This window comes from Podarcis gaigeae (genome assembly GCF_964106915.1).
Source record: "Podarcis gaigeae genome assembly, chromosome: 8".
In the NCBI taxonomy this organism is placed as follows: domain Eukaryota; kingdom Metazoa; phylum Chordata; class Lepidosauria; order Squamata; family Lacertidae; genus Podarcis; species Podarcis gaigeae.
The window spans coordinates 15,380,451-15,666,682 of NC_139684.1; the positions used below are offsets into that span (position 1 = coordinate 15,380,451).

The 286,232-nt window shown below is 45.8% G+C and overlaps 6 protein-coding genes and 2 long non-coding RNA genes across 15 annotated transcripts; 6 read left to right on the forward strand and 2 right to left on the reverse strand.

Annotated features, from left to right (window-relative positions):
* Nucleotides 1-794: 794 nt before the first annotated feature.
* On the forward strand, nt 795-6,938 carry LOC310849734 (F-box only protein 6-like). 2 transcript variants are annotated; one of them, XM_083750382.1, is made up of 4 exons: nt 795-907; nt 2,490-2,585; nt 4,151-4,280; nt 6,605-6,938. In XM_083750382.1, the coding sequence occupies exons 1-4, from the start codon at nt 825-827 to the stop codon at nt 6,758-6,760; spliced, it is 465 nt and encodes a 154-aa protein (XP_083606508.1). In that variant the 5' UTR covers nt 795-824; the 3' UTR covers nt 6,761-6,938. The 2 variants fall into 2 exon arrangements, 1 of the variants encoding a protein (XP_083606508.1); XR_014567040.1 differs by lacking the exon at nt 795-907 and adding an exon at nt 1,771-1,845.
* A 4,613-nt stretch (nt 6,939-11,551) lies between these two features.
* On the forward strand, nt 11,552-20,809 carry LOC310849709 (F-box only protein 44-like). Of its 2 annotated transcripts, XM_083750317.1 has the most exons (6): nt 11,552-11,725; nt 13,607-13,847; nt 15,279-15,456; nt 17,341-17,436; nt 19,029-19,158; nt 19,349-20,809. In XM_083750317.1, exons 2-6 carry the CDS (start codon nt 13,610-13,612, stop codon nt 19,628-19,630), a joined length of 924 nt encoding a protein of 307 aa, XP_083606443.1. In that variant the 5' UTR covers nt 11,552-11,725; nt 13,607-13,609; the 3' UTR covers nt 19,631-20,809. The 2 variants fall into 2 exon arrangements, with proteins under 2 accessions (XP_083606443.1, XP_083606442.1); XM_083750316.1 differs by lacking the exon at nt 11,552-11,725 and having other exon boundaries at nt 13,543-13,847; nt 19,349-20,414.
* Nucleotides 20,810-21,117: 308 nt separating this feature from the next.
* On the reverse strand, nt 21,118-120,996 carry MTOR (mechanistic target of rapamycin kinase). 4 transcript variants are annotated; one of them, XM_083750042.1, is made up of 59 exons: nt 120,867-120,996; nt 118,678-118,840; nt 117,728-117,836; nt 115,893-116,125; nt 114,949-115,149; nt 114,387-114,521; nt 112,909-113,181; nt 111,115-111,223; nt 109,605-109,791; nt 108,839-108,967; nt 106,630-106,874; nt 106,275-106,490; nt 105,247-105,452; nt 102,760-102,882; nt 102,467-102,556; nt 102,227-102,319; nt 101,335-101,469; nt 100,531-100,660; nt 96,777-97,027; nt 94,494-94,535; nt 92,487-92,573; nt 91,254-91,421; nt 90,243-90,355; nt 89,055-89,217; nt 88,256-88,348; nt 87,944-88,090; nt 85,519-85,661; nt 81,927-82,089; nt 81,276-81,421; nt 54,322-54,397; nt 51,028-51,167; nt 48,430-48,530; nt 47,765-47,880; nt 45,935-46,012; nt 45,727-45,834; nt 42,220-42,345; nt 41,982-42,113; nt 39,853-39,968; nt 38,736-38,853; nt 38,341-38,547; nt 37,969-38,069; nt 37,569-37,665; nt 37,224-37,322; nt 36,985-37,107; nt 33,997-34,179; nt 33,378-33,512; nt 33,067-33,241; nt 31,436-31,571; nt 31,187-31,334; nt 30,728-30,850; nt 29,659-29,741; nt 28,392-28,464; nt 27,684-27,758; nt 26,850-26,985; nt 26,422-26,487; nt 25,173-25,253; nt 24,268-24,348; nt 23,488-23,593; nt 21,118-22,023 (listed from the first exon to the last, which is right to left on the reverse strand). In XM_083750042.1, the coding sequence occupies exons 2-59, from the start codon at nt 118,795-118,797 to the stop codon at nt 22,008-22,010; spliced, it is 7,605 nt and encodes a 2,534-aa protein (XP_083606168.1). In that variant the 5' UTR covers nt 118,798-118,840; nt 120,867-120,996; the 3' UTR covers nt 21,118-22,007. The 4 variants fall into 4 exon arrangements, with proteins under 4 accessions (XP_083606168.1, XP_083606167.1, XP_083606170.1 ...); XM_083750041.1 differs by having other exon boundaries at nt 108,839-108,970; XM_083750044.1 differs by lacking the exon at nt 94,494-94,535.
* Nucleotides 68,526-76,936, forward strand: ANGPTL7 (angiopoietin like 7). The gene is made up of 5 exons (XM_083750294.1): nt 68,526-69,327; nt 72,552-72,652; nt 73,524-73,718; nt 74,609-74,807; nt 75,257-76,936. The coding sequence occupies exons 1-5, from the start codon at nt 68,955-68,957 to the stop codon at nt 75,448-75,450; spliced, it is 1,062 nt and encodes a 353-aa protein (XP_083606420.1). The 5' UTR covers nt 68,526-68,954; the 3' UTR covers nt 75,451-76,936.
* Nucleotides 120,997-122,032: 1,036 nt separating the features above from the next.
* EXOSC10 (exosome component 10) lies at nt 122,033-145,850 on the forward strand. Of its 2 annotated transcripts, none has more exons than XM_083750178.1 (25): nt 122,033-122,257; nt 123,051-123,187; nt 124,386-124,509; nt 125,526-125,630; nt 125,793-125,961; nt 126,221-126,332; nt 126,922-126,997; nt 127,145-127,255; nt 127,854-127,997; nt 129,534-129,724; nt 130,782-130,938; nt 131,551-131,699; nt 132,796-132,846; nt 133,586-133,697; nt 135,157-135,207; nt 136,265-136,343; nt 137,165-137,286; nt 138,276-138,371; nt 140,085-140,159; nt 140,587-140,674; nt 141,061-141,134; nt 143,823-143,994; nt 144,901-144,956; nt 145,323-145,399; nt 145,616-145,850. In XM_083750178.1, exons 1-25 carry the CDS (start codon nt 122,141-122,143, stop codon nt 145,644-145,646), a joined length of 2,676 nt encoding a protein of 891 aa, XP_083606304.1. In that variant the 5' UTR covers nt 122,033-122,140; the 3' UTR covers nt 145,647-145,850. The 2 variants fall into 2 exon arrangements, with proteins under 2 accessions (XP_083606304.1, XP_083606305.1); XM_083750179.1 differs by having other exon boundaries at nt 125,796-125,961.
* Nucleotides 145,851-148,919: 3,069 nt separating this feature from the next.
* Nucleotides 148,920-159,979, forward strand: SRM (spermidine synthase). Its single transcript, XM_083750315.1, has 8 exons — nt 148,920-149,251; nt 150,459-150,579; nt 151,838-151,930; nt 154,349-154,502; nt 155,756-155,839; nt 156,735-156,880; nt 157,870-157,992; nt 159,215-159,979. Exons 1-8 carry the CDS (start codon nt 149,034-149,036, stop codon nt 159,230-159,232), a joined length of 957 nt encoding a protein of 318 aa, XP_083606441.1. The 5' UTR covers nt 148,920-149,033; the 3' UTR covers nt 159,233-159,979.
* Nucleotides 159,980-195,073: 35,094 nt separating this feature from the next.
* On the reverse strand, nt 195,074-218,544 carry LOC310849756. 2 transcript variants are annotated; one of them, XR_014567061.1, is made up of 4 exons: nt 218,415-218,544; nt 206,012-206,151; nt 202,344-202,513; nt 195,319-195,455 (listed from the first exon to the last, which is right to left on the reverse strand). It is a non-coding gene; the product is annotated as an uncharacterized lncRNA (long non-coding RNA). The 2 variants fall into 2 exon arrangements; XR_014567060.1 differs by lacking the exon at nt 206,012-206,151 and having other exon boundaries at nt 195,074-195,455.
* Nucleotides 218,545-259,615: 41,071 nt separating this feature from the next.
* Nucleotides 259,616-275,641, forward strand: LOC310849762. Its single transcript, XR_014567067.1, has 2 exons — nt 259,616-259,652; nt 275,439-275,641. It is a non-coding gene; the product is annotated as an uncharacterized lncRNA (long non-coding RNA).
* The last annotated feature ends 10,591 nt before the right edge of the window (nt 275,642-286,232 follow it).

Sequence of the window (286,232 nt, forward strand, 5' to 3'; positions counted from 1 at the left end):
TCTTGGTTTTGTATCTCAAGAGGCTGGTCCATGGCAGGGGGGCAGGAGGGGCTCTGTTCCCACCTGCCTGACTTTTTCCAACCATCTCAGGGTTTGGTACTGACCACTTCCTCCTCCTCCACAGTGATGCCTGTGTTGAACTGAACAGGAAAAGGGATGGAGACAAGCAAACTAGAATTGGTTGGTTCTCTTGTCATTGGCTCTGGGCTCTCTGCCTTCTGCCCTCCCAGTCCCAATGGACTCCAGCCCCCCCTCCCTGGAGTTGCAGATTTCTGGGGCAGCATCCTAGAGCCGCATTTACAGAACTCCAGTTTTCATGATTTCCCAGGAAAGTGGAACTGAGCGTTAAAACTGGCAAAAAGCTGGTAGTTCTAGCTATTGGAAAAAACAGGAGTATTTTAAAGTTCATTTAGACCTTGCGAACTTAAAAATGCAGTCCAAACAGTGTCTACTCAGAAGCAAGTCCTATTGAATTCAGTGGGGCTTACCCCCAGGTAAATGGGGTTAGGATTGTAGCCTACGATGTACACCGTTTTACTAACAACCTGAGATATCTACACCACTCAATGCCACAAGTATTTAAATTATGTTATTTAACATGCCCTTTCATAAATTTCCCAGTAATTTATAGGTTGTGTGACTAGGATGCCGGACTAGATGGACCTTGGGCCTGATCCAGCAGGGCTCTTCTTATGTTGTTAACCCTTCCCTATCACTTGTCCCCTTTTCCTACAGATGGCTTGGACTATTGGACAACCAAGACCGTTGGAGAGGCCCAATGGAAAATTCAGGAAGTGTCTGAAAAGGCCTCACTGCGACTTGGAATGAGGGACTTTCTTCTACGGAACCGCCCTGTCGATGATGGGCCCTGTCTTCAGGTTAAAAAATGCTTTGCTGCTTGTGATGGGTAAGAATAATACGATTTGATCTGGGATTCAGCTGGAGATGGGGAGAGCGATTCACTGTTTTTTCTGCGGGGGAACCTTGGGCCGGCATGGAAGCCTGCCTTTAGATACCCTCTCCTCAATCCTGGACATGTTTCTTAAAATATTATTAATAATAATCACAACTTACATCAACAACTTCAATCTAATGAGTTCTTTTTAATATCCAATAAATTGGTATAGGGTCAGACATAACTGCATGAAACTGCAACCACCCCCCAAAAAAAACAAACACCCCATGTACAGTGGTACCTTAGTTTTCGAACTTAATCCGTTCTGGGAATCCATCCGACTCCTGAAACCATTCAAAAACCTATTGGTGTTTTGCAACTTTGACCTGTTGCAGGACCTTAGCAGAGCATACACAGAGTTCTAGAAAGCAATCAGTTGCAGGCAGGATGGACGAAGCAGGAACAAAATGCTGCTACTAGTAACTTGTAGAGTCTGCAGTAAATAATAAACACCTTACAAGTTAATATATACACGAACAGATACACGGATCTTAACTAGCTCTCTCTTAACAAACTCCAAACAACTCTCAGAACACCACACTGACCAACCAACACATTCCAATCAGTAAGGTCATAAATCATCATGCCTGTGTGAGACTTCAACCAATGGTAGAGCTGTTTCCAAGACTTCATATCTCTAGGCAGATAACTCCTCTGCTCAGTCTTCTTGGCCGGCTAGCTCCTAATTGACTCTGTGTGAAGCTGCACAGAATAGCATGTAGTCAAAAAAACCCAACAGGCACGGCTTCTGATCGGTTGCAAGGAGCTTCCTGCACTCAAGAGTCCAACGTTTGGCATCCGAAAAGTGCCTGCAAACCGGAACACTTACTTCCAGGTTTGCGGCGTTCAGGAGCCGATTTGTTCGAGTGCCAAGGCATTTGAGAACCAAGGTATCACTGTATTAACTTCTCAGCCCGGGATGTAGGAAGGGCCACAGCTCACCTGCTCTGCATGCAGAAATCCTGGGTCCAATCCCTAGGATCTCCAGGTAGGGTCAGGAGAGATTCCTGCCTGAAACCCTGGAGAGCCACTGCCAGTCAGTGTAGGCTATGCTGAGCTAGATGGAACAATGGTATAAGGCAGCTTTTTATGTTTTATACGCTGATCAGAACACCATGCTGCCTCTCAGGAGGCTAACAGGCGCTAGGAAGAGCATTCCCACAACCTCTGGCTTCTGGCCTGCTTTCAGCTTTGTGGGTCGTGTGTTGCACAGTTTCAACGCCCTGCCACAGGGAGTGGATTTCAGGTTTGCAACATTCTTCTTGCACACTAAACCAGGCAGGATCCAGTACCAACCAACCAACGTCCCCAAAATGGAGGCCAGGATTTCCCTAGAGCACCACGTTAATAAGAGGCCAAGCCCCAGTGCCCTTCTGCAATGAGGCTTGCTAGTCATCTCCATGGGTGGGTTGATGAGCCTCCTTCAATGGGGCTGCATTTGGTTTGGCGTTTCCGGTGGCCGACTTTCCCCGCTCCCAAATCCTTGGAGCAAAAGGCAGGATAGTGATGGTGTTACTTTGTGGTTTTCACTTAGGCTCTGCGCCAAGTCTCAGTTCATCATCTTGAAGGACGAAGGCTACTGGGATGAGCTGATAGACAGGGTCAAACCCACTGTTGTGGTGAGCGATTGGTGAGTGCAGTGTGTGCCATGTTGGTGAGTTTGTGTGGCAAGAAGACACTCTCAAAGGTTCCAGTAGATCAAAGGATAGAGGTGGCCAATGGGTTGGCCATGTCATGGAAATTCTACTCCATATTGATCCAGAGTAGATTCCAAAGTACAGTGGTATCTTGGGTTAAGTACTTAATTCGTTCCGGAGGTCCGTTCTTAACCTGAAACTGTTCTTAACCTGAAGCACCATTTTAGTTAATGGGGCCTCCTACTGCCGCCATGCTGCCGGAGCACAATTTCTGTTCTCATCCTGAAGCAAAGTTCTTAACCTGAAGCAATATTTCTGGGTTAGCAGAGTCTGTAACCTGAAGAGTATGTAACCTGATGTACCACTGTATAGTTAGTAGAGTAAAAACTCAAACATGTTGCAGCATCCCCCAAAATAGATCAGAGGCAATTATATTTCATCCAACAGAGCTATACTGCTACTGAAGGCAAATGAGCATAATGGTCACAAATCCAATACATTCAGGATTGGCACAGTCCATAAGAAACCCAGTTGCAGCAGAATTAACTTAAACTTACAATAACATATAATAAGTTTAAACCTTAACACTAAACATACTATGTACAGAACACCACACCCAAAGGAAGAGAGATAGAAAGGGAAAGGGAAACCCAGGCTCCTTCTGGCCTTGCTTTTATAGTCAGAGTGACCTTGACTGAAAGAGATAACAAAACCAGTTTAAACCAGCTTCTCTGAAGGAATAACCCAAACATCAGGAACCTTCTGCTTGTATCTTTCACACAGAGAAGCTTCCAGAACCCTCTTGAATTAATTAGATTAGGAAAGATCTCTACACATCAGATCAATACTTTCTGGACTAAGAAATGCAAATGGACAGGACAATGGCACAGGTCTGATTGAACCTAGGGTTCAGGACCAAGGGAAGTTCCAGAGTTGGCCAGCGAGTTAGATGGATGGGGAGAAGTGTGTTTGATAGGACCTGGACTTCAGGACCACGGACAGTTCCAAAGTTGGCAATAGGCTGCAACAGTGGTCCAACTTTTTTGGACCTGTGTAGGCTTTCACTACCATGCTAAGACCAGCTTGGGTGGCGTGACAGCTTCCTTAAAATATCCACACTGCTTTCCTAAGGTGGACAGTGACTGCCTGCCAGTTACCCTGGCCAACAAAACTCTGTCATTATTGCTTCTAACAACATGGGTGGGGTGGGCTCCTGCAGGGGCCTCTGGCTAGTAGTTGGAGTGTGCAGGATTGCTGGCTCTGAAGTTCAACTCCTGAGGGCTTGTATTTTCCTCTTAGACAGGGCTGCTGGATGAGACCTTCACAATCCTTGTGGGTACCAAATGCCCAGTGGTGATTGGCAGGAGAGGGGCCAAGATGATATCTATTACAACTCTGACAATTATTAGAGGAAGAGAAGAGGATTCTGGGCTAAGATGGGCCATTATCCTGATCCACCAGCCAGGCTCTTCTTAGATTTTAGCTTCTTGTGAGAGTGAGGATTCAGTACAATTTTTATGGTGTGGCATATTCTCTGTTTCTCTGTCTCTCAATATAGTTTTTACTGCACCAAAGGCACCCAATACCAGCTGCGGGTACAGCTGTTATCAGCAGACTTCAAGGTCCTAAGAGAGCGGTGTTCTGAAGACTTGTTCATGAATGGATCTAAACATGGAAGGTGGCGAGAGGTAAGAAGGAAGACGGTTCGGAAGCTTCAGCTGGTGCAAACTTTGGCAGACAGGTTGCTCACCAAGGCAAGATGGTTTGAGCATATTACACCTGGCACCAACTGCACCGGCTTCCAATTAGTTTCTGGACCCAATTAATTCAAAAGTGCTGGTTTTGACCTATAAAGCCTTAAACGGCTCAGGACCGTAATACTTCAAGGACTGCCTCTCCCCATATAAATAATAATAATAATAATAATAATAATAATAATAATAATAATAATTTATTTATATCCCACCCTCCCCAGCCGAAGCTGGGCTCAGGGCAGCTAACAACAATAAAATAGTGCAACATTCTAAAAGCATTTCATTATAAAAATTAATTAAAATCCAATTGATGGCAACCATTAAGCTTAAATTCTGTAAAGATTGCCAATGGAGGGAGTCAGGCTGCGCCCTGACCAAAGGCCTGGTGGAACAGCTCTGTCTTGCAGGCCCTGTGGAAAGATGTCAAATCCCGCAGGGACCTAGTCTCTTGTGACAGAGGGTTCCACCAGATTGGAGCCGCAGCCAAACTGACCCAGACCCTGCAATCATCATCTGAGACCCACCTTCGTGCGCCCCTTCCAGAAGGTGGCAACCCAAGAGCCGGGGCCTTTTCTGCAGTGGCTCCCTATTTGTGGAATGCTCTCACCAGGGAGGTTCACCTGGTGCCTTCATTATATATCTTTAGGTACCAGATGAAAACGTTTCTCTTCAACCAGGCCTTATGCTGATTAATATTCTACATTCTTTTAAATATGTTTCTGGGAGGGAGGTTACTGTTTTGTTGTTTTTGTTTTAACTATTTATTTGTGCTTTCACCATGTATTTTCACCTTCTGAACTGCTCTTGTGATGAAGGGGAGTATATAAGCTGAATAAATAAATAAAACCTAACTGTAAGCCACCCACAGTGGCTGGGGAAACCCAGCCAGATGGGCAGGGTATAAATAATAAAAAATTATTACAGTGGTACCTTGGTTCCTGAACGCTTTGGTACTCTGGTTCCTGAATGCCTTGGTACTCGTACGTTTTGGCTTTCAAACAATCGAAACCTGGAGTCTTCTGGTTTTCTAACGCTTTCGGAAGCCAAACATCCAATGCGGCTTCCACTATTGTTTCTGCGCACCTGTGCCAATCGGAAGCCACACCTTGGTTTTGGAAGTCGAACGGATTTCTGGAATGCATTCTGTTCAGGAACCAAGATAACACTGTTTTGTTTTGTTTATTTATTAATAACCCAGGTGGAAGGTTGGGGCCCCAGGAGTCACAGTCTGCAGCAAATGGGTCCTAAGAGAGATTTCTGCCTTGCCCCCTATCTTTGTGGGGTTCACCTCTGTTGCACAATTTCTACTGTGCTCTTCCATTTTGGAACAGTTGTGTGTATTCCGTAACTGTCTCTATATAACTATTCATTCCTTTTACAGCTTTTAAAAGATTACTGTTGTGGTTTTTTTCCTCTTGCATTTATGACTGTTTTTATTACGTACTCTAAAGGTAAAGGGCCCCTGACAGTTAAGTCCAGTCATGAACAACTCTGGGGTTGCGGCGCTCATCTCGCTTTACTGGTTGAGGGAGCCGATGTTTGGCCGCAGGCAGTTTCGCCGGGTCATGTGGCCAGCATGACTAAGCTGCTTCTGGTGAAACCAGAACAGTGCACGGAAACACTGTTTACCTTCCCGCCAGAGTGGTACCTATTTATCTACTTGGACTTTGACATGCTTTCGAACTGCTAGGTTGGCAGGAGCTGGGACCGAGCAACGGGAGCTCACCTCGTCGCGGGGGTTCGAACCTTCCGATCAGCAAGCCCTAGACTCAGTGGTTTCGACCACAGTGCCACCCGCGTCCCTTATTATGTACTCTAGACAAATTTTATTTTTGCATTTGAAATCTTATTTTGAAAATTACAGTGGTACCTTGGTTTCTGAACGTCTCTGTTGACAAAGCTTTTTGGTTTTTGAACGCCATAAACCCTGAAAGTAAATGCTTCGGTTTTCGAACACACCTCGGAAGTCGAACATGCCGAGATACCACTGTATGTTATTTTTCTCAATTTTGTTTATTAAATTTGCGGACTTTCCTTTGCGCCTCTGTTTTCGAACGTTTCAGAACTCGAACGATCTTCCGGAACAGATTATGTTTGGAAACTGAGGTACAACTGTACTTTGAAATAAATGCTGCAACAGCCTTCCCTATGGGACATTTTGGTGAAGGGACAGGCAAGGAATAATAATGCATAAATTAAACTTTACCCAAATCACCACCCATCTTTCTCTCTTCTCTCCCCCCCCCCCAATCCTGTAGGTTTGTTACTCCATCTTTGGCTGCCCTCCTGGTGTCCGCTACATCTACTTTGAACACCGAGGCCAAAATGTCAACGAACGTAACCATAAAGGTGTGCGAATAACTAACACCAGCATCACCCTTAAGTTCACTTACACTGTTGGTCAACGGAACTGATTTGCTGAATTCCCTTTGAAGCTGGGGAGAAAACAAAGCACACCCCTTCTTTGGCTGGGCCAATTGTTTCTTTACTTGTTCTTGTGCGGGTGAGACTTTTACAAGGTATTTTTTTGGTACCGCAGAATAAATGCATTTTAAATCATTTTTGTGATCTGTTGCTGTTGCCACATGTCTGTACGGCCTCCTGCTTTTTGAGGTAGGACACATATCAATATATATATTGAAATGTGGCAAAATGGTCAGAGTGTCGGACTAGGGCCTTGGGAGATGCCGGGTTCAAATCCTGCCCCCCCCCCACTTTGCCATGAGGCTCACTGGGTGATTTGGGGCCAGTCATGGCCTCCTGGCCTAACCTACCTTGCAGGGTTCTTAATTGGGGATTAAATGAGATGGGGAAGAACCATGCAAGGCACCTGGAACTCCTTGGAGAAAAAGGTGGGATATCAAATTCAGTAAATAGACATTAAAATACAGGAAGGGAAGGCAACAGGGGAATGTTGTTGGCATCCGTCTGCCTCGGAAACGTCTGCACTTTTGGGAGTGAAGTCAAACTGTTGGGAGGTTGCAGCGTCTGCTGTGACTGCAGAGACCAATGCCAAATGAGGGCAGGTGAAGGCATAATAAATAATAACAGTAATAATAATCATTATAATTTTATTTATACATACATACACACATACCCCACCCAGGGTTTCCCCAGCCACTCTGGGCGGATCCCAACAAAATATTAAACAGAATAAAACATCAAACATTAAAAACTTCTCTAAACAGGGCCACCTTCAGATGTCTTCTAAAAGTCAGATAGTTGTTTATTTCCTTGACATCTGATGGGAGGGCGTTCCACAGGGCGGGCGCCACCACCAAGAAGGCCCTCTGCCTGGTTCCCTGTAACCTCACTTCTCTCAGTGAGGGAACTGCCAGAAGGCCCTCGGAGCTGGACCTCAGTGTCAGGGCTGAACGATGGGGGTGAAGACGTTCCTTCAGGTATACTGGGCCAAGGCCATTTAGGGCTTTAAAGGTCAGCACATGGTTGTGCTGCTGCATATGCACCATGGCTGTTTTTTCTGCGCTCCTCCCAGTGGTCATCCCTGGTCACTGCTGTGGATGCACAACCTGTCTAATCCCCAGGGTTCTGCATAAGCACTAGTCCTTCTTGGAGTGCACTCCCTGATTTTGAAGGGCATGACTCCTTTGTTTCCATTAGTTCCAATGCGTCTACTCAGAGTAGACGTTTCTCTTAATTTTTTAATTTTTTTTTTACAAATATAATTAACATTCAAGTATAATCAATATTTATACATATATAGGATTCCCTTAATCCTTGGATTTCCCTTGGCCCCCCAGCCCCCCAGTAGTTTCCATTGTAAAGCTTTTTTCTACTGCATCTTATGTTGTTGTTGTTCAGTCGTTTAGTCGTGTCTGACTCTTCGTGACCCCATGGACCAGAGCACGCCAGGCACTTATATGCCTGTTGTCTTTGTCCATGGAGTTTTCTTGGCAGGGATACTGGAGTGGCTTGCCGGTTCCTGCTCCAGGTGGATCACGTTTGGTCAAAACTCTCCACTATGACCTGTCCATCTTGGGTGGCCCTGCACAACATAGCTCATAGCTTCTCGGAGTTATTCAAGCCCCTTCACCACGGCAAGGCAGTGATCCATGAAGGGGACTGCATCTTATAGTATTATCCAAATTTTGTTCTAACTTCCCATTTTAACCATTATTATTAACTATTAATAACCATTATTATTACATTACAAGTGTTATAACAATCCTGTTTACAGTGTTCTTCGAGCTAACCTATAAATTTTTCCCATCCTTTGAATTTCTTATCTTCTTGGTTTCTGATCCCCCTTGTCAATTTTGCCATTTCGGCATAGTCCATCATCTGGATTATCCATTCTTCTCTGGTTGGAACTTTACCTTCCTTCCATCTTACTCTGAGTAGGTTTTAGTTGGCTGGAAAAGTCATAGTAAACCAGTACAGTTATACCTCATGTTATGTCCGCTTCATGTTATGTTCTTTCAGGTTACGTCCCAAAGCGACCCAGAAGTACCAGAAAGGGTTACTTCCGGGTTTTGCTGCTCGCGCATGCACAGACGTGCAAAATGACATCACGCGCATGAGCAGAAGCGGCGAATCGCAACCCGCGCGTGCGCAGACGCGCCACTGTGGGGTTGCGTTCTTTTCATATTGCGAACGGGCCTCCGGAACAGATCCCGTTCGCAACCAGAGGTACCACTGTACAGTGTTACATACGCTTCAGGTTACATACGCTTCAGGTTACAGACTTTGCTAACCCAGAAATAGTACCTCAGGTTAAGAACTTTGCTTCAGGATGAGATCAGAAATCGTGCTCCAGGGGCGCGGCAGCAGCAGGAGGCCCCATTAGCTAAAGTGGTGCTTCAGGTTAAGAACAGTTTCAGGTTAAGAATGGACCTCCGGAACGAATTAAGCACTGAACCCAAGGTACCATTGTACTGTATAGTTATTCCCCCCTTTAAAATCTTGGTGAGTTTCGCAATGAGATTCCTTGCCTCCCGCCTTCCCCCCGCGGTGATTTAGAAAGCTGAGAGTAATTCCCAAAATTCATGGAGAAGGGGATTTAATCTCCGAATCCCTCACACATCTTGAGGAAGGCGGGCACCCCATAGCATACGCAAATGAGACTTTCCCCAGGATTCCTTTGGGGAGGAGGCGTTGCCTACCTGATCCACCTCTACCTGCCCCAGGTGAGGCAGCGGTGGGAAACATTTCCTGGTCCTCAGCACCTTGCCGCTTCCCCCTGACTTTCTTCTGAAGCTGAATGCTGAGCGGGGCAGAGACTGGCCATCTTTCCCAGCCCTGGTAAACTCTTTTGAGGGGTTCTTTTGAGGGATTCCTCTCGAAGGCCTGTTAAGGATTCACCAGGGTGCTGTTCCGAAGAAGGCTTGAGGAAATATTTTCAGGAGGAGAGGGTGGCGAAAGTTGGTGCCTCTGAGCATGTGCAGGGAGGCCCTCTCCCAAGTAACTGCTGCCTGTTCATGGCCATTCTAGAGTTAGGGGGTAGAAGGATCTGGAGGTGGGGAATCATAGTACAGTGGTACCTCAGGTTACAGACACTTCAGGTTACAGATGCTTCAGGTTACAAACTCCGCTAACCCAGAAATAGTACCTTGGGTTAGGAACTTTGCTTCAGGATGAGAACAGAAATCGCGCGGTGGCAGCGGGAGGCCCCATTAGCTAAAGTGGTTCTTCAAGTTAAGAACGGACCTCCAGAACGAATTAAGTTCTTAACCCGAGGTACCACTGTATGTAGGATGTGCATGACTTTTTAATATACTATTACTGCTCTCCTGGCGACAGCCCTGCGAGGTTGCCGAGAGGCTGTCAGCAACCCCTGGGCATGCTAGCTTGGCTGATAGGTGTGCAAAGATCGCAGGGTGTTGCACTAGAGGATCCTTGTGGTCTCTTCCAGCTGTACACTTCTGTTATTCTATGAATATGTGAATACCAGCCACTGAAGTAGGGGGCTGTTGGCATCATGCCCTCCTGTGGGCTTCCTGGAGGGATCTGTCTGGCCTCTATGGGGCACAGAATGCAGGACCAGATGGAGTTTTTTGGGTCTGATCCAGCAGGACTCGTTAAATTCCCCAATGCAAAAGGGCCATAGCTCATAGCACCTGCGTTGCATGGAGAAGGTCTGGGCTGGGAGAGACACTCTATCCAAAACCCTGGACAGCTGCTGCCAGTCAGTGTTGGCCAGGGCCGGATTTAGGTTTGATGAGGCCAGGAAGTCAAAAAACAAAGTGCAAAAGGGAGCTGGCAATTAACAGCTAGCAGCTAGCGGCCTGCCCACGATGCTTCTCACAGTGCTTGCCCAGAGTGTTTCTTATAACATAGATAAGAATGTGCTGATAAGTTCTCAGTGAACTGATAAATTTAAAAATGGAAAAAGGAAAAAGCACTTCCCTGAGCAGCAATTAAAGTCAATTAGAGTTCCGCGGAGCTCCGAAGCCTGCTTTCTGAACCGACGCCATCTTTCCGGACTTAATGAGGCCCTAAGCTACTGAGGGTAAAGGGACCCTTTATATGTCCAGCTGTCCTTTGTCAACAACAAATTGTCGCTGGTTTTTTTGTGTTGAATACATGCTATATGGTAATTTATGGACCTAATAGGTATCTAAAGCCATTTTTTTGTTTATCTTATATTTTGAAAATGTACATCCAACCCCCCCCCCTTTGAAAAATTTTTGGGCCCCCAAGAGAGTGGTGCTTGTTTAGCTTATACGTAAATCCGGCACTGGGTTGGCAGAAATGACCAAATGTTTCTTTGATTTGTCCTTGGACGTTCCCGCCCCGCTTGCCATCCTCCTCCCCGCGCCACATTCCTTGAGAACCTATGAACCCCCCCCCTTTCGTAATTTAAAACATAAAAGCAAGAAGATGTCCACCTCTCTCCCCTTTTTCTTTCTAATGTCTCAACAAACAAAACTGACCTGTTAAAAATGTTACTTGAAAAGAGAGAGAGAGAGAGAAACATTGCACATACTTTTGTAAACCAAGAAAATCTTTAATAAAAATACATTTAAAAAAAGAGCAAGAAGATGATCAAGAAGCGGCGCTCTTCTGACACGAGGCTAAGACCCCAAGTCCGTCGTGGGATTTAACTTCCTAGTTAACGTCACACCTCGCGCGTTGGACGGCAGTACTGTCGCTGCAAGGAGCTGCGTGAGGACAGCAGACGCGCGTCATCACTTTGCCCGGGATTCCCATCTCCGGACCGCCCACGGAGGGGGAGGCACCGCCTGCGTAGTCGCCCCGCCCCTCCCCGGAGGAGGCAAAGCAGCAGCGGGGTGAAGGGGGAACGGTTCCTGGTTCTTCTTCCCACTTGTCCTGCCTGCCTGCCTTCGGAAGCTGGAAGCCAAGCGGGGCAGAGACTGCTCATCTTTCCCAGCTTGATCCTGCTCGCTTCCTAGACCCAGGTAAACGCCCCCAAAGGCGGTCCTTTGAGGGTAAGGCACGCCTGGCTGGGGTGGGGGGACGTCTTAAGTCTTGGGTAAAGGTAAAAGGTAAAGGAACCCCTGACCGTTAGGTCCAGTCGTGGCCGACTCTGGGGTTGCGGCACTCATCTCGCTTTATTGGCCGAGGGAGCCAGCGTACAGCTTCCGGGTCATGTGGCCAGCATGACTAAGCCGCTTTTGGCGAACCAGAGCAGCGCACAGAAATGCCATTTACCTTCCCGCTAGAGCAGTACCTATTTATCTACTTGCGTTTTGACGTGCTTTCGAACTGCTAGGTTGGCAGGAGCAGGGACCGAGAAATGGGAGCTCACCCTGTCGTGGGGATTCAAACCGCTGACCTTCTGATTGGCAAGTCCTAGGCTCTGTGGTTTAACCCACAGCACCACCCGCATCCCACCAAAGTCTTGGGTAGGATCAGCAAAAAGGGAGTTAGTTGGGCAGTGGTCCCGAGAAGGCTCATGGCCTCAGGTCAATGCGAGAGAGCAGGAACTGAAACTGGAGAATCGTCTTGCTCATAGAATCTTAGGGTTGGGAGGGACCTTGAGGAACCTCCCTAGTCCAACCCCTGTAATGCAGGAATAAAGCTGTCCCACATGGGGATCAAACCTGTGACCTTGACGTTATCAGTGCCACACTTCTAACCAACTGAGCTACCCAGTAATGTATCATGCTTATTAGGATTTGCATGGAATTTTCTTTTATGCCCCCGGCGACAACCCTGCGAGGCAGCCCCGTTCGTATATCCAACCTCTGGATTTCAGAATATGAGAATACTACTCAGGGAGTGGAGTGGGGGCTGCTGGCATCATGCCCTGTTGTGGGCTTCCTAAAGGGATCTGGTTTGGCTCCCCCCCCCAAAGGGTCACAGGATGCTGCATAAGATGGCCCTTTGTGGTCTGATCCAGAAAGGCCCTTCTTGTTTCCCCTTAAACCTCCCCATCGCAAAGGGCCCAGAGATCTGCCCGGAAGTCCCCAGCATCTCCAGTTACAATTGTGAGACTTCTGCCTGAAATCTTGCCAGTCAGTGTAGACAATACTAAGCCAGGTGGGCCGCTGTTCTGACTCAGTATAATAGTTCCTATTTAATGTAGCCGTAATTTGGAACCATGAGGACTAGAATCTTACTTTGTTTTTAGGGGAAAGACCACAGTAGTAGAGCGTACAGAAAGTGGTATGTTCAGTTCCCAGCATCTCCAGGTTGGGTTGGGACTGTCCCCTGCCTGGAGAGCACTGGAGAGCTGCTGCCGGTCAGTGTAGACAATACTGAGCCAGATGGACCAGCTGGCCTGACTCTGTATAAGGCAGTTTCCTGTGCTCCTATAAGAAGCAGAGAGGGATAGGGATGGGGAACCCGCAGGCAAATCCTCACTCCCCAGGCTTTGCCCATCACCAGCCTTGTTTCATACCTTCCTTAAGAGTTTTTGCCTGGCCTGAATGTGTCCTTGAACTCAGATCCTGCATCTGGCTTGCCTGGATGGAGGACAAAGAAGTGTGTGAGCTCCTCTGCTGTACAAAAAGTTCCAAATTAATATTTGCTGCTCTGCCCTATTTTGCTTCTGGCCCCACCCACCATTGGCCCCCGGGAGACTCCCTAGAAAGGAATGTGGCCCTCATGCTGCAGAAGATTCACCACACAGATCTATGGCCCACCTATGCAGAAGTCTGAACCGGGGACCTACTGCACCTGCCCCTGTACCTCCTCTTTTTCTTCTGGAGGCCTCTGACGCTTTGAGACAGCTTCCATGTCAAGGATGCTCATGAGATCGGCATCTGCTTCCTGCAAATGGACTTCATGTGATCCTCTTCCCTTTTATGGTTCTGTTTTGTTTTTCTTCTTTGCAGGAGATGACGAACATTGGCAACTTGCCAGACCACGTCATGCTGGACATCTTGTCGCTGATTCCTATGAATGAGCTGATTCTCAGCTGCCGGCTGGTCTGCTCCCGGTGGAGAGACCTGGTGGACTTGCCCATGCTCTGGAAGAGCAAATACCGCCATAAAAATGAGAACTTGAAGAAGACCAAAGAGTTCTATGTTTTTTCTCACCTGGAGAGGAACTTGATCAAGAATCCTTGTGGAGAAGGTGTGTCCCTTTTGGCCTTTTCTTTCTTTTTTCTGAAGGACAAATGTCTTTCTCAAAGAATCTGGTATTGGGAAAGCTTTGACCCTGTAGATGTTGCTGACCTACAACTCCCACCAGCCCCAACAAGCGAGGCCAGTGGTTCTGCAATGTCTGGAATGCCAAAGCTTGCCTAAACCTGGCCTGCTGGTTGGTGGGAGACCACATGTTTGGATTCTCCCCTCCATCTGATAACCTCCTTGTCTGTGGAAAGGAGGCATCTAAGACCACTGGAGTCTGGTGGACCCCCAGCCTCAGTCTGCCCTCAGGTAGCCCTTGCTTGTCCTGCCTTCTTACTTGCGCCCAGTCCATGGGGTAGCACTGCCTGTTAGCTTCCTCCACCTTAATCCCTGTAGAATTCAGCAAGGTGATAGATGGGGACAAAGCTGGAATCACTTGGCTCTGCCTGCCATTGGGTCTAGCGCCACCTACTGTTGGGCTCCCTGCCTTCCACCCTATCAGTCCCAGTGGGCACCAGTCAGCAGTGGACTAGTATGCAGGTGGCTCTGTGGTCTAGTATGCAGGTGGCTTGCTGATCAGAAGGTCAGTGGTTTGAATCCCTGCAATGGGGTGAGCTCCCATTGCTCTATCCCAGCTCCTGCCAACCTAGCAGTTCGAAAGCATGCCAGTGCAAGTAGATAAATAGATATTGCTGTGGGAAGGTAAACACTTACTGCGCTCTGGTTTCTGTCACAGTGACCCGTTGCACCAGAAGTAGTTTAGTCAGGCTGGCCCCAAGACCCAGAAAGCTGTCTGTGGACAAACGCCAGCTCCCTTGGCCTGAAGCGAGATGAGCACCACACCCTATAGTTGCCTTTGACTGGACTTAACCGTCCAGGGGTCCTTTACCTTTTACCTTTAGACAAGATAACTTGTTTCTTCTGCACAATAGTATTCTATGTCCACAGTTGTTATTTTTACATAGTGGAATATTGAAATGTCTGTGTTCAAAAAAAAGGTTAGCTGGACCGCATTATATTTCTGAATGAGAAATTTTGGGGTTTCTAGATATGGCTAGGGGGGGAAAGTTTAGGCTAGTAGCAAGATTGGAGATAAGTAAGATCTTATGAACAGGCAATAGAGAGAATGCAGCTATAAGTTCCCATTTCCCCCCAAATATTCAGATACGGACACATTTGAGTGGATTTGAATGGAGACGGAAAAAGGGCAATTTAAAGGGACACAAAGTTAGCAAAGATACATAGCAGTGGTCAGAAACCTCAGGCCTGGGGCAACTGTAGAGCTCAGCATCTCTCTAAAAGGTAAAGGTAAAGGACCCCTGGACGGTTAAGTCCAGTCAAAGGAGACTATGGGGTTGTGGCAAGAACAGGATATTGAACTAGATGGGCCATTGGCCCTCCTTATTGCTCTTACGTTCTCATTTTTTTCTCCCAGAGGGCTTGGACTTCTGGGATACCCAAACATCTCCAAGGGGCCAGTGGAAAATTAAAGACATGTCAGGAGCGGATTCCTCAAAACTCCAGAAGTGGGATTTCCTTCAGAGGCATTTCTATGTGAAAGATGACGCCATCCCTTATCAAGAGGTTAACAAATGCTTCACTGCCTACGGTCGGTGAGGATCACAGCGGTGGCTGAGCCATAATTCATTAGGCGATGGGGAAGGGGTTCCTCGTGGTCTGCATGTACCGTATTTTTCGCTCTATAAGACGCACCAGACCACAAGACGCACCTAGTTTTTGGAGAAGGAAAACAAGAAAAAAAATATTCTGAATCTCAGAAGCCAGAACAGCAAGAGGGATCGCTGCGCAGTGAAAGCAGCAATCCCTCTTGCTGTTCTGGCTTCTGGGATAGCTGCGCAGCCTGCATTCACTCCATAAAACGCACACACATTTCCCCTTACTTTTTAGGAGGGAAAATCTGAGTCTTATAGAGCAAAAAATACAGTAGATCATAGAAGCATAAGAGCTGGAAGACACCCTGAGGATCATCTAGTCCAACGCCCCTGCAATGCAGGATTATGCAGCCGACCCACTGAAATGAATGCTCATTGCTAACTTAGATTAGCTTCAACCTTCGTGTTACCACACTCTAACCAACTGGGCTATCCAGGAGATAGTACCTCCACTTCAAATGCAATACAGTGGTACCTTGGTTTTAGATCAGCTTAGTTTATGAACAACTTGGAAATACAACGCTGCAAACCTGGAAGTAGGTGTTCCGGTTTGTGAACGTTGCCTTGGAAGCGGAATATGTTCCGCTTCCTGTTGAGTGTGTTCCGTTTGTAAATTGAGTCCCCCGCTGCTAATCAGAGGCTTCCTGTTGAGTCCCGAGCACCCACGCAACACAGAGGTGATATTCGGAGCTCTCTTTTTTTGCTATTTTTTGCGCTTTTGTTTGTGTGGCTTTTTTGGTTTTTTGACTGCGACTTGTTCTTCGTTTTATGGGACTGAGTTGTGGCTGTGGCTTGTGATTTCATTTTTGTGATTGTGTGGAACCCAGTTCAGCTACTGACTGATTGTGTGACTGCAGAAATGGATAAATGCCCCCCATCCAAACAATGACCATCATCAGTGCACGTAAGAATTTTTTACATTTTTTAAAAATCATCTACAATACTGTCTTATTTATTTTATAGTACAGTACATTGATTGATACTTTCATTTTATGGATCAGTGGTCTTGTTAGCAAACTTCATGTTAAATTGCTGTTTTAGGAGTTGTTTTTAAAAGTTTGGAACAGATTAATCCATTTTGCATTACTTTCTATGGGGAAGCATGCCTTGGTTTTAGAACGCTTTGGTTTTGGAACAGACTTCCGGAACGGATTATGTTTGGGAAACAAGGTACCACTGTAATAACAGGAAGGAGTTAACTCTACACCAGGGTTCTCCTCTATTTACCCTCTGCCCCAGCCAGCATGCCCAGTGGTCAGGAATGACTGGAGTTGGGTGTGTGTGTGTCAAGCAATAACTGAAAGGCCAAAAGTTGTCCATCCCCTCTTTAAAGCTTACAACTGTAGGAACCTTGCAGGATCAGGGTAAAGCCCCATATAAGCCACATTCACACATTACACTCTGATGTCACTTTAGTAAGTCATGGCTTCCCCCAAAGAATTCTGGGAGCTGTAGTTTAAGGGAGCTGAGAGTCGTGAGGAGACCCCTATTCCCCAAACAGAGCTACAATTCCCAGAGTGGCTTAACAGTCAACCCCTCTTTCCCCAGGGAGCTCTGGGCATGATAGTTCTGTGAGGGGAATAGGGGACTGGTAACAACTCTCAGCACCTTTAGCAAACTACATCTCCCAGAATTCTTTGGGGAAAGAAGCCATGACTGGCTAAAGTGGCATCAGAGTGTTTTTAAATGGTGTGAATGTGGCTATCATCTGACATTCTGCTTCCTGCAACAGCCAACCCAATAAGTGTGCGAAGCATGTATTGAAAGCAGCGTTGTCCAAACTCTCAGGGTGGTTTTTGATGGCTTTCCCATTTTGTGCCTCAGGCTCTGCGTCAAGTCTCAGCTCATCACTTTAAAGGATGAAGGCTACTGGGATGAGCTGATGGATGAGGGCAGGCCCACGATTGTGGTGAAGGATTGGTGAGTGACTGAGCAACCTGTCCTGGCTGGGGGTGGGATCAGACCAGGAGGTACACAGTGAGACAAAGTTCTAAGGTATCTATGAGTTTCACACAACAGGAGGGGCCAGTGGGTTGCAGACAGAGGAACAGGTTTTGGTGGACCATGGACAAATGCAGAAGAGGCCTGGGGTTTGGACACAGAACAGTGAGTCTGGCTAGAGGCTGGTAGACCATGAGACACATAATCTCAAGGTCATGCACTACGCTGGGCAAAAGGATTCCTACATACACTACATGAGGAGGAGGAGTTTGGATTTGATATCCCGCTTTATCACTACCCTAAGGAGTTTCAAAGGGGCTCACAATCTCCTTTCCCTTCCTCCCCACAACAAACACTCTGTGAGGTGAGTGAGGCTGAGAGACTTCAGAGAAGTGTGACTAGCCCAAGGTCACCCAGCAGCTGCATGTGGAGGAGCGGGGAATTGAACCCAGTTCACCAGATTATGAGTCCACCGCTCTGAACCACTACACCACACTGGCTCACAGTGCCCCTCATCGTCCCTTCCAACTCTACAATTCTGGGATTTTATGCCAAGGCATCCCAGCCACGGGTGGGTGGGGACATGCTGTCTTCTCTCACTCAGCAAGGCATGGGGATTCAGTTGAGTTTTTCACAATACGGGATATGTCGTTTTCTCTCACTTCTCCGAGCTAGCAGAAATGAAACGAAACACTACGGCTGGGAATGTTTGGGTGTGCTGACTTTACAAGGAAGCAGCCTGTGTTATCGGAAGCTGTATTCTGTGCACATCTGAAGGAGCAAAGGCTCATTCCCGGGCCCCTTTGTAAGGCAAAGGGATGGGGAACAATTGGCCGTCCTGATGTTGTTGAACTCCCAGCTCCCATCACGGCCAACTGCAAGGAGCGATGGGAGTTGGCATCTAGCAACACTTGAGAGGGCCACAGATTCCCCGGCCTAAAGGAGATGTCTAAGTAGTAGCCATTCAGAAAAAGCTACACACGTTGATAAGGGAAAAGAAGGGCCTGGTGGCAGCCAAAATGACATATTTGTGCTGGTGAACTTCAGTAGTGGTTATTAGGTCACACAAGCACACCACTTCTCTGTGAAGGCCACCATTGTGCCTTCATGGAGGAGGAGAAGGGGACATTGCCGTATCCCTGGCACTCTGTGGAATGTAACTCACCTTAGCAATTTCGAGTGGTACCCAGTTCAAATTTGATAGCAGAAGTGCTGATTGGAGCTTCATTAATTTCTTCATTTTTAATACCTCGTGAGCCCGTTCTCTACCAGAAGGCTTCTGTAGGAACAAGCTCAGCAATGTGATGGTCTTTGCTCTTCCTCTCGCCATCCCAGGGCCAGGGAGATGCTTACATAAGAAGCTGTCTTACACTGAGTCAGGACACTGCTTATCTAGCTCAGCATGAGCTGCACTGACTGGCAGCAGCACTCCAGGGTTTCAGACAGGGGACATGCCTGGAGATGAACCTGGGACCTTCTGCATGTGAAGTAGATGTCCCAGCACGGAGGTGCAGTGAATCTAACTCTTGGTGTTCTTTTTCCTTGGTCTGCTCTGCCCCTAAAATAAATAGGTTCTATGGTGTTCTCGGCCGCCGCTACCAGCTCTCTGTAAAGCTCTTGTCTGCAGACTTCACTGTGATCAGAGAATATTGTTCCAAAGGCCGGTACACGTGCCGTTCAGAAGATGAGGAATGGCGCGAGGTAAAGTCAGCTCGGTTTGAAGAGTGGGGTTGGCTGTGGCCCATGGGTGCACCCAGTGGTAAATGGTTCCTTATGTACTGGGAGGTGGGGTAAGTGCCTTCTTCCCCTGCCCAAGTGGCTAATCTCTCCTAAACCCAAGCAACTCTGCCATCACCAACCCTCTCTCCCCCCAACTGCTCGTCACGTTCAGGTTTTGCACACATTTCACAACTTCCCTCCCGGAGTCCGCCACATCTTCTTCCAACACCAAAGCCAAAATCTGAATTGGCAGGAATCCAGCCTTTTGATGAGAATAGCCAGATGCATGAAAACAAACCGAAGGATGAGGATCACCAAAAGCAGCATCACCATTGGCCCGTTTTCCTTGGACAAAACCATGTACTATAAGGACGGCAGAGAGTTGAGCAGATGTAGCTTTATTTATTACCGAGGCATCCAGTGTCCCTGCCGCGGCAACTATCTCCACTGGTAACAAGTACTTTTGTTTTCTCCCGCGAGTCCTGCGTGGAGTCCTTCCCCTTGTCCTCCTCTAAAATTTGCACCGTTCTCGTTGCAGATTTCAGTTGTTCTGAGCTTCTGTCACGTTGTATGCCTGCACCTGCTCACTCTCTCTATAATGGGCATTTCTGGAATTAAAGAACGCAGGCTGTTTCTCAGTGGGCTATGCAGGAGGAGGATGGAAGCTAGCTCTGAAACTGAGATGGTTTTCAGGCAGCAGAGGGTCTTCCATTTTCACAGCACAAGGTGCAGGGACATGGAACAGGGAATTGACCCATTGAGTGGATAAAATAATCTGTCTGTGCTCTGCCTAGTTAAAAGGGCATTGGCTATTGCCAATTGTTTGTGGCTATACTTTTTGGGGGGGGAAGAATAGTCCTGTAATTCTCTGTGGACTCGGTGTGTTTTTCTATCTAACTACTTAGGTGACCATGACTTGTGTGCCAAGTCCGTGACTTGTGTGTGGCCTATGCCTCAGGCAAGCTTCTGCAGAAGTAACACTATTAATCTGTAAGGTTATTATCCAACTGCTGGTTAGGTTTGCTCACTTGAAATTCATGTCTTTTTTGCTGGCAGGCTCCATGTAGAATTGTTACAGAATGACTTTCATTGCCATTTAACCCTGCTGTTTACATTCTCCCATATACCTCTGTCATATGCCTGTATTTATACAGAGGACAGGACTTTATGCATCTGATGAATTCAACTCTAGCCACCAAAAGCATCTGCCATAAAAAATGATCCAGACTTTAAAGATACCACAAGGCTCTTGATTTTGTTGTTGTTGCAGCAGACATGCAAGGCTTGAGTTTTTGAAGGATCTATAAGGGAATGACAAAGGTTCCCCCATCCCTGCTCTTTAGTCCAGGTGGGTGGACTAAATGTGGTATCAATGTGTTAAACTAAATGTAAGCTTTACTGGGAATGTTGATAGCAGACGGGCATTAATTATCAGGGGGGAAAATTGAAGATTAAAAGACTTGAAGCAATCATCCATCTGGTTTATCCCTGTGTGAACTTGTTCCCTGAATTGTATAGATGGGTCAGAAAGTGACGTGAAATGGTAACAGTCCTAAGTGCAGAGACTACGATGGTGTGCACTGCTGGGGGTGCTTTACATAATATAAGTGCTGAAAAAAATAAATGAAAAGACCATGCCACTTCCTTTCTGCATGTGGGGGAACTATGTGAACATTGCACCCCAGGTGAAGGAGACAAGTTTGCAGACCATCTAGGTTTCCCATCTGGTGGTGTAAGTTTCATCACTGGGGGCAATATGCCCATGTGTTTTCAATGGACGGATCTGAAGGTGAAACCAAGGTGATCCATTCCCCCTCTGCAAGGACTGCACTGTCCCCTTTTCATTACAATATGTGAACTGGCATAGGAATGTCTCCCTGCTCATTTGCTCCCCACTGTCCCGAGTCATGCAGTCATGGATGAAAACATTCAGAATCCAGCTTCACACAGTTTGCTGTACTTTTTATTGGCACAAAAATGATCCAACTACAACATGGCATCTAAATATCAGTACACTTCTTTGTGCATTTTACTTTATATTTGTTTCATTAATGAAGTCATGACATTATGGGTTCACTCCAGGCTTTCCAAGCACCCATTTTTATACCCTTCCAGGCCCGTCATCACTGGCTTTATGCTCAACATTAATGCTCCCCCCCCACCCCCATTTCTCTCTTTGCTCTGTGCGAGTATGGAAGACTTCCCAGAGGCACAAGCTTGTCTCTTGCAATCCCCAACCCAATTATGATGTTCAGCTCTTACAGAGTCTCTCGTGATTTCTTTGGGCTCTTCCACGCACATTTAGCCAGAAACATGCTTACAACTGCGTTTTCCAACACAAGTGTCAGTCACAATCTGCTTGGGGCAATGTCAAGCAACGAGCAACAGGCTGCAGTTCTAAAGAGGCCTCTGTGCCTTTCCAAAACCTGATCAAGGTCACTTGGGTCATGGAAGTGAATTCACTACTGCTTGGCCACGTTACTGACTTCCTGTATCTTGAAAATACAGTCTCGCTCCTAATTTTTTTCTTGCCAAGTCATCCCCCAGCGACCACATTAGTCAACGTCTGGTCAGTATCAGTTCCTTTTTAAAGCACTCTGGAAACTCTGTCGTGTTTCATTACTGTCCAGTGCGCATCAGCAGTTGCAAATCAGCTCAAAACAAACTTTTAATATACAGTTCTCATTTACAGTTCAAAGTATTTGATGAAAGGCAATTCTCACCCTGCCCACACGGTCCTTGTTCCCCTCTCAGCTTCTGAGAAGAAACATGCTGGGAGCGGAGAAGCCTTGAGAAGGAAAGGCTAAGGATGTTCCATCGTGTGTCTTCTGTTACCAAAAAGGGCACCTAAGAGAAGAAAGGGACAAATGTGATAGACTGGTTCATGATTTGGCCAGGATGTCTCATACAACAGGGGTGGGAACTTTGGTTCTGCGAGCCAAACTTGGCCCACAGGTTTTGGGCTAGGCATGCCCACCCACTCCACCCCTGACATCAGGTTTGTGTGTCTGCTTGTTGCATTTACAGTGGTACCTCGGGTTACATACGCTTCAGGTTACATATGCTTCAGGTTAGACTCCGCTAACCCAGAAATATTACCTCAGGTTAAGAACTTTGCTTCAGGATGAGAACAGAAATTGTGCTCCAGCGGCCCGGCAGCAGCAGGAGGCCCCATTAGCTAAAGTGGTGCTTCAGGTTAAGAACAGTTTCAGCTTAAGAACAGACCTCCGGAACGAATTAAGTACTGTATTTTTCGCCCTATAGGACGCACTTTTCCCCCTCCAAAAATGAAGGGGAAATGTGTGTGCATCCTATGGGGCGAATGCAAGCTTTCGCTGAAGCATAGAGAGCGAGAGGGGTCGGTGCGCACCGACCCCTCTCACTCTCCAGGCTTCACAGACCTCTCCGCAAGCAGTAGGAGCGCTCCCGCTGCTTGCAGAGAGTTGCCTGCATGCCGAAGCCTGCGAGCGCTGAGATCAGCGCGTCCAGGCTTCGCGGACCTCCGCAAGCAGCGGGAGCCAGCACTGGGCTCCCACGGCTTGCAGAGAGCTGCCTGTTTGGGGACTGGGGTCGGGGGAAGCTCGGGCCTCCCCAGCCCCGCGCCTGGGGGGAAAATAATTTTTTCCCCTTTATTTCCCCCCCAAAAAAACTAGGTGCGCCTTATGGGACGGTGCGTCCTATAGGCCGAAAAATACGGTACTTAACCCAAGGTACCACTGTATATCCCACCTTTTCTCTAAGGAGTTCAAGGTGGCATATACTACTCTTTTCCTCTCCATTTTATCCTCACAACAACCCTGTAAGGTAGGTTAGGCTGAAAGACTGACTGGCCCAAGTCCACTCAGTGAGTTTCACACTTGAGCAGGGATTTGAACCCTGGTCTGACACTCCAACCACGACACCACTGGAGTTGCTTCATATAACAAAGAGGGAACAAGCATGCAGAAATAAGAGTCCACATCCAGAATAGATGAATTTATTATCTGAAGCTCAGCATACCGAATACCTCTTTCTATTGATGATTTGTCAACTGCCAACATTTTGGACTATAAGCTCATTGAGACAAGGACCTGGGTTTTTCTGTTTATATCAGGTATGGAACAGATAAGGGCTTGAAAGGAGCGCCTGATTGTTCTTTTGCTGATTGCTTCTGTTGCTATTGAATGGAAATTGCCTCTCCTTCCCAGCACTCCTCCTTGGGCCTCCTTGGCTAGTAAGGTGAACAAACCAATCATTCTGTTTGCTTCCCACTTAGGGCATCTCGTAAGACAAGCCTGAACAGTAGGCCGTTTGTGAAGATACAAAACTTACCATCCAATGTAGCACTGACAAAGGTTCTCGTGGGAGGTAGCCTGCTTAATTAGAAGTTCTACTTGTGTGGGCACATCCAGTGTTTCGTCGTGAGAGAAGTCCCGTCCTTTGCAGAGAGAAAGAGAGGGAGAGGGAGAGAGAGAATAATTAGGAGACTCGGAAGCTCACCTTCACATTTCTGTTGCTCTGGAAGAAAACCAAATACAAAAGAAACAGGTGGAATGGTGTATAAGTTAGGACCAGGTGAGGGGAAACCTTCGGCCCTCCTCATGTCACTAAACTACAATTCCCGGCACCCCTGTGGCCTTTCTTCCTGCGGCTGATGGGTTGCAGTTCAGGGAAATTAGGAGGGGCAAAGGTTCCCCATACTCGATAAAGATGAAGGGTCATATCCAACTAAGTCCTCCTCACAGCAAACCCACTGAAATTAATGCTCATGACTAATTTAGATCCATTAGTTTCAAGGGTCTACTCTGAGTAGGACTAACCTTGGTGACAGCCCAAATAAAGTATATAAGCATCTACAGTGGATTCTCTACAACTTTTTCCTCCTCCCAAGAAGTGGCTTTCCTTTTTCTTCCGAGAGGAAAGGGACTCTGCTTCAGTTTAGTGGCCCTCCTCCAACCCATGATTCAGCATCTTGCCCCCCACTTCCCTCCTCTCCCCTACACAGTTGCACTGAACCAACAAAGCACCTGTACCAACAAAGCACCTGGATTCAAATATAATATAAAGGTTTATGTTCATCTTTTGTGTTTTGCAGAATATGGCATTACTTACCAGTGAGTTTATCACGGACCCTGTTGATAATCTGTATAGCCTTTTTATTTAAAGCCTCTGGTTTCACAAGACCGTCCCCTACTAGAAGGCAAAAAGACAAAAGAGAAAGAGATAACCTTAAGACCTGAAACCTAAAATAAATGGGTAGCGGTGGCATAAAACCCTCGGCCCCTGACACTGGTTGGAAGGGAGAAATCAAGTCAGTTACAGGTATTTTTTTGTACAGTTTTGGCCACCCCCTTCTTCAGAGAACTAAACTGATCAGAGGTTGGTGAACCTGCCCTGTAATAAAAAAGTTATAGCACTTGGGGCTTCTCAGTTTAATGGGGTTGGGAAATATGACTGAAAGGAGAATATGACAGGGATCTATAGTATTATGAGTGACAGGAATATTTGGCCTCTCTCCTGATACTGGGGCTTTGGGCCACACAATGAAAACCAATGAGTGGCAGACACAGGATGTTTTTCACACAACATGGAATTAGGAACTGGCTGCCCCAAGGTGTTGAGATGACCACTAGCTTAGATGGATCTGAAAAAAGAAGTGTGGACAAATTCAGAGGACAGGCCTATGCAACTGTTATTAGATAAGACATTGCTTTAAATTTTTAAAAAAAATGGAAATAAAGTTTCAGAGGCAAGTTAGCTCTGAACAAACTTGGTGCTGTGAATATCCAGTGGGGGAGAGCTGCAGCCTTCATGCCTTGCTTACAGGCTCCTTGGAAGGCATCTAGTTGGGAGATGGGAAGCTGGACTAGATGGACCTTTAGGTCTTGATTCCGCAGGGCTCTTTATATGCCCACTCTACCCCATCAGAGGCAGTTTGGATTCTACATTTCGGGCCCTTAACACCAATAGCAGTGGAACAGAAGACCCAAGTGCTCCCTCAAGGGGTCCAAACTTACTGAAGGAATGGATGGATTCAGGCACCGTGGTCCCAGCTTTCTTGTGGGCTGTTTCACCCAGCTCCACACTGTCCAGCATTTCTAAGAGGGAAGGAGGGAGAGATGATCAGACCAAAAGACAAATATGCAATTAGTTCCATTACTCTGCTGCTTGGAGCTGCCTCACTTTAGGATGCTGGATGTGTTGGGAAACTGTGTACGTGCAGCTACTCACACAGAGTCAATTAAGGTTTGGCAGACAGCCAGAAGGCAATCTGAAGGAGTAAGTCTGCCTGGTGATAACAGAGGCATGGAGACAGCTTCCTGATTGGTCAAGCTCTCTCAAGGGAGTGATAATGGCCTACTAACTGGAATGTGTTAGTTCGTGAGTTCAGAAGTTCAGTAGTTCAGTGTGGGAGTTGAGAGTTGTGTCAGAGAGAGCTAGCAAAAGATCCATGTTCTGTTCCTGTAAATAGTCCATTGTATATAATAAACACCTAACTACAAGTTCCTGGTTCCTGCTTCGTCTATCCTGTCTGCAGCCAAGTCGCCAATTGCTTCCGTGGATTCTGCGTGTACTCTGCTAGGTCTGGCTAAGGTCCTGCAACTAGTCAGAAAGTTGCGAAACACCAATTAGGTTTTAACAATAGGCTGTTGGTAAGAGCTGGGCTTTGGTTACTGGCCACTGTGTTCCCATAGAGAAAGACAGGGAAGTCTCTGACCCGGGGGCCAAATGCAGCCCCTCCCAAGCTTCTCCATCCCTCACTATCCCTGCTGGTACAAAAGTTAAAAGAGTCACTGACTTGTTGCCCCACCCACTACCAAAAAGTGGCCCCTGGAAGGTTTCCCCCCCAAGGAAACGCTGCCTTCAGGTTAAAAAAGGTTCGTCACCTCTGCCACACAGCTGTTTTATAGGGGCTAACTAGTTTGGATTGTGGGAATTGCATCAGCCTTAGCTGAAAAGCTGCTTCACTGCTGCACACTTAGGTGCAACAAAGCAGCCTCTGTTTTAGCACCTGCCTGGTGCTCTCATCTCCCCACCCCTGCCTGAATATGAACATATTTCCCATGAGGAAGGGGGAAAGAGAAAACTGTTCAATGCCCCATTTCAGAAACCAGAAGGGCTTCGGCCATGGAATTCTGGGCCCACCAAGCTCCCTTCTTGTTGCAGTCTAATTAGGGAAGGGGAAATTATTCTGGCTCAACCTAAATGAAAGATATCCCGCACAAAAGGACAACAACAAAAAGCACTGTTTGGGCCAATACTCACCTACTGACTGGCCAGCAGAGTAGGAGTCCGTCCGTGTCCGTGATCGCTTGTTGCCTTTTGTGTTTGCTGCAAGAGAGACAGAAAAAGAAAGGTTCAATGCATTGCAGGTTTTCCTTATGGGCCTTAATTTTTTCAGCTGCTGTTCCAGACAACTAAGTCTGGGGACAGACTTCCTCCATAAGACCAACCTCGGTGGATCAGACCAGTAAGTTTGTCTAGTTCAACATTCTGCTTCTTATAGCAGCTAGCCAGTTGCCACTATTTATCCCAGGGCATGAAGGCCACCACTCTCCCTCCACAGTAGCTCCACAACCATGGGCAGTCAGCAGCAAACCACACTGCTCATCAGACAAGTTGGCCAGGGCAACTGGATGCCTAAATTGGTCATCTTCTGCCTCACTTCTCTCTTATTCTCCAGGCAAACTTACTATCCATCAGCCTCCAGTTCAGCAAGGGGTCATAGACAAAGGCTTCCAGCACAGCCATGACGCTGTCTTTGTGTTCTCGCAAGACTTCCATGACAGTATGGCAAGTGATTCTGTAGTTTCCATCTAAGCCAGTCACCTGCAGGGAGAGAGAGAAGAGAGGAAACATTTACCGTATTTTTTGCTCTATAAGACTCACTTTTTCCCTCCTAAAAAGTAAGGGGAAATGTGTGCGCATCTTATGGAGCGAATGCAGGCTGCACAGCTATCCCAGAAGCCAGAATAGCAAGAGGGATCACCGCTTTCGCTGCACAGCGATCCCTCTTCTTGTTCTGGCTTCTGAGATTCAGAATATTTTTTTTCTTGTTTTCCTGCTCCAAAAACTAGGTGCGTCTTACGGTCTGGTGCGTCTTACAGAGCGAAAAATACGGTATTTATATTTTGCTTCCAAAAACATACACAATACTCTGCTGCAGCCTTACATTACAGGGAAAATCTATAGCAGGTAAGTAACAGGAAAGCTTGGCACCAGACTGACCCTTCTTGTTAAGAGCCCCTGATAAGCCTCCAAACCAAGGATGGGGAACCTGTGGCTCTCCATGTTAGAACCCCTGAACTCCCACCAGCCTCAGTCAGCATGGCCAGTGGTGAGGGATGATGGGAATTGTAGTCCAGGATGAGAGTCACAGGCTCCCCATCCTGGCTCCAAATGAAAGCAAACGAATGAATTAATTGTCTGTTGAAGAAGAAGGGGAAAGGTCTATCGCCTTTTGATGGCATCCTTATGTTTCCCATATTGTAGCTCCACAGTTAAGAGGCATTTCTCTTCCTGCTTACCTCCATGGCGTTTGTCAGCATCCTTGTCAGCCTGAAAGGAATCTTCTCAGGGAACTTTTCCCTGGTCATCGCCACCTAGAACCAGGATGGAAGAAAGGCAATTAAATTAAGACATATGTTGTAAGCTGCCCAGAGTAGGTGGGGTATAAATAATAAAATTACTATTATTATTACACTGATGGGGCAGGATTCTTAAGGCCAAAAGAAATTAGTGCAGGGGGCAGCAGCAACTTAATTCACTGACAATTTAATTTTAACTTAAATTAACTGGGCTTCCTCCATCCCACCTGAGTAGGATCAGGGCAGCGATGCCAGGAAAAGAGGAGAGAGTGGGAGAGAGAAGTCCAATCCTTTTCCTCATGCCATTTCATAGATCTTTATGATGTTCCTGCAGCAGCTGCTATTAGCCCTGCTGCAAAACACACACAGATCTCTGCTTTCAAGGGCAAATTAAAACACCCATATTGTTTCAGTTTTGGCTCCCAGTGCATTATGGAAGGCTTTCTTCAGGAACTGGGAACACAGAGGTTGTTAGACTCCAACTTCCAGCAGCCCAAACAGCCAGCATGCCTGGTGGTCAGGGCTGATGGGAGCTGTAGTCCAGCAGCATCTGGAGGGATGTACATTTCTCAGCTTCCTTCCTTCCCACCCGCTGTGCCTTCACACTTCCAACTTCCATCCCGCTTTCTGAAAATGGAATTGTGTTACCTCAAAACAGTCTCCAAAGTCAATGTGCAGAATCTTGCCACTCAGCCTGTCGAGCATAAGGTTGGAGGGATGCCTGTCAAAGCAGTAGAACAATGAATAATTAGTGAACAATTCTCCACAAACTACTTTGGTCCTCTGTGTCCTGTCAGAACAGATCCTTGATTGTGGCCCGAGAACACTGTAAATGCACGTTCTTCCCCTGTTTTATCACTATTTCATCTCCTGCATGGCAGATTTTAGATAGTTCTTATTTTGTTAGCACATGGTATTCCTTGAGATATTGTTTTAAACCAGGGGTGAATAATCTCTGCCCCCCCGTCTCCCAATGTTGTTAGATTTCAGCTCCAGCCTGCAAAGGAAGATGATGGGATTTAGGGAGCCCAACAACATGTGGAGGGCTGCAGGTCTGGTCACCTGTTTTAAACAGTTGCAAGCCACTTTTTGTCAAAAGGGTAGAAATACTTTATACCAAGAAAAGTAGGTTGACGCACTGGCAGCTGATCCAGGAGACAAAGGCATGGAGACGAACTTAAGATGAGTCTTGGCTGGATCAAGCCAATGGCCCATCTAGCCTGGTGTCACAGTGGCCAACCAGACGCCTTTGCTGGGAAGCCCACAAGCAGGGCCTGAGCACAACAGGACTCTGCCCACCTGCAGTTCCCAGCAACTGGCATTCAGAGGCATAATGCCTTTGAAAGTAGAGGGAGAACACAGTCATCATGTCTAGTAGCCTGAGATTTCATTGCCCGCTTCTCCTGCTCCAGGTGCAATGATTGCTTTGATTATTGAATGGTTATTTTTTTATTTTTTTTCATTTTTTTATTTTCAATGCAGAATCATAACAAAAATTACAAACATTGAATCCAAAATAGTACTATACAGACAAAAATCCCCGGAACATAAAAAAAAAAAACAGAAAAGGAAAAAAAAAGGGCAAAGGAAACAAAACTAAACTAAACAAAAACGAAAAAGCACACATCTACAGAGCAAAACCATATCATTACATACATATACACAAATTGACTTCCTTCCTTTGTTCTAAGACCTCAAAAAATTTACTCTTACTGTATTGTTGTGTCTAATTAGATTACTTCCATCTTTGTGCTTTTTTACACCATTTTTCTTATTCTTTAACCCTGTAAAGCATCATTCATTACATACCAATATACTAACTCCAGAACAATGTTTTTTCATATACTCTTTAGCACAACCCCATTCTTTTAATGGCTTTTTTTTTTAAAGCGAAAAAGAGTTCAGTTCCACTTGCCTGTCACCAAGGCCCAAAATGTAACCAACCATCGACATCACTGCTAACGACCGAGTGTAATTTGTTCTTCTGTCGAACCACACCTAAAGAGGAACACGGATCATAGATGTGAGTGAAACCTTTTGCCAGAGAAATGGTTTGAGATGGGGCAGCATTAAAGAGCAAATTTATGCAAGGGAATGCCAACCGGAGATTGGGCTGGATATTTTAAAATCCATGGACTAGGCCCAGAGTAGACTCAGTGAAATTAATGGACATGACAAACTTGGGTCTACTCTGAGTAGGACTTAGTTGGATACAACCTAAAGTGAAATCCAGTCAGAGCTTTCCCTGCTCTCTTCCACAACTATTTGCATGCCCCATATATGCCTTCCAAACCCACACAGGTATGAATCTCAATTGTCCACCGTGATGATCCTTTCCTCTCGGAACCATCAACCATCTATAAAAGGCCCTTCCCTGCAATGAGGTTTGTGAACATTTCATGCACAGTCAGGTTAACAGGCACTTTTCAGCCTTTTCTATTCACAGAAACACAAGCTGTGGCTGTTATGATTATAGCTTTTGTTCTTCAAGTCGTATGTAGGCTTTACTTTTTATTTCTTGCTAGCAGCAAGCTCAAAGTGATTTTGCCTGGCACATATTTTTAAACCTAAGGCCTTTGTATTTTCTATCACAATTGGACAGATTAGACGGCTGGAAACTAGCCTCAGATTTGTCCTTCCTCTCATTACCCTTCCTGTGCTCTAATCCGCCTTCCTTCATTTCCTGGGTTGTGCAAACCAAAGTTTACCTAGTGCAAATGTCACAGTAAACATTGGCTTGCTTAAACCAGGAAGCAAAGGGAGTAAAATCGGAGTCTGTGAGCCCGAGACTTGCTTCCAATTCTCCAAACCATGGTTTGAGATTGAACCAACCTACCACAGAACACGCAGTATCTAGCACTAGGGAATATAAAGTAGCAACTTTGATAACTAGCAGTTGTATTCTATCATTCTTCATTCACTGACTGAAATATGCCTTATCTAAGTCTACAAGTACTTCAGAAAGCATTCAGAGCCTGTTGTACCTCTGAGCTGGGACTCTTCAGCCAAAGAAGTTTAGCGAGATCATCCCCGGCTGTATTATTAACAGCATGTTCAAACACCTCCACCTTCTGCATCAGAGTGAGGTGATCGTAATCAGGAGCCATCTGAAAATAATTGGAGAAAGACAACATTTAAAAGCTACCATGTTTCTCAAGGAGACACAAGAAGATACATTTTTACAGGAAGGGAACATAAGAAGCTGCTGTATACCAAGCTAGACCACTGGATCCATCCAGCTCTGTAATGTCTACACTGACTGGCAGCAGTTCTCCATGGTTTCAGTCTGAAGTCTCTTATAGACCTAACATGGGTTGTCAAGGATTAAAACATGTGCTTTACCACTGAGCTATGGTTCTTTTCTACATAAGAGCTCCAAAGGCAACATTAACTCTTCCCCCCTGTGAAGAACTTAGAATCTTCTATTGCAGGTACAGCCTTACCCTCAGCATGATGCGGTGTTCAATGTTGAGCAGAATCTTCTTCTTTTCTCGGTAGTCTCGGATGAGTGCGTGCAGAGTGTCACAGTGGGGCACCCAGCCAATAAGCCCCGAGTTTGTAGAAAGTGGAATAACTGCATATCTTTGGATGCTGGAACCAGAGGGAGAAGGATATTAAACTGTTGAAAAATTGCCTGCCCCAGCTTTATTGAAAATACACTCATTCCAGCAACTGGGTTTCCTTCAACACACCTGAGGTTTTTACGCAGGGATGTTGGGTCATTGGCGAGCAGAGTGTTCACAAGGCCAAAAAGCTGCATCACTCTTTCATCCTGACGCAGATCTTCATGGCCCTTCAGAAGGAAGACAAATTCGTGCCCGTTGCTACCTGTATGGGAAAAGGAGAAGGTTTCTTAAGTTGCGTAAACTCAGATGAAGGTTTGGAGGGAGCTGGGTATGAATATGCCCCCTAGTCAAATTGAGGGTTTCTCCCCCTCCACAATCAAATGGTATATACATTTTATGAAATAAAATAAAGTTAGTTTTGTGCTCTCTTTCTCTTTACCATGTCTTGCATGACATTGCTTTCCGTTCCATTTCTTTCAGTATTCTTCTGATCAAACTAAAACTCAAATCATTCTGCTCTTGTTAAGCTACTTCTGGTCAGTTCAAACAGTGCTAGCAGGCTTGCCTCAAAGAATCACAGAGCTGGAAGGAACCCCAAGGGTCATCTTGTCCAACCCCCTGCAATGCAGGAATCTCAACTAAAGCATCCATAACAATTTGTCTCTCTTATCATTCATAAGCCAGCTGCACTTTTTTTATATATACATGATAAAATGTGAACAGACACTTAATAAACAATGACTAAGAACAAGTTGCCCACACATCAGAGAAAAACCAGGGCACTTTGGATGGATACGTGAACATCAGCAAGCGTAACAGAGGGAAAAGCTTTAAAGGGTTTTGGGGACGAAGAATCAACCACTTCTGCATACTGGGGGGAAACTGACAGAGGCCTCACACTCCCCTTCTGGTCAACCCTCTGGAGGGGCCATATCCCAGTGGTAGGAGGGGCCAGAGGCAAAAGTGGGTGGAGCAATGAATGCATTTTTTTACCTTGAACAGTGTACAGTAGGCTGGTTTCTACACAAACTCACACAACCCATGCAAGCAAAAGGCATTACTGGAGCTCAAGGGCACATTAAAAGGTAAAGGGACCCCTGACCATTAGGTCCTGTCGTGACCGACTCTGGGGTTGCAGCGCTTATCTTGCTTTACTGGCCAAGGGAGCCGGCGTACAGCTTCCGGATCATGTGGCCAGCATGACTAAGCCGCTTCTGGCAAACCAGAGCAGCGCATGGAAACGCCGTTTACCTTCCTGCCAGAGTGGTACATATCTATCTACTTGCACTTTGACGTGCTTTCGAACTTCTAGGTTGGAAAGAGCAGGGACCGAGCAATGGAAGCTCACCCCGTCGCGGGGATTCGAACCGCCAACCTTCTGATCAGCAAGTCCTAGGCTCTGTGGTTTAACCCACAGCACCACCCGCATCCCCAGTCAGCATTAATTACAGTCAGCAAAAATACTTGGGGAAAGTAGGCAGGTGAGGAACACCAGGGGAGAGTCCCAAGAGGTTGAAAGACTGCATTTGGTCCCAGGACCAGAAGTTCTTCATCCCTTCTTTAGCTACTTTGGCTACTGACAAACCTATGAATTGTACAGTTTATCAGTACATCTATTCCCCCTCCCATCCTTCCCTCTCTAAATCAGTGATCATTAGAACACCAGAGAGAAAAACAGACAGAGAGACTTGAAACTAAAGCTGGGAAGAAGGTATGTGTGCTTCTTCACCCATTGAAAAAAAAAGTCAATTTCTTACCCATTAAGGTTAATTTCCTTGGCCTCTGTTTGGACGTGATGACTTGCAACGATGGCGCAATAGACTGGATGCGGATGACTTGCTGGTTAGGGTCATACGTCCCTGGGACCGCTAGCTCCAAATCTCGGCACATCAGGAGTTTGGGTGAGACGTACTGGAGCTCCAAGGAAGTCAGCTGCCAGCAAAAAGGCGAAGCGGGTAGACAAAAGTATGGCATTTTAATACAGGCAGTTTGAAGCGCCTGTTGAATGGTTGCCAATGGTAGATCCCACCCCCACCCAAGGGGAAAAACCCTGTGCCTCTCAGCTTACCTGAGGCAGCTGTTTCGAGATTCGCCTGAACACATGATAATAGAGATCCCAGGCTTGGGTGAGGTCCTTCACATTTCCTGATTTCATGTATTTCCTGCACCATTCCTGGGCCTCCATCAGATCTCTGCCGTAAGCCTGCCGAACAAGAAGAAAAATTAGCCCATCACTCTATGGTTGCTGACTAGTGCGGAGAATGCCGAGGGGTTGTACTGTCACACGGTACTCAATTGTGCCAAATTCCTTCACAAAAGGTGGGCAAGTCTGCCTCAACCTACATGGTTTTTTGTTTTTCTTTCTTCCCCTAATCTTCAATCGGGGCCAGCTTCTTATAACTTGCTACTTCCAAAAGACAGACCCATGAAGCAAAGAGGCTGAAAGATTTTGTGATTAGTTGTTTGTGTATTGCAGGTTTTGCTGGGACCAGCCAGCAGGGTCAGTGGTCGGGGCTGATGGAGTTGTAGCATCCAAAACACCTGGAGTAGCCACCTGTGTGCTTATTTAGTGAGGCTGCTCATTTCAGGATTAAAACGTTCCTAATGTGAACCACTCACAATTCTTGCTTTGTGGACCTGGACTTGGAATTGCAGCAGATATTGACAGTCCTCAACTCATTTCATACCTGGTTGAAAGAAGTTTCCTTAAGAGTTTGAGGCCCACGCTCCATCATGGCATGAAGGGGCTCCAGCACTTCAAACATCCCCTTGACGTTCCTCTCTCCAAAATAGAGACGCGACGCCTCCTCCAGCCCCTCGTGCCACATCTCATGCCAGAGGATGGCCACACGGATCAGTTCTTCGCTCACCTGAATGGAACACATGATGGAAATCACTGCCTTGTATCTATCTATACAAGGGCCCACCTGAACCTTTGGCAGCAGCAGTTTTCAGGTTGGGGTGTCTTTGTGTGTGTTCCCCAGCCCTGTTATCTTGGGACAACCTGGGGTGGGGAACCTTATTTTAGCCAGAGGGCCACACCCTTCAGAGCCGCTTCCTGGGGTCTACATAACGCAGAGGGCAGGACCAGTGGCACAACTGATGTGACTCCTACTTTTGCACACAAGGCAACTTTCCAAACACACAAGTCAGGTTCTCTATACCACACAGAGACACAATTCTCTGTGTTCCATATCAAAAACTCCAGATATAGGGAGGTATATTAATAATAATAATAATAATAATAATAATAATAATAATAATAATATCAAGGCTAGCAAGAGGCATTATCTGTTGCAGGGGTTAATAGTACTTCTGACTGACCACAAGAGGGAGCTTAAGGAGCGTCTTAAAACACTGTGGTGCTACGTTGCACAATCCCAGCATCAGCATGTGAGCATATGAGCCTACTGTACCAAATTACAGTGGTACCTCGGGTTAAGTGCTTAATTCGTTCTGGAGGTCCGTTCTTAACCTGAAACTGTTCTTAACCTGAAGACCACTTTAGCTAACAGGGCCTCCTGCTGCTGCCGTGCCGCCGGAGCACAATTTCTGTTCTCATGCTGAAGCAAAGTTCTTAACCCGAGGTACTATTTCTGGGTTAGCGGAGTCTGTAACCTGAAGCGTATGTAACCTGAGGTACCACTGTAGACAGTTCTATTTATTTAATGCAGAGCAGCATTCAATGAAGAAACATTTCTCTCTCACCTTCTGCCTTCCCCTGATGTTCATGCACCTGTGACCTCACAAGAGCTTTAACACCCCCCCCCCTCCGTGTATTCTTTAACCATTTGACTTTGAAAGTGGGGTTCAGGGAGAGAAGGACAGGGACTTTCGGTGGGAGAGCTAAAAACAGGCTTCCTCAACCTTTGTTGACCCTCCAGATGTTTTTGGCCTACAACTCCCATGATCCCTAGCTAGCAGGACCAGTGGTCAGGGATGATGGAAATGGTAGTCTCAAAACATCTGGAGGGCCGAGGTTGAGGAAGCCTGGCTAAGAATGTAAAAAGAGCCTGGCAGCTGGATCAGGCCACAAGCCCATCTAGTCCAGCACTCCATTTCCCACAGTGACCAATCAGGGGACTCTTGCCATTGTGATCCAGGAACCAGCAATTCAGAGGCACACTGCCACTGTTTCCGGAGGCAGCACATGACCACCATGACCGTAGCCACTGGTTGCCTTACCCTTCACAAATGTGCCTTTTAAAGCCATCTAAGCTGGTGGCCGTTGCCACATTTTTATGGCAGCGAGTTCCGCAAGTTCACTACTATGCGGGGTGAGGGGGGGGGGAAAGAACACACGGTGAGGCGGAAGGAAATAAAAGATGCCTGGTTTTCCGCAACTGTTGCTGGAAGCACATGGCATGGTTGTAGCTCGGGTCGGGTGGAAGGAGGGAGCAGTCTCCACTTTGAATCATAGGCCTGGAAGGTGCCCCAAGGGTCATCTAGTTCAACTTCCTGCAATCAGGGGCAGCCTTTAGGCTCTCAAATTTCAATGGTGCCCTGTGCAACGCTTAAATTCTACACCCGCACTGCCTCTAATGCTCCATTCCACAGCACTGCACCAGTCGTGGTACTCTAAAACCGCCTTTGCTGAAATGCAGGAATCACATCCCTGACAAACGGCCATCCAATCTCTGTTTAATAACTTGATTGAAGGGAGGGGGTGCTGGTGCATTCTAAAGATTGCTGCTTCTGCTGCAGAAGAGATAGCATCCTGTTCTCACAGTAGCTTCCCAGATCCTTTTGGGGAGCTTGCAACAGAGTTCTCCCCACTTGTGTCTCCCATCAACTGATATCTGCAGGCATATGGCCTCTGATCATAGAGGCAGAACATACAGTAGATAGCTATTGTAGCTAGTAGCAACTAGCCTCAGCCACCGTGGTTTTATCTAGTTCTCTTTTAAAGGCATTCAAGCTGGTGGCAATCACTACAACCTATGCAATCGAATCCCAAAATTCAACTATAAGCAAATAAAGAAGTACCAGCCCACTGGTTCCAGACCCCTATCACTCTCTTCATTGTTTTTTGATATATTAGTGGCCATGTGATGATTTTAGCTTATGAATTTTATTGTTTAATGTCTTGATTTGTATATTGGGGTACTTTTATAGCTCTGTTTAGAGTACGTAATGTTTTGATAATATAAATGTTTTAAATCTTTTGTATCAATCCAATATATTTTCTTTTAATTGTTGAATGATTCTGTGTACATTGAAGCAGCCTTTGGCTATGTGCAATAAAACTGACTGACTGACAGTCACCCTCTCTAAAATTCTGTATGCTAGCATTAAAGAAAAAGATCACACACATTCTCAGACAGAAGAGTCAAGAGGATCAATCCTTGCCGAAACTGTAATTAGAATCGTTTCAGAATACAAAGGGAAGAGTGTTAAAATAAATAGCACACACAACTCCCTAAGAGTCAGGCAGATCAATCCTTGCAAAACCATAATTAGGATGTTTTTGAGTACAAAGGGGAAGACAAAGTGAAGCTCATAATGGTTACTCTGTCGACCAAATTGCAAAGCAGAGGGATATATTAATTAAAACAATACAACCCACCACTGAGGTTATAGACAAGAAGGGGTAAAAACCTAAATGAATGCCCCAACCTGGAATGTTGCACAAGGTGGAAGGAGAAGCAGAATGTGTGCATGCATGCAACACTCACCATCATGGCCTGCTGGACTAGTGTGTTGCTGTGTTCGCACATATTCTTCAAGATTTTGTTGGCGGCATTGTGACGGGCCGTTGTGGTTGACTTTGAAGCGACAGTCAGTGGGTAGATCAAAGCCTAAAGTATCAGAAAGCAGCAATTTATAAAACCGGAGTTTGTTTACAGTCTGGAGCCTCAACGAGGTTTATTTGGGGGGGGCGGGGCTGGTGGGAAAAGAAAGCAGGAGTGCTTACCTGTGGGTGGTACCTGCCAATATCTGTGAGAAGCTGGTAAATAAGTCGGCCCACCAAAGGACGAGGGGTGTCGATTCTAGCAATGAGCTGAGGGATAACCTAATTTTAGAGGACAAGAGAGGTAAGGGGTGGGGATGGGGAATGAACTCAGACATTTCTCAAAAGATGCTCTTATTTCATACAAAGCTAAGACAAGCAAAGGAAAAATGGCAGAATAACAAACTCAGGTTTATGAATGATGGGGCTTGGGAAATCCAGACATGACCATGGATTATTTTCTTGAGTCCGCTGTTGTACTTAGCTCTAAATAATGCAAGGGATGCTCACAAGAAACCAGTCCCTTACCTGTAACCAGGTATCAATCTGGATGGCCTTCACCCCTTCTACCAATGCCTCATTGACTTCTGGCCAGTGGCCGTAGTCGAACCATAGAGTAAGGACTCTAAGGAAATAAGATCAAAACATGTCAGGCTCATAAAAATGCAAGAAGAGTCCTGCAGCTGGATCAGGGCAGTGCCCCACTTAGTCCAGCATCCTGTTCTTACAGTGCCCAAGCAGATGCCCTAATGGGAAGCCAGCAAGCAGGACCTGAGTTCAAGAGCAGTTCTCTCCCCACTTGTGCTTTCTAGCAATTCAGAGGTGCACTGCCTCCGGCGGTGGAGAGTCCCCATCAAAATAAACAGGACAAGGGCAGCATTGATTCATTGCCACTGCACAAGGGCGGGGGGGGGGGGGGGATCCTCACCTGAGGGTATCCTGTAAATTGTTTCCTCGTGACAAAGAGATGGACCGGAAGAAACCCTGCACTGCTGGAACAGTGTACATCAGGAGTGTTTTGGACAAGTCCTGCCAGGGAACAAACGTTTTGCAGGTCACTCCGCATGAAAGCAAATGACAGCCAAGCCAGGGATGGGGAACCTGCATCCCCGCAGATGTTGCTGTGCTACAATGCCCACCATCCCTGACCCTGGGCCGGCGGGTGTTTTGCCAACGTCTAGAGTGCCACAGCTTCCCCACTCTTGGGGCATATCAATTGGAAGGCTGAAAGGAAGGGGAACCAGCTGGACACATAGCCCACTGGGCCTGGAGAGCCAAAGGGGAGACAATTGGAGTGTACCTCCATGACTTTCTTCTGCACGGGAGATGGGACGGGGCTGTTTTCGGTGCTTTCTGTCTCGCTCTCGCTGTTGCTGCCCTCCGTGTTGGCACTGGTGACACTGGCTCCACTGGCGTGGCGAAGCTTCTTCTTCTCGTCCCTGGCCTGGTTCTGATGCTTGTAGTGGAGGACGGCCTCAAAATTCATGACTGCCCATGCGTGCCAAGCCTGCCGGTTGTGGGTGTGAGCGCATTAGAATAGCCAATAAACAACGCCCCTGCTGATCCCCAAGCCAACACTCTGCTGCAGAGGGCAGAGGTGCTTAAGTGTTTTGTACCCTGGACTGACAGGCCCCACCAGAAGGCCCCACCAAAAGCGCTACTGCTACTCTGAGTGACAGGGAACCTTTTGCTTACCTTGTACCAATTGCGGTCATGCTCTGTAGAGGCACTGTAGTACTGCAGGACCTTGGGGATAGTGCTTTCATTGATACCTTGCAGGTTCAGCTGCCACTCACCCAGTTTCAGGAAACACCTGAGAGCATATGCCCAGAGGAGAGGTTTGGTCAGAATCAACTATACACTTCCAGAGTTAACGCTAAATACATTACTTCTAGTAAATGAGCCACCATAGCTGTTAGAGGACTGTGACAATTTGGGTCCCAGGCTTTTTAGAGCCGTCTACCCATGTACCAACTGAACTGAACCCCTGTACTAACTAAGTAACTAACCTGAAACCAAAGGGACACATGGGTTGCTAGATGTGATGTGAAATATATTGGCATTCTTTTCATCTCTCCTACCCCACTAATTCTCTATTAAAGAATCCACGTTGGTGGCCATCACTGCTCGTGGGAGCCATTGTTCCACAGTTTAACTATGCGCTGTGTGAAGAAGTGCTTTCTTCTGCCTGCCCTGAATCTTCCAGCATTCAGCCTCACACTTGTTTACACTGAAATGCATTTGCTGTTTTACTGCCATTCATTTGGTTTGTGGAGACCCTTCTCAGAACTCTTTCACCATCTCTTTTCATTTTAAGCACCCTGAAAATCATGCCTCATCTTATTAGAGGTGGTTTCAGGAGGTCGGTGCACGTAACTCAGGTGAGGGAACCCTACAGATATTTCTTGGGCAACAATTCCCAGCATCTTTGAAGATTGGTCATGCTGGTGGGATGACTAGATGGGAGTCCAACAAAACCTGAAGAACCACAGCTTCCCCATCCTTGCAGTAAGAATCAATCCAGCTTACATAATGCGGAACACACAGCAAAGTGGTCTCTGCTGAGCAGCTGGTACAATGATGTTATCAAATGAAAGCAGAATAAATGGTGCTAACAGTGCTGGAATGGTAGAGCTCTGGGAACAGCAAGCTACTAGCACAGGTTAGTGATGTCGAGTGAGTCGTTTCATCCAGAGTGGTTTCAGCTGGTCAGGCCATCGGCCGACACTTTGTGTTATCTGCAGTTTTCGAATGAAGGCATATCGCTGTTTCTGGCCTGGTTGCTGAGCCTCGGGGGAAGGAAGGTACTGACCGTGCCATGAGCTTATGGAGCTCCTGCCTGTGCTGCTGATCCTCAGTTGCGATGGCATGCTGAGCCTGCTGCTGCATGGTCTGAACAAAGTGTTGCATGTGCTGGAACGCGTCGATCTGCAAAATGAATGCATGTGTTCTTTGAAGTGCGTTGCTAGGCTGTTATCAAGCATTGACAAAGGGGGAGGGGCTTTACATACAAATCAGGAATCATTGGGTTGTATCCAATGTGGGCCCTACTCAGATCAGACCCATATAAATTAATAGGCATGGCTAACTTAGGTCCATTGAATTCAATGGATTTCCTCTGAGTAGGTCATAGTTTGACACAACCCAAGGGGCTTTCTCTCTCCCCTCTTCCATCTCAGGCCTGATTTCCAGCCATTTGTCAGATGTCCCAGCCAGTAAATGATAAAGTGATTCAAGGTCTCACCTTCCTTCATACAAGTGGTCAGCTTTTGTTTTTTTAGAGTACCCTGCGTATATATCTTCAATTAAAAATACATTTATTCCCCTTTCCTTTCCTTTTAAAAAAAAGTGGATTTTTTTTAAGCCTTGGAAAAAATAGGGTAAAATGAGCCAGCAATCACACACCAAGCTGGTAATTCATCTGTGCCATGGAGAGCAGCTTTTGCACTAAAGAGGAAGATGAACATCACCATTTTCTTCCCGTCTCTCCTCTCTTGGGTTGCAACACTTCTGTACCCAAGCCAGAAAGAGAAGGCAAAGATTCTTTGGACATGCCCTAACAATTCATTAAAGCTACATAACCAAAGTGGATTTCCTCCTATAACTTCTGTGGAAGTGTAAAGGAACCATTCTCAGCCTGAGGGCTGCCGTGTTCCCTGATGGGCAAACCCTCTGGGGGGTGACATTCCATTGGTAAGTGTGGCCAGAGGCAAACATGGGCGGAGCAGCATTCGGCTACATTCCAGTCATGTAAAACAGGAGTTTCTGCACACACACACACCACCCTCCATCCATCCATCCATCCATTCATCCAGGCAAGCGAGCATCATCATCGCAGTACAAGAACACATTCCAGGCTAGGCAAAGGCACTTGAGGAGGGCTCTGAGGAGGACTGGTGACAAGGGTGCCCTGAGAAGAATCTTAATGCCGGATATAGTGGCTTCTGGCTCTCAGCCCCCATCCCTAGTGCAAAGGGCATGCACCCACCCACACCTCCCTAACTACACCATAGGTGAGGCACAAGACCCTTTCAGCAATGCCACCTACCCCTCTTCCCTCTCAATGAGCTTAGCTTGTACAAATTTACATCTTCTTCTGAAACTTCAAGGATTCCTAAATTGTTATTATTTCTTAAGGTGTTACATTAATACTTGATGAGCTTCACACACACATACACACACACACACACACACACACACACACATGCAAGGTTGCTTAAATCCCCCCCCCCCACTGTGAGTTGAGCTGGCTACAAGAAAAGCACGGGTGTAAACCTGTCCAATTCAAAAATAGTCAAAAGATTAGCCATTGGTGGGGTGGCCCTTTCTGCATTTCAGAAGCTGTGCAGCTGAGCCACACAATTATAAGAGCTTTAGCCTCCACAGTCGGCAAAAACCAAGATGGGTTTGGGGTGGGGGCACTGAATAGAAGGAATGACGTGGCAGCACATTCAGGACTAAAAGAGAGACTTTACCATATATTAAACAGGAATAAGAAGGGATCCAGACTGAGGTTTATTGGATTTGATTATGTAAATTCCCCTCACATGGCTGTGCCAAAGAGACTCGGCCGTGCCCCTGCAAAGCCAAGTGATTTGGCCTTACATAGCCCTGTGCATTCTCCAGCTGTTTGTTGGCTGGGTATCTAAGTCTGCAGAGATGTTTTGTCTGTGCAAAAAAGCCCCACCCCTAAACCCTTTTCCGGTTTGCCTGGTGTGTTTGCTTGTTTCTTTACTGACCACTGACACAACACACACAAGGGTATAGAAAATGCTGGAACACAGTAGAGAGCCATCCACTTTGAAACCAGAAAAGGTGGCTGGGCAAGGAAGGGAGAAGATACTTGTGCATTTTGCTTCTTGCACTGCAGCAGTCCTAGGAAGTAGGAGTTATCAGCAAGAGGGAGAAAAGCATTTTCGAAATTCTTTCCAACATTTTTACCTTGCGGGCACTTTTCCACATGTGCTTCATGTATGCGTAGGTCACCTGAGGATGAACAGTTGGCAACGGGTGATCCAACTGCCGGGACGGGTCAACCCCAAGAAGCAACACGAGGGTCTTATGAGCCAAAGCCTTGAATAAACAGAAAAGAGGAGGGGTGGGGGAAGGTTACTGTGGATTTTTGCGTCCAACTCTTCTTCCTGTTCTCATACCTGCTGGAGTTGCAAGACACACTCACCAGCCGCCCACTCTTGCCGCACAAACTGGCGTACTTGAGCCAAGTCCTCATGTCCTCGTGGGGGTTAACAACAAGGGACCGGACCATAAGTATCCTCTGCCAGTCCTCAACGATCCGCTGGCAGCCCTAGAAAAAGAGAAGCACAGGCAGAGACCTCTTAAGTCCATGTATCTGTTGGTTTATTTCTTATTCCTGCCGACCATGGAAATTAAAATAGGCAGTAGGCTTACGGCAAACAAGCAGCTGCACATGGTGCACCAGCAGCCTACGCAAGTCATTTCCACCCGGTGTGATGGTAGCTATCTACACAAAGGGTCGTGGCTCAGTGGTAGAGCATCTGCTTTGCATGCAAAAGGTCCCGGGTTCAATCCCCAATGGCATCTCCAGGTTAAGGCTGGGAAAGACTTCCTGCCTGATAGCTTGGAGAGGGTCTGCCAGTCAGTACAGGGAATAATGAACAAGATGAGCCAAAGGCCTGGCTCAGTACAAGGAAGCTTCCTCTGCTCCTAAACCTTTGTATAAGAGGATAGGTCAGCTAGTAGCTACTAGCTGTAACAGGCAGTGGTGCCATGTCCATGAACATCATCTTAGGAGATCTGCTGAACTCTCTAGGTCAGAGGACGTTTTGCCCTGTTGCTGCTAACATCAGGCACTGTCCCTGCTTCCCGTTCTAGGTCTTTAAAAAGGGCTCACTCTGCTGCTGCTATCTAGCAGGGAACTTACAATCTTGCAGATGTAGTTGGACTACAAATTCTCATCACCCCTAACCAGTGACCATGCTGACTGGGGCTAATGGGAGTCTGAGTCCAACAACTTCTGGCCAAAGCTTCCCCATCCCTGCTACAAGGATAGGAGGTTGCCTTATTCCAAGGCAGGCCACTGGTCCATCTAGCTCGGCCTTGTCAACACTGACTGGCAGCAGCTCTCCAGGGCTGTTGGGTGAGGGACATTCCCAGGCCAACATGGGGGAGCTGGGGATTGAACAGGAGGCCTTCTGTATCCAAAGCAGGTGCTCTGCCACTGAGCTATAGCCCTTGCCTTGATAGGTGAAAACAGAAGCAGACATACTTCATTCCCACTTGGTTCTTGCTGTTCAATAAGTTACTAGGTTTCCTAACTTGAAACGGAAATTATTTCATATTATGCATTTTTGTTATTATGTTGGACTCTTTTTTATGTGGATAGTGGTATTGAGAGGTCTTTTGTAATGATTTTGGTTTTTTGTCATGCTTTGAGCATAACATATAGAGGAAAGTGATAAAGTAAACTATAACCATGGAACGATGGAAGAAGAAAAATGGATTGGGAGGAGGAAATACACAAAGGCAGGTATAAATTCTTAGCTACCAGTTGTTCTAATGACCAGCTGGAAATGCAAAAGGGGACACAGAGGGAGAGACCAATGTGTTTTCCTTGAACCATTACTCTTGTGGCCCTCAACAGAAAAAAGGCTGTCTTAGGGGAGACAAGGAAGGAAGGAGAAGAAAATAAAGACTGCTGTATGTTGCAGTTAGTAAGGAATATCTAACCTATCGTGGGTCCAAACAAGCAGCTAGTGCTCCTGCTAATGCTGAACACAGACAACTTCTCCTAAAGAGAAAACGTCACTGCTTTATTACATCAAGCAATATGCATTTAATTTTCGCAGTTTGCACACCACTCCACCCTGCACACGCTGCTGAACTTCAGTCCTTGGGGACTGTAAACAGAAGTCAGCTCCAGGAACCGGCCAGGTTCTCCAGTGTTAACTATGTTCGTTAATGGAAAAAAAGGGGGGCAATTCGGAGAGGAGGAACGATCAACCCCCAGTAAAAGGAACAGACTTGAAAACATAAAGCAGTAACGTCTGTGTCCTCCTAAATCCCTTTCAAAACAACAAGACAGCGGTCTGACTCAATTTCCAAAAAAGAACATGTTATTTTGAGTTCCAACGACAATTTGTTCCTGCATCAAAAAGGAAGAAAAACAAGGAGAAAGAGAATGGGGTTTTGGGGGGGGGGGGTGGCGCTGAGCGAATACATTCCCCACACAGATATTTTTGCATTTCTGCTTTGGCTGTTGTTCTCCCTGCCTAGTGTTTTCCTGCTGCCTCCCTGACCTGGCCATCCCTTTGAATTAGGCTGCCTTGTTGGCAGGCAGGCTGAGCCAGGAGAGGCATCTTCCTCTCACCTACCTGTGCTGAGTGCCACAATAGCTCAATGCCCACTGCCATGGTGGAGACATGAGTCAAATTGGAGAAGGCCATGCCAGCTTTGAACAACAGTTGGAGGGGTGGGATCGAAAAAGACCCTTTAGTGGCACAGCATCAGCCTTGCATGTAGAAGCTCCCAGGTTTAATCCCCAGTACATACAAGTTTAGGGCTAGGAATGTCTTCTGTCTGAAATGTTGGGGAGCCACTGCCAGTCAGTGTAGACAGCACTAAGGTACATGAACCAATGATCTGGCTCAGTATAGGCAGCTTCCTATGTAACCAATGAGAAATTTAGAGGGACCCAGAGCCCATCTGGGCTTTTCCTATCTTCCACAAATGGTGCCAATTTGCACCAAAGAAAAACAAGAGTTTACATCTCCAAGAGTTTACTTCTACTGTAGACCTTGCATTCAAAACAGAGTATTAAACATGGGTTAGAAAGACTGAAGAGTTTTTCCTGCTCTGGAGAAACAGAGAGAGTACAGTGCCTTTATTAGATAGCCAGGTATGCCATCCCACATCCAAATTAGGTAGGAAATCTAAAGTGCCCTGAGGTCCACATAAAGTGGGCTTTTTTGTATTTGTTAGGAAGATGCTGTAAAAACACACAAGAACTTGGTGTCCTGTTTTTTTCTTTCTCCCTTACTTTTCAAGGTCTATAAACAGTTGCAGTTGCAGACTTCACCCACCCCGTTGCTCTGGGCTATTCCTCCTGGGCGGAATGTTCTCTGAGACTTTCCAGACAGGAATGCAATCTTGGAGGCAAAGAGCTTTGTCACAGCTTCCCAAATGGCACAGGGAAGGAGAGAGAGAGGGGGGCGAAAAGCAAGCCGTTGGCAGCAACAGGTAAACAGCTTCTTGTGCCGCACGGAAGCACACGCAGGAACAACAGGAAGGAGAGCGCCACGGTGGAAAAAATTCTTCCTCTGGGTGGGTGCTGGAGTTAATATGGGACAGCAGCCACTGGCTATCAAGCTGCAAGCCCGCGTCTGCTCCAAGGTAGGGAGGTAGAAAGGATGGATGGAAGGAAGGAAGCTAAGATTCCGGGGAGCTAGACTGCTGACATGGTTACTGCTCTAGGTACTCTACCTATCTCCAACTTTCCTCCAAGAGACAAAAGGTGGTTACACGATTCCCCATTTTATTCTCACAACAACCCTGTGAAGTAGCTTAGGTAAGAGTGTGACTGGCTCAAGGTCAGTCAGTGAACTTCATGCCTGAGTGTGGATTTGAACCCTGGTCTCCTAGATCCAAGCCCAGTACTCAATTATCACTACACCATACTGGTGTTATAAACTTTCTGCAGTGTCTTTACCTGGAGTCTCTCCCACCAGATCTGGCGAATGATCTCACGTCGCTCCGGTACAAGTTTATACTGGATGACTTCTTCCAGCTCCGAAAGCATCTGGCAGGATACCATCGCCTAAAGGAAACAGCCAATCACATTCCATCCCAATCACTGCTGCGCCGGAACAATTCCCAAACAGAGGGTCATCACCCGAGGCCAGGAGCAAAGTACTCACCCCATAGGCACGGCTGTAACTCTCTCCTGCCATAGCTGTCAGCTCAGCATCTAACAGATCTCGGGCTTTGTCAATGCACTGATGGAGGAAAAGAAAGGAAGGGTCTACTAAGGCGATGGAGACATTGAAAAAAAACATAGTACAATAAGCTTAAAGACAAAAAAGACAAAAAACAATGGAGAGGTGAAGAGAGGCTGTTGCACTTCAGTTATGAAGGAAAAAATGACCATGTACATCTAGAACTTTGTTTCCTTCACTCGTTCGAGATAGTTGCGCTTTTTCAAGATCTTGTGGACTGGCCAGGGTCTTTCTTGGGTTGTCCATTATTACTGGCTTCTTTCTATTCCTGCCTGTTGCTCTAGAACAGATACATTGCCCTGCTTTGTACACAGACTCCACTCTTGCATTTCCTTCAAAGTACTGACAGCGACTCCATACGCCCAGGAACATACAAGCTGAGTCAGGCTTGCAGAAGGGCTGTAGCTCAGTAGCAGAGCACCTGTCTTGCATGCAGAATCCTCCACATTTCCAATTCAACGTTCTCAGACCCTCTGCCTGAGACCCTGGAGACACACCAACTATCAAGAGGTGTACTAGCTGAAAAGCTTCCCAGAATGTCATCCAGGATCTGGCCAAGGTGCATCTACAAGGACCAATCCTCGACAGCGGTGGTGGAGAACCTGCGGTCCTCCAGATGCTGCTGGAATACATCTCCCATATTCCCTGATTATTGGCCCTGCCAGCCGAGGCTGATGGGAGCTGGAGTCCCAACAACAACAACTGGATGACCAGAGTCCCACCCTGCTTATGTAATTTATATATTGCATTTTTTTCATGCTGTAAGCTGCCTTGAGCCTGGCTTTAACTATGAAAAGGCGGCACACAAATAAAATGGTGCCTGTATGATGTATGCTTGAAAGCGCACTGCCTACTATGACCTAGGCACATCCCATAATTTTTCTCCATTAGGTTTTGAGGTTCTATGTGTGCCAGAGCTTCCATTTCACATTTTACAGGCTATGCACAAAGAGAAGTCCAAAACATTGGGTGTCTTGCCATATATTATATAATATTTCCTCCAGAGTTTTCCCTCTTCCCCCACCCCCTTCCCAGAATGTGAAAAAGGTTAATTACAGAGGCCTTAGCTCTTTCAAACGCCTGGCTGAATTTTCTTGTGCACATCAATAGAGACAGACAGATTCTGACAGGGCTTATTTGGATTATTTTCTTTCTTTCTTAAAGAGGAATTCATTCTACAACTTCAGCTCTTAATACAGGGTGGGGCAGGATGGATGTAGCCACCCCCCCAAAAAAATAATACAAGATCCCCTCCTAAAATTAACAAAATTTCACATTCACAAAGACAACATAAATTGAATCCTCAACAGAACCATAGGAATATCCATGCAGGATTAGACCAAAGACCAGTTTGCGAATTGCTGCTTGCCTGGATGGCGGGTAAGACTTGCCATATAGGGACACTTTACAAAAGTGCCTGATCAACAGCCATTTGACTCTGTTACAGCATGGTCCTGTGGCACCATAAAGACTGAAGATTTCTTGTGTCCTAGAGCAGCCTCCCACACCTTGGTGCCCTTCAGATGTTTTGAGCTACAACTCCCAGCAACCCCAGCCAGCACAGCATGAATTACCATGGTCAGATCCCAACATGGGCTGCCGAAGGAGGGCCCCCTTGTGTAGGAGGCCCACCAGAGGGCATTTTGCCAGGGGTCCCCTCAAACAGGAGCCTTCCCTGCCATACGGGAAAGCAACACCCAGTTGCTGCTCTTCAAACCACAGCGGGTGATGGCAGAAAGGTTCACAGTGTACCTGCTGAGCCAATGAAAAGAGGTCCTGATGCAAGGCCAGCACAGCCCGATAGAAGGCGCCATCATGGGTATCCCTTGGGATCATACAGGTGTACTCCTCCATGCTATCCCACTGACCTGCAGAGACAGACACAACCTGCATAAGCCGTAAGAGTTGGGAGGCAACCAGCGGGACATGCTCATCTATCCCCTCTAATCTACCTGAAGAAAGGGATTCATCCCTGTACCGGAGGTAGCCAACATTGCACCCTCCAGATGTCCCTGGACCACAACTCCCATCATCCCTGGCAAAAGTCTGTGGCTGTTGGGAGTTGTAGTCGAAAACGTTTGAAGGGGTACGTCTGTGGAGATATAGCTGCCCCATAGCGCCCCTGAAAGAAATGAGCTTAAACCTACTCAATGGAAGAAAATTTGATGACCTCCCTATATCCACTGCAGAACTGCTTCTCCTATGTGGAAAATGCACCCCCAGTGTTCAACAAATCATTTGCCATCCCATGTCTACCTGTGCTGGACACCCTTCTCTGTGAAACAGCATTTTAGAGGGACTGTCTGTTTCAGTGCTTAGATTAGACACTTGGCAAAACTCCCCACCCCACCCCCAATATATATATGTGTGTGTGTGCATGCAGGGAAGAGAAGGACAGTCTTAAGGCTGGGACTTACCTAACCCCCATGCAGCTGCTGCTGCCATTCTTGCCATTTTCGCCTGGGTTTCATCGTTCACTAAGGTCCACTTCTCACAACACTGCTGGTGAAGTTGTCCCCTAGGAAGAAGAAAAAAACAAGGATGCAAAAGTTAGTTTGTTGATAATCCTCTTCCCTGCTTTTATTTAAAATGTGCATTTTATACTGCCTTTCCATAAAGGAAACAGTATTCAGTAATTGTGAAAAAATAAACCCAAAACTGCAGTTTGCTGATGATACTGGAATACTGTTCAAACTCACACAGAAGCCCCATTGAGATCAGTTGGATTTACTGGGTTGTAGCCAGCCAAATTTTACTCAGAAGACCCATTAAAATTAATTGACCACAGTTAGTCATGTTCATGAATTTGAAAGGGTCTATCCTGTATAGGACTAATGCTGGAGACAACTCACTCCAAGGGAATTGTAATTGTAACCTAAGGTTGTAACCTAAAATAGTGTCATTAAACACCCACCCCCCATGAAAGCAGTCTTTAAATACACACACACACACACACACACACACACTCCAACAAGATATTGTTAAAAGGCAAATAAAACCACATGCAGGAAAGTTGGCAGCTAATGAGCAACAACACTGATTGAAAGTGAAAACTGATCAAAACAGCAGCAACATGAAACAAAATATTTAAGGTTGTCAAAAGGGCTGGAAGGACACAAGAGACTTCACTGGGAGTCTTAAAAGACAATAAAGGCAAGGGTGGCAGGCAGGTGATTCTTAGAAGGAAATCCCACAGGTGGGTGAAACTACACAAATTCTGCTGCAGTACTTTGGCACTGTTTATTTTTTTTAAAGTTGGTATTTAAATTTCCATGGGTCTAACCTATGTAGGACTTAGCTGGATACAGACTCCCTTCAGGTATTTGGGTCTTACGTTGCTCTGTTTAGCATTAGCATTAAGTACTAATGCTATTTCCTCCTCTTTACTGGTTTCATTTGTCAGATTTGTACTCATTTTAATTGAATCTGATGGTTCTTTTAATATGATGTTAGCTGACCTTTAGGCACCAAAGCTGCATTCCACGATGGCTGTGTTCTACCTATAATGTCAGTTGCTAGGAACTGCAAGTGGGGAGACTGCTCTTGTGCTCAAATCCTGTTTCCAGGCTCTCCAGAGGCATCTGGTTTGCCCCCATGAGAACCAAATGCGGGACTAGAATGTGCCAATGACCTGATTCAGCTGCCAGAGCTTCTTTTGTTCTTAAACGTTGCGTATTCATCTGAAGACTTGGTAAAGCCAATGCAGCCATATCTTCTCACTCCCCACAAAGTCACCTGGCTCCCCCCTCCCCGTTCTGCCACCCTAGCCACTCAGGATGCAAAAAGATGGGAACATCAGGTACAGGTTGTGCTGCTTCAGGTAATTCTGTGCAGCCCCCTTGGTCTGTGGAGTGACTTCAATCGACAGGCATCTTCCCCTCCCCTCTCCCACTCCCCTTGTGCCATCAACCTGGGTTCACGTCAGGACCCATCGAAACAGAGAGGCTCAATGACATGAGGCGTGCAGCCATTTAGGCAGGACTGGCTTGGATTTTCTGAACCCTCCAGGTTGAACTGCACAGTACGTTATGCAGGTTCTGTCTTTTCCAATTAGGCTCCCAAAAAAGCACATTCCCTTTCTCTCTCATACACACATATGCACACTGAGTGTGCATGCTGCAGATCCCTGCTAGGAATGAAGACTCCTCACTTCACAAAGGGTCTTGATCCACGCAAGCCTGCAAAAAGCAAACTACCCACATCTCCCCCCCTTCTTTGGAAGGGAAGTCATTTTGCAAACTCTTATATGAGCTAATGGGCAGGTACCTTATTTTAACATACTCCGACTTTCCAGCAAAATTTTTCGAAGTAGTTTAAAGAAGGAGAGGGGGAATCAAAATATATATTTCTAAGTCATTAATTAGAACCATGGAAAGGGTTGTAACTCAGTGGAAGAGCACATGCTTCGCATACCAAATGTCTGTTTTTATTTCCCATAGGAGTTTAGGAAGCTGGCTTATTCTGAGGCGGACAACTGGGTCCCTCTAGCTCAGAACTGCCTACTCTGACTGGCAGTAGCTCTCCAGGCCTTTCGACAGATGTCTCCTGCAGCTCTGCCTGGAGATACCTGAGGATTGAACATGGGACCTTCTGCACGCCAAGCAGATGTTCACCAACTGAGCATGGTTCTGAATAAAGTTAGATTAATAGGAAGCTGCCTTGTACCAAATCAGATAATTGGTCCGCTTAGCTCAGCTTTGTCTATGCTGACTGGCAGCAGCTCTCCAGGCTTCTGACAGAGGACAAATACCACTCCTACCTGGAGACACCATGGATGGCCTTTAGCATGCTAATAAGATGCTCTTTATTTATGTATTATTGCATCTATAACTGACTTTCCCCTTACATTGATCAAAGTGCCATACACAGGTTACCCCTTCTTCATATTATCCTCACAATAACCCTGTGAGGTAGGCTAGTTTGAGAGACAGCCCCCCAATGTGCATCTGCAAGTAGGGATTTTAACACAGCTCCTTTTAACACACTCTTAACCACATCACACTGGTTCTTCTTACCATTCCCCCAGGGCTTCCAGGCAGCGCATGCGCCCCAGCATCAGTTCTGGGTCATCCTTGTTTGTATCCATCTTTTTGTCATAGGCCACCAGAGCATCTTCCCATTCGTGCAGTTTCTCATACCAGGTTGCTTGAATTTCCTATAAAAGTGGGGAAGAGGCGGGAAGAGAAGGTTAACAAAATAGCAAATTTTAGTGTGGGAAAGTGGCAGGAGTAAAGAAGAAGACCCAAGAGAAGCAAGTCTCTTATGCTTTCATGTCCCATCTCACAATAGGTCTATAGTTATGCCATTAGCATTATGGGAGGGAATGCTTTGTGTAAGCAGCAGTGGGAAGATGTTTGCAGAAAGGAGGGGGGGAAATAAAAACCTAGGAGTTGTATCCAATGCTATTCTGCCTCAAAGTAGGCCCACTGAAGTGAATGGACATGACTACCTTGGATTCATTAATTTCAATAGGTCTACTCTTTTTAAAATGTTGTTATATATTTATTTTTAATAAGACACGACATACAACAACAGATGCCCAAAAAGTAAAGGGGGTACCTAGAACTGAACATGGCAGAATAAATATCCATACCAAAATCAAGTATAACAGGCCACTATTACAAGGTTCCAACTAACACAAATTAGTTTACATTACCCTGCACCAGTCAATCTACTCTGAGCAGGGTTCAGTTGGATATAAAGGTAAAGGTAAAAGGTAAAGGACCCCTGGACGGTTAAGTCCAGTCAAAGATTACAGTGGTGCCCCGCAAGACGAACGCCTCGCAAGACAAAAAACCCGCTAGACGAAAGGGTTTTTCCGTTTTGGAGGCGCTTCGCAAAACGAATTTCCCTATGGGGTTGCTTCACAAGACGAAAAAATCTTGCGTCCCCTGGAGTTTTTTTTTTGCTTTTTTTGCCCTTTTCCTAAACCGCTAAGCCGCTTATCAGCTGTTCTGCTGATAAGTGGCTTAACAGCTGATCGCTGGAAGCCGCTTGACAGCTCTAGCACTAATCCGCTAAGCTGTCAATGGGCTTGCTTCGCAAGACGAAAAAACCGCTAGACGAAGAGAATCGCGGAACGGATTAATTTTGTCTAGCGAGGCACCACTGTATGGGGTTGTGGCGCTCATCTCGTTTTCAGGCCAAGGGGGCCAAGCGTTTGTCCACAGACAGCTTTCTGGGTCATGTGGCCAGCATGATTAAACTGCTACTGGCGCAATGGAACACTGTGACGGAAACCAGAGTGCATGGAATTGCCATTTACCTTCCCGCCGTGGTGGTACCTATTTATCTACTTGCACTGGTATGCTTTGGAACTGCTAGGTTGGCAGGAGCTGGGACAGAGTAAACGGAGCTCACTCGTCACAAGGATTCAAACTGCCGACCTTCTGATCGGCAAGCCCAAAAGGCTCAGTCGTTTAGACCACAGCGCCACCCACGCCCTTACTCAGTTGGATATAGCCCTAGGTAAATGGATGAAAAATAAAGGGATGAATAATAATCAGACCATTGGTCCATCTAGGCCAGTATGACGTGAGAAAGGGCAGCTGTGTGCCTGTGTGTGTCTGTTTGTGTGTGTGTGTGTGTTTCCACGTGAGAGTCACTGCTGGCACGTGGCCCCCAGAAGGCTAGCGAAAGATGAATGTGGCTCTTGGCTCCCTCCCCTTAAAATCTAGCCTTCCTTTTGAGCATCAGCAAACACCACTGGGAGACCCAAGGACAGAAGTAGAGCCTCCCTTGCAACCACTGATGGCTGGTGCCCATTGCGGGCAGTAGGGCAGAAGGCACAGACACCAGCAGGTGGGGAAGCCAGAGCCAATGGCAGGCAGAGTCAATTCATTCTAGTTTTGCCCACCCCCTTCTCCTGCCTGCTGAGTCCTGCAAGGGCAACACTGAGACTAAGGAAGAGGAGGAAGCTGACAGGCAGGGCTGGATGTAAATAAGAAGGCAGGCAGGTGGAGGCTGGCTGAGGTTGGTGGGGCAACATCCCCTTTGCCCTAACAGAGCTAGCCTCCACTGCCTGCTGTGCCATCAGCTCCAAGTCTAAGTAGCATCAACACATAAACAAGAGCAGCAGGGGATGAAGTTTGGAACAGCCCAGCAGGCAGACAGCCTACAAGCATGTGGGGCATTGTACAGCAGCAAGGGAAAGGATACTAAGGCCTTATTACTGGCCTTAGCAGTCCAGATTTTCTGAAGGTGAGCGGTAAAAAAGAACAGAAGTGCCGACCAACGACAGTTTTCAAATTCCCAACACTTTCACCAGCCTCTCATTTCTTTAAGTATTTTCATTTTCAAGGGATTAAAAGGGGGGGGGAGAAGGGGAGGAGACAAGCTACCACTTGGATTTCTTTGGGATTTTTTTTGCTTCCCGCAACCCCCTCCTGCCCACCCGCCCCAACATGGGCTCTAGGCCAATGTTCTTTTCTGCTCAGCCCTTGGCAGTTCTTGCCGCGACGTTATGCCAAGCAGTGGATTCTTTGAGGGCCCTGCAGGCAGGATAAAGCTGCACACACACACAACACATGCCACACTTCAGTGCCCCTCCACGTGAGACGTTGCAGGTCTGGCCTCTGGGGCTCCACAGGCAGATCATTTCAAAACAGGCGAGGATGCAGAGCTTGCTGATGTGATCAGGGGATTATGGGTTCCACTCATAGGCAGATAGAAAGCTGCCTCATACCAAAGTCAGACTATGAATCTGGCTGCACTGACTGGAAGTGGGTCTTCAGCATTTCAGGCAATGGTCTCCCCCAGCCCTATCTGAAGATGCTAGGGGACCTTTTGCATGCAAAGCAGATGCTCTAGTCTGAACCCTCCTCTAAAACAGTGGTTCTTAACCTTTTTGGGGTGATAGACCTCGTTGGAAATCTAATGGAAGCTCTCCCCAGAATTTTTTTCCACAAAGACAATTTTCAAAGAAACGGGGTGTGTGTGTGTATGTGTCATATTTTTACATTCTCTAAAGTTCATGGACCCCCAAAGCCTGTGATCCTAGGAATCCAAGGATCACAGGTAAAGAACCTCTGCTCTAAAAGTAAAGTAAGATTCTAGTCCTCAAGGTTACGGATGAAGGGCTAGCATAGGAAGCTGCCTTATACTAAGTTGGGAAAAATAAGTACCTATCGCTCAGTATGGTCTACATGGACTGGTAGCAGCTCTTTCAAATTTCATGCAGGAATCCTTCTCAGTCCTGCCTGGGGATTGAACCTGGATCTTCTGCAAGCTGAACAGATCTTCTACCATGGAGCTGTAGCCCTCTTTCTAAAAATGAAAACAGGGAGATGGGGAATTAAGAGGCTACTCACCAGCTCCCCAAAGTGTTTCATGGCATATTCCAGAACCCCAGCTGCTGCTTCTGGTTGCTGCAGTTTATTGTTAATACTGGAAAGAGGTAAGTGGGAATAAACAGTCATTTAGGGCAGATCCTAGTGTTTTATTTATTTATATTTTGCATTTCCATCTTCCACAAACAATATTTTTTTGGGAACAAGTTCAAACCAAACTAGTATAAATACATTTTAAAACAGCACCATAAACAATCATAAAATGGCAGTTTTCCCACTGCTACCAATCTTCCCCTGCTATATGTGCAATGACAGGAGAATACAGAGCAGCCTTAGTCAACCTGGTACCCTTCATATATGGCTGGACTCCATCTCCCATTAGCCCCAATCAGCATGGTCAATGGTCAGAGATGATGGGAGTTGTAGTCCAGCAATATCGGAAGGGCCACAGTCTCCTCATCCCTGCATTAAAAGATGGCAGGTGTGTGATGGGAGGTAGCATGCAGCAGTAAAGGCAAGTGACAGTCTAGTTCAGGGATGGGAGACCTGTGGCCGTCAGGATGCTGTGGGACTTGAGTTCCTATCAGCCCCAACCAGCATGGTCAATGATCAGGGTTGATGGGAGTTGTAGACCCACAACACCTGGATGGCACAATTGTCATAGTTCAAGTCACATCAGTCATTTATGCAGACAACTGATGCAGTTGCTAATCTGGTACAAAGTGGATACTGAAGATGAGAAGCCATCTGTAAAAAAAGAAGACGACCAGCATTGCCCATTTCGTAGGCAGGATTCTTCCACACACCTTTGCTGTAGTTACTGTTCTCAGCCACCAAGCCTTCCATTCCCCTCAAACAGCTGCTGCTGCCGCCACATGATTTTAGGCTTTGAACAAGATTTAGCAGAGTTGGCAGCAGGGGACTTCAGCTGAGGCTCACATGTCTATTGCATGTCATTGTTTTAATTTCCTCTAGGCTGCGTTCCCTTAAGCTAGGACTTCCTACCCGCGGCCTATTCCTCCTCTTGAACATCCACGTATTCAAGGGCTTTATGGGCATCCAGTCATAACAGGTTTTTATTTTAAAAAAAATATTGGTGGAAGTCCCCCTCCCCGCTCCCTTTAGAAAGACTACTAATCCCTCAAAAGAATTAGAGGTTTTAAGCGCCCTTAAGACAGATCTCATAAGGACTGAAGAAGAAATAAACATTTTATATTAAACAGCTGCCTCTCCCTGCAGTTTGCTACTCTCTTGAAGAAGCATCGACTGTCCCCTTTCTGCAAAGGTGGGGCAGAAACGCCCAGCAAATTTAGGGGGCAGGATCAGGAAGCAAAGCGGCAGCAGTAAAAGTGAATGTCCAATGGATTTTGGACCTCTCAGCTCCTTCATTGGGGAGTTTCAAATACAGAAGTTCAATCTATGTATTATACTGTTTTCTTCTACTGAGAGAGACCAAGAGGCTGAACTTCTGTATATGAAAAGCCTTGATGAAAGGCCTGGACGCATTGGACATTCACTTTTCCTCCTGTCCTTTTGTTTCCAGTTCCCCCAACAGTTGGGAGGCAGCAGCAGTGCTTCTGAATACCAGCTGCTGGTAACCACAGGAGGGGAGAATACTCTTGTGCTTGAATCCTGCTTGTGGGCTTCCCATTTGGGGCATATGGATGGCCACTGTGAGAATAGGATGTTGGACTAGAAGGGCCACTGGCCTGATCCAGTAGGTTCTTCTTAGGTTCTTAGTGGTGAATAAAGGTAAAGGGACCCCTGACCAGTAGGTCCAGTCGTGGCTGACTCTGGGGTTGCGGCGCTCATCTCACTTTATTGGCCGAGGGAGCCGGCATACAGCTTCTGGGTCATGTGGCCAGCATGGCAAACCAGAGCAGCACACAGAAACGCCATTTACCTTCCCGCCGGAGCGGTACCTATTTATCTACTTGTACTCTGACGTCCTTTCAAACTGCTAGGTTGGGCAGGAGCAGGGACCGAGCAATGGGAGCTCACCCCGTTGACCCCGTTGCGGGGATTCGAACTGCCGATCTTCTGATCAGCTCTGTAGTTTAACCCACAGCGCCACCTGTGTCCCTTTAGTGGTGAATAGCTTCACTTTATTTCCCTGGCTGGTGCATTCTTCTCCTCACCCTGCTTTACCCACTCCCCTTACGCTATCTGAGTTCACCAGTTTCTGGTACGGATGGCTGGATGCTCACATTCTTGCAGTTGATGCAGCAAACCAACAAAATAGCAAAGAGTTAACAACTACTGTCACTGAGGCTGATGGGAATTACAGTCCGTGGGGCACCAGTCTGGCAAAGAACCATATGCAAGGATGGAGTCGTCCACAATTCTTGCAATGGAGTCTGTCAAAAAAGAAAACCCACCCCAAAACAAGCCAGCACAAGATGTGCCGATGAGCTTCTCTTTTGGCAATGATTCGAGAACACTGAATTAACATGGTAGAACAGCAACACCTCGTTGTCCTGTCTCCTGTCTGGAGAAAGCATAGGCCAGGCTGGTACCCTCTGAGCCTAGCAGACCTACCCAGCTGAGTCCAGCGCTGCAATCCCAATGAAAGGCTTCAAATTCATGCCGGGTTTTATGGGCTTCTGGAGAAAACCTGGCCGACTTATAAAAGGGCAGGCAACGACACTCTGGCCACACACACTTGCTTTGCGTTATGACTTTCTAGTTTTATAGGGTTGGCTGGGATTTCATGAAGCCTGCTTGATGGCAACCTTTTGCCTATGCACTCCCCTTCATTGTAAGAGCAAATCATAAGTGCTCAGAGTAAGTTTAGCTTTTCTAGGATATTGCACAAGGAAGAGAGAGGACCTTTTTTTAGAGCCCTGCTAATACGTTCCCATTTAGACAAACTGCAGGCAATAGTCAGACAGAACTGCAAATGCCTATCACTCCTCTGGATAATAAGAATGTACAGAACTGTAGCACAGCTCTTAAGAGGAACAGCAAGGAAGTCCTGGCTCAATTTTTTTATCTTAGTCATGAACCTCTTTCTAGAGCATCCTCTCTCAGTCTTTTCAGCACGTGCACACACACATTTACAATATGGGAGATGTTTACATTTACATTGGAATACAGGAAGCATTACATGTCAGTATATTTGTCAATGAAGCCCTGCTCTGGCTTCCCAGGGTCTCAGGCAGGGTTTTGTCTGTCACTTTGTACCTGATACTTCTAACTGGAGTTAGAAGACTGAAACTAGGACCTTCTCCATACAAGGTACGGGGGCACCTTCTCTGAGCTATATCCCTTCACTCAAGATATAGGGTGCTGCCTTATACCAATACAGGCCTCTGGCCCAGCTAGGTCAATCCTGTCAACTCTGACAGACAGCAGGGTCTCTTTCACTACTTGTTACACAATCTTATTTGTGTCAGCGATCTTTTGTGAGAGCCACCACTGAACCACAACTCTTCTCCTAAGCTATTGCCTCATGTACAGTGCTTAAAAACAGACAAGTTCATGGTCTGTTGACAGAATCAAGCCGAGAAGCATACACCAATGGTCTACGTGCCAAACAGGAATTTCTCATCCCTATATTCTGGGACCAACCCATAAGCAGGGATCAGAGCTACTGCAAAATAGCATCCTTTGGTTCTGTCCCTGTCAGGAAGTCCAGAAGCACACCATGCCTCCTGACAGTACTGAACGTCACCAAGAGACTCACAGAACCAACAACGTTAGATCCTGGCGAAGGTCAAGCCCCAAATTATGAGAAGCTATGCAGAGTTGTAAGCACTGGTGTAATAAAACCCTGGTTATCCACCCCCTGCAGCAGGCTGTAAGCTTCCAAATCGCTAGCACCAACATTATCCTTATCGACAAAACAGCAAGCCAGGATTCTCTCACCTCTGAGACAGAAGATGGACTTGGGAGATAAACCTCTGATGTTCTAGGGAGGGAATTAAGGACGCCCATGTCTTTCCTGCTCCTTGAGCAAGAGTGATTCATTGTAGTGCATTGTAAAAGTGATAAATGGCTGTCACAGTCCCATTGGCAGGCAGAAACATCACTCCCTGTGTGTCAGGCAGTTAATTACTTCCAACTTTATCTCTCTTGTCAACACCTACTGACAAATTGGCCATTATCCTTTCCCACCCTCTATCATAATTATGGCTGCTCTGTTGCTGCCACTTTCTAGCACTAACCTCTCTCTCCTTTCCACAGCTTGTCAAAAGGGAGAACGAGACAAGATGTTTTATACTTCAAAACAAAAGGCTGAGCGGGACCACACATATTCTTAAATCTTGGAAGAAGCACAAACGTTTCTTTTTTGAAAAAACACACACATCATTTACACACACATCATTTTCAATTCCCTCTCCTCAAGAGAGCCGAATCCACTTGACAATAATGTTGATCCTTATAATTTATCAGCTTGCAGATGGAGACTCAGATATACAACCTGCTGGGATCTTCTGTTTGAAATACAAACAGGGGCTGTGTAAGAGCATTTTGAAAGAGTTTGTGCTTGTGTGTGCATCCCAGACTTTATACTGGAAAAAAATCAAGACTTGGGGGAAGATGCTGACACCAAGATGAAGAGTCCCTGCCCGCCTGGCCTGGACATTGTCACTTGCTCTGCTCCTGGATCTAATCTTGGGCAGGTGGAATGGGGGGAATAGTGCTCTCAGAGAAAGACAGACAGAAGGAATTCACCACTGACAAGGAGTTGCTGGTTTTCTGGGTAGCCAGAATCTGCATAGCCAGAACTATCTAACTGTGTTATAACAACTGTGATTTTACACACATGAGCTTGTTTTTCCCTTCCTCCCTCCTGTCTCTTTTTCCTCATGTGCTGTGTCTTTGTACTGTGAACCTCGAGAGCAGAGATTATCTATTTAAATCGATGAATAAATAATAAACAAATCAGTTTTGACCATTGGATAATATAACAGGGCTTGAAACTGGGTTGAAATAGAACATTAAGTTAGCCTTTGGGGCCCAGCTAACATCTGGGCAACTTGAGTTCTGCATAATAAAAAAAGGGTTATAAAACTACTTGCACGTTACATATACCAGGGCAGGGGTGGAAAAGTGAATCTGGCTGGTGGGCAATATTCTAATCTCCCTGCCCTCATGGGGCCACTTACCTGTCAAATACCTGGGCTCATAATTACACCAGGTGACCCATTTTTTGCCCGTGCAGATGTCATATATGATGTCTGGTTTAGAGCAGGTAGGTGTGTCTTGGCTCAGATGGTCCCGCAGGCCAAACAGAGCTGTCTGGTGGGCCTAATTGGGCCAGCAGGTCCAAGGTCCCCCACCAAAGACAACAATAATTTCTTCCAAGTATGAAAGATTTGTCACGTGTCTTTGAGTGTGTGTGTGTGTGTGCGCGCGTGTGTGCATGTGTGAAAGCAGCTGTTATTAGTGGCTTATTGACAGATTATGGAAGTTGTTTTATCATCAGTAACTGGAATGTGTGTTTTTGTAAGGAAGAGAGTCACTTAAAACAGATGGAAGTTCTCTTTTGAGGCTGGAAAAGAGCAGGGTCAGATGGGATGCAAAAGAATATAGACTTTCCTAGAAGCTTGTGACTAACTGTTTAGACAACCAGCTTCCAAGAAGAACTGTGACAGCACCTTTAAAAAAACATACATTTTTAAAAGCTCAAGGGTAGCTTTTGCCACCTCCACAGGCAACTGGCAAAACACACTCTGGCCCCAAACCATCAAATTGGACACTCAGGCATCAACTTTTGAAATTCTTTAACATTCTTAAGGAATTACAAGACTTTTCCAGTTACTGTTCAACAAGCGGGAAGCATCAGAGAAAGAGAAAAATATTTTTAAGCTCATGCATATCACCCCAAGGGGCTAATATTCCTCTCAGACAGAACTGCCACATGCTGTTGCTGCGATTCTCAACATTTGTTGGTAAGAAACAGGTGGATGTTTTTCCTCACTGACCGGCTGGCTCTGGAGAAATAATTCTCTCTGCTGATCATCTCAACAGAGCAATCCTAAGAGTGTTTACTCAAGAGGTAAATCCCACTGTGTTTAATATGGTTTATACTCTGCAATTATTTGGTTTAGGGTTGCAGCCTAAGTCCTTGGGACTTTAAAATGGTTTTGGTAGATTGGCTACCAAAAGGTTGAAGTCCACAGAGATGTAGAGGAGGCATGGGGAACCTCAAATTGCATTAACCTGCCATTTTCCCCGACACCTGATGTCTAGAGTTAGGTTTCTCTCTTGCATAGGGCAGCAGGAGGCTGAATAATGTATGTGTCCATTTGGGGGCTGATTCCCCAAAGCCTCAGCTTTTGACATATCAATACCACCATGTGAAGTTTAAGAGTGTATACACCAACCCAGCATTCCCAGTCTCAGGGTTTGTTAATATGAATTTTAGCTTTGTAGCATAGGCCAGTTTTTACACCCCTCCCTCTCTCTATTCTCCATCCAGGCAAGCAAGAGGGACACATTCTAGCCAGGCATAAACATCTGGGGATGGTGAGGGTGCAGCTGAGGAAGGGTTGTAACCTGGGGAAGAGACCAGAGGGCCAAATAGGGAGGCCTGGAGAGCCACATTTGGCTTCTTCACACCCCTGCATAAGGGTTTCATGGCCAATTCAGTTTGCAAGCATGCCCTCTATGCACATTTAACCTAGCATCCCATCTGAAAATTAGGCCCTGCTTAAATGGTCTTCAGAGACAAGTCAGAAAACTGATCAAAGGAGTCACACCAACGATAGCAACGGTCAGACTCCAGAACTTAGTTGGATACAGCCCTGGTGAGGTTTTGGTGTTCCTGCTTGTCTTTCTTGAGGAGCCAGAAGTGGGTAGCATGGCTCAGAGCAGGCACAGATCCAGTTTCAGAAGTGGCATTGAAAAATCAGAAGATAAGAAGCAACTTAGACCAAAATGGGAAAGCCAAGGATGAGCTGGGGATGAGAGTGGGAGCCTCTCAGGTCTTCTATTGTGAGAAAAACATGTCAGACAGAGGAGAGGTGCCAGAGGCTGAAGCTTCAAAGGGCAGAGACGTAGAATCTGTGGTCCTCCAGTTATATCTGGACTGCAACTCCCATCATGCAACTCCCCTGATCACTGGCCATACTGGCTAGAGCTGATGGCAGCTGGAGTCCAACAAAATCTGGAGGACTACAGGTTTGCCATGCCTGATCTAGTGGATAGGCACTGGTCCTTGGGGGCCAGCTACTTAGCCAGTGTCCCCACTTGCTGTACTGAGCTCAGTCTGCAATGCTAGTAGCTGGCACAGTGTGGCTGGAGCTTAAAACCAGTCTTGTGTTTTAAAACATTTGCCCAGTAGCCATGCAGAGAGGAATGAGATCAGTTGGCAGAGGAAGAACAGAGCATAGACACAAGGGGTTTTAACTAATGCTAGTCCTACTCACAGTAGACCCATTGAAGTTAATGGACACAAGCAACTTAGATTCATTTCAATAGGTTCAATGAGTAGGACTTAGTTGGACGCAACCCAAAGCAGGATGGAGGAGAAGCAAACCTCCTTATTCTACACCCAACATAGTAATGCAAAAGACAGACCACATAGTTGCATGCAGAAGGACCCAAGTTCAATCACCAGCATCCAAAGGTGGGGCTGGGAGAGACTCCCTGCCTGAAACCCCAGACAGCTGCTGCCAGTCAGTGTTGATAACACTGAGTTAGATAGGCCAATGGTCTGACACAGCATAAGGCAGACTCCTATGTTTCTAGGGATGGAGCTTTCTGTCAGACTCTAGTAAAGCTAGCAAAATTTATTTCAGGCTTGTAATTTTTGTAGGTTTATTTAAAAGGCTGGTTAAGTTGGCTTGAGAAAGAGACACATACCACATGTGCTTTACAGCAATGGGATACCATTTGTTACTGGAGATTTCCCACCTTGGCCCTGGAATGTCACTCTGCCTGTCCAGCCAAGACCCACAGAACTTTATGCAGCTAAGGCATTGTACAAAATAATCCTAGACAAGGGTTCTCAACTTTTATGGGCACAACGGTATCAGGTGCAACCCCAAGAAACTGTCATAGTCACTACAGGCATGTCACAATTCTCTACTCCCTAGCTGTAAGCCCCTCTACCCTGAAATGGCACCTGTGCTGCAATTTAGGCTAAAGCTATTGGCTAAAGAAGGCTTCCCACTTAATTTCACTGAGAAGACAGGACCCTGATGCCACCAAGGAAGGCCTCTGTGGGCACTTGTGTCATATTGGTGACACACAATCTAAATCATGGGTAAGCAAACTAAGGACTGCGGGCCCGATCAGGTCCAATTGCCTTCTGGATCCGGCCCACGAACTGTTTGGGAATCGCCACGTGGATCGCCAGCGCACACGTTCTTTCCCTCTCCCTCACAAGGTGGTGGCGGCGGCAGCGCCTCCTCCCTCCCTCCTCCTGGCTTCTCCCTGCCCTGCCTAGAGGAGGAAGGGGGCAGGAATTTGTTGGTGCCAGCAGCAGCAGCCAGTGTCTGCTCAAGGCAGCCGCCATTTTAAGCACGCCGCTTATTGTCCCTCTGCTGCCGCCAGCTCCTGCCGCTCGCAAGACACAGGTAAGCAGCCACCAGGGCTCGTGCTGCTCTTGCATCACCCCCCCCCCCAAATACAGTCTGACCCTCCACAAGGTCTGAGACACAGTGGACCAGCCCCCTGCTGAAAAAGTTTGCTGATCCCTGATCTAAATGATAGTCCACCTGCATCCGCACTGGCTATCACCTCTCGAAATAATGAGTATAAAGACTACCAATATGAGAAGTAATTGGGCAACATATAATCAGCTATTAACCAAGGATGATGGGAAATGGAAGCTTAAAAAGTACGAACAAGTGAAGGAGCATGTCTATGACTGGCTACATCACTATCAGGTGAACCAGATGTTTAGTAAAGATATTAAAGAAAGAGGCTATGCAGATAAAGATTCTAAATACCAGACGGAGATAATAAACAATGAAGTGAAAATCATATCGAAAATGTACAGAATGTTGTTAGACTGGAACCTAGGTGATGAGGAAGTCAAATCAGTGATGATCCGCTGGGCAAAGGATATAGGCCATAGTATACAATTCGAGGACTGGGAAAAACTCTGGAAGGATGGGCTAAACTTTACGGCGTGTATAACGATAAAGGAAAATGTCATGAAGATGTTTTATAGGTGGTATTTGACGCCTATGAAATTATCGAAAATGTTTAAGGTGGATAAAAAGTGCTGGAAATGTAAAGATAATGAGGGCTCCTTCTACCATATGTGGTGGGAGTGTGGAAGGGTGAAGCAGTTCTGGGAGAAAATATACACTGAATTAAAGAAGATATTAAAGTACACGTTTATAAAGAAACCAGAAATCTTCCTACTAGGGACATTAGGACAAGAGATAAGAAAGGACGATCATAGACTAGTATACTATGCGGTTACAGCAGCAAGGGTAGTATTAGCCCAGAAGTGGAAACAGCAGGAAACGCCAACGGTGGAGGAGTGGAGGTTTAAGCTGCTGGACTACGCAGAGTTGGATAAATTAACAGGAAAAGTTAGATATTTAAGAGACCAAGTGTTCATCAAGGATTGGGGAAAGTATGTAGATTATCTGGAATGTATTAGTGAAGGACAAACAACGCTAAAGGGATTCAGAGACGCACTGTGAAAGAACAAGAGTTATTGTCTAAAGCAAACAGGAGATAGGAGTAGGCATAATGATAATACAAGTAAAGAAACGTGTAATCTTATTTATCGCTCCGAATGATTTACGGACAAGTTGAAGGAAGTCTTGATAGGGATGGCTAGGTGATACGGTTGATGGGAAAGCAATAATTTAGTGTATTCTTTCTTTCTTTTTCTGTGTACTTATTTTTTTTCTTTTTATGTATTTCTCTTTTTATATGTGTGTGTTAATCTTTATTTTCTTATATGGAAATAACTAATAAAAAGTATCTTGGGAAAAAAAAGATAGTCCACCTGCATCATTAAATTGAGTACACACATTCTAAGAAACACTGGCATAGAAGTGACAAAACAAAACACCTTGCTGAAATCCTAGAAGAGGGATACCAGGGCACGAAGGAGATAAATGCAAAAGGAACAAGGACAACTAAGGGAGGCAACAACTGACACACAGAGGATCACGATCCTCTCCTTGGCCTTCAGTTTGACAAATATGTTTCTCATCACAAGAGGCCCAAATAAGAATTTGCCCCTAGGAACAAGCGAAACCGTGGCTGGGAGGAGACTCAGATGGGATTAGAGAGAGAATGAAAAAGGTCAAGGGTCAGGACTGTGTGGAGAGGGGTCAACGCCCCATGTATTTCTTTAAAAGCAATTCCATTCAAGAAACTTTTGTACAAAATAATCTGCGTCAACATGAGCAAAATGTGGATCTTTCATCCCCGTTGTTTCCGAGTGCAGAAATTTGGTGGCATCTCAGGTCATGGGAGCCAGAGACCACGGGTGCGTGCAAGTGAGCAGTGCTGCTTGGGACAGGAGGATGAAATTCCAGAAATACTTCTCCCTCCCTCCTACAGGGAATATGTGAAGCTATTAGCATGTTGATATCCCGCCTTCCTTCCAACATGGAAGTCAAGGTGGCATGCATGGAGCACCTATAGGCATTCTACTACAGGGGCACCGACCAAACTAAAGACCTTCTTAGTTAGTTAGTTGCAGCATTCCTGGGAACAATAAGCTTTTTTCTTCTTAGCTGGGGGTGCTACAAAATTTGTGGAATGGTTTTACTTTTTCAAAACTGGGCTTTTTTGTGTTTTTGACTGCAGAGGCAACTACTGATCTTGCTTAAGTTCTTTAATGAGAAGGATAGTAATGATCAACAAGATTCCATGAGAGGCAGCTGGCCCGCTTCAACTGATCTTTCTCAGTAAAATGCAGACTTGGAAGAGCACGGATTGCAGCATCTAGGTTTCCCTGGACTAGCTGTGTGCTTTAGACACACCGTATTGGCCTGAATATAAGCTGCACCCGAATGTAAGCCGCACCTTAAAAACTGGAGGGGGAAAAGAAAAGAAAATACCCAAATATAAGCCACACCCTTCCTCACTACTCCTAGCTGCATAAGGGGGGAGGGGGAGAGCCAACCTGTACTGCTGGCACCCTTTCCCCTTCCTCGCTCTCTCTCCCTTCCTTGGGGGAGAGGACGGGGGACTATGCATGGCGTACTCCTGGCACTGATTGTCCCACACTCCTAGCTGCATACTGTAAGATCGTGAATATAAACCACACTTTAACTTTTCACGGTTGGGACCAGGGAGAAGAGTCGGTGGAAGAAGATTGGAAAAAAATTAAAGATTATTTACAGAAATATTGTAAAATTAATGAGCTTTAGAAAAATGGTGGAATGAAGTTATATGGCTTTGGCAGAAATGTTATAAGGAACTAGGTACAGAGAGATTGTTAATGTATTAAAGGGAAAAAACAAGGTTAGAATATGTTAAGATTAATTACAGGACAGAAAACAGAGGAAGATGGAAAGGAATTGCTGAAACAGTTAATTGAAGTGGAATACAAAAAGGGAGGCGTGAGGAAGACAATGAAACAAGTGAATGAAAAGCTTGAAAATATTGGGAGTGTTTTTAATTGTTCTTGTTTTGTTTTGTTAATTCAATGTTTTATGTAGTGTTTTTGTTTCTGTTTTTGTATTGTATTATATTGATTTGTTTAATTCTTTTTCTTTCTTTTTGTAATCTTTAAACTCTTAATAAATATTATTTTTTTAAAAAAAAACTTTTCACGGTTGGAATTTGGGGAAAAAGTGAGGCTTATATTCAGGCCAATACGGTATAATTCACAGAAGTTTATGTGGCAGACTTGAAGGTGCTCCTCAGTAGACTGACCAATGTTGAAAGGGTGGTTCCTTAAAAGGTAGGACCATAGGAAGTTACTTTATATCATAAAACAAAGACTATAATGATATCAAGTCAAGCCAGACCATTGGTCCATCCACTTGAGGATTATCTACACTGACAGGCAGTGGCTCTCCAGGGTTTCAGACATTAAATCTTGGACTTTCTGCATGCAGAGAAGATGCTCTACTTGCTACAGCTCTACCCCACCCCTTTTAAGAGAACACCACCCACCAAAAAGGAAAAAAACAAAAAAGCAAAGGAAATAAACTGATCCAGGAAGACCTAAAAAAAAAAAAAAAAAATCTGCTGGAGGTTTTGTGTTTTATTTATATCAGGTTTCATCCATGCATGAGCCACTTCATGCAGAAATGCAATTGCAGAACAAGAATCTGGCTCCATGGCAGTGGTTGAGATGACAGCATAAGAACAAAAAGCAGACATGCTGGATCAGGCCAAAAGGGGACCATCTAGTTCATCATCTTATTGTCACAGATTGTCATCAGATGCCCCAATGGGAAGTCCGCAAGCAAGACCTAAATGCAATAGCAACTCTCTGTACTTGCGATTCCCAGCAAAGTATTGAAAGGTTCGCTGCTTTTGACAGTGGAGGGACAACCCCGGTTTATCCTTGACTGTTTCCAATTCTAAAGAGTTGTAAACACATTACCACAGCTAGTCTGTCTGTATTAGGTATCTGGGAGCTAAAAGAGATGCACTGAATCCCCTTTGGACATGTCTCTGCCAGCAGAGTAGTTTCCACCCTGGGGTCCCCCTTCTCACTTTGTCTGAGATACTATGATGTGAGCAACTGTACCTATCAGTGTTCAGATCTCCCATAGTTCTAATCTATGTGCATTTTGCAACCGGGAATTTCTTTAGCGTGAGCAGTTTCTGAGCTCTGGGTGCAGTGCTGCGCGTAAGATTTCAGATTAAAGCTGCAAAGTGGAAAGAAAGGACCTTTTTCTGCCTCCCCACTTCCAGCTACTCTCTAAAGACTGGAGAAGAGACCCTCTTAAGAATATTAGGGGGGTGGGCAGGGGAAGGACTAGACCATGTGAAAAATGAACATAATATTTTAGCTGCAGTTCATTCATTTTCAGCTTTGTTATTAAAAAAGCGTGCATAGACATTCTGTTGCTGCATCCATAACCTGGGTTTAAGGTAGGGTAACCAGACGTCCCCTGTTCCCGGGGACAGTCCCCGGATTTGCAAATCTGTCCCTGGACAAATTCCATCCCCAGAATATCCCCAGATTTGCAAATCTGTCCCCAGAAAATGTGGCAGTGGCAGCCTCAGCAGCCCAGAGCCAGCCTGGTAGCACAGTTGGCTCTGGGTAGCTTCAGGAGCTGCTCGCTGCCACCACCACTGCCGAAGGAGAACCAGGGACGTCCAATGGTACAGATCTCCTGCCCCCTTCCTCCTTTGTTTTGACAGATCGGGGGAGTCTTGGGGAGGCGGGCATTGCCCAGTTTTTGTAAAAAACTCTGCGCATTTATGTTTCACAGGGTGTGAAAGAAGGGCTTTGCACCTTGCCTGGTAGAGAAACTGCACTCCTTGCGCCCCTCCTGGGCAACGGCCGCCTGCCCGTGATTCCTGAGCCTCCCCCGATCTGTCAAAACAAAGGGGGAAAGGGGCAGGAGATTGGGGAAGGCTCAGGAGTCACGGGCGGGCGGTGTGCCATTGCCCAGTTTTTTAAAAAACTCTGCGCATTTATGTTTCACAGGGTGCGAAAGAAGGGCTTTGCACCTTTATACAATATGCATGTGTGCTTGGGCCCAGGGTCTTTTGCCTCACCATCCTCACGACTACTCTGCTTAAAAAAAAAAAAGTGCCCCTGGATTCATCGAAAAAAATCTGGTAACCATAGTTTGAGGTGCCATTTAGCTCCTAGCTTTCATATCTTAGTTTCTCAGACTGTTACTTACTGTATTATAATGTGAGAACTGTACCTACTGAAATTTCCCCTAAGGAATGGGGTTTGCTCATGTTCACTGCTTGATGGATCAGGACAGACTCTGGACCAGTTCAGATTTGCTACTTGTTATACCACCTGCAAATGACGTAGCCCTTTCCCTCCCAGTTCCGAACCAGTTGGCTTTTGGGTCCCTTCCTCTGAGGCAGTCAGAAAAACATACCAGAAATCCAAGTCACCCTTGCTCTCTTAATAAAGGGCTGCTAGAAGTGGGATCACCCCCCTCACACACAAGAGCTTGGGGCCAACCTCTTATATAATCATTTGACCTGCAGAACCCCCTTCCATTTACCAAACTTGAACTCCTGCTCTGTCCCTTAACATGCTGCCAGAGGATTAGTCACCAGAAAGGCTAAAATCCAGTAGGAGGCATTTACTGGCAACTCCCATGACTTCCCTGCACTCCCCCCACTCCCAAATCTGAGAGAATGACAAAGTTGAACAGAAAAAGCCTCCAAGCTGCCCACCCTTAAAAAAAAAAAGCCCTAAAAAGTATTTATTTCCACCTGATATGAGCAGATGAGTGGGGAGTGGCTTAGCAGGCTGTGTATGGGCTGCAAGGGGGGGGGGAGGTACCCAGAAGCAAGAGATATTTAAGATGCGGTGTGCGAGGGAGAGGCACACACATTTCTCGAGGGCATAGACTCCGACAGGAGCGATCCAACTTTGAGAGACTTGGTTCATTGAGAAAGAGAAAGAGGGAAACAATAGCTGTGGCTTTACAGAAAACATCTGTACAAATACAGTTCAACTAAAAAAGCAACTCTTCCTCCTCCTGGGACAGGAGATAAGAATTTCTGAAGCAATCCCTAGGACCAAGTGAGCGGGGGAGCAGAGAAGAAGAAAAATCTCTAGACACAGCATGCAGACCACGTTCAGCACTCAGCTGGCTTGGTTATGTGCAGTAACCATCTCTTTGGCCGTGTACCCAGCCTGGCTGCAGAAACCTCCAAAGAGGAAGGTGATCAATGGGAACCCCAAGAACCTAGGCTGCTGCGAGGAGCTGAAGGAGCTGAAGATGCATGTGGCCAACCTGTCCACCTTGATACAGGAGCTGAGCAAGAAGCAGGAGGATGAACTGGGAAACGCCATCATGCAGGTGATGGAGCTGGAAGGAAGCTTCAAGCAGATGGACCTGCGCCTCAATGACGTGGAAGGAAAGTACTCGGAGATGAACAACCAGCTGGGCATCGTGCAGCTCCAGGCAGCTCAGACTGTCACGCAAACATCCGCAGGTAAGGAGGACCAGCGGTATGGCAAATAAATGCATGGAAAAAATAGAACCTCAGAAGCTGCTCCCCTCAGTTAAGACCCCCAATACTGCAAGCAAACTCTGCTGGGCAAAATACATCCCAGGAGAGGTGCTTTTAAACAGGGAATCACAATCTTGTGTATTTGCTTTTGAGTTGTTCAACTATTTCATTTCCAAGAGAGCTTGAATGTTTTAAATGATAACAGCTTTGTTCTGCGTGTAAGACCTGCAGACACTCAAAACACAATCACTCTTTAGAATGTCAGCAGAAAAGTGAGGAGAGACAGTCCTACATTGAGATTATGGTCTCTCTGTCTTTGTGTGTGCTTAAAGATAGGAAAGTGCAGCCAGATCCCATTCATGCTTTTTTCCAGAAGCAGTTTGTGAGGAAAGAGGGAAGGTTGTGAGCACATGTGTGATTTCGCACAAAGAACTCTGTGTGAGAATATGAGCAATCATATCCGGAGATGCATGGACGCTAGGATTGCCATCTTTAACAAACACTGGTTGGATTAAATAGTTTTAAAACCTCAGTAAATCAAACTGAAAGCCATTTCAGCTCAATGACAAAACACTTAAAAAAGAAAAAAGCCTGCATGAAAACTGTGGATGGTGTCTTCTTCAAAGAGGCACCCCACCTTTATGCTCACTCAAGGGGGAATGTTGTGAGATATTTTACATATATATCTGCACCATTCAAAATTAAAGAACCAAGTCAGATCACTATCTAGCTTGATACTTCCCACACTGACCAACAGCAGCCCTTCAAGATTTAGGCAGGACTAATTTCCAGCCTTGCCTGGAGACCCCCAGAATTGAACCTGCTGCCCTCTGCATGCAAAGCAGTTGTTCTACTACTGATCCGCAACCATTCCCTAAAAGAAAATATGAATTTTCCTTCAACACTATATGTATAGCTTTATTTTTAAAAACTCCACCCCAGTAATCAATTAAAACTCATCCGATTTAATTGAGTAACATAACCTTGGTTACCACCTAGTCACCTTTTCCCACAGGGGCCAATATAGCCACACACACTTTTACTAACACACCTTTTAACTAGCCGGTTCATCATTTGAGGTTTATAGTGAAATAAATAATCAACTCAACTTAGCTTATAGCCATGGCCACCTGGAAGCAGCTCTTTCCCTCAATTGTGAGCAACCAAGCTATATACAAGTGTGACCTGGGGGGGAAAATCCTCACACTGAGGTTTTTGCAGTATTCACATAAACAGCCCAGAGTGTGCCTTCAAGGTAAAAAATTATTAAACCACAACATGTCTTATTACAGGCATGGTAAGGCCACACTGCATGCGGAAGGCAGCCACGTAGGGACTTGAATTGCTGGCTGCGAAGAAGCCCCAGTTGGCACCTAATCTTTCCTAATAGGTGGAAATCATTCACCTTGCACTCTGTTACACCTGTCAGGATGGATAAAAGTTAACCTCGGGAAGGGCCTCTCCCTTCCCCTGGAAGCAGCTGGATGTTCAGTTCTTAACATGGATAGGGAAGCAACCATTTCCAAAAAGGCTGATACGCTCGCCGGAGCGGGAATGTACTTTCCAAGTGGGAGCAGGTCATGATGCAGAAAACAGACTGTGCATAGTCCAAACATGTCAGATGTGCTGATTTGGCTCGTTTGCCCGAGAGCACAACTGCAAACCGGGGAAGCTGTCCCAGGCATGGCCATCCTATCAGATCAAGAGGTTGGGCTTTGCGGAATGGCAGCAAACTGTATTTGCTATTCCCCATTGCTTCAGTCTGGAGGCTTTTGCAATAAGAGAAGTTTTTGGAGGAGAAACTGGTTCTCTCACACTCAGAAGTAGTAACACTACTGCTCAGCATCTGTGAAGTGCTGTTTCTGAGTGTTCAGGTCATTTTACACAATCTTGCTATAGTAAATTATTGTGAGGTAGGCTGGTATTGGTGCAATACGCCCCTATTGTAGGACAAAGCATGCAGCAGAGAATGCCTGCCCTAAGGCTACCTAGAAAATTCAAAGTGAGATTCAAACCTGAAGTTTCTAGATTTGTAGCCTAGTCTGTTGGTTACATCAGCTCTTGCACTAGCCATTTCTGAACAGACAAGTACTGCTACACTGCTCAAACAATTTCTCTTTCACCTTTAAAAGACCATGGTGAGATATGTTGCTATTATGTCAACTTTACAGCTGCAGTCAAGGCTAAGGGTTTGTAAGCTGCCCAAACTCACCCAGCCGAGCTGGGATTAGAACTTAAGTCCCCAAAGTTCAATACTATGGTTACTGAACCATACTGGTTCTTTGTTCTTTACTAATCAGGATAGTTTGCATAATTTTAGAATGGTTTTTTCTGGGAGGGGGGTTTCAGGCACACATGCAAAAGCCATCAAATCCCCCTTGTGCCACTGAGCGAGCCTCCCTTTCTGTTAGCCTGATCCCGCTCCAAGTCCTTGCTGCTCAATGGTTGTGTTTTTGAAGGGTTACAGAAGGAGCTGGAGAAGTTAGCGCCCAAAATCTGCACTTATATATGGACAAGAGAAAAATAACTTGAGCAGTCTCTCTGTAAGCAGATGGCCCTCCTGATTCCATGTGTGCCAATCAATTGCTGAAACAGCCTACTAGGTTTGGGAAATGCTTCTAGACTGCAGCCACCATCATGCAGATCTGAAGGCAACCCTGTATCGCGAAATTTTTAACTTTTAATCTTTTACAATTTTTTATGTGCTGTAAGCCACCCAGAGTGGCTGGGGAAACCCAGCCAGATGGGCAGGGTATAAATAATAAAATTAGTATTATTAGCTCTCCCAAACTGGGCAATGGCTTCATTCACCAGTAGAACACAGTTTGGCTCACTTGCTTAAGGAAAGCATCAGCTGCAAGCATCCTGAAGAGATACACAGCTGTCCTCTTATTTGTGGAGCACATGGCTGTCTCAATCACATAGGTTAATGTTGGAGGTGGTTGAGGCTTGATGGTGTCAGGGTTCCCCTTCTGGCTTTGAAATTATAGGGAGGCTTCACTAAATATTGCAACGTAACGGTTTAAAACTTACAGGCTGTTTTTGGAGGAAGTGTAACATAAGCAAGGTTACATTTAAGAAAAATGTGTCAAAAGATCACAATTTGTGGGTTGGAGGTGTTGAAGCAGATTGACCTCATCAGATAATACTTGTCAGTCATTGCTAAACATTTGTTGCTTCCCATTCCAACCCCTCCATTGACACAGATGCTGTGTACGACTGCTCATCGCTTTATCAGAGAAATTACAGAACTTCAGGGGTCTACAGACTTCTCCCTGATGAATTCCTGGGAACGCCAGAAATGCAAGTAAGAAGTTTTAATACAAATGCTATGACTTACCTATGCCCCAGTTATACAGTGGTACCTCGGGTTAAGTACTTAATTCGTTCCGGAGGTCTGTACTTAACCTGAAACTGTTCTTAACCTGAAGCACCACTTTAGCTAATGGGGCCTGCTGCTGCTGCTGCACCGCCGGAGCACGATTTCTGTTCTCATCGTGAAGCAAAGTTCTTAACCTGAAGCACTATTTCTGGGTTAGCAGAGTCTGTAACCTGAAGCATATGTAACCTGAAGGATATGTAACCCGAGGTACCAGCTTTGGGCAGCTTTCAGGACAGGTTCCTACAGAAGGAGCACACATTTGCTCTCTCTGAGCCTCCATGACCCACAGAAGGTGACCCTCTAGGGGTGCTGGTAAGAGCTTCTCTACAATGGTCCAATCTATGGGGCTGAATGGCAGCAGTAGGGAAAACTGTCCAGGATTCCTGGACTGAAAGAATGACACTTAGGATTATTATTATTTTAAAAAACCTTTTGATGTTCATGGATTTCCCTTTCTTGGTACTCAAAATGGCTTTCTAAGAAAGTAGCTTCAATCCACCTGTAGCATCACAGAGAACATCTCTCCTAAACTAAAAAGCAGCTGACCTCATGTTAAATGCTGCTACCCAGTGCCTAAAATCCCTTATTCTGCCATTACCAATAATACATTTTTTCACTTATATTCATACTGATAAGGTTTGTGGGGTGAGAGGAGGGGAAGAACAGATATTCAAATCAACTGAACTATTCAGTCCAATTTGGCAACAACAAATACATGCCCCCTGCCCAAAAGGGGCCTGGATAGTCCCTAGTCTCCATGAATGACTGGAATCAATGCTCTTTCCTATTGCTCCAGGTATACTGTGACATGGAGACTGACGGAGGAGGATGGACAGTCATCCAGAGGCGTAAAGTGGGCCTGATTTCCTTCAGCCGGGACTGGAAGCAGTACAAGCAAGGGTTTGGCAGCATCCAGGGAGACTTTTGGCTGGGAAATGAGCACATCCATAGGCTTTCCCGGCGCCCAACAATGCTGCGTGTGGAGCTTGAGGTAAGGGAATGGTTTCAAAAAACCAGGTGAATTTTTGGTAATTGATCTATGTTGAACAGCTAAGGAAATTAGAAGGATGAGCAGTCTCCAACAGCAATTTGAGATACAGCCGAACCTTGGAAGTCAAATGGAATCTGTTCCAGAAGTCCATTTGACTTCCAAAATGTTCAAAAACCAAACTGCAGTTTCTGATTGGCTGCCCCATCGGATGTTTGGGTTCCAAAAGAACATTAACAAACCGGAACACTCACTTCTGGGTTTGCGGTGTTTGGGAGCCAAAATGTTTGAGTTCCAGGGCATTCGGGATCCAAGGTACGACTGTATTGCAATTTCTAGGTACTGCTTTACACAGGCGTCAGTATCTAGGGTTGGCAAGTAAGATATCTCCCCCACCCTCCATTATGCCCTCTTAACAGTGCCCTTAAACTCAAAAAGCAAGGGCACATACTCAGATGTCCTCAGCGGCTGCTCCACAACTACAGAGGTATTTTCCTTTGGAAGTCTTGCCAAACTGCAGGCACAGCATGAGGTTTTGCTGAAGGGAGTCAGCTATAATTAAATGCTTGAAGCATCCTCTGTTCCAAAAACACTATTCATTCTAAACCTTCAGCTTATGAACAAGATGAGAAGTAGTTTCAGTGGAGCTAGCAGGCAAGATGCCCTGTGGTTGAACACATGAATGAAATGCAAAACGTTGAGGAAACGGCCGTATCGTTTCCTACGCAGGAATCCATCACATCCATTTGAAAGAGCAATGGATGCCTGAAGATATGGCACTCCTTGCAAGGAGGGATAGGTGCATACATTCCTGGAAACGGTTTTCCTAGATAAATTTGCTAACAGAAGATGTTTTCTCTTCACCTTCATCCACCTCCTGTTTACCCTTGCAGGACTGGAATGGCAACATCCGCTACGCTCTGTACAACCACTTCACTCTGGGCAACGAGCTAAACAGCTACCGCCTCTTCTTGGCCAACTACAGTGGCAACATTCCACATGACTCCCTGAGGTACCACAACAACACAGCCTTCAGCACTAAGGACAAGGACAACGACAAGTGTGTGGATCACTGTGCGCTGTTACGCAAAGGTAAGCATGTAGATGGGCTCCTCCTCCTACACAAGTTTTAGCTGAACAGGGCTGAATGCCATTTTGCAATTTAGAAACATTTCCAAAAACTGTATTCGCTTTGAAGTTGTAAGCATTGCAAGAACAATGGCAACTACAAAATGTGAAGCACTTTCCGGAGCAAACAGGAACACAGGAAGCTGTCTTATAAAAGGTTAGACTATTTGTCCATCAAATTCAGGGGAACCTTTGGCCCTCTAGATGTTGCCGAACTACAGGGGTAGGCCAATGCTCAGGGGTAGGCCAATGCATTAATGAAACCGTATGTGCCCCAGAATGCTTTGCAATTTGCTTGGTCCCATGATGGCAGATGTCAATGCAAAACGAGGTTTCCTGGAGGCAAAAAGTTTCAAAACCCACTGCTTTCGAAGACAGATCAAAAGATTTTCTCCACTTTTGTTTCTCAACAGGCGGCTACTGGTACAACTGCTGTACAGACTCCAACCTGAACGGGGTTTACTACCGCAATGGAGAGCACAACAAGAGCACAGATGGGATTACTTGGTACGGATGGCATGGTAAAACCTATTCCCTGAAGAGGGTTGAGATGAAGATTCGGCCGGCAGACTTCAAAGCCCAGGGGGATACCAACAAAGTGGAGTAAGGCAGCAGAGACACAACTTCATGGGGGACAGGGAGAAAGATACACACAAATGCTAACCAAAAAATAAACCACAACCACTGGTCTGAAATACAGGGGCTGTACCTCTGCATCTTTCTCATCACAACGCTCTCTTCCAGTAGGATGCTCAAATGTCCCAGGACATGTAGCCCCTGGCAAGCAGCATCCTAATAAGAGAAGAATTTTGTTCCACTCACAAATATCACAGAGTTGCTATAGCATTTCCCCCCGGAGTACAGGGATGCAAAGTGCGGTATTAACTTTCCCAGCTTTTTAAAAATGTCCACCTTGCAATCACTCCCTGTTTTAGGTTGACTCAAGTGCACAGATACAGCAACGGCCAAAATGAGGTAAGGGAATGGGGGAGGGAGGGAAGTGCTGAGTTAGGAAGATGACTGCAAGCAAGGTGATCCTCTTTTCAAAAGCATAGGCCCACAATTTAAAAGAGAAACAAGAATCACATTGGGACATTAGATGAATCGTAATTGGAGTTCCCCACAGATCTTCCTATTGATGAATGGAGAGGGGCATCAAAGACATTCCAGATTTAAAAGCCTACTATTTATGCCTTAAGCTTTTGTGGGGGAGGGGTTTACTACAAAAGGAAGCTGTCAACAACAATAAAAAATATACATTAATATTCTGAGGTTCTATAAGCCAGGGATGAGGAACCTCTTGCAACTTGAGGGCCACATTCTGTCACAGGCAACTCTGAAGGGGCCTCAGGACAGTGGTGGGTGTGGCCATAGGAAAAAGTGGATCGAGCAACTTTTAATCTTTCTACAGCAGGGCCCATTCCAGTCACACTAAAACCAGAGGTTTCTGCATACCAACACACATCTCCCACCCACAGACACTACCACAGCTCAAAGGCACATACCACAGCCAGGCTAAAGCAGGGTGCAGAGAAGGACCAAACAGAGATGCCACAAGGCCCAAATGCAACCACCAGGCTTGAGATTCTTCAGTCCTGTTAATATACTGTGCAGTGTTCAATACAAATAAAGAGATGTGAGGAATAATATTATGCACAGATTGCAATGCATCACAATTGGGGAAAAGAGTTGTTTTAAAAAAGCCACAAGTTACACCAAGGACTCCTCTCAAAGCTCAGTTCCCTGCTTAACTTTGTTGCCAGAGTGGGTTCATAGTTAATATATCTATTTTTTATTCACTTTTTAATTATTATTTACAAGAGGGATCTGGCATAATTTAAAGTTGCTATCTTGGCACCAGAAGACATTGGTTTCCTGGAAAGTGTCTTCTACATGTTGACTGGCCAAAATTTGGGACCATCCCTCCAGGAGCATATTGTTGTTAAAGATGGTTGCTGAGTGGGTGATGCTCCAGGTGGATCTGTGTGTGCTGTAAATTGAAAGAGCGCTCTGTACAAAATCTGCCGTGCCTCCACAATGGATTTTTTTGTGTTTTTTTTCCAGATTCTATAATAAACTCTCTTGTTTTTAAACTTGGTCTTGAGTCTTTTGTCAAAATACCTAACAAGCAGGCAGATTAAAATCAGAAGTCCTTGAAGAAAAGAACAAGCAAGGCTCCAGGAGAGGTGACAGTATGTGTTGTGTGGCAGACACAGGGTCTGAAAATAGCTCAGCAGGCAAGTGAAAAGAGCAATGGATGGATATGATATGGAAAATGAGAGACATGCAGAAGATAACAGGAACATGGCAGAGATAAATTGGGCAATGCACACAGGGACAGCCACACACAATTAATAAAAGGCTGCGCTGCCAAGCAGGTTTACTAGAGAGTGAGCACCACTAGGGACTTACAATTCTATGCACAGTGACCTAATGCTGTACAGGATTGGTCCATAGGCATGCTAAAGCTACATGTCCCATTTCCTTCAGAGACTCAAGCATGCCTGGTTTTCCATAGATAAAGAGTGGAGGAAAGGGACAGGAGCTGCCTGGAACATTTCAGGAAGGGCTATTGGTGGGGGTTGGGGTCCATGGGGGATGTAATAATAACTGCCAGTCACAGCAGACAAAACCCTGGGCAGCTCCCAGTGGGATCTGCTTGCCTTATTAGAAAAGGTGCTGCCTCACCCAGAGACTAGCCGGCCCTCCAGATGTTTTGGGTCTACAACGCCCATTATCCCTAGCTAATAGGACCAGTGGTCAGGGATGATGGGAATTGTAGTCTCAAAACATCTGGAGGGCCGAGTTTGCCTATGCCTGGACTAGCATCACCTGGGGGCTTTTAAAGAAGCCTGGAAAGGCTTCCCCCTCCAGTGGCTCCACTCCCATGCCCCTCCTTGACAGCAACTGCCCATCATTGTAGTCAATAATGAGCTAGAAGACTCAGAACTAGGCAATTTTGTATGTTTAAAGCATGGGCAGTAGCAGTTCAGAAGCATGCTATAAACATCATTAGGTTGTGCACCAGTCCAAAAAGCAGTTTAAGCGTGACAATATAGAAGCTGCTATCCCTTCTCTCTCTCTCTCTCTCTCTCTCTCTCTCTCTCTCTCACACACACACACACACACACACACACGTACACATTTTGTTTGCTTGGGAAGAGGAAGAGAGTAATTGCAGCCAGTGATTGATTAACAGATCTGTCAGAAGCAGGCAGGCAAAAGGCACACAGCTTAACCCAAGAGGAATTATGCATCTCCAGGGACAGAAAATTCTACAAGAAGTCCACAGTTTGAATTAAGCCAAGACTACTGGCTGGGAGCAGAACAGAGACTGATTAACAGCAACAAAATGCTTAGCTCCAGAAGTGAAGTAACATAATGAAGTCAATACACCACACTGGAAAAAGCCCTAAATAAACAAGGAAGCAAACAGAAAAATAGGCTAATAAAAAATAAGAAGTTCAGGCACAATTCCAGTTGCTTGCGACAACTGAGCTTGTAAAGACATTTCTATTTAAACTGAATCCATTTCAATTTAAGATGGACTGAAACTAGGGTACCACCAGAGAGAACATGTCAAGAGCTTATAAACACCAGAATAATTATTCTGCAGATATAAGTGGCTCTTCAGGAAAGGTCCTTGAGGAAGTCAAGCTTTGATTCCAGCCTCTACTGGCTGGGGCTGATGGGAGTTGTAGTTCAGCAACATCTGGGAGGGCCAAATCTTCCCCAAACACATGTACTAATGAAAAAGCCCCCTCTGGATTTATTTATTTTTTTAAAGTTGAAAGCAAGCCACATTTCAATCTCCTTTCTTGTTGCACAAATGGTTATTAAGTCATCCTAGTTTCATGAAGCTTCCATGTTCCAAGGCAGTATACCAACAAATAGCAGCTGTTCCTGTGGAGCAAGAGCAGGGAGAGGACTGTGGCCTTCAGAGTGGCATATAGCTGGCCGCTCTAGGCTAGGCAGGTTTTAATTTAAAACTGTTTTAGGGTTTAAGTTATTTGTATATCCTCCCAAGCAGAAAGAATGGGAACATAACTGGAAATAGTTAGCTCTGCCTGTAATTAATCCACCTACTTTCTACCTCACCAATCCAAAGGGACACCAGGCACCTTTGAAACAGACCATTGGTCCATCAGTCCCAGCACTGTCTGCTCCATCCAGCAGTTTCTCTCAGGCAGTGGAACTGCAAGCTCAAGGTCCTTTTAATTGAGGCTGCTCGGGGATTTCAACCTGAAAACCTTTGCATGCAGAGCACATGCTCTGCAAGATTCCTCCTTCTCCTCCCTGTTGAATTCTACAAGGGCAACACTCAGATGGAAGAAGAGGGATCTGACAGACAGTGCCTGGACTGGACGCAAGTAAGGCAGGCAGGTGAGGGCTGGTTGAAGGCAGAGTGAGGTTGATTGGGCACTGCTCCATTTGCCCTAATGGACTAGCCTCTGCTGGTCTGTCTCTTTGATAGGGCAGCTTCATACGCTCCCGTGTTCATAGGCACATTGCAAGAAGAGGAAGCGCAGACATGGCCCTTTCAAAGAGCTATTCTTTCCCCCTGCCATTAAATCATCATCATTTAAAAGCAGCTGCTCTTGTTCTTTCATTAGTTTCAAACACACCTCTTGCCTGCTCTCCAAGCTGACAATCTGTCATCAGCTGGGAATGACTGCCATGCAGCTCAGGAGAATTTCTGGAAATGCCAGCTGAGAAAAGTTGCCTTACTAATATCACTCTGACCATGGTATGGGAATTTACAAAGAGATGACTTTGTGGCTGGCTAACAGCAATAATAAACCCCAAATCCAGAGACCACTGAGACCCCAACCGGACAAAACTGTGTGGATGTTATTGCTGGTTTGCTGGCTCAGAAACAAGGAAAGGGGAAAAACACACACACACAGTGAGAGTGAGAGTGAGAGTGAGAGAAGCGTTTCTCAAAAACTGTGTCCCACACAAGCCAATGGACAAGCCAAACACAAACAGCCTGCCATTGCTTTAGCCAGGTATATCAGATAAACATTTAACAGGCTAGGTGTTGTTGTTTTTTTATTTCCCTTCCCTTACAAAGCAGAGGGATAAGTGGTATTTTGCCTGGTTTTCCTTCCAGAAAAGCAACAATTAGGTATCACAGATGTGTTCTTAACACAGCATAGCATTCAGTGCTGAACAGCAGTCATCCCCCTCACTTCCTGCCTCCACAGGCTCAGAGGCAGACACAGTAGCTGCGGAAAGGGTGCCCAAGGATGCCCGGAATATTTCTGCACCTTGCCCTCGCCACACCATTGAAATGGACATCAGAAGCAGGCAAAAATGTTGACTTGTAATTTGTTTGGAGGTGAGAGGGAAGAGGACATTTGAGATGGGGAGAGGAGAAGAAGGGAGGAAAGACAGTGTGGTCTATAGGGAACTGCAAATGAGTATTGTACTAAGTGGATGGAAATAAATCTCTTTCTTTCTCTCATAATGGTAGTCCCTGGAGTGCAAGATCCAAACAAATAAGACAGGGAGAAAAGGTCAGAGTTGCTCATAGAGGCACCCAGCCTAGGCCCAGGCAGGAGCAAAGAAAAGAGGAAAGTCTGCAGAATTTCTGGCAGTGAGTTGTACCATTTCTATTGTACTTGGCCCCAGGCATTTAAATACCAGATGATGGTATTTTAAGAAACAGGGAGGGTCAATTCCCGGAGTTTTTATGAGCTTATATTGTGCTGAAGTGCTTCTACTGCTGTTGCCAGGCCAATCGATACTGAAATCTCTACTGATCCCCCCAAGCCACTGTGATGTGGGAGTCCAAGCACTTTATAAACTGCACAGCTATTTAGGGTATTTCTGCGTGTTCTAAAAAGGCCCCGTCAAAATGTCCTTTATATAAAGTCTCTTGAAAGTCACTTAAATTTTTTGGCCAGGGATGATACACAGAGGGGAGACCTTCCTAGTGCCAAGATTTGCCTTAAAATGCTTTTGTCTAAGTGGAAAAAGGAATAGTTTTAGAGATACATGTCCCATCCTCCTAATAAAGTTTATGAAGCAACCACATTTTCTGCCCTGAACCAGCTTTCACCAATGTGGCACCCTCCCGTGGTATAGACTACAAATCCCATCAGCTCCATCCAGCATAGGCATTGGCTGCGGCTGATGGGAGCTGTAGTCCCAAACTTCTGGAAGGGTTGTATGCAAGTCCTGCACTAATGCAGCACAACATCTCATAATGCTAGCTTCATTCTCCATTTCTGTCATTGCACACAAGCACCAATTTGAAAAAATAGCAAGGAAACATAGATACACACATCAATACATAGACAAACACTTTGATAGTGTGCTATATAGGTAGAAGCTTACTATGTAGAGAAACACGTTTGCTGAATGCTTTTTTTCCAGCTGCCAGGAACAGCATTTCTGACAAAGGAAGTTCAAAAGAAATGGCCCTACCTGATAAGAGACTCCAGGATTGCTGGGGTTGGACCCTTCTGGAACTCCAGCTCCTTGTAGTGCAGTGCCTTAGCATATGCCCGGCATTTGGCTGCCCGCTCCCCCAGCAAGACAATGCCATTATCATCCCCCAAAGGCAGCGGCCCCTGCAAATACAGAAAGGAAGGCCAAAGAAAGTTCAGGACTCTGTCTTATAGATAGTAGGCATGCCCAGGGGCAAGAACAACGTTGGAAAATGGACCTTTGGGAGATGGAGGGGCCATAGCTGAGTGGTAGAGCATCTTCTTTGCATGTAGAAGGTTCCAGGCTCAATCCCTGGCATCTCCAGATAGGGATCGGAATGTCCCCTGGAGAACAGCTGCCAAACAGTGTAGAATCGTAGACAGTAATGAGCTATATGGACCCAGTGGTCTGACTCAGTATATGGCAGCTTTCTGTGACTGGGTCCCATCAAGCACCAGAGGCAAGGCGAGGTGAGATATAAGCAGTCCACAGCAGAAGCAGAAAGAGGCAAACAAGGTAATGGAAGCAGGACTGAAGGACATAAAAGCCATCCTCCTCACTGGTTGGTTTTCAAGGTTGATGTAAGTAGATAATCTCTTCCCCCATCCCCTCCGCTCCCCCAAAGGGATCCTTCAATGGCATCTTTACCTTGTCACTGTGCTCCATGAACTCTGCCAAGTTCAAAAGGGTCTGAGTGACCTCTGCTATATCTTGAGAAGTCAATGCCAATTCAATGCTGCGGATCAGCTCATCCTGCTGGTCTTCGTTGAGTTCAGACCAGCATGAAACAAATGCGGCATTAAAAAGATCTCTGGGAAGGGAGAAGAAGAGGGAAAGAGTGATGTGGCATTAAGCAAGCAAGTCATTAGTCTCCTTATATTAAGTTAAGGAGTAAAGAACGGAGTAAGCCCCGCTATTCCACAGGCCTAGAGTTGCAAATGTCAACAAACCCTGTTCACTAGAAAGGCCACCCAAAACAATGGAATGTTACTCAGGGTTTTTTGTTTTTTAAAAAACATAAAGCAGGATTTCTGGACTGAGTCACAGCACCTGCTGCTTCAGCAGTCTATCCGAAATTGATATTGGTCTCAGAGATCCAATGAAAGAGCCTATGTATTTCTTGGAGCAGGGTTAGCTTGAAAAGGCTAGAAAGGGATCTTGCTGAATTACTAGAGAAATTAGGATCCAAACCCACAAGAGACAACAGGATTACAGCCATAACAGATGCAGAATCAGCTGTGGATACAATTGTGGCATGGGTCTGAGGTTATCTGGGGACAAAATTAGGAGTATAATGAGACTTCTAAAGCAGAGATGGGGAATCTGTGGCTCTCCAGGATACAGCTGCACTCACATTCCCATCATCTCTAACCACCTGCAATGCTGACTCGGGTTGATGGACTCCAACTCCCTTTTGGAAAGGCTGCAGGGGTTCCACCCCTGGTCTAAAAATGCAGCCCTGAATTTGCTGTCAGGAAGGCCTCTTGCTGCTGAAGTGCATAGCTAACTTATGTAACTCACTCACACAGGAGGCAGTGATGGCCACCAACCAAGATGGGTTTAAAAGAGGATTAGACAAATTCATAGATGCCAAGGCTATTTGATGCCTGGCGTGCTCTGGTCCATGGGGTAACAAAGAGTCGGACACGACTAAACAACAACAACAGCTATGATAGCTGGGACGCGGGTGGCGCTGTGGGTTAAACCACAGAGCCTAGGACTTGCTGATCAGAAGGTCGGTGGTTCAAATCCCCACAACGGGGTGAGCTCCCGTTGCTCGGTCCCTGGTCCTGCCAACCTAGCAGTTCGAAAGCACATCAAAGTGCAAGTAGATAGATAGGTACCGCTCCGGTGGGAAGGTAAACGGCGTTTCCGTGCACTGCTCTGGTTCGCCAGAAGCAACTTAGTCATGCTGGCCACATGACCCGGAAGCTGTACGCCGGCTCCCTCGGCCAATAAAGCGAGATGAGCGCTGCAACCCCAGAGTCGGCCACAACTGGACCTAATGGTCAGGGGTCCCTTTACTGTTACTTTTTTAGCTATGATAGCTATGCTCTGCTCCCACAACTTGTAGCAATAAGGCTTCTGAATACCAGTTTCTGGAAACCACGAGGGGGGCAAGTGGGTAGAGTGCTCTTGTTCTCATGTCCCACTTGTGCATTTCCCACAGGCCTCTGGTTTGCCACGGTCATAAAAGGATGCTGGACTAGAAGGGCCACTGGCTTGATCTAGTATGCTCTTATTTTCTACGGCTCCGGGTACATGCAGGATCAAATGATTGAATTTTATCATTTGCATACATAAGAAACAGGACATCTAAAACAGATATAAACAATTTTATGCTTTGCTTCTGGCCTGATCACCAGCAACTCTACTTTAAAGGTGATCAGGCTAAGAATGGGCTTTGCCCGAGACCTAAAGAGAATGACAATCCAATTCAGTATAAGGCAGCTTCGTGTCTGTTCTGAGCTCTTATTTGTACCCGCCATAGCCTCCATAAAATACACGACACCTAACCCGTTTGCCATCTAAGTAGATGTTCTCCCACAACAGCATGGAGATGAAACTAACAATGGCCAGTCACAAGGGCCGTGTATGCTACCTGCAGGGTCAGAAGCAGCAGAATCTCTGAATATCAGTCGCCCTTACTGTGGGCTGGCTTCCCATTAAGTGATCTGGTTGGCCACTGTGAAAAACAGGCTGTTGGACTAGATGAGCCTTTGGCCTGATCCAGCAGCTAGGCTCTTCTAATGTTCTTACAGTGAAGGGACTGTTTCTGGGGTGAAGAGCCAACAGCCTCACAGCTATTCGTAAGGCAATCTGCCCAGAAATATATGAAACTGGTCACCCAATGGGACCTTACGCCAAGAAACAGATGTCTGTGGCAAAGACGGCTGGCAGGGAAGGAGGCCTCCGTTCTGAAGGTCAGAGGTGAGAGGCGCCAACATGACTAATTGTTTCCATTTCCCTTTTAGGTAACAGGTTGGCTCTGTGCTTATGGCTCTTGAGATTCCTGTCCTCAATGTGCAGGGGATCTCTGCTTGATCCCTCCTGCCTGTCCCCTCCACACCACTATTTTTCAGCTCTTCTGGTTCTCCAGAAACCCAGAAACTACAAAGAAGTTAGTAGTTTTCTCTGTGTTCAGAGACAGGACACCCTTGCATAGCAGATGCTGAGAACTAAAGCAAAAGAGGGCTATTGCCTTCACACCCTGCTTGGTCACAGTGAAAAACAGGCTGCTGAAGTAGATAGACCCTCGGCCCAAATCAGCGAGACTCTCCTTACATTCTTCTTGAACCCATCCCCTGAGAGGGAGTCCCATCCTGCTGCTACTTCTCATTCCCTGTCTCGGGATCGAACAACAGGACCAGACCAACTGGTGCCCTCCAGGGTGAAAGTGGGCCAACTTGTCTGCATTAGAACGCTGAATGGGGCACACAGAGAATAGCTTCCTTCTCAAACACAGGCAAATTTCTTCACTTCTCTTAAGATGGCTAAAGGCGGCCTCATCTGGATTTGAACACTCAATCCAATAAATGTTGGAACTCCTTAATTCTGTGAACCACAAGGCAGCTTAGAGGTTAAAGTGAGACTTTGGGGGAGGACTATCTCCTCCTCCTTCATCCAATACTGCCTGCCACACACATGCAGTTACAGCATTGATTGTGGCAACAGTTCTCGAGTTCCTTCTGCTAGAAATATGTATAGAAACCTCCAACTCACTCAAAGCAATTAAATTAGTGAGAAAAGTCCACCAGTTGTTACACACACACACACACACACACACACACACACACACACTACACTTTACAGTGTGATCCAGAGCATCGGGAAAGATTAGGGCAACTTTGATAGCGGCAGTGTCGCAGAAGCATGGAAGTGTCTTTATTGGAGACATCATGCCCTCAAACTAATTTCACTGCATTTTACAGCACCTTTTCCGTTTAATATTATATGCTGGAAATAGCAGAAGACGCATTAAAAAAAGAAAGCAGCCGGCGGGGGGCAGGGTTTCCTGTCTGTGATCTCTTTAAAAAACCCAAAACACCTTAAGGAGATGCCAGTCCAGGGGGACGGTGGGGAAGTTGGCTATGAAATCAGATTCCCAAATGGTTTTATTTGCCCCCGGACAGCAGTTAAAAGCTCTTTCCATGAATGCCTTTGCCCTTCTATTTCCACCTCTTTTATGGCACTTGGCTTCAGCGGACGCACAGTTAGGAGAGGCAGGAAATGTCAGTACCTGGCCATAGGGTTATAGGCCTGGGCCAAAGCCCAGCATGAGCGCAGGGATGGCGATGAGGAATCCTTCAGCAGCTCCAAGCTCAGTCGTCGCAGCCACTCCAGCCAGTCATCTTTGGAAACTCTCCGTGCTGCTCCCCAGGCCTGATGGAATGCACACAAAGGACACTTTCATTGCACCGTGTTAAAAAATAAACACAAAAAGCCCCAGATCAAATCAGCTACGGAGTGGGCCACAACTCCATTGTTTTCTCCCCCTCCAGCTATTAAAATTCCAAAACAATTTAGCTAAGTGCAAAGCGTAAACAGCTAAATGCATGTCTTGGCTCAGAAGTATAATGAACTTATCATGTTTTTAAGGAAGGTTAAATAGACAGCTTAGACAGCACTTGCTTTCCAGCCAACAGGCCTCAGGTTCAATGCATGGCCTACCTCCAGTCTGGGAAAGACCCTCCTCTGCCCGAGATCCTGGGAAGCCACTGTCCACCAGGACACAAAGTACTAGGCTAGATGGCCAGATAGTATGACCTAGCAGAAGGCAGCACCCAATACATTTCTCTTACATTAAGCAAGAAAAAAGGAGAGAGAAATATATCCCAAGCAACAGTTTTGGAAGCAATTTGATTTTTTTTGCATATACGAATATGTTATCTTTAATTGGCTGTCATTGCTTTCTGAGAATTTAAAAGCAACCAAGTGACTAGGATGCCAACTACAGGTTTTTGTTCCATGTGATACTTTATACAGAACGAGTGTGAGTAGATGACCCAATCACATCCAATGCATGGAGGGAGAAAGGTTGTTTTGGAGGGAGAAAGGTTGTTTTCTGCTGCTCCAGAGAAGCGGACACGGAGCAATGGATCTAAACTACAAGAAAGAAGATTCCACCTAAACATTAGGAAGAACTTCCTGACAGTAAGAGCTGTTCAACAGTGGAATTTGCTGCCAAGGAGTGTGGTGGAGTCTCCTTCTTTGGAGGTCTTTAAGCAGAGGCTTGACAACCATATGTCAGGAGTGCTCTGATGGTGTTTCCTGCTTGGCAGGGGGTTGGACTCGATGGCCCTTGTGGTCTCTTCCAACTGTATGATTCTACATTTGGCAAAATTGCCTAATCCACCAACAGAGATGTGGTGCCCACTTCCCTCAAATCATGCAGAGATACAGCAGGTGGCTTCTATGGCTGCCACTTTTGGCTCATAACCTGTTTTTCTTCTTGTTACAAACACATGCACACAGATATGGGCGATGGTTACATAATTTTAAAAATTAATTATGTAAACAATGAATGAATGTATGCCTTGCATGCCACACATGAGAAAAACTTATTCGGGGTTTATTTTGTAAGGTACAACAATCACTGGGTTGCCACACTAATTTCATAAAAAGGCATCTATTCCACAGGTGATGTTTCTATACTTTTAATAGCTCGAGAGAGCACTGCAAACACAGGCACTTCCTTTTAGATCTGACCAAGGGCTACACTTTGATCATACCCATTCAATGTAATTGCATTAATGCCCAACTGGGAACAGCTGGAGGAGGAAACGTTATGCATGAAATAAAACTCCTGAAAAGCTACCAATTTTCCTGTCAGGAGCCTGGGAGTGGGGTTGCACAGTGGTCTGCTGTAAAGGAAGGGGCAAAAGGACCTCTGGACTTAAACATGGTTCTCAGGGTTTAAATGGTTCATGGAGCCACTTTCCAGAAAGCAGGAGGCTCAGAGTTTGAAAGCATTTTAAATACATGTGGGCCCATCTCCCACCTTGTGCAACAATAACAGTGCAGGAAGAATTTTGACCAGTGAATGCGTAAAAAGAATTTACAAGATAACATAAAATAATGCAAGCTCTGACCCAGAGGAAATGCAAAAGCTTGACCCTTTTGTGTTTGCTCTGCAATGGTCCATTCACAAGTCGCCACTTCGTGCTGCTGTAATCGATCAGGAAATATGTGTGTTTGTGAACCAGCTGCAAACTGTGTAATCTCCAGTGGAAGGCTGGCCTCTAAGAAAATGCTAAAGGTTTCCTCCTTGGTCCTTCTCAATATATGCACTTAATAAATCTCCCTTACACTCTGTTGTAGGATGAATACTCATACTTTGCTTACACACACCCCAAGCAACATCCTCTGACCTGGAAAAAGGGAAGGTTCTGAAATGGACCTCACCATGCCTAGGGAAGCCTCACTTAAAAAACAAAACAAACAAAAAAACACAACTTTTTTTAATTTTGGAGATTCAATGTGGACAAATTTGAGGGTCACTGAAGCAATTCCTTTAAGCTTGGTGGAAAATGGAAAACTGGCCCTGAAGGCATTTCTGAATCATCATCATCATCATCTCCTTTAATAATAAGACTTCTTTCTGAAAAGCACCCATTAGTCTCAACTAATGAGTCTCTACAGGATGCAGTGCCCCCCCCGACTACCTTTTGCAAGTTGATGGTGCTGACATGCAGCTTCTTCATAGGGCCTGTTTCCACAGGACCACTGGCTAAAGCCTCTCCTTGGTTGCTCCTTTGCATGCGGTGCTGGTAGATCAAGGGATCTTCTTCTTCATCAGCAAGGGTGTAGCCCTAATTTGAGAGCAGATCTGTCATTAAACCGTGCTGCGCCTGACACTGCTGATTTCAATTAGCTTATTGCTCCACCAAGAGCCACCACTGAATGGCTTGACACCTTAACACGAATCCATCAGCCTCCCCTCAGCCTTCCATGTGACTACTTTAAAGAAGTCTGACCTTCACAATCCTGCAGATGAGGACATCGTACCGCTGGTGGTTTATCCTGTGGCGCACCAACACCTTGTTGACCATCGGGATGAAAATTTGGTACTGCAAACAAAAGGAAATGGTCACCAAGAGACTGTGGGCTGGTTCACTCAGAATGCGGAACAGTGATTTAAGCACTACATGGGAGAGCTGAAATGAGTCGAAGCAAAGTGGCAGGCTCATGCATATCCCTTTGTCCACAGCCAGGAGTTGATGTTTTAAAACAAGCTATTGGTTTGTTAAAACAAGTCAGCTTCATAATCTAATTGCTGAAGCTGGCTTGGCTTGAAACTGACTAGTTTGCTATAAACCACTTATCCCTGTTTCATATACTTTGAAACTGGAAGGATACTTTGAAACTGGAAAATAAATGCTAGCAAACTCCATCTCCTTCCTGCAATAAATTAATGCCCCATTTGAAGTATGTGGGTGCACACAGATGTGTACACTGAGCAGGACAACATTCCAACCAAGCAAGGGACTATTTGAGAAGCCACACACCACTTCAGGGGGAAAGTATTTACCATATTTTTTCCGTCTATAAGACTCCCCCATGTATAAGATCCCCCCTATTTTGGGGGACTTCAATTTAAGAAAATGGGGGATCTATCAGTGTACAAGATGCCCCCAAATTTTGGACATTTTTTTTAGGGGGGAAACTTAGTCTTATACACGGAAAAATTTGGTAAATTAGAAGACAAAAGATTTCAAGTCAAATACCACCCACTGCTCCAAAAAGCTCTATCTCTGGAAAAATGACCTTTCTTACCTTCTTCCCTAGCTGGAAGACCAATGATGACAGTGTGTCCATGGCAGTCGTCCGAAGCTCTGGGCTCTGGTCTAGGGTCCGCACTATGGGATGGATGATCCGTGAGGCGTAATCAGTGAAATCTAGAGACTCTGTCAAGCGATCCACAGTTTCTAAGGCAGCTCTGAAGAGAGGGGGTTTTTTTGGGGGGGGAGGTAGCAGCAGAAAAGAAGCATTTTGATTATTATCTAAACTGAACTGAACACTTGAGGTAAAGATACACATTGTAAATTCTTTGTATAGGTGTGTAATTTAAATTAATAAAGATTATTATTTTTTTAAAAAAGATACACATGGTTTATGTAAAAAAACAACCTATAAACTCAAGTTGGTAAAGCTTTGGGGAAATATACGAGTAGTACCAACTGCATCCTTTTTTCCCTCTGAGGAAGAGGGAGGGACTATGGAATTGGCTTAATATTCACATCAGGTAAAGAGGTATTAAAAAGTGAGGAGGAAGATATGATCTTCTCTTTGAACAAAAGGATATTCCTCTGCCTTTCTTTGTCCAATAGTAATCATATCAGTGAGCAGAGAGAAAGGGTGGTGTTGACTTCTCACCACCCCCTGACTATCAGCTTCTTTTTCTTTGGAGTGACAACAACTTTGAGTCAAGGAGGTTACAGTTTTTCTGTTTTGCGAGAGGGAAGTGAAAATGCATAGTGGGAAGACAAGGCAGAAATGAAAGTCACAAACTGATTTTATGCACGTGCTGTTGTTTCAAAGCTTTTTCAAATTCTTAAAAAAACTGAAAACATTATTGTATTGTTTATTGTATCGCCATAGTGGGCTCCCTAGAGGAAAGTGCAGGGTGAAAATCTAAAGAATAAATAAAAAATATGTGCAATTGTTTCTAACTGTGTTTATATATGTAACAAATTGCTTATGAATATATATTATAAATTGCTTATGAATGTCTCACTGAAAGGAATTCATAACTGAAACAACAACTGGTTGTAGCCAATGTTCACCCCACTCAAAGTAGAGCCATTCAAGTTAATGAAGATGACTAACTTAGGTCCATTAATTTGAATGAGTCTACCCTAAGAACGTTTTATTTGGATAAAACCCAATAAATGTGGCATCGCCAAGGAACATGCTTAGGGACTACCCTGCAGAGAGAAGTATACAGGAGAGACCAGCACTTACTTGCGAGCTGACAGTGGGGCATCTGGGGCGTCAAAAAGCTTTACAATGGGAGGTAGTAATAAATGCAGGTAATCGTCCAGATTGGCTCCAAATAGCTGGATGGCGTTCAACAGCTGGAAAGGAGAGAAAGCTCAATAGGAATGACATTCAAACAGTCACTGTAAGATTAACCACAAGAATGCTTTAAAGCGGAAAACTAGGGATGGGGACCCTGGGACCTTCCAGATGTTGTTGGACTACAACTCCCATTAACTTTAACCAGCACTTCCAACGTCTAGGAAAGAAGGGAGCTATCATCCAATAATATGTGGGAGGCCACAGGTTCTCAGCCACCTGTCCAAAAACATCAAGTGAATGTTAGAGAATGATCAGTTCCCTGCTCAAGCCACACACCTCCCCGTGCTTTTCCCACTTGGTAGAGAAGACTGGGATAATTTCACACCACTGAACAAAATACCTCCCTCGTAGAGAATGTATTGCAGCTGATCATGTTTGCCTGAATACTAAGGCAAGTCATGCCATTCATTTAAAGAACATGGCTTCCCCCAAAGAATCCTGGGTAGTTTACCCATACAGAGCTACAATTCCCAGCACTCTTAACAAACTACAGTTCCCAGGATCCTTTGGGGGAAGCTGGAGGGAGGGAGAGAGAGAGAGAGAGAGAGAGAGAGAGAGAGAGAGAGAGAGATTTAATTCTATTAATGTTCAATTGGTTTTTAACCTCCCCCCCCAATGTTTTGATCTGTAAGCCATCAGGGAAAAAGGCAGAGAATGAATGAATGAATGAATGAAATACTTTAAATATATGGTGTGTATGCACCCTAATGGTATTACATATTCATCTGAATGCAACAGCAAAGGGGCATTTTTAAATTAATGAGGTTTCCGGAAAGATGCTAAATGCCAGCTGAACCACACTCAATCCACCATTTAAAAACTGTCCTGAAATACATTAGTGGTGACACCCAGGTGCCATCCAGGACCGCTGCCCCAATGCAGCATTGTGCTCACCTTGGTGGAGACGCTGCGGCTGCTGCTGCTGTCATGCATGAAGACTCGCAGCATGTGAGGGATGAGTTGGGGAAGGTAGAGCTTGAACTCCCCACCTAAGGCCACCACAATTTGCTCAATGAGGAGGATAATGGTGCTCTGTATCGAGTTGTTCACAACCCAGAAGTCCTGGAGGGAGAAAGGAGAGTTTGGGGGTGGAGACACTTTGAAAAATACGAAGCTAAAGAACACTTGGCATGTAGGATGAATTAGGGAAGCTTCAGGTGACTCTCAAGTCCTCCGAAACTTAAGATCCCACACAAACTGCATCTATTGCCCGATCCAGCAGGCTGTTCTCACCGTGGCGAACCAGATGCCTATGGGATATGCATAAGCAGGACATGTGCGCAATAGTAGTCTCACACGCATGATCCCCAGCAGCTGGTATGCAAAGGCAGAACATCATGGCTAGTGGGTATTGATAGCCTTACCCTACATGAATTTGTCTAATCTCCTTTTGAAGTGGTTCAAGCTGGCGGCCATTACTATGTCTTGCAGTGGTGCATTTCAGTTTTAACTATGTGCTGTAGGCCTCTGCACCATGCTGAAATACAATCCTCCTGTCTCTCACCTGGCTTCATAAATGGGTCTGCCTGTTATGCAGCCTACCAGGCAGGCTGCCAGAAGAACCTGAAAGGATTATTACCCCCAAGCCAAAGTGAGGGAAATGATTTTCTTGTAAGCAAAGCAAAGTTAGCACACATGACCTGGAACAAAATAAACACCAGGGCATGGACCACAACCACCACCAACTCAATTTCCCTTTCCAGTGCAGAGCAAATAAAACCAAGCCAGGCTTGACTTCAATAAAGAGTTAAATCTTTACCACCTGATGCCTCTTAATAGGATCAAAGGGAATCTGGGCCCAGTAAACCACAAAACTCTGCCTTAATACATCTGTGCCATATAAAATGCTTCTAATAAATTTTCAAGGTATATATCAGAACTCTTTAATGCCCAGCTGTACTTTTGAGAAGCCTCTTGCCAAAATTAAGGTGCCGAGGCTGGTGGCTCTCAAGCTTCCAGTGCCTCAGCTGCAGGACATTTCTGATGTTCTCAGCTGCTGCTGCCAGTCAGGGCAGATAACTCGATGGGCTAATAGTATGAAGTTGCTCCTTGTGCCCTTACAGAGTCCATGTTTTCTGCAAGAAGTCTTTTAGAAGAAGCACTGAGCTAAAAGGCAGCTATACTTACTCTCATAAGGGTGACAATTTCATCCATGTAAGGTCGGATGTGGCTTCTCACAAAGGACACCAACATCCCCAGCTGCTGGAACAGGAACTGAAAGGAGCAGGGAAAGGGGTTATAGAAACGTAGGTCAGGCTTGGGACAGAGCAGTTCTCAGGAACTCTTGCTCATAAGCTCTTTACAAGAACAGCCAGCCACCACGCTGCTATGGCATGCTGCAAACACAGGGCTCAATTTTGCTTTGGAACCGTTTCTGTGAAGTTCACAGGCACTCCTGTGCACAATTCAAAATCTTGGGTGCACACACACAAGAGGCATTCAAACAAGCCACAAAGCATCAAGACATGCAAGTGCTGACACCATGACTGGAGCGCCACAGAACTTCGCCAACTCATCCCGCCCCAACTTGCCCCACCAGCCAAACTCACCCAGGGTTTTCATGATATCCAAGCCATGCCCCCCTCTTGCACCCCACTTCCCTCTCTCTCAAACGCTTTCGCTCTCATGTGCCTAGATGCATTTGTAAGCACACGACACACAGCAAGAGAATCCACATCCTTTTCAGAAGAAAAGATGGCCGAGCTCTATGCTGAAAGTTCACCTTTTACTATCTTGTCAATATCCGTTTGGTGGTTCAGCTGAACAATGCAACAGAAGAGGGGAGGAACTAGCTCTGTAAATTTATTAGGAGGCTGTTGCAGAAAAGTGTGGGAAATTAGCTGGAAAACTATTTTGTGAAAAAACAGGTTCATTCACTGTTTCTATGACAGTATTAAATATAGGTATATTCACACAAAAATATGAGTAAAATGGCTACTATTGTGACAGGTTAGGTTACATGTTGGGTGGGGAGACTACTTGCATTTTGTAAGGACTTAACAGGAATGCATTTCCTTTCCTGGGGACCTTGTTAGCTTAGTTCATGCCAGGGAAAGTTGTCCCCAAATGAAGCCTGCTTCTTTTTTGCTTAGTTCCTATGCTGGGTGTTGCTTTATGACATAGTGCCTTTGCGGAGGGGAGAACCATGTGCTGAAATAGGCTCAAAGCCTGTTGCCTGGTTGGTATGCCATCGGCTAAACAGCTTTGATGCCATGGAATGTTCATAAACATTCCAAATTTGGGGTCGGGGGATAAGAGGTACAAGCAACAGAATCTTAGCAGCAAAGCTTTCATGAGGGAAGCAAAAGGTAAGTTTGGATGGGGTTCTGTGGGTCTGGCAGAAAGGGAAGCAGCGACAAGGGGTGCAGAGACAGGCGGGGTGGGGGATGAGGCCTGAAAAGGTACAGGCCAGTAATTCTATAGGGACTCCTAGGGAATGGAAAAACTGTGTGGTGTGTGCAGGAAGGGAGAAGTTAACAGGCAAAGGAGTAGGGAGGACAAAGAGGTGAATTTCACATATTGCCTACAACTAAAACATCTATATTTGGGTCCGGTTTCTTTTGTACAGTACTTCCATTTATTTTTATTAAAGATTTTCTCGGTTTACAAAAGTACATGCCTTGCCTCTTTTTTCAGGTTGTACAGTCTTTCTTACAAATCAGTTACATTTGTTGTGAGACATTAGTGTTGAGTACAGTATAAGGTTGGGGAAGAAGAGCGGGGAGAGGAGGGGTTAGGTGGTGAGGCTTATATTCTTTTGTATAGTGTATGTGTGGGGTTTTGTGTCAGCGTCAACTGGGTAGGTTCTCTTTCTATTTGTTTATTGCATTATTACCTTTCCTTGGCATTGATAGGTATTGGGGGGCAGGGTGTGGTTGGTTGGTTGTGTGTGGTTGGTTGCAGTGGGGTTTGTTTGCATTTGTGACGGGAGAGGGGAAGGCTTGTTGGGTAAGGTAAGCTAGATTGATTCATAGGCTGTCGGTAGATTCTTGTTGTCGTCTTCAGTACTTCCATTTATCAAAGATGTGTAACACCGAGCTTGACATAAAGCTGCCTTTGCTTGGGAATAAAAGATGCTTTATACACATCACATGAAGTGCCCTGTTTAGGTGTTTAAATGCCGTATGTACCCACCTCAGCTCTTCTCCCCAGCACACTTTCACCATCTTCTTTTACCTGAAAATTTGTAAAAAGAGTAGGCAAAAGTATGTAGCTTTCAAGGAAGTCAGATCAAGTCTGGTCCAGGCACCCAGAGCACCAGAATTTGGCCTTGAAATCCACAAGCTGTTCTGTTCTGGGAGAGAACCAGCCGGTGGTGGCTGCAGTCCTACAAAGGTAACTTTAACAGCAGTACATGCCGGGGAAAGCTCATCCCACATACAACACACAGCTCTTAACCAAACATACATTCCTAGCTTGTCCAATCTACATACATGGAGCTCAATCCAGGGAACAACCTGAGCCCTGTTCCCTCTTTAATGTTTTGAATCTGTGCTAATATTTTAAGAGATTTTGACAGGACTTGCACAGGCCCTAATTCCTCCAAATTGCGCTCCATTCGGGAAGCAAAATCAAGCAAAAAGCAGTTGAGGCCTTTGTGGGTCCCAGTGCAATTTCAATAGTTGTTTTCAGTTTGGCAGACAAACTGAAAACTCCTGGTTCCAATCCCAGCCTATTGGGTATGCCAATGACAAAGCAAACACACTTTTTTTGTCTCAGATCCTTACCATCCATTATTATAATTTTAAAATTAATGATAGGGCCTTGCAGTTTGCTTGAAGCAGAACATAAATTTAGGCCGCGGTTTAGTTCTTTGGTGGCAAGCGGAAGCGTATCCACAATCAACCATAAGAGTTTCTTAAATCTGATATAAACACTATAGGTTATATCCAATCTTAGTCCTCTTTAGAGCAAGTCCATTGAAATTAATAAGAGCATAAGAAGAGCTTGCTGGATCAAGCCAATGGCCTATGTAGTCCACAATGCTTGTGGGAAACCCTTAAGCAGGATCTAGGCACAAGAGCAACTCTCCCCTCCTGTGTTTTCCGGCAATGGGTATCTGGAAGCATTACTGCCTCCACTGTGGAGGCAGAGCACAGCCATCATGGCTGGTAGCCATTGATAGCCTCCTCCTCTAAGAATTTATCCAATCCTCGGTTTACAAGAAGTTCTGTGAGGAGTAATTTAAGAAATATTGTAAAAATGGAAAGGGGGAGATGATTTGTTAAGAAAGGTAAAGGCAAAATTCAGTCAAGAATTGCAGGAGAAGTGATCAGGACGGAGGATTATCAGAGGTGTTGAAGGAAGTCCAAATAAGAATATGTATGTAAGAATTTGTGTGGTATGTGGTATTTGTGTGGTATGTGGTGTGGTATGTCTTTAAAAAAAATTGTACATTAAAATTATATATATATATATATAAATGTACATTTTTAAAAAGAATTTATCCAATCCTCTTTTAAAGCCATCCATGTTGGTGGCCATCACTGCCTCCCTGTGGGAGTGAGTTCCACAGTTTAACTATGCACTGCATAAAGAAAGACTTTTTATTTGTCTTGAATCTTCCAACGTTCAGCTTCAGTGGATGACCTGGAGCTCTAGTGCTATGAGAGAGGGAGAAAGACTTTTCTATATCTACTTTCTACGTGGCATGCATCATTTTATAAACTTCTATCATGCCACCTCTTCCTCGCCTTGTCTCTGAACTTAAAAAGTCCAAAACACCGCAACTTTTCTGCACAATGACGTTGCTCAACTCCCTTGATTATTTTGCTGGTCCTTTTCTAAACCTTTACAAACTCTACAACATCCTTTTTGTGGTGAGGCAATCAGAACTATACACTGTGTTTCAAATGGAGTAATGGGGATAACTAGCTTAGGTCCATTAATTCCAATGGATTTACCCTTATAAACTTAATTGGATACAACTCTATAGCTTTGGAATTAGTATTGAAACTTGCTCAGAGCAACCCGGCACCTGCCAGACCAAGGTGGGGGAGTCTGGCCAGCTGCGGCATCACACATGTGCTTCCCCTGCTGACGGTAGTGAGGGCAGCAGCCACAACCACAACAAAAAAGCAGCAGGCGACTGGTATAGAGGTCTGAAGGTTACAACAGGCAGAAGGGCAAGGGAGACCAGCGAAAGCTAGCTCAGAACAAAAGAGGCTTTACAAAAGTGGAAGCCACTAAATAGCAGGTCTTGTAAGGGAGCAGCGAAGAATGGTTAGTAACAGACGATATTCCAAAAAAGATTGAAACGGAGACGGGAAGCGGTCACTCACTTTTGCAGCATGCCTGCAGACACGGACAACTCAGCAACGCCCCATATTTCAGGAATCGGCCTTCTTGGTTTTGTTTCCTCAAAGCCGATTCTGGTTTCAGGGGAGGGTAGAGGAGGACAGACAAGGGCGCACTCACCTCGCGGATGGCACCATCACAAACCCGAATGACGTTGAGAAAGGTCGGCATGACCTGAGGCAGGAACTGCACACACTTGAGCCCGAGAGACTTGAAAATGAACGTGATGGCTTGGACCACCATTGTGTGGTGGTGGGACAAGGACTGGTCCCGGAAGATCCTCATGAGGGCCACCATGGAGACGGCAGGGTAGAACTCATCCAGGGGGAGGTTGCCCATGTTGACCAGCATCTCGCTGGTGCTATAATCGGCTGAAAAGGGAGGGAGAATTAACCACAGATATTGGGTGCGGGGGCTATTATGTGATCACTATACAGTGGTACCTCGGGTTAAGAACTTAATTCGTTCTGGAGGTCTGTTCTTAACCTGAAACTGTTCTTAACCTGATGTACCACTTTAGCTAATGAGGCCTCCTGCTGCCACCGGGCCGCTGCTGCATGATTTCTGTTCTCATCCTAAAGCAAAGTTCTTAACCCGAGGTACTATTTCTGGGTTAACGGTGTCTGTAACCTGAAGCGTCAGTAACCTGAAGCATCTGTAACCTGAAGCATCTGTAACCCGAGGTACCATTGTTACCCGAGGTACCAGTGTTGAGTCACTAACCCTAGCCAATGTGAAGACACTTTGGAGCTCCTAGGCTAGGGCCTTAAGACTCTGAGATTTTATTTAAAGAAGAAAAAGAAGAAGGAGGAAGAAGAAGTCGCTAGCCCTTTCAGAAAGAAAACTTTCTATGTGATTTCTGTGAAATGTGCCAGCCAAGCTGCTCCTGCCTGTCAAGTGTTTTTGGCCAACAAGTGAAATTAGAGCTCTGATTGATAAATGAGCTGTTGGACATCGGTCATCAGAAATCCCTAGGGTCCTAAAATGCTACTGGTTCCACTTTAGTGCACTTTTCCTGCTTCTATCTTATCCTTGGAATCTCAATAGTTTGCCCTTCCAGCTAGGATGCTTCTTCCATGTGGTGGGTTCACCTGAGATCAAGTAGTCCCTGAAAGCTATTTTCTGCAACTACTACTACACAGTAAGCATGGGTGGATGTTAAAGAATTCCCCCGTCCCACAAAAGCAAATGTGAAAACTTTGCAAGGAGGCTTAAGAATGCCTCCTGTTGTGCAGGTGCCAAGGACCAGGTACTTGTTAAAAATGCACTGTATAGTTAATTTATAGTACAATTGTATATGTGTCTCCTCAGAAGTAAGTCTCTGCGTTCAGCAGGGCTTACTTCCACAGACACAGGATGGCAGCCTAGGTTTTTGGTTTAGGACTGGGAGGAAACCAGGTTCATTTACCTTTAACAGAAGATATTCAACAGATTAAGTCTTTTCTAGTATGGAAATACAATGGGAAAATCTGTGCCATGACTGTACTCTCTAATTTTGTGCTATGCCACTTCCTACACTTTGTGTCTGGTGCCCCCAGCACTCTCTCCAAATCTGAAATGTGCCCATTGCCCCAAAAAGATTGGTGACTGTTGCTATAAATGACATGTCTCCAGCCTTAGTTTACCTAATTTATTCTGCAGTTGTAAACTATTTTGTTGAATCTATACTGCTGCCACAGAGCATAGGAAGAGGCAAAGGGCTGAATGAAGCACAGTTGCCCCCTGGCCCAATGGAAAGCTTATTTAGCCGCTAATCTCTTGCTTCTGAGAATTGCCAGGCACTGCCCACACCCTTTCAAACCAATCATACTGTTGGTTTCTCAATCCTGGGCATTTCAGAAAGCTGAATTTGGTGCCTTTCCTGCACTTGTAGATTTGCAGCCATAACCCACCAGGGTATCTAGCATACAAACACTGTGTTTAAACTCAACTGACTGTGGATAGCGCTTGTTTCAGCTCTATCATTACAATGGAGCAAGTATTTGAGGTATTACATAGTGCAGGGTTGTTGAAGAGAACCTCAACATGAAACACTAACCCCTCTTTGCCAGGAACTTTCCAGATCCCATCTCTGGCCAAACAAGCGTCTCCGTCAAACAATTTCCTTAATAAATGTTGATCATAAGTCACAGTATTAAGTGGCTTTTCAGTTCTCAGGAAAGCTTACAAGCTAATCAGTTATAGTCACAGCTGGAGAGAGGGAGATTTATAATATCCTCTACTTATTTTTGGCTTTCTTCTCTCCATTTGGCTCTCCATGCCAGAATCCTGGTTTTCCATCAAACCCTAAAAGAGCTCCAGCTCCAAATAGTGCAAAATTGGTGGGTGCTTCATTATAGCTGCTTGTAAGTTTAATTCTGTGGGTTCAGGACTTGGCCAACAGGCATATCATGCCCAATTTTGTAAATCCAGATTGCTACATTTGGGTGCAGGGAGGGGACTCTTTGAACCAAAGGAGAGCAGACAGAGGCAAACATCTGGCAGGCAGCTGCATGGTTCCACCCCATCAAGTAGTTTAGCACCTTTAAACTTTCTAATTCAGGAAACAGCTACACAAACAGGCAGAAAGAGACAGGAAATGAGAAAAACTGAGCTGACGTGTGAGGTTTTCATGGGCAGCCTCTCCTCAAAAGGGGAGCCACAATTTTTGTGGATGTGGAGACAGTTTCACCATTTAAAACCAGGCTGCTATTGAAGGCTAAACTGCCCATCAACTTCCTTTCTTTTAAGAAGGATGGGTAGATCATTATGTCTAAATAAATAAACTGAGTGGTTATTTGCAGGAAAGGTTTCAAACAGAAAAGTCTATGACTGCCACTTCTAGCCCATAGCTTGACTGAAATCTAAAGGGAATGGAAGCAGCTCGGTGGGAGAGCACAGTTTTTTTTCATGTTCAATCTCCAGGGAGGGCTGGGAAAAATGTCCTGTCTATAACTCTGTGGAGCTACTGCTGGTCAGCATCAACAATACCGAGACTTAGATAAACCAGACTCTGTATAAGGCAGCTTCTTATGTTTCAGCTCCCGCCAGCTCCAACCCAACACAGCCAGGGGTTAGAGATGATGGGAGCAGTAGTTCAACAACATCTAGAGGACTACAGGTTCCCCATCCCTGCCATTTAATATGCAGGCTAGGGGGCCTGTGGATTACATTTCCCAGAATGCTGCTATCACAGAGAAGGAAGGTACATGTGCTCCATTGAGAAAGGCTGATCTACAAACCACAATGTACGTTTCTTTCTTCACATGTAAATAGATTGAATCAACCTGATCAATCAATCAATCAATCAATCACATTCCATATAACTAGTTAAGAAATTGGAGGGTTTTTTGTGTTGTTGTTTTTTTAAAAGAAGGTAACATCCCTATATATCACCCATGTCTTCTGAGGAGAATCAAGGAAGATCACTGCTTATCAACACTGCTGAGCTATTAATGTAATGTTGGGGGAGGGGTTTGGCAGAGGAGTGGTGGTAGAAACCATCTAACCCATCCTCACAGCAGCCCTCTGAACAAGGTCTCCACCTATTTCCATTTTATTGATTCAAGCATGAGGCACAAGTATTCCAACTTGTGTATACATTTGTGGGTGGAACTGCAGGTTTAAAAAAATCCATGCACCCCACACCTTATCTACCAGCCAGAGGTCACCAATGGGATCCAGATGTTGCTTGGACTCCAACTCCCAGCAGCCAGAATGTCCAATGGTTCAGGGGATGGTGCTGGGAGGTGGAGTCCACAAACATCTGGAGGGAAGCCACATTCTATATCTTGGTCATAAGAATTTTGGGGGACAGGAGACTCAGCACCAAGGCTAAGAGCTCTTCCTTGAAGCAGACTGAATCCCTGGACCTCCCCTTTCTGAGTCTACTTACAAGAATCCTGGCTTGATTTAGACTCTGACAGGCTGACAGCAGAGGCATCCCGCGACTGGTCTATCATGCCAATGTTCACTTTGTGCTTGTATGGATCCAGTGCCCCCAGGAGACCAAGGACACGGATAGCCTAACAGGAACAAAAGATGTGGGATGGTGTGGGGGAAAGAATCATCATGCTTCAAAGGAAAGCATCATCAAAAGAAGCATCACCAATGCAAAAGGCAGACAATAACTGTGAAAGCACAACCTCAAACCAGCAATTCCAAGGACAGAATTTTGGCTTTCAGTGTACAGCTGGACAATCCTAAGAGTCTCAGATCTGGCTTAAATATAGATAGAGAGACAACAGCGACTGATTCAAAGCAGAGAATTTACCAGATGGGATGATTCTACCAGCTATCCATCAGCTAGGAGGCACTTTGGGTCACTTTTATCAAGCCTTCTCCACCTATTTATTTAACTTGCATGTTATAAATATGTCATAAAGCCTGCAAATATGGTATAAAACCTCAAAGCGGTTTACAAAAAGCCCTTCACATGTTTTCCCGCGCTACTGTCACCCTATCCCTAGCTTTAGGGATCTTTAAAAAGTACATCACACATTTTTTTAGAAAAAGTATTGATTTAAGTAACCCCCCCCCCCCAACCTGTGGAGCACCTGTAATCATTCAACGCACAATTGTGTGTGTTGGTCAAATTGGTCAAAGCACAAGAGAACATACTTCCATTCATCCCCTTTGGCATGAATTCAAGAGAATTTTTACCAAGCCTGCCCTTGTTTCTCAGCCCATAGCAGCCTACCTCTCTCCGGGTACCCTGGTTCTGCTCCGTCTTCAGGAAGTTCAGCAACACCTCCAAGAGAGTTGGATATTTCCTATAGGGTTCCACCACATAGCCAGTGCTGGCCACCAGCTGACCCAGGGTCCAGAGAGCCACCTGGAACAAATCCACCGTAAAAAAGAATGCTTTTTGTTTTTGAGACATAGTTAGGATTGTGGCTAATAGCCATTGATATCATTCTACAGGTCACCAGATTGGAGAACGTGGCCTTAGACATTAAAAAGAAACAGACTGAGAGATATAGGGGCAAGGAATGGCAATTTGGCTTAAACGTCAAAGGTAGGCACTAAGTCCTTTGCTGATTTTTTAACATTGTGCCTCCCAGTCTTCCTGGCTTGGGGAATTACCAGCGTGGCAGTGAGCTCCTGTTTTGTGTAAGTTCGGTTCATTCAATTTATACATGGCTTCCCACTAAAAAATGTCCCAAATCAAAACTAAAGAAAATGCAATACTAAAATCAAAGAAATATTTTTACAAACAGTATAGTATCACATCATTGCTGCTGCCCCAAACACCTAGGAAAACAAATGTCAAGGTGGGCACCAGGCAAGTCTCCCTGAAAAGAGCATTCCATACATGTGTGGCTATCACTGAGAAGGTTGTAATTTCTGAATAAATAAAGGGAGGAGGCGGCTTCCTGAATGAGCACTTTGCGGGGGTTTCTGTCCTATTATTGTTCTTCTAAATTTGGTATTAATGTCTGTTATGCTATCTGTATTTTAAGAATTGCAAGTAGCTTAGAGGCATCTTTTTGTGAAAAGTGATTCTTATAATGAAGTTTGCTTTGTACAATATTCTAAGATTAGAGAGGAAAATCAAAAAGGCTATCATGAAAGCAGGCCACGCTGCTCACCTGTCTCTTTGCAAGTAGGGAGGAGTCTTGGAGCATGTCCATGATAATGATGAAAAGCTCATCCACCCATTTCCTCATCTCCAGCCCGCTAACCTGATGAGGGAGGAAAAAGAGGATTTGGCGAGTGAGCAGAAGGAACAGAAAGTTTACAGGCATGAAGTGACCATGGCAGCGCTCACACTGCCATGAAAAGTGTGGCTCTGTCAAGCAAAATAAAATTCCAAACTTCTAGAGGTTTACCTGTGCCAGTTCACCAATGGTAGCCAGGACGTTATTGATTACTCCAGGGTTCGGATCAGGGTCAGGGTCTTTCAGTTTCACAATCAGTGCCTGTTGAATGACATGCAGAAGGAGGAATTTTGATCAGGGAGGAAAATAAGTCTGCGTTTGCGGCCCATTTCAGCCAAGCATTCATGCCCCGCCCAGAAAAGCACAGCGGATGTAAATCATTCAATTAATGGAGTAATGTATAAATGAATTCCGGGGGGGGGGGGGGAGAGACAACCATCCTACATGTGCTATGAAAGGCCTACCTTGAGAATGGGTTCCATATAGGGGCGGATAAGTCTCGGGGCATTGGAGACCAGGTGCCCCAACATCCTTGCACTCTGCTCTTTGATCCTGCCAACGCCACTGTGCTCCAGCTCTGTCAGGATCTGAAGGGGGGGGGGGGAAAGATGCCATGGAGGTGAGAGCTAGTATTTCCCCAGTTAGAAGGAGATTGGGAAGTAAATAACAGGCCTACAACTCCCATTCTCAAGCAGCAAAAGATTATCTTTCTCCATCTGGTCCTTATCTCTATGTAATGGAACAGTGGACTTTAGCCTCCAATGGAAGAAGCAAAGATAATGAAGAAAAGACCTGCTTGTAACATCAGGCCAGGTCAGGGGTGGTTTCAGTTTTGGTCAGGAAATCAGGCTGCTGGTTGGCTAGGAAGCTTCAACCAAGAACACACAATGAAGTCTTGACTCTCCACACCATAGTTCTTCAACTTGAGTCCCCAGATGTTGCTGGACTGCAACTCCAATCATCTGCAGCCAGCTTAGCCAATTGCCAGGGATTAGGGAGCCGTAGTCCAACATCATCTAGGGATTGAAGAAGCCCAACTCAAGCATTCATATTCTCTCCATCAATTGCACAAACCCACATTTTTCCTCCTTAGTTGGGGCATATGCAGGGAAAAGTCCAAGAAGAAAACTAAAAATGCAAAGGGGATCTTTTAGGTCCTCCTAATCTGCCCTCAGGAAGCCCCCCTTGTATGAGTGCACAAACACATCCCCATCTCCAAGGGAAAGGTTATAGTTTAGTTGCAGAGCACTTGCTTTGCATGCAGAAGGCCCCAGGTTCAAACCACAGCATCTCCAGGTAAGGCTAGGAATGCCCCGTCGGAAACCCTGGAAAGCTGCTGCTGGTTATTGTGCTAGATGGGCCAATGATCTCTGTGAGAAGGCACCACAATGTGGTACCCTGGGCCCTATGCCATGTGGGGAAAGAAAGATCCAGCCAAACAGAGTGTACACTCTGCTTGCCCATACTTTCCTTTAGACAGGGGTCAGCAAACTTTTTCAGCAGGGGGCCGGTCCACTGTCTCTCAGACCTTGTGGGGGGCCGGATTATATTTGGGTGGGGGGGGAACGAACAAATTCCTGTGCCCCACAAATAACGCTGATTCCCAGGACCGTCAGTGGGCTGGATTTAGAAGGGGATTGGGCTGGATCTGGCCCCCGGGCCTTAGCTTGCCTACCCCATGCTTTAGACCTTTTCACTGCTACCAGGTGAATGAGTGGTTTGACCCCGGCTGCCTTTCACAAAACAGCCCTTGTGTCTGCTCAAGGACAACTCAAACAGCATGGAACTTGGCTCCAGATGTAGGGATGTATAAACAGAGACAAGTGTTAATGAAATCAAGTTAAATATTAACTAAAAAGGGAAGGAGGGAAGTTCTTACAAAAAATAGTTTACATAGAAAAACCTATAGAAAACAGCATATCTCAACAATGGAGCAAAAGAACAACTAAATAAATGGTTAGCCACAAAACCAGCTCTCCCCCGCAGTCACATTCCCTAAGACCACAGACTTATCAGGCAGTTCTTCACATAAGACTTTTCTATGATCCTTCTCACTGGTATATATCCTTTGTGAGAGACCCTCCTTGATCTGAATACTAAAGAAGAACTGTGGGTATGGTCTGGGGCTAGGTGACTCACAAGCCTAGCAATCAACAAGGTTCAAGGAAGCTTTTAGGTTTTAAATCTCAAGACAGGCTACGTGAGATCCCTCACATCTGCAACAGTTTTCCCACCTTCCAATCTGAGCACCCAGACAGGTCAGGCTTAACAAGTTAACTCCATATTCCCCAAGCAACATTACTAGACATGACAGTTAAATTCATTTCCTTCCCCATGTGACACAGTACAAGGCAGATTCCTCTGTCGCTATGACAAGGTCCCTTAAACAAAACCTAGAGAAGTGCACCTGGAACGTGGTCAAAACAAGGGTGTAGTGAAAGAGTTGTATTCAACTCAGGCCACATTCACTCCATATGCTTAACTTGCCATGACCTCCACCCAAAGAATTCTGGGAGCTGTAGTGGATTAAGGGTGCAGAGAGTTGTTAGACCTTCCTATTCCCCTCACAGAACTACAGTTCCCAGAGTGGTTTAACAGTCAATCCCTTTTCTCATGGAACTCTGAGAACTGTAGGTCCTCAAGGGGAATAGATGGGTCTCTTAACAGCTTTCAGCACCCTTAACAAATTACAGCTCCCAGAATTCTCTAAGGGAGGTCATGACTGGTTAGTGGTTCCACAGTGCTTTAAATGTATGGTGCAAATGTGGCCTCAGAGTAGACCCACTGAAATTAATAAACTTAAGTGAGTCATGTCCATTAACTTCAATGAGTCAACTCTAGCATTGGATAAAACCCGATCACCTCTGAACTGGAGCAGGGCTCCCTGTGCTTCCAGGGCCACACAGTTTTACCTTCTTGGTGCCACTCCGAAATCTTCCAACTCCCATTACCTGAATCAGCATCTTGCGTAGGAACGGCATGACGAAAGCCGGGTTCATGCTGCTCAGCCGGCCCACGGTGCAGATGCCGAGTTCGCGGATTTCAAAGACCTGGTCATTCAGGGCTACAAAAAGAGCCTGCAAGTTCTCCGCCTGGGCCAGGTGTGCGTCGAATCGCTCATCCAGGGAGGCCAGCACACAGTATCGGATGTCAGGGTCTGAAAGAGCACATTTGAGCAGGAGGTGCTTGAGTGAAGCCTAGTTTAACAGTGCTGAATGATATAGTCACATCACAGGGAGGGCATTGCTTCTGTGCCTGTTCTCTTGCTAGAGGAAGACATAGAAATGCCAGAAGCCGCCTCATACTGGGTCCGTCCAGTCCAGTTATGTCTGTTCTGATTGGCAATGGCTCTCTAGGGGAAGGGTGGCTAATTCCCAAAAACTCCACTGATTTTGGCAGCAATAACAGGGGGATACAAAGTAGACACCCCAATGAGCTCAGCATCCCAATGACCCTCTCTGATCCATCAACTGATGAGTGGGGAGAGGTCAAGAAACCCCTTCCACAGCCAAACTGAGGAGGTGTGCCTGGGCATGTATATTTAAGATTATGAGAGCATATGTAGTGACCACACCCACTTCTGACCACTAGCATGCATCCTCCAGCCCCTCAGAAAGTGGGCCAAATGCGAATGTAGCCTTTCGGCCAAAAAAGATTAGGCAGCCCTGCTCTGCGGTCTCAGGGAAAGAGATATGTTGCCCATCATTTACTACTCGATTCTTTTCACCAGAGATGTCAGGAACTGGATCTGGAACCTTCCAAAGAAGGTGCTCTCTTACTAAAGTAGTGTTGTTCTCCAGGAGTTGGCATATCACAGCACCCTGAAAAACTGATTATTGGGAGTTAAACTGCTGGCCTACCCAATGATCAGAACAGCAAGGTTAAAGCAGAAGGGGGTGGGCATTGTTCATATCCTTTGCTGGGAACCTGATAAAAGCACCATAGAAGTGGCAAACCTACCCCTGGCCTCTGCACTCACCTGGGTCTGTGATACCGACCACCAACAGTTTGCTGAGGACATCCGCCACCACCTGCACAGCAGTCTGGCTGACGACATGGGTGTGCCCGCTAATCAAGTGAATGGATGGCGTGAGCAGGCGCGAACATGTGCGAGCAGCCTCCATCCGGACCTCCTTGTGCTCGCTGTTGAGGAAGTGGTCCGCACAGTGCCGAACAAACTGAGTCAGTGAATGCCCTAAAAGGGAAGGGGGGGTGGACCGGATGGATAAAATATTTTGCTGCCACTCTCATGCATGAGACGCAAGGCAGGGGGTGACCCTGCTGCCCCTCTTATTTAGGATTTCAATTTGTTTTCTACCGCTGCTGTCACTCACCTTCAAACTCAAAGCTGCCCAGGGTGCGGAGCGCAAGTGTGGTGCTGCCCACATCGTTGGTCTCAGGGATATTGGTGAGGCTGGGAGAAGCCAGCTGGTGGGCCAAGCCTTTTGGCATGCCTGGGTGGCGCAGGGGCCTGTGCATCAGAACCATGGAGAGCATCTTCAGCAGCCCGTCCTGGATCTCCTTCTTCAGCTGGGGGATCTGGCGACTCAAGTCGTACAGCACGGCTGTCAGGGCAGGGCTGAGGGCAAGACAGAGGTCCGCACAGGTCCTTTAGCTTGGCAAGTCATTAAGCAGGGGTTCAAATCCTTTTGCAGTTCTCATCCTCTAGGCTGGAAATGTAGAACTTGTGCCACTCCAGATGTTACCAGGGTACAACTCCCATCAGCCACTGCCAGCACAGCCAATGGTTAGGAATTATTGGAGTTGTAATCCAGTAACACCTAGAGAGTTACAGGTTCCCCAACTCTGCCCCAGTCCAATAGTCCAGTCTTTGGGGCAAACTCTTTTGCAGGCTTTGGTGATGTCAAAGTCCACAAAAGATTTTTTTAAAAAATCAAAGTCATTTGGGTCTATTAGGAAAAGTCTCTCTAGCTTTCTCTGACACACAAATTAAAAAATCATCAGAAATGTCTTGGCAGAGTCCTTCCATGCCTGAAAACAATTCCGGCCTCAACTAGTTGCCTGGATATAATTCCCAAAAGTTGCCAGACTCCTACCAAGAGGGTTGTGGAAGGTCAGGAGACAAAAGAATTCAGCTCTCAAACTTGCCCCACTGGTAATAACGATTAATAAAAATTTCTTGCTTGTTTGCTTGGGCATTTGCCTCATAGGAGATATTTAAAATGACAGAAGTGGACATTGAGGCCTTCAGAGGAATTCATGTGGAATTCTGGAAATACTTTAAATACCAGCACAGACTCCATTCTGGAGAGACACATGGAGAACTTGACATTTCACTGAAAAACAGCAGCTTCCTCAGAGCTAACAACACATGCTTCACTCTGCATACCCACTACACTTGATAGAGGTGCACAAGACGATTAACAGCAGAATCCTAAACTTGCATGACGCCAGGATTAGGAATACCACCCCTGCTATGCCAGCAGAATGCTCACTGCATCCAGTGCAAAGCCAGCTCAAGAGGGGGAAAGAAAATCACACGGGTTGAATAAACAAAAACTCTGCCAGTGCCCACCAATTGGGAACTGTGCCAGCAGCGACACCCATGTACCAACAACACAGGAAGGTGAGCCAATGGATTCATGACGATGGGGACACATGTGCTCCCAGCAAACACCCCTGCATCATTATTTGTTATTATTAAAATTCTATCTGGCCCTTCCTCTCAAACGAGGTCCATGTCAGTAATAAAACAATGCAATTAATACTTTGAAAGAGTCAAAACTTCTGGGATGCTTCAGCACAAACATGCACACATAGGATAGCTGTAATAGGTGGCATGGGGTAACACACTTAAACTATATCTTATATCCCTTCAACTCCATTCTTCAGAGGTGGAGCCCAAGGGATGCATTCCTGCATGGGCAACACATGCCAGTATGGGATAGGGGCCAGAGGCAAAAAACAAGTGGGGCAATGGATGCTGCTCTCACCTTTGTACAGTAAGCTACAGAAGTCAGGTGTCAAGACATCACAACAGTTCAAGGACACATTCCAGCCAGGCAAAAGCACTCAAGGAGGAGAGTCCTGGGGAGAGTCCAGAGGGCCGGATCAAGATGCCTCAAGGGCCCCATTGTTTCCCAGCCCTGCAGGGAACACTGCTGCACTTAAACAAGAGGCATGTGTCTGCAACCATGAAGTGGGCATGCACCAAGGAGAAGCCACCAAGTGCAACAGCTCCGTTGCGTAAGCCCACTTGATGTTTCAGATGTATTTGGGGTAGTACTAACTAAGTATTACCCAGGGCAGACCCACTGGAGCTAAGTTAAACATGGCCATTAATTTCAGTGCATCCGCTCTGAGTAGAACTAGCACTAGAGATAAACCCTGCCCCCTCCAGGGTTGCTGTAATGTTTGCAGCAGGACCCAAAGAGAACATGCTAGAAATGTGGGTGGTGCTTAAAGCCTGAAGTGGAGCCCTAGCCAGTTGTATCTTTTGAAAAAAGGCTAGTGGTTAGCAGAGGGAAACGCAAACCCACAAGTGCCACATAGTGGCTGGCAGAGGTAACAGATAATCCCTACCTCAGTCCTACAGCCAGCATGGGTTCCAGAAGCTCCTTGATGTCTTGCTGGATGGAGGGCCCCATCGCACGTGCCAGCATACTGATACAGGTAAAGACGGTGGCATCCACCTGCACCGACTTCTGCCTCCTGCTGAAGTGAATCAGAATTACAGTTTCAAGAAGAAGGAAGTGTCATCCTGAATATCATCCTATTTGTATAACCATTTCTGCTGCCCCCAAGACAAAGGTTAACAGGATGCAAACACCACCTAAGGACGAGCCAGAAGAAAACCCAGTGGGCGTGTTATTATTATTATTATTATTACCATTATCAATTTGTAAGATCCCAGGGCAGGTTACCACAATTAAAATATAGGTTTTTTGTGTGTGTGCGCGCGTGCATGTGTGCGTAACGTGTGTGTTCTATTTGTGTGTGTGCATGTCTCTATATATGTATGTGTATAAATTATATCAATGAATCATAGGTGGTTTGTGTGAATTTGTTAACATTTTGTGCGAATGCATTAATGGAATAATGTAATTACACTTAGGTTTTTAAATATGTTCTGAGAAGCTTGGAAACCTCTAAATCATATTAATTATAATTTTGGCATAAGCCCAATTCTGGGCAGCTTCTGTATGTTTCAAAAAAAAAAAACACCAGGCAAAAAAATCATTCCCTCCTACAGATCACAGTTCGGAGATTATCATTTAAAAAGGAAACCTGTGAACACTTTTAAAAGACATCACAGCCGCCTCCTGACCTTTGCATGCAGCACACTCACTTGTGGGTAAGATCCTTTGGTGGGAGGGCAGCCTTGATAATTTCAAGGACTTTGGGAAGGTACACCTGGAATTCTGACCGCACGGCCACCGAGAGCAAACCCAAGGCCTGGAAAGCGGCAGTTCGCTCCTTCTCTTTTTTGACGCAGCTCAGCACGTGGTTCATGGTGTCTGGAAGGTAGTGGTCAGCTGGCCACACGTTCACATGAAGAGAGGAGAGAAGAAGCACAAGCAACATTATTTCGGGGCTGCATTTGTTCAGTGAGAAAGAGGTTACTGGCCAAATCTGCTCACAAACTTGTTTACCACAAGCCCGGCTATCAAATGTAGGTGGGCGATTTTTGGTTAAAAGTTGCTGGAAACAGCAAGAGGGGAGAATCATAGAATCATAGAGTTGGAAGAGATCACAAGGGCCATCGAGTCCAACCCCCTGCCAAGCAGGAAACACCATCAGAGCACTCCTGACATATGGTTGTCAAGCCTCTGCTTAAAGACCTCCAAAGAAGGAGACTCCACCACACTCCTTGGCAGCAAATTCCACTGTCGAACAGCTCTTACTGTCAGGAAGTTCTTCCTAATGTTTAGGTGGAATCTTCTTTCTTGTAGTTTGGATCCATTGCTCTGTGTCCGCTTCTCTGGAGCAGCAGAAAACAACCTTTCTCCCTCCTCTATGTGACATCCTTTTATATATTTGAACATGGCTATCATATCACCCCTTAACCTCCTCTTCTCCAGGCTAAACATGCCCAGCTCCCTTAGCCGTTCCTCATAAGGCATCATTTCCAGGCCTTTGACCATTTTGGTTGCCCTCCTCTGGACATGTTCCAGTTTGTCAGTGTCCTTCTTGAACTGTGGTGCCCAGAACTGGACACAGTACGCCAGGTGAGGTCTGACCAGAGCAGAATACAGTGGCACTATTACTTTCCTTGATCTAGATGCTATACTCAAGTGCTCTTGCACTTGAGTCCTGCTTGTGGGTTTTCCAAAGGCATCTGGTTAGCCACTGTGAGAATGGGATACTGGACTTGATGGGCCAGTGGCCTGATCCAGTAAGGCTTTTATTATGTTGGGTCCTGCTTGTGGGTCCTTACCTAGTGAGTGAGGAAGTAAAGGCAGTTTGCTTATGCTCAGAGGTCATTCACAGCCACCAGCCAGTAGGCACAGAGAAATAACAGCCGTGGCTAAGGCATGGCTCTGGTTCCAGGGCACCAAGAAACACTCAGTTGAAAGTAAGCACAGAATCTGGAAGTTCTATCCCAGCCTTTCCCAAGCTGGAGCACTTCAGATATTTTGGACTACCACTTCCATCAGCCTCAGCCAGCATAGTTGTAGCAGTAGGATATATTCCACCCAGTCACCACCAGTCTGTAGTAGAATAAGTATATTCCATTCTGTACAGGAATAGCAAATAGGTTTGCTCCTGCAGTCCCATCTCCTCCACCTGTTTGATTCCTGCAAAATGAAATTTTAAAATCCCACCTCTGAAAAAGCAGCATGCAAGAGCGCTTTTACCTGTGAAAGCAGAAGGACGAAAAGCTGCCAGGCGTGGCAGTAAGCTGAGGACAGTCATTTGGATCAGAGAGTTCTTGCTGCTTCGGCACTTCAGAACCCAGTAGCACACCTGAGAGACAGACAAAAGGTAAAAGGGTGTTATGGCAACAGAACAGAAAACAAGGCTTGAGATGTATGGTTGGGCCATACCACTCCAGACTGCAGATGTGTGGGTGGTTGTTAAGAGATGTGAAGGGCTGCGATAGCAACCAGAGGGGTCTTTCCCCCCTGCAATTTTTCCAGTGGGGGAAAAAATGGAGATCTGAGGATAAATGGGGGCAAAACCTCTCATGAACAATTTTCTTTTGTAGAATAGTGAGAGAAATGCACTTCAAGGGATAGTTTTAAAACATTGTTTGAGATACACTTCAGTCCCTCTAAAATTGTTTAAAATCTGCAATACACAGGAAGTTCAATGGCTGTCTACTGTAGAATTATTTATCAGTAATTATCTATATTATTATTTGTTGTTTTGTTGTTGTTGTTGTTGTTGTTGTTGTTTTCAATTTATATGCTGTCCTTTATCAAAAGATTGTAGAACAGTATACAACATTAAGAACACTTTACGGAACATAGTTGTAAAAACATAATAAAAAGTATAATAATAGATAGCATAATAAAAAAATAATCACAGTAACTTTAACTTTAGTATTAGACACATACATTGGTTTGTATCCCACTCAAGTCTCACCGAAAGCAGACCCACTGAAATTGATAGACCCAAGTTAGCTATGTCCATTCATTTCATGGGGATGTATAGCCTATACAGAGTAGGCCCACCAACATTAATTGACATGGCTAACTAAGGCCTGTTAATTTCAGTGGGTACATTTTGAGCAAGACCAGTACAGTATTGGATATAACCCACCAGACCTACTCCGAATAGAACAAATTCTTGGTATCTGAATGGGAGCCAGAGTCAACTCATATAGAACCGGCAGAGAACCAGAACCAAATGGGAGGGATCTCATTACCTTTTTCTGGGAAGCAAGGACTGTTGCATTCAATGTAAGACTTTCTGTGGGAGTTGGCAAAGAAGGGATGAAGTCCCTGAAAGTTGTGGCTAGTAGCTCTGAAATGAGCATGGTGAGGTTACTCCAGTCCTTCTCTGTTCCTTTCCAGGATGGAAAGGACAGAAGGTTTGTATGGAGATGTTCTCAGTCCATCAAACCTCATCTAAACAAATGTCATTTGCTCCTTGTATTTTTGCATTGATCAATGGTTTCTAACAAATAGCTCTGACTGTCATCCACACACAAAATAATGTTTTATTTAAACACTACTGATTTTCACATTTGAACCCATGTCAGATCATAAGCTGGAATATGAAACTATGGATGCAGCTAATTTACAAAGCCATTTGCACTGACTTGAAGTTATGTCTGATTTCACAAACTATACTATGGGTCTTTACTCTGCCTTAGGAGGCTGGTACACGCAGAAAGAAGGACCTTACAAGCTGAGCAGACAATAAAGCAGTGCAGTATCATGGTTGGCCTGTTGCATGCATGGAACAGATTGCCGCAATGGTTGAAATGAGCCACATTCACTGCTGCACTCATCAACAAGTATGTATAACCGCAGAGCTTCTTCAGAGGGAAATTTTGAACTGGGCGCATAAATTATCTCTCTTCAGCAACAGGTGAAAAGATGAACAGAGGGATTCCATAACTCCAAGGGATGCTATTCAAGCTGTGCCTGTCTTGTTGCAGTTTTAAGGGCAATATAAGGGGGGGGGGGGTGTTTCAAGCTCACCTGGTCGAACTTCTCTTCCATGAGTTCTCTGCAGCACCGACTTTCTACCAAGGTTGACTTGGGTGGGACAGGTGATGCGCCGAAACCCATTATTGGGTGGGGGCTGAAGCCCAGTAGCCCTACCAAGGCATTGGACTGCTGAGGCTGTATAGACTGGAAGCTGGAAAACGGGGTGATGTGGCGAGGTTTGGTCCCAAAGCCCAGCATGTCTTTGCAGTATTTGTCGTGCACCATCTGCTGCTGTGTAATCTCCTCCATCTCTTCTCTAAGACGCTGTGGGGAAGGGAAGGAAGAGGATGTTTAATGCTGCTTTTCCTGGCCACCCACCCCAGCATGGAAGGCAACAGAAGATCAGCCCGCTTGGGCTTTTCCTACCAGATGCCCTCCAGATTTTTTGGGCTACAGTTCCTGTCAGTGTGGCCTATGATCATTTACCTCTTCGTTACATGTCTATACCTGAGCTTCCATGCAGCCTCCTCCACTAAATACACACAGAACTATCATTCCCAATAACTCCTAAGGCAGGCATGGCTCAACTTGGCTCTCCAGCTGTTTTGGGACTACAATTCCCATCATCCCTGACCACTGGTCCTGTTAGCTAGGGATGATGGGAGTTGTAGTCCCAAAACAGCTAGAAGGCCAAATTTGGCCATGCCTGCCCAAAGGAGATGGACTCAGAGATAAATACAGTTCATCCGCTGTGCAGCTATGTCCTAAGAAAATGAGCAAAAAGAGTAGGGGGAGAAGGATATATTTTAAAAAATCAAACCAGGATCCTTTGTTTCAGGTTGGCATTAAAGATGGGTCTCAAGCCTGGGAAGGTTAATGAACCCAACCTGAGAACATGCTCCTAAATCGTCTGGAACACACAAGAGAGTCATTGGGTTCTATGCAAAATCTGGACACATAATTTCTTTGGCCTTTTACAGTCTTGCCATATTTTGGTTGCTTTTCTGCCATTTAATGCAGAGGAGGAGGAGGAGTTTCAAGAGGTTGTTGGCACCTGGTCACTGCAGGCAAGAACAGCTCACAAATATTTGCAATGCAAGCTGACTCTAAAAAGTCATCATTGGCCCAACCAGACCGACCTCAATATATTTGTGGGCTCTGATTCAAATCAGCAACCTTAAACTAGCTGACAGAAGAACATTAAGAACTCTGCTGGATCAGGCAAATGGCACATTGTGCTCTCACAGTGGCCAACCCGATCCCTATGTGAAGTTCACAAGCAGAACCTGAAGACAACAGCACTTCCCTTCCTGCCGTTTCCAGCAACTGATACTTTGAAGCATTGCTGACTCCAACTGTGGAGGTGAAACATGGCTAGCAGTCACTTATAGCTGTATTGTCCCATGTATTTGCTTAATCCCCTTTTAAAGCCGTACAAGTTGGTGGCGATTGTTGCCTCCTATGGGAGCTAGTTTCGTAGCTCAACATCCAGAGTAGCACCCAGCTGTGCCCCCTTCTTATCAACTCACCTCTCCTTCCATGCTGCTGATCCTCACCAGCTCATTAAGGATGAGCAAGGCCCCATGGATGCGGTCATCACGGTTCATACCCTTCTCCTTGGCCACAGTTTCATCAAAACCCTTCTCAGCTTCCTCGTATGTTTGCTAAAATGACAATATTATTATTACTTGGCATTTATATAGCTGTTTTTCTTACTGCTCAAACACTTGTATCTTATTCCTTCACACTGTCAAGCAAGTCAGTGTTTTATCTTCATTAACACAGAGTTGGGCAGCGAGGCTGAGAGACATGCCAGCAGATTTATGGCTGAACTGAGATTTCCACCAAGAATGCCAAGGCTTAGAATGCTGAGAGCCAGCGTGGCATAGTGCTTAAAGCATCAGACCAAGAGTTGGGAGTCCAGGGTTTACATGAAGGTCATTGGGTGATCTTGGGTCAGTCACCACTTCTCATACTAGCCTTACAGGGTTGTTGTGGGGATTAAATGAGGAGGGGGAGCATTATTTACAATAGTGTGGCATGGATAGGAGCTTATTCCACCCACATAAGCCCTGAAAGCTTTCTCCTTACTCGATACCACTGTGGTTTCTGCATCTCTTTTGACTCTCGCTGGGTAGTCAGGATGAGGCAGGCTCGTAAGGCAGAAACGGCTCCCTCACGGATGGCCTGCTTTGGGTCCCACACGGCCACAAAGATGTTGTCGAAAAATGGCTGCACTTGCTGGAAAAAGAAGGTGGGGACGCTGATTGCCAGCTCTCGCAGAACCAAGACCTGGAGGGGAGGTAAGAGTGAAAGGATACGAGTCAAGAGGAAGGAAACAAGAAATCAGGTGCTTACTAACAGTGCTGGCAGGCTCACTCACAGGGGTCATGCCTTCTGTCTGAAGCTCATACAAAGAGCAAGGTGGAGATTTGTTCATACTCAACTTCTAACTCACAAGGCCAAACTAGATACAACAGTAAATGCGGCTCTGCATTTAACACACAGGTTTTTTGAGAAACACAAATAGCATCTGCTGGGGGAGGAAGTTTAATAATTATCAAGGTCACAACAGGAGTGGATGGAGAGTTTAATTGTTTCCTCCCCTGCTGTGGTCCTAAGGAGAAACATATCTGAATCTGGTGCTTGTTTGGGGGGTGGGAATCCCCCATTGAGCAAGGGTTGAGCATCATCAACAGGTTACAATTCCAAAAGTTAATTTGGGGAAAGCAGAGAGTCTTAAGCTGGTATAAACCCAAACACATGTTTCATAGCACAATATGCCCTTAGAGCGGTTAACTTCCTGGACAACCCTGCCTTATGTTATGGTATGGTGCAAAGTTTGGTGTTTCAAAACAGCACTGGTTAAATGTATGGTTGGGTAGGGAAGACACTGAGATGAGGAAGGAAAAACAGTGGAAGACATGACCAAGGCTTAGGCATTTGCTCCCAGCTCCGGATCTCCCCTTGAAGTACCACTCCTGAAATCCTCAAAAGCCCTGTGAGCTGTTTGCATCCAAAGAATGGACTCTTACCGCCGCGTGCCTCCGTCCTTCATTTCTGTCGGCTCCCAGCCACTCCAGAGCCCGCTTCACTTCAAACTCGACGTATTCCGCTGTGAAGGTGTCACCTGCCATGGCCAGGCGCCCAATGGCCTTGGAGGCCATCTCCATAACAACGGGGTCATTCGAAGGAAGGAGATTCCTTAGGTAATTGGCAAACCTGCCAATGCGGGTGACATTGCCTCCCTCAACGCCAATTAGGCTCGCTGGGGAAAAGAAAAGAAAAATGCCAGGGGGTGTTTCAAAAGTGCCATAGCTGGGTAAGACATTGGAAGAAAGCGAATATCCCTACAATTCACTAATTTAAACATATCCCTGCTACCTCTTCCTATACCGCAAACCAGCCTAGAGAAAGACAACCCACCATTTTTGAAAATCGTAATTCAGAGGCAGGGGAATCTTTATCAGCTCAAGGGCCACACTTCCTCCTGGGCAACCTTCTGAGGGGCCACATGTTGTAGCCGGATAGGCGAAAGGGGTTCAAGCAATTAATGTAAACATTAGCCTACTGTACAAAGGTGCCTTCTACACACACTCACATGCCACTCCTTATCCTTCTTCCAGACAAACAAGAGGCACTGTCAGAGTTCAAGGACACATTCCAGCCAGGCAAAAACATTCCAGGGGGATATGAAGTAGGTCTGAGGGGGGACTCTCTGGACTGAGGAGAGGCCAGAGATCCAGACAGAGAGGCCCAGAGGGCTTCATTTGGCCCCAGCCCTGAGGTTCTCCATCCCTGGCTTGATTGGTAAGGTGTATATACAATTATCATCCCGCACAGTAAGAGTGAACTCCAAGAGCAGATTCTTACACAGCAAAAGAGCACCATCCATACATAAGAGAGGTAACAGCAGGCTTGAGGGAACCCCGGGGTTTGCAGAAGGAAAGAAAAGGAAAGGAAAGAAAAAAATATTTAGATTGGAAAAAAACAAAGGATGGAGGGAACACACACCCACACCCACACCAACAGTCTAATGATGGCTTAGCATGCTGAAGGCTGCTGAAATTCTATTAGAAAAGTGGAATGGAATGGAGTATCTTGGGAAAGGAAAGGCTGGCTAGAACCCAAACAGGAATATTCAACACTGTCATATACTGAGCTGCAGGTCCCACTTGTCCAGCAGATTCTGCTGCTTACAGAACTCCGCTCTGCAGTTTCCATTCCCAATAAGCAAATATCCATCTTTTTGCCAAGCTTTTTCCTAAACAGGCCCAGCTAAGTGGAAATGAAAAATGGACAATGGGTTCACTCACTCACCCCCTCTCCAGCTAATTGGAGGTTTAGGCTCCCTGGCAGGAGAGGAAACAGCATTTCAGTTATTTACAATATTGTTTGAAGTTGTGTTTTTATGGCCACTTTGAATGTTTAAAAAAAGGCTAATAATAATAATAATAATACTGCATGGTATAAGGCAGGAGTGATGAACATCAGGCCTGAGGGCCAAATGTGCCCCCTGTCAAGTCTCTCTATCAGGCCCTTGAGACTCCATCCAATTCCCCACTCCTAGAATAAGGGGAGGCTGTAAGGCAGCAGAACAAGCTGTTACACAGGCTTTTTTAAAATGTAGGGAATAAAATAAAAATACCCCTTTTTTAATTGTTCTTTTTTGCATTCTGAATGGCTTTCTTGTCAAAACATTGGGTTACATTGGGTTATTAAACAAAAGAACTATTTATAAGTGTGTGTGTGAGAGAGAGAGAGAGAGGGGGGGGGGAGGGAGGGAATATGCTATAACCCAATGTGACAAAAAATAAAGGAACTCTCAGCATATCAAAATTTTTGTTAGACAAAATATGCAGGCACTTACCTATGGCCAAAATGCCCCCTTTCCTCTCATTTGCATCTGAACTAGAGACAAGCTCAAAGATATGATGATTCAGCTGGTCGTAAAAACGGGTAGATTCCTCTTGGCTCATCTGTGCAGGAGAAAACAAACAAAAATTTTTGAAAAGCAGTCCTTGGCCATGAATAAATAAAAGCTTTTCCAGTCTCCATAATTGTGCGGGGGAACGGGGGAGGCAGAAATGAATAAAAAGTGTTAAGAACATATGACTGATCCAAACTCAAAGAAATCTCTCAGGCTTTCTCGTTTGTGCCTTGATGGAAAGGTGTTGGACGTTGGAGAGGAACCAGAGTTGGGTATTGCAGCATGTGCTTTGCATGCAGGAGGTTCCAGGCCCAATCCCAGGCTCTCCAATTAAAAGGGTTCAGCTATGGACAGAATGGCCTGGTGGAGGACAGTTGCCTATGAAATTTGAAAATGTTTTTAAATAGCCTGTGGGTCAAATTATTATTTAAACGGCACCCGTTTACATGATGTACACGTCAAACAAAATCCAAAGAAAGGTATCTGCCCCCAGGGAGATTACAATCTAAGTCTGACAGCAAGGAGAGGCAACTGAGGGAAGGGAGAGGCAACTGAGGGAAGGGAAAGGCAAATGTGAACAAACTGAAGCAAAGAAATCATAGAATCACAGAATCATAGAGTTGGAAGAGACCACAAGGGCCATCGAGTCCAACCCCCTGCCAAGCAGGAAACACCATCAGAGCACTCCTGACATATGGTTGTCAAGCCTCTGCTTAAAGACCTCCAAAGAAGGAGACTTCACCACACTCCTTGGCAGCAAATTCCACTTTAAATCATTAAAGCAAAGACTTTATTGGAAAGGTAGAAGGGAAATTATACGTCGTTCAGGCTTCCACTCCCAGGAAAAACATATATGGAGCTCTGCCCAGCTCTCCTCCCATCTCACTCACCTCACGGAGCTCCATGGTGACATAATGCTGCAAATCTTTGGCAGCTTTTGCCCTGGCCTCTTCGTTCCGGCTCTTGAGGCCACCAGCAAACTGCTGAAGGATAATGACCGTCCCCGACATGGTGGCGGCAAATCAGAGCGAGAAACATCAACTCGTCTGGGCCCTTAAGGAGAAAGAATGACAGAAAGAGACCATTACGAACTGGTGAAAAAAGAGAAGGCTGCAGGTCACTTCATCCCAAGCCTCTGTCATAGGGGTTATGTTTCCAGTTTACTTTGGAGATTCTGCAAAAATGGGACAGCTTCAAAAGAGAGGCATACATAATTCATCTCTATGGTCTTTTCAGCACGTATGGAAGCTTTTCCTTTTTCAACAAGCTGTGGCAATATTTATTTATTTATTTAATTTCTATACCGCTTTATATTTTTAAGAAAAATCTCAAAGCGGTTTACAGCATATTGAATCAATAAAACGTAAATAAAACAATAGAATTCTTTATCCCACTGTTGGATAGTTCACAAGTAGTTCATGCACTGGTTGCTTCAAGACTGGATTACTGCAATGAGCACTATGTGGGGCTTCCCTAACGCTTGATCTGGAAACTGCAGTTAGTGCAGAATGCTGCAGGGCGATTGCTGATGGGAGTGAGGCTTTGTCAGCATATAACACCTGTACTCAGAGATCTGCACTGATTACTGATTTGCTACCATTTCAAAAACCGAGGCGCAAAGGGCAGTCTGCAATTTCAATTGAGAAAATATGGGGGGGGGGGCGAGTAACTCAGCGAAAGTTGTTCGACTTTTGAGGCATGTCCGGAAACAGAAGCATTTACTTCTGGGTTTTTGGCATTCCAAAACCGAAATGTTCAGCTTCCGAGACACTTGAAATCCGTGGTACCACTGTGTGTGCGTGCGCATATATATATATATATATATATATATATATATATATATATATTTGCTTTCGTATATATACATACACACACACACACACACACATATATGTGTGTGTGTTTATATATGTGTGTGTAGTTAATGTGTGTGTGTGTATATATTCTAATTAGCAATGACTAAATAATAATAATAATACCAATGACAAGCAATAAAGCCAGTGCCATCCTTGACAGGAAGCCTAATCGAAGAGATGCAACCCTTGCAAGACCAAGTCCGTCATGTTACAGGTCTCTGATCTGATGCAACCTACTTGGATTAACGGGCACAACTAATTTAGGCTCATTATTTGTTGTTGTTGTTGTTTATTTAAGCCCCACCTTTTTCTGACAGGGACTCCAGACTGTTTTATGGATAAAGAACAGCTGAAAACAAAGCTACAATGGAAATACTCTTGAGTAGGACTAGCATTGAGTTGGATACCACCTAGAAGAGGCTCTCTCTCTCTATATATATATATGTACAGTGGTACCTCGGGTTACATACGCTTCAGGTTACAGACTCCGCTAACCCAGAAATAGTACCTTGGGTTAAGAACTTTGCTTCAGGATGAGAACAGAAATCATGGGGCAGCAGCAGGAGGCCCCATTAGCTAAAGTGGTACCACTGTATGTGCATGTACATATACATGCACACACATATATACATATATACATACATGTGTATACATACACGTGTGTGTGTGTGTGTGTGTGTGTGTACAGTGGTACCTCGGGTTAAGTACTTAATTTGTTCTGGAGGTCCGTTCTTAACCTGAAACTGTTCTTAACCTGAAGCACCACTTTAGCTAATGGGGCCTCCCGCTGCACCGCCGGAGCACGATTTCTATTCTTATCCTGAAGCAAAGTTCTTAACCTGAAGCACTATTTCTGGGTTAGCGGAGTCTGTAACCTGAAGCGCATGTAACCTGAGGTATCACTGTATATAATCATGTATATATATGAATATGGATACTACCTCTTAAGAACCTATACATATGTGTGTTTACACACACACACACACACACACACACAAGCTGTTACGTTAAAAGGTATTATTAATAAGGAAAACGGCAATAAACCGTAATTGGGATACAGAGAAACTGCAGAACGGAACTGAGATGCGGACAGCCCTACCTGGGAGTAAGCTCTACTGGCGAAGTTTACTCACGAGTAGACACAAATCCTGAGGTAAAAATTAAAATGCAAACCCCGAGGTAATTCCTCCAACCCCTTTGCCTCCCTCACCCCCGAGTGTCACCTTTTCCTTTCCTTCCTCTTCTCCTCTCACCGCCTCCTCGGCCTCATTCTCTCCTTCGCGGCCCGGCAGAGCGCTCGCCTTCTTTCCCCGCTTCTGCGCCCGCCCTCAGTGTCAGCACCGCCCCCTAACCGGCTAAACTAACCAACCAGAAGCCTCCAAGCTGTTGACGGATAGGGGCCCTGCTAGTAGAAATAGAGAAGAGGAGGGAGTGACAGGGTGTTGTCCCCGCCCTCTTTAAAAAATAAATAAGAAGAAAGCAACCTTCCTCTTTTCCCCGCCCTCTCAGGGCGGTACGGAGAAACCGTCTAATCAGAAGAGAAAAATTGGGAGATTGACATTCACAAGGACCAGTAGGACGCCAGTTAAGAGGGAAGGTGGGGGTGTCGCGCAGTCGCTTCCGCCCAGGACCGAGCAGGAGTCGCAAGTGCGCGTGCGCCAAGCTTATCATAAACCATAGAGAGCTCAAGACTTCAGCCATCTGAAGGCTCTATGATTGTGGGGGTGGGAAGCGGCTCTCTCTTTTGCCTTTACGGAGCCGAAGACTCTCTGACCTTCCCTACCGTAATTACAAGACTTAATTTGATGGACCCCACTGCGCAGGAAATTTTAAATTTCATAGCTAATATTGAAAAAATAAATTTTAATGGTTGAGTTATTTTTGTCCTATGGTATGCTTCATTTATATATTGCTTTAACCAAAGGTTTCCAATGCAGTGAATATATAATCAAAGTGCAATACAGTACATACTGTAAATCAGCAATACAAGATCGGACATTTTCCTATTCCTCAATAATACAGGATAGGATTATTACTAGGTGCATTGCACGGGGAGGGTTGCAAAAAGCTTCCATTCTACTTTGCAATATATGTGTATTTTCATCTATCTCGACACACACACACACACATACACACAAACACATATTAACACACATATATGCATATATATATATATATATATACATATATACATATATACATATATACATATGTACACATACATACACATATATACATATATACACATACATACACATATATATACACACGCGCGCGCAGATAGATGCACAAACACACGCACTCAAAAAACTCCCCCCAAGTGAACCCGGAAATTTAACCTCCGAAGATGCAGTCACCTCTTTTTTCATTACGTCTGTGGTTCGTTTTTCTCGCGAGAGAAAAACGAGATGAGCGCTCTCCTGCGGGAAGTGTGATCCCAATATGGCGGCGGCCCACTGAGTGGCGAAGCGGCGGCAGCTGGGAACGGGAAAGGAAAATGGCGGCGAAGGAGCGCGGCGGCGGCTCAGACAACAACGCCGAGCCGCCGGGGGCAGAGAGCGACACGGCAGCGGACGTGCTGCCTGGGTTCAAAGACGCCGACTCCTTCGTGAAGGTATAGGAGGTGAAAACTCGGGAAAAGGCAAAGTCGCTACGGGTGCCGCTTGCCTTGCATGGAAGAGCAAAGCATGGCGGGATTTGTAGTCTCTTGGGTGACCCAGCAGCGTGGGGAAAGATAAAGGAAAATGCATCAAATTTTGGGCTGCCGCTGTTTCTGCGAGTCATTACAAAATATATAATAAGCCTTATTTACTTAGTCCTTTGTTTGCCATATTCTGCCAAAGCAGCTTGCAGGGTTATTAAAGTTATTTATTTCATGAAAGTTATGCACCGCTTCATTGTAAAAAAGGAAAAGCAAAAACCCACCGTCAAAGCGGTTTACAAAAAAAGTTTCTTTAATAGTATTAATCCTCCAACATTCAGCTTTATTGGAAGACCATGAGTTCTACTGCTGAGAGAAACTATTCTATTTATCTCTGCTGTTAATAATTTTACATGCTCCTATCATGTTGCCTCTTAACTCTAAAGTAGAAAGGCGCAAACGCTGCACCTTTCCTCGTAACGGGAGCCCCTCCATTCCCTTGATCGTTTTAGTTGTCCTTTTCTCAACCTTTCCCAACAATATCATTTTTGAGTTGAGGCGACCGGAACTGTACATGGTATTCCAGTGCGCCCACACAATGTCCCCCTCTCCCTGTGGAAATTAGGCTTGAAAAGAGCTTTTTATTGTAGCTGGTATTTAAGGGTCGTAGTTTAGTCGTCAGGCATCTGCCTTGCTTCACTGGTGAAAGAAATAGATAAAACTGTTCGGCAATGACCACTGCACTGTCCTTTTCCCCACGGTCCAGCATGCTCTTGGCACGGTGGTGTCAGCCACCAAGGCTTCTGGTGGCCTTCCTCAACCCGGAGACGAATACGATTTCTACCGCAGTTTTCCTGGTTTCCAGACCTTCTGCGAAATGCAAGGGGATCGGCTGCTGCACTGGTGAGTCTTGCTGCTCTCTTGCAGGCTGGTTGTGATGCCAAGATTGACATATATTTATTTGAAGCTGGGGCACTTTGCACATTGCTTTTGCTCCGTGTGCCCAAGATGTGAACCAACCACCCTGAGATCTATGGGCGCTATACAAATTTAATTAATAATAATAATGAACTCCCCATCAGTCTTGATTTGTCAGGAACTGGTTGGGTCTGGAAGAGGAGATCCGGGAAAGCTTGGGGTTGGGCCAACAGGAGGAAGATCCCAGGGGCTGCCACTGTGGGTGAAGACCCTGAGCAATGGTGACACAGGCAGTGGGGGAGGAAGCTGTTCCCTCGCTGATGCCCTCCCCCAAGTGAGTGCTGCTTGCCCCTCCCAACAACCCCATCAGCTCCTCCCCCCGGGGGGGGAGGTTCCTGGGAATAAGTGAGTTCCTGCACAGTTGGAGACTGAAGGTGGGTTAGGAGACCAGCCAAGGGAGAGGCAGCTGCTGGAGACACCACCACTGTATCTTAGGTCTAGCAGGAGCAGCAGGGACAGATCTTGCACCACAGCTTTCTCAAACTGCCAGATGATGTAAGGTAAGGGTGGGAGGAGCCCCAGGTCACTTCAGCTTAGCAATTTGGAGGGCAGCTTAGCATTTCAGAGGTGAAAGGAAATTGGCATCAAGTAAAGCTGGATAGGGATGCGGGTGGCGCTGTGGGTTAAACCACAGAGCCTAGGACTTGCCTAGGTCGGCGGTTCGAATCCCCGTGACAGGATGAGCTCCCGTTGCTCGGTCCCTGCTCCTGCCAACCTAGCAGTTCGAAAGCACGTCAGAGTGCAAGTAGATAAATAGGCGGGAAGGTAAACGGCGTTTCCGTTTGCTCCTCTGGTTCGCCAGAAGCGGCTTAGTCATGCTGGCCACATGACCCGGAATCTGTACGCCAGCTCCCTCGGCCAATAAAGTGAGATGAGTCCCACAACCCCAGAGTCTGCCATGACTGGACCTAATGGTCAGGGGTCCCTTTACCTTTACCTAAAGCTGGACAGGCAATTAGTATGACCTATGGAGCCAAGAGGGGCTGATGTACCAAAGTGCTTGTATCAATAGAGATCGTAGGACTAAGATTGCAGGTTCTGGTCACAGCTTGGTTTTGGGAAGCCAAAACACACTGCTAAGGATTGTGTGACACACTCCAACACCCTGTTTTTCCTTTCCCAGCATGAGCAGAGTGATGCAGTACCATGGCTGCCGCAGCCACCTCCGGGACCGGAACAAGGTCACGGAACTGGAAGACAAGTTTGACCTGCTGGTCGATGCCAATGATGCCATCCTAGAAAGAGTGGTGAGCATCGTTGGGCCTTGTGCAGTGCTTCTCACTCCCCACCCCCACCCCTGAACACCTTGGTGTTGCCGCTCCATGAGAATCCCATGTTGGGTGTGCTAATAATAATAATAATAATAATAGTACCCCACCCATCTGACTGGGTTGCCCCTGTCACTCTGGGCAGCTTTCAGCAAATATAAAAGCATACAGTGGTGCCCCGCAAGACGAACGCCTCGCAAGACAAAAGGGTTTTCCGTTTTGGAGGCGCTTCGTAAAACGAATTTCCCTATGGGGTTGCTTCGCAAGACGAAAAAAATCTTGCATCCCCCCGCGGGTTTTTTCGCTTTTTTCGCCCTTAAGCCACTAAGCTGCTTATCAGCTGTTCCGCTGATAAGCCGCTTAACAGCTGATCGCTGGAAGCCGCTTGACAGCTGTAGCGCTAATCCGCTAAGCTGTCAATGGGCTTGCTTCGCAAGACGAAAAAACCACTAGACAAAGAGAATTGCGGAACGAATTCTTTTCGCCTAGCGAGGCACCACTGTAATAAGATATCAGGGCTTTAATAAGATAGGGCTGCTTTCAGATGTCTTCTAAAAGTCAGATAGTTGATCTGGTAGGAAGGTGTTCCACAGGGCGGGTGCCACTACCGAGAAGGCCCTCCGCCTGCTTACCTGTAACTTCACTTCTTGGAGTGAGGGAACCCCCAGAAGGCCTTCAGAGGAGGACCTCAGTGTCCAGACTGAATGATGGGGGTGGAGACACTCCTTCAGGTATCAAGGGCCAAGGCAGTTTAGGGCTTTAAAAGTCAGCAACATCACTTTGAATTGTGCTCAGGAACGTGCTGGGAGCCAGTGTAGATACTTCAGGACCAGTGTTATATGGTCCTGGTGGCTGATCCCAGTCACCAGTCTTGTTGCTGCATTCTGGATTAGTTGTAGTTTCCGAGTCACTTTCATAGGTAGCCCCAGGTCTTCCCCCAAAATTGCATCCTCCGCCTGCCAGCCTTGGTCTCACACTGTGGCCTGCAATTTCAGGGCATGCTATTGGATGAAGCAGCAGGTGTCAACAAAAACCAGCAGCCTATCCTCCCCTCGGGCTTGCAGCCTCCTAAGACCATTGTCTCCAGCTGGAACCGCAAGGTGAGAAGCTTCCATTCTTCCTTTGTCCTTTAAGGGGTTCTTTCTCTTTAAGCCTGGGGTGGGGGAACCTGTGGCCGTCCAGACGGTGTCAGAATACATTTCCCATCAGCCCCCAGCCCAACAGTCAGGGCTGAAGGGGGTTGTCTGATTTTTCTCTTCCAGCAGACTGGGGAAGCCAACAAGCGAACAAAGTCAGAAACCTTCCGCCTGCTGCACGCCAAGAACATCGTCCGCCCTCAGCTCAAGTTCCGTGAGAAGGTGGACAACTCCAACACCCCCTTCGTCCCAAAGCTCTTTGTCAAGCCCAACGCTCTGAAGCCACTGCCAGAAGGTAAGGGCATGCCATCTCCAAGGCAAGGCTGGGAGAGACTCCCTGCCTAAAACCCTGGAGAGCTGCTGTCAGTCAGTTTAGAGTAGAAAACACTGAGGAAGATGGACAAAAGGTCTCTAGCAGCGTGCTATGTTCCTATGCTCAGAGTGCAAAGGTTATTATTGCAGAGGGAAAGCAGCAGGCTGCCAATTAAAAAATAAATAAATCCTAGAAAGTAGATCCATCACCTCTAACCCTTTTGTTCTCTCCGGACATCCAGTGCTCTCGAAAACCAGGCGGGAACGGAAGGAACGCCCGGAGGATTTGGATGTGCCAGCTGCCTTGGCCGACTTCCTGTATCAGCAGAGGACCCAGCAGACAGAGCAGGACATGTAAGAGAGCAATTGGTCAAGCCGGTCGGGGCCTTTCAGTTCCCCCGAGTTTGACAGGTGGCCGGAGGCGGGGGCAGGCACCCACTTGTCAAAATGCCTGGCGGCACGACCAGCACAAAGCTTCGCAGGACCCAGGGATCAGCTTGATTGTGGAGGCTCGCACACCCTGTATTGGCCCAACCATGTCCTTCGTTGGCTACTAGCCAAGAAGGTTACATTCTCCCACCTCTGTCCAAAGCAATATGCCTTTCAATGCCAGTTATTGGGAATCGCAGGTAAGGAGAGAACTGCTGTTGCGCTTAAGTCCTGCTCTTAAGCTTTGGGGCATCTGTCTGGCCACTGCGAGAACAGGAGACAGGACTAGACAGGCCCCCTTTGGCCTGATCCAGTTTCGGGGCTCTTCCTGAGTTCTTATGTACCTGCTCCCACACCCGTGATGCCATGTTTGACATCAGGTATACAGCAGGTGTGTGTAGTTTGTCCCTAAATGGCCTGGCAGGCCTAAATATCTCCCTAGGCAATTGATTCTGCATCTGGAGCTTGCTCAGAGCTCTCTGACTTTCCCTTCTCCTTCCTCTCATCCTAAAAGGTTTGCTCACCCTTACCAGTACGAACTGACACATTTTTCACCACCAGCTGAACTTCTTGAAAAGCCACAAGTCCAGGTAAGCTAGCTTCCTTCCTTCCTTCCTTCTTTCCTTCCTTCCTTCCTTTCTCAAATAATGTTTCATTGAGTAGATCACGCACAAAGTTAAAGCCTCCTGGCTTCGTGCCTGCCGAGCCATAATGCCTTGCTGTTTCTCCCCTCCCAGATGTTCAGGCCCCTGGAGGAGACACCCTGCCACTTCATCTCCACCTTGGACGAGCTGGTGGAGTTGAACGAGAAGCTGGTGGGCTGCAAAGAGTTCGCCCTGGACTTGGAGGTAAAAATTTGTCCTGGTTTTTTAGTTTTGTGTCCTGCAGCAAAACTTTTGCAATGGGCCAAGAAGAGCCAGGTGTGAAGTGCTCATAGCCTGGGTGTGAAAACTAGAGGTTTCACATTCAGCTTGGTAAAAGGTAAAGGGACCCCTGACCATTAGGTCCAATCATGGCAGACTCTGGGGTTGTGGTGCTCATCTCGCTTTATTGGCTGAGGGAGCCAGTGTACAGCTTCCGGGTCATGTGGCCAGCATGACTAAGCCGCTTCTGGTGAACCAGAGCAGCACACGGAAACGCCGTTTACCTTCCCTGCGGAGTGGTACCTATTTATCTACTTGCACTTTTATGTGCTTTCGAACTGCTAGGTTGGCAGGAGCAGGGACCGAGGAACGGGAGCTCACCCCGTTGCGGGGATTCGAACCGCCAACCATCTGATCGGCAAGTCCTGCCTGGGTAGGCTTGTCTAAACAAAAAATGTTTTTAGCAGGCTCTGAAAACATTTCTTCCAGTTACCCACCCAGGGAAGGCGAGCTGTTGCGTTTGCTGTGAATTGATGGACCCCTTTCCTTTCTTTCTCTCCCTCTCTCATCCTGCCCTCCACAGCACCATTCCTACCGGAGTTTCCTGGGCTTGACATGCCTTATGCAGATTTCCACCCGGACAGAAGATTTCATCATCGACACGTTGGAGCTCCGGAGTGACTTGTACATCTTGAACGAGACCTTCACAGACCCTGCAGTGGTCAAGGTGAAAGGCCTTTTCTTTCTTTTTACAAATGGCGGCAGGGTCAGGTTTGGGTTTGCCCTTCACCCCACTCTTCCAGTCAAGCTTAAAACAACAAGCCGATGCAAATAAAATCTAGCAGGGTTATCCAGGTGCTTCTTCTAAGGACAGATTCCTCAGGGTGAGGAACTGAGCCTGGAGGAGCAGCCGGGCTCCTCTTGGTCAAGTCACCTGGCCAGGCTGGACCGATGAGCTGCTGTGCCCTGTTTGGCCATTTGCATCAACGGCTCTGTAGAGCAGCAGACACCAAGCCAGTAAGCCTAAGGATGGGCAGGCTGTGACCCTCCAGATGTTCTGGGGCTCCCAGCTCCTGTCTGGCATCTTCTCTTGTGTCCAGGGATAACAGTAATTGTAGAAACACCGGGGGGGGGGGGGGGAGGGGAGCCTTGCAAAAGGTTGCAAACTGCCCCAGGGGTGCAGGAATTCAAGCGCTTAGGGTGGAGTTTACCAAACTTGGGTCTCCCTGTTTTTGGACTGCCGTCCCCATCATCCCTGACCACTGGCCCAGCTAGCTAGCGATGGTGGGAGTTGTTGTTGTTTTTAAGTTGTTATTTATACATTTCATTAATTTTACAATCAATTTAACATTTCAAAGTTTGACTTCCTTCCCCCTCTTTCTGCGGTTCCTTACAGTTATTTTTTTCATATCTTCTGCATGTCTAAATTAACTTAATTTGCTCATTTATTCATTTTCTTTAAATACATACTCTTATAAAACTGCAGGTTATTACAATAATCCTGCCAATGTTTTTATCTGTTTGCAATTTATCTGTAAGTATTCAATGAACCATTTCCATTCTTTTTATAAAAAGATTGTTATCTTGATTTCTTATTCTTCTGGTAAGTTTCGCCATATTTGCATCTTCCATAAGCCTATGTATCCATTCTTCCTTTGCTGGTACTTCTGCTTCTTTCCACTTTTGAGGGAGTAGCATTTTTGCTGCTGTAAATAAATAAATTAAGTTAGGTCTGTCCCTATAATCCCCCCCAAGCTTCTGGGTTTGTTTGTTTTTAATAATAATAATAATAATAATAATAATAATAATAATAATAATAATAATAATATATTTATACTCCGCCCATCTGGGTGGCTTCCAACAAAATATTAAAATACAGTTATTTTGAACATCCTTTTCAATTCATTATATATCATTTCCCAGTAAGCTTAAACCAGGCATAGGCAAACTCGGGCCTCCAGATGTTTTGGGACTACAGCTCCCATCATCCCTAGCTAATAGGACCAGTGGTCAGGGATGATAGGAGTTGTAGTCCCAAAACGTCTGGAGGGCCGAGTTTGCCTATGCCTGGCTTAAACCTTACTACAAGACCACCAGGGATTGTGAGTTGTAGTCCAAAAACAGCCGAAGACCCAAGTTTCAGAAACCCTGGCCTAGGCAGTGCCATCCTGGAATGATCAGAAGGATACATACACGGGTGGGTGGGAAGACGGGGAACCTTCTTGACATTTCCCCCGCTATTTATGGCTCTGGTGCTTCGCAGGTCCTGCACGGGGCCGACTCGGACGTGGAGTGGCTCCAGCGAGACTTCGGCCTCTATTTGGTGAACGTCTTCGACACCCACCAGGCGGCTCGGCTCCTCAATCTCGGCCGGCACTCCCTGGACCACTTGCTCAAGCTCTACTGCAAGGTGGATGCCAACAAACAGTACCAGCTGGCGGACTGGAGGATACGGTATGGGGGGTGGGGGTAGATTTGGGATGTTCCAATCCCATCTTGAGGTTATACCAATGTGAGTCTGTACAACAAGCTTCCATCCGCCCTGGTCTCCCAGAACCAGAAGAGGCATGAAGTGGGAGGGGCAACGATAGGCCTAGGCTCAGTCACAGTCTTTGATTGCTTGGGGGAAACCCTAGAGAGAAGAAGACATACAGTAGATGGCTGTAGGGAGGTGGGGACCTTTAGTCTTGGCAAGTGATCCATTAGGGAAGACCTGCCAGGGATGAGCGGCTGTCCTCATTAGGCCTGATACTCCACCAAGTTTGTGCAGATCCTGTTCTATTATTATTGTTGTTATTGTTATTATTGTTATTATTGTTATTATTATATATTATTTATACTTTACAAGTTTATACATTTTTAGTTTTACAATCAATTTAACATTTCAAATTTTGACTTCCTTCCCCCTCTTTCTGCAGTTCCTTAAATTTATTTTTTAACGCCTTCTGCGTATCCCAAGTTCATTTAACTTGCTCATTTAATTATCTACTGTAAATGTATACTCTTTTAAAACTGCAGGTTATAACTCTAATCCTGCTAATGTTGTTATCTGTTTACAATATATCTGTAAATATTCAGTAAACCATTTCCATTCTTTTATTAAAAAGTTTGTTATCTCGATTTCTTATTCTTCCAGTAAGTTTCACCTTTTTCTGCACATTCCACAAGCTTTTATATCTATTCTTCCTTTACTGGGACTTCTGCTTCTTTCCACTTTGGGGCAAGTAGCATTCTTGCTGCTGTAGTAGCATACATAAATAAATTTCTATACAATTTAGCTAGTTCTGTCCCTATAATTCCTAAATGAAAAGCTTCTGGGGTTTTTTAAATAAAGGTTATTTTGAACATACTTTTCAATTCATTATATCATTTCCCAAGGAAAGGAAATGTGAGGGTCCCGTTCTTTCTAATAAAGAGTTAACTCTGCTTGGTGTGATTTACTGCTGGCTCCCTCCTGACCACCACAATCCATGACCACCCTGTAATCCATGTTTCTCTGTCTCTCCTCTAGACCCCTCCCAGAAGAGATGCTCAATTACGCCCGCGACGACACACATTACTTGCTGTACATCTATGACCGGGTCAGGGAGGAGCTTTGGGAGAAGGCCAATGGGCAGCCTACTCAGCTCCAAGTGGTGTGGCAGCGGAGCAAGGACATCTGCTTGAAGGTGAGCTCCTTGTGTTGGGCAGAGGCAAGCAAGGGAAGGAGGAGCACACACACACACACACACACACACACACACCCCTCCACCCCCAGATAGGAAAATGCAGCACACTAGACAAGAGTTTCAAAAAGCATGGGGAAAATGCAGAGAACGGTTCACAAAACAGTGCCCTAAAATACATACCTGGGCTTGTTTCGATTAATGTCTGCTGGAGACTTTGTGGATATTTAAGTTATAAATGGAAAAATCTTAATAATTATTCGTAAAGGAAACAGTTTACAAGAAGTAAATAAGGAGGACAGATACAGGATAAAGGAAGTATTTTATTTTGTTGTTTGTATTGTTGTATGTTATGCTCATTGTATGTTATGTTCACATTTAATGAGGGTGGATTTGTGTATTGGGGGGTGGGGGGTTATGTTATGTTGTAAATGAAATTCCAGTAAAAAAAGAAAGGAAATGCAGCATGGAAGGCTTTGAGCGGGTGCTGGGAAACTAGAGCTGGACTCCCACCCACGCCAGGCAGCTGTGGGTCAGGGATTCCCCCCTACCAGCAGCAGCACACAAGTCCTTACAGGTCGCCCGTGCCGCTTCCACCTGCCTCTTCTCCCTTAGAAATACGTCAAGCCCATCTTCACTGAAGACTCGTACCTGGAGCTCTACCGGAAGCAGAAGAAGCACCTCAACAGCCAGCAGCTGGCGGCCTTCCGGCTCCTCTTTGCCTGGAGGGACAAGATGGGGCGGCAGGAAGATGAGAGCACAGGGTGAGCTCTTTTACAGGGGACTGCTGGAGTGGGCTATAGGATCCAGTGTGGTGTAGTGGTTAGAGTGTCTGACCAGGACCTGGGAGAGACGCAGGTTCTGGTCCCCACTTGGTCCTGGAGCTCTCACTGACCCAGTCACTTCCTTGCTCAATCCAGCCTACCTCTCAGGGCCATCGTTGGTATTAAATGAGTGGCGAGCTGTCCACTTGGCCTCCTTGGGGGAGAAATATGGGGTATAAATGCTATAAATAAAAGGGGAGCTGTTAGAATTGGGATGGAACAGAGCCCTTGCTCGGCAAAGGAATCCTTTCAAAACTGCTTGTACCACTGAGCCTCTTGAGCTTGCCGATCGTAAGGTCGGCAGTTCAAATCCCCACAACAGAGTGAGCTCCCGTTGCTCTGTCCCAGCTCCTGCCAACCTAGCAGTTCAAAAGCATGCCAGTGCAAGTAGATAAATAGGGACCTCTGCGGGAGGAAGGTAAAAGGCGTTTCCGTGCACTCTGGTTTCCGTCACAGTGTCCCGTTGCACCAGAAGTGGTTTAGTCCTGCTGGCCACATGACCCAGAAAGATGTTTGTGGACAAACACCGGCTCCCTCGGCCTGAAAGCGATATGAGCGCCGCAACCTCATAGTTGCCTTTGACTGGACTTGGGGTCCTTTGCCTTTTACCTTTACCAGCAGTGGAGAACTGGATCTGGCCACCCATTATTATTTCACCCACCCATTCCTTCCTCCGCAGGGCACGTTTCACAGGTGGGCAGAGTAATAGTAGGATTTGACGTTTCTATCTGTCCCCTACAGGCTTGTTTCCCTTCCTCTTCCTCTCTTAAAGGGGAAGGAGAAAGAGAGTTAAAGCTAGTAATATATTTGGCAGGTCTCTTTACAAGACTGATCTCATTGTATAGCGAAAGTAGTGGCATTTAACATTTAGTTCGTAATTGATTCATTGGAGGTTTTCCAACAGAGGTTGGATACCCATCTGCCTGTGATTCTCTAGCTGTGATGCTAGCATTGCGGGGGGGTTGGACTCGATTACCTTTGGGGGTCCCCTTCCAAATCTACGATTCTACCATTCATTTCTCCCCTTGTCCTGCAGGTACGTGCTGCCGAACCATATGCTGCTCAAGATAGCGGAGGAGCTGCCCAAGTGAGTGTGCCTTTTGCTTTGTAAACGAGTGTTTATTTGCAGCAGCAGCAACGAAAAAACACACATGTGCTGCCAACACTTGAGAAAAAATATATATCATGGCCGCGAACAGAATAAACTCCCCAAAGCCAAATGACATCCCCATTAAACAAATGTACGGAACACATTGCTAATCAGTAGATCCAATTAATAGTATTTAAAACATTAACTGGGTCACCTCTTTGGGAAAAGAATGGGGTGAACAGGTGAATTTTGAAATCAGGTGCCCAAATAGTAATTTTCCTTTCTCCCAAACTGGCAGGTTTTCCATGAGAAAATTCGATCAGAAGCTAGGAAGGAAAAATGCTCATCCTATCAGAATTCTTTCTGCTTTCCTTCTTCATCCTCTCCTAACCTTTACATCTCTGTTGAGGATAGGAATTGCAAACACCCCTGAAGCTTTCCTTCCTTCTTCTCCTGTGATTGGTCTGTGGCTCCATCATTCTGCTGTGACCCACCCACATTTCTTTAAGGACCAGCTCTGGGACAGGAAGTGGCTAAGATCATCCTGGACCTATAGCATCTCAGGCTCAACACGCTGTTGTTGTTGTTGTTGTTGTTGCTGCTGCTGTACTTGTTACATTGCAGGGGGTTGGACTTGATGACCATTTTTGTCCCTTCCAGATCCACAATGCTATGGTTTTCATGGGCTAGCATTTTATCTTTTTTTTAATGTCCTGCTCCTTTTGTTGATTTGCAGGGAGCCCCAGGGCATCATTGCCTGCTGCAACCCAGTTCCTCCCCTCGTTCGCCAGCAGATCAACGAAATGCACCTCTTCATCCAGCAGGCCAGAGAGATGCCACTGTTGAAGGTATGGGGAAGGGGGGGCAGTTTTAAGTACAGGACAGCTGTGTTTCAAAGCAACTGAACAGGTTCAATCCCTGGCATCTCTGTGGAGTTGGAAGAAGAAGAAGAAGAAGAAGAAGAAGAAGAAGAAGAAGAAGAAGAAGAAGAAGAAGAAGAAGAATTCTATTACAGTGGTAAAGGTAAAGGTAAAGGTACCCCTGCCCGTACGGGCCAGTCTTGACAGACTCTGGGGTTGTGCGCCCATCTCACTTAAGAGGCCAGGGGCCAGCGCTGTCCGGAGACGCTTCCGGGCCACGTGGCCAGCGTGACATCGCTGCTCTGGCGAGCCAGAGCCGCACACGGAAACGCCGTTTACCTTCCCGCTGGTAAGCGGTCCCTATTTATCTACTTGCACCCGGAGGTGCTTTCGAACTGCTAGGTTGGCAGGCGCTGGGACCGAGCAGCGGGAGCGCACCCCGCCGCAGGGATTCGAACCGCCGACCTTTCGATCGGCAAGTCCTAGGCGCTGAGGCTTTAACCCACAGCGCCACCTGCGTCCCATTACAGTGGTACCTCGGGTTAAGTACTTAATTTGTTCCGGAGGTCCGTTCTTAACCTGAAACTGTTCTTAACCTAAAGCACCGCTTTAGCTAATGGGGCCTCCTGCTGCTGCCACGCCGCCGGAGCACAATTTCTGTTCTCATCCTGAAGCAAAGTTCTTAACCTGAAGCACTATTTCTGGGTTAGCAGAGTCTGTAACCTGAAGCGTATGTAACCTGAAGTGTACGTAACCCGAGGTACCACTGTATTTATACCCCACCAATCTGGGTGACTTACAGCACATAAAAATTTGTAAAACATTGGACATTAAAAATTTCCCAATACAGGGTTGCTTTCAGATGTCTTCTAAAAGTCAGATAGTTGTTTATTTCCTTGACAACTGATGGGAGGGCGTTCCACAGGGCTGGTGCCACCACCAAGAAGCCCCTCTACCTGGTTCCCTGTAACCTCACATCTCTCATTGAGGGAACTGCCAGAAGGCCCTCGGAGCTGGACCTCAGTGTCTGGGCTGAACGATGGGGGTGGAGATGCTCCTTCAGGAGAGACTCCTGTCCCTGAATTCTTGGAGAGCTGCTGCCAGTCGGTGGTAGGTGGGCCAACAGTCTGACTTTATAAAAGGAAGCTTCCTGTGTTCCTAGGATCATACAAACTCTCTTTCCTAAAATCACCCTGCTCTTATGCCAAGTTAGCACCAGTTACGCAATAGGAATAAAATTATGCACTGCCAGCCTTCTAGCATATGTTTCCTTGAGCAGTTAGAATTTTTATGGGCATTCCTTGACTGCTGATATCATTGCTGTTCAGCCAGTGACTGGGAATTAGACTTGGAGGTGTCAGGGTGGAGCGTTTGTGTGTGTGTGCAAGAGATCTTTAATGTGATTTTAATTTTATCCTTATAATTATTTCTCCTTGCCCCTTCTTAGTCTGAAATTGCAGTTGGAGTGAAAAAGAGAGGACCTCTTCGAAACACAGAGGTAAGCTTCTTTCTGATGCCAAACTTGCATTTGTTTTGCTTTTTCATGTACCAAATTTACATACCACTTGACTGGAGTGAGACATCTAAGCGGCTTATAGGGAAATATTAAAACTATCGATAGAAAAACAGCTTGAAATAATTTAACCTGAAGTGTAAGAGATTGAGACACATTGATGGGTGTGTATTTGGATAGGCTTGCCTAAACAAAAATGTTTTAAGCGGGGGGCTAAAAAGAGTGCAGCGACAGCGCCTGCCTGGTGTCAATTGGCAGAAAGTTCCAAAGTTCAGATTCAGCCACACTAAAAGATCAGTTTCTTCCAACTAAGGAACAAGTATTATGTGGCATCCACAGATCAATGCAGCTGGGTGGGCGCATAGTGGGTATGGCGACCCTGCAAGTACCGTATTTTTCGCTCCATAGGGCTCACCGGACCTTAGGGCGCACCTAGTTTTTAGGGAGGAAATAAAGAATTCAATATTGCCGCCGCTCCCTGAGCTTGCGGGCTGGGGGAGCGCTCTGAAGGTTTGTGGATAGCTGCCTGAAGCCTGGGGAGCACAGTGGGAGTTGGCACTGCGCTCCCCAGGCTGCAGGCTGCTATCCACAAGCCTAGAGAGCCAACCGGGAACTCCCGCCGCACTCCGAAGGCTTGCGGATAGCTGCCTGAAGCCTGGAGAGCGAGAGGGGTCGGTGAGCAAAAGCCTGCATTCGCTCCATAAGACACACACACATTTCCCCTTCATTTTTGGAGGGGAAGAAGTGCGTCCTATAGAGCGAAAAATACGGTACTGCTTGCAAGAGGTTAAAGGCTTTACCTGCCAACAGTAAGTAAATAAATTAAAAGTTTAAGGATTCTGGGTGTTGTAGCTTTGCATGCAGAAGGTCACAGGTTCAATCTCCAGCTAGGTCTGAAAGCCTGGAGCGTTTCTGCTAGTCAGTGTAGGTAAACCTGAGGGAGAGGGGTCAATGGTTTGACCTGATATCAAGCAGTTCCCTATGTGACCAGCCCTTCCTTCAGAATCACGAGGACTAGGATATCTTTAATTTCCTTTGGCAGAAGCCGGAGAATCATTTGTTTGGACCTCACGACAGCTCGCACGTGCCTCAGGACGAGAAGCCGAACCACTTGGATCCAGGTGGGTCTGGACCCCACCCCCCACCCCTGGGTTCTAAGCGCACAAACCCCTGTAACTGGTTCACTTTGTTGGCAGGCTCCCACGATTCCGTGGGGGAAGCCATGACAGTTTAAAGCGGTCTAGCAGAGCCTTAAATGTATAGTGCAGATGGGCCCTATATAAATGGGGGGGGGGGGTGTACGAGTTTGTCAACCTAAGTTGCCTCAGGGGGAGTGTTAAAAAGTAAGGAAAGAAGAACCATGCGCCCATCACAAAGCTTGTTTGAGGATTAAAGTGTAATAAGTAAATGTTAGTCTTTGTTTAAAAAAGGTTTATTTATACTTTTCAAGTTTATACATTTCATTAGTTTTACAATCAATTTAACATTTCAAAGTTTGACTTCCTCCTCTTTTTGCAGTTCCTTACATCTATTTTTTTTAATATCTTCTGCATATCCAAATTTAACTTAATTTACTCATTTATTCATCTTCTTTAAATATATACTCTTATGAAACTGCAGGTTATTACAGTAATCCTGCCCATGTTTTTATCGGTTTGCAATTTATCTGTAAGTATTCAATGAACCATTTCCATTCTTTTTATAAAAATGTTTGTTGATTTCTTACTCTTCCGGTAAGTTTTGCCATTTCTGCATATTCCATAAGTTTTTGTATCCATTCTTCCTTTGCTGGGACTTCTGCTTCTTTCCACTTTGGGGCAATTAGCACTCTTGTTGCTGCTGCTGTAGTAGCATGCATAAATAAATTTCTATGCAGTTTAAAGTAAATGGTAGTCTTAATTCCTTGTGCTTTTGTTTCCTTCCCCCTCCTCTTGTCATTCAGCACCTGGGCTGAGCCAGGATCAGGCGCGCCTCTTTTCAGAAGCAGAGGAGGAGACGGAAAGGTCGGACGAGTCACCAAGTCTGTCCTGCCTCCTGCTGAGAGCCAGCATTGACATCTTTAATGTATGTTAGGTTTCTGAGAACAGGGCAGGGGACCAAATGAGCTAGAACGGGGGTAGGGAACAGTATTCAGCTGTTGGCCCACAATCCTGGTCTTTTCCCCAGCCACTTGCGAGCGGGGACACAATCCCTGTCTTTTCCCTACCCTGCCCCACTGAATGGGGCATGATCCTTGTCTCCGCCCATGTTTTACACCTAGCTTGGGTTGCCCACCTATTAGTCGCCTGACCTCACGACAGATTAAAAAGCAAGTACAATCGTATCTTGGCTGTCAAACGGAATCCGTTCCGGAAGTCCGTTCCACTTCCAAAACGTTTGGAAACCAAGGCGTGGCTTCCGATTGGCTGCAGGAGCTTCCTGCACGCGATCGGAAGCCGCAGAAGCTGTGTCGGACGTTCGGCTTCCAAAGAACATCCACAAACCAGAACACTCACTTCCGGGTTTGCGGCATTCGGGAGTCAAAACGTTTGAGTCACAAGGCAAGTCGTTCGGGATCCAAGGTACTAAAGTCTCTACGTTACAGTGGAACCTTGGTTCTCGAATGGCTTAGTTGACAAATCGGCTTAGTTGACAAACCCAGAAGTAAGTGTTGCGGTTTCCAAACGTTTTTCGGAAGCTGAACATCGAACTTGACTTTCACTTGAGTGCAGGAAGCTCCTGCAGCCAATTGGAAGCTGCACCTTGGTTTTCGAATGGTTTCAGGAGTCGAACAGACTTCTGGAACGGATTAAGTTCAAGAACCAAGGTTCCGCTGTATTTATTAATAAAAGCAAGAGTGGATCAAAATGCTATAAACAACCAGCCAAACCAGAAGTACAATTCAGCATCTGTTTGCTTCTACTTACCATTCTTTTAAAGCACAAGGGAGGGCGGCGGCAGGGGGGGACCTTTTGATATTTAAAATGCAATCTTAACCCATTCAGGGGATTTCCAGGCAGGCCTCTCCAGTTCTGTACTTAGTCCCACTAATCTATATTTCTGCCTTCCCAAAGGAGGCAGAAGCAAGTGAGGAAGAGGACGAGAGTTTGACAGTCACCCAACGGAAAGCCCGCCAGATCATGGAATCCTTCGAAAACCCATTCCGAATGGTAAAAAGTCCTTGTTTTCCTACCCAGTGGTTTGGCTCGTATATAACACTTACAACCATGGTTTGCTTAACAACTGTGAGCTAATCACAGATGATCAAGCAAACCACAACTCATTTATTCCAAAGTCTGTTCTGTCTTCCAGCTTCTTGTTCCTTGTGCCTTTGTATTTTGGGGTGCGATGGCCAAACAAACCATGGTTGATAAAGGGTACTGGGTTCACACATAATGACAAGCTATAATTAAGACAAGCCAAGGTTGGTAAAGATAGCAACAAACCATGTCTTCAGATCATAGTTTGCTAACATTCGAACAAGCTATTAGGCAGGGTTTGCACCACACTAAACCCTGGGTTAGTAAACCATAGCTTAGCACTATGTGTGAACCTAGCCAGTGTTAATAAGCAAATGACAACTCCCATCATCTCTAACTTATTGGCTGTGCATATTTTAAGCATAATGTTTTCCTGCTATTCTGCTTGTAGGGAGAAGGAAAACATTTCCAAGTTGTAAAAAAAATAAACCCAGAGATTTTTCATGTTGCCCTTCTTTCTCTCTTTATGTCTTGGCAACGTGATTATATATGTAAACAGATATATTGCTTGTTAATGCAGTGTCTGAATTGCACATACTCCACAGCTGGGAAGCTGTTGCTTCTAGGGGGCTTTGTGAGTCTCCCCACTCCTTGGGAGTTGCAGAATTCATACTGCAAGATAGATTCCTGCTGCACGAATCCTGTTGGGAAGTGAAGTGGTCCCTTGGAATTCTGATTTCTTTTAATTAACAAGCGGTGCACCCCACTTTTAATTCAGGATTGATTCCCCCAAACAGCTTACAATTGCAAGTGGCCCTGGTTAGTCAAGATCAGAAGTGGGGAATCTGGCCAGGGCAGCAGGCAGGTTGTGGCCCTCCAGACCTCTCTGTGCGGCCCTCTGGCCCCTCCCCAAGCCACACCCCTTCACTGTTCCTGCTCCAAACCCTCCTTGAACGCTTTTGCCTGGCTGGAATATGTCTTTGAATTCTTACCTGTCTGGACAGAGGATAAAGAGGGCTGTATGTGTGAGAGAGGCAGGCGGAGAGAGACAGAGAAGAAACTAGCTACTTAGGCGAAGGCAAAATTAACATTAATTGCTCTGCTTGCTTTTGCCACATGGCCCCCGGCAGGTTACTCGGAAGGGAAATGTGATTCTCGGGCTGAAGAGGGTTCCCCAGCCCTAATCTAGATATTAGGGGGTATCTATATACCTACGGGACCACCTCTCCTGGTATGCCCCACGGAGAGCCTCAAGGTCCATAAATAGCAACACCCTAGAGGTCCCGGGCACTAAGAAAGTTATATTAGCCTCAACCAGATCCAGGGCCTTCTCAACACTGGCTCCGGCCTGGTGGAACGCTCTGTCTCATGAGACCAGGGCCCAGCGGGATCTGATTTCTTTCCACAGGGCCTGTAAGACAGAGTTGTTCCACCTGGCCTTTGGCTTAGAATCAGTTTGATTCCCTCCCCCTCTTTCTTTCTCCTTTCTCCTCCTGTGAAGAGGCTGCATCCTAATGTTTTAATGTTGTATTTTAATCTTGTTTCTTAAATTGTATTTTAATCAGCTTGTTTTTATTATTGGTTGTTAGCCACCCTGAGCCCGGTCTTGGCTGGGGAGGGTGGGGTATAAATAAAATTTATTATTATTATTATTCCCATGGTTGTGTTTTTCCTTCCCTCCAGTATTTGCCAGCGGACCAGAACCCCGCTCATATCTCCCAGCTGGCAAAGTTTGACCCGTCATCGAAAATCTACGAGGTAAGAACAGTTATTTAACAAAACTGCCCCCTGCTCTGGTTATAAGCTGGAGTCGTCCACACTGGCTGCCATTGGCCTTTGGGCTGTGGTCCCCTCCAATGCTGCTGCCTGATCCTGTTAACTGGAGAACAACAGGAGCGTGGGTGGCAGTCTGCCTCACACCACGTCTGAACATTGCTTCATCTAGCTCAGTGCTGTCAACACTGACAGGCAGCAGCTCCCCAGAGTTTCAAATGGGTCCGTCTCCCTACCGTACCTGGATCTGCCAGGGATCGAACCTGAGACCTTCTGCACACAATGCAGGTTCCTCAACCACTGTGCTACTCCCTGCGCCCTTCCTGGAGATTGGGCTGGCTGGGCCACATGCATCAGAATAATGTGCAACATTGGCAGAGCTGCAATTTTTGTGTGTGTTTCCTCCTCCCAGATCAGTAATCGGTGGAAGCTCCTAAGCCAGGCCCAGCTTCAAGCAGGGACAAAGAAAGAATCTGCTAAGAAAAAGATCCAGCAGACAGGTGTGAGGCTGGCCTGTTTGTTTTTGTTTTGTTTTTACTATATTTTTATTAAAGATTTCTTAGTTTACAAAAAAATACATGCACTGTCTCTTTTTTTCAAGTTGCGTTTTCTACAGATCAAAGGTCTTTTTAAAAAATAACTTTAATTAAATTTGCCAAAATCTATACTACCAACATGGGCTGCCACACGTCCCGATTTTCCGGGACTTTTCAGCGATTACGAGGGCTGAATACTGGCTACATCTGGGAAATCCTGGACGCATGGCAACCCTAGGCTTGGGTGTCCTGGATTCTCAAAGCTCTGATTGACCACAATGCATTGCTAGTTGTGTGCCAGCATGGCTGTCCTTGTGCTAACTTTGCCCTTTCCATCCTTCCCCCACCAGCGGCTCATGAAGTCCCCAAGAAGGAAAGCAAAGGCAAAGCGGAAAACGCAGTCTCTGTCCGACAGCTGGTTGCGGTAAGTGGGGTCCCCCAACCCAGCATCTACGACTAAACGTTTGCAGATCTAGGGCCCATCTTTTAACCCACTGGTAGGCAAACTAAGGCCTGGGGGCCAAATCTGGCCCAATCGCCTTCTAAATCCGGCCTGCGGACAGTCCGGGAATCAGTGTGTTTTTACATGAGTAGAATGTGTCTTTTTATTTAAAATGCATCTCTGGGTTATTTGTGGGGCATAGGAATTTGTTCATTCCCCCCCCCCCCATATAGTCTGGCCCCCCACAAGGTCTGAGGGACAGTGTACTGGCCCCCTGCTGAAAAAGCTTGCTGACCTCTGTTTTAGCCCAAACATACATTTGGGGACCCACCCCCAGCCACACTCACCTGTAAAAATAATACCCAAATTTTTAAAAACCTCAGTTTCGACTTGCATGTAAAATATTATAGCTGAGGACCAGTGATCTAGATTTGGGGGGCTCTGCCTCCTTGGCTCCATAAACCCATCCACAGTGCGTCCTACCCTATAAAAAGCATAATTCAGAATAGTGGTTATCTACGGCCATACTACCCTGAACACACCCAGTCTTGTCTGATCTCAGAAGCTAAGCAGGATCAGGCCTGGTTAGTACTTGGATGGGAGACAGCTCAGGAATACTGGGTGCCGTAGCCTTAAAAATATGGATTTGTCATGGCTTTTGGCCAGTACAATAAATTTATTGGTGATGATAAACAACCCACCAAGGTAGACAATCCAAGGAAGTTTAAAACAGTAACACTTAATTTTACACTCATTCAAAATCCCATTAAAACTATTTACATTCTTTACATGGAGGTCAACCTATAGAATTTCTAGCAACATACACATTTGTTTTGTGTTTATTTACTCCATCTTCTTTGCCACGTTTCCCCCAACGGAGGCTGTAGGTTACTGGTTCGCTAACTTTTTTCTCTGGGGCACACTTTCAGAATAAAAAATTGTTCGTTCAGTAATGTATTTCTTTATTGATAAATAAAAAAAATCACAGCTGGGATTGTCCTCAGTATCATTGGTGCTCTTGTTCTAATTTTGAAAAGATATCTATCCATATTCTGCAATTATTACTTTTTAAAAATTGACTACTATACTGTACTGTACTGTACTGTACTATACTGGTACAGTGGTGCCTCGCAAGACGAAATTAATTCGTTCCGCGAATTTTTTCGTCTAGCGAATTTTTCATCTTGCGAAGCACGAAATCCCATAGGAATGCATTGAAAATCAATTAATGCGTTCCTATGGTCAAAAAAAGTCCAAACAAAGCCAAATTTGGTACAACAAGAGTTTATTAAGTGCTCTTTAGAGTCACACATACTGTAAAGAGCATTTCAAAATTCAAACCCAGATTTTTTTAAAAAAAAAACAGCAGAGTGGCCCAATGGTCACAGAAAATCATAAAAATGCAGGAAAAAGAACACAAGCTTCCAGATTCTTGCAAACCCCTCCCCAACTGTTCCCCCAGCCACCCAGCACACAGAAATTCAAATCCAGATTTTTTTAAAAAAAACAGCAGAGTGGCCCAATGGTCACAGAAAATCATAAAAATGCAGGGAAAAAACACACAAGCTTCCAGATTCTTGCAAACCCCTCCCCAACACCAAGTCCTTGAATTCCAAACACCCCAACCCAAAATCCAACCCCCCCAAAAAAAAGTTTTAAAAGCTTAACTTACCAAATGGCTGCAAAAGAAGTTTTGGAAAAGCTTCAAAAATCACCAAAGTCTTTAAAAACCTCAAAAAAGGCTACTATGTACACTGCGTTCTATGAGTTGCTCCTCAAAGTCAAGTTGCAACTGTATTAATGGTGTTAAGAAAAAGGAAACAAACTTGCAAGACGTTTTCGTCTTGTGAAGCAAGCCCATAGGGAAATTCGTCTTGCGAAGCAGCTCAAAAAACGGAAGACCCTTTCATCTAGCGAGTTTTCCATCTTGCGAGGCATTCGTCTTGCGGGGCACCACTGTATACATGTTTAAATGTTTCCTTGATTGTCCCTGGATCTTATCTTCCCAACTCTCTTGCCATCTTCTCCTGCCAAACCCTTTGAGAACCACTGCTCTATGTGGTGTACATGATTCGCCTTCTCCTCCCCATTTTATCCTCAAAACAACCCTGCTAAGTAGGTTAGGCTGAGGGATAGCAACTGGCCCAAGGTCGCTCGCATGAGCCCGGAAACAAACTGGAAGCCAGTGTGGCTGCTTTAGAGCAGGGGTTATATGGGACCCAAAGGGAACCCCAGCCAGTAATACAGCCGCTGCTTTTATCTGTATTGTAGTTTAACAGTTATTAGACTGTTGGATTATATGACCTGGGAGATCAGGGTTCGAATCCCCACTCAGCCATGAAGCTCACTGGGTGATAGCCCTAGATAACCCAGGCCTTGAATACCTGAAAGGCCGTCTCCTTCCCTATAGACCCTCTTGGGTGCTGAGATCAAACGAAGGGGCCCCCTTGCTAGTTTCCCTGACCTTGGGGGTGCCAGGGGTTAGCCTGGATGAGGGCATTGTCTGTGGGAGTACAGGCACAGCCCCACCTGGAAAAAATGTTGGGGTTAAACCTGGGACCTCCTGCATGCAAAGCAGATGTTCCTCTGCTGAGCTGCATCCCTTCCCTGCCCTCTTCTTCCAGGCTATGTTTTGAATCTCCTTCCTTCCTCCCTCCTTTGGTTTTACAGCAAGAACAAGCAGGCCACAAGCGGGAGAGAGTGGAAAGCGATCCGGGTACCGAGACCCCCAGGGCCGAGAAGAAGAAGCCCAAAGCTTCCCCGCAGCCGGAAGAGCCAGAGGCCACTCCAAAGCCCTTCACCCCCTTTGATTACAGCAAATCCGACCTCCAAGTGTTTGCCGGTGAGGCTCCTGTCGGCCCCCGTGAGCTCAGCAGGCTGGACTCAGGATCCACTAGGGCTCTCCTCATGTAATAGTCACATGTGGGGAAGGTGCCTAACTCAGTGGTCCCAGGTTAGATCCCCAATGAACTCTCCAACTATGGCTGGGAGAGATGGAAATGCCAGAGGGCTGCTGCCAGTCAGTGTAGACAGTACTGAGCTGGATGGACCAATGGTCCGTGTACAGCAGCTTCCTAACCTTTTTATCACCAACATTGTTATTTATTTTATTGCTGTTATTACTGCCGTTTAGTTTTGTTTCCGCCCTCTGCTTTGTTTCGACGCCAAGGCAAAAAAAGACGCTGCCTAGTTCCTTTTTTTTTTTTAGGGGCGCGGGTGGCGCTGTGTGTTAAACCACAGAGCCTCAGACTTGCTGATCAGAAGGTTGGCGGTTCGAATCCCCGCGATGGGGTGAACTTCCATTGCTCAGTCCCTGCTCCTGCCAACCTAGCAGTTCGAAAGCACGTCAAAGTGCAAGTAGATAAATAGGTACCGCTCCAACGGGAAGGCAAACGGCGTTTCCGTGTGCTGCTCTGGCTCACCAGAAGCGGCGTAGTCATGCTGGCCACATGACCCGGAAGCTGTATGCCGGCTCCCTCGGCCAATAAAGCGAGATGAGCGCCGCAACCCCAGAGTCGGTCACAACTGGACCTAATGGTCAGGGGTCCCTTTACCTAGTTCCTTTTTTAGAAGTCTTGGCTGTTTGAATTCTTCCACTGCATGTCTGTTTTACAGCCGGTGCTTTTTATTCATGCCTAAACTTTGCTGGTCTTGACGGCTCTTGAAATGATCTATTCTCTGCAAGAGCGATCTCCCTTGCTAAGATTTGCTTTTTACCCCCATCTTTCTCCCTCTCTCTCTTTCTCAGGAAGCAGCAGGCCTAAACCCTCAACACAGTTTGATCCCTCCAAGCAAGCTGGCAAGGTAAGGTTGTTTTCTGCACACAGGAATTTTGATAAATCTCTTGAGGCAGGGGAGCCCATGAAGGCTAGTAGCAGAGGATGGCTCAGTTCTGCCTCCATGGTCAATAACGCTTTTGAATATCAGCTGCTGGAAAACACAGGAGGGGAAGAGTGTTCAGGCCCTGGTTCTGGGCTTCCCTTGGGGGCATCGTGAGAATAGGATGCTCGACTAGATGGGCCAGTGGGGTAGTGGTTAGAGTCTGGACCAGCTTTCAAATCCCCACTTGACCATAAAGCTCACTGGGTGACCTTGGGCCAAGAACTGCTGTTTTGACATGACTACCTTCTTTCCGCCTTTTTCTCTCTCAAAAATAAAAACCAAACATAGAAGTTTCCCGGAGCCGGCAAAGTCCAGCAACCAGCCGGAACGAAAAGCATGTCGTACATGGCTGGGAAATCCAACAGGTATGTCCGGACAGTTGTTTGCTAGAACATTTGAGCTGCCTTGCAAATAGGACTTTAAAGCTTTCTAGTCCTCAACATTGTTTGTTCGGGGGACGGGACGCTTTTTTCCAAGTACATTCTGCATCAAGAGAGCAATTAAGCTTCAGCTGATGGTTGGAACGTCCCCGGCTAAACTTTATTCTGAAATAAGAATTTATAATGTAATTCTCTTTGCAGAGGCTTCAGGCATAACTGGCCGAAAAGATAGTACGACTCATAGAAGCTTTTGGAAGGAGCCGTGGAATGCAGAGTTGGAATGGCTTTTAAACAAAAGGGGATGCTGTTTGCCACTGCCGTTTTTTGTATGGATACCTGCTGTTGCTCTTTTTTAAAAAAATAAAAAAGATATATATTAATCTGCTTTTCTTTCCCCCACAAATGATGGAGGAAAGGGAGCATCTTAATAGATTCGCGTGGCTGTTTGTTTGTTTCTTCTCCCCCTTTCCTTCATTCGTTTAGAAAAGCCACATCCCGCTTCATGCAGCCCCGAGAGGCTCTCAAAGCATCTTTATATAAGATCCTCACAATTTAAAATTGCACATTTGAGTCTGGTAGAGCCAGAATTCACAGCTCACCTGATCGTCGTCCTGCCACTTAAGGAGAAATGATCCTTGTTCCATCTAGCTCAGTACTGTCTGCACAGACAGGCAGCAGCTCTGCAGGAGACCAGTGTGGATCTCAGCTGCCTTAACTTGAGCTGACCACTGGTCCATCTAGCGCAGTATTGCCTATTATTGTTATAATAATAATAATTATCATCTCAACTTTTCCCCAGTCCCAGACTCAAGGCAGTTTACGCAGACAAAACAGAGCTAGCTAAAAAACATAGAAAAGACCATTGTCAAAATGTAATTAAGCACTAATAGAATTAAAATTATATAAAGAAGGATCCTTTGAAAACACAGACAATAACAAGAATAGCCCCACAGCACCAGCCCTTTCCTCAGAAACAGTCAGTTCCCAAAGGCCTGTTGGAAGGAAAAGTGGGCGGAAGAAGGCCAGCAAAGGAGGAGTCAGTCTGGCTTCTCCAGGGAGGGAGTTCCAAAGATGGGCAGTCACTGAAAAGGCCCTGTTCCCATCTGGGCAAGTTTGCATGGGAGAATATGGCCTTTCAAATAGCCCAGGCCTAAGCCATATAGGTCTTTATAGGTGATAATCAACATTTTGAATTATGCCTGGAAACAAGCTAGTGGAGCTGCTGTAACAGAAAGAGTTGTCTGCTTCCTATTATCGGCCCTGGTCAGCATTAAGATAAATTCAACAGTGTAAATAAGTTTTGATGGAAGTAATAATGCAATACTGAATGGTTTGGTTTGTATAAAATATGCAGGGATTTATGCTATGCAAAAATGAACCATGGAAAGAGAAGAAGGGGAAATTGATTTTTAAGGTAGTTTAAATACTCTAAATTGTAAAACAGATTTTTTTTAATTATTTTTTTTGTTTACAACATAAATCCACCACAACTCAAATAAACAAATCCACCACCATTAGACATAAACAAAGCTTAAACATAAAATTTAACAAACAAAATAAAAGACTTCCTTTATCCTGTACATGGCCTCCTTGTTTACTTCTTATTAACTGTTTCCTTTATGAGTTGTTATTATGATTTTTCAAATTATGACTTTAAAAAACCCCAACACCCCCCCCCCAAGTCTCCAGACATTAATCGAAACAAGTCCAGGTATGTATTTTAGGGAACTGTTTTGTAAAGTTTTCTTTACATTTTCTTGTCTGGGGAGGCCCCATTTGCCTCTGTTAATCTAGCCAATTTGATATACTTTAATAATTTATCCTGCCATTCTGCTTTTGTCGGCACAAATTCTTTTTTCCAATTTCTGGCGGTTAAAGTCCTTGCCGCACCTGTGGCATAGAGGAATATTTTCTGATCGTCTCTTGTTATACCTGTGTCCGTTATCCCTAATAGGAAATCTGTATTTTTCATAAAGTTATACTTTAACATTTTTTTAAGTTCATCATACACTATGTCCCAGAAGCTTTTGGTTTTTTCACAGGTCCACCATACATGTATGAATGTCCCCTCTGCTTTACCGCACCTCCAACACAGATTTGTTTTTGTTTTATACATTTTAGCTATTTTGGCAGGTGTTAAATAAACCATCGATTAAATTTCCCCTCAACACTTCACAGGCTGTAAATTTCCAGTTCTTTTTCCATAGTTCTTCCCATGCTGTTGATAGTTTTCCCTATATCTAAAGCCCACTTGACCATTACCTCCTTGACCTGTTCATCTTTGATCTCCCACTCCAATAATGTATCCTACATTTTAGATATTACTTGTAAAACAGAAAATTTAATAAAAATGATAAAAAGGTAAACCCTACACAAATCCAGAGTGGAGTCCCTAAGAGGGTGACCCAATCTTACAAATAATAAATAATTGTTATTATTCTCTTCTGGCAACCCTCGCACTCAAGCAGTCACTTTGGTGCTGTCTATCACAGAGGTTTGTCTTAACCCCTGAAAGGCACACTCCATTGTTTCTTGAGATGTTGTTGTTGTTTAGTCTTTTAGTCGTGTCTGACTCTTCGTGACCCCATGGACCAGAGCACGCCAGGCACTCCTGTCTTCCACTGCCTCCCACAGTTTGGTCAAACTCATGCTGGTAGCTTCGAGAACACTGTCCAACCATCTCGTCCTCTGTCGTCCCCTTCTCCTTGTGCCCTCCATCTTTCCCAACATCAGGGTCTTTTCCAGGGAGTCTTCTCTTCTCATGAGGTGGCCAAAGTATTGGTGCCTCAGCTTCAGGATCCGTCCTTCCAGTGAGCACTCAGGGCTGATTTCCTTCAGAATGGAGAGGTTAGATCTTCTTGCAGTCTATGGGACTCTCAAGAGTATCATAATTCAAAAGCATCAGTTCTTCGGCGATCAGCCTTCTTTATGGTCCAGCTCTCACTTCCATACATCACTACTGGGAAAACCATAGCTTTAACTATACGGACCTTTGTTGGCAAGGTGATGTCTCTGCTTTTTAAGATACTGTCTACGTTTGTCATTGCTTTTCTCTAAGCTTTTATATTCGACTGAGAATATCAGGCTATGCATGGTACTTAAAGAACCTTTGAAGAAGCCCCGCGGAGTTTAGTGGACTTGCTCCAATACAGGGGGGGAAAAACCACCCCGTGCACTTGGATTGAAGATGCAACGTGGCCTCACTTGCCCTTGCTGAAGAGCCACGTGGAGAGGCTTCAGCCTTCCCCTCCTTCCCAGCCAATCAGGAGCGCGCATCGCCCTCCCTACCGCAGCTGCTCCGCGACGTCTCTATCTCGCTCTCACGCGCAAGGAACGCCCAGCGCCCCACGTGGCCCGCCCGTCCCGCGAGCGCACCCTACCCTGCTCGCTCGCCTCGCCTCCCCGTCGAACCCTCTCCGCCCGCAGCCAACCAGAGGCCGGCGCTGCCTCCGCCGGCCCCGCGGACGCGGCTCCTCATTGGCCGGCGCAGCGCTCCGGCGCGCCTCCCTTGAAGCCGCCGCTGCGCCGGTTCGGCTGAGGCGTGCACAGGTGGCCTGCGCTTGCGGAGGCGAGGCGGAGCGGAGGGGCAGCCGCTTCGCCTTGCCCAGTTCGGCCGGCCATGGAGCTTGGCCTGGGAGGAAGAGAAGGAGGAGGAAGGAGGGCAGCAGCAGCGGGAGGGGAGGCGGAGGAGGAGGCGGCAGCCCCAGCAGCCGTCATCCAAGAGGGTTGGTTCCGCGAGACGTGCAGCCTCTGGCCCGGGCAGGCCCTCTCTCTGCAAGTCCAGGAGGTCCTGCATCACCAGCGGTCGCCCTTCCAGGAGATCCTGGTCTTCAGGAGGTAAGGGTGCGGGAGAAAGGCCAGGATGCGGGGATTGAGCACGTGAGGATGGCGTGCACGGGTGCGCTGCCCCGATCCTGTCAAAAGCACAGGGCGGGGCTGCCCTTTGGTGGCGTTCATACAGCCCACCTTTTTGTCTAAGGAGTCTTCCCACCCATCCAAGCACCCCTAGAAAAATATCTCATTGTTTGACTCCCTGTAACAACCCCACGAGCTCACCCCATTGAGCTTTTATGGCCAAGTGGGGCATTTGAACCTGGGTCTCCACCTGTGTTTCTCAAACTCTGGTCCGCAGCTGTTGTTGGACTGCAACTGCCACCATCCCTCATCACTGGTCCTGCCACAGTAAGGATGACGGGAGTTGTAGATGGAGACCCAGATTTGAGAAACGCTGCCCTAAGCGCTGCCTCCCTCTCAAGGTGACTCCATCCTGGCTGGTGGCAGCAGGCGCTGCCTTGGAATTTGACAACTGGTCCATCTAGGTCAGCGTTACCTGCACTGACTGGCAGCGGCACTGTTGGGATTCAGAGGCAGGAGTCTTCCCCAGCCCTACTTGGAGATGCAGGGGGTTGAACTTTGGGCCCTTTGTATGCAAGGCAGGTTCTATTGGGCTCTAGCCAGCTGTTAGGGATGATGGGATCTGTAGTTCAACATCTGGAGGGCTGTATCTTCATCTGCCTCTGATTTTTTTTTAAAGGCAGAGTTATTTTGGGGGTAGCTAGGGGCAGTGAAGGCGAGTGGCAATCTGGTTCAGGAACAGGGGCCCTTTGCATCCCTATACATTGTTCAAGTTCTCAGAAGCCCCAGACAGCAGCCCCTGTCCTTGCCTTAAAGGTAGCTTAGGGGCAGTGAAGGCAAGCGATGGTCAGATTTATGATGGAGGTAACTTGGGACAGGAAAGGCAAGTGATGGCCTAGTTCAGGAACAGAGACTCTTTGCACCTCTATACGTTGTTAGATTCCCAGTTCTCATCAACCTCAGCCAGCATAGCCACAGAGGTCCCTGTCCTTGCATTAAGGGCAACCTAGGGACAGTGAAGGCAACTGATGGCCTACTTCAGGGATGCAGAAATTGTGGCCATCCAGGTATTGTCCCTGGAGCTCTGCAACGTTGGTGTTCAGGGACTTAAAGGGGCATATTTTGGAGACCGTACACCTTTGCCCTGCTATTCACACCCATCATTTCCCCTGCTCTCTTCTTCCTCTAGCAAAACATACGGGAACGTCTTGGTCCTCGATGGCGTTATCCAGTGCACAGAAAGGGATGAGTTTTCGTACCAGGAAATGATTGCTAACCTTCCCTTGTGCAGTCACCCAAACCCACAGAAGGTAAGCCTCGTCCTGGAGGAATCCATCTCTGGACATGATCCTATGAAGAACTTTGCTGGATCAGATCCTCTAGGGCAGCACCCCCCCCCCTTTTTTTTTGTTACCTGCATATTTTGCCACATTTGATTCTTTGGGCTGTCTTCAACTAAGTCCTGCCGGAGAGCAGACCTGCTGAAATTAATGGGCCCAATTTAGTCACGTCCATTGACTTCAATGAGTCGGCTGTGCACATGGCTAGCACTGGATTCAACCCTTTGTTAATTTTTATTGGGCTGCCATTAGCTTTTAGGGTTACATGTAAAGGTAAAGGACCCCTGGACGGTTAAGCCCAGTCAAAGGCGATTATGGGGTTGTGGTGCTCATCTCGCTTTCAAGCCAAGGGAGCCGGCGTTTGTCCACAGACAGCTTTCCGGGTCATGTGGCCAGCAGGACTAAACTGATTCTGGTGCAACAGAACACCGTGACGGAAACCAGAGCGCACAGAAACACCATTTACCTTCCCACCGGATTGGTACATATTTATCTACTTGCACTGGCGTGCTTTTGAACTGCTAGGTTGGCAGGAGCTGGGACAGAGCAACAGGAGCTCACCCCATTACAGGGATTTGAACCGCCGACCTCCTGATTGGCAAGCCCAAGAGGCTCAGTGGTTTAGACCACAGTGCCTCCCGTGTCCTATAGTTACATGTATTCCTGGTTTAACTGTAAGTTGCTTTGGGTCATTCTTTGAGAGTGGGTGGTAGGTAATCTAACTTAAGAAGTAAAGAAGTAGAATATTGTAAAGTACAGAAAGGGGTGAGGGCAGGTTTCATTGCTTAGATTAATGACCATGTAACTTGACAGAAGGGAAGGTTGCAGTTGGTCAGGGATGGGGATCCTAGACTCATAGAATTGTAGAGTTGGAAGGGACCCTGAAGATCATCTGCTCCAGCCCCCTGCAATGCAGGAATCTCAACTAAAGAATCTCTGACCACACACCCTCTCTGCTTTGCACCCTCCTTCCATGTTTTTGCCTAGCTGGAATATGTCCTTGTCCTTGGTCCGTGACTATGCTTGCTTGTTTGAATGGAGGGCAGAGAGGGGTGTGTGAGTGGAGTGGGGAAACTAGTCTACTGTCCAAAGGTAAAATTCGCATTCGTTGCTCCACCCACTTTTGCTTCTGGCATGTGGCCCCCGAAAGGGAACACGGCCCTCGTCTAGGGGGATGAATGGGTGGGCATTCTCAGAGCAAAGTAACAGTGCCGTCTCCACTACACAGGTGCTCATCATCGGGGGCGGCGATGGAGGAGTCTTGCGGGAAGTGGTCAAGCACCCCTCCGTGGAGTCCGTAATACAGTGCGAAATTGACGAGGTAACAAAGTTAGTTCTGCCTGTCAAATGGGATTCCCTCAAACTGTGATCCTCAGCCTGCAGTCCACGACATGAAATTTAAAATTGCACGGCATCTCCCACGACACATTTATGATTGCTACAACAAGGGGGTCTGTTTGGTTGACCAGTAAATTGGTGGCCAGTGGTCCGCCAAGACCCCTGGCAGTTTCCAAGCAGTCCTCCAGCAGTGGGGTGGGGTGATGGGAAACTAGTAATAGAAAATTTAGAAGGATTTGACCTGAAGAGCTCACAATGGGTGAGAGCCAAGGTTAGGCTTGATAGAACTGTAGCGTTGGAAGGGACCCTGGCGGTCATCTAGTCCAACCCTCTGCAATGCAGGAATCACCGCTAGAGCATCCATGACAGATGGCCACCTTAGAAACCTCCAACGAAGGGGGAGAGTCCACCACCTTCCCATGGAGCCAGTAGACCCGTTGAAATAAATAAATGACTCATAAATTTCAATGGGCCTAGGGCTTTGCTGGCTGCAAGCCAAAGTTTCTATGTTAGTATCCTAATTTCTTTCCTCTTGCCCAAGCTCTGAGGGCGTTGGCTGTCTTGTTGCCTGGTACATTTCAGAGCTCTCTGACAGGATAAAAGCAATTATCACCTATCCTTTCCCCGGGGCTATGATTTCTTAACCGCCTTCCTTATTAAAGACCTACTTCCTTGTCCTCTAGTTGTGAAGAATTATAGACTCTTAGGACTGAAGGAAACTATGCAGCTTATCTTGTCAAACCACCTGCAGGGCAGGAATCTTTTTGCCCAGCGTGGGGCTCAAGCCCTCGACCCTGAGATTTAAGAGTCTCATTCATGCTCTACCAACTGAACTCAAAGAGGGGGGAGGCGGTTACCACATCCTCCTCCACCCAACCTTGGAAGTTTTGGGGGGGGGGTTTGCAAGATGAGGCAGAGAGAGAAAAATGCATTTTGCATCATGCTAATGAAATCTTGCCAGGGCAAAGTCAGCAGGAATCCAAATTGGGGGTGGGGGGGTGGCAGGTTTGCACAGGTAGCAGCTGCAACAAAATGCTGCAGTGCAAATCAGAAATCAAGGTCACAATGGATATGGTTTGAAGAATATATGAGTAAACACTTCTCTGAAGATAGCATGCTGATATGTTTAGACTGAGTTGTAAAGTTGACCTAGAAAAAAATAACAGTTTAATAAGAGAAGTAAGGTAGAGATACATGAATTGCAATGCAAACAAGAACTTTAAAGTAATAAAGATGACGAGCGCTGGTGGGGGGAAGTCACATGGGTGTTTACCTATTTTATGTATTTTTCTTTTTCCTTTATCTTTTCTTTTTTTGTCCATAAGTGTATGTACATCATTGTTATGTATGTATGTATGTATGTATGTATGTATGTATGTACAGTGGTACCTCGGGTTACAGATGCTTCAGGTTACAGACACTTCAGGTTACAGACTCCGCTAACCCAGAAATAGTACCTCGGGTTAAGAACTTTACCTCAGGATGAGAACAGAAATCGCTTGGCGGCAGCTGAAGGCCCCATTAGCTAAAGTGGTACCTGAGGTTAAGAACAGTTTCAGGTTAAGAACAGACCTCCAGAACGAATTAAGTTCTTAACCTGAGGTACCACTGTATGTATGTCTAAATAATAATAATAATAATTAATAATAATAATAATTAATGTTAAGGTGCTGCCTTTCAGTCTCTAACAGGAGCGTTTGTGTTCAGAGCTCCTCCAAAAATGCAAAGCAGGCCAGCTGAGCCTTTCCTCCCCATCCCAAGGCTGGTTACTTCTACAGCCAACATTCCTTGGAGATGCAAGGCACATTGCCTCAATGGGAGGAGAGAAGCTGAACCATTTTGGTTTGAGATTTCTTTAAATCCCCAAACTTTTCTACGTGATTCTGGATTCTCCCGAGCATCCCTGAAACCTCCCTCTCTGTTCCCCGTGGTCCTGATTTGGCTCTCCGAGCCGAATAGGAGTCCCCTAACAACTCTCTGCACCTTTCACAAACTACAGTTCCCAGGATTCTTTGGGAGAAGCCATGACTCTTTAAAGTGGTATGATGCGGCCTAGAATGTATCGTGTGGATAGGACCCAAATGTGGTTTCCAGGGATTTATTTATTCCAGTAGTTTTAGTGATTTATTACTGTTGCTTATTTAAAGCAATTTCCCTGCCTAAAATCCTGTTCTTCATCCAACCCAAGCTCATGGAATCTCAGCTTGGAGTCTTAGCACAAAAGGAAAAGGGGATAGGGAAGCAGGAGGAAGAAAGCAAACTCGGGCGCGTTTATTAATTTATTATTTTGTTTGTTTTTCTTACTGTACACCTAGGACTTGGTGGGAGGTTTGCCATCTAAATTTGTGGTTTATCAATTGGGCGAGTAAATAGACAAGACCTTTTCTTTTGGGGGGGGCAGGATGTGATCCAGGCATCTAAGAAGTACCTCCCAGGGATGGCCGTGGGATATTCCAGCCCGAAACTCACCTTGCATGTTGGGGACGGCTTCGAATTCATGAAGCAGAACCAGGAGGCTTTTGATGTGATAATCACAGACTCTTCCGACCCCATGGGTGAGTGCAGAGGGCATCGGGGATCTTGACCAGCAACTGTGATTGGATCGTGAATCTTGTGTACCTGCTGGGGCTCTTGGGGTTGACCTGGAGGCTTCAGATTGTACAGGTCGCACACCTAAGTGGCTTGTGGGGGTCAGTGACTTCTGGGATTAGCACCATCTGCCAGTCCACTTCCAGGTCAGTTTCAAGGTTTTGGAAGTCCCTATACAGTGGTACCTCGGGTTACAGACACTTCAGGTTACAGACGCTTCAGGGTACAGACTCCGCTAACCCAGAAATAGTACCTCGGGTTAAGAACTTTGCTTCAGGATGAGAACAGAAATCACGCGGTGGCGGCAGGAGGCCCCATTAGCTAAAGTGGTGCTTCAGGTTAAGAACAGTTTCAGGTTAAGAACAGACCTCTGGAACAAATTACGTTCTTAACCCGAGGTACCACTGCACAGCTCAGGAGCAGGTGACACGAGAGACCGCCTTACGCACCCAGCAAATCACTATGGTCTGCGGGAAAGCTTTCTCTGCAAGTTCCAAAAATACCTGAATCCTGCTTTGTTGGAAATCCCAGCAGGGCCTTCACTGTGGCTGCCCCTGTTCTCTTACAGGTGGTTTTTGTTTTTTGGGTCATATTAAGTAGTATGTAAATGCTTTTAAACACTTTGGACCTTTTGGGTCAAAAGGAAAAGAGAAGAGGAGAAGCAAATTCAGATACTCTGATTAAAGGTAAAGGTACCCCTGACCAGTTGCGGAGGACTCTGGGGTTGTGGTGCTCATCTCGCTCTATAGGCCGAGGGAGCCAGCGTTTGTCCACAGACAGCTTCCAGGTCATGTGGCCAGCATGACAAAGCCGCTTCTGGCAAACCAGAGCAGCGCACAGAAACGCCGTTTACCTTCCCGCCGGAGCGGTACCTATTTATCTACTTGCACTTTGACGTGCTTTCGAACTGCTAGGTGGGCAGGAGCAGGGACCGAGCAACGGGAGCTCACCCCGTCACGGGGATTCGAACCGCCAACCTTCTGATCTTCAAGCCCTAGGCTCTGTGGTTTAACCCACGTCCCTTGCTAGGTGGGATTAGCATTGGAAAAATGCTCTTTTTCTTTGTTAGGTGGGAGGTTTGCCCTCAAAGGTGTGGCTTGCAGATTGGGTGAATAAATGGATGAATGCAGTTTTGCAGGGTGTGATCCGAGCGATCCCAGAAATACCTCCCAGGTATTTTCATACTGAACCCTCCCTGGTGCTGTTCCTTCCCCTCCAGGTCCTGCAGAAAGCCTCTTCAAAGAATCCTACTACCAGCTGATGAAGACAGCTCTGCGGGAAGATGGCATTCTCTGCTGCCAAGGTGAGGGTCAGCCGAAATAGCCTGTGTGCTGATGACCAGTTGGAGGCACTGAGCACATTCCTGAAGTGTTGGGTTTCCCCCCACCCCTCCTTAAAAAAAAAAAAAGCAGGGATGGAAAGCCTGGTGCCCCCTAGATCAGGGGTCCCCCTACTCAGGTAGGTCCATGAGCTTCATTCAGGTGGTCTGCAGCACGCCCACAGTAAATACTCGTATTGGGTTTTAATTGTGTTTGCATTTCTTCCTGTATTATTTTTCATTCTATTGCAGTTCAAACTAACACATCAATTTTAATAAGTAATGGGGGAAATTTATAATTTATCTTGAAAACCATTGTATACAGTTAAAATCGTTAGTAGGATTGGAATAACATTGTAGTTTAATGGTGAATTTTGGACACAATGGAGAGGTAAAAGATTTGGATTGTTGTAGAAGATGCAGGAGGAAATGATTAACAACAGGACCCACAAAGGGGAGATTCTTTGGAATCTTGTTTTTATGTTGTATGTTGGATATGGGACATTAAAATTTTAATGTGAAAACCAACCAAATACATACATACATACATACGCAGCAAAAATGCAATATGTAAGAAATGAGGCAAGGTATAAAAGTACAAATTGAAATACCATGCTGCATTTAACACAGCGTATCAGGGTTACTGCAACAGCCAAAAAAATAATGTAGGGCCTTCTCAGTGGTGGCACACGTGCAGTGGAACTCCCTTTCAGGTTTCTGGGTGGTCCAGCTCAGATCTAGTTCTTTGGAAGACTGCCCCCTAGTGCCTGGGAGGTGGAAGGGCCCCAGATTCTTGGCTAACCAAATACCAGCTCTTCTTTCCCCCAGCTACCCAGGAAGGCTTTGATAACGCTCCTCTCCACATTTGTGTCTCTGCCAGGCGAATGCCAGTGGCTGCACCTGGACCTCATTAAGGAGATGCGCCAGTTCTGCAAGTCGCTGTTCCCTGTGGTCGAGTATGCCTACTGCACCATCCCGACCTACCCCAGCGGACAGATCGGCTTCATGCTCTGCAGCAAGAATTCAGTAAGGGATATTGCCACTTCTTTCCGTCAATTGGGGCTTGGGGAGCAGAGGCTTGCATGCTGGAGCAAGCCCTTTGCAGAGCATTGAAACGTGAATCAGTCTGGTCCATCAATGTCACTGGGCCCGCTCTAAGTACAGTGGTACCTTGGTTCCCAAACATAATCCGTTCCGGAAGTCCGTTCCAAAACCAAGGCATTCCAAAACCAAAGCGTGTTTTCCCATAGAAAGTAATGCAAAACGGATTAATCCATTCCAGACTTTTAAAAACAACACCTAAAACAGCAATTTAACATGACTTTTACTAACGAGGCCATTGATCCATAAAATGAAAGCAATAAGCGATGTACTGCAGGCACACAATCAATCAGTAGCTGAACTGGGTTCCACACAGTCACAAAAACGAAACCAAAAGAGCCGCAAAAACACAAAATAAATAGCAGAAACAGACAGACCTCAACATAACACTCAAAACGTAAGTGTGGCACTTAAATTGGAAGCGTAACACTCAAAACGGAGCACGTTCGGCTTCCGAAAAATGTTCGCAAACTGGAACACTTACTTCCGGGTTTGCAGTTTTGGGTTCCAAGTTGTTTGAGTACCAAGACGATTGAGAACCAAGGTACCACTGTAAATCTGGGTTGCGTGCAGTCCCCCAGGGACTCTCTCCAATCCACACCTCTTTCCTGTGTTACTGCCTCTTGGCCACTCCTACCTCACAGGATCATTGTGAAGGGGGCAGAGGAGATGCATATACACTCCCTTGAGCTCCTTGGGCTATAAATGCAATAAATAAAGATAAAACGAGGAGATGGAGAACCTTGAACTCCTTTGGCAAGAAAGAGTAGGGTGGGTGCAATACAGGCAACATGCCATTGATGCGGGGATTAGGATACTTATGCATCAGTAAGCCCCCCCCCCCATTTCTGCCCCCTTGTGGACGCAAACAGGGATGTTCCTGCAAATAAATCCAATTTTTATTCTTCCTGCAGAACACTAATTTCAGGGACCCTGTCCAACAGTTGTCCCAGAAGGAAGTGGAAGCAATGAATCTTAAGTATTACAACTCGGATGTCCACCGGGCAGCCTTTGTCCTGCCTGAATTTGCACGAAAGGTAAATCACCGGGGCTGAGATGCTGTCCTTACAAAGTGAAGTTTTCTTGGGGGTGGGGGGGAATCAGCTGTTATTCAGAAGCATTGCTGAATTCACCATTTCTCCAGGAAAAGCCACAATCACACCATACAGTGGTACCTCGGGTTACATATGCTTCAGGTTACAGACTCCGCTAACCCAGAAATAGTACCTCGGGTTAAGAACTTTGCTTCAGGATGAGAACAGAAATCGCGGGGTGGCAGCAGCAGCGGGAGGCCCCATTAGCTTAAGTGGTACCTCAGGTTAAGAACAGTTTCAGCTTAAGAACGGACCTCCGGAATAAATTAAGTATGTAACCAGAAGTTCCAGTGTACATCTAAATTATTACCGTTAATAATGATAATAATTGTCATTCATCCAAGGTCCCAGGGCGGATCCCAACATTAAAACACAATATTAGTTTTAAGACTACTTGCCATCACAGAAAGAAGGCAAGACCTAAAAATTACTGCACTGTGATACCACTTTTAAGTAGTCACATTTTCCCACCCCAAAGCATTCTGGGATCTGTAGTTCGTTAAGGATGCTGAGAGTTGTTAGGAGACCGCTATTCCCCTCCTAGGAACACAGGTGGCGCTGTGAGTTAAACCACAGAGCCTAGTACTTGCCGATCAGAAGGTTGGCGGTTCAAATCCCCACGATGGGGTGAGCTCCCGTTGCTTGGTCCCTGCTCCTGCCAACCTAGCAGTTTGAAAGCACGTCAAAGTGCAAGTAGATAAATAGGTACCGCTCCGGTGGGAAGGTAAGCGGCGTTTCCGTGCGCTGCTCTGGTTTGCCAGAAGCAGCTTAGTCATGCTGGCCACATGACCCGGAAACTGTACGCCGGCTCCCTCAGCTAATAAAGCGAGATGAGCACTGCAACCCCAGAGTCGGCCACGACTGGACCTAATGGTCAGGGGTCCCTTTACCTTTACTTTTATTCCCCTTTCAGAGCTACAGTTCCCAGAGTTTCCTTTGAAGAAGGATTGGTTGTGAAACTCGGAACCGTAATTTCTGGAGGGGAACAGGGGGTCTCCTATCAACTCCCTGGACCCCTAACAAACTACAGTTCCAGGAATTCTCTGGGGGGAGCCACGGCTGCTTAAAGTGGTATCACAGTGTTGTGGATGCGGCCATGGAAAGCCCTAAATGAGGGTCACGCAATCCTGTTGATTATCCTCGTTTCCCTTTTCCTCCTCACCAGGCTCTGAGCGCGGTGTGAGAACCCCGACGCAGATCCACCTCTGGCCTCGGATACCGCGGCGGGACGGAAAACCCCAGAAGCCTCATCCACCTAGCGGATCGTCTCTGGCGGGCGGGCGGCCTGACGTGGTCCTCGCTTGCCTTGCGGCCTCCAGCCTGCCAGCTAAACATTCCTTCCAATTATGTATTTAAAAAAATGAAAGGACTCTGGGCTTGAACCCAACCGCAGGACCCCACTTCCAAACAACCCTGCCCCCATCCACCTAGTTCGGGCTAAGCTGTTGGCCCATTGCTTGAACTCGTCTCTCCAACATGGGGAGCATTAATGTAGAGCCTTCAGGCGCCTGCCTTCTTCCTTTTTAACACCCCCATCCTGAAAATGCTGTATTTATAACTGACAATGTATCTCCCTTTAAAGTGGTTGCCATCTAGTTTGGAAGCACCAGGCACAATGGTTTGTTGCTCTGCCTTTCGAGGGGGCATGGGGATTGGTATTGGGTGGGGTGGGAGCTGACATAGTTGGATATGTTTTCTCTGCTCCCCCCCCCTTTCCCCTTGCCTCGCTCCCCCTTGCCCCCCCCACCTCCATGGAATGCCCACACTTCTTTCCTCCTTGCCTGGTCAGGTGGTTTTGGTCACCTGCCCCGACTCCTGAGTCCATCAATGGAGTCTCTTCGCGGCGTTTTAATTGGCTGAGCGCAGAAAGACCAAAGTTGTCTGTAGAGAACCGTTAACCTCTTTGTATAGTAAACGGACTCAAATAAAATTTAAGTATCGTTTTCTTAAGGGTTGGGTGGGTGGGTGAGCTTTTGAGATAAGCCCCCTCTCTTTTCCGTACGATCAGGGTGCCTTGCTTATTACGATCTTGCCAGGCCCTAACATCAGCCGGCGTCTCCAGTGAAACATTTCCAACCTCTCGTCATCACCTCGGCGCCCAAATTGCAGCTCTAAATCATGTTTCTTCTTGGGGGGTGGACCTAGAAATTAACTGGGCCTCTTCCCCTCTCCCCAGTTACTAAAAAACCTAGTCCCATCAGCATTCAAGGCCTCAGCAGTAGCATCTGCCTTTGTGGGAAGAGTTAATGGGATTTTGTTAAGAGTCACAGAATTGTTGGTCCTTGAGATCTTTCTGTACAGCTTCCATCATCACTGGCCGTGGCTGCTGAGGCTGATGGGAGTTCAGCTGCAGCTGGGGTGGGGGGCATTCAGCTTACCCACACGTGTCTTAAGAACTGCTGGGTTGGGGTCCGAGGATCTTTTTATCTTGTTTTAGAGCAGGTTTTCCCAAACATGGGTCTACAGCTGTTTGGAGACCTCAGTTCCCATCATCCCTGACCACTGGTCCTGCTAGCTAGGGATGGTGGGCGATGCAGTCCCAAAACAGCTGGAGGAAGTTTGGGTAGCCCTGTTTTAGAGCTCTGCTCATGCATCTGGTTCCCTCCCTCTTAGCAATACAGTGGTACCTCGGGTTACATACGCTTCAGGTTACATACGCTTCAGGTTACACACTCCGCTAACCTAGAAATAGTGCTTCAGGTTAAGAACTTTGCTTCAGACTGAGAACAGAAATCGTGCAGCAGCGGTGCGGCGGCAGCGGGAGGCCCCATTACCTAAAGTGATGCTTCAGGTTAAGAACAGTTTCAGGTTAAGTACAGACCTCCGGAACGAATTAAGTACTTAACCTGAGGTACCACTGTATATATTATTGTCAGGTATCTGTGGCCTTCCAGCTGTTGTGAGGTGCTCAACAGCCAACATGGCTGTCACCTCTCCAAGAACTCTAGACTAGTTGCCTATCTTGGACCATTTATATCTCATTGCAAAATGTCTGTTTTCAAAGGTGATTGTGGGTTGGGAGGGGGGGATCCGTTAATATCAGTCTGTGCTTGAAAATCACCTGAACTCTGCCCTGTCATACAAGAAAGGTTTGCCCAAACTGTTGAGTTGACTTTGTTCTCCCCTTTTTAAAAAAATGTCACGAAGGTGGAACACTGCAGGTATAGAATGGGGCAGTAAAGGTAAAGGTAAAGGTACCCCTGCCCGTACGGGCCAGTCTTGACAGACTCTGGGGTTGTGCGCCCATCTCACTCAAGAGGCCAGGGGCCAGCGCTGTCCGGAGACACTTCCGGGTCACGTGGCCAGCGTGACATCGCTGCTCTGGCGAGCCAGAGCCGCACACGGAAACGCCGTTTACCTTCCCGCTGGTAAGCGGTCCCTATTTATCTACTTGCACCCGGAGGTGCTTTCGAACTGCTAGGTTGGCAGGCGCTGGGACCGAGCAGCGGGAGCGCACCCCGCTGCAGGGATTCGAACCGCCGACCTTTCGATCGGCAAGTCCTAGGCGCTGAGGCTTTAACCCACAGCGCCACCAGAGAGAGACATTATTTCCCCTTTAGGGCATTTGCTCTACCTAAAGCAGAGAAGAGGGAGGTTATGGCTTGCCACATGCTGTTGAACTCCCATCCTTGTCATTTGCAGCCAGCGAGGGCCAACAATCAGTTGGGTGATGGCATTTGTAGTCCAGCAACATCTCGAGGGCTGCAGGTTCCTTCTCCCTGCCTTGTATACCTGAAGGAGCGTCTCCACCCCCATCGTTCAGCCCGGACACTGAGGTCCAGCGCCGAGGGCCTTCTGGCAGTTCCCTCCCTGCGAGAAGTGAGGTTACAGGGAACCAGGCAGAGGGCCTTCTCGGTGGTGGCGCCTGCCCTGTGGACTGCCCTCCCATCAGATGTCAAGGCAATAAGCAGCTATCTTACTTTTAAAAGACATCTGAAGGCAGCCCTCTTTAGGGAAGTTTTAAATATTTAATGCTGTATTGTGTTTTAATATTCTGTTGGGAGCCGCGCAGAGTCGCTGAGGAAACCCAGCCAGATGGGCGGGGTATAAATATTATTATTGCAAGTTGCCGTGAATGGAGGACTTGTGGCCTTCCTTTTATTGCTGGACTCTAGCTCCCATCATTCCCAGCAACCTGGGCCCAGTGGTCATGGATGATGGGAGTTGTAGTCCAGCAACATCTGAGAGGCTCACAGGGCCAGCAGCAGGAGAAGCTTCCCCTCCTCCCAAAAAACCCAGACTTTTTTCTATTCTGTTTACATGAGAACTTGGTAGTACATGTAGAGCTAACTTAATAAGAATCTCATTACTTGCATGGCTCTTGTTTTGTTTTTAAATCTAGGAATTTAGGCAGCCTCTAATTAACCCAGTCAAACTATTGGACCACCTAAGCCAGTATTGTCCACACTGACTGGCAGTGGCTCTCCAAGGGTTCAGAGAGAGAGGGTAGTTTTCCAAACCTACCTGGGGATTGAACCTGGGACTTTCTGCATGCAAAACTGGTGCTTTTCCACTAAGCTACTGCCCTCTTGGAGCCATAAGAGATGCTTCTCCTAAGGTTTTAGCTGTATCTTCAGTTTTATTATGTTCACTGGTTAGAGAGCTCTAACCTGCTTCCACTGTCTGGCAGCAATCCAAACAGGGAGTCTCTCTCCCAGCCCTTCCTGGACTTGAACCTGGGACCTTCTGCTTGCAAGGCGGGGGCTCTGTCACTGAGCCACAGCCCTTCTCTAGTTTCTACCTGGCAGTTCTTGCCAGGAGAGAGGTGGGGGCAGGGGGGATGATATGCCATGAAATCTCAGCTCAGCATGTTTCCGGTGGCGTGGGAGAGCTTGGGTACATGGGCCCCAGTAGGGCAATGGCAAATTCAGAGGGGCAGGCTTCCTTTATGACACAGCCACACCCACTTCTAAGATTATACAACTAAGATTATACAACCATCTTATACAATAATAAGAATTTGGGATGCATAGCAACTATCAGTGCAGATCTCCCATGTGTTGCCTTTCAGCTAGATCTGCCGTTTTCTGGAAAAGTAGATGGGCAAGTAAGCGCCAATATCTGCTTTCGGAGTGGCTTAAGCTGTGTTTTCCTATTGTCTGCGGCAGAACGTGCTACTGAAGCACCTTGAGTTTTCAAGGTTACCAAAGGCTTAGCTTTAGAGCAGTGTTCCCCAAACGTAGGTCTCCAGCTGCTTTTGGACTGCAATACCATCACCCCGACCGCTGATCTTGCTAGCTAGGGATGATGGGAGTTGTAGTCCAAAAGCAACTGGAGACCCAAGTTTGGGAAACATTGCTTTAGAGCAGTACAGAAACAACTCCAGGTTCTTCCCACACACCACCTCCAAAGTGACCCTAGGAGCCAATCACCGGTGACCGACTCGCCTCCTTTCTCTCTGATTGGCTCCAATCAGCACAAAGGTCGAGAGGACTTATCAGCTGCTAAATACGGTAGTTCCCATTTTGTGCCGATTGGGCAGCCCTAGGACCCTAGAGGCAGGGATCCTGCTACAAAATTAAAAACGGGTCTTTGGCCCCTGCAACCCTGGATTCCCCCCTCAACACTGGTGGGTACTAATCTATTTTAGGGACACAGGTGGCGCAGTGGTCTAAACCACTGAGCTTCTTGGGTTTGCCGATCAGAAGGTTGGCTGTTCGAATCCCCGTGACGGGGTGAGCCCCTGTTGCACTGTCCCAGCTCCTGCCAACCTAGCAATTTGAAAGCACACCATTGCAAGTAGATAGATAGGTACTGCTGTGGCGGGAAGGTAAACGGTGTTTCCATACGCTCTGGCTTCCGTCACAGTGTCCTGTTGCGCCAGAAGCAGTTTAATCATGCTGGCCACATGACCCAGAAAGCTAACGCTGCAACTCCCTTGGCCTGAAAGCTGCAACTCCATGGTCGCCTTTGACTTGACTTAACCATCCAGGGGTCTTTTACCTTTACCTTTTAATCTGTACATGCTGTGAGCTTCTGGAACAGAGGCTGTTCTCACTGAGGGCTGTAAGAAACTGCAGTCTTCTGTGCCAAACCATTGCCCCACCAGGTTCAATATTGTCTACACAGATGGGCAGTGATTCTGCAGGGTTTCAGACAGGAGACATCGCCAGCCCCTACCCGGAGTTGCCAGGGATCGAACGTGGGACCTTCTGCATGCTAAGCAATTGCTTGGCCACTGAGCTACAGGTATAGAGGTGTTTTAAGCAGGTGCTGAAAAGAACACAGCAAAGGCACCTCCCTGCTATCAACAGGCAGGGAGTTCCGAAGTGTAGGTGCTGCCACGCTTTGTAAAACGGTATCTTGCAAGTGTGGAATAAGTAAGATGTGGCGCCTGTAAGAGTGCCGGTTCTGATGATTGAAGCAGTCAAAGTGGGTGCTTATGGGGGAAGGCGATGCCAGAAGTAAACTAGTCCCAAGCAGTTTAGGGCTTTATAGTAACACATTGGTCTGGTAGCAAATCGGCAGGCAGTGCAGAGCTTCTGAGCAAAGGTGCCAACAGAATCTCATTCCTACCAGCAATTGTGCATTCTGAGCACAAGCTGCAGGTTTTGGATAAAGTGCAAGGGAAGCTCCACACATTGTACATTCTTCCAATTTTTTAGGGTTTCTGTTCCTGAAAACGAGACCGCGTATGACATGCTCCAGGCCCGAGTCGCTGACGAAGGCCTTGCTAAAGTGCATCAAGGAACAAGTCATGCCATGGTCCGAGGAGGCTTTGCCAAGTGAGGAGGTGCGTGGCTCGAATTGCGTGGGGAAGAGCTAACGGATGCAACACAACAGGCTCCAAATCCCTCTCCGCTGGCTGATGGCAGAATTGTTTTGCATTTGTGCTGCTTTTCTAATTAGAAAAAGGACATTACAACCCATAAAGTTAGGCTTAGCACAGAACCACTGCTGTCCTGTCCCTGTTAAGAGGAGGAAATGTAAAAAGAGGCTATTAAAAAGATGAAGGCCCCCAATAATCATATTTTCAAAAATGAGTGTAGGAATCTGCCTTGCCCTGAGTCAGAGAATTGAATGTTGGGGCCATCTAGCTCTGTACTATCAGCACGTGACTGGCAGCGATTCTCCAGGGTTATGCAGAGCAGATAATCCTGGTCCCTTGAGGGCCCTGGGACCCATGCGACAACTTCTTTGGTGATCACTCATAGACGAGTAAGATTGTCTGCCATAAACGAAGGTTACCAGATGTCCCCCTTTCCCGGGACAGTCCCCGGATTTACAAATCAGTCCCCTGACAAAATCCATCTATTTAGTAGGAAGTTGAAAAGTGTCCCCGGATTCATTTAAAAACAATCTGGTAACCTTACCATGAACACGGTCTTAACAGTGAGCCCGTAAGTTACTGCAGAGGCCCATTCTGGATCCACACGTCCTTCCACAGTGGGGACATAGGTTTCTGGGTGGAAGTTGATCATGGTGAGGGCTTGCCAAGCGTGCCTTCCTCTTAGCACGTCTTCAAAGCCCATGTTAAAAGGTGTTCTCCAATTGGAGCACTCGCAGGCCAGTGTTCTCCAATTGTCTGTGTTTATACTACAGTGGTACCTCGGGTTAAGTACTTAATTCATTCCGGAGGTCCGTACTTAACCTGAAACTGTTCTTAACCTGAAGCACCAATTTAGCTAATGGGGCCTCCTGCTGCTGCTGCACCGCCGGAGCATGATTTCTGTTCTCATCCTGAAGCAAAGTTCTTAACCTGAAGCACTATTTCTGGGTTAGCGGAGTCTGTAACCTGAAGCGTATGTAACCTGAGGTACCACTGTACATTTTTTTAGACTGAGAGAGTCTTTGAACCTCTTTTGTTGTCCACCAGCATTACGCTTTCCATTTTTAAGTTCGGAATAGAGCAGTTGCTTTGGAAGACAATAACCAGGCATGCGCACAACATGACCAGTCCAACAAAGTGGATGTTGAAGAATCATCGCTCCAACACTGGCGATCTTTGCTTCTTTCCAGTACGCTGGCATTAGTTCACTGGTCTTCCCAAGTGATGTGTAAACTTTTTTGGAGACACTGTTGATGGAATCTTTCGAGGAGTTGGAGATGGCGTTTATAAGTGGTCCATGTTTCACAAGCATACTGTGAGGCCTGTAAGCACCTTTGCAAACTGGAGGGACTGCTCAAGTCATGCATGTGGACTGTGGACACACACACACACACACACAGAGGCATGCATGCAGCTGCACACAGTGACAAACCTTGGTGCTTGAAATTTCAGTGGCGCCCCTGCCTCTTGCCTTCCATTGGATTTCATAGCTGCGGCGCCCCAGAAGCTCCCTCTCTCATTATGCTACAATTCATGTACATCGAAAGAGGACGAACATTGGAAGCATCAAGGCAAAAGCTACAACCTTTCCTTGTAGGAAAGTTGCTCAACTCCCCAAAACCAACTCAAAGATTCTCCTGCACTTTCCTGTTGTGCAGATCCAGAATTGAACCCAGTATCAGTTGTGCATGTTTTAATCAGACAGAGATTGCTTCAAGCTCCATAAAGACCAGTGCTATACATTGAAATTCAGTTGACCAGAAGTAATATTGGATACAGAGGAGACCTGTTGAAATTAACAGATGTGTGTGTGCATCATGACCAAAGCATTTGCTTGGCTTCTAAATCAGTGGTGAGGAGGCGCTGTTGCAAAGTCAATGAACACAACCTGAAAAATGGACTAGAACCATTTTTCCTTTTTACATTTATGGATTATTGAGTACAAGTGCCACAGGCAAGTAATAGCACCATCACGAAAAGTTAGAGGCATCCAGTAGTCGTAACCTGCTGGGAACAAAACAGACCCTGAAATACTCAGCAAAGCCTCCTCTTGTCACACACAGCCCTCTCATAGATCACTTGGCATAAATGGTTTGAGAAAAGGACCCCCCCTATACCATGCTTAGGACTGCGCAGTAGGTAGATAAAACTGGGCTGTCTTTTCAGTAGAATATCAAGGTTTATCTCAGAGCTTGAAGGCAAGCTTGTGGCCTTGTTCCTGATTGTTTGAAGTGGGTCTGAGACAGTGCTGGATTTACACATAAGCTAAACAAGCTATAGCTTAGGGCCCCACTCTCTTGGAGGCCCTCAAAAAATTTAAAGGAAAAAAAAACCCTGGATGTCCATTTCCAAAATCTAAGATAAAAAACAAAATAAAACCTACATACAGCAACAGTGTTTTGTGTAGGTTCCTATTTGTTATGTGCAAAGGGCTTTAGATACCTATTAGGTCCATAAATTACCATATAGCATATATTCAACAACAAAAACAGTGACAATTTGTTGTTGACAAAGGACAGCTGGACATATAAAGGGCCCCATTACCTTCAGTAGCTTAGGGCCTCATCAAACCTAAATCTGGCCCTGGTCTGAGACCCTCAAAATTAAATCTGAACAAAATTGGTGAAGCAACAAAGAGATTATTGATTACAAAACGTTATTGCAAGAACGGGTGTCCAAAGTAGACACACCCAAAACTGACAAAGCATAAACATATATTCCCTATTACTCGAAGTGCAGGTTCCCTCCCTTGTCTCCCCATCGGCTGGGGTACCACAAGATTTACAGCCCATCATGACTGCCTAATTAGCTTGCCCTTATTTGGTCTATATCCCTATGCAATTATTTGCTAAGCCAAACAAAAATACCTGGAGATAAGTGTGAATTGAACTCTCTGCTTTGCTGTTGCTTGTCTACTTATCACACCCACATCCGGACCACCAGCAGGTGTCAGAAAGTTCTATATTTGCTGATGCCTGTTAATCTACTGTCTAAAGTTATCTAGCACTACGGCCTTGTAGCCCATGTGAATTAAAGTAACGTTCTATCCGAGGTTGTTTTTAGCAGCTGCAGCCTTGAATGAAAAAGCAACATGAATGAAAAAGCAAAAGGTTTTATCATTTCTCACACTGATGAAACAAACCAGCTGAATGGCTGGACACAAACCCAGATTCTTCCTTTCTCAGGGAGGAAAGGCTATATAAAGAGAGCTAATGACATCACCCAGGACAGGACAGATCGAAGGAGAAGCTCTTCCTCTCCATTGACCAACGTGGAGCCATTGTGATAGGAATTTTGAGGTCTTAGATATATGGAAATGTTCATAAATGTACTAACCAAGCACGTACATAGATCAGCACAGGAAGACCAACGTGGAACCATTTTGATTCCTAAACTGACCAAATGTTTTCTCTGCAAGTTCAAAGTGGGAAACCTCCCCATTGTCTCTTTCCTCACAAATCCTGTCTTAAGCACACATTTAAGATATGAATAGGGTGTGAGCCTGTGACATGGCCCAGGAACTAAGTATTTATCATTACAAAAGACTGGCCAGGCTACCCAGGCAATCCAGTCAAATAACCTGTCAGACAGGAGAAGAGCAACATTCAAATTTCTGTTTAGAGCGCCTTTTCTGTGATGTAGGTGTGATGTATCTGAGGGGTGGTCTTAGGTTACACCCCTTCTGTGATGTATGTATGATGTTTCTGGGGGTGGTCTTTATCTACAGGGTGGCAATTTCAAAAGTCTTTATAAAGCCTTGCACACCATTTTTCTGGGTTCCTCCTCTCTCCTGTGGGTGAGGGAAGCACCCTGTTGCAACAGATCAATATAGATCAAGCTTACTAGCTGCTTTGCCTCTCAAAATTCTCTGGTTGGCCTCTGTTATTCTCTCCTACCAATAGGGAACCTATGTAAGGACTCTATATGGGCTCTTGGATACCCCAAAGGGGAAAAGGGGAATTTTTGTTTACAACACCATCATGAAGTTCTTGGTTGGCCTCTTCGCTGTGGTGCTGCTGATCTGGTCCATGATGGCTGAATTTTTGAATGCTTTTTGGATGCTTTTGGACAATAGGGATGTATTGGATTTAGAAGGTTTTGATAACAGATTCGGCTGGCATGCTTATTTGTGGTATGACAAGGTTAAAGTACATAGAGGCTTCTTAAACCACACTATAAGAAAATTAATTTATGAGGTCTGGAACAGATACAAAACATTATTAGAATGGAAAACTCCATGGTGGCTTTCACCACTGGAAGCCTTCACAGTAAAAAAGAAAAATATGTTAAGTGATTGGGCTACATACAAAGACTTGGTAATGGAAGTTGATAACAAATTGAAGCTAAAGTCATTTGAAGAGATAAGAGGTAAGCTATCAGATTGGTTGCAGTGCCATCAATTTCAAGATGTACTTAAGGAAGATAGTGAGAAAAATGTTTTGGTAACACTAAATCAAAACTAGAGACAGAGTTGCTAAACAGCAAAAGAAAAACACTGTCAAAAATGTATAAGTTATTATTAGAATGGCATACAAAGGATGAAGAAGTTAAGTTGGTTATGATTAAATGGGCTCAAGATTTTGGTCATAATATTGAATCAGATAAATGGGAAAGATTATGGACAAATACAATTAAATTTACTACATACATGGCACTTGAGGAAAATTTAATGAAGATGATGTATAGATGGTAATTGATGCCAACTAAACTTGCTAAAATGTATAGTGCTCAAAATAAGGCATGTTGGAAATGCAAGGAGAAGGAAGGGAACTTATTCCATATGTGGTGGGCATGCAGTAAAGTTAAAGCCTACTGGGACATGATATACAATGAATTGAAAAAGATCTTTAAATATACTTTCATTTTAAAAAGGAGGCTTTTCTATTGGATATTGTGGTAGAAGAAATTCCAAAAGTAGACTTAAATATGTTTATGTATGCTACCACGGCTGCAAGGACACTTTTAGCCCAGAAATGGAAGCACAAGGAACTTCTAACTTTGAAAGAATGGCAGATAAAAATGACTGAATATGCAGAACTGGCAAAGCTGACACGGAAAATCTGAAACCAGCATGAAGAACTGTTTGAAAAGGACTGGAATAAATTTATAAAATATATGAAAGAACATTGTAAAAATTTGAGAACGTTTGCAGGTTTGATTTAAAATATTTTGTAACGATAATTTTTGAAACTGATTTTTAAAGTAATTTTTTTAAGTATAGTAGGAAGGTAAATAGGGTGATATTCAGGGGTGCCGACTTATAAAAAATATTGGGGGGGCCCATACCGGGGTCCTGCCCCGGGAAGTTTTCTAAATTTTAGATGAAAATTAGTGAGTTTTAAAGTTTTTTAAAAGTATTTTAGAGTCATATGATCAACATTAGAACACCGAAAACTCGACTCTCTATAACTCCACACTCCGGGAAACTCGACAAGCCTGAAACACTTTTTGGCTTTGAAAAAAGAAACAAAACATAAACAAGCACGATATTTTCGTAAAAAGCTAATTTAATTTGCAGTAACAATTATGCTTATAGACTATTACAGAGCAGTGAATATATAGCTCTGAAAAGACTGAAATGATATTTAAATAAATCTTAAACTATCATTAAAAGAATAAAACATAAAATATTGCTGTCGCACAGTAATAGCACTTTGATTAATAAGTGAAATAGCTAATTTAAGCTTACTTTGAATAAGGCTGAGGGTTCATTAAATAAAAATAATATCTCAAAGTTAATGCTTTAATACAGTTAATAAAGTTAATACAGTATGCCTAATACTGTATGTAAATACTGTAATACTGTATGTAAATAACGGGCTTTAATTGGGTCTTACACCCTAAAAATATTTAAGTATTTGAAAATAACTAATACAGTACTATAGTAATATAGAAATACAGTACTAAACTAGTACTAATATTTCAAAACTGAAAATTTAACATTCTGTATGTATTTAATTCTCTATTTTATAAAGATTTTTAATATCTGACAGTGAGTTTGGAGTAGCCCAATGCAAAAATCCTGAGGATCCATGTGGATCCGTGCTTTGTAACCACGTTTTTGCACCATTGCAGACCCTAGGCAACAGTGGGTGCGTGATTTTTTTGGTGCAAGATGCAGCCATGGACATGCTATGTGATCTGATGGTGAATTTGGAGTGACCCAATGCAAAAATCCTGAGGATCCATGTGGATCCGTGCTTTGTCACCACGTTTTAAATGGGGAGGGAAGGAAAAACACAGAAGGGACAAGAAGCACAAGAGGGGTGTGTGGAGAAGCAGCTGGCTAAGAATGCAGGGGAGGAGTTTAACGGGGTGGGGGGGAGGAAAGGAAGGCAAAAGTCCCCCCCCAAGCCAGCCCCCTCTCTCTCTCTCCCACCTGCGAGTCCCTAGAGCACGGAGAGGAGGAGGTGGTGGGCTGGAGCCTGCACGCAGTGTGACTAGGAAAGAATTAGAAAGAAGGACTCGATCCTTTCCTTAACCCTCTGCTTGCCAAGAGGGCAGGGGATTCCCTGCTCTTTGTTGAGTTTGAGCAAACGCAGCAACAGAAGCAGGTGGGCAGTAAGACCCCCCCAAACGAATTTTTGAGGGGGCTCGGGCCCCCTCAGGCCCCATGGAGTCAGCGCCTATGGTGATATTAGAGATGCTAAGAGGATTGTGATTGCTTAAGAAAGCCAGGGAGTGGGGGGTGGGGGAGTTGATGCACAGTACGAGCAAAGTTGTATGTGATGATATGATTTGATATGAATGTGACAAAGGAAAAATATGAAAACTTGATAAAAATTTTCAGGGGCTCAGGAGCAGAGGCACAGGAGAGGGAGGAAATGGAGAGCGAGGGGGAGGAATCCGAGGGGAGCGTAGGCGGTGACAGTGGTCAGAAGGATTCCATGAGCCTCTCCAGCGAATCGGAAGATTCACAGAAGGGAGCGCCGATGGCCAGGGCAAGGGGGGTGCCAAGGGGGAAACCCCAGAAGGAAGGGGCCAGCGGGGACTCCCAGAGCAGCAGTTGGAAATCAGGACCAGCTTCCCCACCAGAGCGCAGTGGGGGGGAGGAGTCCCAGGCATCGGGACCAGTGTTCTCACCACCAGCGAGAGGAGATGAGTCAGGATTGACCACGCCCCCATCGAAGAGCGGGGAAACGGTCAAGAGGAAAGTTACCGTCTGGGCGCGCGCGCCAAGTTCAAATGTACAGGCGAGCGGCACAGCAGGTAGCCCGGATAGGGAGCCAGGTCCTAAAGCCCGCCGGAAGGAGGGGCAAGACTCGGGGGGGTCAGCGTCAGAAGAGTCCAGAAAGGAAGAAACCCCAGGGGGCAGAAGGACCCAGAGGAGGAAAGAACAATGGAAGAGGTGGAGTAAGGCTAGAGTCTTAAACTGGTGTCTAGGAGGCGGAGACTCAGATGGAGCTTCGCCGGTCTAGGTTCTAAGACGTAGAGTTGCACGCTGCGGTTTGGAAATGGAAACTAATCTTCAATAAAGACTTTTATACGTTATTACTGACTAGCGTTGGTCCTCTGTGAGCTGGGACCTAGAGGCAACTCTGACAGTAAGCTCCATCTCTGAAAAAAAAAACCTCGCAACGTGAGTGGACGCAGCGAGGGGCGAAGATTGGTGCTTCGCGAGCTCACGAAGGCAGGACAAGATGAATACCGAACAACAAATAACAGCCCTGCAAAACGCGGTGGCACAACTTAACTCGGAAGTACTGGCATCCAGGAAAAGGGAAGAAGAATCCGCTGCTGTCTGCAAGGATCTGCAAATCAGGTTGGAAATATTGGCTAAACAGGGGGCGCCGGGAACCAGACCAGAGGGGATTGGGCTGGGAAAGAGAGGAGGCAGCCTTGTGTCGCATTTCGATGGGAATCTGCAGCAGTATCTTAACTTCAGAGCAGACGTGGTTTTCGCCCTAGAGTTGCTGGAGAAGGACTTTAGAGATGAGCAGGAGAAAGTAGGCTTCATACTAATGCATCTCCACGGAGACGCTAAAGCGTGGCTGCGGAATCTGTACCGAGATAAAGACCCAGCCCTCCAAAATGCGAAAGCCTTCCTTAAGGCGATGGATGCGTGCTTTTTATCAGAGATTGATGTAGATATCGCCAGGAAAGAGATACATGGATTGAAGCAAGGCAGAGCCACTGTAAGGCAATATCACTCCCGCTTTTTTGCTTTGGTCAACGCGCTGGGATGGGAAAAAGAGTCAGCTGCCGTCAGGGACCTGTTCTGGGAGGGGTTGAACGGGGCTGTGAAATTGACGAAATTGCGAGGGGGGAGCGACCCCAGACCACTAAAGACGTGATCCAGAGAGCGCTGACGATTGGGGTGAGGCTGGAGGAACGTTCCTGGAGCAAGGAAGAAGGGCGTTGGGGACGCACACCAGCAAGAGCACCTCCTTTCTTTCCCAGGGAGACAGCGCGCGCTCAATCCACGCCCCCATTGGGAGGGGGAGAGGAGCCGATGGAGTTAGGTGGTGCCAAGGCTCAGTCAGCAGCCAGAGCCCTAATGCCGGGAGCAATCAAACCGAAGCCTCCTAGAGGGAACAGGAAGTGTTACATCTGCGACAGTGCTCAGCACATGGCGAAAGAGTGTCCCCAGAGGATTCACAAGCACACTGCAGCCTCAGCGACAGTTACAGAAGTAGTTCAGCAGAGTTCACCACAGCAGGGAAACGATGGAGTCTGGCTGGAATCAGAGGCACTGGGGCCCAGCCAGACGGGTCAGTGAAGCAGTCCCCAGGGATCTTACAGCCCACAGAGCCCCTCCCACCCAAACCAGTGGTGCAACTCACGGCATCGCTTCAGCTGCCCACTGGACTCACCATGGAAGTCCCTATTACCATTGACTCTGGCAGCAATGCAGACTTTATAGGAGTGGATTTCGTCACTCAACATGGCACAGCACTCCTGCCTGCCACGATGCCTCTGAAAGTGGTAACAGTCGACGGCAGGGAGCTGCTAGGGGGACAAGTGGTACAGCAAACGCCGCCAATGGTGATGCAAATTGGGAATCACCGCGAAATCATCAGCTTCAACGTCACCCAACTGTCAGACACTCCCATAGTGTTGGGCATGAGCTGGCTGGACCGGCATAGTCCGGCATTAGCATGGTACCAGCGCCAATTGACTTTCGTCTCCTCCTACTGCGCAGAACGCTGCATCCTGACTAACCAGGAGGATGAGGGGCAAGAGGATGCTCCACAACTGCGACTAGGCATGCTGCAAGCAGTACCCGACAAGTACAAGGCGTTTTTGGAGGTCTTCTGCGAGAAGGAAGCGGACAAGCTGCCTCCCCACAGGCCCTACGACTGCAAGATTGACCTCCTGCCGGGGGCGACGCTGCCGACGGGGAAACTGTATTCCATGTCTGAGGATGAAATGCAGGAACTTAGGGAGCTCATAGATCACAACTTGAAGCGGGGATTCATCCGAGAATCCAAGGCAGTTGGGGGCAGTCCCGTGTTTTTTGTGAGGAAGCGGGACATGCCCCAAAAGAGGCTTGTAGTTGATTACAGAATTTTGAATTTGAAAACCAAGCCCACAGCCTTCCCCATGCCCAAAATCGATGACCTGCTGGCGACGGTGAGGAAGGGTCGCATCTTTACCAAGTTGGATCTACGCGGAGCGTACAATCTCATACGCGTGCGGGAGGGTGATGAGTGGAAGACGGCCATGTTTACGCCGCTAGGCACCTATGAATATAGAGTTATGCCTTTTGGATTACAAAATGGTTCCCACTGTTTTCAAGCCTTCATGCACCACGTCTTAGCGGGTCTCCTCTACAAGAAGTGCGTCTGCTTCCTGGACGACATCCTGATCTTCTCGGAGTCGCTGGAGGCCCACGAGAGAGATGTCAAGGAAGTCCTGCAAAGGCTGAGGGAGCACAGGCTTTATGCCAAGCTGGAGAAGTGCCAGTTCGACATGACGGAGGTGGATTTCCTGGGCTACAAGCTGTCCGACAAGGGGCTCGCCATGGACAGCGCCAAGGTCCGCTCGGTGCTGGACTGGAAAAGCCCGCGCAATCGGAAGGAGGTCCAGAAGTTTGTCGGAGGTCCAGAAGTTAGGACCTGGCTCCCTATCCGGGCTACCTGCTGTGCCGCTCGCCTGTACATTTGAACTTGGGTTTCGCTATGCAGACGGCGGCCATCACCGACACCCTCAGCTCCAAGAAGAAGAGGTTCATCTGGACGGAGCAGGCGGAGCAGTCCTTTCAGAAGCTCAAGCGTCTCTTCGCGTCCGAAGAACAGCTGCTACATGTGAACCCCAGCAAACCCATGAGGGTTGAGACGGATGCCTCAGACAGAGCCGTGGGGGCAGTCCTGTTGCAGCAAGATCCGCAGAGGGACTGGAGGCCGTGCGCTTTCTACTCCAGGAAACTCAGCAAGTCGGAGCAGAACTACACCATCTGGGACAGAGAGTTGCTGGCCATTCATGCAGCATTCAAGGCGTGGCGGCACTTCCTCATCGGAGCCAAGCACACAGTGCAGGTCCGCACGGACCATAAGAACTTGGAGTACTGGCGCACGGCGAGGTTCCTGAACCAGAGACACATCTGCTGGGCGGAGTTCTTTGCAGATTTCGACTTCAGGATAGAATACATCCCAGGAGACAACAACATCATGGTGGATGCGCTATCCAGGAAACCGCAGTATCTCGAGGAAGAGGCACCGGCGGCGGCCAAGCACATTTTCGCACCGAAAGCGTGGGCATGCGCCTCAGCCACGGTGGACCTGGACGCAGTACGTCGCGCGCTGCAGACGGACTCCTTCGCACGAGCCAAGATGGAGGAGGTGCGCAGCGGCACAGCGAAGGACGATGAGTTCCAGATACACGACGGACTGCTCATCCGCAAAGGGGCCCTCTACGTGCCGGGAGACGACCTCCGCGCGAGAGTACTGCAACAGTTACATGACACGCCCAGTGCTGGGCACTTCGGCAAAGAGAAGACTGTGGAATTAGTAGCCAGAAACTTTTGGTGGCCCAAGATGCGGGGAGAAGTCGCGGATTACGTCAATAGGTGCGACACCTGCCAAAGGGCCAAGCCAGTACACAGGCCGCCGGCAGGACTGTTGGAACCGCTACAGACCCCGCTCGAACCGTGGGAGAGGGTGGCCCTGGACTTTGTCACTGATCTGCCCAGCTCGAGGGGCAAAACAGCAGTACTCGTGGTAGTAGACTTGTTCACCAAGATGGCCCACTTCATTCCTTGTGCGAAGGTGGCCACAGCGGAGCAGACCGCCAAGCTGTTCATAGACCACGTGTTCAAGGTGCATGGCCTACCACGGTCTATCCTGTCCGACCGGGGGCGCCAGTTCATCTCGAACTTCTGGCAGAAGCTGATGGTCATCCTGAACGTCAAGGTCAGCCTAGCGTCAGCAAGACACCCGCAGACCAACGGACAAGCGGAGAGGGTCAACGCCATCATGCAGCAGTACCTGAGATGCTACGCGAACCAGCAGCCCTCGACCTGGGTGGACTACCTACCGCTGGCCGAGTTTGCCTACAACAACACGAAACACGTGTCTACGGGGGTGACACCGTTTTTCGCCAACAATGGGTGGCATCCCAGAACCTTCCCGGGTTTAGAGAAAGTGAGGGAGGGGGAGCCGCAGGGAGCAGAGGCCTTGGCAGCAGAGTTACAGGAGGTCCACGAGCAACTCCGAAGGCAGTTAGAGCTAGCTAAACACGCGTACAAAATGCAAGCGGACAGACACAGGAGAGTTGGGGAGGACATCCGGGTGGGGGACTGGGTCTGGTTGGCAGCCCAGGCAGTGCCGGCCAGATCGTTAGCTAAGAAGAAGCTCGGACACAAGCAGATAGGCCCTTACCAAGTCGAGGCACAGATCAACCCAGTGGCCTTCCGGTTGACACTCCCGGAGGGCTCCAGAATGCACCCGGTCTTTCATAGATCAGTGCTCACGCCCTACAAGGCACCTCACAGGTTTCAGGCGCCAGGGACAGCACCAGACCCGCTCAGGGGAGCGCCCACGAAGGGGGGGTCACCGAGAGGGGAGTCACTCAACGAGGCCACAGAGATTTTAGACTCAAGATGGGGGGAGGAAGGGATTGAATATCTCCTTGCCAGGGAAGACATCCCGGTCAGCGCCAACAGGTGGGTACCGGACTATGCCGTGGAGGAGCAATGGCTCAAAGACGAATTCCATGCAATTTTCCCACACAGGCCCATGCCGGCAGATTATTTCGACGAATATCTTTTCACACCCACACTCTCAGCCAGCACGTTTCAGGGGTTCTCTTCAGCTGAGGACACGACGCTAGAGACTAGCTCTCCAGAGGGATCGCTCTCGGGGTTTGGCACAGGGGGCTCCTATTGGTGGGAGGATCAACCTGAGGTGGGGTGGCGCAGAGAACTGCTGAGAGGGCCATTGCACACAGCATCACCCCAGGCGACAGGGGAAGAGGGGGTCATGGGCGAGTTGGGGGAAGATCCCGGGTTCGAACACACCACCCAGGAGATGGAAGCAGAGGAGATCGCCGTCGACGAGACCATGGAGGACTTCCCGGACTTATCCGGCTGGCTGCACGCCACGGGGGACGAACTGTATCCTGCACTCACCCCCACAACACTGAAGCACCCAGAACCCGCACCTGAAGAGGGGGAGGGGGAAGGGGGGGCTTCGAGGGGGGATGGATGTCAGGGGTCTTCAATAAAGACTTTATCTTCAATAAAGACTTTTATACGTTATTACTGACTAGCGTTGGTCCTCTGTGAGCTGGGACCTAGAGGCAACTCTGACAAAATTATATGTGTGTGTGAGTGTGTGTGTAAAGGAAAAGGTGCACACTGCCCTGATAGGGAAACAACCATGGCTTCTAAGAGCCATGCTACATCTGAGCTTCAGTAATCAGCTCAGACCTCTTTACATGCTGAGCTTCTGAGGGAGACTGAGGAAGAACCATAGGCCTGATTCCCTAGCTCCTCCCAAGGTGAGCTAAGCCTGGCAGGACAGCTTACTCAATGGTATTAACCCCTTTATGCCTTAATTAGACTTAAGCATGTTGGTTTTATGAGGCTGGTTAGTCCACAGAACTTCGCAGCCAAGAGGGAGCGTAAGGAAGGGGACTATCTTTCAGATATTTGGAGCCTGACTCCTTTAGGGCTTTAAACACAAATAGAAGTACATTGAATTGACCCTGGAATCAAACGGGCAACCATGCATCTGGTTTATATGTGATGAAAATGGAACTCCTGCTAGTAAACTGGCTGATGTATTATGAACCAAAGGAAGTTAGGGTAGCCCCATTTTGCAGAGGTAAGGCTGGAAGTTACCAGAACATGGAGCACAGAGGTCAGGTCATCTGTGTCCAAAAGGGGTAATAGCTGGTGAACCAGTTGGAGCTGGAAAAAAGCACTCCTTGCCAAGGCCACCTGAGCCTCCAATGACAATCACAGCTCAGTGGGGCAGCCCTAGTGAATAAACCTCTTCTGCTTGAAACTCAACTGACGTGACATTAGCGTGTTGGACTAGGTTCCTGGAAGACCAAGCTTCAAACCATGAAGCTCATTGGGTGACCCTGAGCCAGTCATTGCCTCTCAGGCTTACCTACCTCACAGGGTTGTTGTGGGGATTAAATGAGGAGTGGCAGAACCATGTACACCATCTTCAGTTCCTTGGAGAAAAAGGTGGGATAGAAATGCAATAAATAAAGAAAATAAAACAATCAGTAGCCACGGATGGCCTTTTGGTGGTATCCACTGTGAGTCCTTCTCAGAATAGAACCACCAAAACGAATGAACATGAGCAATTGGGTCCATCACCTTCAGTGGATACACTTTGAGTAGAACATAATTAGGCAGAAACCCTATTATCAATGAATTAGACTAATCCACTTTTCATGCCGTCCAAGCTGGTGACTATCAGTACCTTTTGTGGGACTGAGGTCCATAGTTGAACTATACAGTTTGTTTCCTTTGTCCTGAATCTTCTGGCATTCAGCTTCATTGGACAGCCCTGACTCCGTTCTAGCATTATGAGAGAAGACTGTCCAAAAAAATGGAAAGCTGAATGTCTGTATGTTATGATGAGGACAGACCGGTTTAAGCTGATGTCTCAATGTTCTGAACATAGAAGTAAATAATCTGTGGACACAAGAAGAGCCTGGCTGCTGGATCAGGCCAAAGTTCCTAAATTATTAGCATAGGGACACAATAATGGCCATGCTACATCTGAGCTTCAGCAATCAGCTCAGACCTCTTTACATGCTGAGTCTCTGAGGGAGACTGAGGGAAGAACCATAGGCCTGATTCTCTAGCTCCTCCCAAGGTGAGCTAAGCCTGGCAGGACAGCTGACTCAATGGTATTAACCCCTTTATGCCATAATTAGACTTAAGCATATTGGTTATATGAACCCACAGAACTTCGCAGCCAAGAGGGAGCGTAAGGAAGGGGACTATCTTTCAGATATTTGGAGCCTGACTAGGGCTTTAAACACAAATGGAAGTACATTGAATTGAGCCTGGAATCAAACAGGCAACCAATGCATCTGGTTTATATGTGATGAAAATGGAACTCCTGCTAGTAATCTGGCTGATGTATTATGAACCAAAGGAAGTTAGGGTAGCCCCATTTTGCAGAGGTAAGGCTGGAAGTTACCAGAACATGGAGCACAGAGGTCAGGTCATCTGTGTCCAAAAGGGGTAATAGCTGGTGAACCAGTTGGAGCTGGAAAAAAGCACTCCTTGCCAAGGCCACCTGAGCCTCCAATGACAATCACAGCTCAGTGGGGCAGCCCTAGTGAATAAACCTCTTCTGCTTGAAACTCAACTGACGTGACATTAATCCCAGGTAAAAACAGACACAGAGAAATGCTGGATGACCTTTATTTTTTTGATTCGGCTATTGCAATTGATGCCCCAGTGAGAGAAATCAGCAGTGATAGGCCGATGTTTGAAGACCATGTGCTGAACCTCTGAGCATCTTGGGGGGGGGGGTCGGAGGTTAGATCAAAATGAACCGGAGCATCGCAGGGTCTGGTTGCAGAAGTGGAGGTGCCTCGAGCAGCAGGCAGGAAGGTCATATTCGACAAGTTGTCAATTTATACCTAGCTCTTTGTCTGGTCCAGGACGATTTAAGCCCCCATTAGGCTCTTTAACCGGTCCGCTTTTGCTATTCCTTGCCTTTGTGGCCCGTTTCCTGATGGCATGAATCCCATCGTTCAATGCCCCCTGTTGGCAGGAAAGAGAAGACAGCTGGTATCATGACCCAACATCTGCAGACACCCTTCCTCCCGTGACAAGTGTGGACTGGAACCTTTGTCCCTCTGGTCAAGCGTGGAAGAGACTAGCCTCTTCCACTGCAAACTGTAGCTCAGTGTTAGAGCATCTGCCTTGCGTGACAAGGGTCCCAGGTTCAAACCCCAGGTTCAAGCCCCCAATCCCCAGGTAGGGATAAAAGGTAAAGGTAAAGGTACCCCTGCCCGTACGGGCCAGTCGTGACCGACTCTGGGGTTGCGCGCCCATCTCGCTTAAGAGGCCGTGAGCCGGCGCCGTCCGAAGACACTTCCGGGTCACATGCTCAGCGTGACGAAGCTGCTCTGGCGAGCCTGCACCAGCGCAGCACACGGAAACGCCGTTTACCTTCCCGCTATAAAGCGGTACCTACTGGTATTTATCTACTTGCACTTAAGAGTGCTTTCGAACTGCTAGTTGGGAGGAGCTGAGACCGAAGGACGGGAGCTCACCCCGCCGAGGGGGATTCGAACCGCCGACCATACGATCGGCAAGTCCTAGACGCTGAGGTTTTACCCACAGCGCCACCCGCGTCCCCCACAGCGCCACCTGGTAGGGATAGAAACCCTTTAAACCACAGGCAGCTACAACGCGTCAATCCATAGACAATACTGACAAACCAATTGTCTGACTTGATTAAAGGCAGCTTTCTCCAGGTTGCTGCTATTAATATTACTTTCGTTATTATTACTATTACCACAATAATTTATATTCTGAAACAGTCAACAGAACTATATGGAAAAACCTTACATTTACAAAGCAAGATATCCTCTTGAATTATATACCCACCTCATGGAACCTTACAAAAGGACCATATGAGTGGACTCTCTGTGCCCTTGCCACAGCAAAAAGACTGATGCTGAGTAATGGGAAAAATAAAAAGGTGGCTCCCTTCTATGATTGGATTGAAGACTTTTACAGACTCGCAACATATGAAGAACTTGCATATAAATGCAGACTTGCTATGGACAAATTCAATGATATTTGGAATCCATTCTCGCAAATACTGTAATAGGTTAAGATATGGTGAAGTACAATAACAACCTTGCAAAATATACAGTTTTGGGTCCACCCCCCCCCCCTTTGTTTCCCCTTCTGCACGTTTTCCGTTCCTCTTTCTCTTTTTAATTTGCATCTCACCATGGCTGGTGCACATATAGTTACGTACTTTTTGAACTTCCAATGAAGATGTTTTTAAATTTAAAAACAAAATACCCCCTCCCAATAATTTATATCCTGCCCTTCCTCCAGAAGGAACCCAGGATAGTACACACAAGAGATAAACCTATTAACAACCGAAAGAGTCCACAAGTCCTAGAGATCATAGAATCATAACATCATAGAGTTGGAAGGGACCCTGAAAATCAACCCCCTGCAAGGCAGGAATATGGCCACATTCCATTTGAAACAAGTGGCAAATCCCTGGCAACAGGATGGAGACCCCTTGCTTGAAACGCCACCTTTGACATCCAGCTTTTCCTACAGAAAACAGGGCACCCCTGATTGGCAGTTCCTGGGAATCCCAAGTAGCAGGGAGAGTGGCTGTTGTATCCAGGGCCTGCTTGGGGGCTTCCCCTTCAGTTGACTACTGTGAGAAGAGAATGCTGGACTTGATGGACCCCAGGCCTGATCCAGCTTCAGGGCTCTCCTTATGTTCTTCTACTTACCGTCTTGCCCTGGGCTGAATCCTCAGCCTGGACCTCATCCAGAGCTATCACGGACCAGATCAGCAACACAGCAACAAAGAGGGTGGTGGAGAACTTCATGATGGCTCCACGCTGGTCAGTGGAGTGGAAGAGTTTCTCCTTTGGTCTGTTCTGTCCCAGGTGATGACACCAGCTCTCTTTATATACCCTTTCCTCCATGAGCAAGGAAGAATCTGGGTTTGTGCCCAGCCACTCAGCTGGTATGTTTTATCTGGTGTGGCTTGGGTCGTAAGGCATTGTTGGCTATGGAGCAGGAATAAGATTAATGGGGACACCATCTACCTTTGGTCTTGGCAGACATCTCTTTCCCACGCGTCAAGTTTCCAAGTTTGCTGGGGTCCTAATTGGTTATGCGGCTGTCATGGCTCAGATATTCAGCTCATGGAGCTCTATATGCAATTATATAGAACTTCCCAAAGACAAAAGAAAGTGTCTGTTTCTTTAAATATAGCCTTTACATAATGTATGCAATACCAAAATCATTTTCAAGTGGAATAGACCAGAGAAAACTGGATGATCCTTTAGCAAGAAGTTGACTTAACCTTTAGAATAAGAGAACAGGAAGAACATACTGTATATTTAAAGAACATTGGAAAACATTTATTGAATATATGGGAAATACTGTAGTTGTGTCCAGCTGAAAATGCTGGCAGTATTAAGATAAATTCAGCAGTGTCAATAGGTTTGGATGGATGCAGTAATCATGGAATACTGAATGGTATACTTTTTTGTAAAATATGCACGGATTTATGCTATGTAAAATGAATAATGGAAAGAGAAGAAGGGAAGTCATTGATATCTTAAGGATGTAAAATGAGCATCTTAAACTGTAAAACAGGAAACTGAAAAATAACATTCTCTCTCTCTAAGCAACGAGTATACTTTTAGAGATTCTCTTCTATTTTTTAAATGAATGAACACTCAGACAGAACTTTGGTTTTGAGATATCCTGTATTGCACTTGAACATGATTTTGATATTGCATAAATTATGTAAATGCTATATTTAAAGAAACAGACCCTTGGTGGAATATAAATGTCTTATTATTCCATTTTGCCTTTGGGAAGTTTTGTATCATTGCAAACAGAGTTATATGAGCGGTGTTTCTTTATTTCTCTGTATTCCTTTCTGTTGTGTATGGTTCGGATATTCCCTGGTCAATGAGTGGATGGGAGACCATTTCCCACCCCACAGCATTTTAGTGCCGCAAGGGAGATAAGAAGCCCAGAAGGGCCAGTGGCCAATCTAGTCCAGCGTCCCGTTTTCACAGGAGTCAGGCTGTGGGAAACCTTCAAGCCAGACCTGAACATAAAAGCCTTTTCCCTTCCTACAAACCCCAACCCTTTAAGTCTGGGTGGTGGGCTCAATTTTGTTGATGTACAACAAGTATAGTAGTGGGGACTCTTTGGAGTTGCTTTTGAGGATGGTTGAGAAACGGGCAACCAAGAACAACTCCTCTTTGAGGAAAGGCATAGAGTAAGTGGACAGAGAAAGGTTCTTCTCCTTCTCTCCCTTCTATCTTGCACTCTTTATAAAGCCTCTTTTATTCTCCATTCCGGGTTGCCCAACCACTGCCACAGTGTCCTTTCTCTTGGCAGATCAAGTTGAGCAGGTGACAGCAAAGGTTGCAAGGTTTTTAGCTGGGGCAATCAGAATAAGAGCCACTATTGGACTATTGATTCAAAACCCTAAAATGTATTCTGTATAATTGACTTTTTATTTCTATGCTTTATATATTGTATTGTTCTGTTATTGCTATGGCCGATGGCTGATGCCAATAAAAATTCACTCATTCATTCTTCTCCCTCTTTCATAAGACTAGAATTCGTGGGCATCCAATGAAGCGGAATGTTAGGAGATCCAGGACAGATAAAATTGAAGGGCTTAATCACACAGCACATAGTTAAACTATGGAGCTCCCTTCCCCAGGAGACAGTGGTGGCCACCAACCCAGATGGCTTTAAGACAGGATTCAACAGATTCATGGAGAAAGGTTATCAGTGGCTGCTAGTGATGGTGGCCATGCTCTGCTTCCACTATCCCTGTATACAGTGATGGTATCTAGGAAAGAGGTATGTGCCATTTCTAATATCTAATCTACAGACACATGCAAAGCCTCTCTTCCTCCTGGAGGGGAGGGATTTTGACCGGGAACCGTTCCCACGCTTGCAGGGGGCGTGTCACCCCCTGCCTGATGTCACTGCTGACGTGCCATGTCCCTTGGTCAGTCTTCCAATTGGTGGGAAGCAGGGTTTAGCTGCTCAAATGCGGCCGTGGCAGCTCTTCCCCTCATTACGCTCCCGGGTTTTCATCGAGTCACCCACCCAACCTTCCCTCTAGTCCATCCTTTACGCTTGACTTTGCTATGGACCTATGGTTGGTCGCCTTGGTTGCCCAAGGGGCCTGGTAGGAGTTTTTTCCCAATTGGCAAATTGGCACCGGCCTCTTGGTTTTTTTGCCTACCTCGTAGCAATTCGTCACACCTTTTCCGGTATTTGGCAGTTAGGCATTGGAATATGTTGTCGGTGTATGGAAGGGGGCAGAGTGTGGCCATCGCCTACCCCTTTACTTATGGGTATTCCGTTAAAGCCACTTCCAATCCTGGGGAGGAGGTGGGGTTGCGGGCTTCACGCCCACCCCACGTGCCCGGGGGCTGGCTTCAGCCCCCACGAGACTGAGGGAATCCCGGCCGTGTCACCCACCCAGCCAGCCAATCAGGTGGCTGGGGAGCGTGGCCTGCCCTATTTAGGGCCGGTGCGGCCAGGGCTCGCCCTCTTTTCGTCGTGCCAGCCAGGTGATTTTGGAGGTTATCCACTTTGTGGTTTGTATTGGGTTTGTTTTGTCTCTTCCTCACCTTGCTTTTAGGTCTTGTTTTGTCCCAGGGCCGTGGAGCAGTGTCGGACCCCTAACGCCTCCGTGTCTTCGGCGATCGTATTTCTTCTGTTGTGCCGGTGCTTCGCTAATCACATTTCCCTCCACTTGGATTCTTTGCCGCAAGCCCGCAGCTGTGTTCTGAGTGAAACTGCGGAAATAAAGCCTCATCGATCGGAGTTGTTTTCCCGGGTTTCTGGATCGCTTACTACAGAGGAGCCTTGTCAGTCGGCGGAGCCTTGCCGGGCACGGTTTGCAAGTCTCGGCCAGCAGTTGCGGGTCTTTTGAGCTCCGTGTGGGCTTGGCTGGGGCTCAGTGGGGTCTGGGCAGCGCAAAAGGAGGGAGACTTGAGGCTGCTCCAGGGGGGGCTTGTCCGTCGACTTAATTCACCGCTATCTTAGCGTTCACAGCATTGCCTTTCCAGGGGTGTGTGGGCTTATTTGCGGACCAGCTTGTGCTTTTGGGGGGACCTTTATTTCTGCACTGAAGCTGAGAAATAAGTGGCGGCGCTGTTGCTAGGTTACCAGCCTGTCCCGGGTGCCATTTTAACGACCACGTGGCCCAGGAGCAGCCGTCATCTTAATATAGGCAACCCCAAGTGGGAGGATTTCATTTTCTGTCTATATCTATCGCAAATCGGCCGCGAAGGCAATGCCTTTTTCAGCGTGAATTAATTTTATTAGCAATATTACTGCAGGCAACATTAATTGACGGATCCTGCTGCATTAGCCGCTTAGCATTGGGCCGCGTGAGTGCAATTAGATTTGCCTAGTGTTGTGGTGTGTTTCTGGTACAGGCGGCAGCCTCTTTCATTGTACAGTATCGGAAGCATTTCACTGGTAATTCCCTATACAGTATTAGCGGCTTCACAGGAGGCCCCCCTGGGGTCACCTTTTGCCTTGCTCTGCCCTCTCTGGATCCATAGGCAGCTAATTCAGGCCTCAAGTTTTGTTACCTTTAAATTTATTTTGACTTTGTGGTGTGCTGTGAGAGTTATTTCCTTCAATACACTGCCTAAGCATTTTATTTAGGATTAGTTAATCAATAGTTTATATCTTTATAAGGCTTATCCTTAATAGTTTATAAGGCTATATTGTTCTGCAGGGGGCTCCTTATTTGGCTAAATAATTCATTGGGTTAATTTTAATTAAGGTATGCAAGGGCTCTAGGGAGCTTCTCATTTGGGCTGAATAATTCATTAGAGGAATTTTAAGTAAAGTGCACAAGGGTTCTGGGGAGCTTTTTATTTTGTGGGATTAATTAGCCAATCTTAATTAAAGTGCAAAAGGGGCTCCAGGGAGCTTCTCATCTTTGGTTCTCAGTTCATTTGGTTTATTGCAATTCAAAGTGTTTCTCGGCCCCAGGGTGCTTCTCCTCTTTGGCTAAGGTCATATAGATTTTGCTAAATATTTCATTTGTCTCATCTTAATTCCTAATTGTTTTGGCCTTTATCAACACACCTCAGCACCACTGGATCTCTGGGTTCTTATTCATTTTCCTCTGTAGGTTTTGGTCATAGCTGCCTACTTCTCGGAGGTACTCTTGTACTCATATTTATAGACCCAGGTCGGTGCTAAAGACTAGGCTTTTGCATCTAGATACCTTGGTTTGAGGTTTGGGTAGGCATCTTTGTTTTCCTTTAAAACTTGCTAGTGCAGACACTGCTGAACTATTTCGGTAATACTTCTGACTTATGTATTCAGGACAGGACCCGCCCTATTACTAGGCAATCCAAACCAGCCAGTGTAGACTTTACTGAACTATCTTATAAGGGTATTTGTCTCTAATTATGTCTGCTCAAGAGAACCAACAGATCCCCGCTGGATCTGGGTTGGCGCAGGGAAATCAGGAAGGGACCCAGGCCTTGGTAATGCCTTGTAACCCGCAGGCATTTGCCCAGTTCTTTTGAGGCGTTTTATAGACAATGCAAGCCTGCAGGCCAGTTGGCCTTGCCTCCTGTGCCACCCTCACAAGAATGCATCCCCGATACCCCCCTTTGCTATTTGGATCACCCCAGCACTTAAGCTGCTAGCGCGGCCACACTGAGGTTGAGCAATGATTCAGCAAACTGTCCCAACACACAGTCGCAATCGTCCAGTGCAGGCAAGTCAAAGGGGGGTCAGAAGGGTGGTAAGGCTGGCAAGGCAAATCCTAGAGGCCCTAATACTACTAACCCCCACAAGGATGTAGGCATCCCTAGTCTTTTGCAGGATGCACCACCGCAAGCCGCTGCAGCAGAAGGTGCGTCAGGTTCCTTTTCTGACAAGGAGGCGCAGGAGCACCAGGGCGACCAGGTGACCAGCGTTCCAACACCGGTCCCAGGCGAGGGCCAAGCTGGAAAGAGGAAGGAAAAAAGGAAGCATACCTCTAAGAAGAGCAAGAGAAGCAGACGGTCGGAGTCTGAGGAGGGATCAGGTACCTCATCATCAGATACTGATAGCGACACACCTATGGAGGAGTACTGGGGTTGGGGGGAAGACAGCTCAGGGCTCCCCTTATGGGTGCATTAAAGAAGGGCTAATTCATACCACGAGTCCTTCAATGGTTCCCTGGAATGGAAGGACGGTGCTTTAGTCCAGGATGTAAAAACATCCACAAATTTATCTACTGATTTTATTCTGGGGAATCATTTGTCTCAAAGAAAGAGGACCAAAATACTTAACGGTGATTTCATTGACATATTTACTTTGTTGCCCCCAGCTAAGATGACTGGGAAGGGGGAAAAGAAGCGTAGCTATGGCAAGCGGCGTTATAGAACACCATGAGCCGAGCGTAACTTTGAAAATTGGCTGGACGGGTTCCAGGTGTTCATGGGTGTGGTCAGTGCAACTTATCCTAAATGCGTGATGCACCTAATAGCTTACTTAGCACATGTCAGGAGGGCACGGGAATTAGCAGGGGAGAACGCTGCTCTAAATTATGATGAGGATTTCCATAGAAACGCTTCTCTGTTATCATCTACACGTTGGGATTTGAGGGACCAAAATTATTGGATGGAGCACGTCGGTCCCTATGTAGAGAAGAAGTCCCAGGATTCGTCCAAATTTGGAAAGGCCAACTCAAAGCAGAGGAGGCTGTGCTGGGAATTCAACAAAGGGGTTTGTATGAGGCCTATCTGTAAGTATAGCCACAAGTGTGAAAAATGTCTCGATAACCACCCAGCCACTGCTTGCATCAAAGGAAGGCAGCCCTTTTGGGGCAGGAGAGGCTTCTCTAACCAGGGTGCTAGGGGCTCCCATGGTGCTTCTTTCGGACCACAGGGTAACCGATAATAACTTGGAACTTGGCCTGGCCTTTTCTCCCATTAAGCTGACCCCTTTAAAAACTCTTTTAGATCTCTACCCCAACAGGACAGCAGCACTATATCTTTGGGAAGGTTTTAGTTTAGGATTTAGGATTCCAGTCGCTTTCCCCCCCAATTCAGGTGACCCACCAAATCAGAAATCAGTCAGAGAAATGCCCAAAGTTGCGCACAAGAAAATTTTCAAAGAGATAAGAGCAGGGAGGGTTGCCGGTCCCTTTCCGGTCCCTCCCATAGAGGGTTTGCACATATCCCCATTAGGCATTGTCCCCAATTAGGCATTGTTGCCCGGTGAGTTTCACATGATTCACAACCTGTCCTACCCGAAAGGAGGGTCTGTCAATGATGCAATACCTCAAGAACTCTGCTCTGTGAGGTATGCCTCCTTTGACCAAGCAGTCAAACTTATTTGCAAATTTGGAAAAGGCGCGTTGCTGGCAAAATGCGAAATTCAGTCTGCGTTTCGACTCCTGCAAGTCCACCCAGAGGATTTCCGGTGGCCGGGCTTTAAATTTGAGGGGGCATACTTCATAGACAAGGCAATGCCCATGGGCTGCTCAGTAGCCTGCGCAGCCTTCGAGGCATTCGGTACCTTCTTGGACTGGGCACTTCGTTTTAGAACAGGCTCGGAGGGTGTGTCGCACTTCTTGGACGACTTTATCCTCGTGGCTGATAATAGACAAAAGTGCTCGGCCCTTCTGGAAGCCTTCACGACTTTAGTGGCTGAGCTGGGGGTGCCATTGGCCGCAGACAAAATAGAGGGCCCAGCTACAATTATGGTTTACTTGGGTATTGAATTGGATACTGTCGCCCAAACCTCAAAGCTTCCCAGAGAAAAATTAATTGCACTCAGAGACCTTATTTGGCAACTTCTTCCCCTAAGGAAAGTAACCCTCAGGCAGATTCAGTCACTGCTTGGTCATTTAAACTTTGCTTGCTGTGTGGTTTCCCCTGGCCACCCATTTTGCGGCCGCCTCGCGAGGCTATCAGCTGGTCTGTGATCACCTCATCACAGGGTTCGCCTATCAAAAGAGGTAAAGGCCTTGGAGGGCTGGCGTAGATTGCAGCCCCCCAGCTGCGATAACAGAAGGCCAATATCATTTGACATACTTTACCAGATCCATAAAAAATTGAGAACTGTTTACTGGTCTAAGTACGAGGCCCGCTTATTCTCAGCAGCGTATTCCATCGCCTTTTTTGGCCCACTCCGCCGATCCAAGGGGAGGTAGTATATGAGGCTGGCCAACGCTGTTCTTCCCGAGGCTTACTGTTGAGCAATGTCACACTATCGTGGCAGGATCTAGTCTTGCGGATACGCAGTTCTAAAACAGACCAGTACGGGAGGGGGGCTTTAATTCAGCTTTTGGCAACCGGTAAATCGGGTCCATGCCCGGTTAAGGACACTAGGCGCTTCCTGTTTTTGAGAGCTAATATGGCAGGGCCACTCTTGATTCATGCGGATGGCTCACCCCTGAGTCAGCACCAGTTCACTTGTGTCATGTGTTTAACAATTGCAGCATGCGGCTTACCCCCCCCCCGCTGATTTCGCAGCACACTCATTTTGCATAGGGGTGGCCACCACAGCAATGCACCTGGGCCTGACTGCAGAGAGGATTAAGGACCTAGGCTGTTGGAAATCTGATGCTTAAAAGTGTTATGTGAGAAAAAAATTATGACTGCTCACCGGAGGTAATCTGACCTTGGCCTCTTGTTTCAATTCTTACAGGAACTATGAGGGCATGCATCTGAATAATCGGGCACAGCACTATGTATTGGGCCAAGGTCCGTGCCATCAATGCCGGTCTCGGGCCGCATCTCAACTTACCTGCAGACATTACTATTTCCTGGATCTCCTGGAGGTGAATGCGCTGTGCAGAAATGCTGCCTGCAGTTAGGGCCAAAGCGGCATTGGAGGGTCCCCCAAATGCTTTAATAATTCAATTAGGCAAAAATGATTTAGCTTATCGAAAGGCAGTCGATTTGATGTGGCATATTTATGGCGACTTTGAAGAACTGAAGGCCTCTTACCCAGACATAATCATTCTGTGGGCATCACTGATGGAGAGGCGGGTTTGGAGAGATAGCCGGTGCCCGATAGCCATAAATAGGGCTAGGAAAGCCTTGGATCGGGCTGTGGTGCATAGAGTGGCAGCCTTGGGTGGTCGGGTCATTGACCACCATGGCATTCGTTTCAGCAGTGAGGCCCTCTACTGGTCTGATGGCGTGCATCTGTCGGGTGCGGGAAATGACATATGGCTGACTGATATAGCAAAGGGGATCAGGGATTGGTTGCAGGCATGAGGGTATTGGAGGCGAGCTTTGCTCAAGTGGTGGTTAGGCATTGGTAAGAAGGGGTTAAGAGGATGTGTGTGTGTGGGGGAGGAAACGCCATCACCTCCCCACAAAAGCTAAGGGTAGTCCGTTAAAGGATTCGAGGGGGGCGTGGCCCTGTCCGAAACCTATGGAGGCGTGGGCCTAAGGCACACCCCCGAGTGGTGACCCGGGGGAGTTCCTAGTTGACGTGCCTCAGCAGGACTCCCCCTTCTGGTGTTAACCCATGCCGGTCTTCATGCAATTGGGCTGGAGCCGGTTAGTCGATAGGACCAATGCCTAAGCCAATACCTCTCATTCCTGAAATCAATAAAGTTGTGGCCTAATTCGCCCATTTAACATTAATACTTGGTGTCCTGTGTCATTATTTCTCCTTGCTGGGGGACAGGAACTCACCACGCAAATAGGAAATCCGGCGGTCGTGGATCCTGTCCAATGCCCTGCTGGGGGCTGGGGGCCATGGCACGACCCCCGGTGACATCAGGGGAGAGCTTACAGTTGTATTTGCATCAACAGGCTCCCCCTACTGGTGGTTAACCCTTGCTAGACTCACCTCTCCTTGAGTGGGTGGAGTCAAACTTCGCTGTTTCTTCCACTGCCTAAGCCAGTACCTCTCACATGCTGTAATCAATAAAGTTGTGGCCTTTTCTAGCCCATTAACCTAAAATACTGTGTCCATGTGTCTTTCTTATTCCCAAGCGAAGGGGGCGGGTCCTCGAATCATAATTCTCTGCCCCTGGAAATGGTGGCAGGCCAGATGTGGAATGCAGACCAGATATCCCCACTTGCTGGTGTACAGGACTGAGCTGGGCTCAAGGACACCCATTCAAGGGCGTATCTGATTGGGTAAAGTTTTGGCCATTAAATATGGAGCAGGAAGAAAAACCAACGGCATGGCGTTATGCCTCAGCCTCATCAACTCTGTTCTTTCCACATGGCCAGCACCAGATATTGCCAGCGCCGTGTTCCGTTGAGAGGCACATCCACCAAGACAGAAGAAATGAGTCATATAACTTTAGAGTTGGTGAGCTGTAATATTGGGAAATAATCCATAATGAGTTGGGGGGAAAAATGTTTAAAAGTACTTTCCAAAAAAAACAAGGGTCCTTCTTGTTGGGGATAATTCAGACAAAAATTCCCAGGTGTCAGAAAAAGTTATTTATGTATGCCACTACAGTGACCCATGTTTTGTTAGCCCAAAATGGAAAATGAGTGAGGTCCCAATGAAAGAAGAATGGCAACTTAAATTAAAATTTTACATTAAATTTTCTGTTTTACAATTTAGAATATTCATTTAAACCACCTTGAAATATCAATGACTTCCCTTCTTCTCTTTCTATGGTTAATTTTGCTTAACACAAATCCCTGCATATTTTACATCAACCAAACCATTCAGTATTCCATTACATCCATCAAAACTTATTTACACTGTTGAATTTATCTTAATGCTGCCAACGTTTTCAAGTGTACACAATATCCCCCCATATATTCAGTAAACATTCTCCAATCTTCTCTAAACATATGTTCTTCTGGTTATCTTATTCTATGTGTTAGGTCTGCAAACTGCAGATATCCCATCCGTTTATGTTTCCATTCTTCTTTAATTTGGACCTTGCTCGTTTTCCATTTTGGGCTAACAAAACACGAGCCGCTGTAGTGGCATACAGTACATAAATATCCTTTTTTGACACCTGGAAATTTCCGTCTGAATTATCCCCAACAAAAAGAACCCTTGTTTTTGGGGAAAGTACTTTTAAACATTTTTTTTCAACTCATTATGGATTATTTCTCAATATTGCAGCTCACCAACTCTAAAGTTATATGACTCATTTCTTCTGTCTTGGTGGATGTGCCTCTCAATGGAACACAGTAATATCTGGTGTTGGCCATGTGGAAAGAACAGAGTTGATGAGGCTGAGGCATAACACCATGCCCTTGGTTTTTCTTCCTGCTCCATATTTAATGGCCAAAACCTTTCCGATCAGATACGCCCTTGAATGGGTGTCCTTGATCCCAGCTCAGTCCTGTACACCAGCAAGTGGGGATATCTGGCCTGCACTCCACATCAGGCCTGCCACCATTTCCAGGGGCAGAGAATTGCATGCATCTGTGGATTAGATACAGAGAACAAGGACATTTTTATTGGCGACACTGCATATTGACTGGAAGATGTGCACAATGCCCAGAGAATGTGCAAAAATTTCCTCAAGTATTTCTGCAGGCTCAGTTAGATATTATCCATTATGGCTTGGTCTCAGATCAGGCTCCTGGCAATTTCTGCTGCTGCTCATGTGGAACTAACACAGATGATGGAAAATGGTATGCTCATTAATTTTCTTTCTGCTTCATAGACACTAAACCTGAATGACCAAAATTCTTCCTGATTAGATATCCCCCTCACATTGGTGGACTTTGATCTAGGTCATTATGAGCTCTTTGTGGGTTATGAGCTCTTTGTAATGTGTGTGGGCATTATTGTCTTGGAAGATGTTTAGTAGGGCCAGTTCTGGGGTGACTTCTAATACTTGCTTGGTTATTTTGAGGAGACTCGAAGCCATCATCTAAGACAGGGCATTCTTTAAGGTGGTTCTTCCCTGCATAACCATTCAGGAAGACCTTCCTGTGTACAGCCATCATGGAAAATATCAGCTGTCCTGCTTTCAAGCCTGGTGCTCTTCTGGTCTGTGATGAGAGCCACAAATGAAGCAGAAGCTCAGCCCAGGGGAAATTGAGTAGAAGGAGCAGCTGTTCTTCCAGGCACCAGAAATTTGGGGGAAAGAGCTGGAGGGCTGCACCCAATGTTCATGCTCCTCAGAGTAGATCCATTATAATGAATGCACATCATGTGGAACCATTGATTATGCTGGTTGGAACTCTTGGGAGGTGGAGTCAAGCACATTCTGGAGGACCAATGGTTCCCATACTCTGGTGTAAAAGCTGCTGGGGTGGACATGATCGCCTATGGGTGTGGACCCAATAATTAGGTGGATGAAGGTGATCTCAGGGTGTCCCCCTCCTGAGTCAAAATTGTTTTGAGGTCAATTGTTTTGTTTCCTTGTACAATGCTTAGAGATTATCATATGATGCAGTCTACAAAGTATTCAAAGCAACAACAACAAATTCCTCTTCAGTGTGACTAGGATCCTGCAAAGCCTCATGCCACTTTGTTTCTGAGCTTCACTGTGCTGCATAACACTATGCTCAGTGCTATTTTTCTAGAAAAAGAAGTGCCAGAACTCACAATGAAGTCACATTCTCTTAGAATGGCAATGGCACCAACCTGAGAGGTTTGGGAACCTTTCGGTTCCGGCTGAAAAAAAGCCCCATCTATGCTTGCCAAACTAAAATCTCTCTGTTCATCTAGATTCCTGGACTTTGCAAGAAGACAATGTGGTGTATTGGTTAGCGTGTTGGACTAGGTTCCTGGAAGACCAAGCTTCAAACCATGAAGCTCATTGGGTGACCCTGAGCCAGTCATTGCCTCTCAGGCTTACCTACCTCACAGGGTTGTTGTGGGGATTAAATGAGGAGTGGCAGAACCATGTACACCATCTTCAGTTCCTTGGAGAAAAAGGTGGGATAGAAATGCAATAAATAAAGAAAATAAAACAATCAGTAGCCACGGATGGCCTTTTGGTGGTATCCACTGTGAGTCCTTCTCAGAATAGAACCACCAAAACGAATGAACATGAGCAATTGGGTCCATCACCTTCAGTGGATACACTTTGAGTAGAACATAATTAGGCAGAAACCCTATTATCAATGAATTAGACTAATCCACTTTTCATGCCGTCCAAGCTGGTGACTATCAGTACCTTTTGTGGGACTGAGGTCCATAGTTGAACTATACAGTTTGTTTCCTTTGTCCTGAATCTTCTGGCATTCAGCTTCATTGGACAGCCCTGACTCCGTTCTAGCATTATGAGAGAAGACTGTCCAAAAAAATGGAAAGCTGAATGTCTGTATGTTATGATGAGGACAGACCGGTTTAAGCTGATGTCTCAATGTTCTGAACATAGAAGTAAATAATCTGTGGACACAAGAAGAGCCTGGCTGCTGGATCAGGCCAAAGTTCCTAAATTATTAGCATAGGGACACAATAATGGCCATGCTACATCTGAGCTTCAGCAATCAGCTCAGACCTCTTTACATGCTGAGTCTCTGAGGGAGACTGAGGGAAGAACCATAGGCCTGATTCTCTAGCTCCTCCCAAGGTGAGCTAAGCCTGGCAGGACAGCTGACTCAATGGTATTAACCCCTTTATGCCATAATTAGACTTAAGCATATTGGTTATATGAACCCACAGAACTTCGCAGCCAAGAGGGAGCGTAAGGAAGGGGACTATCTTTCAGATATTTGGAGCCTGACTAGGGCTTTAAACACAAATGGAAGTACATTGAATTGAGCCTGGAATCAAACAGGCAACCAATGCATCTGGTTTATATGTGATGAAAATGGAACTCCTCCTAGTAATCTGGCTGATGTATTATGAACCAAAGGAAGTTTCTGAGTTGCCTTCAAGGGTAGCCCCATTTTGCAGAGGTAAGGCTGGAAGTTACCAGAACATGGAGCACAGAGGTCAGGTCATCTGTGTCCAAAAGGGGTAATAGCTGGTGAACCAGTTGGAGCTGGAAAAAAGCACTCCTTGCCAAGGCCACCTGAGCCTCCAATGACAATCACAGCTCAGTGGGGCAGCCCTAGTGAATAAACCTCTTCTGCTTGAAACTCAACTGACGTGACATTAAACCCAGGTAAAAACAGGCACAGAGAAATGCTGGATGACCTTTATTTTTTTGAGTGGGCCATTGCAATTGATGCCTCGGTGCTGGGTTCCTTCTGCATGGAGAGAAATTAGTGGTGATGGGCTGATGTTTGAAGACCTTGTGCTGAAGCTCTGAGCATCTTTGGGAGGAGGGAGCGGTCGGAGGTTAGATCAAAATGAACTGGAGCATCACAGGGTTGGGTTGCAGAAGTGGAGGTGCCTTGAGGAGGGCCAGCAGCAGGCAGGAAGGACATGTTGCTATGACATAGCTACTGGGTGGTCTGGTGCAGGCTGATATACCTTAGGCTTGTCAGCATTTGCAATAGAATTAATTATCCCTTTCAAAAGAAGGGCTGCCTCCACTCCACTCCTATTTGTCTTTGGGGCACGTTTCCTGATTGTATGAATCACATCGTTCAATGCCCCCTGTTGGTAGCAAAGAGAAGATAGTTGATATCACGACCCAGCATCTGCAGACACCCTTCCTCACGTTACAAGTGTGGAGTGGAACCTTTGTCCCTCTGGTCAAGAGTGGAAGAGACTATCCTCTTCCACTGCAAACTGTACTCAGTGTTAGAGCATCTACCTTGCAGGCCAAAAAGCCCAAATTCAATCTACAATGGCATTCCCAGGTGTGCTTGCCGGGTCTCCTGTCCTAAACCTTGGAGATCTTTTGTTCCTCAGAGTGGACAATACCGAGCTATATGGACTGTCTCAGTATAAGGCAGGTTCCTCTGTTTCTCTTTAAACCACCCCTTTCTGAGAACCACAAAGACTAGGATTGTACTTGAGTTTGAGGGAAGGAATGTAGACCTAGGTCCTTCATGCCTATGGGACCGCCTCTCCTGGTATGCCCCATGGAGGACCTTAAGTAAAGGTAAAGGTACCCCTGCCCGTATGGGACAGTCGTGTCCGACTCTGGGGTTGTGTGCCCATCTCACTTAAGAGGCCGGGGGCCAGCGCTGTCCGAAGACACTTCCGGGTCACGTGGCCAGCGTGACAAGCTGCATCTGGCGAGCCAACGCAGCACACGGAAACGCCGTTTACCTTCCCGCTAGTAAGTGGTCCCTATTTATCTACTTGCACCTGGGGGTGCTTTCGAACTGCTAGGTTGGCAGGCGCTGGGACCGAGCAACAGGAGCGCACCCCGCCGCGGGGATTCGAACCGCTGACCTGACGATCGGCAAGTCCTAGGCGCTGAGGTTTTACCCACAGCGCCACCCACGTCCCATGAAGGACCTTACGGTCCACAAATAGCAACATTTTGGAGGTCACGAGCCTCAAGGAGATTAGACTGACCTTGACAAGGACCAGGGCCTTTTCGGCCGGGGCCCCGGCCTGGTGGAACACTGTGTCACAAAACACCAGGGCCTTGCAGGATTTGACTTCTCTCTGCAGGGCCTGCAAGACGGAGCTGTTCTGCCAGGCCTTTGGTCGGGGTTCAGTCTGACTCCTCCTCCCCTTTCATAAGAACTTGCATGAAAGTGGCCTCCCAATTTTTCTCACAGACCCATATAAGTTCAGCAGAAACAGTTGGGCCTGGTGAGCATTTAAGATCCCCAACCCTAATCTGTGGGTTGCCATCTGATTGGATTTTATTTTGATCCTGATCTGATTTTAGGATGTATTTCAATTGTTTGCCTGATTTTATGTTAATGTGTTATATGTTTGATGTTAGCTGCTATGAGCCTGGATTTGGCCAGGGAGGGTGGGGTATAAATAATAATAATAATAATAATAATAATAATAATAATAATAATAATAATAATAATAATAATCTCAGTGTTATAACATCTGCTTTGCATGCAGAAGGTCCAAGGTACCAAAGACTGTGGTCTAAACCACTGAGCCTATTGGGCTTGCCAATCAGAAGGTTGGCATTTCAAATTCCTGTGACGGGATGAACTCCCGATGCTCTGTCCTCGCTCCTGCCAACCTAGCAGTTTGAAAGCACGCCAGTGCAAGTAGATAAATAGGTACCACTGCGGAGGGAAGGTAAATGGCATTTCTGTGTGCTCTGGTTTCCATCACAGTGTTCCGTTGCACCAGAAGCAGTTTAGTCATGCTGGCCACATGACCCAGAAAGCTCTCTGTGGACAAATGCCAGTTCCCTTGGGCTGAAAAACGAGATGAGCCCCACAACCCCATAGTTGCCTTTGACTGGGCCTAACCATCCAGGGGTCCTTTACCTTTACCTTTTACCTAATCCCTGGCATCTGCAGGTGGGGATAGAAAAGAGCCCTGACTGAACCCCTGGAGAGCTACAACCAGTCAATTCATAGATAACATTGAAGAACCAATTGTTCGACTTGGCAGAGGGCAGCTTTCTATGAGTTGTTGAGATTTAGTTGTTATTACCATTACCATAATTATTATTAATTATATTTATATCCTGCCCTTCCTCTGGGGCACCAAACAAAACAAGAGATAAATGAATTAACTCATCTAACAACATCTGAAAACAATTTCAGTTCAGATGCCACTGGTAGCAAGTGCTAGTCCTACACAGAGAAGACCCTACTCAGAGTAGATTCCTTGCAGTTAATGGACCTAAGATAGCCATGCCTCTTAACTTCAATGAGTCTACTCTGAGGAGGACAAGCATTGGATACCAACCTGTGTCTTAGGAGATCTGAGAGGAGTCCCACTAGACAGCAAGCAAAGGCCCATCTGGTGCAGTATCCTGTTCCCAGTGTGGCCATCCAGAAGTCCACAAGAAACCCACAAGCAGGACCTGAGCACATTGGAGGCCCCTTGGATGGCCATGTTCAGTTTGAAACAGCAGAATGACAACTCCTTGGCAACAGGATGGAGACCCCTTGTTAATATCAGTTCCTGGGAATCCCAAGTGTCTGGGAGAATGGCTGTTACCTTCAGGGCCTGCTTGTGGGCTTCTCCTTCAGTTGACTACTGTGAGAAGAGGATGCTGGACTAGATGGACCCCTGGCCTGATCCAGCTTCAGGGCTGTCCTTATATTCTTCTACTTACCGTCTTGCCCTGGGCTGAATCCTCAGCCTGGACCTCATCCAGAGCTATAATGGACCAGATCAGCAACACAGCAACAAAGAGGGTGATGGAGAACTTCATGATGGCTCCACGCTGGTCAATGGAGTGGTAGAGCTTCTCCTTTGGTCTGTTCTATCCCAGGTGATGGCACCAGCTCTTTATGTACCCTTTCCTCCATGAGCAAGGAAGAATCTGGGTTTGTGCCCGGCCACTTAGGTGATTTGTTTGTTTTTAATCAGGAGTGGCTTGGGTTGTAAGGTATTATTGGCTAGGGAGCAGGAACAAAGTTATTTGGAACACCATTTACCTCTGGTCTTGGCAGACATCTCTTTTCCACATGGCCAGTTTCAGAATTTGCTGGGGCCCTAATCGGTTATGAGGCTGTCATGGCTCAGATATTCCCTGGCCAATTAGGGGAAGAAAAACTGTACTGAACAGGGGGTTCCCTTCTATTTCCCCATCCCACAATATTTCCACTGCCACTAGGGTGATAATAACCTAAGAAATGCTCTGCTGGATCAGGCCAGTGGCCCATGCAGCTCAGCATCCCATCTTCACAGGGTCCAAGCCAGACCTGAGCACAAGAGCATTCTCTCTTCCTGGAAACCCAGGATGGGTTTCCTGGATGGGGGCTCAATTTTGTTGATGTAGATCAGCAAGTTAAGTAGAGGAGAATCTTTGGAGTTGGTTTTCAGGATGGTTCAGAAAAGGGCAGCCAAAATGTGGAAGGGAATAAAGTGACTCCCCTACAAGCAAAGGATGCCTCATTTGGGACTTTGGGGTTCATAGAAAAAGTGAGTAAGAGGTGATGGCAGGGAATGGACAGTGGAGGAGGAATGGTGGAGACCGCCTCCCCCTCCTCCTGAACTTTCCAGAGAAGAGGAAGTCAGTGGTCTGCGGAGGGCATAGCTCAGAGGCAGAGGAGGAGAGAAGCTGGGAAATAATGGGAGAGGAGCAGGAAGAAGAAGAAGCACCAGGGGAGAGATAGCTGACAGACTCAGAAAGCATGCCAGACCCCCCCTCCCAGAACCTGGAGGTCATTGAAAGTAGGAGAGCAGAGAGCTCAGAGGTAGAAGACACAGATCAGGCACCGTAGGAATGACGTATAAAGGGAGAGATGGAGGGGTGGGGCTTAACTTGGAGAAATGCCATTATCTAAGAAAGATGGCATTGCTATCTCTCTCTCTGTGAATACAGTGGTACCTCGGTTACATACGCTTCAGGTTACATACGCTTCAGGTTACACGCTCTGCTAACCCAGAAATAGTGCTTCAGGTTAAGAACTTTGCTTCAGGATTAGAACAGAAATCATGCTCTGGTGGTGTGGCATCAGCAGGAGGCCCCATTAGCTAAAGTGGTGCTTCAGGTTAAGAACAGTTTCAGGTTAAGAACGAACCTCCAGAATGAATTAAGTACTTAACCTGAGGTACCACTGTATTGTATAAAAGACTTGGTAAGAACTCTCCTTGTTTATCTAATACTTGGCTGCCTACCGCGGGAGGGATTGGATTCCCTGAAGCCTGACTGGTGACAATGATAGAAGCTCATAAAATTCCACATGGCATGGAGAAAGTGAACAGAGGAAAGCTTTTCTCCCTCTCTGATAATACTAGAACTCATGGGCCTCCACTCACTCCCACAGGAGGCACTGACCTAGGTAAAGGTAAAGGTAAAGGTAAAGGGACCCCTGACCATTAGGTCCAGTCGCAAACGACTCTGGGGTTGTGGCGCTCATTTCGCTTTATTGGCTGACGGAGCCGGCGTACAGCTTCCGGGTCATGTGGCCAGAATGACTAAGCCGCTTCTGGCGCACCAGAGCAGCACACGGAAACGCCGTTTACCTTCCTGCCGGAGCAGTACCTATTTATCTACTTGCACTTTGATGTGCTTTTGAACTGCTAGGTTGGCAGGAGCAGGGACTGAGCAACGGGAGCTCACCCTGTCGTGGGGATTCAAACCGACAACCTTCTGTTCAGCAAGCCCTAGGCTCAGTGGTTTAACACACAGCACCACCTGCGTCCCCGTTTGTATAAGGTGCTCCAACATTAAATAAAAATCATTTCCCCATCAGAGAAGAGGCTATAGTTTTGGGGGTGGCGGGATTTTTCACATGATAGATTACGGCTGTAATCTCTTTTTTTACAATGTTAACATTACAAATATTTCTTTGAGAGGTGGCTAGCAACTTCCTTAAGCATCTCGTCTGACTCCAGGTTTCAGAGAGCACCTGGCGAGTCTATCTTTTCATTAGTCAGGAAGCGCAAAATTCTGTTCCAGTCCAAAAATGAATACTTAAGAGGTATATTTAAGAGGTACATTAACTTTTCAACATGAAGGAGTACAGCAACTCTGTTGATATGTCTAAGGCTTATCCCCTTGTTGCTGTTCCAATCTCCAAGCTGCACAATGGCTTTTGCAGAGAAAGTACTGTACCTTTTGAGAATGTTTTGAACAGGTACATTAATTTTCCAAGAGTACATCAGCTCTGCTGCAGCAACAGTATGCAAGTTGTTTAATGAGCTTGGTAGGTTACTGGTGGGGAGTGACCTACACAGTGAAACATGCTGTTAACCAAGCCTAACTTATATTGTCCACATCATCCATATGGCAAAGTTGCCCTGAGGAGGACTTGGACCTAGATGACTCTCAAGACCTTAGTCACTCCTTCTCCACTATCCAGTTTTGAGGACGTGGCTCTTCCACTATCTTCAGACTCACTTGTAGTTTTGCCTGCTCCAGACATGCAGGAGGATGTGACTGCGGAATCAGCTGTGGATGCTTTTTGGGCATTGCAGACAGCTCTCCCAGAGGGGGTTCCTCCACAGGAGGAAAGCCTCCGCAGCCCTCTTAAGCCTTCATATGCCTCTTGTTCTTTTCTGAAGCAACATCTTCCATGCCTCTGCTAGCAGGGCCCATTGAGAGATCTGTAGGATCCTGATTTGCCTTTCTTTGCCAACCTCTCACAATTGCTCCCACCTCTGGGGTGAGTGCCAAGCCCCAGTAGAACAGTAGCAGAATTCTTTCAGGCTTTGGGGCTGATGTAGTCAATATGCTGCCTTCCAAATCCTTTGGAGAACAGCTCTCGGCATCTCTTTCCACGTAGCTTCTCCTACTGCACTACTGCACAGGAGGCTGTAACTTCAGAATCAGCCATGGACTATTTAAGGGTTGCAGATGACTCTTTTGGGAGGGTGTAGATGCTTCAGGAGAAAGTTTTTTTTTAGCAATTTCCCTCCTCCGACGCTGCATTTGTGAATGGTGTAAATCACATGCCTGTCTGAGAAGAGTGTGGGGAATGGAAGACAGTTTTATCTCTTCCGCTGTATGTACTTTTTTACTTGTGCCTGCTTGTTCTCTCAGAGCTGGAGAGAACGGACGCCATTATGCTTTTGTCTGTACATAGTGCCTGGATAGTGGAAAGGGGGGCACTGAGGACTTGGGAGTCATATAACTCCAAGTTCACCTCAGGTAAAGGGGCCCCTGACCATTAGGTCCAGTCGTGGCCGACTCTGGGGTTGCAGCGCTCATCTCGCTTTATTGGCCAAGGGATCTGGCGTACAGCTTCCGGGTCATGTGGCCAGCATGGCTAAGCCGCTTCTGGCGAACCAGAGCAGCGCACGGAAATGCCGTTTACCTTCCCGCCGCAGCAGTACCTATTTATCTACTTGCACTTTGACGTGCTTTCGAACTGCTAGGTTGGCAGGAGCAGGGACCGAGCAACAGGAGCTCCCCCATCAAGGGGATTCGAACCACCGACTTCTGATAAGCAAGTCCTAGGCTCTGTGATTTAACCCACAGCGCCACCCACGTCCTGCAATTATAAGTTAGGCTTGCGTCAGTGTCCTGGTCAGTCCACACCTGTACCCAACCAAGCGCATTATACAACCTGCATACTGTTCCTACAGCAGAGTTATTGTACCCATTAATGAGACTGTTGAAAAGTTAATGTACCTCTTAAGTATGTTGGGGAAGTAACATTGCTTATTTTTTTTTCAAAAGGACTGGGGAGCTGTGGCAAACTTTGCATGATGCAAATTTGGAGTCAGTATCAGAAATGTCTAAGCCAGGAAGGGTGAGACCCAGAGTGGAATGAACCAGACGAACAGTCAAGGAAGAGAATGGAGGAAATCTATTCAGCCCTGGCAAGGAACTCAGTGTTCCCCACACAAGATAGCCAATTGCTCTCCCTATTTCTGGTTTAAGGCCAGAAATAGGTAGCATCACCCAACAGATCTCAACAAGGGCTATATAAGGAAGGCAGAGCTCCACCTCAGGCAGAGCAGAGACAAGGAACGGCCCTTCCTCACCTCTATTCCTTTCTGCCAGCCGAAGGAGGAATTCCGAATCTGACCCATCATGAAGTTGTTGCCTATCCTGCTATCTGCAGCACTGCTGGTTTTGACTCTGAGCATTTCGGTTCAGGGCAAGGAGGATGACGGCGACACAGCTAAGAGACACACAGCTAAGAGACACACAGCTAAAGTGAAAGAGAAAAGTCACTTTGAAAATTTCAAGGCGCAGGTGGGTACAGGCAGTTCTGATGAGTTTGGGGAAGGATGGGAGCTCAGCGGTCGTGCTGCTTGCTTTGCATCCAGAAAATCCCAGTCCTACCCACAGAATCCTTAGGTAGGGCTGGATCCTAGGAGTGTTCACAGCTCTTGCCTCCCATCTGCCCTATGGCCTCAATCCAGGCAGGGTCTGAATCAGGCCTTGGGCCAATCTGGCAACTACTTGGCCTTTATCAGATATTATTTTTTATTAAATTTTCCAGTTATAGAATTTCCACAAATAAACACCCACCAATAAAACAAAATAATACACCAACTTCCCTTCTTCTCCTTCCATGGTTCTTTTAAGTTTCCCATTCTTACTGCATATTCTATTCCAACCATCTAATTTCCCCTCCTTTTCATGTTACCTCAAACAAAATTGTAACTGTTGAATTCACATTAATCTTGCTCATGTTTTCACTTGCTTTCACTTATTTCCCACATATTCCACACACAAAAATCATTCCTCTTTATAAACTCAATCATCTTGTTCTCTTACCCTGCTAGTTAAGCCTGCTAACTCTGCATACACCATCATTTTTAGCTGCCATTCCTCCTTTCTTGGGACCTCTCCCATCCTCCATTTCTGAGCTTACAAAATCTGAGTTGCTGTAGTTGCATATATAAATCTGCTCTTCTGGCCCCTGGGAGCCTCTGTCTGTACCATTCCCTAAAGGAATGCCTCTGGTCCTCTGCCCAATTTTATTATAAGTCATTTCCCAAGCAACTGCTTGTTCTGTCCTGGATTTGTTCCTGCAGTAGAATAATAAAATCATAGAACTGCAGAGTTGGAAGGGAATCCAGGTGTCATCTGGTCCAATCCCGTGCGATGCAGGAATCACAGCTAAGACATCCCTAGCAGATGGCCATCCAAACTCTGTTTGAAACTCTCCAAGGAAGGAGAGTCTGCCACCTTCTGAGCTAGTACGTTCCACTGTAGTTCGGTGCTTGTGCTGACGAAAGGTAGAGGGGGATCACTTTTGAAGTGTGCACCTTTGCAAGCTGTTTGGCAAAGGCACCCATCTTGCCTTGTCCATGCCATTCCTATGCAAGGGGCTTCTCTGCAGGGCTTGCCTCTGTAAGTGTTTCAGAGGTTCTGCCTCACCTTCCTGCCTGAAGCCTACTCTGCCCTGAGAGTCATGGATGACCCTGGGGCATCCACATATGCCCGATTTGAATCAGGCCTTGGCAGAATCCAGCTCCCAAAGGAGCCCACGACCACTTTTCTCAGCCTACCACACTGACCTTCCAAATGCAATTCTAACAGGGGTTCAGGGGGAGGGGTCCCCAGGCAGGCAGGTCAACGTAGGGAGTGTTGCTGATGGAATCAGGCCTCAACATCCCTTCTTCTTTCTCCAATCAGATGAGCAAAGCAATGTCAGCCTCAGCAGAGGCTGCAAAATACTTGGCCAAAGGGGCAAAAGCGAAATTTTCAGCAATAGTCCGAGGTGCAAAGGCGAAATTCAGTAATGTATTTGGGTAAAAAAAAGAGAGCGAGGGACAACCAACAAGCCGGTGAAACAGAAAACACCTTGTGTCTGATCTGTGCAGATGTGACTCTTTGGTACTTTCGCCAGCATCGTGGAATCAAAGATAGATCTCAAGATGAACCCCGACCTCTTTCCTCCACCAGGCCACCCACACATCGGAGACTCTCGGTTCTTATTGATTATGTTAAATTCCTCCTGTTATTGAGGTTTGGCGGAAGCTGCTTCCTTCACTTGCACAAACACAGAGACACACACTGCAATGAAGTGAGCCCACTCTGCCCCCTATCTCAATTGGCTTTTGTACCCTCTGCAGGGGAAGATGAGGAGTGGCCACAAATTTGCATCCACTCGTCACAGCCGTGGCACAAAAGGGGGCTTAAGGAGAGCTGTTTAATAGACACCTATGTACAACATCCATTTCTGTACCGTCCTAAACGGACAGCCATGCCTTTTAATGTAATTGAATGTCATGCAACTATAATATTATTTCTTTAAATTTATACGGTATAAATGAACGGTCATGTAATTAATTCATTAATCATGGTGGCAGCATTTTTGCTTTGTGTACTTAATAAAGAGAGTCTGTTTATTCCCACATTGCTTGCTTCAGTGTCTGCCTTCAAGGAGGGGGGGACCATTCTCAGCCCGATGACTGCATTCCCTTCTGGGTGACCGTATGATTTTACCTTTACAGACTAAGCTAGATTACACACACACACACACACACACACACACACACACACACAGACCTCCATCCAGGCAACCAAGAGGCATTATCAGAGTTGAGGACACATCCCAGCCAGACAAGAACACAAATAATAATAACAATGTTGTTGTTGTTTAGTTGTTTAGTCGGGTCCGACTCTTCATGACCTCATGGACCAGAGCACGGCAGGCACTCCTGTCTTCCACCACCTCCCACAGTTTGGTCAAACTCATGCTGGTAGCTTCGAGAACACTGTCCAACCATCTCGTCCTCTGCCGTCCCCTTCTCCTTGTGCCCTCCATCTTTCCCAACATCAGGGTCTTTTCCAGGGAGCCTTGTCTTCTCATGAGGTGGCCAAAGTATTGGAGCCTCAGCTTCACGATCTGCCCTTCTAGTGAGCAGTCAGGGCTGATTTCCTTCAGAATGGAAATTAATAATAATAATAATAATAATAATAATAATAATAATAATAATAATAATTTATTTATACCCTGCCCATCTGGCTGGTTTTCCCCAGCCACTCTGGGCAGCTCCCAACAGAATATTAAAAACACAATACAGCATTAAACATTAAAAACTTCCCTAAACAGAGCTGCCTTCAGATGTCTTCTAAAAGTCAGAGAGTTGTTTGTTTCCTTGACATCTGATGGGAGGGTGTTCCACAGAGTGGGCACCACTACTGAGGAGGTCCTCTGCCTGGTTCCCTGTAACCTCACTTCTCCCAGTGAGGGAACCAGCAGAAGGCCCTCAGAGCTGGACCTCAGTGTCCGGGCTGAACGATAAGCGGTTCACTCGCTGCGAGAAGCCAAGTCACAGGGAAGCAGGCAGAGGGCCTTCTCGGTAGTGGCACCCGCCCTGTGGAACGGCCTCCCACCAGATGTCAAAGAGAAAAATAACTACCAAACTTTTAGAAGACATCTAAAGGCAGCCCTGTTTAGGGAAGCTTTTAATGTTTAATAGGTTATTGTATTTTAGTGTTTTGTTGGAAGCCGCCCCGGGGAAACCCAGCCAGATGGCCGGGGTATTAATAATAAATTATTATTATTATTATTAGTCATGATGGCTCGGCTCTGCCTCCATGGTCTAAGGCAGCAATGCTTCTGAGTACCAGTTACTGGAAACCTCAGGAGAAGAAGGTACTCTTGTACTCAAATCCTGCTTATGGGTTTCCCACAGACAACTGGTTTGCCACCATGAGAAGAGGATGCTGGACTAGATAGGTCCTTGACCTGATTCAGAAGGCTCTTCTTTTCTTCTGCTCTGGGAGAGACACGTCTTCAAGCCTGGACCTGGATAGTGGAGAAAGGGGCGCTGAGGACTGCTTGGTCATCTTAATCAAAGTCCTCCTGAGGGCAACACTGTGACATGGCTGTTGGGGACATAATAACTTATCTTGGTCAATTGCATGAGTACTAATCACTCCACACCAGTAACCAAAAAGTTCACAATGCAACTTGCATACTTTTCCTACAACAGAGCTACTCTATCCATTAATGATACTGCTGAAAAGTTAATATACCTCTTAAATAAGTAGGAGAATGTCCTTAATTTTTTAAAAAAGTTATTGTGGAATTTGGAACAACAATGCAGTGATGAGTTTCTAATTAGGATTTGAAAATCCTCTATAGTAACTTCCAGACTGGACTCTTGTGATTCTCCATACCTGAATTGAATAAAATAAAATAAATAAAATAAAATAAAATATAAAATAAAATAAAATAAAATAAAATAAAATAAAATAAAATAATAAAGGGTAGCTTCAGTGGGTTCAAGACATTCCTTTTGGAGCATTTTTCTAATGCACACATACAGTTTTATGAGATTGGTGGGGATGGGGAGAGAGAAGAAAAGGAGCTGTTGCAAAGAGTGTGAGCCAATTTCCTCACTGAGCTCAGAAACTGTGAAATTTGGGACGTGTGGGACCCAGAGCAGAATGAACTGAAGAAACAGTCAAGGAAGAGAATGGAGGAAATCCACTCAGCCCTGGCAAAGGCCTGAGTGTTCCCCACATCAGCATGAAATGGCTTATTGCCTTACTAAACTTCACTTAGTTTAAAGTAGGTAGCATCACCCATCTCAAACAGGTCTGTACAAAGAAGGCAGAGACAGGGGCAGAGGAAGGGGGTGCGGTGGGTGCGGGCCGCCCCGGGTGTCACCACGGAGGAGGGTGACAAAATGCCAGGCAGCACTCACTGAGGAGCACCACCTCAGACAGATCAGCGACAAGGGCCAGCTCTTCGTCACCTCTATTCGTCTATGCCATCCGAAGGAGGACACTTTGATTCTGATCCATCAGAAATGTGAGCATTTCAAGTCAGCGCAAGGTGAAGAACAAGAGTAGGAGCAAGTCTGAGGAGCAGGAATAGATTGAGGACAAAGACGAAGATGGGGGGAGTAATCAATTTTCTTGCAGTCACTAAGAACAAGGTGAGTAGAAGCAATGCTAAATGCAATATGTGTGTTTTTGGGAAGCATGGTAGAGCATCTGCCTTGCATTTAGAAAACCCCAGTTCAATCTCTGGAATCTCAAGGTAGTGCATAGATAGTCCTCTGTCTGAAGGTACGGAGAGTCGCTGACAATGCAGACAATAATGAACCAGATGAAACAACATGGTAAAAGCAGCTTGTTGTGTTCCTATGAACGGGGCCTTCAAAGCCTCCGCAATGTATTCAGCAGCGGTTTGTACAAGAAATGAACATATAAGATTGTGAGAGGCACACTCTTGTCTAGTATTATTATTGTTGTTGTTGTTATTAATAAACTTGTGGCACAAAAACTTATCCAAGCGATTCACAACATTCTTAAGAGTCCTTAAGCAAAGGCTTTGTGTTTGTGTGTGATACACGGCTGGTGTCTAGTGAGACTGATGGGGCAGAAGGCAGGGAGGCCCACAGAAACTGGAGCCACAGGCAAGGACAGGTGGTTCCAAATAATTCTAGTTTTCATAGAATCATAGAATTGTAGAGTTGGGTCATCTGGTTTAACCCCCTTGCAGTGCATGAATCACAGCTAAATAATCACTGGCAGATGGCCACCCAACCTCTGCTTCAAAACCACCAATGAAGGATTGTCCACCACCTCTTGAGGAAGTCCAGTCCACTGTCCAACAGCTCTTTCCACCAGAACGTTATTCCTAAAGTTGAGTTGGAATTTTGATCTATTGTTGTGGGGCCCCTAAAAGGCATGGGGCCCATAGGCTAGTGCCTGTTCTGCCTATTTGGTAATCTGGCACTGTACACAGCCACCCCCCCCCCATAGCATCAATCAGGGTGGGGGTGGTGGTTTCCAAATCAGAGCACCCTGCCCTGAACCAACCTGAGGGTCACTTGCACTGTTCTGGATTTGGAAGAAGTTTGGGGGCAGAACCATATTGAATCATAGAATGATAGAGTTGGAAGCGACCACAAGGGCCATCGAGTCCTACCCCCTGCCAAGCAGGAAACACCATCAGAGCACTCCTGACATATGGTTGTCAAGCCTCTGCTTAAAGACCTTCAAAGAAGGAGACTCCACCACACTCCTTGGCAGCAAATTCCACTGTTGAACAGCTCTTACTGTCAGGAAGTTCTTCCTAATGTTTAGGTGGAATCTTCTTTCTTGTAGTTTGGATCCATTGCTCCGTGTCCGCTTCTCTGGAGCAGCAGAAAACAACCTTTCTCCCTCCTCTATGTGACATCTGTCAGGGAACTGCCATCGGAAGAACAGGTGGTAGAAAGGCTCCAGGAGAATAGGAGAGACTCTGCAGCAGAAGAGGGAACCAGTAGGGGGAGAGCAGGAGCTCAAAGGGAAAGGGAGTCGGAGGGGAGGCTCTGGGATACTTCCAGTGAGAACAGTGAGGAGGTAACAAGACCCCCTTTAGGAACCCCCACCCCTCACCGGAAGCTGTCACGCAGAGAGTCCAGGAGGCGCATGTCCGTCAAACAGCTTTTATGTTGGAGTAAGTTCCGTAAACGCCCACTGTCGGATTCTACCAGCGACTGATGGAGTCATGCTTTGGGGGCTCCGTTAGAGACTTAGGTTGGCTGACCAGCCAAAACCCGGAGGGATCAAGCTTTACGCACAAGCACCTCATTATCCCATCACAGCAATCCGACAGTCTTTGAAAGCAGCTTGTGCAAGCAGAGGGCATCATGAGCGAACCAGCCGGAACCGGAGGAGCAGGAGCTGGAGCTGGAGCGGGTCCAAGCCTGGAAGAAAGGTACAGGGCGTTGGAGGTCCAGCTTGCGCTGCAAATGGCGAGGCTCGAGGAGAGGAGGGCTCAAGATGCGGATAAGGGGAAAACCACCCCACTTGCCAGAAAGGTGCCTGGATTGGTGCAGAAATTTGGGGGGGATCCCAGGAACTATCAAGCCTTTAGAACAGAGATGCAATATGCTCTCAATCTACTGTTTGATGACTTCCCCGATGAGAACTCTAGAGTGGCGTACGTTATTGGCCATCTAGAGGGAGGGGCGAAGGACTGGATTAGACCCCTGATGGCAGCCAACAATGAAATCTTAAAGGACACAAGGAAGTTTTTCCACGCCATGGACCTGATGTTTTCCAGCGAGATTGAGCAGGGAGTGGTGCGCAGGCAGTTAATGGCGTGTAAACAGGGGAGCCGATCTGTACGTGAGTACTGGACTGAGTTCACCATGTTGATATGTAGCACCCTGCTTGTGGTTAACGCTTAGCTGGAATGAAATATTCAACGCAGCAATAGAGAAATTAAAATAATAATTTATTTGTCAGACAAATAAATGAGAGGCACAGTGGTATATGGTTACCAAGCTCTGGCCTGGCCTCCTGCCATTCTGGCCAGCACTTATATTTCCTTAATCCAGCCCCCTTGCTCCTCCTTTGGCTGCCTCTGTCCAATCAGCCTGGTTGAAATTCCTATTGGCTGTTTGCTAGAACCAATCACAAAAGATACACCCATTTCCTTCTGTCCTTTTATGGGACACAAAGAGCTATATATTCTTCCATCTATAAATGACAAATAAGTAGTAATATATCTTACATGTGTCTCAACAAGGAATTGCTCTACAAGAACTGCGCAGCGTTCTTAGATGACGTCCTGGTGGACTCTGAAAATGAGGAGCAGCATGTGCGAGATGTAAGAGAGGTACTGAGCAAACTGCGAGAAAACCGGCTGTGGGTGAAACTGGAGAAGTGTCATACCAGGGAGGTGGAATTCCTGGGGTACCGGTTGTCTGACAAGGGATTGGCCATGGATCCCAGCAAGGTTCAAGCGGTACTGGAATGGAAAACACCAAAGACCAAGAAGGACGTGCAAAGGTTCCTGGGCTTCGGAAACTTCTATAGGAAGTTCATCAAAAACTTTGCCCATTTAACAGCGCCCATCACGGATTGTCTTAGCAGCAAGAAGAAATTTGTTTGGACGGAAGAAGCGCAGCGGGCGTTCGAACGCTTAAAGCAGGCGTTTGCGTCGGAAGAGCAACTTTTGCACGTGGATCTACAACAACCAATGAGAGTGGAGACTGACGCGTCAGACCGAGCGGTGGGGGCCGTGCTTCTCCAGCCGGGAAAAGATACGTCTGAATGGAGACCGTGTGCATTCTTCTCGCGGAAGTTGAACAAATCCGAGAGGAACTACACAGTATACGACCGAGAACTGCTCGCCATTCATGAAGCATTCCGGAAATGGCGGCACTTGCTGATTGGGGCGCAGCACAAGGTTCAAGTCAGAACTGATCACAAAAATCTGGAATACTGGAGAACAGCCCAAGTGCTGAACCAGAGACAAGTGAGATGGGCCCAGGAGTTCTCCAAATTCCACTTTGAAATTCGTTACGTGCCAGGCTCCGAGAACGTAAGGGCGGACGCTCTTTCCAGGAAACCTGAGTACTTAGAGGGGGAGGGAGCGCCTGAGGAAAGGCATGTAATCCCTGAGGACCGCTGGGTGTGTGGGGCGGCTTTGGTGGGGCAGAGGGAATTGATAGCGAGTACTGAGAACGATGAATACGCCCAAGAGAAACTAAGAGAACTCAGGAGGACAGAGGAGAACACAAGGGGGTTTGAAGAAAAGAACGGGGCGTTGTATTACAAAGGGGCACTGTACATACCCGATGGGGAACTGAGGGGCAGAGTACTAAAGCAGTTGCACGACAGCCCCACAGCGGGGCACTTCGGGCAGCACAAGACCATGTGGTTGGTTACCAGGGAGTTTTGGTGGCCCAAGGTGAGGGAGGACGTACGGGAATATGTCAGGGGGTGCGACAGGTGCCAGCGAGCGAAAGGGGAGAGGCTGGCACCGGCGGGGCTATTAGAACCCTTACCCACACCAGAACGGCCATGGGAGGCAGTATCCATAGATTTTATGACGGACCTGCCAAAATCCAAAGGCAAGACAGCGGTCATGGTGGTGGTAGATCTATTAACTAAGAAGTGTCATTTTATAGCCTGTTCACATGCGGTCACAGCGGAGGAAACCGCCAAGTTGTTTGTAGAGCATATTTTCAGGTTGCATGGCGCCCCCTTGAGGGTGGTCAGCGACAGAGGGAAACAGTTTACTTCCAGGTTCTGGAGGAAACTCATGAGCTTACTGCACGTGGAAATCAATTTTTCAACTGCCCGGCACCCAGAAACAAATGGGCAAGCGGAGAGGGCAAACGGGATTTTACAACAATACCTGAGGTGTTATGTTCAGGACAGAGAAAATGATTGGGTAGATAAGTTACCTCTGGCAGAATTTGCCTACAACAACGCGGAGAATGTGTCCACAGGGATGAGTCCCTTTCTGGCAAATTATGGGTGTCATCCCCGGGCTTTTCCAGGAGAGGGAGGGGAGAGGTGGAGCGTGCCGGCGGCGGAACATTTTGTTGAAGAGATGGAAGCGATCCACCGTCAGCTTCAACTCAACTTAGAGAAAGCCAAGGAAGAATATAAGAAGCAAGCAGACAGAAATAGGAGGGAAGGTGAAACTATAAGGGTGGGAAACCGGGTGTGGCTATCCACCCAAGGACTACCGTTCAAGGGAGGGAGTAAGAAATTGAGACCCAAAAGATTGGGACCCTTTGAGGTCATACAGCAGGTCAACCCAGTAGCATTCAAACTCAGATTGCCCAATCACATGAAATTGCACCCAGTATTTCACAGGTCATTACTGTCGCCGTACCGAGAGGGACGTGAGTGGGGGGAACGTGAGAGGGAGGTCACCCAAACGCCCGTGATAGAAGAGAGAGAACGTGACATGAACGTGGCAGGAATCATTGATTCCAAGTGGAAGGGGAATCAGGTGAAATATTTGGTAGAATGGGAGGGGGAAGTAGAGTCAGAAAACACATGGGTACCAGCAGAGGCAGTCAATGACGAGATTTTAATAGAAACGTTTCATAGGCGTTTCCCAAGGAAACCGCAGCCCGTGGCACGATTTAGAAGGGAACATTTCGGGACCACCGATGAGGAAGGGGAGTTTGAAGGGTTCCCAGAGTCAGGGGTGGATGAGGAAGCAGACTCCGACGAAGAAGAGGAAGACGGGGCAAGAGATGGTAAGCCGTGGCAAGAAGTGTTTGAATCCACGGACGACGAGGAGAGTTCCTTCAGGGGCTTTCCACCCTCACCGCCAGTGGGAGAGGAGGCGGGAGGGGGTGAAGGGGGCCCTGGGAGGGAGGTGGATGTCAGGGAACTGCCATCGGAAGAACAGGTGGTAGAAAGGCTCCAGGAGAATAGGAGAGACTCTGCAGCAGAAGAGGGAACCAGTAGGGGGAGAGCAGGAGCTCAAAGGGAAAGGGAGTCGGAGGGGAGGCTCTGGGATACTTCCAGTGACAACAGTGAGGAGGTAACAAGACCCCCTTTAGGAACCCCCACCCCTCGCCGGAAGCTGTCACGCAGAGAGTCCAGGAGGCGCATGTCCGTCAAACAGCTTTTATGTTGGAGTAAGTTCCGTAGACGCCCACTGTCGGATTCTACCAGCGACTGACGGAGTCATGCTTTGGGGGCTCCGTTAGAGACTTAGGTTGGCTGACCAGCCAAAACCCGGAGGGATCAAGCTTTACGCACAAGCAGCTCATTATCCCATCACAACTTTTATATATTTGAACATGGCTATCATATCACCCCTTAACCTCCTCTTCTCCAGGCTAAACATGCCCAGTTCCCTTAGCCGTTCCTCATAAGGCATCGTTTCCAGGCCTTTGACCATTTTGGTTGCCCTCTTCTGGACACGTCCCAGTTTGTCAGTGTCCTTCTTGAACTGTTGTGCCCAGAACTGGACACAGTACTCCAAGTGAGGTCTGACCAGAGCAGAATACAGTGGCACTATTACTTCCCTTGATCTAGATGCTATACTCCTATTGATGCAGCCCAGAACTGCATTGGCTTTTTTAGCTGCCGCGTCACACTGTTGGCTCATGTCAAGTTTGTGGTCAACCAAGACTCCTAGATCCTTTTCACATGTACTGCTCTCAAGCCAGGTGTCACCCATCTTGTATTTGTGCCTCTCATTTTTTTTGCCCAATATTGGATACAGCTCCCAAAGAAGCCCACTACCAGTTTTCTCAGCCTACTACACTGACCCTCCTGATGCAATCCTAAAAGGAGCTCAGGGAGTATGTTTTCTGGCAGGCAAGTCAAAGTAGAGAGGGTTCGAAAGCCACTGTCACAGAAGTTAAGCTTTCACTTTCCTTCTTCTTTCTGCAAATAGATGCTGGAAGCCTGGACGATCTCTAAAGCAGCTGCCAAGGGGGCAAAACAATAGTTGAAAGCCAAATGGAACCAGCTAGTGTGTTGCACTAGCTGAAAAAACAACAAGCTTGTGGAATTGGAAATGTTTCAAACCATGATTATGTTCCTCCTTGGCACTTTCACTGGGATTGTGGGATGAAAGATGGATCTAGAGATCATGTCCAACCTCTCTCTTCCAATGGATCACTCACCAACTAATACCCCACCTGTGCACCTGAGACTCTCGAGTTTTTGGTGATTATGGTGAATGCTTGCTTTTCTCAGGGTGGGTGGGCAGAAATGGTTTCCTTCACAATCACAAACACACTGCAGCGAAGTGAGCCTACTCTGCTACCTGAGATGCTGGCTCTCACAGGGTGATATTTGCCTCAGGGAAAGATTGAGGATGGCTCAAATCAAATATCTTTAATACGGTCAATGACCAGGAAGCAATTTATAAAAAATATGACATTATACGTAGTATTGTGCTACAAATAACAGTGGAAATATGGCCAATTCACAGAATTGGTGCTTATATTTATAACCAGGTTTCGACTTTTAAGGTTTTAAGAATTCAGTTCAAATGTCACTACTGTTTATTATCATTCCTTCAATGTTTACGATTTGAACTCCGTTGCTGACATCATTGCTCATCTTATTCTTGTTGCAATGTAACAATACTTTGCCACAGGCCTGTTGATTTCGGGCTCTTTGTCAGCTAAGAGGTGTCTGATATAGGTGTCGTCTGTACTACGAGATATTTTCCTCAGAATCGGCTCGATCAGCAATTTTCTTGAGTCTCGATATAATGGGCAGTATAAGATGACATGCCCGATGGTTTCGATTTCGTTGCTGTTACAGGGACGTAATCTTTGTTTGATCGGTATTTTGTTATATCTTCCCTCTAGAAGAGCTGAAGGGAGAGTGTTAAAGCGGGCCGATTGAGCATGGCTGTAGCTACCTAACCTTTGCCCACGGGTCACTGCAGCAGCAGAATGAGGGGCTTAACAGGAGCTGTTTGATCATTTGCCCCCCTTCTGTACAATCCTACATGGAAAACTAGGGACTTTAATATAACTGACTGAACATTAGCATAATGCAAAGATAGCAACCCTTGTTTCATTTTCTGTAGCAAAAACAATCAAATTATCAATCAATCAATCAATTATGGCAGCAGCAATAAAGCTTTCAATTATTTTGATTGATGCATTTTCCTGTCTTAATCTAGGCCGCTTCTGCACTTCTGAACTGAATGAGCAGGTAGAAACCTCCTCTTTAGCCCTACGAACATTTTGCTGCAGCAAGCAGGTGCACAGAAAATAAAAATAAACATAATGCATCTCTCGTGACACCCTAAAAAGTAACACATTTAAGGTGCCACATTTGCTTTTGCTCCAAGAAACCTTAGACCAGCGTGTTAGCCTTTATCGTGCTGCTTTGGGTTTTCATAGCAAGAGATTAACATGGCTACCCTTCTAGAAACAGAATAATAATAATAATAATTTATAATTTTGTTATTTATACCCTGCCCCAGCCACTCTGGGTGCCTCCCAACACACATAAAACATAATAAAAATCAAGTAACATTTCGGCAACATATTAAAAAGCTTACATTATGGAATCAACCAGGGTTTTTTTTTTGTTAAGTTTTTGTCATCAGACCCTTGGCTGGTTTTGTTACAACACATATCAACTCTGCTATTGTTAAGCAAGCAAGACACACGAACACTATCAAATAGCTAATGGGCAGTTTACAGACTTAGTCGAACACAACATACCATTCACATTTCTTTTAAAAAACAAAACAAAAACAAAGCAGCAACCCTTTAAAGCATTATTCTGTTAAAGTCCTGTACACAGAAGAAAATCCTGCACTGAAGGAGAGCAGGTCAGTGTGCTTGGAAAACAGCAAAGCAATATGAGCAAGGAGGACTTTGCATCCCTCGCGCTTGCCCTTTCCATCCTTGTGGATTCGAACCGCCGACCTTCCGATCGGCAAGCCCAAGAGGCTCAGTGGTTTAGACCACAGCACCCCCCGTGTTCCTGTGATGTGGGTTAGGCAGGGACTGATCCCAAGGTCAACCCTTCAAGATTGAGTGGAGATTTGAACCTTGATCTCCAGATTCTTGTCCAGCACTCTAACCACTGCACCACTCTGGCTCTCTTTTCCCATCATTGGAGGTACTGATATATTTCATCACATACCCAAGGTACTTTTCTATATAACCTTCCATTAAAATTGAAACCGGGCTCATATCTTCCCCATCCAACCATTGAATGCAATATTTTGAATGTGTAGCAATGTATGTGTCAGGGACTGGGCAGAGGAGGAATGGGGGCGACCATCTCCCCAGCTTGACCTTTCCAGGGAGGAGGAAGAGGAAGACAGTTTAGATTTACCACAGGGGTTGTAAATCTGCTCAGAAGCAGATGAGGGGAAAAGTTGGGAAATAATGGGAGAGGAGGAGGAGGAAGCACCAGGGGGGTGACAGCTGATGGACAGTGTCTTTAGAAAGCATTTCAGACCCACCCACCCCTCTCCCAGTACCTGGCGAGCCTTGAAAGTAGGAGAGCAAAACCTCAAAGACAGAGGGTGCATAGCAGCACCCGTAAGAGAGACGAATGAGAAAGTGGGAGAGATACAGGGTGAAGATTCACTCAGATCAATGCCATTTTCCAAGAGGCTGGGTTCTATAGCCTCTTTCTGTGAATATTGAATAGAAAGCGGATAGTAAGAACATTCCCTTGTCTTTGTACGTTCCTGGGCAACCAGCCGGGAGTCGCTCCCGGCAGCCTGACAGTATTGCTCGTGAGTTTCTCTAACAGCACTATGTAGGATCTTCCACACTCTTTCATGCCATCAGAACTTAAGAAGAACCTGGTCGCTCAAGTCCATCTGGCCCAGCATCCAATTCTCACAGTGGCTAACCAGTTGCCTCTGGGAACTCTGGAACCAAGATTTGAGTGTACTCATTCATATTGATGAGATAGGAGGGAGAGGCAAGATAAGAAAATGACTGGGGAGCTGTGGCAAATTGGGCGTGACCTGTGCACAGAAATTATCAATTTATCGAAGTGTGTGGGACCCAGAGCAGAACGAATTGGAGAAACAATCAAGGAAGAGAGTTGAGGAAATTCACTCAGCCTGGGCAATGAGCTCTGTGTTCAACATGCCAGCATGAACTGCCTAATTGTCTTTCTGAAAGGAACTTGGCTTTAGTCCAGAAGTAGGGTAGCATCACCCATTGAAGCTCAAACAAGGCTATATAAGGCAGGCAGGGAGCACCATCTCAGGCACAGCAGAGGCAAAGAGCAGCTCTTTCTTTCTTTTCCATTTTTTGCTGCTGCTGAAAGAGGATACTCCGATTCCAACCCATCATGAAGTTCTGGCCCATCTTCCTATCTGTAATGCTGCTGGTTCATACTACAGGTGTTTTGGGTAATGATGAATATCAGGCTGAGTTCCAGGGAAAGGTCAAAAGGATCAAGAAAAGTCTTGTGAGTAGACTAGTTGCATTTGCCATAGAACTGTAAAGTTGGAAGGGACCCCTGAGAGTCATTTAGTCCAACATCCTACAACACAGGAATCCTGCTACAGCTGTCCTGGGTCGGCTCAAACCACCTGCACTCCAAATCCATTCAACACTTAGTTCTATTGGGACAAAAGCACAGTGGGAGGAGGCTTACAGGCTGTATCATTCATTGGGTTGGTTTGAAGAGACCTGCAGGTGGAGGATGACTGAGGGTGACTGAGGTTAAGTTGGGCAGAGCCTTATTCAATGTGTGCCTATTGCATTGGATACAGACCATGAAAACGATGAGCAGTATACAATTTTTTTGCTGCAGTGCTCCAAAAAATAAAATTAAAATAAAAATTACTATCCAATGGGTATGCTCTGAACAAGATCATCATCATCATTATTTTCCAAGCCCCTCTCCTCATTTTTTATTTCATAAGCTTAGATTTTATTTATGCATTTAATGTTTTGATGTTTTAATGTTGTATTTTAATCTTGTTTTTCAAGTTTCATTTCAATCAACTTGTTTTTATTATTGGTTGTTAGCCGCCCTGAGCCCGGTCTTGGCTGGGGAGGGCGGGGTATAAATATTTTTTATAATTATTATTATTTGTCTGTGTATGTGCCAGTAGTGGCTGGTGCCCATTGCGACTGATGGGGCTGAAGACAGGAAGGCCAACGGTAAGGGAGCCAGAGCCAATGCATGCAGAACCCATTCCCCCCACTGCTGAGTTCTGCAAGGGGGAAAGCTCTGCACGAGTGGGGGTTGTAGTTAAGAAGCTGTCAGGTGAGAGTTGGCGGATGGCAGACTGAGGTTAATGGGGACATAATAATAATTTATTATTTGTACCCCACCCATCTGGTTGGGTTTCCCCAGCCACTCTGGGCGGCTTCCAACAAAGATAAAAGATACACTGAAATGTCACATATTAAAAACTTCCCTGAACAGGGCTGCCTTCAGATGTCTTCTGAATGTCAGGTAGTTGTTTATCGCTTTGACATCTGATGGGAGGGCGTTCCACAGGGCGGGCGCCACTACCGAGAAGGCCCTCTGCCTGGTTCCCTGTAACTTGGCCTCTCGCAGTGTAACCTGGCCTCTCACTCTGTTTGTTCTGTTGCAATAGCCTCCCCTGGTTTGCATGCTTACAGCATTGGATATAGCTCGAGTAAAACTATTGCCCATTTTCTTGGTCTAATTAGAGGACCTTCTTGATGCAATTTTTAAAGGGCTTCAGGTGATGAGCTCTCTCATAGGCAAGTCAATGTAGGAAGGGTTCAAAAGCACTGCTGCAGCTGTTTGGCCTTACCCTCTCTTCTTCTTCCTACAGCTTGATGGCTGGAATAAGATCGGAGTGCCTATTGTGGGGGCTTTTACTGATGTGGTCGAGAAAACACTGAAAACAGTGGAAATAATAAAAGGCATAGGAACTGGTCCAGAAGAAGAAATACCTGAGGAATCGTCCAATCCTTAGGGCAGATGTTCTTTCTGGGCACCTCAACCAAGAACCCCAGATTCAGCTACAAATCAGTTCCAACGTCTCTGCCCCATTGGACCCCCCCCCCACCTACAACCCACACATCTGAGGCTCTCAATTCTTCTGAATGATGTACTAATGAAGCAAGCCCCCAATGCAGCCCATCTCAACTGACTCTACCAGGACTGGCCATGGACCCTGCTCAAGGAATGGATGGGCATGGCCAGAGTTGTGTAATCTGCACCCCCATATCACAGTGGTGGCAGAAAGAGGGGCTTAATGGGAGCTGTTTAAAATTCACCTATCTACACACTCATTTCTGTAGAATCCTGCATTGGAAACTATCTTTGATATAGTTGCATATCATTAAATGCAATGTGAATAATGAAACATTCTTTGTTTGAATTATTGTTGTATAACCAATGATCAGATGATCGTATAATTACCTCAACAGTGGAAAAAGCTTTAAATAACTTTGATGTTTTCATTTTATTTCCACACCTGAAATGGCACCTGAACCTGGGTTACAGAATCACAGCTTGATCAGTTCAAGCCCCGCTCCCCTATTGGACACCCAGCTAATATACCACCCAAGAACTTGAGGCTCTCAATTCTTGTTGATTCAGAAGAGTTTGGATTTGATATCCCGCTTTATCACTAACCGAAGGAGTCTCAAAGCAGCTAATATTCTCCTTTCCCTTCCTCACCCACAACAAACACTCTGTGAGGTGAGTGGGGCTGAGAGACTTCAAAGAAGTGTGACTAGCCCAAGGTCACGCAGTAGCTGCATGTGGAGGAGCGGAGACATGAACCCGGTTCACCAGATTACGAGTCTATCGCTCTTAATCACTACACCACACTGGCTCTCTCTTTTTAGGGGGTTGAATATAGCTCTCTAACATGCACACAAGCTAAAATGAAAGAAGTCCACTCTGTTTTCTAGGCACATGTACACAATCATTTCTCTACAATCCTACATGTGAAACCATGCCCTTGGTATAATTAAATATAATGCAAATGTTTTTGGTCTCCTTTCGGTCTTTACAATGAAGAGAGGGAAAACTGGTTGTTAAAGTGTTTATGGTAGAGGGGAAAGCCTGATTTATGGTTGACAAAAAAGATTAAATAAACAAGGGAATTCTCAGTGAAAAAAAAATTATTTTTCTTTTTTTAAAAAAAATTCACTGAGAAACTGAAATAATTCAACCATTACTTCCTCCATGAGAAATAATATTGTTTTGACTGTGATCTTAAGGTGGAAATCTTAAGGCAGGGTTGGGACTTATAAAGAGACTGAGTTATTAATAGCAGTAAAACACTGAGTATGGCAAAGGTATCTTTGGCTGTCCCAGTGACTGTTGATATTGTTCGGCAGTTGATGCTGGGAAAATTTAAAATGTTCAGCTCAGCGTTTGATGAAAGAGGGAAACAAAATCTGAAAGATATGAAATTCCAAAAAAGCTGGCAGGACTGGATGAGGAAGAACTCACACACTGTCCATGCAACACAGTTGTGTACTCTGTAATGACTCTGCTGGAAAGTTAATGTACCTCTTAAATACATTGTGCAGAAATCACTGAGCAGCCTGGAGATTGGAACAGCAACAAGGTGATAAGCCTCACTGAGAGACTTCCGGAGGTGGCGCCATCGGCAATGGCGGATTCCCTCTAGTCTTGAGGGAGTAGCTCCGTGGAAATCGGGTCTTGCCGCTACGGCGAAGCAGGGACCCCTTCAAAAATCACAGGCGTGTGAAGCCTGTGACTGTGGGACTCGGCGGGCACCTTTAGCGCCCCCCCAATCTGCGAGGGAACCCTGCAAGGGGCTCCGAGCGAAACGGGGAGTCTGGGGCGGTGCTGAGAGTCAACTGCTTCTTCCGTGGAGTGAAGCCGCACAGCTGTTGCCGGAGAGCGCTGACCTTTTTCCTGTGACAATTCGGCTATTAACCAACTACCTGTGAGTAGGTCAAGTTTAAAGATTGGGGATTAAGAAAAAAAAAAGGATTTATTTGGCACTGAAGCGGGAAGGCGTAAACAGGAAGTCCGCCTTCCGCTTTCTGTATACAGATCAAAGCAAAGACTGTCTAAGCTAAGACCTGGAGAGTTGCGTTAAAAAGACTTAAATCCAAACGTCAAATCAAAAGAATTCCCTCCCTGAATTGCAGGAGAGGGGAGGGAAGAGGGGAAAGTATTTTTTTTTGTCTGCAAAAAAAAGAAAAGGAGAGAAAAGGGAATAAAGACCAAGACTTAATCCTTGGGAACGGATTGCCAGGACTATTAGAACTGCAGTATTGAGAGTCGCACTATTTTATGGACAATGTAACTTTTTCACAGTTAACTCTGCAAGCGAGATACTTTGTGTAGGGCTTCTTTGGACTTGAAATTGTTGCTTATTTTGTTGAAGGGGGGACTTTGGAAAAGTTGGAAAAGACACTCTATTGCAATATCATTGACTGTTACTGTGTCCCCCTAGAGGAACACTGAAATTGTTACAACTAGTTGGGGAATTTTCCACTTCTAACTAGCCAGGGAAATTTCCACTGCAAAACAAGCCTTGGCCGTGGGACTGACCTTGAGTCCCAGATAAAGTGTTATGGAGGAAAAAACTACAAGATCGGGCAAGGTTAGACTGCAGCAGGCCAGTGCAGCATTGCAGCAGCGTAGAGCATCTGCATCCGGCCCTCCTGCACCACAAGGGGAAGATCTTGTACAAGCTGGGTCAAAAGGAATGACTTCTGAAGAGGGATTTACTTCAGTATTAAGTAAAATTTATGAAACCTTGGAAAAATTAAGCAAACAAGTTACTGAAGCAACAACTAAAATTGACCAAAATACTACTAGCATCAACAACGTGGGGCAGAAGGTGAATTCAAATACAGAATCCATTGAAAAACTGCTGCAAGAATCTACTTCAAATCAAAAGACAGCTGAGGAAGCAAAGGAAAAAGCAGCGGTTGTAGAGGAAAAGATAACACCGATATGTAAACAGCTTGGGGACCACCAGTCGCTTTTGTCTATGATTGAACTGAAGGAGAAACAGACTAATCTGAGGATCAGGGCGGTACCTGAACTTGAAAAGACAGCTCAAGCCTAAGTGATTTTCTAACACAGGAATTTGCAGGCTTTTGGAACCTGGATGATAAACAAGATTTTAAGATAGTAAGTGCTTTTAGACTTGGAAGAGGAGGAGGGAGAAAGAACAGGGTGAGAGACTGTTTGATTACCCTCCGATCAAAAGAGGAGAGAGACAAAATACTGAGTCTGCACTTCCAGAAGACCTTGGAAATAAACGAATCAAGAGTGGAGATATTTAAGGACATTCCGAAACATCTTTCGGACCTTAAGTCTAACTACGGAGACTTGGTGGCCCTGCTGAGAGGAAACAGAACCATTTTTAGGTGGGAATTCCCCCAAGGCCTATCTTTTACCTTTAAAGGGAAAAAGTTTAAAATAAGATCAGTGGAAGATAAAGAAAAAATTCTGAGAGAACATGAAGAAGACCTGCAAAAAGAAGCTGAAGAAGAGCCAAGAGTTTTAAAACCAGGAATATTATAGTATCACCACCTTTGGGACTGGACAAGCTAGAGAAAGTGATACCACCATCAGATCAAGAGCAATTATTGGGAGCAGTTGGAGGAAAAGCAAAATAAATACACCATGTCTCTGCAACTATTAAGTTGGAACATTCATGGTTTTAACTCCCCGGAGAAAAGGAAGAAAGTCTTTCATTTATTGAAAAAGGAACAACTGGACTTGATTTGTTTACATGAAACACATGTGATAAGGCTACACAGGAAAGTATTGATTAATAAAAGATTGGGCCAAGAGTTTATTTCACTGGACAAGGTTAAAAAGAGAGTAGTAGTTATTTATGCAAAAGAGAGCCTATCACCGAAATTTGTTTTTAATGATGACCAAGGAAGATTTGTGGCAATCGAAATTCAAACACAAGAAGAACATTTTTTGATAGTAGGAGTATATGCACCGAATGAGGGGAAATCTGATTTTTTTAAGAAGTTGCATGACACATTGTTAGACTACATGGACTACAACATTATCATGATGGGAGATATGAACAGAGTGGTATCTACAAATATGGATAAGTCGCAGAGACAGGTAGTTACAAAAGATGGCAGACTACCCAAAACTTTTTTTGAACTGACTGACAATATGGATTTGATTGACATTTGGAGAACTAAAAAGTCCTTGGGTAGAGAGGGAACCTTCTTTTCTGAAGCCAAAATGACATGGACAACAATTGACCAAATCTGGATAACTAGAGGACTGGCACCTAAGACTCGAAAAGTGGAAATTTGCCCTAAAACTTGCTCCGACCATAATGCTGTGAAAATGGAGATGAAACTAACACCAACCGGTTCCTTCAGATGGAGGATGAATGACACCTTGTTTAGAGATCAAGAGGTTATCAAGAAGGCCCCCAAAACCTTGAGAGACTACTTTGAGATAAATTTGAATACCAATATTGAAAAAAGAGTAATCTGGGAGGCAAGTAAAGCAGTTATGAGGGGGTTTCTGATCCAACAGAATGCAATAAAGAAGAGAGTTCAAAATGAGAAAAAAGACAAAATTTTGGAAAAAATAAAAGAGGGTGAGAAGAAACTGAGCGAAACCAAAGTCACAAGAGATTCTGAGAGATATAAAGTTATATCAAGTGCAATATATGAAGATGATGAATCAGGAAATTGAATGGAAAATCAAACAAATGAGACAAAGGACATTCGAATCGGCTAATAAATGTGGAAAATTGTTAGCCTGGCAAATGAAAAAAAAGACAAAAGCTCAATACCATTACCAATTTGGAAGTGGAAGGAAAGAACATTCAGAATCCAGTGGAAATTAGAAAATGCTTCCAGAGGTATTTTAAACAGTTATATACACAAGGGCCACAGAAAGAGTTTGATATAGACCAATTTTTAAAAACAAATGGATTACAAAAAATCTCTCAAGAAAATAAGTTAATGTTGAATTATAAAATTACAGAACAGGAGGTAGAAGGTGCCATTCAAAATATGCAGCTGGGCAAATCTCCAGATCTGAGGGTGGCATGATTGATAAAGAAGTGGGCCAGGAATAAGGCCAAGAAGTTTGTGACGAAAATAATCAATACGAAGCTCGAATTGGATGGATACAATCTCAGTGACGAGCTCAAGGAGAAGTTAATCGAGGAAATTTTGACAGCTGTGAGTAGAAGTAACCCTAGATGCCTTATATGTGTGTACTTGGGGAAGGATGGTAGTGGCTCTCTGAAGCACCACAACATATTCAACAATGATTTTTGTCCTGAAGCCAAAGAGATAAGATTGTTATGGCAGAAAGCAGTCTGGGTTGTATCCAAAGTTGGTTATACTCAGAATAGACCCGCTGAAATTAATTGACATTAATTATTTTGCACGAGTGATTCCAGTGGGTCTACTCTGAAGAAAACTATATATAAAAGCATGTGCGCACACACAAACACATAAGTACGCATAGAAGTGACCTAGGTTTTGCAAAAGAGAGAGGAGGGGAGAGAGGAGGGGCAGAAGGCCAACAATAGAGGGAAACAATGGCAGGCAGAGCCCATCCTGCACCCTGCTGAGCATGGGAAAATGATGTTGCGGCCAAATATAAAATTTCATTTTTCCTAGATGACCATGGGTTAGTAGAAAATTTCTAGAGAGAACTCTGTGAGGTCATTTCACAGAGGGAAAATGGAGGGAATTTCTTGCAAAGCAGATTATCCTATGTACTTTCTTCCTGCCTAAGCACCTTCCTGACGAGCAGATAGGATGCATATCTTTTGCTCTCCTGAGCAAGAAGGTCTATTTTGATCTTCAACAATGTGTTTTGCAATTTAGTAACTAGTTTTTGCCTGTCTTGATTTACACTATTGTTTCTGATCAATCTTGTACAAGGCTATGTAAGTAAACATTCTTTTTATATGCTTACAGTTCAGTCAGCTGTGTCTGGGGATTACAAAGCAGTGAAATCCACAAATGATCCGTTCTGCTAACACATCCTCAATAATTATAGAAAGACTGTGCCACAACTCCTTGAGTTGTGTATGTGGCTGGTGCTCATTGTGACTAATGGAGCAGAAGGCAGGAAGGCCAACAGAAAGTGGAGCCAGAGCCAATACATGCAGAGTCCACCCTACCCCCTGCAAAATCTTGGTAGGTAGGGGGGTTGTAGTTAAGAAGCTGGCAAATGGGGGGGTGGCTGAAGGTAGACAAAGGTTATGGGGAAATGCTTTGTGCTGCTGCAGTAGCCTCTCCTGATTTGCTTACAGCATTGGATACAGCCCCTTGAGAACTATTCTTGACCTAAAAAACTCACCTTCCCAATGCAATTTTAAAGGGCTTCAGGGGATGGGATCTCTAGCAGGCAAGTCAATGTCAGAAGGATTCAAAAGCCACTGTTGTAGCTGTTAGGTCTTCATCTCCCTTCTTCATTCTACAAACAGTTGAAGGATATCTGGAAGAATCCTAACAAGCGTATTGCAGAGAATGTTGCTGAAATCTACCGGATGTATGTGAGTGGTATGGTCACTACTTGTCCAGAAGCAGAAAAGCCTGTGGAATCAGGCAATCCTTAGGGTAAATCCTGAGCAATTTGACCAGGATTGCAGAATCTCCAATTGAACTACAGATCAGTTCCAACCTCTCTCCTCCATCGGACCCTCCATCAACTATTACACAACCCATACATCTGAGGCTCTTAATTCTTCTAGACTATGTTATCATGAAGCAAGCCCCCACTGCAGCACATCTCAACTGACTCTACCGGGCTGACCTTGGAACCCACTCAAGAAATGGATGGGCATAGTCAGAGCTGTGTAACCTGCACCCCCAATATCACAGTAGTGGTGGAAAGAGGGGCTTAATGGGAGTGGCTTAATATTCACCTATGTGTGTGCTTATTTCTGTAGAATCCTACATAGGACACTCTATCTTTCATATTTTGTGGTTTAGTCATTTAGTCGTGTCTGAGTCCTCAGAACCCCATGGACCAGAGCATGCCAGGCACTCCTGTCTTCCACTGCCTCCCACAGTTTGGTCAAACTCATGCTGGTAGCTTGGTAGCTTCAAGAACACTGTCCAACTATCTCGTCCTCTGTCGTCCCCTTCTCCTTGTGCCCTTCATCTTTCCCAACATCAGGGTCTTTTCCAGGGAGTCTTCTCTTCTCATGAGGTGGCCAAAGTATTGGAGCCTCAGCTTCAGAATCTGTCCTTCCAGTGAGTACTCAGGGCTGATTTCCTTAAGAATGGTTCGGTTTTATCTTCTTGCAGTCCATGGGACTCTCAAGAGTCTCCTCCAGCACCATAATTCAAAAGCATCAATTCTTCGGCGATCAGCCTTCTTTATGGTCCAGCTCTCACCTCCATACATCACTACTGGGAAAACCATAGCTTAAACTATATGGACCTTTGTTGGCAAGGTGATGCCTCTGCTTTTAAAGTTGCTGTCTAGGTTTGTCATTGCTTTTCTCCCAAGAAGCAGGGGTCTTTTAATTTCATGACAACCATCTGCAGTGATCATGGAACCCAAGAAAGTAAAATCTCTCACTGCCTCCATTTCTTCCCTTATACTGTATATAGTTGCATGTAACTCAAATGCAATGCAGATAATGAAACATTTTTTACATATAACCAATGATCAAAATGAATAATTGAATAATTACCACAACAGCGGGAAACCTTTAAATGACTTTTATGTTTTCATGTCATTTCCTTGTTGGCACTTGAACCTAAGTTACAGGATCTCAGTTTGATCTAGTGATCAGTTTCAGCCTCTCTCCTCTACTGGACACCCGACCAGCTATTATACCACCTACGTACGTAAGGCTCTTAAGTCTTGTTGATTCAGGTTAACTGTAGCTTTTCAGGGGGTGGGAGATATTTCTTGAACATGCACAGACACTAAATGAAGGAAGCTAGTCCCCTGGGTACATGCTCATTTCTGTACAATCCTGACCTTGATGATAATTGAATGGAACACAAGTGTAATGCAAATAATGAAACATTCTTCAATTTTGTCAGCAGCAAAAAAGCTTTGCATAATTGATGGGTGTACTTTCAATTACATTTCATGTATCTCCTGTTTCTACTTTTCCTGCAATGCACACCATCAAAATAAAAATGTGTGAGAGCTAACATTGTGAGATCTTCCTCCAAAGCCTTGAGCCTTGTTCCATTCACAAATTAATCCTGACCACATGGCAACCTGTGAGCAGTGCTGATTCAGGCTGACAGGGCAGGAGGCAAGGAAACCACAGCAGGTGGGTCCAGAGTCAATGACAAGCAGAGCCAGAGCCCATGAGAGACAAAGCCAGCCCCTGATTGCTTATAAATTAGAAGCGAAGGGACGCAGGTCTAACCAACTGAGCCTCTTGGGCTTGCCAATCGGAAGATTGGCAGTTTGAATCCCCGCAATGGAGTGAGCTCCTATTGCTCTGTCCCAGCTCCTGCCAACCTAGCAGTTTGAAAGCACGTCAATGCAAGTAGATAAATAGGTACCACTGTGGCAGGAAGGTAAATGGTATTTCCATGAGCTCTGGTTTCTGTCATGGTGTTCTGTTGTGCCAGAAGCGCTTTTGTCCTGCTGGCCACATGACCCGGAAAGCTGTCTGTGGACAAACGCCAGCTCCCTCTGCCTGAAAATGAGATGAGCGCCGCAACCCCATAGTCGCCTTTCACTGGACTTAACCGTCCAGGGGTCCTTTACATTTACCTTTTACCTAAGTTAGAAGCAAGGGGCATAGGAAGGGGGTGGGGGGGCGGGTCGTCCCAGGTTCCGTCAAGGTGGGGGATGACAAATTATCAAGGAACAATTACTGCCCTACTAGGGCAGTTAATAAAAAACGCTTTTTTAAAAAATGCCTGCTCCAAGGTCTTATCTTACTACACTAGGGATTATATAGCTATACAGTGGTACCTTGGGTTACATACGCTTCAGGTTACATACGCTTCAGATTACAGACTCTGCTAACCCAAAAATAGTACCTCGGGTTAAGAATTTTGCTTCAGGATGAGAACAGAAATAGTGCTCTGGCAGCACGGAGGCGGCAGGAGGCCCCATTAGCTAAAGTGGTGCTTCAGGTTAAGAACAGTTTCAGGTTAAGAACAGACCTCCGGAACGAATTAAGTACTTAACCTGAGGTACCACTGTATATGAAATTTCATGCATATCAGTTAATATCTTGACCCTTCTCCACAAAAATAGCTGTTTACTTGGCCTTTTTCCTATGTTGTGAAGGCTGAAATTTCAATTCAGCGGAGCACTTATTGTTTGATTTTATACCAATGTTATGTATCTGATGTTAGCCGTCCTGAGCCCAACTTCGGCTGGGGAAGGCAGGATACAGAATACCACAAAATGCATTGTGTGTGTGTGTTTATGGGGGGGGGGGTGTTACTGGCTCTTTGTAGCCCTACGACATATTCAGCCATGATGCTTGCCCTGGAGCCAAACAGAGAAGATTGTGAGTGGCAAAAAGGATTGGGGTGTGTGTCCAAACTTAGTCATACGTTGACCCCTTGAAATGAATGGACATTACTTATTTAGGGGAAGTAATTCCAAGTATTTATTTATTTATTTATTTATTTATTTATTTATTTATTATAGTAGTTCTACTCTGAGGGAAACTATATATACTGTCAAGGCAGGATCTGGAAGCCGGTCAGCAATAACTCACAAGGTGTCAGTGAAGTCAACTCTTTCTTCAAAGAAAACAGAATAGCCCAGACATAGTGAGCACAACAACTCTTCCCAGTAGGTCTTGCTCTAATGAGGCACTTGCGATGACTGAAGGTCCCTGCCTTCTCATGACTTGCTAAGTCTCCTCCTCTCCTGGGTCGTTCCCAAGCAACCTGAGCCTTCTTTGCCTTGTCAGTTTTTGCTCCACCCTCTTATACCTCCTTGTCAGGGAATCTCCCCTTCCTGCTGTGACCAGGTCTCCTCATCTTTGGTCTCCTAGAACACATAGAGTAATGAAGAGGAAGGAGCCATGAGACCAAGATGTCAGAGCCTTAGGCTGGTGGGGAAGAGATCTGGGGAGGAGCCTGAGAGAGCGGTTGGAAGGCGGGGTTCTTCAGTCCTTGCAACCCCTTCAATGGGGCAAGACCTATCAAAAAGGGTAGAAAAGACAGAGCCTGTCTCTGACTGGCTACCAAAACACCCCCAGAGTGTTTGGTGGTGGAGCAGCACTGGTGGAAGGAGAGGAAAAAGAGAGAGCAGTTTCTGAGAGGATCTTCAGATAGGGCTTGATTTGAGAGGGGAGAAAAGGATTAGGTTAGGGAGAGAGAGTTGGTTCTGGGTAGAGACTTCCACTCCGAAGAAAATAAGGTTAGAGAAAGGAGTCTCTGAAGGACAGTATGCAGTGTCCTAGGAGAGTATTCAGACAGGAGCTAACTAGAGGGCTGAGTTTGAGCAAAGGGAAATAGAAGCCGTGAGGATACAATTTCCTTATATCCAGTCACGAGGGGAGTGATCTCCTAGGTAGAGAAGACTCCCAATCCAGTTAAGAGTGGTGTGCTGATCCTCTGGGTCCGTTATACTGCTAGGAGCACATCAAGAGTGTGATTGTTAAAAGGCTGGGTGACGGATAGAAAGTACCACCTTGTTTAAGAACCAAAGTATTCTGCTGTAACACCTATGCAAACAAGTTGAGGAACTAAAGTAACTGGAAATAAGCTAATCATTTGCCATCTAGTATACTCCCCTGTAATATCTACCTGTTGTTATAAGAACCCAATATAGGCCTGAATATAAGCTGTGGGTTTACTACCTTATTAGAAGTCTGTAAAATTTGTTAGATTTAGTACAGATATTAAATAACTCTTTCTTGAAAGAACATTATCTCCTGACATATCCTTTCTTTAAAAAATTTGTTCTATAAAAAAAAATCTTTCATATTTGTTCAACTTCTGTCCAAGTCTCCAAATCACTAAGTTTTCCCTCCCACATAAAATCCACGAGATAACCTGTTGTGGTTATTATACAGTTATACCTGTTACCGAAGGGGCGGCATGTCTTCTCCACCTTCTTCTTCGCTACAATATATCCATTTATTCCCAATGGTCAATGTCAAAAGGGACTAAAATCTATAAAATCCATAGAAAATCAACGTGCCAATTTGCTCAATTTCTCTAGGACTCCATCACCCCTCCCCTGTCCTCCATAATCCCTCAAGTAAGGTGTCAAGACCCTAATCCTGTCAAATCACTCTGCCAAGCCTTTCCTCCGGGCAATGCCAGGTGGCAGACTATGCATACATGGACCATTGTCTTTCCATCACCGGCACTCAGGAAGCGCTTATCTGCGCATATCTCCAGCTCTGCATATTCCCCCCTCCCTCCTCCATATGTTAATCCAGTGTGACCCAACCTCTCCTTAATGTATTCATGATGTAATCCGGTGTAACCCAACCTTTCCTTAATATATTCATGATGTAACTGGGATGTATTTTGCACTGTATTCTGGGACATGGAGGGAGTTTCAAAAGTTCATGTCACCCCTTTCTCGCTGTTCAATCTCGTCTTGAACCTGTTGCGCAATAAACTTGGATCTTCTGCAGTTTGCTCCTGTGCCCGGCTGAGCTCATTTTCTTCCGCAGGGACCCGCGGATTTAGTCCGACGAGCTGGGTGGCAGAGTAGCCCCACACCCAGATTTTAGCCGTAACATACCTAAGTAGGAGATCTGCCAGCTGGCTGAGTTTCCCTAGCCACTCTGGGCGGCTCCCAATCAAGTGTTAAAAACAGTACAGTGTTAAATATTAAAAACTTCCCTAAACAGGGCTGCCTTCAGATGTCTTTTAAAGATAGGATAGCTGCTTATTTCCTTCACATCTGAAGGGAGGGTGTTCCCCACAGGGCAGATGCCACTACCGAGAAGGCCCTCTGTCTGGTTCCCTGTAACCACACTTCTCGCTATGAGGGAATCGCCAGAAGGCCCTCGGCGCTGGATCTCAGTGTCCGGGCTGAACGATGGGGGTGGAGACGCTCTTTCAGGTATACAGGACCGAGGCTGTTTAGGGCTTTAAAGGTGAGCGCCAACACTTTGAATTCTGCTCAGAAACGTACTGGGAGCCAATGCAGATCTCTCAGGACAGGTGTTATGTGGTCCCGGCGGCCACTCCCAGTCACCAGTCTAGCTGCCGCATTCTGGATTAATTGCAGTTTCCGGGTCACCTTCAAAGGTAGCCCCACGTAGAGCGCGTTGCAGTAGTCCAAGCGGATGAGCCTTTGGAAGAAAAGCAATAAAGATAGGTTTAAAACCCAGAGTTAGGTTTGGGATTCTGAAGGCATCTCAGCCACTGCAATTTGGTGTCTACTCTTAAATAAATAAATCTGTCACATTGGCATTGTATAAAACAGATTAGAGTTGTCTTACATCAGGCGACAAGGTTAGTTTTATAACAATCTACCCTCCCAATACTGACTGAATAATTGTATTTGTTTTCCTTCATTGTTGGAGCTCCCTAAACATTTTATCATATGCTCAAGATACATTTTCTGTAGTGGCTCCCCAGTTGTGGAATGCTCTCCCTGGGGAGATGTAAGAAGAGCCCTGCAGGATCAGGCCAAAGGCTCAGCCAGTCCAGCATCCTCATGGCCACCAATCAAATGTCCAGCATGGGAAGCCCCAGGGCTGACTCCATCTTTCTGGGGGCATTTGGGTACAGGGTATCAGTGGGGTCCTTGCCCTAATAACAACATCAGAACACAAGAAGAGCCTGCTGGATTGGGCCAATGGCCCATCTAGTCCATTCTCCCAGGATGTAAAATAAAGTCCCAGTATATAGTGTTAAAGGACTGTGGCTGTCCTTTACTCTGCAGGATGTAACAGTCTGTGGGCAATCTTTTCTAAGGCTGCAATGTTCCTAATGTTCTTATACCATTTTTGCAAGGATAGATGGTTCAAAAGTTCCCATTGTTCTACTACTGTTTGCAAGAAGTTCCTTAGAATGGAAGCCCTTGTCTGAGCCCTGAAATAAAGGTAGTATTGGTTGATCGAACAGATACCTAATTATCATGTTGCACTGTTATATCAAAGCATCATTGCAAGCCAAAGACAGAATAGTAAATAAGGAGATGTCCTCTTAAATTAAGATATATATTACATAAGTCCCTCCATTGTTTCAAATCCTGGATCGAAGTGTGTGGGACCCAGAGCAGAACAAATTGGAGAAACAGTCAAGGAAGAGAGTCGAGGAAATTCACTCAGCCTGGGCAATGAGCTCTGTGTTCAACATGCCAGCATGAACTGCCTAATTGTCTTTCTGAAAGGCACTTGGCTTTAGTCCAGAAGTAGGGTAGCATCACCCATTGGAGCTCAAACAAGGCTATATAAGGCAGGCAGGGAGCACCATCTCAGGCACAGCAGAGGCAAAGAGCAGCTCTTTCTTTCTTTTCCATTTTTTGCTGCTGCTGAAAGAGGACACTCCGATTCCAACCCATCATGAAGTTCTGGCCTATCCTCCTATCTGTAATGCTGCTGGTTCATACTACAGGTGTTTTGGGTAATGATGAATATCAGGCTGAGTTCCAGGGAAAGGTCAAAAGGATCAAGAAAGGTCTTGTGAGTAGACTAGTTGCATTTGCCATAGAACTGTAAAGTTGGAAGGGACCCCTGAGAGTCATTTAGTCCAACATCCTACAACACAGGAATCCTGCTACAGCTGTCCTGGGTCGGCTCAAACCACCTGCACTCCAAATCCATTCAACACTTAGTTCTATTGGGACAAAAGCACAGTGGGAGGAGGCTTACAGGCTGTATCATTCATTGGGTTGGTTTGAAGAGACCTGCAGGTGGAGGATGACTGAGGGTGACTGAGGTTAAGTTGGGCAGAGCCTTATTCAATGTGTGCCTATTGCATTGGATACAGAACATGAAAACGATGAGCAGTATACAATTTTTTTGCTGCAGTGCTCCAAAAAATAAAATTAAAATAAAAATTACTATCCAATGGGTATGCTCTGAACAAGATCATCATCATCATTATTTTCCAAGCCCCTCTCCTCATTTTTTATGTCATAAGCTTAGATTTTATTTATGCATTTTAATGTTTTGATGTTTTAATGTTGTATTTTAATCTTGTTTTTTAAGTTTCATTTCAATCAACTTGTTTTTATTATTGGTTGTTAGCCGCCCTGAGCCCGGTCTTGGCTGGGGAGGGCGGGGTATAAATATTTTTTATAATTATTATTATTTGTCTGTGTATGTGCCAGTAGTGGCTGGTGCCCATTGCGACTGATGGGGCTGAAGACAGGAAGGCCAACGGTAAGGGAGCCAGAGCCAATGCATGCAGAACCCATTCCCCCCACTGCTGAGTTCTGCAAGGGGGAAAGCTCTGCACGAGTGGGGGTTGTAGTTAAGAAGCTGTCAGGTGAGAGTTGGCGGATGGCAGACTGAGGTTAATGGGGACATAATAATAATTTATTATTTGTACCCCACCCATCTGGTTGGGTTTCCCCAGCCACTCTGGGTGGCTTCCAACAAAGATAAAAGATACACTGAAATGTCACATATTAAAAACTTCCCTGAACAGGGCTGCCTTCAGATGTCTTCTGAATGTCAGGTAGTTGTTTATCGCTTTGACATCTGATGGGAGGGCGTTCCACAGGGCGGGCGCCACTACCGAGAAGGCCCTCTGCCTGGTTCCCTGTAACTTGGCCTCTCGCTCTGTTTGTTCTGTTGCAATAGCCTCCCCTGGTTTGCATGCTTACAGCATTGGATATAGCTTGAGTAAAACTATTGCCCATTTTCTCGGTCTAATTAGAGGACCTTCTTGATGCAATTTTTAAAGGGCTTCAGGTGATGAGCTCTCTCATAGGCAAGTCAATGTAGGAAGGGTTCAAAAGCACTGCTGCAGCTGTTTGGCCTTACCCTCTCTTCTTCTTCCTACAGCTTGATGGCTGGAATAAGATCGGAGTGCCTATTGTGGGGGCTTTTACTGATGTGGTCGAGAAAACACTGAAAACAGTGGATATAATAAAAGGCATAGGAACTGGTCCAGAAGAAGAAATACCCAAGGAATCGTCCAATCCTTAGGGCAGATGTTCTTTCTGGGCACCTCAACCAAGAATCCCATATTCAGCTACAAATCAGTTCCAACCTCTCTGCCCCATTGGACCCCCCACCTACAACCCACACATCTGAGGCTCTCAATTCTTCTGAATGATGTACTAATGAAGCAAGCCCCCAATGCAGTCCATCTCAACTGACTCTACCAGGACTGGCCATGGACCCTGTTCAAGGAATGGATGGGCATGGCCAGAGTTGTGTAATCTGCACCCCCATATCACAGTGGTGGCAGAAAGAGGGGCTTAATGGGAGCTGTTTAAAATTCACCTATCTGCACACTCATTTCTGTAGAATCCTGCATTGGAAACTATCTTTGATATAGTTGCATATCATTAAATGCAATGTGAATAATGAAACATTCTTTGTTTGAATTATTGTTGTATAACCAATGATCAGATGATCGTATAATTACCTCAACAGTGGAAAAAGCTTTAAATAACTTTGATGTTTTCATTTTATTTCCACACCTGAAATGGCACCTGAACCTGGGTTACAGAACCACAGCTTGATCAGTTCAAGCCCCGCTCCCCTATTGGACACCCAGCTAATATACCACCCAAGCACTTGAGGCTCTCAATTCTTGTTGATTCAGAAGAGTTTGGATTTGATATCCCGCTTTATCACTACCCGAAGGAGTCTCAAAGCAGCTAATATTCTCCTTTCCCTTCCTCACCCACAACAAACACTCTGTGAGGTGAGTGGGGCTGAGAGACTTCAAAGAAGTGTGACTAGCCCAAGGTCATGCAGTAGCTGCAAGTGGAGGAGCGGAGACATGAACCCGGTTCACCAGATTACGAGTCTATCGCTCTTAACCACTACACCACACTGGCTCTCTCTTTTTAGGGGGTTGAATATAGCTCTCTAACATGCACACAAGCTAAAATGAAAGAAGTCCACTCTGTTTTCTAGGCACATGTACACAATCATTTCTCTACAATCCTACATGTGAAACCATGCCCTTGGTATAATTAAATATAATGCAAATGTTTTTGGTCTCCTTTCGGTCTTTACAATGAAGAGAGGGAAAACTGGTTGTTAAAGTGTTTATGGTAGAGGGGAAAGCCTGATTTATGGTTGACAAAAAAGATTAAATAAACAAGGGAATTCTCAGTGAAAAAAAAATTATTTTTCTTTTTTTTTAAAAAAAGTCACTGAGAAACTGAAATAATTCAACCATTACTTCCTCCATGAGAAATAATATTGTTTTGACTGTGATCTTAAGGTGGAAATCTTAAGGCAGGGTTGGGACTTATAAAGAGACTGAGTTGTTAATAGCAGTAAAACACTGAGTATGGCAAAGGTATCTTTGGCTGTCCCAGTGACTGTTGATATTGTTCGGCAGTTGATGCTGGGAAAATTTAAAATGTTCAGCTCAACGTTTGATGAAAGAGGGAAACAAAATCTGAAAGATATGAAATTCAAAAAAAGCTGGCAGGACTGGATGAGGAAGAACTCACACACTGTCCATGCAACACAGTTGTGTACTCTGTAATGACTCTGCTGGAAAGTTAATGTACCTCTTAAATACATTGTGCAGAAATCACTGAGCAGCCTGGAGATTGGAACAGCAACAAGGTGATAAGCCTCACTGAGAGACTTCCGGAGGTGGCGCCATCGGCAATGGCGGATTCCCTCTAGTCTTGAGGGAGTAGCTCCGTGGAAATCGGGTCTTGCCGCTACGGCGAAGCAGGGACCCCTTCAAAAATCACAGGCGTGTGAAGCCTGTGACTGTGGGACTCGGCGGGCACCTTTAGCGCCCCCCCAATCTGCGAGGGAACCCTGCAAGGGGCTCCGAGCGAACGGGGAGTCTGGGGCGGTGCTGAGAGTCAACTGCTTCTTCCGTGGAGTGAAGCCGCACAGCTGTTGCCGGAGAGCGCTGACCTTTTTCCTGTGACAATTCGGCTATTAATCAACTACCTGTGAGTAGGTCAAGTTTAAAGATCGGGGATTAAGGAAAAAAAATGATTTATTTGGCACTGAAGCGGGAAGGCGTAAACAGGAAGTCCGCCTTCCGCTTTCTGTATACAGATCAAAGCAAAGACTGTCTAAGCTAAGACCTGGAGAGTTGCGTTAAAAAGACTTAAATCCAAACGTCAAATCAAAAGAATTCCCTCCCTGAATTGCAGGAGAGGGGAGGGAAGAGGGGAAAGTATTTTTTTTTTTGTCTGCAAAAAAAAGAAAAGGAGAGAAAAGGGAATAAAGACCAAGACTTAATCCTTGGGAACGGATTGCCAGGACTATTAGAACTGCAGTATTGAGAGTCGCACTATTTTATGGACAATGTAACTTTTTCACAGTTAACTCTGCAAGCGAGATACTTTGTGTAGGGCTTCTTTGGACTTGAAATTGTTGCTTATTTTGTTGAAGGGGGGACTTTGGAAAAGTTGGAAAAGACACTCTATTGCAATATCATTGACTGTTACTGTGTCCCCCTAGAGGAACACTGAAATTGTTACAACTAGTTGGGGAATTTTCCACTTCTAACTAGCCAGGGAAATTTCCACTGCAAAACAAGCCTTGGCCGTGGGACTGACCTTGAGTCCCAGATAAAGTGTTATGGAGGAAAAAACAACAAGATCGGGCAAGGTTAGACTGCAGCAGGCCAGTGCAGCATTGCAGCAGCGTAGAGCATCTGCATCCGGCCCTCCTGCACCACAAGGGGAAGATCTTGTACAAGCTGGGTCAAAAGGAATGACTTCTGAAGAGGGATTTACTTCAGTATTAAGTAAAATTTATGAAACCTTGGAAAAATTAAGCAAACAAGTTACTGAAGCAACAACTAAAATTGACCAAAATACTACTAGCATCAACAACGTGGGGCAGAAGGTGAATTCAAATACAGAATCCATTGAAAAACTGCTGCAAGAATCTACTTCAAATCGAAAGACAGCTGAGGAAGCAAAGGAAAAAGCAGCGGTTGTAGAGGAAAAGATAACACCGATATGTAAACAGCTTGGGGACCACCAGTCGCTTTTGTCTATGATTGAACTGAAGGAGAAACAGACTAATCTGAGGATCAGGGCGGTACCTGAACTTGAAAAGACAGCTCAAGCCTAAGTGATTTTCTAACACAGGAATTTGCAGGCTTTTGGAACCTGGATGATAAACAAGATTTTAAGATAGTAAGTGCTTTTAGACTTGGAAGAGGAGGAGGGAGAAAGAACAGGGTGAGAGACTGTTTGATTACCCTCCGATCAAAAGAGGAGAGAGACAAAATACTGAGTCTGCACTTCCAGAAGACCTTGGAAATAAACGAATCAAGAGTGGAGATATTTAAGGACATTCCGAAACATCTTTCGGACCTTAAGTCTAACTACGGAGACTTGGTGGCCCTGCTGAGAGGAAACAGAACCATTTTTAGGTGGGAATTCCCCCAAGGCCTATCTTTTACCTTTAAAGGGAAAAAGTTTAAAATAAGATCAGTGGAAGATAAAGAAAAAATTCTGAGAGAACATGAAGAAGACCTGCAAAAAGAAGCTGAAGAAGAGCCAAGAGTTTTAAAACCAGGAATATTATAGTATCACCACCTTTGGGATTGGACAAGCTAGAGAAAGTGATACCACCATCAGATCAAGAGCAATTATTGGGAGCAGTTGGAGGAAAAGCGAAATAAATACACCATGTCTCTGCAACTATTAAGTTGGAACATTCATGGTTTTAACTCCCCGGAGAAAAGGAAGAAAGTCTTTCATTTATTGAAAAAGGAACAACTGGACTTGATTTGTTTACAGGAAACACATGTGATAAGGCTACACAGGAAAGTATTGATTAATAAAAGATTGGGCCAAGAGTTTATTTCACTGGACAAGGTTAAAAAGAGAGTAGTAGTTATTTATGCAAAAGAGAGCCTATCACCGAAATTTGTTTTTAAAGATGACCAAGGAAGATTTGTGGCAATCGAAATTCAAACAGAAGAAGAAAATTTTTTGATAGTAGGAGTATATGCACCGAATGAGGGGAAATCTGATTTTTTTAAGAAGTTGCATGAGACATTGTTAGACTACATGGACTACAACATTATCATGATGGGAGATATGAACAGAGTGGTATCTACAAATATGGATAAGTCGCAGAGACAGGTAGTTACAAAAGATGGCAGACTTCCCAAAACTTTTTTTGAACTGACTGACAATATGGATTTGATTGACATTTGGAGAACTAAAAATTCCTTGGGTAGAGAGGGAACCTTCTTTTCTGAAGCCAAAATGACATGGACAACAATTGACCAAATCTGGATAACTAGAGGACTGGCACCTAAGACTCGAAAAGTGGAAATTTGCCCTAAAACTTGCTCCGACCATAATGCTGTGAAAATGGAGATGAAACTAACGCCAACCGGTTCCTTCAGATAGAGGATGAATGACACCTTGTTTAGAGATCAAGAGGTTGTCAAGAAGGCCCCCAAAACCTTGAGAGACTACTTTGAGATAAATTTGAATACCAATATTGAAAAAAGAGTAATCTGGGACGCAAGTAAAGCAGTTATGAGGGGGTTTCTGATCCAACAGAATGCAATAAAGAAGAGAGTTCAAAATGAGAAAAAAGACAAAATTTTGGAAAAAATAAAAGAGGGTGAGAAGAAACTGAGAGTGAAACCAAAGTCACAAGAGATTCTGAGAGATATAAAGTTATATCAAGTGCAATATATGAAGATGATGAATCAGGAAATTGAATGGAAAATCAAACAAATGAGACAAAGGACATTCGAATCGGCTAATAAATGTGGAAAATTGTTAGCCTGGCAAATGAAAAAAAAGACAAAAGCTCAATACCATTACCAATTTGGAAGTGGAAGGAAAGAACATTCAGAATCCAGTGGAAATTAGAAAATGCTTCCAGAGGTATTTTAAACAGTTATATACACAAGGGCCACAGAAAGAGTTTGATATAGACCAATTTTTAAAAACAAATGGATTACAAAAAATCTCTCAAGAAAATAAGTTAATGTTGAATTATAAAATTACAGAACAGGAGGTAGAAGGTGCCATTCAAAATATGCAGCTGGGCAAATCTCCAGATCTGAGGGTTGCATGATTGATAAATTCAAGAAGTGGGCCAGGAATAAGGCCAAGAAGTTTGTGACGAAAATAATCAATACGAAGCTCGAATTGGATGGATACAATCTCAGTGACGAGCTCAAGGAGAAGTTAATCGAGGAAATTTTGACAGCTGTGAGTAGAAGTAACCCTAGATGCCTTATATGTGTGTACTTGGGGAAGGATGGTAGTGGCTCTCTGAAGCACCACAACATATTCAACAATGATTTTTGTCCTGAAGCCAAAGAGATAAGATTGTTATGGCAGAAAGCAGTCTGGGTTGTATCCAAAGTTGGTTATACTCAGAATAGACCCGCTGAAATTAATTGACATTAATTATTTTGCACGAGTGATTCCAGTGGGTCTACTCTGAAGAAAACTATATATAAAAGCATGTGCGCACACACACACACATAAGTACGCATAGAAGTGACCTAGGTTTTGCAAAAGAGAGAGGAGGGGAGAGAGGAGGGGCAGAAGGCCAACAATAGAGGGAAACAATGGCAGGCAGAGCCCATCCTGCACCCTGCTGAGCATGGGAAAATGATGTTGCGGCCAAATATAAAATTTCATTTTTCCTAGATGACCAAGGGTTAGTAGAAAATTTCTAGAGAGAACTCTGTGAGGTCATTTCACAGAGGGAAAATGGAGGGAATTTCTTGCAAAGCAGATTATCCTATGTACTTTCTTCCTGCCTAAGCACCTTCCTGACGAGCAGATAGGATGCATATCTTTTGCTCTCCTGAGCAAGAAGGTCTATTTTGATCTTCAACAATGTGTTTTGCAATTTAGTAACTAGTTTTTGCCTGTCTTGATTTACACTATTGTTTCTGATCAATCTTGTACAAGGCTATGTAAGTAAACATTCTTTTTATATGCTTACAGTTCAGTCAGCTGTGTCTGGGGATTACAAAGCAGTGAAATCCACAAATGATCCGTTCTGCTAACACATCCTCAATAATTATAGAAAGACTGTGCCACAACTCCTTGAGTTGTGTATGTGGCTGGTGCTCATTGTGACTAATGGAGCAGAAGGCAGGAAGGCCAACAGAAAGTGGAGCCAGAGCCAATACATGCAGAGCCCACCCTACCCCCTGCAAAATCTTGGTAGGTAGGGGGGTTGTAGTTAAGAAGCTGGCAAATGGGGGGGTGGCTGAAGGTAGACAAAGGTTATGGGGAAATGCTTTGTGCTGCTGCAGTAGCCTCTCCTGATTTGCTTACAGCATTGGATACAGCCCCTTGAGAACTATTCTTGACCTAAAAAACTCACCTTCCCAATGCAATTTTAAAGGGCTTCAGGGGATGGGATCTCTAGCAGGCAAGTCAATGTCAGAAGGATTCAAAAGCCACTGTTGTAGCTGTTAGGTCTTCATCTCCCTTCTTCATTCTACAAACAGTTGAAGGATATCTGGAAGAATCCTAACAAGCGTATTGCAGAGAATGTTGCTGAAATCTACCAGATGTATGTGAGTGGTATGGTCACTACTTGTCCAGAAGCAGAAAAGCCTGTGGAATCAGGCAATCCTTAGGGTAAATCCTGAGCAATTTGACCAGGATTGCAGAATCTCCAATTGAACTACAGATCAGTTCCAACCTCTCTCCTCCATCGGACCCTCCATCAACTATTACACAACCCATACATCTGAGGCTCTTAATTCTTCTAGACTATGTTATCATGAAGCAAGCCCCCACTGCAGCACATCTCAACTGACTCTACCGGGCTGACCTTGGAACCCACTCAAGAAATGGATGGGCATAGTCAGAGCTGTGTAACCTGCACCCCCAATATCACAGCAGTGGTGGAAAGAGGGGCTTAATGGGAGTGGCTTAATATTCACCTATGTGTGTGCTTATTTCTGTAGAATCCTACATAGGACACTCTATCTTTCATATTTTGTGGTTTAGTCATTTAGTCGTGTCTGAGTCCTCAGAACCCCATGGACCAGAGCATGCCAGGCACTCCTGTCTTCCACTGCCTCCCGCAGTTTGGTCAAACTCATGCTGGTAGCTTGGTAGCTTCAAGAACACTGTCCAACTATCTCGTCCTCTGTCGTCCCCTTCTCCTTGTGCCCTTCATCTTTCCCAACATCAGGGTCTTTTCCAGGGAGTCTTCTCTTCTCATGAGGTGGCCAAAGTATTGGAGCCTCAGCTTCAGAATCTGTCCTTCCAGTGAGCACTCAGGGCTGATTTCCTTAAGAATGGTTCAGTTTTATCTTCTTGCAGTCCATGGGACTCTCAAGAGTCTCCTCCAGCACCATAATTCAAAAGCATCAATTCTTCGGCGATCAGCCTTCTTTATGGTCCAGCTCTCACCTCCATACATCACTACTGGGAAAACCATAGCTTAAACTATATGGACCTTTGTTGGCAAGGTGATGCCTCTGCTTTTAAAGTTGCTGTCTAGGTTTGTCATTGCTTTTCTCCCAAGAAGCAGGGGTCTTTTAATTTCATGACAACCATCTGCAGTGATCATGGAACCCAAGAAAGTAAAATCTCTCACTGCCTCCATTTCTTCCCTTATACTGTATATAGTTGCATGTAACTCAAATGCAATGCAGATAATGAAACATTTTTTACATATAACCAATGATCAAAATGAATAATTGAATAATTACCACAACAGCAGGAAACCTTTAAATGACTTTTATGTTTTCATGTCATTTCCTTGTTGGCACTTGAACCTAAGTTACAGGATCTCAGTTTGATCTAGTGATCAGTTTCAGCCTCTCTCCTCTACTGGACACCCGACCAGCTATTATACCACCTACGTACTTAAGGCTCTTAATTCTTGTTGATTCAGGTTAACTGTAGCTTTTCAGGGGGTGGGAGATATTTCTTGAACATGCACAGACACTAAATGAAGGAAGCTAGTCCCCTGGGTACATGCTCATTTCTGTACAATCCTGACCTTGATGATAATTGAATGGAACACAAGTGTAATGCAAATAATGAAACATTCTTCAATTTTGTCAGCAGCAAAAAAAGCTTTGCATAATTGATGGGTGTACTTTCAATTACATTTCATGTATCTCCTGTTTCTACTTTTCCTGCAATGCACACCATCAAAATAAAAATGTGTGAGAGCTAACATTGTGAGATCTTCCTCCAAAGCCTTGAGCCTTGTTCCATTCACAAATTAATCCTGACCACATGGCAACCTGTGAGCAGTGCTGATTCAGGCTGACAGGGCAGGAGGCAAGGAAACCACAGCAGGTGGGTCCAGAGTCAATGACAAGCAGAGCCAGAGCCCATGAGAGACAAAGCCAGCCCCTGATTGCTTATAAATTAGAAGCGAAGGGACGCAGGTCTAACCAACTGAGCCTCTTGGGCTTGCCAATCGGAAGATTGGCAGTTTGAATCCCCGCAATGGAGTGAGCTCCTATTGCTCTGTCCCCGGTCCTGCCAACCTAGCAGTTTGAAAGCACGCCAATGCAAGTAGATAAATAGGTACCACTGTGGCAGGAAGGTAAATGGTATTTCCGTGAGCTCTGGTTTCTGTCATGGTGTTCTGTTGTGCCAGAAGCGCTTTTGTCCTGCTGGCCACATGACCCGGAAAGCTGTCTGTGGACAAACGCCAGCTCCCTCTGCCTGAAAATGAGATGAGCGCCGCAACCCCATAGTCGCCTTTCACTGGACTTAACCGTCCAGGGGTCCTTTACGTTTACCTTTTACCTAAGTTAGAAGCAAGGGGCATAGGAAGGGGGTGGGGGGGCGGGTCCTCCCAGGTTCCATCAAGGTGGGGGATGACAAATTATCAAGGAACAATTACTGCCCTACTAGGGCAGTTAATAAAAAACGTTTTTTAAAAAAATGCCTGCTCCAAGGTCTTATCTTACTACACTAGGGATTATATAGCTATACAGTGGTACCTTGGGTTACATACGCTTCAGGTTACATACGCTTCAGATTACAGACTCTGCTAACCCAAAAATAGTACCTCGGGTTAAGAATTTTGCTTCAGGATGAGAACAGAAATAGTGCTCTGGCAGAACGGAGGCGGCAGGAGGCCCCATTAGCTAAAGTGGTGCTTCAGGTTAAGAACAGTTTCAGGTTAAGAACAGACCTCCGGAACGAATTAAGTACTTAACCTGAGGTACCACTGTATATGAAATTTCATGCATATCAGTTAATATCTTGACCCTTCTCCACAAAAATAGCTGTTTACTTGGCCTTTTTCCTATGTTGTGAAGGCTGAAATTTCAATTCAGCGGAGCACTTATTGTTTGATTTTATACCAATGTTATGTATCTGATGTTAGCCGTCCTGAGCCCAACTTCGGCTGGGGAAGGCAGGATACAGAATACCACAAAATGCATTGTGTGTGTGTGTTTATGGGGGGGGGGTGTTACTGGCTCTTTGTAGCCCTACGACATATTCAGCCATGATGCTTGCCCTGGAGCCAAACAGAGAAGATTGTGAGTGGCAAAAAGGATTGGGGTGTGTGTCCAAACTTAGTCATACGTTGACCCCTTGAAATGAATGGACATTACTTATTTAGGGGAAGTAATTCCAAGTATTATTATTTATTTATTTATTTATTTATTTAAGTAGTTCTACTCTGAGGGAAACTATATATACTGTCAAGGCAGGATCTGGAAGCCGGTCAGCAATAACTCACAAGGTGTCAGTGAAGTCAACTCTTTCTTCAAAGAAAACAGAATAGCCCAGACATAGTGAGCACAACAACTCTTCCCAGTAGGTCTTGCTCTAATGAGGCACTTGTGATGACTGAAGGTCCCTGCCTTCTCATGACTTGCTAAGTCTCCTCCTCTCCTGGGTCGTTCCCAAGCAACCTGAGCCTTCTTTGCCTTGTCAGTTTTTGCTCCACCCTCTTATACCTCCTTGTCAGGGAATCTCCCCTTCCTGCTGTGACCAGGTCTCCTCATCTTTGGTCTCCTAGAACACATAGAGTAATGAAGAGGAAGGAGCCATGAGACCAAGATGTCAGAGCCTTAGGCTGGTGGGGAAGAGATCTGGGGAGGAGCCTGAGAGAGCGGTTGGAAGGCGGGGTTCTTCAGTCCTTGCAACCCCTTCAATGGGGCAAGACCTATCAAAAAGGGTAGAAAAGACAGAGCCTGTCTCTGACTGGCTACCAAAACACCCCCAGAGTGTTTGGTGGTGGAGCAGCACTGGTGGAAGGAGAGGAAAAAGAGAGAGCAGTTTCTGAGAGGATCTTCAGATAGGGCTTGATTTGAGAGGGGAGAAAAGGATTAGGTTAGGGAGAGAGAGTTGGTTCTGGGTAGAGACTTCCACTCAGAAGAAAATAAGGTTAGAGAAAGGAGTCTCTGAAGGACAGTATGCAGTGTCCTAGGAGAGTATTCAGACAGGAGCTAACTAGAGGGCTGAGTTTGAGCAAAGGGAAATAGAAGCCGTGAGGATACAATTTCCTTATATCCAGTCACGAGGGGAGTGATCTTCTAGATAGAGAAGACTCCCAATCCAGTTAAGAGTGGTGTGCTGATCCTCTGGGTCCGTTATACTGCTAGGAGCACATCAAGAGTGTGATTGTTAAAAGGCTGGGTGACGGATAGAAAGTACCACCTTGTTTAAGAACCAAAGTATTCTGCTGTAACACCTATGCAAACAAGTTGAGGAACTAAAGTAACTGGAAATAAGCTAATCATTTGCCATCTAGTATACTCCCCTGTAATATCTACCTGTTGTTATAAGAACCCAATATAGGCCTGAATATAAGCTGTGGGTTTACTACCTTATTAGAAGTCTGTAAAATTTGTTAGATTTAGTACAGATATTAAATAACTCTTTCTTGAAAGAACATTATCTCCTGACATATCCTTTCTTTAAAAAAATTGTTCTATAAAAAAAAATCTTTCATATTCGTTCAACTTCTGCCCAAGTCTCCAAATCACTAAGTTTTCCCTCCCACATAAAATCCATGAGATAACCTGTTGTGGTTATTATACAGTTATACCTGTTACGGAAGGGGGGGGGCATGTCTTCTCCACCTTCTTCTTCGCTACAATATATCCATTTATTCCCAATGGTCAATGTCAAAAGGGACTAAAATCTATAAAATCCATAGAAAATCAACGTGCCAATTTGCTCAATTTCTCTAGGACTCCATCACCCCTCCCCAGATTCGTGCTGCATCATAGTTGCTAAGGTTGTGTGTTTCTTCTGTAGTATAAATGCTGTTGCTTCACACTTCCACTTGCCTCACCACTTGTACCCAGCCAACTCTAGGGGGCCCTGGCAAGTAGGTCACCAATAATAATAAAAAAATTGTGTGGGCACTCAGCACCCACACCATGGGGCTCCAACACGACCTCCCAGGTAACTTTGAGGCCATGCCAGGCCTCCAAGCGCAACATCCGGTATAAACCGGAAGTTGTCTCAAAGGGCTCGTGAGGTATCAGACATGACCTTAGAGACCCCACAAGGCCCAGATCAGCACTCCTGATCCCCAGGAATCAGAACCAAAGTTAACCAGGTTTTCTCTGGATTGATAAATGCTCTGATTTAGTGATCAAGAGCAGATTTTCTTGGGGAAAGCGGTGGGACAAAGGCAAAGCAGCTTGGAATAGTGGCAAGAAAGTGCAGGACAAGCAGGAAGCCCCTCAGCCCCATACTTTCTTGGTATGAGACAAGCAGAAGTGTGGATGAGCACTGGCGGAGGAACGGGAGTGGACCACCACCGGCACCACTATTCTGGGAGGGTGCCATCACGGCGGCCCCCCTTACACGTCCCGCGCCCCCCCACGGCAGGCGCTGCACCCCCACAGGAGGCGCGTCATGCCCCCAGGATGCACACCACGCCCCTGGGGCACAAGTCACGCCCCATAGGTGGCACCAGCCATGCCCCCGCCCACTCTCCGGCCCTGGTAGTGGAGCATGCAGCTTCGCCACTGTGGATAATAATAATAATATATTAATAATAATAATAAATTATTATTTATACCCTGCCAGCTGGCTGAGTTTCCCTAGCCACTCTGGGCGGCTCCCAATCAAGTGTTAAAAACAGTACAGTGTTAAATATTAAAAACTTCCCTAAACAGGGCTGCCTTCAGATGTCTTTTAAAGATAGGATAGCTGCTTATTTCCTTCACATCTGAAGGGAGGGTGTTCCTCACAGGGCAGATGCCACTACCGAGAAGGCCCTCTGTCTGGTTCCCTGTAACCACACTTCTCGCTATGAGGGAATCGCCAGAAGGCCCTCGGCGCTGGATCTCAGTGTCCGGGCTGAACGATGGGGGTGGAGACGCTCTTTCAGGTATACAGGACCGAGGCTGTTTAGGGCTTTAAAGGTGAGCGCCAACACTTTGAATTCTGCTCAGAAACGTACTGGGAGCCAATGCAGATCTCTCAGGACAGGTGTTATGTGGTCCCGGCGGCCACTCCCAGTCACCAGTCTAGCTGCCGCATTCTGGATTAATTGCAGTTTCCGGGTCACCTTCAAAGGTAGCCCCACGTAGAGCGCGTTGCAGTAGTCCAAGCGGATGAGCCTTTGGAAGAAAAGCAATAAAGATAGGTTTAAAACCCAGAGTTAGGTTTGGGATTCTGAAGGCATCTCAGCCACTGCAATTTGGTGTCTACTCTTAAATAAATAAATCTGCCAAATTGGCATTGTATAAAACAGATTAGAGTTGTCTTACATCAGGCGACAAGGTTAGTTTTATAACAATCTACCCTCCCAATACTGACTGAATAATTGTATTTGTTTTCCTTCATTGTTGGAGCTCCCTAAACATTTTATCATATGCTCAAGATACATTTTCTGTAGTGGCTCCCCAGTTGTGGAATGCTCTCCCTGGGGAGATGCAAGAAGAGCCCTGCAGGATCAGGCCAAAGGCTCAGCCAGTCCAGCATCCTCATGGTCACCAATCAAATGTCCAGCATGGGAAGCCCCAGGGCTGACTCCATCTTTCTGGGGGCATTTGGGTACAGGGTATCAGTGGGGTCCTTGCCCTAATAACAACATCAGAACACAAGAAGAGCCTGCTGGATTGGACCAATGGCCCATCTAGTCCATTCTCCCAGGATGTAAAATAAAGTCCCAGTATATAGTGTTAAAGGACTGTGGCTGTCCTTTACTCTGCAGGAAGTAACAGTCTGTGGGCAATCTTTTCTAAGGCTGCAATGTTCCTAATGTTCTTATACCATTTTTGCAAGGATAGATGGTTCAAAAGTTCCCATTGTTCTACTACTGTTTGCAAGAAGTTCCTTAGAATGGAAGCCCTTGTCTGAGCCCTGAAATAAAGGTAGTATTGGTTGATCGAACAGATACCTAATTATCATGTTGCACTGTTATATCAAAGCATCATTGCAAGCCAAAGACAGAATAGTAAATAAGGAGATGTCCTCTTAAATTAAGATATATATTACATAAGTCCCTCCATTGTTTCAAATCCTGGATCGAAGTGTGTGGGACCCAGAGCAGAACGAATTGGAGAAACAGTCAAGGAAGAGAGTCGAGGAAATTCACTCAGCCTGGGCAATGAGCTCTGTGTTCAACATGCCAGCATGAACTGCCTAATTGTCTTTCTGAAAGGCACTTGGCTTTAGTCCAGAAGTAGGGTAGCATCACCCATTGGAGCTCAAACAAGGCTATATAAGGCAGGCAGGGAGCACCATCTCAGGCACAGCAGAGGCAAAGAGCAGCTCTTTCTTTCTTTTCCATTTTTTGCTGCTGCTGAAAGAGGACACTCCGATTCCAACCCATCATGAAGTTCTGGCCTATCCTCCTATCTGTAATGCTGCTGGTTCATACTACAGGTGTTTTGGGTAATGATGAATATCAGGCTGAGTTCCAGGGAAAGGTCAAAAGGATCAAGAAAGGTCTTGTGAGTAGACTAGTTGCATTTGCCATAGAACTGTAAAGTTGGAAGGGACCCCTGAGAGTCATTTAGTCCAACATCCTACAACACAGGAATCCTGCTACAGCTGTCCTGGGTCGGCTCAAACCACCTGCACTCCAAATCCATTCAACACTTAGTTCTATTGGGACAAAAGCACAGTGGGAGGAGGCTTACAGGCTGTATCATTCATTGGGTTGGTTTGAAGAGACCTGCAGGTGGAGGATGACTGAGGGTGACTGAGGTTAAGTTGGGCAGAGCCTTATTCAATGTGTGCCTATTGCATTGGATACAGACCATGAAAACGATGAGCAGTATACAATTTTTTTGCTGCAGTGCTCCAAAAAATAAAATTAAAATAAAAATTACTATCCAATGGGTATGCTCTGAACAAGATCATCATCATCATTATTTTCCAAGCCCCTCTCCTCATTTTTTATGTCATAAGCTTAGATTTTATTTATGCATTTTAATGTTTTGATGTTTTAATGTTGTATTTTAATCTTGTTTTTTAAGTTTCATTTCAATCAACTTGTTTTTATTATTGGTTGTTAGCCGCCCTGAGCCCGGTCTTGGCTGGGGAGGGCGGGGTATAAATATTTTTTATAATTATTATTATTTGTCTGTGTATGTGCCAGTAGTGGCTGGTGCCCATTGCGACTGATGGGGCTGAAGACAGGAAGGCCAACGGTAAGGGAGCCAGAGCCAATGCATGCAGAACCCATTCCCCCCACTGCTGAGTTCTGCAAGGGGGAAAGCTCTGCACGAGTGGGGGTTGTAGTTAAGAAGCTGTCAGGTGAGAGTTGGTGGATGGCAGACTGAGGTTAATGGGGACATAATAATAATTTATTATTTGTACCCCACCCATCTGGTTGGGTTTCCCCAGCCACTCTGGGCGGCTTCCAACAAAGATAAAAGATACACTGAAATGTCACATATTAAAAACTTCCCTGAACAGGGCTGCCTTCAGATGTCTTCTGAATGTCAGGTAGTTGTTTATCGCTTTGACATCTGATGGGAGGGCGTTCCACAGGGCGGGCGCCACTACCGAGAAGGCCCTCTGCCTGGTTCCCTGTAACTTGGCCTCTCGCTCTGTTTGTTCTGTTGCAATAGCCTCCCCTGGTTTGCATGCTTACAGCATTGGATATAGCTTGAGTAAAACTATTGCCCATTTTCTCGGTCTAATTAGAGGACCTTCTTGATGCAATTTTTAAAGGGCTTCAGGTGATGAGCTCTCTCATAGGCAAGTCAATGTAGGAAGGGTTCAAAAGCACTGCTGCAGCTGTTTGGCCTTACCCTCTCTTCTTCTTCCTACAGCTTGATGGCTGGAATAAGATCGGAGTGCCTATTGTGGGGGCTTTTACTGATGTGGTCGAGAAAACACTGAAAACAGTGGATATAATAAAAGGCATAGGAACTGGTCCAGAAGAAGAAATACCCAAGGAATCGTCCAATCCTTAGGGCAGATGTTCTTTCTGGGCACCTCAACCAAGAATCCCAGATTCAGCTACAAATCAGTTCCAACCTCTCTGCCCCATTGGACCCCCCCCCCTACCTACAACCCACACATCTGAGGCTCTCAATTCTTCTGAATGATGTACTAATGAAGCAAGCCCCCACTGCAGTCCATCTCAACTGACTCTACCAGGACTGGCCATGGACCCTGTTCAAGGAATGGATGGGCATGGCCAGAGTTGTGTAATCTGCACCCCCATATCACAGTGGTGGCAGAAAGAGGGGCTTAATGGGAGCTGTTTAAAATTCACCTATCTGCACACTCATTTCTGTAGAATCCTGCATTGGAAACTATCTTTGATATAGTTGCATATCATTAAATGCAATGTGAATAATGAAACATTCTTTGTTTGAATTATTGTTGTATAACCAATGATCAGATGATCGTATAATTACCTCAACAGTGGAAAAAGCTTTAAATAACTTTGATGTTTTCATTTTATTTCCACACCTGAAATGGCACCTGAACCTGGGTTACAGAACCACAGCTTGATCAGTTCAAGCCCCGCTCCCCTATTGGACACCCAGCTAATATACCACCCAAGCACTTGAGGCTCTCAATTCTTGTTGATTCAGAAGAGTTTGGATTTGATATCCCGCTTTATCACTACCCGAAGGAGTCTCAAAGCAGCTAATATTCTCCTTTCCCTTCCTCACCCACAACAAACACTCTGTGAGGTGAGTGGGGCTGAGAGACTTCAAAGAAGTGTGACTAGCCCAAGGTCATGCAGTAGCTGCAAGTGGAGGAGCGGAGACATGAACCCGGTTCACCAGATTACGAGTCTATCGCTCTTAACCACTACACCACACTGGCTCTCTCTTTTTAGGGGGTTGAATATAGCTCTCTAACATGCACACAAGCTAAAATGAAAGAAGTCCACTCTGTTTTCTAGGCACATGTACACAATCATTTCTCTACAATCCTACATGTGAAACCATGCCCTTGGTATAATTAAATATAATGCAAATGTTTTTGGTCTCCTTTCGGTCTTTACAATGAAGAGAGGGAAAACTGGTTGTTAAAGTGTTTATGGTAGAGGGGAAAGCCTGATTTATGGTTGACAAAAAAGATTAAATAAACAAGGGAATTCTCAGTGGAAAAAAAATTATTTTTCTTTTTTTTAAAACAAAGTTACTGAGAAACTGAAATAATTCAACCATTACTTCCTCCATGAGAAATAATATTGTCTTGACTGTGATCTTAAGGTGGAAATCTTAAGGCAGGGTTGGGACTTATAAAGAGACTGAGTTGTTAATAGCAGTAAAACACTGAGTATGGCAAAGGTATCTTTGGCTGTCCCAGTGACTGTTGATATTGTTCGGCAGTTGATGCTGGGAAAATTTAAAATGTTCAGCTCAACGTTTGATGAAAGAGGGAAACAAAATCTGAAAGATATGAAATTCGAAAAAAGCTGGCAGGACTGGATGAGGAAGAACTCACACACTGTCCATGCAACACAGTTGTGTACTCTGTAATGACTCTGCTGGAAAGTTAATGTACCTCTTAAATACATTGTGCAGAAATCACTGAGCAGCCTGGAGATTGGAACAGCAACAAGATGATAAGCCTCATTGAGAAACTTCCGGAGGCGGCGCCATCGGCAATGGCGGATTCCCTCTAGTCTTGAGGGAGTAGCTCCGCGGAAATCGGGTCTTGCCGCTATGGCGAAGCAGGGACCCCTTCAAAAATCACAGGCAGGTGAAGCCTGTGACTGTGGGACTCGGCGGGCACCTTTAGCGCCCCCCCAATCTGCGAGAGAACCCTGCAAGGGGCTCCGGAGCGAAACGGGGAGTCTGGGGCGGTGCTGAGAGTCAACTGCTTCTTCCGTGGAATGAAGCCGCACAGCTGTTGCCGGAGAGCGCTGACCTTTTTCCTGTGACAATTCGGCTATTAACTGACCTTGATTCCCAGATAAAGTGTTATGGAGGAAAAAACAACAAGATCGGGCAAGGTTAGACTGCAGCAGGCCAGTGCAGCATTGCAGCAGCGTAGAGCATCTGCATCCGGCCCTCCTGCACCACAAGGGGAAGATCTTGTACAAGCTGGGTCAAAAGGAATGACTTCTGAAGAGGGATTTACTTCAGTATTAAGTAAAATTTATGAAACCTTGGAAAAATTAAGCAAACAAGTTACTGAAGCAACAACTAAAATTGACCAAAATACTACTAGCATCAACAACTTGGGGCAGAAGGTGAATTCAAATACAGAATCCATTGAAAAACTGCTGCAAGAATCTACTTCAAATCAAAAGACAGCTGAGGAAGCAAAGGAAAAAGCAGCGGTTGTAGAGGAAAAGATAACACCGATATGTAAACAGCTTGGGGACCACCAGTCGCTTTTGTCTATGATTGAACTGAAGGAGAAACAGACTAATCTGAGGATCAGGGCGGTACCTGAACTTGAAAAGACAGCTCAAGCCTAAGTGATTTTCTAACACAGGAATTTGCAGGCTTTTGGAACCTGGATGATAAACAAGATTTTAAGATAGTAAGTGCTTTTAGACTTGGAAGAGGAGGAGGGAGAAAGAACAGGGTGAGAGACTGTTTGATTACCCTCCGATCAAAAGAGGAGAGAGACAAAATACTGAGTCTGCACTTCCAGAAGACCTTGGAAATAAACGAATCAAGAGTGGAGATATTTAAGGACATTCCGAAACATCTTTCGGACCTTAAGTCTAACTACGGAGACTTGGTGGCCCTGCTGAGAGGAAACAGAACCATTTTTAGGTGGGAATTCCCCCAAGGCCTATCTTTTACCTTTAAAGGGAAAAAGTTTAAAATAAGATCAGTGGAAGATAAAGAAAAAATTCTGAGAGAACATGAAGAAGACCTGCAAAAAGAAGCTGAAGAAGAGCCAAGAGTTTTAAAACCAGGAATATTATAGTATCACCACCTTTGGGATTGGACAAGCTAGAGAAAGTGATACCACCATCAGATCAAGAGCAATTATTGGGAGCAGTTGGAGGAAAAGCGAAATAAATACACCATGTCTCTGCAACTATTAAGTTGGAACATTCATGGTTTTAACTCCCCGGAGAAAAGGAAGAAAGTCTTTCATTTATTGAAAAAGGAACAACTGGACTTGATTTGTTTACGTGAAACACATGTGATAAGGCTACACAGGAAAGTATTGATTAATAAAAGATTGGGCCAAGAGTTTATTTCATCGGACAAGGTTAAAAAGAGAGTAGTAGTTATTTATGCAAAAGAGAGCCTATCACCGAAATTTGTTTTTAAAGATGACCAAGGAAGATTTGTGGCAATCGAAATTCAAACACAAGAAGAAAATTTTTTGATAGTAGGAGTATATGCACCGAATGAGGGGAAATCTGATTTTTTTAAGAAGTTGCATGAGACATTGTTAGACTACATGGACTACAACATTATCATGATGGGAGATATGAACAGAGTGGTATCCACAAATATGGATAAGTCGCAGAGACAGGTAGTTACAAAAGATGGCAGACTACCCAAAACTTTTTTTGAACTGACTGACAATATGGATTTGATTGACATTTGGAGAACTAAAAATTCCTTGGGTAGAGAGGGAACCTTCTTTTCTGAAGCCAAAATGACATGGACAACAATTGACCAAATCTGGATAACTAGAGGACTGGCACCTAAGACTCGAAAAGTGGAAATTTGCCCTAAAACTTGCTCCGACCATAATGCTGTGAAAATGGAGATGAAACTAACGCCAACCGGTTCCTTCAGATAGAGGATGAATGACACCTTGTTTAGAGATCAAGAGGTTGTCAAGAAGGCCCCCAAAACCTTGAGAGACTACTTTGAGATAAATTTGAATACCAATATTGAAAAAAGAGTAATCTGGGACGCAAGTAAAGCAGTTATGAGGGGGTTTCTGATCCAACAGAATGCAATAAAGAAGAGAGTTCAAAATGAGAAAAAAGACAAAATTTTGGAAAAAATAAAAGAGGGTGAGAAGAAACTGAGAGCGAAACCAACGTCACAAGAGATTCTGAGAGATATAAAGTTATATCAAGTGCAATATATGAAGATGATGAATCAGGAAATTGAATGGACAATTAAACAAATGAGACAAAGGACATTCAAATCGTCTAATAAATGTGGAAAATTGTTAGCCTGGCAAATGAAAAAAAGACAAAAGCTCAATACTATTACCAATTTGGAAGTGGAAGGAAAGAACATTCAGAATCCAGTGGAAATTAGAAAATGCTTCCAGAGGTATTTTAAACAGTTATATACACAAGGGCCACAGAAAGAGTTTGATATAGACCAATTTTTAAAAACAAATGGATTACAAAAAATCTCTCAAGAAAATAAGTTAATGTTGAATTATAAAATTACAGAACAGGAGGTAGAAGGTGCCATTCAAAATATGCAGCTGGGCAAATCTCCAGATCTGAGGGTTGCATGATTGATAAATTCAAGAAGTGGGCCAGGAATAAGGCCAAGAAGTTTGTGACGAAAATAATCAATACGAAGCTCGAATTGGATGGGTACAATCTCAGTGACGAGCTCAAGGAGAAGTTAATCGAGGAAATTTTGACAGCTGTGAGTAGAAGTAACCCTAGATGCCTTATATTTGTGTACTTGGGGAAGGATGGTAGTGGCTCTCTGAAGCACCACAACATATTCAACAATGATTTTTGTCCTGAAGCCAAAGAGATAAGATTGTTATGGCAGAAAGCAGTCTGGGTTGTATCCAAAGTTGGTTATACTCAGAATAGACCCGCTGAAATTAATTGACATTAATTATTTTGCACAAGTGATTCCAGTGGGTCTACTCTGAAGAAAACTATATATAAAAGCATGCGCGCGCGCACACACACACACACACACACATAAGTACGCATAGAAGTGACCTAGGTTTTGCAAAAGAGAGAGGAGGGGAGAGAGGAGGGGCAGAAGGCCAACAATAGAGGGAAACAATGGCAGGCAGAGCCCATCCTGCACCCTGCTGAGCATGGGAAAATGATGTTGCGGCCAAATATAAAATTTCATTTTTCCTAGATGACCATGGGTTAGTAGAAAATTTCTAGAGAGAACTCTGTGAGGTCATTTCACAGAGGGAAAATGGAGGGAATTTCTTGCAAAGCAGATTATCCTATGTACTTTCTTCCTGCCTAAGCACCTTCCTGATGAGCAGATAGGATGCGTATCTTTTGCTCTCCTGAGCAAGAAGGTCTATTTTGATCTTCAACAATGTGTTTTGCAATTTAGTAACTAGTTTTTGCCTGTCTTGATTTACACTATTGTTTCTGATCAATCTTGTACAAGGCTATGTAAGTAAACATTCTTTTTATATGCTTACAGTTCAGTCAGCTGTATCTGGGGATTACAAAGCAGTGAAATCCACAAATGATCCGTTCTGCTAACACATCCTCAATAATTATAGAAAGACTGTGCCACAACTCCTTGAGTTGTGTATGTGGCTGGTGCTTATTGTGACTAATGGAGCAGAAGGCAGGAAGGCCAACAGAAAGTGGAGCCAGAGCCAATACATGCAGAGCCCACCCTACCCCCTGCAAAATCTTGGTAGGTAGGGGGGTTGTAGTTAAGAAGCTGGCAAATGGGGGGTGGCTGAAGGTAGACAAAGGTTATGGGGAAATGCTTTGTGCTGCTGCAGTAGCCTCTCCTGATTTGCTTACAGCATTGGATACAGCCCCTTGAGAACTATTCTTGACCTAAAAAACTCACCTTCCCAATGCAATTTTAAAGGGCTTCAGGGGATGGGATCTCTAGCAGGCAAGTCAATGTCAGAAGGATTCAAAAGCCACTGTTGTAGCTGTTAGGTCTTCATCTCCCTTCTTCATTCTACAAACAGTTGAAGGATATCTGGAAGAATCCTAACAAGCGTATTGCAGAGAATGTTGCTGAAATCTACCAGATGTATGTGAGTGGTATGGTCACTACTTGTCCAGAAGCAGAAAAGCCTGTGGAATCAGGCAATCCTTAGGGTAAATCCTGAGCAATTTGACCAGGATTGCAGAATCTCCAATTGAACTACAGATCAGTTCCAACCTCTCTCCTCCATCGGACCCTCCATCAACTATTACACAACCCACACATCTGAGGCTCTTAATTCTTCTAGACTATGTTATCATGAAGCAAGCCCCCACTGCAGCACATCTCAACTGACTCTACCGGGCTGACCTTGGAACCCACTCAAGAAATGGATGGGCATAGTCAGAGCTGTGTAACCTGCACCCCCAATATCACAGCAGTGGTGGAAAGAGGGGCTTAATGGGAGTGGCTTAATATTCACCTATGTGTGTGCTTATTTCTGTAGAATCCTACATAGGACACTCTATCTTTCATATTTTGTGGTTTAGTCATTTAGTCGTGTCTGAGTCCTCAGAACCCCATGGACCAGAGCATGCCAGGCACTCCTGTCTTCCACTGCCTCCCGCAGTTTGGTCAAACTCATGCTGGTAGCTTGGTAGCTTCAAGAACACTGTCCAACTATCTCGTCCTCTGTCGTCCCCTTCTCCTTGTGCCCTTCATCTTTCCCAACATCAGGGTCTTTTCCAGGGAGTCTTCTCTTCTCATGAGGTGGCCAAAGTATTGGAGCCTCAGCTTCAGAATCTGTCCTTCCAGTGAGCACTCAGGGCTGATTTCCTTAAGAATGGTTCAGTTTTATCTTCTTGCAGTCCATGGGACTCTCAAGAGTCTCCTCCAGCACCATAATTCAAAAGCATCAATTCTTCGGCGATCAGCCTTCTTTATGGTCCAGCTCTCACCTCCATACATCACTACTGGGAAAACCATAGCTTAAACTATATGGACCTTTGTTGGCAAGGTGATGCCTCTGCTTTTAAAGTTGCTGTCTAGGTTTGTCATTGCTTTTCTCCCAAGAAGCAGGGGTCTTTTAATTTCATGACTGCTGTCACCATCTGCAGTGATCATGGAACCCAAGAAAGTAAAATCTCTCACTGCCTCCATTTCTTCCCTTATACTGTATATAGTTGCATGTAACTCAAATGCAATGCAGATAATGAAACATTTTTTACATATAACCAATGATCAAAATGAATAATTGAATAATTACCACAACAGCGGGAAACCTTTAAATGACTTTTATGTTTTCATGTCATTTCCTTGTTGGCACTTGAACCTAAGTTACAGGATCTCAGTTTGATCTAGTGATCAGTTTCAGCCTCTCTCCTCTACTGGACACCCGACCAGCTATTATACCACCTACGTACTTAAGGCTCTTAATTCTTGTTGATTCAGGTTAACTGTAGCTTTTCAGGGGGTGGGAGATATTTCTTGAACATGCACAGACACTAAATGAAGGAAGCTAGTCCCCTGGGTACATGCTCATTTCTGTACAATCCTGACCTTGATGATAATTGAATGGAACACAAGTGTAATGCAAATAATGAAACATTCTTCAATTTTGTCAGCAGCAAAAAAAGCTTTGCATAATTGATGGGTGTACTTTCAATTACATTTCATGTATCTCCTGTTTCTACTTTTCCTGCAATGCACACCATCAAAATAAAAATGTGTGAGAGCTAACATTGTGAGATCTTCCTCCAAAGCCTTGAGCCTTGTTCCATTCACAAATTAATCCTGACCACATGGCAACCTGTGAGCAGTGCTGATTCAGGCTGACAGGGCAGGAGGCAAGGAAACCACAGCAGGTGGGTCCAGAGTCAATGACAAGCAGAGCCAGAGCCCATGAGAGACAAAGCCAGCCCCTGATTGCTTATAAATTAGAAGCGAAGGGACGCAGGTCTAACCAACTGAGCCTCTTGGGCTTGCCAATCGGAAGATTGGCAGTTTGAATCCCCGCAATGGAGTGAGCTCCTATTGCTCTGTCCCAGCTCCTGCCAACCTAGCAGTTTGAAAGCACGCCAATGCAAGTAGATAAATAGGTACCACTGTGGCAGGAAGGTAAATGGTATTTCCGTGAGCTCTGGTTTCTGTCATGGTGTTCTGTTGTGTCAGAAGCGCTTTTGTCCTGCTGGCCACATGACCCGGAAAGCTGTCTGTGGACAAACGCCAGCTCCCTCTGCCTGAAAATGAGATGAGCGCCGCAAACCCATAGTCGCCTTTCACTGGACTTAACCGTCCAGGGGTCCTTTACGTTTACCTTTTACCTAAGTTAGAAGCAAGGGGCATAGGAAGGGGGTGGGGGGGCGGGTCGTCCCAGGTTCCATCAAGGTGGGGGATGACAAATTATCAAGGAACAATTACTACCCTACTAGGGCAGTTAATAAAAAACGTTTTTTAAAAAAATGCCTGCTCCAAGGTCTTATCTTACTACACTAGGGATTATATAGCTATACAGTGGTACCTTGGGTTACATACGCTTCAGGTTACATACGCTTCAGATTACAGACTCTGCTAACCCAAAAATAGTACCTCGGGTTAAGAATTTTGCTTCAGGATGAGAACAGAAATAGTGCTCTGGCAGCACGGAGGCAGCAGGAGGCCCCATTAGCTAAAGTGGTGCTTCAGGTTAAGAACAGTTTCAGGTTAAGAACAGACCTCCGGAACGAATTAAGTACTTAACCTGAGGTACCACTGTATATGAAATTTCATGCATATCAGTTAATATCTTGACCCTTCTCCACAAAAATAGCTGTTTACTTGGCCTTTTTCCTATGTTGTGAAGGCTGAAATTTCAATTCAGCAGAGCACTTATTGTTTGATTTTATACCAATGTTATGTATCTGATGTTAGCCGTCCTGAGCCCAACTTCGGCTGGGGAAGGCAGGATACAGAATACCACAAAATGCATTGTGTGTGTGTGTTTATGGGGGGGGGGTGTTACTGGCTCTTTGTAGCCCTACGACATATTCAGCCATGATGCTTGCCCTGGAGCCAAACAGAGAAGATTGTGAGTGGCAAAAAGGATTGGGGTGTGTGTCCAAACTTAGTCATACGTTGACCCCTTGAAATGAATGGACATTACTTATTTAGGGGAAGTAATTCCAAGTATATTTATTTATTTATTTATTTATTTATTTATTTATTTAAGTAGTTCTACTCTGAGGGAAACTATATATACTGTCAAGGCAGGATCTGGAAGCCGGTCAGCAATAACTCACAAGGTGTCAGTGAAGTCAACTCTTTCTTCAAAGAAAACAGAATAGCCCAGACATAGTGAGCACAACAACTCTTCCCAGTAGGTCTTGCTCTAATGAGGCACTTGTGATGACTGAAGGTCCCTGCCTTCTCATGACTTGCTAAGTCTCCTCCTCTCCTGGGTCGTTCCCAAGCAACCTGAGCCTTCTTTGCCTTGTCAGTTTTTGCTCCACCCTCTTATACCTCCTTGTCAGGGAATCTCCCCTTCCTGCTGTGACCAGGTCTCCTCATCTTTGGTCTCCTAGAACACATAGAGTAATGAAGAGGAAGGAGCCATGAGACCAAGATGTCAGAGCCTTAGGCTGGTGGGGAAGAGATCTGGGGAGGAGCCTGAGAGAGCGGTTGGAAGGCAGGGTTCTTCAGTCCTTGCAACCCCTTCAATGGGGCAAGACCTATCAAAAAGGGTAGAAAAGACAGAGCCTGTCTCTGACTGGCTACCAAAACACCCCCAGAGTGTTTGGTGGTGGAGCAGCACTGGTGGAAGGAGAGGAAAAAGAGAGAGCAGTTTCTGAGAGGATCTTCAGATAGGGCTTGATTTGAGAGGGGAGAAAAGGATTAGGTTAGGGAGAGAGAGTTGGTTCTGGGTAGAGACTTCCACTCAGAAGAAAATAAGGTTAGAGAAAGGAGTCTCTGAAGGACAGTATGCAGTGTCCTAGGAGAGTATTCAGACAGGAGCTAACTAGAGGGCTGAGTTTGAGCAAAGGGAAATAGAAGCCGTGAGGATACAATTTCCTTATATCCAGTCACGAGGGGAGTGATCTCCTAGGTAGAGAAGACTCCCAATCCAGTTAAGAGTGGTGTGCTGATCCTCTGGGTCCGTTATACTGCTAGGAGCACATCAAGAGTGTGATTGTTAAAAGGCTGGGTGACGGATAGAAAGTACCACCTTGTTTAAGAACCAAAGTATTCTGCTGTAACACCTATGCAAACAAGTTGAGGAACTAAAGTAACTGGAAATAAGCTAATCATTTGCCATCTAGTATACTCCCCTGTAATATCTACCTGTTGTTATAAGAACCCAATATAGGCCTGAATATAAGCTGTGGGTTTACTACCTTATTAGAAGTCTGTAAAATTTGTTAGATTTAGTACAGATATTAAATAACTCTTTCTTGAAAGAACATTATCTCCTGACATATCCTTTCTTTAAAAAATTTGTTCTATAAAAAAAAATCTTTCATATTTGTTCAACTTCTGTCCAAGTCTCCAAATCACTAAGTTTTCCCTCCCACATAAAATCCACGAGATAACCTGTTGTGGTTATTATACAGTTATACCTGTTACCGAAGGGGGGGGGCATGTCTTCTCCACCTTCTTCTTCGCTACAATATATCCATTTATTCCCAATGGTCAATGTCAAAAGGGACTAAAATCTATAAAATCCATAGAAAATCAACGTGCCAATTTGCTCAATTTCTCTAGGACTCCATCACCCCTCCCCTGTCCTCCATAATCCCTCAAGTAAGGTGTCAAGACCCTAATCCTGTCAAATCACTCTGCCAAGCCTTTCCTCCGGGCAATGCCAGGTGGCAGACTATGCATACATGGACCATTGTCTTTCCATCACCGGCACTCAGGAAGCGCTTATCTGCGCATATCTCCAGCTCTGCATATTCCCCCCTCCCTCCTCCATATGTTAATCCAGTGTGACCCAACCTCTCCTTAATGTATTCATGATGTAATCCGGTGTAACCCAACCTTTCCTTAATATATTCATGATGTAACTGGGATGTATTTTGCACTGTATTCTGGGACATGGAGGGAGTTTCAAAAGTTCATGTCACCCCTTTCTCGCTGTTCAATCTCGTCTTGAACCTGTTGCGCAATAAACTTGGATCTTCTGCAGTTTGCTCCTGTGCCCGGCTGAGCTCATTTTCTTCCGCAGGGACCCGCGGATTTAGTCCGACGAGCTGGGTGGCAGAGTAGCCCCGCACCCAGATTTTAGCCGTAACATACCTAAGTAGGAGATCTGCCAGCTGGCTGAGTTTCCCTAGCCACTCTGGGCGGCTCCCAATCAAGTGTTAAAAACAGTACAGTGTTAAATATTAAAAACTTCCCTAAACAGGGCTGCCTTCAGATGTCTTTTAAAGATAGGATAGCTGCTTATTTCCTTCACATCTGAAGGGAGGGTGTTCCCCACAGGGCAGATGCCACTACCGAGAAGGCCCTCTGTCTGGTTCCCTGTAACCACACTTCTCGCTATGAGGGAATCGCCAGAAGGCCCTCGGCGCTGGATCTCAGTGTCCGGGCTGAACGATGGGGGTGGAGACGCTCTTTCAGGTATACAGGACCGAGGCTGTTTAGGGCTTTAAAGGTGAGCGCCAACACTTTGAATTCTGCTCAGAAACGTACTGGGAGCCAATGCAGATCTCTCAGGACAGGTGTTATGTGGTCCCGGCGGCCACTCCCAGTCACCAGTCTAGCTGCCGCATTCTGGATTAATTGCAGTTTCCGGGTCACCTTCAAAGGTAGCCCCACGTAGAGCGCGTTGCAGTAGTCCAAGCGGATGAGCCTTTGGAAGAAAAGCAATAAAGATAGGTTTAAAACCCAGAGTTAGGTTTGGGATTCTGAAGGCATCTCAGCCACTGCAATTTGGTGTCTACTCTTAAATAAATAAATCTGTCACATTGGCATTGTATAAAACAGATTAGAGTTGTGTTACATCAGGCGACAAGGTTAGTTTTATAACAATCTACCCTCCCAATACTGACTGAATAATTGTATTTGTTTTCCTTCATTGTTGGAGCTCCCTAAACATTTTATCATATGCTCAAGATACATTTTCTGTAGTGGCTCCCCTGTTGTGGAATGCTCTCCCTGGGGAGATGTAAGAAGAGCCCTGCAGGATCAGGCCAAAGGCTCAGCCAGTCCAGCATCCTCATGGCCACCAATCAAATGTCCAGCATGGGAAGCCCCAGGGCTGACTCCATCTTTCTGGGGGCATTTGGGTACAGGGTATCAGTGGGGTCCTTGCCCTAATAACAACATCAGAACACAAGAAGAGCCTGCTGGATTGGGCCAATGGCCCATCTAGTCCATTCTCCCAGGATGTAAAATAAAGTCCCAGTATATAGTGTTAAAGGACTGTGGCTGTTCTTTACTCTGCAGGATGTAACAGTCTGTGGGCAATCTTTTCTAAGGCTGCAATGTTCCTAATGTTCTTATACCATTTTTGCAAGGATAGATGGTTCAAAAGTTCCCATTGTTCTACTACTGTTTGCAAGAAGTTCCTTAGAATGGAAGCCCTTGTCTGAGCCCTGAAATAAAGGTAGTATTGGTTGATCGAACAGATACCTAATTATCATGTTGCACTGTTATATCAAAGCATCATTGCAAGCCAAAGACAGAATAGTAAATAAGGAGATGTCCTCTTAAATTAAGATATATATTACATAAGTCCCTCCATTGTTTCAAATCCTGGATCGAAGTGTGTGGGACCCAGAGCAGAACAAATTGGAGAAACAGTCAAGGAAGAGAGTCGAGGAAATTCACTCAGCCTGGGCAATGAGCTCTGTGTTCAACATGCCAGCATGAACTGCCTAATTGTCTTTCTGAAAGGCACTTGGCTTTAGTCCAGAAGTAGGGTAGCATCACCCATTGGAGCTCAAACAAGGCTATATAAGGCAGGCAGGGAGCACCATCTCAGGCACAGCAGAGGCAAAGAGCAGCTCTTTCTTTCTTTTCCATTTTTTGCTGCTGCTGAAAGAGGACACTCCGATTCCAACCCATCATGAAGTTCTGGCCTATCCTCCTATCTGTAATGCTGCTGGTTCATACTACAGGTGTTTTGGGTAATGATGAATATCAGGCTGAGTTCCAGGGAAAGGTCAAAAGGATCAAGAAAGGTCTTGTGAGTAGACTAGTTGCATTTGCCATAGAACTGTAAAGTTGGAAGGGACCCCTGAGAGTCATTTAGTCCAACATCCTACAACACAGGAATCCTGCTACAGCTGTCCTGGGTCGGCTCAAACCACCTGCACTCCAAATCCATTCAACACTTAGTTCTATTGGGACAAAAGCACAGTGGGAGGAGGCTTACAGGCTGTATCATTCATTGGGTTGGTTTGAAGAGACCTGCAGGTGGAGGATGACTGAGGGTGACTGAGGTTAAGTTGGGCAGAGCCTTATTCAATGTGTGCCTATTGCATTGGATACAGACCATGAAAACGATGAGCAGTATACAATTTTTTTGCTGCAGTGCTCCAAAAAATAAAATAAAAATAAAAATTACTATCCAATGGGTATGCTCTGAACAAGATCATCATCATCATTATTTTCCAAGCCCCTCTCCTCATTTTTTATGTCATAAGCTTAGATTTTATTTATGCATTTAATGTTTTGATGTTTTAATGTTGTATTTTAATCTTGTTTTTTAAGTTTCATTTCAATCAACTTGTTTTTATTATTGGTTGTTAGCCGCCCTGAGCCCGGTCTTGGCTGGGGAGGGCGGGGTATAAATATTTTTTATAATTATTATTATTTGTCTGTGTATGTGCCAGTAGTGGCTGGTGCCCATTGCGACTGATGGGGCTGAAGACAGGAAGGCCAACGGTAAGGGAGCCAGAGCCAATGCATGCAGAACCCATTCCCCCCACTGCTGAGTTCTGCAAGGGGGAAAGCTCTGCACGAGTGGGGGTTGTAGTTAAGAAGCTGTCAGGTGAGAGTTGGCGGATGGCAGACTGAGGTTAATGGGGACATAATAATAATTTATTATTTGTACCCCACCCATCTGGTTGGGTTTCCCCAGCCACTCTGGGCGGCTTCCAACAAAGATAAAAGATACACTGAAATGTCACATATTAAAAACTTCCCTGAACAGGGCTGCCTTCAGATGTCTTCTGAATGTCAGGTAGTTGTTTATCGCTTTGACATCTGATGGGAGGGCGTTCCACAGGGCGGGCGCCACTACCGAGAAGGCCCTCTGCCTGGTTCCCTGTAACTTGGCCTCTCGCTCTGTTTGTTCTGTTGCAATAGCCTCCCCTGGTTTGCATGCTTACAGCATTGGATATAGCTTGAGTAAAACTATTGCCCATTTTCTCGGTCTAATTAGAGGACCTTCTTGATGCAATTTTTAAAGGGCTTCAGGTGATGAGCTCTCTCATAGGCAAGTCAATGTAGGAAGGGTTCAAAAGCACTGCTGCAGCTGTTTGGCCTTACCCTCTCTTCTTCTTCCTACAGCTTGATGGCTGGAATAAGATCGGAGTGCCTATTGTGGGGGCTTTTACTGATGTGGTCGAGAAAACACTGAAAACAGTGGATATAATAAAAGGCATAGGAACTGGTCCAGAAGAAGAAATACCCAAGGAATCGTCCAATCCTTAGGGCAGATGTTCTTTCTGGGCACCTCAACCAAGAATCCCAGATTCAGCTACAAATCAGTTCCAACCTCTCTGCCCCATTGGACCCCCCCCCCTACCTACAACCCACACATCTGAGGCTCTCAATTCTTCTGAATGATGTACTAATGAAGCAAGCCCCCACTGCAGTCCATCTCAACTGACTCTACCAGGACTGGCCATGGACCCTGTTCAAGGAATGGATGGGCATGGCCAGAGTTGTGTAATCTGCACCCCCATATCACAGTGGTGGCAGAAAGAGGGGCTTAATGGGAGCTGTTTAAAATTCACCTATCTGCACACTCATTTCTGTAGAATCCTGCATTGGAAACTATCTTTGATATAGTTGCATATCATTAAATGCAATGTGAATAATGAAACATTCTTTGTTTGAATTATTGTTGTATAACCAATGATCAGATGATCGTATAATTACCTCAACAGTGGAAAAAGCTTTAAATAACTTTGATGTTTTCATTTTATTTCCACACCTGAAATGGCACCTGAACCTGGGTTACAGAATCACAGCTTGATCAGTTCAAGCCCCGCTCCCCTATTGGACACCCAGCTAATATACTACCCAAGAACTTGAGGCTCTCAATTCTTGTTGATTCAGAAGTTTGGATTTGATATCCCGCTTTATCACTACCCGAAGGAGTCTCAAAGCAGCTAATATTCTCCTTTCCCTTCCCCACCCACAACAAACACTCTGTGAGGTGAGTGGGGCTGAGAGACTTCAAAGAAGTGTGACTAGCCCAAGGTCACGCAGTAGCTGCATGTGGAGGAGCGGAGACATGAACCCGGTTCACCAGATTACGAGTCTATCGCTCTTAACCACTACACCACACTGGCTCTCTCTTTTTAGGGGGTTGAATATAGCTCTCTAACATGCACACAAGCTAAAATGAAAGAAGTCCACTCTGTTTTCTAGGCACATGTACACAATCATTTCTCTACAATCCTACATGTGAAACCATGCCCTTGGTATAATTAAATATAATGCAAATGTTTTTGGTCTCCTTTCGGTCTTTACAATGAAGAGAGGGAAAACTGGTTGTTAAAGTGTTTATGGTAGAGGGGAAAGCCTGATTTATGGTTGACAAAAAAGATTAAATAAACAAGGGAATTCTCAGTGAAAAAAAATTATTTTTCTTTTTTTTAAAAAAAGTCACTGAGAAACTGAAATAATTCAACCATTACTTCCTCCATGAGAAATAATATTGTTTTGACTGTGATCTTAAGGTGGAAATCTTAAGGCAGGGTTGGGACTTATAAAGAGACTGAGTTGTTAATAGCAGTAAAACACTGAGTATGGCAAAGGTATCATTGGCTGTCCCAGTGACTGTTGATATTGTTTGGCAGTTGATGCTGGGAAAATTTAAAATGTTCAGCTCAACGTTTGATGAAAGAGGGAAACAAAATCTGAAAGATATGAAATTCAAAAAAAGCTGGCAGGACTGGATGAGGAAGAACTCACACACTGTCCATGCAACACAGTTGTGTACTCTGTAATGACTCTGCTGGAAAGTTAATGTACCTCTTAAATACATTGTGCAGAAATCACTGAGCAGCCTGGAGATTGGAACAGCAACAAGGTGATAAGCCTCACTGAGAGACTTCTGGAGGTGGCGCCATCGGCAATGGCGGATTCTCTCTAGTCTTGAGGGAGTAGCTCCGCGGAAATCGGGTCTTGCCGCTACGGCGAAGCAGGGACCCCTTCAAAAATCACAGGCGGGTGAAGCCTGTGACTGTGGGACTCGGCGGGCACCTTTAGCACCCCCCCAATCTGCGAGGGAACCCTGCAAGGGGCTCCGGAGCGAAATGGGGAGTCTGGGGCGGTGCTGAGAGTCAACTGCTTCTTCCGTGGAGTGAAGCCGCACAGCTGTTGCTGGAGAGCGCTGACCTTTTTCCTGTGACAATTCGGCTATTAACCAACTACCTGTGAGTAGGTCAAGTTTAAAGATCGGGGATTAAGAAAAAAAAATGATTTATTTGGCACTGAAGCGGGAAGGCGTAAACAGGAAGTCCGCCTTCCGCTTTCTGTATACAGATCAAAGCAAAGACTGTCTAAGCTAAGACCTGGAGAGTTGCGTTAAAAAGACTTAAATCCAAACGTCAAATCAAAAAAATTCCCTCCCTGAATTGCAGGAGAGGGGAGGGAAGAGGGGAAAGTATTTTTTTTTTGTCTGCAAAAAAAAGAAAAGGAGAGAAAAGGTGTCAGGGGTTCAGAAGGAGAGACACAGGAGGGGGAGCAAATGGAGAGTGAGGAGGAGGAGTACGAGGGGGGCGCAGGCAGTGACAGTGGCCAGAGTTATTCCACAAGCCTCTCTAGCGAATCGGAGGACTCACAGAAGGGAGCGCCGGTGGCCAGAGCAAGGGAGATTCCAAGGGAGAAACCTCAAGAGGGAGGGGCCAGCGGGGAGTCCCTGAACAGCAGCTGGAGAGCAGGGCCAGCGTCTCCACCAGAGCGCAGTGGGGAGGGGGAGTCCCAGGAGTCGGGACCAGTGTCCTCACCACCAGAGGGAGGAGAGGAGTCAGGTTTGGCAACACCCACATCAGGAAGCAGGGAAACGGTCAGAAGGAAAGTCACCGGCTGGGCGCGCGCGCCAAGTTCAAATGTACAGGAGCGCGGCACAGCGGGGAGCCCGGGAAGGGAGCCAGGTCCTAAAGCCCGCCGGAGGGAGGGGCAAGACTCAGGAGGCTCCGCGTCAGAGGAGTCCAGGAAGGAGGGAACCCCAGAGGGCAGAAGGACCCAACGCAGGAAAGAGCAGCGCAAGAGGTGGAGCCGGGCTAGAATCTTAAACTGGTGTGGGTGGAGCAGTGAGTCAGAGGGGACTTAGCCGGTCTAGCGTTAAGACGTGGGCCTGCGCGTCCAGAGCTTGGAAATGGAAACTAAACTTCAATAAAGACTTTTGTATATAATATCCACTGGGCGTTGGTCCTCTGTGAGCTGGGACCTAGCGGCAGTCCTGACAAAAGGGAATAAAGACCAAGACTTAATCCTTGGGAACGGATTGCCAGGACTATTAGAACTGCAGTATTGAGAGTCGCACTATTTTATGGACAATGTAACTTTTTCACAGTTAACTCTGCAAGCGAGATACTTTGTGTAGGGCTTCTTTGGACTTGAAATTGTTGCTTATTTTGTTGAAGGGGGGACTTTGGAAAAGTTGGAAAAGACACTCTATTGCAATATCATTGACTGTTACTGTGTCCCCCTAGAGGAACACTGAAATTGTTACAACTAGTTGGGGAATTATCCACTTCTAACTAGCCAGGGAAATTTCCACTGCAAAACAAGCCTTGGCCGTGGGACTGACCTTGAGTCCCAGATAGTGTTATGGAGGAAAAAACAACAAGATCGGGCAAGGTTAGACTGCAGCAGGCCAGTGCAGCATTGCAGCAGCGTAGAGCATCTGCATCCGGCCCTCCTGCACCACAAGGGGAAGATCTTGTACAAGCTGGGTCAAAAGGAATGACTTCTGAAGAGGGATTTACTTCAGTATTAAGTAAAATTTATGAAACCTTGGAAAAATTAAGCAAACAAGTTACTGAAGCAACAACTAAAATTGACCAAAATACTACTAGCATCAACAACTTGGGGCAGAAGGTGAATTCAAATACAGAATCCATTGAAAAACTGCTGCAAGAATCTACTTCAAATCGAAAGACAGCTGAGGAAGCAAAGGAAAAAGCAGCGGTTGTAGAGGAAAAGATAACACCGATATGTAAACAGCTTGGGGACCACCAGTCGCTTTTGTCTATGATTGAACTGAAGGAGAAACAGACTAATCTGAGGATCAGGGCGGTACCTGAACTTGAAAAGACAGCTCAAGCCTAAGTGATTTTCTAACACAGGAATTTGCAGGCTTTTGGAACCTGGATGATAAACAAGATTTTAAGATAGTAAGTGCTTTTAGACTTGGAAGAGGAGGAGGGAGAAAGAACAGGGTGAGAGACTGTTTGATTACCCTCCGATCAAAAGAAGAGAGAGACAAAATACTGAGTCTGCACTTCCAGAAGACCTTGGAAATAAACGAATCAAGAGTGGAGATATTTAAGGACATTCCGAAACATCTTTCGGACCTTAAGTCTAACTACGGAGACTTGGTGGCCCTGCTGAGAGAAAACAGAACCATTTTTAGGCGGGAATTCCCCCAAGGCCTATCTTTTACCTTTAAAGGGGAAAAGTTTAAAATAAGATCAGTGGAAGATAAAGAAAAAATTCTGAGAGAACATGAAGAAGACCTGCAAAAAGAAGCTGAAGAAGAGCCAAGAGTTTTAAAACCAGGAATATTATAGTATCACCACCTTTGGGATTGGACAAGCTAGAGAAAGTGATACCACCATCAGATCAAGAGCAATTATTGGGAGCAGTTGGAGGAAAAGCAAAATAAATACACCATGTCTCTGCAAATCTTAAGTTGGAACATTCATGGTTTTAACTCCCCGGAGAAAAGGAAGAAAGTCTTTCATTTATTGAAAAAGGAACAACTGGACTTGATTTGTTTACATGAAACACATGTGATAAGGCTACACAGGAAAGTATTGATTAATAAAAGATTGGGCCAAGAGTTTATTTCACTGGACAAGGTTAAAAAGAGAGTAGTAGTTATTTATGCAAAAGAGAGCCTATCACCGAAATTTGTTTTTAAAGATGACCAAGGAAGATTTGTGGCAATCGAAATTCAAACACAAGAAGAAAATTTTTTGATAGTAGGAGTATATGCACCGAATGAGGGGAAATCTGATTTTTTTAAGAAGTTGCATGAGACATTGTTAGACTACATGGACTACAACATTATCATGATGGGAGATATGAACAGAGTGGTATCTACAAATATGGATAAGTCGCAGAGACAGGTAGTTACAAAAGATGGCAGACTACCCAAAACTTTTTTTGAACTGACTGACAATATGGATTTGATTGACATTTGGAGAACTAAAAATTCCTTGGGTAGAGAGGGAACCTTCTTTTCTGAAGCTAAAATGACATGGACAACAATTGACCAATTCTGGATAACTAGAGGACTGGCACCTAAGACTCGAAAAGTGGAAATTTGCCCTAAAACTTGCTCCGACCATAATGCTGTGAAAATGGAGATGAAACTAACACCAACCGGTTCCTTCAGATGGAGGATGAATGACACCTTGTTTAGAGATCAAGAGGTTATCAAGAAGGCCCCCAAAACCTTGAGAGACTACTTTGAGATAAATTTGAATACCAATATTGAAAAAAGAGTAATCTGGGACGCAAGTAAAGCAGTTATGAGGGGGTTTCTGATCCAACAGAATGGAATAAAGAAGAGAGTTCAAAATGAGAAAAAAGACAAAATTTTGGAAAAAATAAAAGAGGGTGAGAAGAAACTGAGAGTGAAACCAAAGTCACAAGAGATTCTGAGAGATATAAAGTTATATCAAGTGCAATATATGAAGATGATGAGTCAGGAAATTGAATGGAAAATCAAACAAATGAGACAAAGGACATTCGAATCGGCTAATAAATGTGGAAAATTGCTAGCCTGGCAAATGAAAAAAAAGACAAAAGCTCAATACTATTACCAATTTGGAAGTGGAAGGAAAGAACATTCAGAATCCAGTGGAAATTAGAAAATGCTTCCAGAGGTATTTTAAACAGTTATATACACAAGGGCCACAGAAAGAGTTTGATATAGACCAATTTTTAAAAACAAATGGATTACAAAAAATCTCTCAAGAAAATAAGTTAATGTTGAATTATAAAATTACAGAACAGGAGGTAGAAGGTGCCATTCAAAATATGCAGCTGGGCAAATCTCCAGATGTGAGGGTGGCATGATTGATAAAGAAGTGGGCCAGGAATAAGGCCAAGAAGTTTGTGACGAAAATAATCAATACGAAGCTCGAATTGGATGGATACAATCTCAGTGACGAGCTCAAGGAGAAGTTAATCGAGGAAATTTTGACAGCTGTGAGTAGAAGTAACCCTAGATGCCTTATATGTGTGTACTTGGGGAAGGATGGTAGTGGCTCTCTGAAGCACCACAACATATTCAACAATGATTTTTGTCCTGAAGCCAAAGAGATAAGATGGTTATGGCAGAAAGCAGTCTGGGTTGTATCCAAAGTTGGTTATACTCAGAATAGACCCACTGAAATTAATTGACATTAATTATTTTGCACCAGGGATTCCAGTGGGTCTACTCTGAAGAAAACTATATATAAAAGCATGCGCGCGTGCACACACACACACACATAAGTACGCATAGAAGTGACCTAGGTTTTGCAAAAGAGAGAGGAGGGGAGAGAGGAGGGGCAGAAGGCCAACAATAGAGGGAAACAATGGCAGGCAGAGCCCATCCTGCACCCTGCTGAGTATGGGAAAATGATGTTGCGGCCAAATATAAAATTTCATTTTTCCTAGATGACCAAGGGTTAGTAGAAAATCTCTAGAGAGAACTCTGTGAGGTCATTTCACAGAGGGAAAATGGAGGGAATTTCTTGCAAAGCAGATTATCCTATGTACTTTCTTCCTGCCTAAGCACCTTCCTGACGAGCAGATAGGATGCGTATCTTTTGCTCTCCTGAGCAAGAAGGTCTATTTTGATCTTCAACAATGTGTTTTGCAATTTAGTAACTAGTTTTTGCCTGTCTTGATTTACACTATTGTTTCTGATCAATCTTGTACAAGGCTATGTAAGTAAACATTCTTTTTATATGCTTACAGTTCAGTCAGCTGTGTCTGGGGATTACAAAGCAGTGAAATCCACAAATGATCCGTTCTGCTAACACATCCTCAATAATTATAGAAAGACTGTGCCACAACTCCTTGAGTTGTGTATGTGGCTGGTGCTCATTGTGACTAATGGAGCAGAAGGCAGGAAGGCCAACAGAAAGTGGAGCCAGAGCCAATACATGCAGAGCCCACCCTACCCCCTGCAAAATCTTGGTAGGTAGGGGGGTTGTAGTTAAGAAGCTGGCAAATGGGGGGGGTGGCTGAAGGTAGACAAAGGTTATGGGGAAATGCTTTGTGCTGCTGCAGTAGCCTCTCCTGATTTGCTTACAGCATTGGATACAGCCCCTTGAGAACTATTCTTGACCTAAAAAACTCACCTTCCCAATGCAATTTTAAAGGGCTTCAGGGGATGGGATCTCTAGCAGGCAAGTCAATGTCAGAAGGATTCAAAAGCCACTGTTGTAGCTGTTAGGTCTTCATCTCCCTTCTTCATTCTACAAACAGTTGAAGGATATCTGGAAGAATCCTAACAAGCGTATTGCAGAGAATGTTGCTGAAATCTACCGGATGTATGTGAGTGGTATGGTCACTACTTGTCCAGAAGCAGAAAAGCCTGTGGAATCAGGCAATCCTTAGGGTAAATCCTGAGCAATTTGACCAGGATTGCAGAATCTCCAATTGAACTACAGATCAGTTCCAACCTCTCTCCTCCATCGGACCCTCCATCAACTATTACACAACCCATACATCTGAGGCTCTTAATTCTTCTAGACTATGTTATCATGAAGCAAGCCCCCACTGCAGCACATCTCAACTGACTCTACCGGGCTGACCTTGGAACCCACTCAAGAAATGGATGGGCATAGTCAGAGCTGTGTAACCTGCACCCCCAATATCACAGCAGTGGTGGAAAGAGGGGCTTAATGGGAGTGGCTTAATATTCACCTATGTGTGTGCTTATTTCTGTAGAATCCTACATAGGACACTCTATCTTTCATATTTTGTGGTTTAGTCATTTAGTCGTGTCTGAGTCCTCAGAACCCCATGGACCAGAGCATGCCAGGCACTCCTGTCTTCCACTGCCTCCTGCAGTTTGGTCAAACTCATGCTGGTAGCTTGGTAGCTTCAAGAACACTGTCCAACTATCTCGTCCTCTGTCGTCCCCTTCTCCTTGTGCCCTTCATCTTTCCCAACATCAGGGTCTTTTCCAGGGAGTCTTCTCTTCTCATGAGGTGGCCAAAGTATTGGAGCCTCAGCTTCAGAATCTGTCCTTCCAGTGAGCACTCAGGGCTGATTTCCTTAAGAATGGTTCAGTTTTATCTTCTTGCAGTCCATGGGACTCTCAAGAGTCTCCTCCAGCACCATAATTCAAAAGCATCAATTCTTCGGCGATCAGCCTTCTTTATGGTCCAGCTCTCACCTCCATACATCACTACTGGGAAAACCATAGCTTAAACTATATGGACCTTTGTTGGCAAGGTGATGCCTCTGCTTTTAAAGTTGCTGTCTAGGTTTGTCATTGCTTTTCTCCCAAGAAGCAGGGGTCTTTTAATTTCATGACTGCTGTCACCATCTGCAGTGATCATGGAACCCAAGAAAGTAAAATCTCTCACTGCCTCCATTTCTTCCCTTATACTGTATATAGTTGCATGTAACTCAAATGCAATGCAGATAATGAAACATTTTTTACATATAACCAATGATCAAAATGAATAATTGAATAATTACCACAACAGCGGGAAACCTTTAAATGACTTTTATGTTTTCATGTCATTTCCTTGTTGGCACTTGAACCTAAGTTACAGGATCTCAGTTTGATCTAGTGATCAGTTTCAGCCTCTCTCCTCTACTGGACACCCGACCAGCTATTATACCACCTACGTACTTAAGGCTCTTAATTCTTGTTGATTCAGGTTAACTGTAGCTTTTCAGGGGGTGGGAGATATTTCTTGAACATGCACAGACACTAAATGAAGGAAGCTAGTCCCCTGGGTACATGCTCATTTCTGTACAATCCTGACCTTGATGATAATTGAATGGAACACAAGTGTAATGCAAATAATGAAACATTCTTCAATTTTGTCAGCAGCAAAAAAGCTTTGCATAATTGATGGGTGTACTTTCAATTACATTTCATGTATCTCCTGTTTCTACTTTTCCTGCAATGCACACCATCAAAATAAAAATGTGTGAGAGCTAACATTGTGAGATCTTCCTCCAAAGCCTTGAGTCTTGTTCCATTCACAAATTAATCCTGACCACATGGCAACCTGTGAGCAGTGCTGATTCAGGCTGACAGGGCAGGAGGCAAGGAAACCACAGCAGGTGGGTCCAGAGTCAATGACAAGCAGAGCCAGAGCCCATGAGAGACAAAGCCAGCCCCTGATTGCTTATAAATTAGAAGCGAAGGGACGCAGGTCTAACCAACTGAGCCTCTTGGGCTTGCCAATCGGAAGATTGGCAGTTTGAATCCCCGCAATGGAGTGAGCTCCTATTGCTCTGTCCCAGCTCCTGCCAACCTAGCAGTTTGAAAGCACGCCAATGCAAGTAGATAAATAGGTACCACTGTGGCAGGAAGGTAAATGGTATTTCCGTGAGCTCTGGTTTCTGTCATGGTGTTCTGTTGTGTCAGAAGCGCTTTTGTCCTGCTGGCCACATGACCCGGAAAGCTGTCTGTGGACAAACGCCAGCTCCCTCTGCCTGAAAATGAGATGAGCGCCGCAACCCCATAGTCGCCTTTCACTGGACTTAACCGTCCAGGGGTCCTTTACGTTTACCTTTTACCTAAGTTAGAAGCAAGGGGCATAGGAAGGGGGTGGGGGGGGCGGGTCGTCCCAGGTTCCATCAAGGTGGGGGATGACAAATTATCAAGGAACAATTACTGCCCTACTAGGGCAGTTAATAAAAAACGTTTTTTAAAAAAATGCCTGCTCCAAGGTCTTATCTTACTACACTAGGGATTATATAGCTATACAGTGGTACCTTGGGTTACATATGCTTCAGGTTACATACGCTTCAGATTACAGACTCTGCTAACCCAAAAATAGTACCTCGGGTTAAGAATTTTGCTTCAGGATGAGAACAGAAATAGTGCTCTGGCAGCACGGAGTCAGCAGGAGGCCCCATTAGCTAAAGTGGTGCTTCAGGTTAAGAACAGTTTCAGGTTAAGAACAGACCTCCGGAACGAATTAAGTACTTAACCTGAGGTACCACTGTATATGAAATTTCATGCATATCAGTTAATATCTTGACCCTTCTCCACAAAAATAGCTGTTTACGTGGCCTTTTTCCTATGTTGTGAAGGCTGAAATTTCAATTCAGCGGAGCACTTATTGTTTGATTTTATACCAATGTTATGTATCTGATGTTAGCTGTCCTGAGCCCAACTTCGGCTGGGGAAGGCAGGATACAGAATACCACAAAATGCATTGTGTGTGTGTGTTTATGGGGGGGGGGGTGTGTTACTGGCTCTTTGTAGCCCTACAACATATTCAGCCATGATGCTTGCCCTGGAGCCAAACAGAGAAGATTGTGAGTGGCAAAAAGGATTGGGGTGTGTGTCCAAACTTAGTCATACGTTGACCCCTTGAAATGAATGGACATTACTTATTTAGGGGAAGTAATTCCAAGTTTATTTATTTATTTATTTATTTATTTATTTATTTATTATAGTACTACTCTGAGGGAAACTATATATACTGTCAAGGCAGGATCTGGAAGCCGGTCAGCAATAACTCACAAGGTGTCAGTGAAGTCAACTCTTTCTTCAAAGAAAACAGAATAGCCCAGACATAGTGAGCACAACAACTCTTCCCAGTAGGTCTTGCTCTAATGAGGCACTTGTGATGACTGAAGGTCCCTGCCTTCTCATGACTTGCTAAGTCTCCTCCTCTCCTGGGTCGTTCCCAAGCAACCTGAGCCTTCTTTGCCTTGTCAGTTTTTGCTCCACCCTCTTATACCTCCTTGTCAGGGAATCTCCCCTTCCTGCTGTGACCAGGTCTCCTCATCTTTGGTCTCCTAGAACACATAGAGTAATGAAGAGGAAGGAGCCATGAGACCAAGATGTCAGAGCCTTAGGCTGGTGGGGAAGAGATCTGGGGAGGAGCCTGAGAGAGCGGTTGGAAGGCGGGGTTCTTCAGTCCTTGCAACCCCTTCAATGGGGCAAGACCTATCAAAAAGGGTAGAAAAGACAGAGCCTGTCTCTGACTGGCTACCAAAACACCCCCAGAGTGTTTGGTGGTGGAGCAGCACTGGTGGAAGGAGAGGAAAAAGAGAGAGCAGTTTCTGAGAGGATCTTCAGATAGGGCTTGATTTGAGAGGGGAGAAAAGGATTAGGTTAGGGAGAGAGAGTTGGTTCTGGGTAGAGACTTCCACTCAGAAGAAAATAAGGTTAGAGAAAGGAGTCTCTGAAGGACAGTATGCAGTGTCCTAGGAGAGTATTCAGACAGGAGCTAACTAGAGGGCTGAGTTTGAGCAAAGGGAAATAGAAGCCGTGAGGATACAATTTCCTTATATCCAGTCACGAGGGGAGTGATCTCCTAGGTAGAGAAGACTCCCAATCCAGTTAAGAGTGGTGTGCTGATCCTCTGGGTCCGTTATACTGCTAGGAGCACATCAAGAGTGTGATTGTTAAAAGGCTGGGTGACGGATAGAAAGTACCACCTTGTTTAAGAACCAAAGTATTCTGCTGTAACACCTATGCAAACAAGTTGAGGAACTAAAGTAACTGGAAATAAGCTAATCATTTGCCATCTAGTATACTCCCCTGTAATATCTACCTGTTGTTATAAGAACCCAATATAGGCCTGAATATAAGCTGTGGGTTTACTACCTTATTAGAAGTCTGTAAAATTTGTTAGATTTAGTACAGATATTAAATAACTCTTTCTTGAAAGAACATTATCTCCTGACATATCCTTTCTTTAAAAAATTTGTTCTATAAAAAAAAATCTTTCATATTTGTTCAACTTCTGCCCAAGTCTCCAAATCACTAAGTTTTCCCTCCCACATAAAATCCATGAGATAACCTGTTGTGGTTATTATACAGTTATACCTGTTACGGAAGGGGGGGGGCATGTCTTCTCCACCTTCTTCTTCGCTACAATATATCCATTTATTCCCAATGGTCAATGTCAAAAGGGACTAAAATCTATAAAATCCATAGAAAATCAACGTGCCAATTTGCTCAATTTCTCTAGGACTCCATCACCCCTCCCCTGTCCTCCATAATCCCTCAAGTAAGGTGTCAAGACCCTAATCCTGTCAAATCACTCTGCCAAGCCTTTCCTCCGGGCAATGCCAGGTGGCAGACTATGCATACATGGACCATTGTCTTTCCATCACCGGCACTCAGGAAGCGCTTAACTGCGCATATCTCCAGCTCTGCATATTCCCCCCTCCCTCCTCCATATGTTAATCCAGTGTGACCCAACCTCTCCTTAATGTATTCATGATGTAATCCGGTGTAACCCAACCTTTCCTTAATATATTCATGATGTAACTGGGATGTATTTTGCACTGTATTCTGGGACATGGAGGGAGTTTCAAAAGTTCATGTCACCCCTTTCTCGCTGTTCAATCTCGTCTTGAACCTGTTGCGCAATAAACTTGGATCTTCTGCAGTTTGCTCCTGTGCCCGGCTGAGCTCATTTTCTTCCGCAGGGACCCGCGGATTTAGTCCGACGAGCTGGGTGGCAGAGTAGCCCCGCACCCAGATTTTAGCCGTAACATACCTAAGTAGGAGATCTGCCTCAATGGGTATACTAAGGTTGGATGCACTACAGCCATCCCTTGGGATGGTTGTAAGAAGCCAGTTGGTGGGGGGTGATTGAGGGCAGATTGAGGTTGTTGGGGCAGTGCCTTCTTCCGCCTATTTGCATCAGATCTACCCCCACTCTCTGCAAAAATACTTAAGACACTTTTCATGGTCTTCTTGACTGACTTTCCCGATGCAATTCCTAAAGGGCTTCAGATGATATTGATATTTATGTTGATGATGACAACTAGGGTAACCCTCAGTGCAGATGTTTCTCCTTGGCCTCAAGAAGGATTACAGAATCCCATACAGTTCCAACTTTCTCCTTCCACTGGATCCCCACCATTTCATACATCACCCATGCATCTGAGGCTCTCCATTCTTAGTGAGTACACAAACTCTAATTTTGGGTTGTGGGTGTAAGTTGTTTCCTACACACACACACACACACACACACACACACACACACACACACGGAGCCACCCACCTCAACCCCTGCTTTTATCAATTGGCTCTTCCAGGAATGGCTTTTGCACCTGCTTTGGAAATGGATGGGCATGGCCAGTGCTGCACATCCTGCACCCACATATCACAGTGGTGGTAGAATGAGGGCCTCAATGAGAGCTGTTTAATGTTCACCTATGTACCTGCTCATTTATGTACAATCCTATGTGTGGAAAATCTATCTTTAATATTATTGCATATAACTCATGTGCAATGCAAATAATGACACATTATTTTTTAAAATTTCTGTTTTACTACCAATGATGAGATGATTGATTATTTAACACAACAATGGGGAAATCTTTAAGGGTTACTGTGATGTTTTCATTTCCTGTACTTAATAAAGGGAGGAGACCATTGATTGTCACATCAACTCTATTTTCTCTTCTTCCTCAAGTGTTTCATCCCTAATAACCTTAAAGCCCTGGGGAGGATAGAGAAAGGGAAACAAGATAATGCTAAGTCACAATTAAACCAGAAAGTGAAACAATATTATTTGAAGTTTGCATTTTTGGGGTGAGCAGGGACTTGGACAAGAGGAATAAAAGACTCACCAGTTCCCCTCTAAAATCCAGATTCGTGCTGCATCATAGTTGCTAAGGTTGTGTGTTTCTTCTGTAGTATAAATGCTGTTGCTTCACACTTCCACTTGCCTCACCACTTGTACCCAGCCAACTCTAGGGGGCCCTGGCAAGTAGGTCACCAATAATAATAAAAAAATTGTGTGGGCACTCAGCACCCACACCATGGGGCTCCAACACGACCTCCCAGGTAACTTTGAGGCCATGCCAGGCCTCCAAGCGCAACATCCGGTATAAACCGGAAGTTGTCTCAAAGGGCTCGTGAGGTATCAGACATGACCTTAGAGACCCCACAAGGCCCAGATCAGCACTCCTGATCCCCAGGAATCAGAACCAAAGTTAACCAGGTTTTCTCTGGATTGATAAATGCTCTGATTTAGTGATCAAGAGCAGATTTTCTTGGGGAAAGCGGTGGGACAAAGGCAAAGCAGCTTGGAATAGTGGCAAGAAAGTGCAGGACAAGCAGGAAGCCCCTCAGCCCCATACTTTCTTGGTATGAGACAAGCAGAAGTGTGGATGAGCACTGGCGGAGGAACGGGAGTGGACCACCACCGGCACCACTATTCTGGGAGGGTGCCATCACGGCGGCCCCCCTGACACGTGCCGCGCCCCCCCACGCCAGGCGCTGCACCCCCACAGGAGGCGCGTCATGCCCCCAGGATGCACACCACGCCCCTGGGGCACAAGTCACGCCCCATAGGGGGCACCAGCCATGCCCCCGCCCACTCTCCGGCCCTGGTAGTGGAGCATGCAGCTTCGCCACTGTGGATAATAATAATAATATATTAATAATAATAATAAATTATTATTTATACCCTGCCAGCTGGCTGAGTTTCCCTAGCCACTCTGGGCGGCTCCCAATCAAGTGTTAAAAACAGTACAGTGTTAAATATTAAAAACTTCCCTAAACAGGGCTGCCTTCAGATGTCTTTTAAAGATAGGATAGCTGCTTATTTCCTTCACATCTGAAGGGAGGGTGTTCCCCACAGGGCAGATGCCACTACCGAGAAGGCCCTCTGTCTGGTTCCCTGTAACCACACTTCTCGCTATGAGGGAATCGCCAGAAGGCCCTCGGCGCTGGATCTCAGTGTCCGGGCTGAACGATGGGGGTGGAGACGCTCTTTCAGGTATACAGGACCGAGGCTGTTTAGGGCTTTAAAGGTGAGCGCCAACACTTTGAATTCTGCTCAGAAACGTACTGGGAGCCAATGCAGATCTCTCAGGACAGGTGTTATGTGGTCCTGGCGGCCACTCCCAGTCACCAGTCTAGCTGCCGCATTCTGGATTAATTGCAGTTTCCGGGTCACCTTCAAAGGTAGCCCCACGTAGAGCGCGTTGCAGTAGTCCAAGCGGATGAGCCTTTGGAAGAAAAGCAATAAAGATAGGTTTAAAACCCAGAGTTAGGTTTGGGATTCTGAAGGCATCTCAGCCACTGCAATTTGGTGTCTACTCTTAAATAAATAAATCTGTCACATTGGCATTGTATAAAACAGATTAGAGTTGTCTTACATCAGGCGACAAGGTTAGTTTTATAACAATCTACCCTCCCAATACTGACTGAATAATTGTATTTGTTTTCCTTCATTGTTGGAGCTCCCTAAACATTTTATCATATGCTCAAGATACATTTTCTGTAGTGGCTCCCCAGTTGTGGAATGCTCTCCCTGGGGAGATGTAAGAAGAGCCCTGCAGGATCAGGCCAAAGGCTCAGCCAGTCCAGCATCCTCATGGCCACCAATCAAATGTCCAGCATGGGAAGCCCCAGGGCTGACTCCATCTTTCTGGGGGCATTTGGGTACAGGGTATCAGTGGGGTCCTTGCCCTAATAACAACATCAGAACACAAGAAGAGCCTGCTGGATTGGGCCAATGGCCCATCTAGTCCATTCTCCCAGGATGTAAAATAAAGTCCCAGTATATAGTGTTAAAGGACTGTGGCTGTCCTTTACTCTGCAGGAAGTAACAGTCTGTGGGCAATCTTTTCTAAGGCTGCAATGTTCCTAATGTTCTTATACCATTTTTGCAAGGATAGATGGTTCAAAAGTTCCCATTGTTCTACTACTGTTTGCAAGAAGTTCCTTAGAATGGAAGCCCTTGTCTGAGCCCTGAAATAAAGGTAGTATTGGTTGATCGAACAGATACCTAATTATCATGTTGCACTGTTATATCAAAGCATCATTGCAAGCCAAAGACAGAATAGTAAATAAGGAAATGTCCTCTTAAATTAAGATATATATTACATAAGTCCCTCCATTGTTTCAAATCCAGGATTGTGATGCAGCACTACAAATCTTCCAACGGCAATGACGGTCTTAAATTTTTACTATATATAAAAAGATCTTATTCCCTCCATTGTTTCAGCATGTCCAGGAAATGACTATGCCCCTTAAGTCATATGTCTGACAGTGTATCCATGCCAGAGGTCAAACTTAATTTGCAATCTCATCCACTTACCCATTGAACTCAATGAGGGTGCAGATTCTGCTGTGTGTAGCTATGCTCAGGACTGCAGGATGTGTTTCAGGGGCTATCCATTCAGGCTACGCTAACAGCCAAGAAATATGTTTACTGTAATGCTGCTGATGATGTCAGGGACTGGACTGAAGAGGAGAAGGAATGGTGGAGGTCTCCCCACTCTTCGCCTGTAGCTTCTAGAGAGGAGGAAGGCAGTCTTGAATTACAGCAGGGCTTTGAGGAAGATAACAGCTCAGAGACAGGCGGACAGCAGAGTTATGTGGTGTTAAGAGAAGGAGGAGGGGAGGCAGAGCAGCTAGCCAACACATCACTGGACAGCATAACTGACCCCCCTTCTCCCAAAACACGAGGTTTGTTAAGGGTGCAAGAACAAAGGGCACAGAGATAGTTGTCCACAGACAGATGCCGTAGAAGCAGTTGTTGTTGCTAGAGGGAAAGAGGGAGGAGATCAGTGTGAGCAACGCCACCATTGAGGAATGACCGCATTTCCTTGTTTTTCACCGTGATGACTGAATAAAATCAGAAGTAAGAACTTTCTTGTTCCTCCCTGCTTCTTGGTGCCATTAGGGGAGGGAGAGAATTCCACAAGCCTGACAAATAAAAATAAAAATAAAAATAAAAATAAAAATAAAAATAAAAATAAAAATAAAAATAAAAATAAAAATAAAAATAAAAATAAAAATAAAAATAAAAATAAAAATAAAAATAAAAATAAATTTATATGCCACCCATCTAACTGGGTTGCCCTAGCAACTCACAGCAGCTTTCAACAAATTAAAACTAATTTTAAGGGCCAAGACCGTAATGAAGACTTTTCTGTCTTCATCAGGAGACAGACCACGTGTGTGTGCTCCAGAGAATCTGTGTCCCCCCCCCCCCAAATGATTGCATTTTCTGTCTGCATGTCTGGTCTATTATCTGCAATACACCAGCCCTTGGGGCAAATGAAACATCTAAAACAGACAGGGATCTGCTTCTCAGTCATGGAATCCCATCCGTCTAACACTGGCACATTTAAAAGGGCCCCAGAATGAGAAGCAGGCTGTGGGACTTTTCAGTTGGCATCACAGATGCACTGCTTGGTGTCTCAGAGGTGGACACATCAAGCATATAGGGACAGAAGTGGGTTGATGCCACAACAAGTGTTACAGAAGCAAGCCCTGCTGATTCCCATGGGGCTCAATCCCTGATCCTGGCAAGCGGATATGGGATTAAAATTGCTCCAAAGAATCTTTCAGTCCTGGGGTGAGGGGACTATTTCCACCAAACCTCTCCAAGCCCAGCTGCTTGTTCATCTCTGCATCTTCTTTTCAAGAATGTGGCATAAGACGGAAGGATATCAAGTGGGCTAGCATGCAGCAAATAGAGAGTGGGCTAGGAACTGGGGGAGAAAGTCACTTCCAGAGTCTGGAGATGAGGGTAGGGTCACGTCCTCAAGCCAAGATACTGGAGGAATAGGGGTACTGAGTAATCTCAGCCCAAGTCCTACTCAGGGCAACATTGTAATGTGGATGTTAAGGTAAAAGACCCCTGACAGTTAAGTCCAGTTGCGAATGACTCTGGGGTTGCGGCACTCATCTCGCTTTATTGGCCGAGTTTACTGGCCGTTTGTCCACAGACAGTTTTCGGGTCATGTGGTCAGCGGGACTAAGCTGCTTCTGGTGATACCAGAGCAGCGCACGGAAATGCCGTTTACCTTCCCACTGGAGCAGTACCTATTTATCTACTTGCACTTTGACGTGCTTTCAAAATGCTAGGTTGGCAGGAGCTGGGACCGAGCAACGGGAGCTCACCCCATTGCAGGGATTCGAACCGCTGACCTTCTGATCGGAAAGTCCTAGGCTCAGTCGTACAGATATAATAAACCAGGCTTGGTCCATTGCATGTGTCAGTGTGCTGATCAGCCCACACCAGTAGCTTCCCTAGCAAGGAAGTATCCATGATGGGACGTTAATGACCTGCTAGATGTCTTTTGCTCAGATATTAGAGAGCATGAATGTTGTTCTAGGAAGATGAGAAGGCAATCAGTAGAGGACCTGGAAGGGTTTTGGAGGAGGGCAATGAGGATGAGCAGAGACCTCAGAAACACGCCCTAGGAGGAAAGGCTCTCACTTGTGGTTCTGTCCTCTCCCACATGCCTCAGGGTTCTGTCCTCTCCCACATGCTTTTCAACATCTACATGCAGCCGCTGGGAGAGATCATCAAGGGGTTTGGGGTGGGTTCTCATCAATATGTGGATGATACCCAGCTCTACCTCTCTTTCAAATCAGAACCAGTGAAGGTGATGAAGGTCCTGTGTGAGTGTGTGGAGGCGGTTGGAGGATGGATGGCAGCTAACAGATTGAGGTTGAATCCTGACAAGAAAGAAGTACTGTTTTGGGGGAACAGGAGGCAGGCAGGTGTGGAGGATTCCTTGGTCCTGATTGAGGTAACAGGGGTAAAAGTGAGGGTCCAGGGGTCTGAACACTCACCCCCCCCACTTTCTGAACACGGCCCAGGAGGAAGGAGCGAAACCACTGTATAACAGTGCCCCCAGCTCCCAGCCTCTCTAGACGGTCCAGAAGGATGTTATGGTCGATTGTATCAAAGGCCGCTGAGAGATCCAGCAGAACTAGGAAACAGCTCTCACCTTTGTCCCGAGCTCGCCGGAGATCATCAACCAGCGCGACCAAGGCAGTTTCAGTCCCATGATGAGGCCTGAATCCCGATTGGAAGGGATCCAAATGGTCCGCATCCTCCAGGCGTGCCTGGAGTTGTTCAGCAACCACTCGCTCAATCACCTTGCCCAAGAATGGAAGATTTGAGACTGGGCGATAGTTGGCCATACTGGCCAGGTCTAAAGATGTTTTTTTAAGAAGCAGTTTAATGATAGCCACTTTCAGTGGATCTGGGAATGTTCCCTCACAGAGAGCCGGACACGACTAAACAACAACAGAAACTTCCACTCTGAGGAAAATAAATTTAGAGAAAGGGTTCTCTGAACTTAGTGTGAAGGACAGTATGAATTAACTCAAATTCTTGTGTCTCTTGTCTTTATTTCTGAGGGGGGAGGCGGGAACTCGCCACGCAAGGATTCTCTGAGCTTAGTGTGAAGGACAGTATGAGAGTATTCAGACAGGAGCTAACTGAAGGGTTGAGTTTCAACACAGAGAAGTAGGAGCTGTAAGGATACAGTTCCTTGGGTCTCATTCCAGTCAGGAGGGGAGTGATCTTCTAGATAGAGAAGAATCCTAATCCAGTTAAGAGAAGTGTGCTGATCCTCTGGGTCCGTTATACTGCTAGGAGCACATCAAGAGTGTGATTGTTAAAAGGCTGGGTGACGGATAGAAAGTACCACCTTGTTTAAGAACCAAAATATTCTGCTGTAACACATATGCAAACAAGTTGAGGAACTAAAGTAACTGGAAATAAGGATTTGCCATCTAGTATACTCACCTGTAATATCTACCTAATGTTACAAGAACTCAGTATAGGCCTGAATATAAGCTGTGGGTTTACTACCTTATTAGGTAAAGGTAAAGACTCTAGGGTTGTGCGCCCATCTCACTTAAGAGGCCGGGAGCCAGCGCTGTCTGGAGACACTTCCAGGTCACGTGGCCAGCATGACAAAGCTGCATCTGGCGAGCCAGCGCAGCACACGGAAACGCCATTTACCTTCCCACCAGTAAGCGGTCCCTATTTATCTACTTGCACCCGGGGGTGCTTTTGAACTGCTAGGTTGGCAGGCGCTGGGACCGAGTAACGGGAGCACACCCCGCCGTGGAGAGTCAAACCGCCGACCTTTCGATCGGCAAGCCCTAGGCGCTGAGGCTTTTACCCACAGCGCCACACGTATCCCAACTACCTTATTAGGCGCCTGCAAATTCTGTTAGATTTAGTACAAATATTAAATAACTGTTTCTTGAAAGAACATTATCTCCTGACATATCATTTCTTAAAAAAAATTGTTCTATTAAAAAAAAATCATATTTGTTCAACTTCTGCCCAAGTCTCCAAATCACTAAGTTTTCCCTCCCACATAAAATCCACGAGTGTCAGGGGCTCAGGAGCAGAGGCACAGGAGAGGGAGGAAATGGAGAGGGAGGAAATGGAGAGGGGGAGGAATCCGAAGGGAGCGTAGGCGGTGACAGTGATCAGAGGGATTCCATGAGCCTCTCCAGCGAATCGGAAGATTCACAGAAGGGAGCGCCGATGGCCAGGGGAAGGGGGGTGCCAAGGGGGAAACCCCAGAAGGAAGGGGCCAGCGGGGACTCCCAGAGCAGCAGTTGGAAATCAGGACCAGCTTCCCCACCAGAGCGCAGTGGGGGGGAGGAGTCCCAGGCATCGGGACCAGTGTTTTCACCACCAGCGAGAGGAGATGAGTCAGGATTAGCCACGCCTCCATCGGAGAGCGGGGAAACGGTCAAGAGGAAAGTTACCGCCTGGGCGCGCGCGCGCGCCAAGTTCAAATGTACAGGCGAGCGGCACAGCAGGTAGCCCAGATAGGGAGCCAGGTCCTAAAGCCCGCCGGAAGGAGGGGCAAGACTCAGGGGGGTCAGCGTCAGAAGAGTCCAGAAAGGAGGAAACCCCAGGGGGCAGAAGGACCCAGAGGAGGAAAGAACAACGGAAGAGGCAGAGTAAGGCTAGAGTCTTAAACTGGTGTCTAAGAGGCGGAGACTCAGATGGAGCTTCGCCGATCTAAGCTCTAAGACGTAGAGTTGCACGCTGCGGTTTGGAAATGGAAACTAATCTTCAATAAAGACTTTTATACGTTATTACTGACTAGCGTTGGTCCTCTGTGAGCTGGGACCTGGAGGCAACTCTGACAACGAGATAACCTGTTGTGGTTATTATACAGTTATGCCTAAGTAGGAGATCTGCCTCAATGGGTTTACCAAGGTTGGATCCACTACAGCCATCCCTTGGGATGGTTGTAAAAAGCCAGTTGGTGGGGGGTGACTGAGGGCAGATTGAGGTTGTTGGGGCAGTGCCTCCTTCTGCCTATTTGCATCAGATCTACCCCCACCCTCTGCAAAAATACTTAAGACACTTTTCATGGTCTTCTTGACTGACTTTCCCAATGCAATTCCTAAAGGGCTTCAGAGGATGGAAAGTCAATGTAGGAAGGGTCCAAAAGGCCAGCAGAAGTTAGGCATTAACCTCTCTTCTTTCTTTTTTCCAGGAAAAGAAGAAAGGTTCTAGTAAACCAGATGACGACTATGACGGCGATGACCACAATGACGACGATGACTATGATGACCACAATGACCACAACAAGAACAACAAGAACAATTACAACAAGAACAACAACAACAACATAGATGGCAACGATGACAACGATGATATTGATGTTGATGTTGATGATGATGACTAGGGTAACCCTCAGTGCAGATGTTTCTCCTTGGCACCTCAAGAAGGATTACAGAATCCCATACAGTTCCAACCTCTCTCCTCCCACTGGATCCTCACCATTTCATACATCACCCATGCATCTGAGGCTCTCCATTCTTATTGAGTACATAAACTCTAATTTTTAGGGGGGGGTGGATATAAGTTGTTTCCTTCACACACACAAACACACACACAAAGCAACCTGCCCCAGCCCTTGCTTTTATCAATTGGCTCTTCCAGGAATGGCTTTTGCACCTACTTTGGAAATGGATGGGCATGGGCAGAGCTGCACAACCTGCAGCCAGATATCACAGTAGTGGTAGAATGAGGGCCTCAACGGGAGCTGTTTAATGTTCACCTATGTACCTGCTCATTTATGTAGAATCCTATGAGGGAGAAATCTATCTTTAATATTATTGCATATAACTCAGGTGCAATGCAAATAACGAAATGGTCTTTTTAAAAATTTCTGTTTCATGATCAGATGATCAATGATTAAATGACTGATGAATCGCCACAACAATGGGAAAAGCTTTAAGTAGCTTTGATGTTCTCATTTAATGTATTTAATAAAGGGGGGAGAGCACTGATTGTCACATCACTCATTTTTTAAATTCTTCCTTAAATGTTTAATATCTGATAAGCTTAAAGCTCTGGGGAGAGATGGCAGATAACCTGATTCTCAGGAAGCAGAGAGTCTGGGTTTTAGCTCCTGCTCCTTTTGAATCTCATTGTTGTGCCCAAAGTCTTGGGTCTCCTGGCTCAGGTTATTTGGCTGTAAGGAGTTGCGGCAGCGTACTAATAAGCAGGGTTGGTGGTATACCCTGGTCATTAGATACCAGCTGAATCAACAGGACCTGCACTCTGGAATTCAAGGGAAAGTTCTTGACCCATTTCATGCCTTAAAACATGCAGACTGGGCTACTGTGATGTCCCATAGCTGGAGATGCCAGTGAAGCTGGAAACTTCAGCAGCTCCAAAACATTATTTTTGGAGTAGTTCTCCCTGGTACACAGTCACATTTAGAAGAAAGGATGTGTGTGAAACCAAGTTCTATGAGAGAGAGTTGAAAGCTGGGTACCTTTAACCTGGAAAAGGGAAAGTTGAGGGGAAGTGCTAACTTATTTGCTATGCTGAAGATTGAGCAGACTTCTCTGTTGCTCCAGGGTCTCCTCTGGGATCCACAGGAGAATTCGTAATGACAAGGAAAGGCAACTATGGCAAGGCAATTCAACACCCTGGACAGCTCCCAGCTACTGTTCTTTACTATGGCAGATGCTGTCTCAGCAAAGGCTGTGTTCCCCAAATGCTTATGAAGGCTGGCAAATCTTTTTCCTCAAGCATCTCTGCCCTCCTGGAAGAGACATCTGTAATCCCAACAGCCCATAGGCTGATCCTGAAATCACATACTCCTGGCCAGAAGGGGAGCAGGGGAAGCTACAAGGGCCAGAGATCCTGAGAGCTGTTATCCAAAGCATTTGTAGGGCACCACATTGCATCAGCCCAAAGAGCTGAAAGAGTACTGTGTTGT

What these genes read in the sequence shown, in the direction of transcription:
- SRM (XM_083750315.1), top strand. Translation starts at nt 149,034, where the DNA reads ATGGAGCTTGGCCTGGGAGGAAGAGAAGGAGGAGGAAGGAGGGCAGCA. An exon ending in TACAGTGCGAAATTGACGAG is followed by an intron (nt 151,931 to 154,348) that starts GTAACAAAGTTA and finishes TGGGGGGGGCAG; the next exon opens with GATGTGATCCAGGCATCTAA. An exon ending in AGACTCTTCCGACCCCATGG is followed by an intron (nt 154,503 to 155,755) that starts GTGAGTGCAGAG and finishes CTTCCCCTCCAG; the next exon opens with GTCCTGCAGAAAGCCTCTTC.
- ANGPTL7 (XM_083750294.1), top strand. Translation starts at nt 68,955, where the DNA reads ATGCAGACCACGTTCAGCACTCAGCTGGCTTGGTTATGTGCAGTAACC. An exon ending in TGCTGCGTGTGGAGCTTGAG is followed by an intron (nt 73,719 to 74,608) that starts GTAAGGGAATGG and finishes TTACCCTTGCAG; the next exon opens with GACTGGAATGGCAACATCCG. An exon ending in CTGTGCGCTGTTACGCAAAG is followed by an intron (nt 74,808 to 75,256) that starts GTAAGCATGTAG and finishes GTTTCTCAACAG; the next exon opens with GCGGCTACTGGTACAACTGC.
- LOC310849734 (XM_083750382.1), top strand. Translation starts at nt 825, where the DNA reads ATGAGGGACTTTCTTCTACGGAACCGCCCTGTCGATGATGGGCCCTGT. An exon ending in TGCTTTGCTGCTTGTGATGG is followed by an intron (nt 908 to 2,489) that starts GTAAGAATAATA and finishes GTTTTCACTTAG; the next exon opens with GCTCTGCGCCAAGTCTCAGT. An exon ending in AACATGGAAGGTGGCGAGAG is followed by an intron (nt 4,281 to 6,604) that starts GTAAGAAGGAAG and finishes CCAATCCTGTAG; the next exon opens with GTTTGTTACTCCATCTTTGG.
- EXOSC10 (XM_083750178.1), top strand. Translation starts at nt 122,141, where the DNA reads ATGGCGGCGAAGGAGCGCGGCGGCGGCTCAGACAACAACGCCGAGCCG. An exon ending in CAGCAGACAGAGCAGGACAT is followed by an intron (nt 126,333 to 126,921) that starts GTAAGAGAGCAA and finishes TCATCCTAAAAG; the next exon opens with GTTTGCTCACCCTTACCAGT. An exon ending in GACCTCTTCGAAACACAGAG is followed by an intron (nt 135,208 to 136,264) that starts GTAAGCTTCTTT and finishes TTCCTTTGGCAG; the next exon opens with AAGCCGGAGAATCATTTGTT.
- MTOR (XM_083750041.1), bottom strand. Translation starts at nt 118,797, where the DNA reads ATGTCGGGGACGGTCATTATCCTTCAGCAGTTTGCTGGTGGCCTCAAG. An exon ending in GCCGCAGCGTCTCCACCAAG is followed by an intron (nt 90,356 to 91,253) that starts GTGAGCACAATG and finishes TCTCCTTTCCAG; the next exon opens with CTGTTGAACGCCATCCAGCT. An exon ending in AATTTACAGGATACCCTCAG is followed by an intron (nt 37,666 to 37,968) that starts GTGAGGATCCCC and finishes TTATTTCCTTAG; the next exon opens with AGTCCTTACTCTATGGTTCG.
- LOC310849709 (XM_083750316.1), top strand. Translation starts at nt 13,577, where the DNA reads ATGGTTCTGTTTTGTTTTTCTTCTTTGCAGGAGATGACGAACATTGGC. An exon ending in CAAGAATCCTTGTGGAGAAG is followed by an intron (nt 13,848 to 15,278) that starts GTGTGTCCCTTT and finishes TTTTTCTCCCAG; the next exon opens with AGGGCTTGGACTTCTGGGAT. An exon ending in TGCTTCACTGCCTACGGTCG is followed by an intron (nt 15,457 to 17,340) that starts GTGAGGATCACA and finishes TTTGTGCCTCAG; the next exon opens with GCTCTGCGTCAAGTCTCAGC.